General features: G+C 43.7%; 3 protein-coding genes, 1 non-coding gene and 1 pseudogene across 13 annotated transcripts; 1 reads left to right on the forward strand and 4 right to left on the reverse strand.

Moving 5' to 3' along the window:
- Nucleotides 1–8,055: 8,055 nt before the first annotated feature.
- Nucleotides 8,056–102,544, reverse strand: Bmpr1a (bone morphogenetic protein receptor type 1A). 3 transcript variants are annotated; one of them, XM_060390894.1, is made up of 13 exons: nucleotides 102,405–102,544; nucleotides 53,339–53,456; nucleotides 43,027–43,243; nucleotides 38,333–38,495; nucleotides 36,463–36,565; nucleotides 29,773–29,869; nucleotides 29,500–29,599; nucleotides 26,306–26,450; nucleotides 22,489–22,681; nucleotides 19,852–20,149; nucleotides 12,778–12,953; nucleotides 11,624–11,754; nucleotides 8,056–11,537 (listed from the first exon to the last, which is right to left on the reverse strand). In XM_060390894.1, exons 3-13 carry the CDS (start codon nucleotides 43,091–43,093, stop codon nucleotides 11,412–11,414), a joined length of 1,599 nt encoding a protein of 532 aa, XP_060246877.1. In that variant the 5' UTR covers nucleotides 43,094–43,243; nucleotides 53,339–53,456; nucleotides 102,405–102,544; the 3' UTR covers nucleotides 8,056–11,411. The 3 variants fall into 3 exon arrangements, with proteins under 3 accessions (XP_060246877.1, XP_021491652.1, XP_060246878.1); XM_021635977.2 differs by having other exon boundaries at nucleotides 53,339–53,453; nucleotides 102,405–102,539; XM_060390895.1 differs by lacking the exon at nucleotides 53,339–53,456 and having other exon boundaries at nucleotides 102,405–102,536.
- Nucleotides 18,147–18,253, forward strand: LOC132656768 (U6 spliceosomal RNA). Its single transcript, XR_009594457.1, has one exon. It is a non-coding gene; the product is annotated as a U6 spliceosomal RNA (small nuclear RNA).
- A 12,990-nt stretch (nucleotides 102,545–115,534) lies between the features above and the next one.
- On the reverse strand, nucleotides 115,535–116,015 carry LOC110548031 (large ribosomal subunit protein uL11-like; annotated as a pseudogene).
- Nucleotides 116,016–125,172: 9,157 nt separating this feature from the next.
- On the reverse strand, nucleotides 125,173–187,195 carry Ldb3 (LIM domain binding 3). Of its 8 annotated transcripts, XM_060390896.1 has the most exons (16): nucleotides 187,087–187,195; nucleotides 185,151–185,269; nucleotides 175,754–175,905; nucleotides 175,193–175,268; nucleotides 173,549–173,916; nucleotides 168,417–168,620; nucleotides 166,339–166,353; nucleotides 163,957–164,126; nucleotides 163,448–163,484; nucleotides 151,475–151,660; nucleotides 148,843–148,988; nucleotides 140,547–141,015; nucleotides 138,808–138,988; nucleotides 138,212–138,332; nucleotides 133,388–133,503; nucleotides 125,173–128,022 (listed from the first exon to the last, which is right to left on the reverse strand). In XM_060390896.1, the coding sequence occupies exons 2-16, from the start codon at nucleotides 185,241–185,243 to the stop codon at nucleotides 127,933–127,935; spliced, it is 2,424 nt and encodes an 807-aa protein (XP_060246879.1). In that variant the 5' UTR covers nucleotides 185,244–185,269; nucleotides 187,087–187,195; the 3' UTR covers nucleotides 125,173–127,932. The 8 variants fall into 8 exon arrangements, with proteins under 8 accessions (XP_060246879.1, XP_060246880.1, XP_060246882.1 ...); XM_060390897.1 differs by lacking the exon at nucleotides 166,339–166,353; XM_060390899.1 differs by lacking the exons at nucleotides 166,339–166,353; nucleotides 168,417–168,620.
- Nucleotides 187,196–187,417: 222 nt separating this feature from the next.
- Opn4 (opsin 4) lies at nucleotides 187,418–197,441 on the reverse strand. Its single transcript, XM_021635996.2, has 10 exons — nucleotides 197,142–197,441; nucleotides 196,177–196,322; nucleotides 194,535–194,668; nucleotides 194,018–194,221; nucleotides 193,313–193,484; nucleotides 192,721–192,876; nucleotides 191,758–191,865; nucleotides 190,797–190,977; nucleotides 189,946–190,062; nucleotides 187,418–188,125 (listed from the first exon to the last, which is right to left on the reverse strand). Exons 1-10 carry the CDS (start codon nucleotides 197,280–197,282, stop codon nucleotides 188,087–188,089), a joined length of 1,398 nt encoding a protein of 465 aa, XP_021491671.1. The 5' UTR covers nucleotides 197,283–197,441; the 3' UTR covers nucleotides 187,418–188,086.
- Between the last annotated feature and the right edge of the window lie 82,253 nt (nucleotides 197,442–279,694).

The raw sequence follows: 279,694 nt of genomic DNA on the forward strand, positions 1-279,694 counted from the left end.
AATCCTGCTAACCTTTAACATCTGTAGCAAGATGGTTAAGCTAACAGCTCTCATCCAGCACTCTGGAGCCCCCTGACCTTGACCACTTCTCTGAATATCACATCTCAGTTGCCAAGAGCATTTCTGAAATAGGGCATGTGTGGTCGGCCACTGCGGACAAGCCCGGTGACCTGTGTGTGGCAGGTCAGCCCTGTTGCCAGCAGAGCTTGTGCTCCATGTTGCTGTCACTGGCTAGTCCCTTCTGAGGACTATTCTGGGATGTTAGGGTAATGCAGTCTCAGCACTACAGACTTCAATTCAGAATCTCTGGCATACAACAGTGTGACTCAGTTTCCTCAAGAGAGGGTATGTGTTGCCAGCCCTCACAGGAAGGTAATCAATGAAAAGCACTAGTTGGTCAGGTCTTCCACCAACGCTGTATGCGGCACTCTGGAAGTTTCTGGAGTGAGGAGAAATAGCAGTTCTTTTTGCAAGAGTGCTTTCCATGCAATAAAGCACACCTCAGTATATTTTCCAAAGCCTTAACACCATGTTCAAGCCATGTTTCCTGTTTACACAGTTTCATGATTAAGACCTCAAATCAGGCTGGGCATGGTGGGGCACACCTCTAATCCCAGCACTCAGGGAGGCAGAAGCAGGCAAATCACTAAGTTCACTAAGTTCGAAGCTAGTCTGGTCTACAAAGCAAGTCCAGGACAGCCAAGGCTACACAGAGAAACCCTGTCTTGAAAAACCAAAATTCAAAACAACAACAAAATGAGTAAAAATTGTATGTATTCATCTGGGTATGTGCATGTGTGTGGAGGTTACAGGTTGTTGTTGACTGGGTATCTTACTCAGTCAATTTCCGCCGTAGTTTTTGAGGCAGGGCCTCTCACTGAACCTGGAGCTCATTAATTTGGCTGGGCTGGCAGGCCAACCAATTCCCGAGATCTACCTGCCTCTGTCCCCACTCTGAGTGCTAGGATTACAGCTGTACCTCCCACCCAGCTTTTCACATAGGCACCAGGGAGCCAAATTTAGGTCCTCGTGCTTGCATGGCAGGCACTTTACCAACCGAGCCGTCTCCCCAGGCCCAGATCAGTAACAATTCCCAACTTCTTTCGATGGGAGTCTCATCTGTATGAGGTATTTGATGCCACGTGACCTTCCCAATGCCCTCCAGATAGACAGGGCAGCTTGAAACACATGTGGCCCCTGAAGAAACAATGCAAGAGCACCAGAGAGAGCCACACTGATTAGTGATTCTTTGAAAAGGTAGAGAGAGGTTATAAGATGAAATAGCAATATGGAATTATGAGCCCTATTATTACGATTGCTGGAGGGCCTCAAGTTTAAACTGCCCTAGATAACTTGGGATTTTGAGACAGAACAAGAACTTAGCCAACCCTGAGCCCACTACAGGACAGCTGCTGACCCTCTGGAGGCACAGAGATGAGCCACAAGTGGCCTCACGTGAACCAGGATCACCATATCACGGCTAGGCAATCATTGTCTTAGTTGAGGATAGTCTAAGATGTGATTGCCAGGATGTGTGTGGCAGTGGGAGAGCCCTTGGTTGCATGCACAAAGACTTGGGTTCCAAAGGGCAGGGGTGGCAAGAGTGGCATTCTTAAAGACACCATCCCCTCTCCCTCCTTCCCCTCCCATATTTTAAGGCTCATCTTATGTTAAAAGCATGAAAGCTGTTTAGGTTTAGCCTGAAACTTTCCATCTTTTGTTGGGAAAACTCCAGACAGTGACAGAACTGGAAGGAGGCTAAGTGGGGGTGGGGGGGTGGGGAGGGAGATGGTGAAGGGAAAACCAGAATCCTTTGGAACAGGCAAGAGGATTGCTTTTGTCTTCTACCATCCCATCACCTGGCCCTAAGGGAAGCAGAGGACTCACAGGGAGACAGCGAGGGACAGGTTAATGCAAAGATGAGTAACTATATTCCTTGCCAAATGTTTGTAAAAAGTAATTATAAACAAGATCACAAACTCAACCAATTGAAGATCTGAGAACATAAACATCTCAAGAAATAATAGAGGAAGTCGGTCTTCTCTAAAAACTTTGTTGCCTCATACTCGGTAGGCAAGTGCTCTACTGCCACTGAGCTATATTATCAGACCCAGGGAAGTAGGAACTTAAACCAAGCTTACTGCCATGCAGGGCTTAACTCTGAATCCCTTCCAACCCTGGAGAAATGGCTGATCCCACTTCTGCAGGGGGCTCAGACCTCCAAATGTATCCAACAGGTGTTTAAAATATGATGGGCATGTGTCAAGAGGCTTCCTGAGTCAGTTCAAGGAGATCCTTGTAGATAAGTATGGGTCAATTTGAGCCACAAAGCACAATGACCTAAGGACTCTGACCCAATAAATAGGAACCCAGGCATTCATATTTGTGAGCTGTATAAAAAAAGTGCTTCCAAGTCGGGCATGGTAGTACATACCTTTAATCCCAGCAGGAAGCAGAGGAGGCGAATCTCTGTGAGTTTCAGGACAGCCTGGTGTACAAAGAGAGTTCCAGGGCTATTACTCAGAGAAACCCTGTCTCTAAGGAAAAAAAAAAAAAAAAAGAAAAAAAAAAAAAAAAGAAAGAAAAAGGAAGGAGGTATCCCAGAATCAGAAAGGCACACATGGTATATACTTACTTATAAGTGGGTATTAGGCATATAATATAGGATAAACATACTAAAATCTGTACACCTAAAGAAGCTAAGGAAGGAGGACCCTGGGTAAGAGGATCAAGAGGATTAATCCTCATTCAGAAAGGCAAACAGGGTGGACATCGGAAGAGGGAGAAAACAGGGAACACGACAGGAGCCTACCACAGAGGGCCTCTGAAAGACTCTACCCTGTAGAGTATCAAAGCAGAGGCTGAGACTCATTGCCAAAGTTTGGGCAGAGTGCAGGGAATCTTATGAAAGAAGTGGGGTGGGGGAGATAGAAAGACCTGGAGGGGACAGGAGCTCCACAAGGAGAGAAAATGAAAGAATGAATGAATAAATAAATAAATCTGGGCACAGGGGTCTTTTCTGAGACTGTTACTCCAACCAAGGACCATTCATGGAGATAACCTAGAACCCCTGCTCAGATGTAGCCCAGGGCAGCTCAGTCTCCAAGTGGGTTACATAGTAATGGGAACAGGGACTGTCTCTGACATAAACTCAGTGGCTGGCTCTTTGATCATCTCCCCCTAAAGGGGCAGCAGTCTCACCAGCCCACAGAAGACAATGCAGCCACTCCTGATAAAACCTGATAGACTAGGATCAGTGGACTGGGGGAGGGGCACGGGTGGAGAAGAGGGAGGGGGTGAGAGAGGGGGCTACATTTGGGATACAAAGTGAATAAACTGTAATTAATAAAAAATAAGTAAATAAAAAAAAGTGCTTCCTTACACAATGTCAATGGTAAGTGTAGATGGACTAATGATGGCGTTAGAAAATCACTTTGCAATCACTGATAACAAGTCCTATATAGTCCAAAGCACCTCCCAATACAAACAGAACAGCAACTTTACAGAAACAAGCTACCATGGTGTCCTGGTTACTTTTATGTTAAGGTGACACAAGCTAGTCATTTGAGGAGAGGTGACTCCCAACTGAGGAGATGCCTAAGAGGCAATCTGGTGCATCTTCTTGATTAAAAAGATGGATATATGTGGGCCCAGCTCTCCAGGAGCAATGCCACCCGAACAAGCCATGGGGAGCAGGGCAGTCAGTGCTCTTCCATAGCTTCTATTTCAACTCCTGTTTCCACGTGCTGCCCTGACTTCCTTCAGTGATGGAGTATGAAGCCCTTCCCAAGTGACTTTTGGTCTCTACTGCATTGCAGCTGTAGAGACCCTAAGACACACAGTAAACAAGTGGCTGGCACCGGCATTAATGATGCATCGAGGCGATAGCATCTCACTGGGATGCAGTGCTGGCACATATGGATGTGGTAGCATTCAGGAGGCAATTTAAATCTGGCAGTTGAAAGAAAAAGAAATCAGTACTCGGGCTAAAAATAGAGGGTAGAATGGAACATAAAATAAACAGGCTATTAATATGGAGGAGACATCCACAAAACATGTATCTCATGGAAGTTCTAGCTGGGCTTTGTGGTATGCACCGTTAGCTCTAGGTATCTGTGTAGCCTGAGGGTAGGCCAGGCAATATAAAGACCTCATCTCAAAAAACAAAATAAAAAGGTACTGAGGAGATGGCTTAACTGTTAAAAACAAACACTGCTTTTGCAGAAGACCTGGATTTGGTTCACAGCACCTATATCACAGCTCACATCTAGATCCAAAGTAAAGGATCCATCACCTTCTGGACTCTTTGGGTACTAGACACACATGGTACATCACATTCATATACACATTAAAAAAAGAGGCCAGAAGAAGGTGTTGGATCCCCATGAACTGGTCACAGATGGTTGTGTGCTGCTATGTGTCTGCCGAGAGCTCCTCTGGTCCTCACTGGCCTGGGGCTAGGTAGACTAGGGATGCTGGCCAATGAGCCCTGGCAATCTGACTTTTGCCACCTTAGACCATCACTTCTGGGTTTTTACGCAGGTTCTGGGGACTCTAGCTGGTTTTGAGTCTGTCGAACCTTGAGGACTGTGGGGGATTGTCAGCTTGTGGTTGGTCTCAGCTCTTTGCTTCTAGATCCACCACTAAGAAGCACACACAGGTTCCTATCTCCGTGGACCATGCCCTGCAGCCATGCCTTCGCTGACACTGAGCTAAACAAGCCTCTCTCAAGCTGATTATTCAGAATTTTGTCGTAACAGGAAGAGTAACTAACACACTGTTTTACACAAACAAGGAATGGGAGCTCCTGCAAGACAAGTGTCCTGGGCTGCCTCTCAGCACACTGCTGAGTAACATGAATAACATAAACCAGTGCTGAATCTGAGACGGAAACATGTCTGGCTCCTTAAAAGCAGAAGGTGCAAACAGCACCTGGCAGGCGGCAAGTCTCAACGTAGATGGGAAAATAAGGCCCTGCGTGATGAAGACAAGACAAAACCTTGAAGAACATACTGCTTTGTACAGTGCAAACAATGTTTGAAGACAGGGAAATATCAAGAGCCTTCTTTGCAAATAAAATTATAATATAGATATCTACACAGCTTGAGACTAGCCTGGGTTAAAAGCAAGACCCATTTCACCCTCTTCCTCTGAAAGCCAAAGCAAAACCATGAAAAAAAAAAAAAAGATAATGAAAATAACAAAAAGGTCATAGAAATGTTATTTCTGCTATGCGTCACATGCTTCTTTTTTGTAGGCATAACTTTTAAAATTATTTATTCACTTTACATCCTGATCTTGGCCTCCTCCCTCTAAATGCTTATTTTTTGGGGAAAAAAAAGTTTTTTGAGACAGGTCTTTTTGTTCTGAACTATTTAGACCGGACTGGCCTCAAACTCACGGAAAACTCACAAAAACTACCACACCTGGCTTGAAACTTATATATATAATATTTATTCTTTGTATCCTAGCTATAGTTCCCTCCTTCTTCTCTTTCCATGCCCCCTCCCCCAAGTCTACTGGTAGGGGAGGTCCCCCTCCCCTTCTCTCTGACCCTCGCCTATCAGATCTCATCAGGACTGAGCATTGTCTTCCTCTGTGGCCTGGTAAGGCTGCTCCCCCCTCAGGGGGAGGTGATCAAAGAGCCAGCCACTGAGTTCATGTCAGAGACAGTCCCTGTTCCCACTACTATGTAACCCACTTGGAGACTGAGCTGCCCTGGGCTACATCTGAGCAGGGGTTCTAGGTTATCTCCATGAATGGTCCTTGGTTGGATTATCAGTCTCAGACAAGACTATTGGGCCTACATATTTTGGTTCTGTTGCTCTCCTTGTGGAGCTCCTATCCCCCTTTCCCCAATCTATCTCCCCCTTCTTTCACAAGATTCCCTGCACTCTGCCCAAACTTTGGCTATGAGTCTCAGCCTCTGCTTTGATACCCTGCTGGGCAGTCTTTCAGAGGCCCTCTGTGGTAGGCTCCTGTTGTGTTCCGTTTTCTCCCTCTTCCAATGTCTATCCTGTTTGCCTTTCTGAGTGTGGACTGATCATCTTTCCCAGGGTCCTTCTTGCTTAGCTTCAGATGGACAGATTTTATTATCCTGTATTGTATGTCTAATATCCTCTTATAAGTGAGAATATGTCATGTGTGTCTTTCTGCTTCTGGGATACCTCACTCAGGATGATCTTTTCTAGTTCCCACCATTTGCCTGCAAATTTCATGATTTCCTTGTTTTTAATTGCTCAGTGGTATTCCACTGTGTAAATGCACCACAATTGCTGTATCCATTCCTCAGGTGAAGATATCGGGGTTGTTTGCAGATTCTGGCTATTACAAATAAAGCTGCTATGAACATGGTTGAGCAAATGTCCTGTATACTTGAGCATCTTTTGGATATATGCCTAGGAGTGCTATAGCTGAACCCTGAGGAAGATCTATTCCTAATTGTCTGAGAAAGCACCAGACTGATTTCCAAGTTTACATTCCCACCAGCAATGGAAGAGGGCTCCCCTTCCTCCACATCCTCTCCAGCACGTATTGTCACTTGAGTTTTTGATCTTAGCCATTCTGATGGGTCTAAGGTTATTTCCGCTATGTGGTCACTTGCTTCTTTTTTGTAGGCATAACTTCTTAAATTACTTATTCACTTTACATCCGGATCTTAGCCCCCTCCCTCCACATGCTTATTATTATTATTTTTATTTATTCACTTTACATCCCGATCTTAGCCCCCTCCCTCCATATGCTTATTTTTTGGAAAAAAATAAAAAAAGGAACATTTTGATTTGTATTTCCCTGATGACTAAGGAGAAATAAACCCACACACCTACAGATACTTGATTTTTGATAAAGAAGCCAAAACCATACAATAGAAAACAGACAGAATCTTCAGCAAATGGTACTGATTTAACTGGATGTCTACATGTAGAAAATGCAAATAGATACATATTTATCACCCTGCACAAAACTCAAGTCCAAGTGGATCAAAGACCTCAACATAAAACCAGACACACTAAATCTGTTAGATGAAAAAGTGGGGAAGAGCCTTGAACTCACTGGCACAGGAGACAACTTCTTGAACACCAATAGCATAGGCTCTAAGAGCAACAATCAATAAATGGGACCTCATGAAACTGAAAAGCTACTGTAAAGCAAAGGACACTGTTAACAGAACAAAACAACAGCCTACAGACTGGGAAAGAATCTTCACCAATGCTGTGTCTGACAGAGGACTAATATCCAGAATATATAAAGAACTCAAGAAGTTAAAAAGCAACAGATCAAGTAATCTGTTACAGAGATTACTTGAGCTAAACAAAGAATTCTCAATAGAGGAATATCGAATGGGAGAGAAACACTTAAAGAAAATCATATTTTTAGAGCTGAGCACCTATGCACCTAGGGTCCCCACCACCTGGAAGGAACAGGATTGTTTTAAGCTAAATTTAAGGCTTCTTTTGGAGAATGGAATGAAGGAATATATGTATGTGTGTGTGTGTCTATATGTATAGCCCCGCTGTCTTGGGACTTACTTTGTAGACCAGGCTGGCCTTGAACTCATTGAGATCCACCCGCTTCTCCCTCCTTAGTGCTGGGATTAAAGGGGAGTGCTGCTATGCCCGGCTCTAATATATGGTGCTTTCAACTGACACTTAACAGAGTATCATGATCTTAATGTTACCAAAAAAAAAAAAAAAAAGGCAGGAGAGAAACATTTAAATGTAAATAGTGGTGTCTGGAAATAAAATAGAACAGTTTATTTGCTTCTTTATTCTTTTCCTGTTTCCCAAAAGTTCTGTCATAAATACATTTTTATAACCAGGAAACAATTTTTTTTTTTTTTAATATAGAAGGAAAAAAATCCCCTCACTATAGCAGGTCCATCATCTCTACATAAAGGCAAAAATGTATGGCCACTTACCTAGCCATGCTCCATGCTGGGCTTCTGGAAGCTGAAATGCATGCTCAGGAAAATATGTACACTAACTTACTATAAAATCTCAACAGATGACTTCTGATACACAATAAACCCAAGAACAGCATCACAAAACACATCACTGAAGTATACTAAAATAAGGTTATTTACTGAAAAATTATACATTGGACATGATCCGTATATAGAACAAAGCAATTAATGGTAAACTTAATAAGGCACCTTTTAAACCAGATGCTGTACAAAATACATTTAGTGTGTTACATATCAAAGATGAATTTATATTTTTGGTGTTTTACAATTGCATAATAAAAATGCTTTTTTTAAACCTGTCAATGCCTTATGTACAGTTACCCTAGGCTATAATATTTTCATTTTATACAATATATGCTACATTTTAGTTTTTAATTGGGAAAAACAAAGGTCACTAAAGAGCTTAAATAATTCCACTGAAAGGAGCATACAGAGCACAACCTAAGATTACAGTATTATGTCTAATTCTTTGCAAAAGCCATATTCATAGGCTTTCTTTTCCGGATGATCCTTCCCTGTGGATGCACACACTGCACCAGGTCTCCCTTGCCTAATTTCCACCCCTCTCCCAGCCAGGCAGGAGGTGAGCGAACTGCCACTGCTTAACATCTGATTCAAGTCAAGTTGTGTCAACACCACAAGGCCCCACACAATCTTTCTTTTAACATGAAAGATTTTTCACTCCTGTTGAAATTATCTTAGACATTTGGAAACATTTCAATCCTTTTACTTAGGAAATGGGCCCTGGAATGAACTACTCAATATCCAATTTGACCTTAGGCCAAATCGGAGATGCACAGTTCTTGAAAAATTACTGCCTTTTTATTCTAAACAAACAAAAAAAAATCTAAGAAGAAAAACGTATTATTATTATTAGAATGAATAAATAAAAACTGGCACATTCCAGGACAACAGTTGATAACAGCAAAAGGTCACTTTACGGGTGAAACATGCTGACTAAAAATCTTTTGTTATATTTCCAGAGAAACCAGTTCAAATTCTGTACCTAGAACAGTACTCAGAGATATGGGCTAGGGCAAATCTTAACATACTCTACCCCAGAACTACCAACCACAAAAAACCACTCATACCATCTTCCTGGATTAGTTGGCATTTATTTAGGTAGTCTGGGGCTTTGGCTTTTATATTTTAATTATTTAAAGGGATGGCTAGCTTTAGCCATGTTATTTTTTAAACTCTAGATTCAAAGGGGAACCAAATCATAGTTTCCAGATTTTACAAGTTATTACATAACTACAAAATACTCAACACATAATATGGTCAGCTGTATTTTTTCTTTTTAATTACATTTGTGTTTGATACGTGGAGCACATGATGTGTGTTTGGGGTGGGGATGGGGTGCATGCTATGGAGTGTGTGGAAGTCAGAGGGCAATTATGGGGTAGCCGGTTCTCTCCTTTCACCACGTGTATCCCAGAGGCTGAACCTAGGCTGGTGGGCTTGGCAGCAAGTGCCTTTACCTACTGAGCTCTCACTGGCCCTAAGGTCTATGAGACCTTTATACCACTTACTGAATTTTAAATTTAACAGTAAGAGAGAGAACAGAATACAGTAAGTTTAATGCAACTTTAAATTTTAGGATTCCAAATAAGAAACACAGCAGCATTTGCCTTTCAAAGAATGTTACTGTTTGTAATGTGTTGTAATGTGTACAGTCATGGGGAGGTGGTGGATGATTAGGTGATTTTCAAGACTTAGTTATTCAGGCAAAATATATCCAAGGTTAACTGAGCTTATGTAAAATCAGACCTCAGTGTTCTCTCAGGCTTTAGATACATTAGATGAAACTCACTAAGTAGAATAGTCAAAACAAATCTCAAATTTGTGGAATATGATCTGTAGGAATTATATTTAGTCGTACGTGTATAGAAGGACAGATGGACAGACATATGCTCTGCCTGCCTCCCATTTAATTTAAATCGTTTTCGACTATGTTGTGACACAATCACCTTTAATTTATGTTTCATCCAAAGAAACAATGCCACTCGATCCTCACATGGTTGCTTGCTCAGAATAAACATTTAAAAAGTTATGATACTGCTATAATAAGTTTGAACCAGGACTGTTCTCTGAGATAACAAGGCCTCTATAAAATACACAACACTTTAATAACATTCAGTGTAGATATGAGCAGTGACCACATACTGAGCATTTCTGCCTCTGTCTTTACAAGTTAGGGACCAAAAATTATAAAACCAAATTTCAAAAGATTTAAATATCTAAAATACATTTACCAGTTATTGACAAATTTATATCAGATGATATCCTCATAAAAGAAATCTGAGGCAATATCCTAATGAAGTTTTTGACTGACGTTTTTAAATGCACAAATTCTGAAATTCATACACAGTTCTACTTTAAAACATTTCCCCCATTAAGGATCAGATATGAGATCCATGTGAGCTGTTTTATATAGAATTAAGTATGTATGTAAAATATGGCTAAATGATGGCTATGCAGGCTTTGACAATAAAAGCACATTACACATGACAAACTTCCCTTTTTAAGAGGTACTGTGAACAAAGACTTCAGAATGTGATCACAGGCACACACAGTGCTATTAATGCAGTAAGGCTGACTCTAGAAAGAGGCGGTTTCTTTCAAAGTATGGTTCAAGGCCGTGAGCTTCAGCTCTGGATAGGAGGCATTTCATAACAAAATTACCAAAAATGAAAACAAAATGATGACAGAAGGAAAACAGTCCAAATTTATGAACGCTTTACACTTATTTTGGCCTTTACAACTATTATGTTAAAAATAAAGTTGGTGGAGAAGTTACTAGTTACAAGGTAGATGGCTGTCGTGAGATTGGCGAATGTTGATCAGATATTGCATATTTAAACCACTGGCCACAGATACCCTCCCATGCAGCCATACATTCTTTCCTTCTAAGCCCCACGGCAGCAGAGGAATTCGGGTGTGCATATCAAAGGCATGGTGCACCATCATAAGCCAGGCAGTATCCCAGAGAGACCATAATCTATAGGCTCTTTTACAAAGACAGAACAAAGAAAGATGCTTTCTCCGATAGAAGGCAAATGTCTTTCTCCATCTCTGCTGAGCTCATTAATTTTCTTAAGGCTTTCACAGAAAGCATCACTTTATGGACAGGATATTGAATACCGAGAGAGTTTGACTAGAGACTTCTTATCAGGATTGGAGTCTTGACAGTTCATAAAAACCAAAAGAGCATCAAAAAAAAAAAAAATTAAAACAAAGCTGTCCATATATAAAGAATGACATGTTTCAAAGTTCCAATCTTGTATTCTGTAGAGTACTGAAAGGTTTACTATTAGCAGCCTGTGAAGATGTAGAAAAAAAAAAAAAGAGTCTGAAAACCAAGCCAACATCCTATTCCATGCTAATTCTACCCATTCCTTGGGTAAAGTTCTTGCAGTCTAAAGTCTTCCTCACAGTCATTTAACTGTCAAATCTTTACATCCTGGGATTCAACCATTTTTGCAAGTGTCTTCTTGATTCTTAAAGCTGTGAGTCTGGAGGCTGGATTATGGGCCCAGCATTCTGACATTAGCTTCAAAACTGCTCGAAGACACTAAAGAGAAATGCAAAGAGAGTGTGGTGAGCACAGAGTAACACGGCACACAGTCAGCACTCTCCAGGGGTTGGGCTCCAACTTACTTCATCACTGTTCCAGCGGTTAGACACTATTGGCCGCAAGCGTTTGACACACACAACCTCACGCATATCTTCATAGGATGGATCATTGGGCACCATGTTGTAATATGGTAATTGATATTCCTCCACTATTCCTGCAGGGAGTGAGCAAAAACATGTAATGCAGCAACTCTCAACCTACATACAGCACCCCTCATTGAATTGAGAATGGACTCCTATATAAAGAAGAAACACAATCTGAATGGTTCGCTTTAAACTGCAAAGGTTTTTCTATTAATTATGACACAATATTTCCCCTGCCTCTGACAGAGTGAAAGTCTATCAATAATGGTATGGTGTTTCTTTTGGAGGTAGAATACAGAGAATATGAGACAAGAGGACTGTGATTTGAAGCCAGCCTGGGCTACAAATAATGAAACTCTTAAAAAGCAAAACGAAATCAAAGGGAAAGAGAAGAAATAGGACTTTCTTAAAATGTTTAGTGTAAATGTCTATTTACTTATTTGTTCCTACTAGTAAGTGTCTTCTTTACTCTCTGCTACAAAAGAAAGACTGATCATGATCTGTGAGCAACTCACAAAGCACACCCACTACTGCTCTCAAAAAGGAGACTGCTAGGTCAGCCCTTGCCTATGTCTCTGACCTGAATGGTGGGTGAGTACTTCTCCATAGGCTCAGTCACCTTCCACGTGTTAGTGCACGGGTCTCTGGCCAATGGTCAGTGCAAACACTGCTGTTATGCTTAACACCCACTTTCTTTTGAGGTGGTTGGAGTTCTCGTACATGCCAGCAAAGGGAATGCACAAGGCAAGCAGATGGAGCTTCTCTGGATGACGACATCTATCGCACCTGGCTGAGGAAGGAGCTAAGCATGTCCTGTTGAACAGACTGGAGAGGGCTGTTGGAACCTCTCTTGGTTTTTCTGAATTATGCTCAGCACCTTTCCCCTTGGATAACTTTAAGGTATCTTACTTTAATACTGAAATGTATGTGAACAGTAAAGACAACTATGTGCAAGTCTTAGGGTAATTCTAGTGAAATCACAGAATCCCAGGGTGGTCTTGGAAAACCCTGACATAGGTGACAGAAAAATTAGGTAGTTATTTTTAAAATGACAAGTGAACAAATATAATCAGAAGCACCATTCAAATTCCTACCTCCTGTAATACAACGACGAGCCATTTCCCAAATGATCAAGCCAAAGCTATAGATGTCAGCCATGATGTAGGGCTGGAAATGGTTTTTATTCAAGCTTTCATCCAGCACTTCTGGAGCCATGTAGCGCTTGGTGCCCACCCTGGTATTCAATGGTATGTCAACTTCATTTGTATCACTAAGTCAGGAGGAAGACAATGGTCAGGTTGAAAGCCAACAATCGTTCATGTCTGTACATTTTTATAAATATTTTTTCTGTCTAAAATGTATAAATTCCTATATTCTTTACCACATATTCCTGAGGCCAGATGTGTTGTGAATGTAAAGATGATTTTGTTTTGATTCCAGGTGTAGGATATGGGACTGATTCAGAATGTTCACAGCAGTAAACTATTTGCCTGGTGTAGGCTCTGAGAAGGGCTCTTTGCCAGCTGCAGCTAGTTTAAATCTGAGGACTATGGAGAGAAAAATAAATGCCAGAGCCCAGAGAGAGGGAAGCTCCAAGAAAGAAGAGGTTGCTGGTGCTTTCCCCTGTTGCTCCTGATTGCTACTGATGCAGTTTGACAAGAAGTTGGGAGATATCCTGAAATGCAGATTGAACTTTCTACCAGAAACCCAATGACCCTAGCCAGGTGGAAGTACCTAAAAAAGAGAACTCTGGCCTCTCAGCCTGTTAACCTCTTTTCTCTCCTACCTGGTGTTGGGGTGTTGGAAGGGACTGGGATGGAGATGGGAAAGGGGGGCATTAAGAAACTAAAATAATATAGTATAAAAAGTAATGCTAACACAGACGCCTCAGAAAATTTAGCACCTTTATCTATTTTGTATGCTGCATATTACATAACACCACCAGCAGGGTCTGGGACAGTTATTTTGAGCCATGGTACCATTTCTGCCACAAATAACGAACGTTGACTTTTTCACACTAAACTGAATTAACACAAATACCTTTCGTAAATTCAGCTGAAGATCTGTAACCAAGGAAGTTCTGCAATGCTCAAAAGATAACAATACCGGACTAGGGTATGGCTCAGTTGCTACAGTACTTGTCTGTGTATATACAGGAGGCCCTTAGTTCCATCTCCAGCACCACATAAACCCAGAGTGGTGATCCGTGTCTATAGTCCTAACATTAAGCATTGATGAGGTAGGGGCAGGAATAGCAGAAATTCAAGGTCATCCTTGGCTAAACAGCTAGTTCCAGTCCTGCCTTTTATATAAGAAAAATACAGTATAAAAATAAAGGAAGAATCATTTCTTTTTACCATTCTTACACAATTAGCTTAGCATTTAGGATACAGAATTAAATTTTATTTTAGTGGATCCAATCTACTTAGTCATATTATAAGCAAAGTAATATCTACATAAATAGTCAATCAGTAATAAGTGAATTATTAGTTTTCTAGGGTTTGGATGGAATTTTAGACTTAAAGACATGAATGTTCTGTTACTTACGCCCCTAGGTTTGGGAGGTTCTGAAAACTATTTTCCAGTGGAGATTGATAAAAGGTATTGTGTTATAAATCACCTGATTTTTAATTTTCATTGGCATCCTGACTAGATTTGGAAGCAACTAAAAAAGTTCAGGGGAAGGGGTGTCTGAGAGTGTCTGGAAAAGTTAATGGAGGAAAGACAGATCACCCTGACTGAGGTGACACAATCCCATGGGCTGGGGTCCCAGAATGAATAAAAATGGAAAAAAGTATCCTGTTAGGCCACAGAGGAGGGCTTTGCAGCCAGTACTGAAGATACCTGATAAAACAGGATCAGATGAATGGGGAGGAGGTCCCCCCTATCAGTGGACTTGGAAAGGGGCATGGTGGAGATGAGGGAGGGAGGGAGGGACTGGGAGGGAATGAGGGATCGGGACACGGCTGGGATACAGAGTTAATAAAATGTAACTGATAAAAAAAATAAAAAAAAAATATTTAAACCCCCCCCCAAATATAAAAGACAAAAAAAAAAAAAAAAAAAAAAAAAAGGAAAAAAGAGAAAGCAAAGGGACCTCTGATTAGCGTTCCACTCTCTGCCTTTTGACTACAGGTCCAATGTGACCAGTTCCCTCACATTCCTATCAAATGTTGCCCTTTCGTGATGGATCCTGAAAGCACAAGCAAAACAAGTCTTCCCTTCCTTAACGGTTGCTTTCCATAGGCTCAGCCATTAAAGGCAAGGGACAAGAGTTGCTTTTGTTGTATTCTGTCACAGCGACACCAAACACAATTAAGGACAGCTCATTAGGTAAGAACACTTGTTACACAAACACAAGGACCTGAGTTCAAATTCCTTGCAATTAAGCTAGGTGTGTCCATGTGCCCACCAGTAACCCCAGTGCTATGAAGGGCAGAGACAAAGGGTTCGTTGGGGCTTCCAGCCACCAGCCTAGCTCCGGGGTTTAGTGAGAGACCCTTTCTCTAGGAAAGAACAGAATGATAAAAGCAGGGCATTGGAGGTCCTCCTCTAATTTCTACATGTGTATCAGTACATACCACACAGAGAGAAAGAAGTGGGTAGGGCTGTTGCTGTGATAAACAATGTGGTTAATATGCCTTTAGTACTGGCTTATGGGAGGAATGTGGAAGAGTTCAGAAGGCTGTGAATGCTGACAGCAGAGCTTACTGGACTTACTGGTAGGAGTATGGAAGATCAGAATGCTGAGAGAAATGTAGAAAGTGGAGGCCTGGATCATGAAGTTTCAGAGAACAAGGACTCTATTAAGAAATATGCTAGAGGCTATTCGTGTTCTATCTTGGCAAGAATTGGGCTGCAATTTTTCTAAGTCCTGAAAACTCGTATAAGGATGAATTAAAAACAATGGGGCTGGAGAGATGGCTTAGCAGTTAAAAGTACTTGATGTTTTTCTAGTGGATCAGGTTTTAGTTTCCAGCATCCAAACAGTGGCTCACTAACACCTGTAACCCCAGTTTCAGGGGATCTGATGACCTCTTCTGGCCTTCTACAGGAACTGTATGTATGTAGTACATAGACATCCATGCACACATAAAAATAAAAAGTAAAGCCGGGTGTGGTGGCACACACTTTTCATCTCAGCATTTGAGTGGCAGAGGTGGGCAGATATAAGTTTGAGGCCACCTGGTCCCGAGAGTCAATTCCAGGGCAGTCAGGGCTACATAGAGAAACCCTGACTTGAAAAACAAAACACCCCCCCCCTCTACACACTCACACACACACACACACACACACACACACACACACGTGTGTGTGTGTGTGTGTGTGCCAAAGACCAAGGGATTGTTTTTTTTGTTTGTTTGAAAGATCTATTTTTGTTTGTGTTCATGTATGTGTGTGCTATGTGAGTGAAATATCTTCAGAAGGCAGAAGAGGGCAGTGGAGCCCCTGGAGCTGGACTTAGATAGGTAATTGTGGGCCACACATGAGGGCTGGGAACAGCAGTAACTGCTCTAACGAGTCATCTTTCTAACCCTAAGTATCACTTAGTTGTGGCATGGTCCATCTGTCTGTGCTTCTGTCCTTCCTTCCCTTCTCCTCCTTCTATCCGCCTGTGCAAGAGGAGGGCATATGTGTGGTGGTCAGAGGACAACATGCAGGTTTCAATTCTCTCCTTCAACACTTGGGTTGCAGGATGGAATCATTGTCAAATTTCTTTACCCACTCAGCCATCTCACTGGACCTTACTTATTTTTTAAAGGAGTATAAAACTATTGACCACTGTTCACCATCATATACAATAAAGTTAATGATATAAGTTGGATGACACTGTGATACTAAAAAATTATTTTCCTGGCTTTTGTTGAACCATTACAAACACAAAAAAGGTACAGCCTACATGCAAAGGGTGAGTTGAGGTAATAGGTCAATAACTCACACTATAATATTTTGTTCATTCATTTATGGCAGCAAAGTCCTGAGCTGCCAAGGTGCCTAATCATGTGATTATATTTTTATGAACTGTCTTTACTATGTATGAATTTAAAATCTCCCAACCAAAACTTGCAATTAACTACAGAATCATCTATTTAACTAGAAAAGTATGGTTTTAGAATTTTTATTTTTTATTTAACCCTGCTCCAAAATGATCCTATAGGTAAGAGTTTTCCCAGTTTGAGCTGTCCAGGCACAGACAAGACAGCACAGCTGTGGCAGAAAGGAGTGGGATTGACTACAAGATGAAAAAGCAGAATTTGTGAGAATCACCCATGTGGTTCAGCAGGCATACCAAAAGCAAAATTACATGACCATAGAGGCTCTATCAAGATCCCTCAAGGGACTATGTAGCAGGGTTGAATTTCCTAAAATAAGAGCACTGAGAACCCAGATGATGCTATCATAAACACCAGAAACCATATATAGAGCTGCAAAGCCCAGTGGTTGTTTTGAGTTTCACTAATGTTTTAGTCCAGTTTCCTTGCTTTATTTGTATTCTTTCCTTGTAGAATGGAAATGTTTATTCTGTGACATAGTATATTGGAAATATCTACCTAATTTTTGATCTTAAAAAGGCCTAACAATTAAGGCATTGCTCCAAATGTGAGAATCTCTGACCTGGGGCTCTTGGTATTGATGCTGGTATATTTACAGGATTTTGTTTTATTTTTCTGAGGCAAGGTCACTCTATTACGTAGTGCTGGTTATCCTCAAACTCACAAGAGAAGTCACGTGCCTCTGTCTCTTAAGAGCTGGGATTAGAGCTGTGTGCCATCACACCTTGTAATGAATCTTGGTTTTGAGTAACATTACAACTGTTAAGACTTTAAATAGGGGCAGAAAATAGGAGGGAAGAAAGAGAGTGGGTGGGATCAGGAAGAGGTGGGAGGGGGGCTACAATAGGGATGTAAAATATATAAATTATAAAAAATAAATTTAAATTAAAAAAGAAAGACTTTAGGGACTCTACAGAGAGCTAAATCCATTTTTGCATGATTACCATGAGGTAAGTCATGAATATCAATAATCAAGGGTGGAATGTTATAGCTTAAATGTCAAGAGTTTGGGTGTTCAGTTGGCAAAAGATGGACTTATGATGTTTAATTTTAATGCCTATTGAATGAATTTGGGATCATCTGGGACACACAATTCTGGTGTGTCTGTGAGGGTACTTCCAGGGGTTTCAATAAGAAAGGGATGACCTAATGTGGATGTGGCCAACACACCCATCAACTGGAGCCCATACTTAAAAAGGGAGAAAGGTGGAAGCAATCCAAATACATTTTCTGACTGCATGCAATGTCTCAAGCAATGTCTATGTTCTCTGTCACTAAACTTAAACCATGAGCCACAATAAACCTTTCCTTCCTTTAGTTTCCTTTTGCCAGGTATTTTGTTCTGGGAAATCAGATGATTTTTAAGGCAACAAACACTACACTGACCAAGAACAAGAACACTGCAAATGGTTCTCTCTTGGGTAGCATATATACTGAAACTGGAACAATACAGAGAAGATTAGCATGGCCTCTGTGGAAGCATGAAAAGCGAATTTGTGAAGTGTTCAAAAAAGAAAAGGCAGGAGGTAGTGGCACATGCCTTTAGTCCTAACACTCAGGAGGCAGAGGTAAGTAGATCTCTGTGAGTTCAAGGCCAGCCTGGTCTGCAAAGCAGGTTCCAGGACAGCCAGAGCTGCACAGTGAAACTCTGTTTTGAAAAACCAAAGCTGGGTGTGGTGGTGCATGCTTGTAATCCCAGCACGAAGGGAGGCAGAGGCAGGCAGATCTCTGAGTTCGAGGCCAGCTTGGTCTACAAACTGAATCCAGGACAGACAAGGCTACACACAAAAACCTTGCCTCAAAAACAAAACAAACAAACAAAAAACAACAAAACTAAAAAGAACACTGTTATTGATCAGGGATATTTAAATGGCCCATACAGTATCAACTACCACTCCTCCCTCTCCCTCTCCCTCTCTCTCTCACACACACTCACACACACAGACACACACACACACAGGTACGTCAGGTGTGGTTAATCTATCTTAGCACTGGCTTGGCACTGTGAGTTCAAGGTCAGCCTGGTCCAGAGGTCAGACTTCCAAACGAGCCCAGGTGACAAAGTAAGTTCCAGCCTCAAAAGAAACAACAACAAAATATTTGTCAATTAATTAATTAAGTGCATGTATGTGTGCCTGTGGAGTTCATAGGTAGTTGTGAGAACCTAATGTGGCTGCTAAATAATGACCCTTGCAAGGGCAGTAAGTCCTCTTAACTGCTAAGCCATATTTCCATTCTCTCAACTAGTATTTATATTTTGTGGTCTGAAATGAATTCTGAAATGTGAAACACCTGCTCTACTCTTAAACTGCATTATAACTGCTTCAACAGTTCCTTAAAATTTTTATAGTTCTATTTGTTTCAGAAAACTGACAATACCAAAAGAAACTGCCTAATTATCTCCTCAGATTTACGTGAGTATAAATTTACACACTATACTGTTTTGAAGCAGCATATACAATATGCCACAGTATGTGGAATCTCTTCCCCAAGCCTCCCTTCTCTAGAAATCCATAATGAAAAAAAATACTTTTGCAAGTGCTCAAGAATAAAAACAGTATGCATAAATATATAAAACTCATTCAACAATGTTCATGATAACCTTTGGTTGTTTTTTGTTTGTTACTGTTCTGTTTTTGTTTTTGAGACAGGGTTTCTCTGTGTAGCTTTGGCTGTCCTGGAACTCATGATACAGACTAGATTGTCCTGGAATTCAAGAGATCCACCTGCCTCTGCCTACCCGTGCTGGGATTAAAGGTGCACACCACCACTGGCCAGCTTCATGCTAGCCTTTTTTAATACAGAGGAACTGGAAGCAAACTTCTGCCCATTATTTAGGTCACAAGTTACTTTATATGTAACATGGACAACTCTATGTGCAAAAAGTTCAAGTACAGGTACGCTGAAATAAAAGCATGAAAAACAGGAAATCAGCAATTATTGACAGAGGCTGGAGATGTGATTTAGTGGCTTAACATACATAAGATCCTGGGTTCAATCCCCAATAATCCCCCAAAAACCTACAAAAACAAACAAAAATCTCAGAAACAACCCTGAGTATAAATACCTGTTAGGTAGTAAAATAATTTCCAAACTGGACAAAGAATCATTTACCTGTTGAATTTAACAGCCAGACCCAGGTCAGCAATACAGCAACTTCCATTTTTCTTAATTAGAATGTTTTTGCTCTTCAGGTCTCGATGAGCAATTGCAGGTTTTCCTTGGGTACCATAAATTTCTGTGTGGAGGTGGCACAGACCACAGGCAGCAGAATAAGCTAACTTGAGTAGGGCTCTGGTATCTAGTGTGGCACATTTCAGGAAGTCATAGAGAGATCCATTTTCATGGTAATCAGTAATCAAATACAGCTGAGTCCAGGAACCAGTGCCTTTAATGTCTGCAGCTATAAAGCCTGTTTAGTTAAAGAGTTTAAAAGGTTAGTTGTCCTCAGAGACACTAGGCAATTATAGATGCACAACAGGGTACAGGAAATGAACTACTTACCATGTACAGACAGTACTATCCTAATTTGACTGGCAAATGTCTTGAATATGCAACCAAAATTCATTTCCTATGATTTATACATGTCATTATAGTTTTACAATAAATCCCTCCCTCTCTCTCCAGACACACACACGAACACAGCTGCAGTTTCGTTTTGTTTTTCGAGGCAGCATTTCTCTGTGTAGCATGTAGCCTTGGCTGTCCTAGATTCGCTTTGTAGACCAGGCTGGCCTTAAATTTAGTGATCCACCTGCCTCTGCCTAACTAAGCACTGGGATTAAAGGTGTGCGCCACCACACCCAGCTACAAGTATTTAAAAATTTATGTGTGTATGTTGTGTGTGTTCAAGAAGGTCAGAGGGGTGTCAGAGCCCCTACAACTGGAGTTACAGGCAGTTGTGAGCTGTCTAATGTGGGTGCTGGGAATCAAACTCAGGTCCTCTGCAAATAACAGTATGTGCTCTTAACCATTGAGCTATTTCTAGTCCAAATTTACTTTTAAATTTATTTTTAAAGACAGGGTTTTGCCATGTAATCAAAACTTGTATTCAAACTTGTGATTGTCCTGACTCAGCCTCTTGAGTGCTGGGATTACAGGCATGTGCCAACACATACAGTTAATTTATGATAATCCTAACATTAATAAGAGCATGATAATAATTATGACTAAGAAAAAAATCATATACACAATAACCTATAAGTGCTAGTTACCTTGATTCTCTCTTGAAAAGGCTCTTTACCTGGGAGTGTTGGCACACTAGTATAATCCTGGTACTCTAGAGACAGTCAGGAGGACTGCACAAGTTGAGGCTACTAGAGCTAGAGTACAAGACAAGAAAAACAAGAATAAAAACACCAAAATCCCTATTCATGAATGCCCTATAAAGAAGTTTTTAATTCAAGTAAAAAACCTGATACTTTAAGTTACACTGGAAACAAGATCTTTGTGGGTAAAATCATATTTACATGAAGTTGTGCATAATATAGACTAGGCCCAAATTTACTGATCAGTGTCCTAGATGACGGAAATGTGATCACAGACACAGAGAAGACCACGAGGGACAGAAAGGAGGACTGTCTGTAAGTCAACTAACACTAAAGGCTGCTATAGCCAGGAAGAAACCTTCAAAGAGGGCATGGCCCTGCCAAGAGCCTAATTTTAAAATTCTAGATCCTGCAGCTGAGGGGAGCATTTCATTATTTTCCTTCTGTATATGCAGAGGTTCATGTAGTACCTGTGGCATTCAGGGGACAACCTTAAGTGTTGCTCCTCTAGCACCTCACACCTCTCAAGGCTGGAGTGTCTCAGCAGCCTGGAACCACACCAGGTAGCTAGGTTACTGGTCCAAGAGCTCCAGGGATACCTGTCTCCACCTTTCATACCTCACATCACTGTGACCTTCTCGAACACACACAACATACACACATGAACTTAAAAATATTGTAGTTTCTAGTATAACACATGCCACTCTTTAAGTGGGTTCTAAATGCAGGTATCTGCTTATTAGACAATCCCTTCAACAAGTGGGCCATCTCCCCACCCCTTTCCAGACAGGGTTTCTCTATGTCACGTTGGCTATCCTGAAACTCATTCTGTAGATCAGGCTAGCCCTGGGCTCGGAGATCCACTTGAGTGCTAGGATTAAAGGTGTATATCACCACACCCAGTTGTACTTCTGATGTTTTAAGTTCATAGTAATTTTTTATAGTAGCACTAGGAAATGAACTTAAATGTCTATACTTAGCAATGGGCAATGTACTTTACAAATTAAAAGATAATGAAATAGCAGCTGAAAAGAAAACTCAGAAAAGCTAGATTTGTTTATACACTCTACTGATCAGATACCTAAATTATTATATGACTGTGTGTGTGTGTGTGTGTGTGTGTGTGTGTGTGTGTAATTGGGCATACAAACTACATTAAAGCTACACATTGCATTCTTCTAACGACAAAGGGTAAGAGGCTGCTGCAGTTAAGGCTACCCTACAAAAGCACTGAAATTTTCTACAAAAGACTTGGCTTCTGTTATTATGTGAGTTCAATAAACCAGCTTTTACTATGCTTTTGTAACTCAAAGCTGTTTAGAGTAGTAAAATGCTTTCTTGCATTCAGGATTGTGTGCTAGTCCACTGAGAATTCTACGGGTGTTCTTACAGCTACACAAACATTTAAATCAACATGCATATGGCAGGCGAACCCTAACAGCCTTGTTGGAATAAAGAACTTATTAAAGCAAAGGATACTCACCAAGAATATTTTCATGACGCATTAGCACCGTCTGATAGATTTCTGTCTCTCTAAACCAGCTAGCTTCTTCAGTAGTAAAAAACACTTTGACAGCCACTTTTTCACCACGCCATTTACCCATCCACACTTCTCCATACCGGCCTTTACCAACTTGCCGAACCATCTGAATCTGCTTGGCAATAGTTCGCTGAACCTATACAGAAAAAAAAAGTAGAGTTTGTGAACTCTTGAGGAAAAGACTTCATTAAGGCTGACTAAGGGCTGTGATACGTCATCCCATTAAAAAGCCTGGCATATCCAAGTACCTCTAATACAAACATACTAACATTTAAATTTACAGTATTTAAAAACAGCAATGAACAATGTATTCTGAAATCTCATACAGGTTAGTCACTGGGATAATTTTAACAGCCACCTGTGAGGATTCTCCTTCCCTACACACTTGGGCTTTGGTTACTTGACTTCTTTGGGGCATCAGAATAGCAAATGTATAAAAAGTAGACCTCATACATGCTGTGTATCACACTTGCCCCTTCTTTCTGCTCCCATGAAGCACAATCCTAAACACAAGATATATATGTGTGTGTACATATATAGTACAGTATATATGTATACTATATCATATATATTATATAGACTGTATGTAGTATATGTAATGTCACATACACATATTATACACTCAATACAGCATGATGTAGAACATGCTATACATTATATAATATGCTCTATATATTACATAATGTATTATGTAACAATATAGTATATATTGTTATAATGTATATTGCTTAGGAGCTAAGCAAGTTTAGGAAACAAACTTCTCGACAGGACTCATAATCATGAGAAATAATTTTTTAGCTTTAAGCCACTGAATTCAGGGTGACTTACTATGCAGCAAAATCTAAATGATAACTAAACCCCTCAACTCAGTCTTTAAGATCCTAGATGAGGGGCTCAAGAGATGGCTCAGCGATTGAGAACACTGTCTGCTCTTCTAAAAGTCCTGGGTTCAATTTCCAGCAATCAGATGGTGGTTCACAACCATCAATACTGGGATCTGCTGCCCTCTTCTGGCATGCAGGTAGACAGAGCCCTCATATAAAATAAATAAATAAATCTTAAAAAACAAACAAACAAACAAACAAACAAAAAACAGGCTAGAATATTTGATCCAGGCTCAGTTTTCACTACTTACCTACACTTCCCTTATTCCAACAGTTTTTTTTTTTTTTTAATTTCCATCCAGCATATTTTGCTCATTCTTTTCCCTTCCCAAATTTCTGCTAGATCTTTTTTCCTTAGAGGTGAAACTATGTGTCTACTTTCCCTTCTCAGTGCTGGGTTTGTCTTGTTTGAAGCTGTACATGTAGTCAGTTTTTCTGAGTTCATATGTGTATTGATCCTGTATGTCCAGAAGATGCTGTTTCCTTGGAGTCATCCACTACTTCTGGCTCTTAGAATCTTCAGAATGTGAGGTGATCTGGCCATAACATCTGTCACCCCATTGATCACCAGGGTTAATTCATCTGATCTGATGGCCAGGCAGGTATCCCCTCTTCCTCTCTCACCACTCCACTGGATTCTTCCCAACACTTCCCCAGATAGAGAAGCAGCTTTGCTCCCCTGCTGGAACCTCCAAACAAATTCTCAAGCTCTATTCCAACCTTTTATAATTCACCCATTTATTCCTCTCACAGGCTCCTGCTGCAGACCCAATTTTCTGAAGAGTGCTATTTGTCTGTCTAGCTTTAACATCTTTACTCTTCCTCCCCCATAGCTGACCCTGTCGGAATTATAATTTTTTATACACACACCTTTGCCTGAATTCTATCCCTGGCTCAGAGTACAGGCAGCTCTGAAGCACAGTATGCACTGCGCCGTTCACTTCCAGACCATGAGTAACTGTAAATGAAAAGGAGCTTTTCTGGCTGGAAGTGCATCTAAGGCTGGAGTGAAGCCAGGCTCAACTGGCTTATATCATGCACTGCTTAGCATACTCTCTCTGTAATGTTTTTAAGTCAGGATAAAGTTAATTTATATATAAAATAAAATCAATTGATTGGGTTAGAGAGATGTGTCGGTGGTTAAGAGCGCTGGCTGCTCTTCTAAAGGGCTCAGCTGCAATTCCCAGAACCTAAGTAGCTCACAATAACCTGTAACTCCAGTTCTAGGGTATTGGGCATCCTCTTCTGGCCTCTGAGTAGCAGGCACGCAAGTGGTACACAGATAATTACTCACACATATAACTCTGGTAATAAGCGCCCCTTCCGAGGCTCTGCTCTGTCCCGCTGAACACACTAGCGTGGCTTTATAGTAAGTCCAGAAGCCATGTAGTTGGTACAGTGCTCTTTTCACACAACTTGAGTTCACCTAGTCCTCTGTATTTTTTATAAGTCTGTTCATCCATTTCTGTGAAAATCTGCTCTGACTTCTATTTGTACTGAAATGAAACAACCCTTCAAAGTAGGCAACCTGATACTGTAATAGCATTGTCTTCAGTCCATAAACAGGCTACACATCTACCTACATTTATTTAGGTTTCCATTAATTTCAACAATTAGTAATTTTCATTGTATAAAATTTGCATTGTTTCTAAAATTATTTCATGCCTTTTGTTATTTTAAATGATACTACTTCTTAACTTTAAGTTTCCAGATATGTGTTGCCAGTGTATTTTATAAATTCAGTGAAACTGAAATAATGACTTTGTATTCTGCAAACTGATAAGCATTGGTTGCAGTATGTTTATTTATTTATAGGAATCTTACATTTTATGTATATATACAATCACACAATCTGCACAGGTAGCTCTACTCTCAGCTCTACAATTCTATCACAGATTACTTTAAATATTTTTAAACTGTCATTAAATATTTACTTTCAAGTAATGCCATTAAACAGTTAAAAGCCTACCTGGAAATGTAGTGTTGTGATTAGGAGGGCTGCCTCAGAGGGCTATTCTCCATCCCTGAAGCTGATAATCTCCATCCATCTACCTACTCACCCATCCATTAAAATTATTTTGTAACCCTTTTTAGACCTAAAAGTTATACTTCCCTCAGCCAATTAGTTTAATCTTAAAGATACAAGGAACCTTACAGTTGTGTTTTTATTTAGTTGGTTATTAAAATACTTAGAACACCTAGCTGGGCATGGTGGCTCATGACTGTAATTCCAGCATTTAGGAAACAGAAGCAGATGCAGAAGGATCTCAAGTTCAAGGACAATCTGAATTCTGTAAAACCTTGTCTCAAAACCCAAGTGCTGAGGATGTAGTTTATTGGCAGAATGCTTGCCTGGTATTCCTGTGGTTCTTGGCTCAAACTCCAGCATTGAAGTGGAAGGGAGAAAAAAAGCTCAGAGCAAAATATGTTGCTAGCCTGCATTTGCACAGGACCTTATATCCTAGCCTTTAATGTAAGTATTAGACTTAAAAAAAAAAGATTTTTTAAATTTATTTTATGTATGAGTGTGCATGTACACCTGCACGCCAGAAAAGGGAATCAGATTTCAGCATAGATGGTTGTGCGCCACCAAGTGGTTGCTGGGAATTGAACTCAGGACTTCCGGAGGAGCAGACAGTACTCGTATCTGTTGAGCCATCTCTCCAGCCCAGTATTATACTTCTGTACTTATGGCTTTATCTTGCCTATCCTATTTTCCTTGGTTCACATTTCTTGTTTTTAACTAATTTCATCTTGCACACACATAAAAAATTATCTATTACTTCTTAATCTGCAATAACTAAGATGCCCACATATCCATGATGTCACATCTGTATCAACGAAACATTTATATTTATAAGAAGCTTTTGGCTTACCAATAAAGGTAGTCCAGATCCACTGCCAGAGCTCTGTGACTGGTCAATCAGGTCTTTCAATGATTCTCCTGCTGGAATAAATGCTTCATCCTGTTCCAAATCACGGTTGTAACGACCTCTGCTTGAAATGCTCTTACAGTAATGTCTTTAAAAAGACAGAAAACAATCTACTTTTAAAACTTTTAAATTGGAACACTGTTGACACTCTGAGCCTCAATTCTTGCCACACTGTATCATTCCTTCAGGCAGAATTGTAGCCTAATCAATCTTCACCACAGGAAAAAAAAATCTGTTATAGTCCAGTAGAAATTGAGTTTATGAGATAGAATGCTGTGTGTCATGCTAACATGAAGAGATGGTTATAGTTTATTAGTAAGTGAATACATTCCCCACCCCAGAGGCCAGTGGTATTGCTACTAGGGAGAGTTAGGCAAGAAGATCCTGAATTCAGGGCCAGTGTGGGCTACATGGTTAAGACTCTATTCTCAAAACCAAAGCTAAATAACCCTCTAAATATCACCATTTCCACAGCACACAACATGGCATTAGAATAATAAGATCTCCTTAAAAAATCTGAAAGCATACTCAGCATAGAAAGTTATGTTATCTCTTATATTGATAAACATACAGTCTCTTAAAAACTGTCTCTGTTCTTGTTTTTTTTATCACTTGATTGTATTCTTCCAAGTATTATTGTGTTACTTTTCACAGAACAAAACTGTAAACAGCATGAACCTTCAGTTGTCTGTTTTGTTTCCTAAGACAGACTCTCACTATGTAGACCAGCGCTCCTCTAACTTGGGGATCCTGAAGATCCACCTACTTCTGCCTCCTGAGTGCTAGAATTAAAGGATGTGCACCACATGCCCAGCTGGGTCTTGTTTTTGAAAAGGGACCACAGCCACATTTAATCCAGGGCTAATTATTCTCTGCCACTGAGGCAAGACCCAAGTACTTAACCAAGGCCTATGTTTGAGGCCAACTCTCGAAGACGGTGGTTAACAGACACTATTCCCAGCTTTCTGTGAGCACTAACACTGTTTCCTCCAGTCATTTCAGATGTTCTTCCCAGCCTTGAGTGGTTTTTCACATGAACATGCTGAATACTGGATGGGGTCATCTGCAGAACTCATCTTTTCCCATGAGGCTCATCTATTCTCTAGTTCCATGAACACATCTGATGCCATCTTCCCCAGACTCTGACCTATATTTTCTCATCTGAGACTCAGATGGGCTATATCTATGCTCCCTCTCTGTGTCATGAAGCCAAACACTCTTCAGCCAGAAGCACAGGCATTCTTAATTCTTAACTCCTTGGTTTCCTTCTCCCAGGGATCAGTGTTTACTACAAGAGACTTTCAGGATTCACGGGTATAGGCTTAATCTGCCTAGGCCATTTCATTGAACTCTAATCAGTCTCTTTAGGTCCTTTCTCCCTTGTTACACAGGTTTCCTTATGAATACTATCTGGTTTATAAGATACAGGCTTGGCTGAGAAACCAAGACCATTAAATTGGTAAATGTTGCCCATATCTTTGTTTTCATTATCATGCCTCACCCAATAATTGAAAAATTGGTTTTTGTTTGTTTTCAAAATAAATTTTTTGTTTGTTTTGAAACAATACCTCATTCTGTAGCTCAGGCTGACTTCTCAATCTGCTATTTTTATCTAAAGAAAAAAAAAATCTTGAAGCCTGGCGCTGGTGGCATGTGCCTTTAATCCCAGCACTCAGGAGGCACAGGCAGAGGCAGGTGGATCTCTGTGTTCCAGGCCAGCCTGATCTATAGAGTGATTTTTCAGGACAGCCAGGGCTACATAGACAGACCCTGTCTTGAAAAACAAAACGGGCTAAGGTGATGACTGTCAGTAAATTACTTGTCAGAAGCATAAGGACCCAAGTCTGAACACCAGCACCCACGAAAAACTCGGGTATAACTGTAATTCCAGCACTGGGGAGGCAAAAATAGGAGGATGCCTAGGCTTACTGGCAAGCCCTCTAGCCCACAACAGTGACTTCCAGGTTCAGTAAGAACAGCTGTCTCAAAAACTACAGTGAAGAATGACTGAGAAAGAGGAAGTTAACTGATATGGCCTGTACTTGGGTGGGTACACACACGTATGTAACACACACGCACACACAAACACAGGTCCTTGTACATATAGTAGATGAAAAATGAGAATACTATTGTTATTTTCTTTTTAAAAAGAGTCATGCAGCTGGGAATGGAGGTGTACATCTTTAATTCTAACACTTGGGAGGCAGGGGCAAATTTCCATGGGCTCGAGGCCAACCTGATCTATAGTGTGAGCTCAAACTAGCCAGGGTCACATCGTGAGACCCTGTCTCAAAAAAACAAAAACGTTCAGAAAGCCACACATATTTATTTTTTAAAATGTATCCACTTGTCTATTTTTTCATTGAATTATACTTTTTGATTTATAGATCCTTCTTTATGTGTAAAACAACCACTTTCAGTGTTAGCTGCCAGTATTTTTCATTTGTTCCATCTTCCAAACTCTTGTGGGGTTTTGGCCACACACTTCCATTTTTATGTAGCTGATACTACTTTATGTTTTACTTACTTCCTTGATTGCTTCCAAGTTGAGGCAGACTCAAAGGCTTTCCAAACTATGCATATGAATATACAGTTCTAAACTAATCTGGTTCAAATATATTTCAAAGCAGGAAACTGTCCCAATTTCATTTTTTCTATCTAACAACCCAGTATCAAATTCACTCACTGAATTTATCTTTCCCTCCAGGTTCTTAAATTTGACAACTTCACCATACTATAAAACTCTTTATATACAGATTTCTTTATGGGATTAATAAGTAACCTGCTTCAAAGATAATCCCATTTCACTCAAAAATCCCAAATTATTAAACCAGAAAACAAGTTATGTTACTTTAGAATCCACTTTAAAAATTCAGACACAACAAAACTCACTATTCTACAAACAAGAAAGCCTTGAATATTCTTAAATATAAGAAAATGAACTAGTACCAAAAAATTTTAATTGGTAAACTATAACCAGAGAATATAAATTAGCAATACCTGAATTGCCCACAGCAGGCAGTGGTTTTTACCCGTTGGCTTAAAAAACAAACAAACAAACAAACAAACAAACAAACCAAGATTGCTGATATAGAATATTAGAAAGATGTTCTGTATATAAATAAGTATCTTCTTACTTGTAACAAAAGCAGCTGGAGAAGATGATCATAGCGACTATACAGACAGCCATGGAAATGAGCACAACCAGCCATCGAATGCTGCCATCAAAAAATGGACCTAAGAATGACAGTCAACAGTAAAGTATAGTATTTTTCTGCTGCATCTTACAAGAAGAATGAGAATAACTTACTGCACTGAATTCTAGACTTATAGCACTGAATTCTAGGTAGCTTGGTTATTGTTACTGACAAGTACAGAGAATCAGCCTGGACATTTCTGGGCTGACCTACCTATAACGACAGGGGGCAGTGTAGGCTGCAAATATTGGTTGCACAAATTGGTCCGACAACATTCTATTGTCCTTCGTAGCTGGGCTTTTGGTGAATCCTTTAAGAAAAGTAATGGTAAAATTAAAAGGCTTGACATATTAAATTGACTATGAACATCTTTAGTATTGACAGATATAATTTATAATTCAGTTAGAGAAAAGAACCTCTAAACTTTAGGTCAAAAAATATTAGCCAGGCACAGTGGCGCACACCTTTAACCCCAGTACTCAGGAGGCAGAGGTCCTGAGTTCAAGGCCAGCCTGATCTACAAAGTGAGGTCCAGGACAGCCAGGACTATTAACACAGAGAAACTCTGTCTCAAAAAACAAAAACAACAACAAAATTACTGAAAATTTAATTTTTTTGAAAACAGGACTGTAAGACAATTTCCTTAAAATCATATCGGTGGATAAAGACATGAGATTATAAATTATAGAGAAACACAGAATTTTACTAATTTTTATCTCAAACAATACTGTATTTAAGCCACCATTCAGCTAGCTGCTTTTAGTTTGAATAAAGTAATTATTTGCTAGAAAACATAGTATTTTATTAGACTCATAAAATGGTATGAAAAATATAATCATAGTAGTAATAAGATTTGGGTGAGACTTAAGATCGGACTACAAAGTAGAGGGTTTTCTAGTCAAGTGAGTTGGGGGTGCTGGTTAATGGAGGTGATTGCACACCATCAACCAGATAGAAAGTATGCCTGAAAAGACCAGCAAACAAGCACAAAGACTTTAGTCATGAAAGAAGATATGAGGGATTACATGTTGACATTTCAGCACTGCCTAAGTAAAATACCATTCTGGACCAAAATATAAATAGAAAGAGCCTGTTCATCATTATGAAGGTAGCAAGAATGTAAGCAGAAATTAGCCATGTTACTCCTAAATATCAGATGGTCAGAATGGAAATGCCTCAGTATAATCAGGTGTTATCTTAAAAGGCTGACCATAAGTCTAAGGCTTGAAATCCTACCTGGGAAGACAGTCAATAAAGACATTCCAAATATATAAATTTTATATTTTAACTGATTTTTTTTAATTTTTAAAATAATTTCCCTTTGAAGTTATCATAAATAAAGATATGATAAGGGTTTATGTTGCAAACTTTGAAACAATCCCATATCTAGAGAAAATTAGCATAAAGGAAAGAATGATTGCATAACTAAAGATGAATAAATGAAGTGTCAGGCAGTCAGTCCCAGGAAGATAGCCTTGCAGAAGATTAAAGTGAAAGAAAAACAAAGAGTGGACATCTTCGGCAATCTTGGGCCAAAGATCTCTAAGCCATGGGTCATTCATTGCCCACATAACAGCAGATAACGGATGATGAAGACCTGATTCTCAATTCCTTTCTCGTCTGTCTTCTCTATCAAGGATGACTGGAAGAATAAAAGCAGACAACAAAACAGACAGTGGCCATTAATGTTCCAGAGTCATGTAGACAGTCATGTGAGTTCACAACTCCTAACTAGGGTGAGATAGGATGATCAGATACTTGTAAGTATGATGGATGCCTCAAAGATACGTATAACTTGTAATATTCTGGAACAATAAGTGTGGGAAACTAGACAGCCATACATCATATGACTTCATTTAAGGGAAAGACGTTTTCCCAACAGAGAAGGTGTACGGTGTAATGTAAAAAAATCAGCATAAATCCTACCTAGTTCTGCCAGTTATTCCCTTTGCAACCCTAAACCTAATTTCTCTTTAGTTTCCTCTGGACGGCACTAGATAGAAAGTTTTGCCTTACAGGCATTAAGATAGAATGCACTAAATACTTAGCAAACTAAATTCAAATAGAAAACATTCAATAAATTGATTTCCTCTTCCTCTGGGGTGTATGATATGAATTCCAGAGTCTTGAGTAAGACAAAAAACTTTGGGCAGTCTTTCAGAGCGGATGTGCCTTTACCACAAATAAGCTATCAGCAGGCTTACCTTATTGCATGGGTTAAGTCTACATCAGGTTAAAAATATATATATATAAAGCAGTATCTAGATTATGGAATGGGGTGACATAGCTTTCTCTTTCCTATACTCTTCCATATCCTCATTCTCCACTCAAGTCATTTTACCTATCTGTGGACTAAGGTAGGAATAAAATCCTATGGGGGTGAGGAGGAGGGAAGCCTGAAGATAACCTCAGCAGTTAAGAGCACTGGATACTCTTCCAGGACTCAGGTTTGATCCCCAGCATCCAAACAGTGGTTTCCAACCATCTGTAACTCCAGTTCCAAGGGCTGTGACACCTTGGGCACGCGCGCGTACATGGTGCACAGACATACAAGCAGAAAAAACATCTACACACATAATAAATAAATTAAAACCCCAGAGAATAATTTATTTGGCAGTTAAGAAATGGTTGAGTCTGGCTTGAGTAAACCCTGTATGCTTGGGCCGAAGAGAGTACTGAGAATGCACTGAAGCCAAATGACAAGGAATGGCATGAGGAGTTTGAGAATTAACTCCTCTACAGGATGACAAGAACAAGACAGGACAGTGCTGGTAAACAGTGAGGTAGCAAGAGCATGAAGCATGTGGGAATCATTTATATGTGCTTTGATCTATACCTAGCCCTGAGAAGAGGTCAAGAGTGAGATCATGAGACTATGCCTGAGGATCAGAAGTAGTTTGTGATAGTGATAGTGCTGGACAGTTTTATGTCAAATTGACACAAGCTAAAGCCATCTGAGAGGAGGGATCCTCAATTAAGAAAATGCCTCCATAAGATCTGTGTTGTAGGCCAGCCTTCAGGGTATTTTCTTAATCAGTGATTGACAGTGGAGGGCCTAGCCCAATGGCACCCAATGGATGGTGCCATGCCTGGGCTGTTGGTCCTGAATTCTATGAGAAAGCAGGCACAATAAGCCATTAGGAGCAAGCCAGTAAGCAGCACCCCTCCATAGCCTTGGCATCAGCTCCTGCCTCCAGGTTCCTGCCCTGTTTGAGTTCCTGTCCTAACTTCCTTCAATGATGGACTAAAACATGGAAGTATAAGCCAAATAATCCCTTCCTCCCCAACTTGATTTTTGGTCCAGTGTTTCATCCCAGCAATAATAACCCCAACTAAGGTAAATGAAGTTTATCAAAATATAGAGAAGTCAGGAAAGCACTGGTCCAGCTCCTTTAAGTAAAATTTTATTTCTCAGATTTGGTTTTCCTTCCTTCCTTTCCTTGAGACAAGGTGAGACAACAAAGTCTCACCATGCAGCTCTGGCTGGCCTGGAATCAATGTAGAACAGGCTCACCTCAAACTCAGACATCTGCTTGTCTCTTGTCTCCTGAGTCTTGGGACTAAATGTATGTGCCACCAAACCCAGCTCAAGTAAAATTTAAAAATATACTACTCCCATATTTTAGGATGACAACTAAAAGTTTTCACCACAAATTTAAGCACAACTAAAAATATACTAATAAATCCTGGCTCACTGTACATAAATGACACTCTAAGTCAGACTTGTTACATCATTTTTTGGTCCACTAAATAGAAAATAAACAATATAAAAATGAGATACCAATTCTCTTTCTTGAGAGCAGGGTCTCACTATGTAACCCTGGGTGGACCTCAAACTCAAAGATCTGTAGCATCTGCCTCTAAATGCTGTGATTTAAAGGTGTCACCACACTCAGATAATTATTGTATCTTTTTAAAAAAGACTTATTATTTAATATACAGCATTCTGCCCGCATGCCAGAAGAGGGCACCAGATCTCACTACAGATGGTTGTGAGCCACCATGTGGCTGCTGGAAATTGAACTCAGGGCCTTTGGAAGAACAGGCAGTGTTCTTAACCTCTGAGCCATCTCTCCCGTCCTAATATCATATCTTGAATAAATTAATAAATGCTTCTTTAACAACTAGAAATTTTATACTGGAACTCGTATTTCAACATTTTCCACACTCATTATGCATCTCTGTATTTTTTAACAAATAATTCCCTATCTCAAAAGAATTGTATTTAAATTATTTGAATACTTTTTTTACATCAAAGCTTAATTTATAATTCCTATATTAAAATTATATTAAGATCCTTTAAAAAAACATTAACATAAATGCCTTTCTTGATATGGTAAACAGGATTTAAAAACTTGTCACTGAATTCATGGATAATATACTAATTCCTATAAGGACAAATTTCAGAATTAACTTCATTACTATTTTTCTTGCCCCTCCCTATACCCCATTTTGGATCAGGAGTAAAATACTAATTAAGAAAACAGTTTATTGTATCAGTGCTCCATTATTCTGTAAAGTCCTTCCAAAACATATACTTAAAATCTCAAAGCACTAAAAAATAACCTTCAATAATCTAACAATTTAAATTTTGTTTTGCTTTGTTTTTCCAGACAGGGTTTCTCTGTATAGCTCTGGCTGTCCTGGAACTCGCTCTGTAGACCAAGCTGGTCTCAAATTCAAGAATTCCACTTGCCTCTGCTTCCCAAGCAATACCTACTCCCCTCCCCACTGCGCAATAATATAACAATTTAATTTAAAGCATCAGATTTTTAAAAAGGGTAGAGGGAGATGGCACAGTGGATGAACGTGTTTACATGCAAGCCTGGCAACCTGAGTTAGATCCCTGGTACCCACATGGTGGAAGGAGACATGAGACTCAACTCATGTTCTCTGACTTCTACACATGACTTAGTGCACATACTCTAATAAATAAATGCAAAACCAAACAAAAAACCTGAACGCCACCTAACATGCCAATATAGTCAACATCCCCAAACCCCGTTTGCTGATATTTTGAGTGCTAATAAGCACAGTACTGTGTAGAATTTTCAGATTTTTGACACCCCAGGCCCATGATCTGTTAACTGGAAGGTTAAAAGAAGGGCGACTGTGGAAGGGAAAAGAAAAGGAACATGAGAACTCTGTTCAGAAGAGTACTTAACAAAAGAAACTAACCAAGTGTAGATCTTAAAACTATATGCCCAAGATACTACCATATAAGCCTGTGCACACCTAGGGATATGGGTAACACAGCCAGATACTGCTCAAGATTTACTAAGCCCTCACTATGTCATTTCATTTGTTATATAAAATACTAAAGAAAGTAAGTGCCTTGCTCAAAGTTTCACAGTTCTTATGAGAAAGCGTATGAGTTTGGACATAGTAAACTTGCAAACTAACTTATACTTAGTCTGGGACCAACTTAGTCTAGAAGTCTGTAGGGTACTTGTTAATACTTTTACAGCTCTGAGCCTGTAACCACTGCTCCTCCTTGAATTTTTAAAAGTGGTTTAAAAAGGCACACAGAGTTAATAACATGTTAATGGCATAAAACTGGAAGAAACAAATACTCTCAAATCTGAACAAATCTTAATGTGTTGTTACAATTTCACAAATACAGGACAAGTAACAAAACCATTCCATTCCCATCTACTTGTATCAAAGGACCAACATCAAGAGTAAAGAGTGGGGTAGGTGTGGCTGGGAAACAGAGAAAGTCAAAGACATGAGGGTTTAGGTGACTGAAGTCCAATTCTTCAAGAAAACAGCACAACTGCTAAAACACATGTGACTGCATTCAGAAGAAAAAGGCTTTTTTTCCTGCTTATACCACACTTGATTTTGTATTACACTGAACCACTAGAGAGTAAATAATTGAAGACACTATGAGATTTTTCCCCCCAAAGCTGAGAAGATGGATGGAAGTAGGATGGAAACAGTTTTGCTCGCATACTAAAAGGCTTTCATTCTGAGGAGAAACCAGGTCTGTTTGTACCAGAGAGACAGAAGGCAGAATCCCACTCAGTCATTTGCCTGATGACTTTGAGTATAAACCTTACACTGAAGCCTGCCAATTCAGAACAGGATTAATTTCCTGACACAGTTGACATTTAAAGTATAAACAGTTCTATCCAGAGCTGTTTTTCAAAAGGTGAGATCTCTTAAGAAATTCACGTGATTTAGAAAACCTGGAAAAATGCTCTCTGCTGCTGCTCTTTTCAAGTAGCTGCACAGAAACTGTGCTAGTTCTCCCCTACTACTATGATCAAACACCACGACCAAAAGTGAGAGTGAGTTCACTTGGGTTTGTGGATCAGAGTGTTAAGAGTCCATGACAGAAGCGCAAAGGCATGGCAGCAGGGACAGAAGCTAAGCACACACATCTCAAAGGCAAGCAGAAAGCAAACGAGCAGTAGGTAAGATTTTATCCACCATACAGCCTGCCTCCAGCGACAAACTTCCTCCAACAAGGTCACATGGCCTACACCACTGGGGATCAGAGCAGAGATGGCCTACAAACAACTGGGGATCAAGTATTCAAACGCCCGAGACTATGGGGGACATCTTACTCAAATCACCACTTACTGAAACAAGGATTTAATAGTGCTGGCATAGAAAACAAAAGTTATTATCCATGACTTAAAGTCTTTCCAATAAATCTTACACTCTACAAATAAATGTGACTGTCACTTTTTGCATTAACCACAATCTGTGATGATTCAAAACTTAAAAGTAAAGCAATCAGGAACTTCAATTAGTAAAATACAATTACTTGACAAGTCAGGTTTTCTTCAACAAATCTGTTTTTGTGACTAAGAGCAGTCCATGTCTGCTGGGGGACTCAACGCTGTTCATGAAGTTCTACTCCTCTTTATTTCATTGTTACAAACTAGATCTTACCTTGCATTGGAAATCAGAGCCTTCATACTTCATACACCCAGAAGTTAATGTGGTTTCTCCCTGATCATCTTCTTCTATAATGGCAAAACAATGCCCATTAGTTCTACAAGAGAGAAAGAAAAAAAATACAATTTCGTATTAGAAGGAAGACAGCATGGTGGTATACATCCAAAACACTAGCACCCAAAAGGCTAAAGCAGGAGGATCTTAACTTCCAAGTCAACCTGAACTACAGAAACTCTGTCTAATAAAAAGGCCAGAGAGATGACACAGTGGCTAAGGGCACTTGTCACTAAGCCCAGAGTTTGACTGCAAGCACCCAAACAGTGGAAGGAAAAAACTGATTCTGGAAAGCTGGTGTGTTCACATGTACAGAACATACACACCTAAATAACTGAATATAAACTTTTTAAAAAGACATACAAAAGAACTAAAGATACATGAATTCATGAATACAGCCTTCAATACCTTGTTTTTTAAAATTTAAATTGTTTTCTCATGTGATTTGTTAGCAAAACCAATTTAGATTTATGCTAAATCAAAGGTAGTGTGTTTAAACTAAGAAACTTAGAGGGCCTGTGAGAACTCTGTCAAGTGGAAAGGTTTTACTAAATAAATGCTCCATGTTTATGCTGTTATGTAACTGTTCTGCTAATTACTCATGATCCCATGCTACATGTATATGGTAGGAGATAAAAACATGACTTTCTGAGAAACATTCAGCAGATCCTAATGACACAAGAAAGTATATCTGGGGAGAACAGATGACTCAGATTCTGAAAGTTACTTTATAGTGACTATGACAGAAAGCAGAGAGACGGTCTGAATAATTTTTAAGAAATTTACATAAATATAGTTATGTTTCATGAAGTTTTGATATCAGTGTCCTTGAGTTTTTCCCTTAGCAAATGTAGGAAGGATAAATAATAATTTAATACATCACATTTTATAAATTATATCTAGTCTATTCAAAGAGCACAGAAAACTACATTATTATACAGAAAACCTTCATTATTATATTATTAATTCTATAACAAGGAGACAATTATTGACTGAACTGAATACATTTGGGGGGTGGGTCTAGACGAATCTATAGTTCTTCAATGTGCCCCAAGACATGGATTATGCGCCATGGGTTGGCTAAGCAGGTAAAAGTGCTTGCTGTCTAGACTGACAATCTGAGTTCCAGTCTTGGATCCTACATAGTAGAAGGAGAGAAGAGACTCCTGCAAGTTGTCCTCTGATCTCTTCATGTAAACCTACCCACATATCATACACAGACGCACAATACAAACATGTTTAACAAATATGAACTCAAGTTACATGACTATCTGTAAATGAATTGACTAGATAATACAAAGCTAAGAAGGAAAAAGAACAAAATTATCACAGTATCATCTTGTATACCTATACTCTACTGCTACTGGCTAAGGAGCCAGTGAGTAAATACTGTTTTCTTTTTTGTAATCTACAAAAGAGAAAACATTTTTCCACAGTGAGCACCATTAGGTTCATGATTTTAAAAGTCAATAAAAAAAGGAAAACTAAACCAGGTGTGGTAGTGCCCACCTTTAATCCTAGCACTCTGATCTCTGTGAGTTCAAAGCCAGCCCGGTCTACATAGTGAATTCCAAGTCTATGTAGAATGACCCTGTCTCAAAATTCCAAACAAATAAAAAAGCTGTACCATGATATAACTAATAATTAGCAATGGTTTAATGATAGATACCATTATTTCTACATTCAAGCCAAGAATCCTTTCTTTCTTTGGAAAGATACAATATACAAAGGGAAAAACAAAAAAACAAACAAACAAAACCTGTCCAAGCGTACTTTTATCTAGCCTTTAAGGACTACACCAAATACTTACATGCATGTGTTATTAATAGCATCATCTGGGCAGTGTCCTGAGCAATAGCACTTTAAGAAAGGCAAGGTATCCTCTGGTGCTAAAGTCACTCCATTTTCTGGCTTCTTCTGGTCCAAGTCTGATTTCATACCAGTGCCATGGAGCATACTGTCTAGATTCTGCCCTGCATTAAAGAATGAGATTTATAAACAATCATTCTTGAAAAGTTGTTTAATTATAATCTTTAATAAAGAAAGCTAAGTTTCCTTTACCATAATAACTGTTAAGATACCTTAAAGATAAATTTCATATAGTATCAATTTATAAACTATATACAGAACTACTGTTCCAAATATTGAGGGATATATGGAGATGGCCCAATTACAAATTTTGTACTAGTGAAAGATAAACAAAAATGACAAAAAAGATAGAAAGGAAGAACCTCTTTCCCTAAAGGTATTTGGCGAAGAGCTAAGCACTCGTATGTAACCAGCATTTGCTACTTTATGGGTTCCTTTTTCTTCCACCCTTTTCCACATGTTTTCTTCTTCCCTTTTACTAGACAGGAGAGAAAAAAGGAGAGGAAAGGAAGCAATGATATCGTTGGACCACTTCTGGCTGATGAGGAAGAGCAAGTTTGATCTTCGCTGTTGAGGATATCTAATTTCTTCCTGCATACAACTATTTAACAAGCTACAACCAAGAGCAACCAACAACTCAAACCACTTCACAAGGCCCTAGCATTTAAATACCCTCTGCAAAGTCCCCAGAATTCCAAATGTCACACAATTACAGAAACTACCTGAGGCTGGCAAAACCAGACCATGAGGCAAATCATGGTGAGCTGCTTCAAAGCAGCCTCATACATATCCCCAACACCTGGGATTAAAACGAAGACACATTCTTATTTGTTTTTCAAAGACCAAAAATGCAAAATTCTCACTAGACTGCTAAACACCTTTGAGTGTTAATTCCAGGACAAGTTCTCTACTGTAACTGCCCTTTAGTCTTTTGCTTTTTCTTTAAATAAGCTATTTGAAACTGCCAGCTAGCCATTTGACTGTCAGCTGACAGACCCCTCCCTGGTGCCTCGTTGCCTTGAGAGAAGAACTGTCAAATAAACAGTCCTTTCTTTAACAACTCCCAGTGCTGTCACTCTGTCAGACTGGCTGTTTTGAACACTCCAGAGATTCCTCTGAGGAAACTCCACACCAGCTACAGTGACCACTGGAACCACTGCTACTGCTGAAGCTACAACCCAGCTTCCGGAGGCCTCACTCCTCACAACTGCCCCAGGCTCCTTTATCATTGAGGCATTCATAATAAATTTTTTAAAATAAAAAGGCCAATCCTAAGTTTTGAACCAAAATCACAACTACAGCTAGGAGGTTGCTAAGAAGAGTTCTAGAGTGGCTAAAGGGAGAGACTACAGAAGACTATGAAGGATTGCAGACATACTGAGGTGATGGAAAAGTATGAAAAGCTAAGCTTGGGATCCCAGATAGCTGTAAGAACTCTTGTGACTTTGGCTCAAGAGTTAAGAGGCAAGCCTGTCCCAAAAAACAAACAAACAAACAAACAAACAAACCTAACAACAAAAGAACCAAGGGTTCTGACATCTTAAGTTTGAAGTCTGCAATACTAGCAGCCGAGGACTAGCTTTCAAGGCCCAGAGTGTGCTCTGATCTGTACCTAGAGCAGTAAGCTTCTAATTTTCAGTATAGAATAAGTAAGTCTTCCTTGAAAACCTAACCTATATGCCTACAGCACCAAGGAGTTCAAACAGATCTCCAGCCTGCTACATGTGACAGTTACAATTTACTATGTATAATATGGGAAGAAACTTCAGAAAAGGCTGACATAATTTCTAATGCTTTCAGAATGATGGGGGGGGGGCATGTCTTCTTCAATACTTTGCTTCAAAACTTGTAAAAAAAATTTTTTTAATGTCTCTGTGAAAAGGGAGCTGCTAATCACCTTCCAGAGAACTCTAATCACCTAAAGGAACTGTGAAAACATGAAACAAATCCTGTTATCTACCTTTCCTCGCACAATCATTGGTTTGAATCCAGACCACACTATCAGAAAGTTGCCAAAGGCTTATGTAATAAAACCAGTATCTTGCATTAGCGTTCATAGCCTCAAATGACAAGTAATGACATACATGACACTTAAATTTTCAGGTGAAATAACCTGGCCCTTCCAAAAGAGCTAGAGCCAAAAGGATTAGAGAAGTATGAATTTCACTATAAATATAACATGGTTTAGTAATGTGAACTCAACTGTAAATTTAGGAATACCGATGAAGGTAAAATAAGAAAAATAACACATATGCATATATGGACAGCAGGAAAACAGAATGTAAGAGCTAGAGATGCTATAACTTGATTCTTATTTTATGTATGTATGTATGTATGTATGTATGTGTGTATTTTGGTTTTTCACTGGTGTCCAACTCACAGATCTCCCTGCCTCTGCCTCCCCGGCGCTAGGATTAAAGATGTGCATCACACCACCCCATAACTTAAGTTTTAATGACCTTAAGTTTTTTATACTTTTTTCTTTAAAGAAAATAATTTATTATTTTTATTTTATGTGCACTAGTGTTTTGCCTGTATGTATGTCTGAGTGAGTGTGTCAGATTTCTTGGAACTAGAAGGAAGAGGAATTGTCTCGGGTCTAAGGCAAACCCTATGTGAGCTGTCCTATGGGTGCTGGAAATTGAACTAGGGTCCTCTGGAAGAGCAGCAAGTGCTCTTAATCACTGCGCCATTTTACCAGCCCCAAGTTTCTTATCCTTAATAGACAGAAAAAAAATTTACCCCTGAGTAAGTTATTTGTTAATAAAAACAAATGCTGAGAAGGAATAGCATTCCAAGGTATGTATGTACGTACGTACGTATGTATGTATGTGTGACTTAGCTCCTCACCACGACCTCCTTTCAGAAAGAAATACTATAACACAATGGTAAGGCTTCTGATGACCCTCCAAACGGCTACAAAATGGAAAAACCTTCATTTATTCTAAGAACATTAACTATAAAAGATGGGGTAAGAAATCTACCAGGCTGTAAATGAAGGAAAACATTCTTGTTTATTGTGAGTTTTCCTAATTTGGGTAGGTAAATAATCTTGGTAAGCCACATGACTTCTTCAGTATTCACTCATTTAGGAAGGCTGTAGAACTCAAGGTTTTAAAATCCTAATAGAGCAACAAAAGGAAGCCTCAATTTAACCACAGAGAATAAATGTGTATGGAGGAATCTAGACTTGGGTGGTACACACCTGTAATCCCAGTCCTTGAGAGGCTGAGACAGGAAGACTGTCATGAGTTTGAGGCCAACCTGAGCTATAGTATAGCTCCAAACAACACATAGCAAATAATATGCTGCCTGCAGTTTTATGGTGGCATATACTTATAATCACAGCATTCATGTAGCAAAGAAGACACTTTCTGCAAGAATTTTTTGAAATAAAATGTAACTTGCTCTTTAGCACAGAGTATATAACTCTCGCTTTGGCTTTGTGGTTATTGTTTTTGTAGCAGAGTCTCACTATGCAACCCTGGCTGTCCTAGAACTATCCACATCAGGATGGCATTGATCTCTCAGAGATCTACTTGCCTCTACCTCAAGTGCTGGGATTAAAGGTGTGGGCTACTATATCTAGCTAGGATATGCCATGCTAGGATATTCACTCAATATAAGTTTACTACAGAACAACCTGAGCTAGGAATAAGAAGTGAAAGAAGTAACAGTAAGGCAAAGACAAAAAAAGCTATGGACTCACTGTACTAATTCAAAAATATAAAAAGCTGAGTGCTGTTATCCAGATGTCTTCCTCTGAGTAAATAATCCTCACCATTCAGAACTAAATATGAAATTGCAAATTATAAAGGCAAAACCTTCAGAAAAATTAAGATGGCAAGTCAGGACTGGGATGGTGGGAAGCCAGTCTAGTCAATTAGCAAGCTCCAGGTTTAGTCAGAGACATTTTCTCAAATGGAAAATGGGTAGGGAGACACCCAATGCCAACCACTGTTCTTCACATGGAGGTGCACTCACGTGTATATATTAACACATATACATACACAAAAGAAAATGAAAGTGGTAAGTTCTATCTCAAAACCTTTTACAAAGCAATGCTAACTTTTCAGTTTAAAATACTGCCCTAATTAAACCAATCAAGGGGAAAAGTTTGTAGGAAAATACAGTTCATCTGCTCTTAGACTTCACTGAGCTCCAGTTTGAGCTATGAACACCCAGTAAGCAGCAGAAGTCACAAGTAGACTGTTAATACTATGGAAAATTTTAAACTCCGAAAAAGCAAACACGTTTACTTATTTTTCCAAAGTCTTCTCATGACAGGAAAACACTCGGAGTTATTATCTGTGCAAGCTCAGTCTCAACTACCCATTGTTTTGTGTCTTGGGCACTAAGATGCAGACTATACTTAATTTCATGTGATCCTCCCGAGACAAACCTCCTGCTATATATCTTGCCTGTGTTACAGGTAAGAAAAAAAGGGTTGAGAGAGGCTAAGATTTTTAAAGGTGTCTACACAAAGTTCTCTTTTGGCATGTTTGTTCTTTGCTTCTTCACTTAAAGAGTTGTGCAGGTATGACTGACCTGTTTAAAAGGAACATGAGTTGAGAGCAGATCAAGGAGTTAAATGCTTAACATAGAAATGACTTACTGAAACAAGAATCAATTTACCTTGAACATGAAAAACGATGAACAGACAGGCTCCCAATAATCTGATGTAAGTAGATAGCTGAGTCATTGTTCAATTTTCACGTATCCTGTGCACTGCCACTTTGAATTACTGGTCTTGCTACGTCACTAATTTAAATGACTTTACTGAATGAGGTTTCCTTATAGAAGAACAAAATCCCTTGACAATGACTTTTCACCTGCTGCTTTCTTCAAACTCCTGGGGGAAAAAAAATGAACAAGGCAATGAATATAATGAAAATTTGGAAAGTTTTCAAGAGTGGAGGAGAAAATAAGTATAACTAGGCTTTTAAATGCAGAAATATGTTTTAAAAATTTCTTGGTGTGTTGGGGATTAACTCTAAGACGTTGCACATGCTAAGTAAGAATTCTATCACAGAGCTATAGTCTCAGCTCTGATGAAATATATTTTTAAGGATTAAAGGTACTCTTGTTTTCTTTTTTAAGGCACTGTAATTTCAAAGCCTAATACTTTAGTAGAAAGTTGCAATCTCTCCTAAACTCAAATCAGCCAAGATCAAGCAATTAGTGAAGTGCTGTGCACATGCTAAGTCCCCACCACTTGGAAATCTGATAGAGCAGGGACTCCTTGCGTCTAGGGGTTCTAAGACAAGCTGGGCAACTGCAGTTCTAAAAAGGAAAGGGGAGAGGAGAGGGAAGGGGAAGAAAAAGCTACACAGAGAAATCCTGTCTCAAAAAACAAAACAAACAAACAAAAAAACCCCCAACCAAACAAAATAAAAGCTTCCATCAATATTCATGTAAATCTCAATAAAGAAAAACACTTTGAATGTACAATTATTTCATGGACAGAAAAGAAAGCCTACATAGAAAATTTACATATTTAAATAAGTGGCATGCTTCTTGGAAAAAGAGAAACTATCTTTGGGGAAGAGGGCTAAACTTAGAACCTAATGCTTGCTAAGCACAATGCTCTAGAAAATCAACTATTCTTCAAGACCCTAGAAATGTACCTTAAAAAAAGTTATTTTCCTAAAATACTCCAAATCTGAATTAATAAATAAAGTTGCGTTTTTACTATTGGAAACATGAAGTACAATTACTTCAATTAAGATCTAGCCCTTATTAATACACACAGTAAACTCTTAAAGATTTTAAAGTAGTTAGGTGCAGTAGTACATACAGAGGCAAGAGGAATTCTGTGAGTTTGAGGCCAGCCTGGTCTACAGACTGAGTCCAGGACAGCCAACGCTGCATAAAAAAGGCTAATGTGCACCAAGGTGAAGAGAACACACACACACACACACACACACACACACACACACACACACACGCCTATTTTATTTTACCTGGGTTCAGGCATATTGGTTTCACTGACCTAGGCCTAAACTATTTTTTAATAAAAAGGGTTTTGCTTATTTATGATTTAAATATCCTTGGTTTCTTTCTTTCTCTCTCTTTTCTGGACAGGGTTTCTGTGTAGGCTTTGCTGTCCTGAACTTGCTTTACTGTAGACCAGGCTGGCCTCGAAGTCACAGAAAATCCACCTGCCACTGCCTCCCTCCAGTGCTGGATTAAAGGAATACTTCACAGTGCCCAGCTCTTTGGTGCAATTTCTACCAAATAATATATAAGTAATAAATAATCTGAGCTTTCTATGTTAACTATTGAAATTTTCACTTCAGTTTACAGTATGTGGAAATATAGTATATAGACAGGTATGTATTTTATAACTGGTTTAAATCTAAAAATTCTTCTGCACTGTTTGGCCTTTTGTTTGTTTGTATGCTTTGTTTTTCTAAGACAGGGTTTTGCTATATAACTCAGGCTAGTCTACAATTCTTCAACATGGTTTTCTTGTCTTAGCCCTCCAAATACCAGGATAATAGGCATAGGATCATAACCACGTCTTCCTGGTTTAAAAATCTCCATACACACAATCCAGAATCTTATATACCCAAAGCTGGCAATGAACTCACCAGATCATCAAGAATTATCTTGAACATGTGACCGTCCTGCCTCCCCTACGTACTTGGGGCTACAAGGCCTTTGTCATCACTAGTACTTTAAATTTTAATATATTTTTTAAAAACTTCTCTACTATAAAGTAAACTGCTTCAAAACACATATCATTGAGATAATATTAAGTTTAAAATGATTAGATTAAATTATTTACAATGTGATGAAGAAGCAGCATGTGTATGAAAAAAAAGAGAAAAAGAAAAAGAAAGGAAGGAGGGAGGGAAGAAGGGAGAGAGGGATCATTGTACCTGAAGGAATGCTTGTTCCAGGCTCCAAATTCAAGGACAGTTTCTGAATACCACTAACCCTGATTATTCTCTTTATTAATATTTGCTAAGCACAAGTCCACCTGTGTAAGTCACTTACTGCTTTTTCTTTCCCGTTCTCCCATCTGCTATCACAGCAGAAAACAGCACCACCTTTCTCCCCAAATCAGGCCAAACCTTGGCCTCATTTTGCCTTGCTTGATCTGAGTTGATTCTTTCACTTATTCACTAGCATTTTTATATAGTATAGTATGTATCACAGACCAAAATAAAGTATTAGAGATACAAGTATTCCAGATTCATTCATTTATTTTTCAGATCTTTTTGTTTTGTTTTTAAGACAATGTTTTTTTTTATGTAGCTTTGGCTGCCCTGGAACTCACTTTGTAGACCAGGCTGGCCTAGAAGTCAGAGAGATCCTCCTGCTTCTGCCTCCCCAGTGCTGGGATAAATGGAGTACACCACCACTGTCTGTCATTCACTTATTTTTGAGACATGGTCTGCAGTCTCAGTCTCTGGGGTACATCATTATATCTCGCTCACTGTCCCAGCAATCTCTGCTTGAAGGAGCTCACCCACGACTTGTTCCATTTCCTGTATCAGTTTCCTCAGAAGTTAATGTACATGTAGCATTTGGGCTTACCAACTAAAGCCATTACCAGGGCATTCTACAGTACAGGGAGACCATTGATGTACTTTCCATATTACAGTCCTTTTCAGGCAAAAGGGTCTATAGCAATAGTGACACAAGTCCAAATTCTAGATATGCCTTATAGCAGTAACCTGAATGTTTTCCTTATGTTTACATAACCATAGCTCACAGCAATCCTAAGAACTAAATAAGATAACACATTCACTTCTTTGTGCCAACACCATCATAAAGGCTTTATTAAAATTAATTTATAAGGTCACCACAACTGCCTAATAAGAAAGATGTAACTAAGCTAGGCATGGTGGCCAGCCTGCCTTTAATCCCAGCACACAGGAGGCAGAGGCCAGCCTGGTCTACAGAGTGAGTTCCAAAACAACCATGGTTACACAGAGAAACCCTGTCTCAGAAAAACAAAACAGCTGCAACAACTATAAACTCAATACATTATCTGTACTCAGAACAACACTAAACCATGAATTGTAATCTCACCAGATATGAATAGAAACCCACTACTATAACCATAAAGGTTAACTTACAGGAATGTGAAGGACATACAATTTACTCCATTTACATACAAATGAAATAACCTACGGTCACAGACTCTAAGAGGAACAGACAGCAGAAAAGGAAACAATACTAATGGATTCATTAGTATTAGATCCCCTCCAATGCTCAAGTCCTGTGTAAACAGTGTTCCTGACATTGGATATTATTTCCTTATTATTCATTAAGGGCTTATTTTATGTATCAGCCTACACATCAAACACCAAAAATATAGTAATGATAGAAAAACAGGCCCATCTTTCATGAAGTTTATAGTCACTAAATGAGACAATTAAAATACTCTGACATGGTGTCGTAGCACAGCAGTAGAGCTGTTTGTGGGAGGCTCTGCATCTCAGGGGAAGGAAATAAAAGATGGACATACTTCTGACACATGACAAGACAGTCAAAAATAAAATGTAAGCATATTTGCACTAAGTGCAAGGTAGGAAAAATGTGAAACCCTGAAGGGTCCATATCTGTTCTAGATAGAAAAGCCCACGTAAGCAATGCTAAGGAGTAATACTTAAGCTGCTATGTGAAGACAATTAAGCAGTCAAGCTATTAGTCTGTGCAAAGATCTCTGAGGGAACAAAGCTTCTGAATTATAAATACAGTAGCATAATACAGAAGAGGATGAAAAACAAAAAGGACAAGGACCCTGTGAAAGATTTTGGTTTTAAATATAAGCGTGATGTTATCCAGTTATCAGTTATCCAGTTTTTACATAATCAACTAGAGAGGGCAAGAGTAGAAGCAAAACAGGGGTGACTAGACTGTTGTGAAAATTTAGGAAAGTGACGGCAGTGGCTAAGATCAGAGTGGCAGTAGTACAGTTTTTAATTGAATACAATTAAAAACAAGGCTCTTATTTTCCAGTACTTGGTAATGGTTGGGATCAAGGAGCGTGATGACTCAAAGATGACTCCCACACTTGTCTGAGCAATTGCTGAAATGTGAATAAGAAGATTTTTGGACGAAGTGAAAAAAAAAAGGGCTTAAGGGTTCAGATTTAGACAGCTGAGATTATCCAAAAGGAATGTCTGCTGGGCATCTGGTCCTCAAGCCTAAAGGAAACATCTTGAACTGAAGATACAAATCTTCCATTATGTCAACAGCAAAGAGATATTAAAAACTAAGGATCTTGGATGAAAGAGTCCCAGAGCACTGTTTAGTAGAAATCGCACTAATGGCCAGGCATAGTGGTGTGTGTCTATAATTTCAACACTAAAGGCCAACACAGAGTTAGAGATCAGCGTTGAATGCACAGTAAAACCTGTATCTCCCCTCCCCAACAAGGACAAAGATCACTGTTAACACCTGACATATGTCCACAACACTTTGATACATCCTTCAAAGAGTGAAGCCTAGTTCTACTCTCCCTTGAATATGGACTAGACTTAGTAACTCATTTTTAATAAGAGGTAAACAGAAGTGACTTTTGCAACTAGGTCAAAAAAAGTACTATAGCTTCTGCCTTGACATTCTCTTACTGAAGTCAGCAGCAGTCATGTCCTAAACACATTCAAGTGGTCCCTCTAGGCTTATGGGGTAAGAAACAGGTTTGCCAACAACCATTTAAACCTGGGGAGCTTTTAGAACTGTGTTATTTGAACATCTCAGTCACAATTTTATGAAAACCCAAAGTTAAAACTACCCTGCCACTGGTGGATTCTCTTCATTTGATCGATCAATTTTTGAGACGAAGTCTTGATCTGAAAGCTAGGCTAGTCTTAAATTTGTGATGATTCTCTTGCCTCAGCCTTCCAAGTGCTAGGATTACAGGTATGTGCCACCATGTCCTGCTGCCATTAGTGAATTCTTGCTAATGCTTGTGATACTAAATGTCGACTGTTATGAGTTACTAAGCTTTGGAATGGTATGTTGAGGATTAATAGATAAACCACTATTGTGAGAGACATACTGAAATATAAAAGCCTAATCAGCATAAGCACCATCAGGAAAGAAGTCTGGAAAAGTAGTCAGGTGAGAACAAGTAACACCTATACAAAATGCCCAATAGTAGCCAAAAGCATACTCTGTTTTAAAATGATTTCCACAAGACTAACTTTGGAGAGAGAGAACAGACTCTAATTCTGCATTATTATAGTTATACTTCCTCCCACCCCCTATGCAATGCTATGGATTCAATTCCATAAAAATGGCATTAGTTTCTGCCTCTGTTTCCTGCCTTTGGATCCCTTTGCCTTGCTGGGCTCCTCAGTGGGAGAGTATGAGCTTAGTCCTGTTGTGATAGGCCAAGGCTGGGTTGTACCAATGGGGGGCCTTCCCTGGGTAGGGGAGGAGAAAGAGGTTGTGAAGGTAGGACTGGGAGGAGAGAAGGGAGGGAGGGCTGTGATGAGCATATAATAATAATAAATTAGTAGGAAAATGACTTATTTATCTAGGTAAAGGTAGCTTTATATTATATTTTAAACAGTAATTTTAACAGAGTGAATATGATAGCAATCTGCTTGGTTCCAGTTTACTTGACTCATGACTTTGACAATGTCTATTAAGGCCTCACTTTCCTGAATTACAAAATGGGAATATTACTAACATAGATGAGTTAGTACCTTGTACCTCACTATTACATATTTAATAAATAGGTGTTACTGCTATAATCATTAGTAGCAATAAAAATGCTGTAGACTTCCCTTTGTCTAATATTAACAGTTCCTACAATCATAATACAGCAACAAAATTACTTGATTCTTTTTTTTTTCCAAGACAGGGTTTCTCTGTCTAACAGTCCTGGTTGTCCTGGAAATCACTTTGTAGACTAGGCTGGCACTGAACTCACACAGATCCTCTGTAGCCTCTGCCTTTTGAGGCTTGGGATTAAAGGATTGTACCACCACACCCAGTTTAACCTTTTATAACCATACCGATTTTCATCCCAATATCTGAAAATAAAATGCTTTTAAATTTCTAGAATTTTCATTAGAATCTTTAAAACATGTTTTTATTTATTATCATGTGGTACTTGAGTGAGTTCAGACAACTTTTTTTGGGGTCACTATTTGTTTTAGCACTGAGCCTGGGGATGGATCTTGGTTTGTCAGGTTTAAGAAGAGCTTTTATCCACTGAGTCATCTCACTGGTCTTCATTAGAATCCTTACCATGAACTGAAACTACCCACTTTTACAAATGTCACTCATATAAGGACAGAGCCTAAGGGGATAATGGTCCAGTCAGTAAAGTGTTTCCATGTAAGTATAAGGACCAGAATTTGATTCCCAGTAGGCATGTACCATGTACAGCTATATGCATCTATTATAACCCAGTGCTAGGGAGGTAGTCTCCTGGGAACATGATAGACACCCTAGCTTGGACTTCCTCCAAGTTCAGTAAAAGATCCTACTTCAAAAAAAGAAGTAACAGCTGGGCATAGTGGTACATGCCTTTAGTCCCAACACTCAGGGAGGCAGAGGCAGGTGGATAACTATGAGTTCGAGGGCAGCCTGGTCTACAAAATGAGTCCAGGATAGTCAAGGCTACAGACAGAAACCCTGTCTTGAAAAATAACAACAACAACAACAACAAAACGTGCCACAGGAATCAGTGGTACAAACATGCACTCAAGCACATAAACAGACATTTAAACTGCTGCATAACCAAAACTGTAAAATAATGCACAGTACATAAATTTAAAAGTACATAAAACTGGCATCTAACAATTGTATATACTCATACTAATACAGTTTCTTCAGAAAAGTAACATGAAAATATGTTTTGTTTTGAAAAGATTTATTCAGCTTTTTTTGAAACAGGGTTTCTTCTCTATGTCGCCCTGGCTATTCTAGACTCCCTTTATAGACCAGGCTGGCCTTGAATCCACAGAGATCCATCTGCCTCTGCCTCCTGAGTGCTGGGATTAAAGGTATGTGACACCACGGCCTGGCAAGAGGAAGATTTATTTATATATATGACTGTTTTGCCAGGATGGATGGATGGATGTCTGTGTATGTCTAGTGCCCTGGGACTGGAACTGCAGACTATCATGAACTACATGGGTGCTGGAAATTAAACCCAAGACCTCTGAAAGAGTACATGTACTCCTAACTGCTGAAGACAACTCTCCAGCCTCAATAATTTAAGTTAAAAAAATGTAAAACTTCACAAACAAGAAGGTTGAACTAACAGTTCAATCATAACTAAAGAACAGAAAGTCTGAAGTCATCTGGAAAAACAAGTCTGAAACCATTCTTTCCTTTTCCTGCAAAGCTTCCCCTATACCCTTTATTTTTACATAATACTAGAAAGGTGTGGGAATTTCCAGCAAGTTGGCCAGAGGCCAGCTCCATAAATCGGCAAGGAAAAACCCCCTTTCCAGGGGTCCCTCCCTTAGGCAGCTCCAGGCGCCGGGCCTGACAAGCTTTCTGAGAAGGGCTATTCTGGCTGCAGACTTTCTGGCTCCACAGCCATTGTTTGCAGGGCAGCTCTGCTCCTTATCCAGAGCCTAGATTAGCATAAGAATATCGTCTTTTCCCTTAACAAGCAATTCATCCATTTTCTTTTTCCCAATTTCTAACCTCTTTCCCAGCAATCCTAACCCCAATATACACATGCGCAACTGAAGCAATGTTGGTCAGGGTTACTTAGTCATGACTGTTTTTGTAATGGTGCAAAAACAATCTCATCCAAATCTGAAGAAAATAATTTGTTCTTAAAGAGATATGACAGTGTATCTGTGAAAACACAAGCCTGGTCTCCAGCATCTACGGAAAAGAAAATCTTTCCATTTGAATACGAATAGGAAATGACAGCCTGGGAAGCTTCAGCCAACAACTCTGGGACTAGAAGATGCTCGGAAATACTGAAGGCTCAAGCAGTCTGGTCTAAAGCTTCAATTATTTAGGAACTTTTCAGTTAAGACCAGTAAATTGCCTGCTGTGGTGAAGCATGCCAGTTAAGATTTGCTGAAGGAGGCAGAGGCAGAAGGATCACAAGTTCAAGGACAGCCTGTGCTACACATTTCACATCTGATAGTAGAGGTGAACATCTTTAATTTCAGCACACAGGAGGCAGAGGCAGACAGATCTCAGTGAGTCTGAGGCCTGTTGGGTCCATAGAATGAGTTGCAGGGCAGCCAGGACTACAGAGAACCCTGTGTCAAAAAAAAAATAAAATAAAATAGGGCAATTCCTGTAAAGTTCTGAGGTCACTGAAGGCTTTTCTGTAACTGTTATTATTTAGGCAGCCTGCTTCTGGGTTGCCTAGCAACCTATGATGTCAGCATGTGTCACCCACCAGGTAGCCACATGCCTTAGGCTTGTTAAGTTGCTCCATAAAAGGGCCAACCTGCCACTCTGTCACTCTCTTGACTTCTTGCTCTTGTGCTCTCTTCCTCTCTCCTGCTCTTCCCCTCTCTGTGTCGGGGCGCCCCCTCCCCTCCACCACCACGTGTGTGTGTGTGTGTGTGTGTGTGTGTGTGTGTGTGTTTGTGTCTGTGTGTGTGCCTCACCCTGTCCAGAGACAGTCTCTGTGACCCCCTCCCCTTCTCTTAATAAAACCTCCCATGTGGAACCAGTCACATGGTGTGATTTATGAACCTGCCATATAACTCCACTGCACAATTCTAACAGTAACAAACAAAAACACTCCAGTTGAGATGAGAATTTAAGACGGGCAAGCTGGACACGCCTTTAAGTCCAGCATTCAGGGAGGCAGAGATAGGTGGATTGCTGTGAGTTCAAGGCCAACCTGGTCTACAAAGCTAGTCCAGAACAGCCAAGGCTACACAGAGAAACCCTGTCTCAAAAAATTAATTGATTGATTGATTGATTGATTGATTAATTAAAATTAAAGAAATGTTTTCTGAGTTGCCTAGATTAGAAATTACCTATTAACAGTTGCAACTATAATGTAATGCACAAAGTCATTAAAATGAAGGATGGAGTTGAATGTCACTGAAGAACATCAAAAGAATAACTGCTGTGGTTTAGATTAGTATCCCTTGGAGGTACACAAGTAAGGCCTTGGCCACAGTGTGGCACAACTGTGAGATGGTGGAATGTTCTAGGACGCCATCAGGTCAATGAAGGCATGCTTCTGAAGAGGACAAGAACAGCGGTCTCTTCCTCTCTCATCCTGGGTACTTAGAAGGTTAGCAATCTGCTCTGCCATGGACTCTTACAACAATGTGTTGCATTGCCAGGGGTACAAAACAACAGATGTTACGACATACGACTATGCCACACAACATATCTAGCATACTTGGGGAGGGGAAGGAGAAAGGAGTTAGGGCAACCAGAAGGAAAGGCAGAGGCAGATGATTGGACATGTAGACAGACTGGGACAGAGCAATGAGGGCAGAGTACAGAGAGAGAGAGACTGAGAAGGAGAGTGAAAGAAGCATAGGCAGACAATTGGACATGTAGACAGACCAGGACAGAGCCATGGTGGGGGTGGGGGGCAGAAACAGACAACAACCAAGCTGGGGTGGCAGGTGGATCCTTTTATCCTTGAACACATCTGGTACACCTGGCTAAGACCTAAAAGGCAGGCCAGTAAGATTGCCTGTGAACTAACAACAGGGTCACTTGATCTTGGACTAGAATCTAGAACTCTAAGACAAAATAAATCTTTCTTCTTTGTAAGTTAATTTCCTCAGATACCCCCCGATATTAAGGAGAGCTGACTAACACAGACCTAACTGGATTTTGAAGTAGTTCTTGAAGAGATGACCATAAGGAAGGTGATTCAATAAACTGAGCTTATGTTAGTCAACCAAAGCTTTTATGTCACAAGAAAACTAAAGAAGCTAGAATGGACACACAGAGAGACTATTTTCAGTGATTAAGAAAGCATTTTCTATGACCTGATTTTCTTAAGTCTTTTCCTTACCTCAGAGATGTGGCTAGATAAAACTGTAGTTCCAATTTTCTCCAAACAGCTTTGACCTATGCTTCCATCTCATGAATTCCAAGACAGTATCAAAGTGATGCATATTTTCATAAATCTGCTTAAAAAAAAAAAATGACGTATTTAAGAAAAAGCTTTTCTTGTCAGAACAAAATGTGTAAAAGTAACACTGAAAGTGTTCAACAGGTAAAATTATTCATTTTCAAAGTAAAGTCAATGAACAGTTACTGGCCAAAGAAGAACATACAGTTCTATGGGAAATAAAGTAGTTAGTTACAAATACATACATTAAGCTGAAGGTTTTAATGAACAGTACCAATTAAAAACAAGAAATGCTGCAAACAACACTGAAATGTACAATTTTCTTGCAATCTCACTTTCACTCCCTTGTAAAAATGCCTTAAAATTTTCATTTGTTTAATATGAAGGGGATACACTCTCTCTCTCTCTCTCTCTCTCTCTCTCTCTCTCTCACACACACACACACACACACACACACACACCCCTGCAGGGCACGTGTTCGACTGTGAGCTGAGGGTGGAGTTGGAGGACAACCTGCAGAAAGTGATCTCTCATTCCACCGTACAGTTCCTGAGAACTGAACTCAGGTAACCAGTCTTGGCAGCAAACTCCTCTACCTGCTAATCTATCTTGCTGGTCCTCTTAGCATAAAATCTGTTTTTGTTTTTTTTGAGGCAGGATCTCAATATGTAGCTCTGGCTGGCTTGGAACTCAATGTATAGAACAAGCTGGCCTTGAGCTCACAGGCACAAAAATCTTATTAACAAGTTTCAATTTCATCCCAACTCCTATTTATAATTTGTAATAGGATTTGTAAGAGTATTGCATTTGATTACATTGTTGGTCCAATTCTGGGGAGGGGTAAAAGCAGATTTCATCCACAAATACTGTCCTTAAGGACCTTACTGCTCCAAGGAACATTCATAAAAATGAAAGGTGGCAAACATTAACAACTTTTTTATTTATTTAAAATATGCACGTTTACTTAAAGCAAAGCTTGTTTTCTTGTTTGTTGAGACAGGTCTCACTATGGACTCCAGGACTGGCCTTGAACTCATGATCCTCCTGCCTAGCCTTAAAAACAATTCCACTGATTTTTTTTTTTAAACTAAGGCTTCAAATAGGAAAGTACTATTTTATATTTCAGAAGGAAATTTTCAAAGCAATATAAACATAACCTATGTCAAATTATAAGATCAATCCCTTTACCTTCAGATCATTTAGTATGAGTGTGCTGAGTTTAACAGTGTTGGCAATAATAACTAAATTCATAGCAACTGGGGCAACTCAGAATGGTCCAGGATATAAAACAACAGTCGTCCTTAAAGACTCCACTCAGCAGACAGGCTGCCACAGCTAAACCTTTCATTGCCCAAGAAATGAGCATGACCCTGACAGCAATTAGTAACACTGTCTGCACTTCGGAGCCTTTCAGGGTCTTCTCAATGCCCTCATTATCCACAACATACCCATGTCCTAGCAGTTTTCAGACCTACTCTTCAGACTGTCACTAAGAGAAATGAGGGAGGGTAAAAAGAGATGTGAAGGATTGGTGGTTTTATATTTCTAATCCAAAATCCTTATAATCTTAGAAAAATTTCCCCTAAATTGATAATAAATAATGTTTCTACTTTTAAAATGACATAAAGATTTTACTCCAAAGTCATTTGGGGAGAACTATGAGTCTACTCTGAACAGAAGTAAGATAATCACTGGGTTAAATTAATTTGCATAAAAGTAAAAATAGCCCACTGATGTATCTTTATTTAAACACTGAGCCTTATTCTAACTCTACCAGATATTTGCAATGGATCAAATGATGAATAACATGCAAACCGCTGTTTATTACAACACTAACTACTATAACAGCCAAAAAAGATCTGTATGTTAGGCTAAATCTAAAGTTAATTTTTAAAAAAGAGAAACATGTTACCCACCTCCAATGTTCAAATACACCATAATCCCAAAGTCCAGATTATCTAGTCTTCTGTTGTACTCTCATATGTGAATAACAGTAAAATAAATTTCAGAAAAGTTCTTAAAAAGTTGATCTTGGGGGTTGGGGTGATGGTTCACATTGAAGAGCATTTACTGCTCTTCTAGAGGTTGAAGAGCATTTACTGCTCTTCTAGAGGATGTGGGTTCAGTTCCTAGCACCCACATAGTGGTCACCCCTGTAACTCCAGATCCAGGGGATCTGACCTCTTCTTCTGACCTCCTCACGTACCAAAAACTCATATGGTGCACAGGGATACATGCAGGCAAAACACTCACAGAAAATAAATAAATCTTAAAAGCAAACTAATCTTAAGGCCTACTGAGGAGAATCCACATCTCTTAACTGACTAGGCCACAGCCTGTTAGCACTGCAAATGTGTGTTCACCAAGTTTAACCTTGTGTTCACCAAGGTGGGGTAGATAAGATGGCTCAGCAAGTAAAGGAGACTGACTGTTGCCAAGCCTAGAAACCTGAGCTCAATTTCCAGGACATACAAAATAGAAGGAAAAAATAGACTCCTGCAAAATTTCTTCTGATTTCTACATGTGCACAGGTGCATGCACACAAAAACAAACATGAATTGAAATGTAACAAAAACACAAATACCAAATAAGTGTTTCACAAGAGTTTAATAACTTATCAATGATATTTATTATTAGCTAATAGGTAAAAGCAGCATCAAAGAAGATCTACAATACACTAAAATTTCTACCATCAAGAATCACTAGAAAGTAATTCTAAATTACTAAGCATTTACTAGTTCTAAAACATCCAGTTGCACCTTCTGATCATATAAACCTATAATTAATACTGTAATTAAATTTGTAAAAAATACCAATACTAAAAATACCACCAGAGTTTTGCTACAATAAAATGAAATTACCAGAGATGAATAAAACATACTGTTTGCTCTAGTTGTAAAGGCCCCAAGAATGTTGTCACTACTTCCTTGCTTTTGTATTTGTTTCAGCTTATACCTTTATTTTCTCTCCCCTTTCCTAACAACTTACCCCATTCTTGGTAGCTAGAAAACTACTTTAATATATTAGTTATTCAGGTTCTATAAACAATAAAAGGACTGCATATGGTGGCCTGAGATTTACGATATAAGAACAGATTTTCTCTTATTAGAAAGTAACTATAAAAACATTAAATTTAAAAAGTAACTATAAGCTATAATAGTATGATAGTGGTGGTAATAATAGTAATAATAATAACAACCACTTCAAAGAGGTAAAGAAGACATCAAAAGTAAGTCAGACCAAGAAAAAAAATAAAATAGAAAAGACAGATGAAGCTAAAACCTAAGAAGAGTCCAAATGCCTGCTCAGCACTACAAACTAGGTATGTTAAAACTCATAAGCACAGCTGGAGAGGAGGCTCAACAGTTAACAGCATTAGTCGCTCTTCCCAAAGGATCTGGGTTCAATTACCAGCACCTACATACATGCAGACAAAACACCCATAAACCTAAGTGTGTGTCTGTGTGTGTCTATATAAAAGCGGGGTGTGGTGGCACATGCCTGTAATCTCACCACTCTGGGAGGCAGAGGCAGGCGGATCTCTGTGAATTTGAGGTCAGCCTGGTCTACATAGTGAGTCCAAGACAGCCAAAGCTACAAAGAGAAACCCTATCTTGAAAAACCAAAAACCATAATAACAGAGACCAGCTTGTCCATCCTCACAGTCCTGTATCTCTTGAACTCTATTCCATTCACTTCAATTTCTACCACACCTCAGTAAAGTTAACGGTGTACACACTCAACAACACCAAACTCTAGCTCTCTAATCTGCAGGCACATAGAATTCTATTTCCAGCAGTATTTCTTAATAGCAAACCTAGAAAAACATCAAACGTGTAAGTACAGTAAAACAGGTGACAGTATATTCATAAAATGAAACCACATAGTAGGAACAAGGACTGTGGCACTATGTCAATGCGAACAAAACTCAAAACTGTGACCATAACTCTTCAGAAAATAAACCCTTTATTCTTTAAAAGCCAACAGAAGATCTGGGAAAATATGTACTTATTTGGTTTAAGATGATCATATACAGACGATCAGTAAACAATGTGGTTATGATGTAAGTTATTAAAATCAAACTGATAAATCTACACAGAGGTCCCATAGAACTTTCATTAACCAGCAAATTTCAAATTTTAGAAACTGGTAAATTTTTTTTTAGAGATTAAAGAAAATTAAGTGTATAAATTGTGCCTACATGTTCATGCTTCTGTACCTGCAAAGGCCAGAAGAGGGCACTGGATCCACTGCATCTGAAGTTATGGATGATTATGAACAGTTATTTGGGTGTTGGTAATCAAACCAGGGTCATCTGGAAGAGTAACCAGTACGCTTAACCACAGAGCCCTATCTTCAATCCCAAATTGTAACTTATAAATTAAGTGAAAAATTAAACTGCTCTCAGAAGAACAAAGATTATGCTTCTGTCATATAGCTATTTTTTCCTAATTAGAATATTCATCCTGCAGAGAGAAGGGAAACATACAAACCTTACAAGACTTATGAGGCCCCTGCCCAAGAGTTTCATACCAAGCAGTAAGAAACTGTTGGCAGAGAACTACAGCGATGGTAACTCTTCTGATGAGTCTTGGCCATGCTCCTGTGAGTAACATCAATAAGCTCAATGGTTCCCCAAGCTAGACTTAAGTGGAAGTGTTTCTTTGATTTGTTCCATGTTCCCTATCTGGAATGAAGAGACATTCTATTTACCTTTCAAGGAAAAAAAAAAAAAATCACAAAACTATGTGTAACTATGTGTAATAAAGAATCTAGAGGTAAGGACATGGGGGGCGGTGTTTATTCTACATATAACTTACAAAGATTTTATTTAATATTGAGGAATCAGATGTAACTATAACAACCCAATAAAAATCTATCCTCCTTTTGTTCTCTCATTGTTTTTGTTTTTGTTGTTGTTCCCCCCACACACACACAAGCAGAGCCTCACTTTGTCCCAGAACTTTTACGTTTATTTGCACAGGCTAGACCTAAACTCATTAGCCCCTGCTTCATAGTCATCTAATGTGTCAGGATACAAATGTGTGCCACCAAGCCAAGAGTGGTTATTTCTAAATGCCCTGTTTAGAGAACAGAAGAATACTTTAAAACTTCTCATTTCAGACATACTTTTTAATGATGCATAAGTGAGATTAATTTTTTTAAGATGGGTGGTGATGGTGCACACCTTACTCCCAGCATTCAAGAGGCAAATGCAGGTGGATCTCTGTGAGTTGGTGGACAACCAAGGTTACACAGAGAAACCCTGTCTCAAAAAAACAAAAGATTGCCAAAACAATGTAATAAAGGTATAATACATCACTCTACAAAGACACTTTCCTAAAAGAATTATACTTCATGAAAAACAAATAGTTATCAAGGATATAAGGATATAACAAACAACTAACTGGTAATATATTTAATTTATGTATTTACTAAAAATTTAAAATTACTTTATTTTCATTTAAAGCCCAAACCCTTTCAGATCTATACACATCAATAAAAATTAATTAATGACATTCTTAAAATTGTTAAAAAAAAGTTGTTTCCTGCTAACTGTACCCCTATAAAATCGATCCCTTATGTAGGAATATGCAAACTAATCCCGTCCAACAAGAGGAAAACACCAGTCTAGGGACTCTTCTTCAGAAGGTGAGGTAGAGTGTTGCTTCATGTCAACAGAGGAGTAAACACTTGGGAAAGAAAGTGTCAGATAGGAAGCCAACATTTAAATTCTCATCTCTATGTAATGACAGCCAGGAAGTTAATTACTGTACTGTCCTGGCTTCCAAACAGTGAGTCACATGCCTAAGGTAGGGGCCTATACACAAGATGAGCATAAACTAGGGCAATCAAGGAGATTTCATAAAGAAGCAACAACAGGTCTGGGAGTTTCAGACAGATAATTAGAAGCAACTATCCCAAAATAATACACATAATCCAACTGCCTGCCTGGAACTATTGACCTTCTCACAAAAAACATGCCATATTCTCTAGGGCTAAACTTGTAAGGATTGCTATGCTTGAATTTCATAAAATAACTATTATCAACCAGAAAATTTAAAATGTCAATTGTTAATTCTATGGTACTTCTACAGGTACTAAAGAACAATTTTGAACATTTTATACAGTTTCCTGCCAGCAAGCAACATTAAATGAACATGAGTCATCAACCCGTAAGGAGAAAGTGAGGTGGGTTTGAATGAATACCCTCTGATGGGCTCTAGCTCCATCCAGGGTTCAGATTCTAGGCTAGTGAAGAACAACCATCAATGTGTATCTGACACAGATAAAAAACACCAGCAGGGCTAGAAAGATGGCTCAGAGATTAAGAATCCTTGTTCTTCCAGAGGACCACAGTTCTATTCCTAGTACCCACATCAGCTACTTACTACTGCCTGGGAATGATAACCTCTTCTGGACTCTGTGGGCTCCTACATACCGTTTAAAAAACAAAACAAAACAAAACAAACACCTGCACTCAGAGGCCTATGTCCACAACAGACATCACTATCCACTGCAATTATCCTCCAAACTGAGCATTAAAGACTTCACAGTCACAGCCCACAACCACATGCAAGATAAGGTACCAGAACACGTGAGGTACATGTGCCATTCTTTTGGGAAGCAAAGAGTAGAGATAGACACAAGAATAAGAGCGTGCGGCCAGAAAGTGGTGGTGCACACCTTTAATCCCAGCACTCCGGAGGCAGAGGCAGTCGGATCTCTTGAGTTCTAGGTCAGCCTAAGTCTACAGAGTGAGTTCCAGGACAGCCAGGGTTAAAACAAAGAAACCCTGTATCAAAAAAAAGAAAGAAGGGAAGGAAGGAGGGAGGGAGGGAGGAAAGAAGAAAAGACAAGAAAAGGGAAGAAGAGAAGAGAAGAGAAGAGAAGAGAAGAGAAGAGAAGAGAAGAGAAGAGAAGAGAAGAGAAGAGAAGAGAAGAGAAGAGAAGAGAAGAGAAGAGAAAAAAGAAAGCATGGGCTCTACAGTCAGAATGAGAACCAATGTTAGAATCCTGCCTCTGTTGTTAATTTGCTGTAACCCTTTGATCAAGTTACTTGCTTAAACTACTTGATCTGTAAAACAAAAAACTATATTGGCATAATCTGAAAGGAGTTAGAAAAGGAATAGCTCTTAAAATAATAGAATGCAAACAGAAAATACTTTCTAAGTAGAGTCAACTAACTACTAGTATTCTTGGAATATATCAAGACAGAAAGAAAAACACCACTCAGGAATTAGTAGTGTCCACTAGAATCAAACTTTTTGGTTAGCTTAAGAACAAAAGCATGGGCCTGCAGAAATGACTCAGATTAAGAGCACTAGCACTGGCTGCTCTTCCAGAGGTCCTGAATTCAATTCCTAGCAACCACATGGTGGCTCACAACCATCTATACTGAGATCTGGTGCCCTCTTTTGTCATGCAGAAATTTTATACATAATAAATAAATAAATCTTAAAAAAAAAAAAAGCATGGCAGCTGAGAATGGTGATGCCACACAAACTTTTAATCCCAGCACTTGGGAAGCAGAGGCAGGCAAATCTGTGAGATCAAGGCCAGCCTGGTCTACAAAGTGAGTTCCAGGACAGATGCTACACAGAGAAAACCTGTCTTGAAAACAAACAAACAAGAACAGAAGTATGGCAACAATGACATTTACTGAGCCCAATTTTAGTATTAAATTCCTCACATTTATTGTCTTGTTTATTTTTTAGATAACCTATCAGAGAAGCATCCTTATTGATTACATACTAGAGACAAAACTGAGGCACAAAAAGAGAGTATTTAAGTAACCTGTCAAATTTCAAATCCTATATCTAATTATTCCCTACCTGTGTGAGCTGGGGCAAATTACCACTCTGATTTCATCTCTTTGCTGTTTTGTTACTGTTCAGAATATGATAAGAATATATAGCTAAATTGCACTGCACATTGTAGGATATTTTGGTTTTGTTTTTGCATTGAAATTTGCTGTCAAGTTTGAGACAGAGTCTCACTACATAGCCCTGACTACCTGGAACTCAGCTATGTTGCCCAGGATAGCTTCAGATGTACAATCATCTGCCTCTGCCTTCTAAGTATTGGGATTAAAAGTGTGCCCAACTATTTTTAGTGTGTGTGTGTGTGTGTGTGTGTGTGTGTGTAGGTCAGGAGCCCTTTCTTTCTCTTGTTCCAAACCATAGGTCCCAGAAATCCTGTCTCTTGTTCCAAACCACATAGGTCCCAGGGATTGAATTCAGGTCGCCAGGCTTGACAGCAGGTGATTATACTACTGAGCCATCTTGCTTGCACCATAATGGTTTTTGTTTTGGTTTGTTTTTTGGTTCTTCTGGTTTTTCAAGACAGTTTCTCTGTGTAGCCTTGGATGTGCACACTTGCTTTGTAGACCAGGCTGTCCTCAAACTCACAGCAATCCGCCTGCCTCTGCCTCCTGAGTGCTGGAATTAAAGGCATGCACCATCACACTAGGCACTATGATGGTTTAATTTCAGTGTAGGTTTTATTGGTAAAATTACTGAATCAGTGTGTGATACACATTGTAAACTTTCCTCTAAAGAGGTACAGATGTCACTAACCTCATTCTAATTTCCAAGAAATTTTTATACTTTGCCTACTTTTTGCAGTGGCTTGTTTAAAAGAAGGAAAATCCCAGCCATTCTATTTTACCAGTAAAGACTCAGGAGCCAGATGCTGGGGTGAAAACCTGGTAGCTCAGAGAGGCAGAGAAAGCACCCTGCTGACCTTCCTTCTCAGCTCAGATCTGGACAGGAAAAAACCCAAAAGGCTCACTAGCTCAACTGACAGCACAGGAGGAAAAGGCAAAAAAAAACCACCTGAAGCTGAAGGCTTACTAGCTCAAAGCCCAAAAAGCCAGGGGGCTGAGGAGCTGAAGCCTAAACTAAAGCCAGAGCTTGAGCTAAAACAAAAGCTCTTCTTCTTCTCCATACTGTCTTAATTAGCCCCCAACTCAAAGTCCCTTTTACTCTTTAATCCCTGTCAGCTGGTTCTTTTGCTCTGCCTCTGGACCTAGGGTTAACCTTATTAAATCCTGTGTACAGAGAGCTCTTGGATTAAAGGTGTGTGCTAGGGCTGGGTGAACCACACCGTGATCACCAAGTTACAATGAACAGAAAGTTCTTGGATTAAAGGTGTGTGACAGGGCTCAACCACACCAAAGAAACAGGGTTTTACAGTTCACAATTTTGGGGTTCACAATGGGATCAAATATGCTGCAACAGTGGCTTCCAAGTTAAAAGTGAGCAACAATATCATGATCATGACCCATTATTGTAAAAGCTAGTATTTATCAATTGACAATAATTCCTTTTTGTATATTACCCCATTTAATGGATAAAGCAACACTGCACGTTAAGTAAGGACATTACTGACATTTTCAAAATGGGGAAATGGAAACACAGATCACTTGCCCCAGATCCCACAGGTAGGGAGTAACTTGAGGCCATGCTTTCAAATTGGGCAGTTTCCACACTATCAATTTATATGGCATAGCTACTACTTTATACTACAGAAGAACAAGTACTGTGGAAAATATCAACTTTGTTAAAATGGGGGGGAAAAAAAGCATTAAGGACTTTTAAAGAATCAGAAAAAAAAAAAAAAAGAATATGGTCCCAAATTTAACAATGGCTATTACTGGTACCAAAGTTGACAATTTTCTTCATTACTTTTCTATATTTTCTATCGTAATTAAATTATTTAAAGTGAGGCTCTTTTCAAAAGCAAACAAGTAACACACTGGCAATGGTAAAGAAGTAAGTAACATGACAGCTGCTATTCCAATCCCTTTATGCTCAAGAAAGTTTTCTGTGACCCTGGATGTATGGTAACTAAAACAGGTAAGTATACAAATCATTTGCTGATAATAAAGATGATTCAGTAGTATAAGATGAAAGCAAATCTGTATACTAATAAGATGAATGTGCTTGTTTATTTTTCCATGAAGAATTTAAATGTGGCTGAATACTGATACCACAGAATGTAGAGCATTTTCAACATTTTTCAGACTCTATTAATATTGTGACTTATAATTGTTTATGTTGAGAAAACCACTAAATATAAATAGGTGGTACAAAACGGCAGGAATAAATATATCTAGGTCCACTACAGAACTGCTGGAAATTCTATCATAATCCCAAGTCAAAATTCACTGAATGATTTTTAATGAAATGCAAGCCATCAATGCTTTTGTTAATTTGTTATTTTTTAAAACATTTAATTTTTATTTATGTTTATGTCTGTATGTTCATACAGTGGATTCACAGGTCTGCAGTGGCCAGAAGAGGGAATCAGATCTTCTGGAGCTAGAGATACAGATTTGCTAACATCCAGGTATGTGTGCTGAGAAATGAACTGCAAGTTTGAGGCCAAAGGCTAGATGGATATGCGTGTACTTGCAGGGGCACACGCGGGCTCACGCACACACACACACACGTACACACATAGTAACTATCACACCATTCCTAGGTTGCTCTTTTTTAATTTTATGTACTCACTTACTGGGGAAGGAGCAGATGTGTCATGGCATGCATGTGGGTGTAAGAGTATAAGTCTCAGGAGTAGGTTCTCTCCTATTTCATGTATCCCAGAGATGGACTTCAGATTAGGCCTAGCAGCAAGGGCCTTAACCTGTTGAGCAATCTTGTTGTCTGTTCCTAGATTCTTTAACTACTGAAATGAAGTCTTACGTGAAAGGAAAAATCTACACGCGTATATACAGCAATCTACTCATACTCACCCACCAGAAACAATCCACGTCTCTGAGAAGCAAAGGGTTTTAAATAAACTGTAACACATTGACTTTAATGGAACAGTAATCCTCAACAGAAAGAAACAGAACTAATGACATATGCCAACACTGAATCTCACAATGAATCCCAGAGTCATAATGCCAAGACTCGAAAAAGTCTGAGACCAAGAGGGTCTACACAGTGAGACCCAGGAGGAAAACAAGGAGGGATGGAAAAGAAGAAGGGAAGGAGGCAGGCCAGCTGGCTGAGAAGAAAGAAAAGATAACCGAGGACAGGAATTCAGTGATTAGGAGTAGAAGAAACTACCATGAATTATCTGTGATAAAGAAGGGATGGGGAAGAGATAGGAGGTTTAGGAAACCAAAAAATTAGACTATAAATTAAGTCAAAACTCCAAAGGCATTGTAAAGGGATAACGTTTGCATGCACATTTAAGAGAGTGATAGTAACAACAAAGAAGGTGTTAACAGAACTGTAGCACTTCTCAGTTTAAAAATGGTTCACATATACTCTAACTGAAATTCACAACAATCACTCCCATTAAGAAATATTCTTCCAGATATATTTAGTCCTTGTGGCACTCCTGTCCTTTCCAGGTCTTACTAACTCCCCCTTCTTTCATATGATTCCCTGAACTCGGCCCAAAGTTTGGTTATGAGCCTCAGCATCTGCTTTGATGCACTGCTAGGTAGAGTCTTTCAGAGGCCCTCTGTGGTAGGCTCCTGTCCTGTTTCTTATTTTCTCCTACTTCCAATGTCCATCCCATTTGTCCTTCTAGTGGGACACAGGGGTCTTTTCTGAGACTGAGTCTCCAACCAAGGACCATACATAAATACAACCTAGAACCCCTGCTCGGACATAGCCCATGGCAGTTCAGTGTCCAAGTTGGTTCCGTAGTAAGAGGAACAAGGACTGACTCTGACATGATCTCAGTGGCTGGCTCTTTGACCACCCCACCCTCCGTGGGAGGAGCAGCCTAGCTAGGATACAGAGGAGGACATTGCAGCCAGTCCTGATGAGACCTGATAAGCTAGGGTCAGATGGAAGGGAAGGAGGACATCCCCTATCAGTGGACTTAAGAGAGGGGCAGGGAGGAGATGGGAGGGGGTGCAGGGATTGGGAGGGAATGTGGGAGGGGGCTACAGCTGGGATACAAGGTAAATAAACTGTAACTAATATAAAAAATAAAAAATTAAAAAACATTATCATTACAGTAAAATGTAAAAAAAATCATTTTAACAGCAAATAAAGTTTGATTTTTAAATAAAAAAATTAACAAAAATAAGCTGCCAGAAACAAATGTGTATTATACTTCACTTAACCACCTTCAAAAGCCTTCCCTAAAGATGTAAATAAACATTTACCTCAAAACTAATGATGTGTATGCTGAAGTATCTTATGTTAGCAACTTAATTTGCAATACCTAAAAAAGTGAGCTTAAGTCAGCCTGGGTAGCATGTACCTAGTGTCCCAGCTAGGCAGGAAGACCATCTGCACCAAGGATTTCAAGAGCAGTCTAGACATGTAGCATGACTCCTTCCCCCGAAGAAAGTAACCTAGGTGAAGTCATCAGAATAGCAGACAACCGGTATGTGAAAGATGTATAGGTGTTAATAATAAAGGTGAACTTATCTAGTGCCTGAAAGTTTCTATCAGAATATCATGGAAGAAGTACAATATAGTTTTGTATGGTAACATGCAACCACAGATACCACTGAAGGCACAATAAATCCTCATGCAGTCAATAAATACTTCTGAAAGTAATTCCTGCCTCCTAAACCAGGAGCCACCTTAATAAAAGACATATGTTGAAGAGAAAGCCTTAAAATTTCTGTTATAAAATCTGAGTACTACAAATTACAGAATAATTACCTAATTTAAAAACATCTATTGTACTTAAATTTACAGTCCTAAAAGAAAATACCAACTTTGAGTTTCTAGTCCAGCATGTAATTTACTTGGAAATCACTACTCAGACTTAACAATTAAAAAGCTGACCAAACTGGAAGTCAACAACTCTTTTAAGATCTATCAGAATAGTAATGTTGCAGAGTAAACCACTGTCCCCAAAATTAGAGACAGACAATTTACATGCAGAGGATCACAATTTACTGGAGCAGAAACCCATGAATGAAACTCCTCATCTACCACTGCCAGGACAGACACAAACCTGAACTGCAGTCAACAAAAAGCAACCTAAAAGGAAGGAGAGACAGCTCAGCCAGTCAAGGCTATGTTCACAACCAGGCCACCAGTACTCTCATGCTTTCAGAAATGGGCAGGTGGGAAAGGAAGCATTTTGAAATTATACTACACTTTTTTTTTGGGGTGTGAGGAAACAACAGGATCGAATTTAGCCCAGGTTTACACCTGAACTCATGGTAATCTGTCTCAGCACAGTTTTACACCACAACACCCAGCAGAAGCATTTTCTTCTTCCTCTTCTTACTAAGGCCTACTACCTTCAAGGTAAAGCATTTACTAGAGATGAGCCTGCTGAGATTTTATCAGAGCCCAAATGATCTGGAAAGGGGGATATACCTAATTCCAGATAGCTCTATCCTTGCAGAGGGAACTAGCTATATCCAAGCCCTTTAGGAAAAAAAAAAAAAAAAAAAAGTTGAGAAGAACCCAACTTCTCCTAGCCTACACCAAGACATGCATGATTTAAATTGCAGAAAACACTAAAAATCCTTTAGAAGATGTATGGGGAAATAGTCCTTGCTATAGAAAAACAAAGACTTATATTTAATACCTTCTGAAAACCTAGAGAACCAAGAACAATAAAGTATTGGGTGTGTGAAGAAACACAACTAGAATTCCGAATCCTGAGAAGTGGTCCTTCGAATCGATAGGAGACAGTGAGATGACTTGGTATGGGAAGGCAATCCTGAGGCAGTCAGCCTGAGTTTAATCCCCTGGCCCCACAAGGAAGAAGCAAAGAAATCACTCCCATGAAAACACATACATACTATATGTAATTTAATTTTTTTTTCCAGTGAGAAAGAATCTCTTTCTCAAACAAACATGAAGCACTACCTTCCTGCTTATCAACTCATTTTAGCATCTTCCAGCTGATCTGGAAGGCTATTAAAAGAATATAAAATTCAACCAAATAATGAATGATAGGCTAGCTTTTTATTTACTACAGCCCTCTGTAATTTTTAATCTTCCACCAACCTCTTATTTCACCTTTCATTTTTTTATCTAGGCCTTCAAAATCTTACCAACAGAATTATAGAATCAGACATAAAACTAAATTCAAAGAATCTGAAATATATACTTTGTTTTTTGAGACAGGGTCTGTCTGTGTAGCTCTGGCTGTTCTAGAACTTACTTTGCAGACCAGGCTAGCCTCAAACTCACAGAGATTTACCTGCCTCTGACTGAGTGTTGGTACTAAAGGAGTAGAAGGGAGAGGTAGAGAGATGGGGAGGAGGGGAAACTTATTGAAAGTTACAAACTTTGGTGGGTGGTGACAGCAATGGATAGTGCTGAAAAACAAACAAACAAAAACATTTTGTAAAACTCAAAAAAAAAAAAACTTACTGAAGGACAACATACATACTTAATTAAAGACTGTTTTTCCCTTTCAAGCATGGACTACTGGATGTAAGTTCTATTTATACCTCCATAAGGTCAATCACTTTATAAGTCAAAGTTTGTTCTGTAGGAAGGAGGAGGAAAATATTCACTTAAATATAATAGTCTAGCCAAGCATGGTGGCACCTTTCAGCAGAGGCAGGTGCATTTCTGTGAGTTAGAGACCAAACAACAGCCAGGGCTATAGAGAGAGACCCTGCCTCAAAAGAACAAAAACAAAAAACAAATTGTAACACACACACACACACATAATTCTGTGTCAGAACCTCTACAGTTTCTTCATCCTTTTCTTCTAGGCATGTCCGCCCAGAGGCCAGAAGGCCCCGTGTACCCCAGTATAGCTATGTGTGTGGCCCACACAATATCAGTTAAAAATCCCTTTAAGTATTATGTGATGTTCTGGCATTTTTTTTCTGTAACTCAATTGTGATATTTGAATGGAACTCTTAATGACAACGTTGTTTCACAATGTCAAAAGCTTAGTTGCCCTATAATTATTTAAGAATTTATATTTGTAAATGTAATAAGCAAAATATAGGCAAATGTAGTTCAAAGTCTTTAACATGGTAATCTTTTCAAATCTTTTCTGATTGTTTTTGCTTTTTGAGTGTAGTCCAGACTGGCCTTAAACTCAGAGATCTGCCCGATTCTGCCTCCCAAGCGCTCAGATTAAAGGTGTGTGCCACCGCACCCAGCTCCTTTTCAAATCTTTTTGTTCTTTCATAAATCAGCCTAAAATGCAGTATACATGGAACAAGCCCTAAATTACAACACTGATCTTTACATAGGGCATCCCTCATTTAATACGTCCCTCAGTCATCACCTGGAGCATCTAAACGATGAAGAAGGCTGTAATGTGTCACAGCAGCCGAGAGTTTGGAGCAGAGGAGTCAGCTATGCTGAATTAGAGGAGAGGCAATTTGAAGACCCAGAGGTCATCAATAGTGTAGAATGCTCCAAGGGGCACTAACTGTGCTGGACAGGTAGTACTGAATCAAAGCAGAAGAGCATTTAAGGCAAGGCAAAGGGAAAGGAAGTATCACTGATGAACACACCCCAGAGCACCTGGCTACTAAGATGCAAGAACTTTCTGTGACAGACAGTGTTTTTCCCCGACTTACAGGCATTGCTGCTCAAGAATGAAATGAACAGGGGCTATAGCAACAACTTAGTGCAGTAGTTCTAAACCTGTGGGTCTCAACCTCTTTGGGAGATGAACACCCTTTCAAGGGGTCACATGTTAGATATCCCGCAAGTCAGATATTTACATCATGATTCATAACAGTATAAAATAATTTTATGGCTGGGGCCACAACAACATGAAGAACTGTATTAAAGAGTTGCAACATTAGGAAGAATGAAAAAACAAAACAAAGCACTGGCTTAGTGGTTAAGAGTACTAGCTGTTCTTCCAGGGGACCAGGGTTCAATCCCCTGGTACCCATATGGCAGCTCACAAACTGTATTTCCAGTTCCAATGAGTATGATGACCTCTTCTGGTCTCCAAGAGCACTCCATGAATGTGGTACAGATTTATTCTGTCAGAAACACCAAACACAAAATAATAACTTAAAAAAGAATGAAATGAATAGATGAAGATTATTCTCATAAAGACTAACTTCTTACTAGCCTCAGTGGAAATTACTTAACTTTTTGTATACACTGACCTGTGTAGGCTAGTATTTGCAAATCATGACAGTTATTCAACACACAAAAATTTTTTTACTAATCTAAATACACTTACAAACACTTACAAAGTTTTTTCCCCTTCATGATAGCAACACTAACTATATTTATTCTTACTTTAAAATAATCGTTATTGGACAGGCAAGATGGCTCAGCAGATAAAACACTTGCCAGATAAGCCTAATGACCTAAATTCAATCTCCAGATCCCAATATGGTAGGAGAGAACCAATGCTAGAACATTGTCCTTTGATTTCTACATGTTAATCTGTAAAACACATACACACAAATAATAAGGTTTTTTGTTTTGTTTTTGTTTTTTTTTTCCAGAGCTGAGGACAGAGCCTAGGGCTTGCATTTGCTAGGCAAACACTACCACTGAGCTAAATCCCCAACCCCAATAATAAGAATTTTAAAATTAAAATGATAACTGTTGATGTCTGAAATCCTGTTCTAGTTAAAGTTTCCATTACATGTATTTTCTACATAGCACATTGATTTTCCTTTTTTTTTTTTTTAAATTTTTTGTTCATAGGTGTAGGGTTGCAGAAGATACCCAAGAACCACTATGATGAACAAATATGCGAAGAGGTGGAAAAGACAGACAAAATTGGAGCAATGCATGCACTATGGAGACTTGATGGTAGTGACAGTTCTCAGAGAGGACTGAGGTCAACATGCTGTCATTGCCCAACAGGGTCGACGGGTTGGGATGGTGTACAACAGCCTGGAGCTCATACAGAGGCTGACTCAGGTCTGGGCAAAGACAGAGGCCAGAGGTGAGGAAAGGTTCACTTTCTGAACTGGACATCCTTGATGGACCACGGTGGTCCAAGATAACACAGGAGGCCATGTTGATACTGGCCCAGGCCATGAGGAAACACGAGATCTATGTGGACTTATGCTGTTGTCTGTGTAGTTGCCTGATGTCTTGGTGATGTCCTCAGGCTTTGCTTGGGGTTTTGGGGAGGGGTGGCACATTCTGATGTGAGTGGCCTGTTTAGCCACCTGAGGCCATATTGAGGCCAGTGCAGCCACCGAAGACCATGAGTGGTTGGTGGTCCTGATACAGCCACGGTTGTGTTTATATCTACAGCCCATGTTACCACTGAAGCCTGTGCCTTGTTAATATCTACAGGAACAAGAGAGCTGGCCCTGTCCCTCTCCTCAGATGATAACTTCTGGAGCCATTGCTGGCAGAAAAAGACTCATCCTGGAAGGGCTGGTCACTAGGAATTTGACCATGCTTCAGTGGGTGTGTAAAACAAAAACAAAAACAACAGGCTTGTCCCCCTCCCCTGTTTGTTTGTTTTTCTTTTTGGTGGGTGGTGGGGAGAGGTGAGGGGAGCAGCACAGACACACGAAGATAATCAGGGTACCTGATAGGAGAGTCCCAAATAATCAATAAAAAATATTTTGAAAATGTATTTTTATTTTATTATTGTTTTATGTGTTATAGGTATTTTGTCTGCACATATATCTGGATCTCCTGAAACTGAATTAGAGACAACTGTAAGCAGCCATGTGGGTGCTAGGAATCAAACCCGAGTCCTCTAAAAGAGGAGCAAGTGCTTTTAGCTGCTGAGCCTTGACTTCCCTTCTTACTATGAGTTAATGTTTAAAAGATACAACTTCCAGGGCTAGCAAGAGATGGTTTAGCAGTTAAGAGCTGTGACTGCTCTTCCAGAGGACCAAAGTCTGATCCCAGCACCCACATGGTGGTTCACAACTTTCTCTAACTCTAGTTCCAGGGGACCTAACACCCTCCTCTGGCTTCCCCAGGCACCTGGGACACACACGGTACACAGAAGTACATGAAGACAAACATACTCATACAAATAAAATAAAAAGCAATGTTTTAAAAATAAGATAGGACTTCTCATACATCCATAGAAATGTTTGTTCTAGTTTGCTTTTTAATTTTCTTTTGGTAATGTTGAGAAAGGCTGGCAACTGCTCTACCACTGACCTATATCCCTAGCCCCAGCAATGTTATTTTGACCACCCCCCCCATAAAAGAAAAGTGTGTGTGTGTGTGTGTTTTCTTGTTTTCCTAAAACACAAAGGCTCTATTTTGATTGAGCCATAAGCACTTAACTTTCTCCCTTGGCTCCACTATATGAAAAATATTATGACTGAAGGCATGAAGTGCTCCCTGACTAAGGATGCTTTCTCTTTGCCTCCATAAATGACTATATTGGCAAAGACTGGCTACCTATATTACATTTTTTGAAGAGGAGACAGAAGGCTGTACTTTCTGTGAAGTCTCTCAAAATTTATTTATTTATTTATTTATTCATTCATTCATTCAATTATTTTTTTTGAGACAGGGTTTCTTTGTATAGCCGTGGCTGTCCCGGGCTTGCTTTGTAGACCAGGTTGGCCTTGAACTCACAGCAACCCACCTTGCTCTGCCTTCTTGAGTGCTGGCTGGGGTTTAAGATGTGCAGCACCACACCTGGCTAGTATTTCAAAATTTAATTGGTGGCAAATTTAAAAAACAATTAGACTGGTACGATGGCGCATGTCTTTAATTCCAGCATTTGGGTAGCAGATACAGGTAGATCTCCTCTCCAAGTTGGAGGCCAGCCTGCTCTACAAAGTGAGTTCTAAGCAAGCCAGGGCTAACACACACACACACACACACACAGAGAGAGAGAGAGAGAGAGAGAGAGAGAGAGAATTTAAAACAGCTAAGTATGATGGCATACACTTTTATCCCAGAACTCATAGGCAGAGGCAGTGGAAAATCTGTGAGTTCAGAGCCAGCCAGAGCTACCTTGTGAGACCCTATCTCACACAACAAAGGAAGCATGTGCACGAGAAAGGAAGAGAGAACAAGTGAGAGAAAAAGATATTATATGCTTGCCAGTCAAATCCAACTGATAGCCACTGGTCTGTAACCTCTAGGTTGAAGAATTACAGTGAGTCTGCTTTCGTTTTTGGTAGTGGTGGGGAATAACTTCCCTCCAGGCAGAGATACAATGAGTTTTTTCAAATTATATGCACTTCAGAAACTTGGAAGTGCTGCTTAAAGATCTACTTCCAACAGCTGCCATTAAAATGACTTTTAAATTTATAAACCTCATCTATATTTTCATACTAGTCTTAAATGAGTAAGAAGTTTTGTTTTTTTGTTTTTTGTTTTTTGTTTTTAATTTACAATTGCTCTTGAAAAAAGTATTTTCTTATACCTAGAAGTATGACAACATTCACAGGGCACCAATATCATGTACCATTAGCAAGTACTTTCACTTTATACTTCACTAGCGTATGTCCTATCTCATTTACAGACAACCTTCAATAATTCTCAAAGCTCAGTTTTTTACCCAGCAGAAACCGTGCTTAGGCTTGTCTCTGATAGGTTTCATCTTAAATCACACTATCAAAACAACAAAGTAATGGTTCTGAAGAACACTGTTCTTTGGATATGGGGGATAAAGACAACTAAAACCTTAACTTTTAATTCCTTCAATTCTCTGATTTGACTGCTCTTCTCTGATCATTAACTTAGTTATTGACTCAAGTGAAATTGAAGTCAGTTCTTATTTTTGGCTAAGAAGTCCCTTTCCCAGGCCTCTCAAAAAGAAAGCTTTAGGGGAAAACCAAAGCTTTTAAAATCAGCATTATTATTGTTGTTGCTGTTGTTATGTTGTTGTTTGGTTTTTTGTTTGTTTGTTTGTTTGTTTCTTTTTTTTTCAAAACAGGGTTTCTCTGTGTAGCCCTGTCTGTCCTGGAACTTTCTTTGTAGAACAAGTTAGCCTTGAATTCACAGATGCTCCTGCCTCTGTGCTGAGCTTAAAAGCACACACCACTACCACCTGGTCAAATTATTTTTAATATAATTAAAAAGGACAAAAAAAAAAAAGGAAGGAAAGAAGGGAAAAGGGAAGAGAAGGGAAAGGAAGGGAAGGAAAGGGGAAAGAAGGGAGAAGGGAAGGGAAGGAAAAAAGAAAGGGAAAAGGGAAGGGAAGAGAGAAGGGAGAAAAAGGAGGAGGGAGGAGGGAAAGGAAAAGAAGAGGAAAAAAGGAAAAGGAAATGAAAAAGGAAAAAGGAAAAAAAAGGAAGAAAGAAGCATTGACTGCTGTCACAAAGAAGTTACTGAGCACATGTGCCAGTCAAGGCACTGTGACAGGCTTTCAACAAATGCCCAAGTTAAGACTTCCCACTTATTTGAAGCATACAAAGCTGAAAAACTGGGGTTGGTCTCCAAGAAACAGGCATACAAGCTATAACTTAATTTAAATTGATAAGTACCACAAAGGAGATTTAAAACAAGGTGCTCAAAATTGCTATGCAACTTAAAGAATGAAAAAATCCTCAAATTCTAACAGATCATTTCTTTGGCCCTTCCAAAACCCTTCTTTAAAAGACAGCCTCTAAACAAAAATGATTCATGTATTCACCTCAAGTTTTAAACATACATTTAACGTGTCCAATATATACAAGTTAAGAAAAAGGAAAAAAGATGTCTGAACTTCCTCAATACTGTAGCTGCCTCTCTCTTTTCTGAGATGTATGCTAAAACCTGTGCTGCCAAATAATTTTAAAAACTCCAAACAATACAGTAGTCAGTATAGAGTAACTATATTAACTAGCTCATTATTTAAAATCTAAGTACAAAAGCAGAATAGTAAGAAAAAGAGGAGTACACACAGGCATTATAACCGCTACAGAAGCCAGGCATGGTGACACATGCCTTCAGTGCTAGCACTTGGGAGGCAGAGGCAGGTGATCTCGGTGAGTTTAAGGCTAGCCAGGTCTACATAGTGAATTCTAGGTCAGCTAGAGCTGCATAATTAGACCCTGTCAAGAAACAATAACAACAACAACAAAACAGAGGCACAGAATAGGAAGAAATTAAGTCTTCACACACACACACACACAAATTAGTACTAGAAACATGATGAGCCAGGGCCTTGCATGAGAAAAGCAAAACAGGGCATCAAGTTCCAATGCACAATGTTTTTTTTTTCTTAAACAGTGTTTTTCTGTGTAGCTTTGGTTGTCCTGGACTTGTTTTGTAGACCAGCCTGGCCTCGCCCTCACAGAGATCTACCTGCCTCTGCCTCCTGGAGTACTGGGATTAAAGGCATGTAATACCTCGATCGACCATAGCCAGCACTTTAAAATTTTTAATTATCTTTAGCATTCACCCATGTGCACATGTCGGGGGTTGTACATGTGGAGCACAGCTAGCATGAAAAGAAGTGGCAGCACGGAGAAGGACAGAACACCTACTACCAAAATTCTAAAAAGATATAAATGACATATCTAATATAATTTTTTTATTAATTTCAGTGACTTTCTTCAAAGAGCATTAAGCAAACTGACAGATTAACCTGACCTAGATATACGGAAAAGTTCTTTTATTTTCCAGTTTTTCAAGACAAGGTTTCTGTGTAACAGAAGAAAATTTTTCTTAATGGATGGCAGTCTTTAGTTAGAAATCTGATCACTTTATAAGTAATAAACCTCTTAAACCCTCAGAAATAAAACCAGGTGCATATAAACATATTAGAAATTACATTCAAATTTTAATAACCAAAAAATTACTTAAATGATTACAGATTTTGAAAAGCTGATACTCTTAACTAAAACTGATCTGGGAAAAACATCAAAAAGTCAAATTACAACTCAGAATAGTGCAAAAGGTTTTTAGTAATGGTTTAAGTGAAAGTACTTTAAAGTCTTCATTATCTGCAAACAGCAAGGAACTAAACAAAAGTAGTGGAACTTCTGTGGGTACCTTTTACTGGTTCTAAAACACAAGTGATTCAATTCATTCAAGTTTATTTTCTGCCAAGTAAGTCAAAATATGACTCTTAATTTATGTCATATCAATTTCAGATTTTACATTTAATTACATGGCTAAATCTTTCAGGCTTCTCAAGGACTGCATCATTTTTTTAAAAAAAACAACTCTGCCTGTACAAAGAATCTTTTTGCTTACCTGCTAAATTATAAAGAAAAGGCCTTTCAGCAGAAAAGATAAGTAGCAACTTTACAAATATTGAGGTTAAGATGGTCTGTTTTGGGGCTGGCAGGAATGAATTCTCTTGCTCCCCAAGTGGGGGCTGGGTGGAGACCGAAGCAAATGTTCCCTCCTTAGGCTAGCTCCACACTAGCAGTGAACAAAGAATGTGTAACTTGATCGCTTTTTCTTCCCTTCCTTCACAGCAACTCCCAGGAGTAATTTAACCTTTCAAAACGGCGTCTTTGTGCAGTTAATAGGGGGAAAGGATTTACTCACCACTACCACCTAACGAGGAAAAATCTAATCACTTTTTAAAAAGTGGTTTTTGTTTAATATGTAGTAATATTTGAGAGTAAAACTTTCGGTACCTAGAAAGTCAATTACAAATGAAGACTTTGCTAGCTGAATAAGATTCCATTATGCAAGATTTAAAATGCAACTAGAGTTTTAAAAACAATTAGTTTTACTTATCTAATATGGCTCTAGTATTGATTTTGTTTCAACCGGGAATTAGCTCCTAAGAAGTCTTCATAAGAGAAAATAATTAAAAACATTTAATTTGGATAATCTGAATTTTCAGTCTAGTTACTCAAGAACCATGCAAGTTTATGAACATTTAATTTTTACACATCTTTCATTTGCCCTAATAAAAGATAAATGAATCTGAAAATATATTAAAGGGCAAGGAAAGCCTTGCTAGCCAAAGATGTAATGAATTTTCTCACCATTGACTAAAACAAACAAACAAACAAACAAACAACATAAAGCTTTCCAACAAAATGTCAAAGTAATTCTTCATGCATGACTTAATTGATGGCTGAAAGTCTGTGAGCCAGGCAGTGATAAGTACTCTCTACCAACAAAATGAGCCAATTCAGGCCAAATTAAAGTGTATAAAGGCAGGTTTATTGGGGGCAGCTCTCAGGCAGGTTCACTGATCTCACAGGAGGAAGTGAGGGAAGTGTCACCATGGAGATGAGGAGACAGAAGGGGGGAGCAGAGAGAGAGAAAGCAGGAACAAAGGGGGTAGGGGAGAGAACCAAAATGTCTGGATTATAATATATAGTAAAGAGACTTTGGGGGAAAGGAAGCCCAGCCCAAGGCTTCAGATAGTTCAGGCAGAGACTGAGGGATGCTGGGAGAACCTGGAGACTAGGTGTGTTAAATAGGCACTCAGCTGCTTGTCCCTAGTCTGAAACCCAACAGGAAGGTCACACACACAATTTTACTTAAGACAAACACAGGAATTTGGTAAGGTGTCTCTGAACTTTAGTCTGAACTTACAGCCCAACCATTAAGTTTTATTCGGATACTGCTGAAAAGCAGTATCACCTTCTCTTAGCAAAGCAACAAGGTCAGTGACCTCGCTGCCTCAAGTCACAATGTTAGCTACCATACAGCAGACCAAGAGTCAATCCAGAGTTGACCATTCAGCTGTAACTGTAGTCCTCACCTTTATCAAAATAAGAGGCTAAAGTAATGCAGTGAACTAAAAATGAACTACGGTGAGCCAATGGCTCCTAAAAAGATGTTCCATCCTAATCCTTGGAATCTGTGAATGTGTTACTTAAAACGGCAAAACAGAGGCAAATACAATCACAAAAATTGAGGTGGGGAGATTACACATCTAATCGCTTGAGTTCCCAAAAGCAGGAACACCTTTTCCCACTCTGGAAACAGAACGAGAAGGCAAAGATGTGTGAGATGAGAGCTCGGTGACTGTGAAGGTAAGCAAGCCACAGGTCATGGCATAAGCAATGTGGCAGCTTCTAGTCTGGAAAAGGTATAGTACTAGACAGTCCCTTGGAGCTTTCAGAAAGAAATACAAACCCTGACAACACCTTCATCTAGACTGGTGAGATGGATGTTGGATTCATGCCCTACAAACTGTCAGAGGCAGTCTACACTCTAAACCAGTATGCACATAGAAAACTAACAAATCAATCATACTATATAACTGACTGTTTTGTATTTTAACTATTGTCTTACAATATTTTTGTAAAATCTGTCTATTGAGGTATTATTTTACTCAGAAAATCAGAAGTCTAGATAAAATAAAAATACTATTCATTAACTATGTACTATCTTAGAACTGATTCATTATACAACAGAATGTAATTTTGTTCCTTAGTGATATTTTGGGACAATGCTCTGCTCTTGAAACTTTGCTTCTCACTCCTACAAACCTGAAATAGCAAAATACAAAACTCATTCCTTTGCCTATCCACACTGTGAATATGCAAGTGATTGGTGAAAAGCAGAAATCTAGTCAATGTGTTAGGGAAGAGAAGCAATGATCCCAATTTCACCTTGAGGAACTGGCATGAGCTTTAGGTACTGCAGCAAGGATCAGAGTGGGTACAAATTAGCAGTCCTGTCCCAGTGATTACTGTTCCAGCTCTGCTACTTCAAAGTAGTCCATTATTATTGCTTGAGAGACAAGCTGCTTCTCAGGAGATGATCCAAGACACAGCCTCACTATAGTGGTTAAAAGTCCTGCAAGGTATGCAAAAACTGGAATCATAGGTGACGGAAGCCTTAGAACAATAGATTGACACCATATCCTTAGTGAGTATCTTGCCTGAGCAGTCAGGCTGTGAAGGCAGAGGGGGATAAAAAGCCTAGGAGCTTTTACCTATAGTCTATGGACCCAAACTGGGTGTCAAGATTCCTTTTGTAAAAGAACCTTTAAAGTGCCTAAGAGCACACAGCACAGCTGGAGAAAGTCTGGTGAAGTGGCATGAGCTCAGAAAACAGAAATGGAAAATATCTGCAAAACACTGAGGGAATGGACTAACGAACAGAATGTGCAACAGTGAATGTATGGCCAAGGAACAGTGATAGATACAGCAGAAATGAATAAATTAGTCCTTAGCTTCCATAGTTACTATTAGATTTACACATGAGGAAACTGAGCACAAAACAGCATTTACAAAATTTTGCAAGGTTACACAGCTAGGAAGTAACAAAAGTAGAATTCAAATCCAAATATTTTTAATTCAATCCCCAGCACTGGAAAGACAAGTGGGAGTCAGTCAGGCTTATGGTGCACACCTTTAATCCCAGCACTTGGGAGGCACAGGCAGGCAGATAGATCTCTGAGTTCAAGGCAAGTCTGGTCTACAAAGTGAGTTCTAGAACAGCCAAGGCTACACAGAGAAACCCTGTCTCAAACCAAAGCAAACCAACAAATAAATAAATAAATAAATAAATAAATAAATAAATAAAAATGAGGCAGGGAAGGAGGGAGGAGGAAGAAAAGGGAGTGGAGAGGAATGTGAAGAGGAGTAGGGAGAGGAGAAAAGAAAGAAGGGGAGAAGAAGCTATTTAGTCTTAGACATTGGTTCACTTTATTATGCTGCCATAGTTATGCTATTAACTCCTTCAGGCAGAACAGAAATTATTCCTACCTCAAGTATAAAGCAGCAGCTGTTACTCACTTGATAAACACTGAGCAGCACTAAATGACAGGTGCTGTGCTAGACATTTACTCTAATTCTCACAAGAGCTCAGTGAGCTCAATCACTGTTTTGACTGATGGGAAAACTGAGGTTTAAAGTCATACAACCACTAAGCAACAGAATTTAAACATTTGATCATCAGGGCCTTAATTTTTTTTCATTTGTGTATTCAACTGCAAAAACTTCTCTAAGCCCTCTCACACTGTGTGTGTTCTCTGTAGTGTTTGCTGGTGTAAGTGCTTGCTGGTGTGAGTGCATGCATGTGTAAATGCAGGTGCATTTGCACTTGTGTGCCTGTGAGTGTGAGGCCGGGGGCTGAGGAGAGACAGAAGTCTTTCTTGCATTGCTTTCCTTTTATTTTTATTTGGATTTTAAAAATATTTTATTACATTATTTATTTACTTACTTATTCATTATGACTGTGTACACAAGTACAGTGCTGTGTACAACTTGCTGAAAGCAGTTCTCTTCTTCCCCATGCGGGTGATTTCACCCTCTTTGCTATACTGTCGGCTCCATTTGTTTTCGTTTTGTTTGGTTTTGTTTTGAAAGTAGCAAGGAAACTTTAAAAGCTAAATGACAGTGAGATCAGGCTACCTGAGTGAGACAGTATTCAAAGACCTCTCTACCTTTATTTTTTTTCAAAGAGGGTCTCTCAGGACCTGAAACTTCACTTTCAGCTAGACTAGCTGAACAACAAGCTCCAGGGATCTACCTGCCCCTGTGCTGTGGTGCCCCACCCCCAAGTGCTGAGATTACAGGAGCCAATGTCCCAGGCTTTTTATGGGTGACTTTATTTAGGTCCTCATCAGACATTTTATTGACCACACCATCTCCCTAGTCCCCTTACACATTTTTATGTTGACCTTAAGTTCCCCTGTAAGTCAGATAAGTATAAAAAAGATTCATAACATCCTACGAATATGACAGTTTAATAAATCCACAGCACCACTCTTAAATGTGTTCACCAGAATCAAAGCACTGTGACCTGACACCCACTAAACCATTTTAAAATTAAAATTTTGCATCACTCTTCCTCCTTCAACTCATCTTTCCATGACATTGGCCTCACACGTAATTTCTGTTCTTTGAAACTCTTACTAATCACCCTGAGTATTTTTCAAGTTTAAGTGAAAATCTTCTGTTCTATTTATTTCTGGATGGAATTGTTAGGACTTTCTCATCATAAATAAGCCATTAAGTAAAAATAATTGAAAATTTACTGGGAACTCAATTATTATGATTATAAGCAGAACACAAATGATTTAAAGGATAAAAGTTACAGAACTTATTAAGTAACAATGTAAAGATTTCTCACTAAAAATTTATTTCTATGTGATGGGCACCTTTCTAAATTATTTTAAGCCATCTTTTAAAACAATCATTGCTAAGATGAGACAGTTTAGCAAATTTATAGAATTCCAGGACAGAGAAACCCTGTCTTGAAAAACCAAAAAGAAAAAGAAAAAAAAAAACCTTTCAAAATCTCTTGAGTTATACATTGAAACTTTTATCATGAATGACCATTAAATATTTGTTGTTGTTGTTGCCAACATTCAGCACTGAACCCAGACCCAAAAATATTTTTAATGTTTTAGCAGCTCACAATTTGCTGCTGAGTAATGAACTTGAATTTTTCTTCAGTTTTTTTTTTAGAAGTTAAAAAATAATAATAATAGTAATTAATTAAAAGCAAGCCAAAGACTGGGACAGCATAAGTTTCTTAACAGTAACACCAACATTTGGAAATGCCATTTTGAGGGGTTCTTTTGTTTTATTTTTTATTGTACATTGCTGTTTTGCCTGCATGGTCTGTGTGAGCCTGGAACTGGGACTACAGACAGCTATGAGCAGTCATGTGGGCTTCGGGAATTGAACCCAGGTCCTCTAGAACTCTTAACTGCTCAGCCATCTCTCCAAACATTTTGAAGACTCAAAATGTTTTGAGGGTTTTGTTTCATTTTGTTTCATTTTTGGAAATATAAAATTCACGTGTCTGTTTGATAACTCTAAGTGTATTAAAAAAAATCACTAATTCCAGAACATTTTCACCCCCATCAAAAAAAAATCTTTTCAGCCCCACTCAACTCCCCACTGCCAGCACCCCAGGAAGGTTATTTCTTTTCTGAGTTGCCTTTCTTTTCCTAACATTTCTTATAAATGAACTCAAAGAATATGTGGTCTTTTATGGATGACTTAATTCACTCTGCTTCCCCCCCCCTGGTGTTGGGGTGTGTGTAAGGTAGTCTAGGCTAGCCCTAAAATTACTTGGAAACTGATGAAAACTTGTAACTTCTAATCCTCCTGCCCCCAAGTACTGGGATGACTAGCATGCACTTCTAGAGCAGTTTTAGTGGGGCTGGGGTGGAATGCAGAGGCTCAAGCATGCTGGGCAAGCACTTTGCCAAATGAGCTACATTACTAGCCCCTGCATGTTTTCAAAGTTAGTCTATGTTGCAGCATAAGTCGGCATTTTATTTTTCATAGGTAATGTTTCATTGCTCAGAGAAAGATGGAATTATTTATTAAGTAATGAATATTCAGGCTGTTTCTACCACTTGGCAGTTACGAATGAAGTTATAAACTTTCGTGAACAATTTTTGTTTTGTTTCATGACAAGCCTTACAACGTAGCCCAGGCCTCAAAAATCAAACCTATGGCTCATGTATGGGTTTCTGTGTTTTGCATTCTCTTGGGTGCATTCCTAGAAATAAAACTGTTGGGTTACATGGCAATTCTATTTTTAACCTTTTTTCTTTATTTCTGTAAAGAAGTTGCCGGCTGTACCCTTTAGTCCCAGCACTCAGGAGACAGAGACAGGTGGATCTCTCCGAGTTCAAGGCTAACCTGTTCTACAGAGCAAGTTCCAGACAGCCAGGGCTACACAGAAAAGTCCTTTGAAGAAGAAAAAAAAAAAAAAAGAAGAAGAAGAAGGAGGAGGGGGGGAGGGAGGGAGGGAGGGAGGACCCAAGTTCGGTTCCAGCCATTCATATGGTGACTGGCAACTACAATACAATTCCAGTGCCAGAGGTTCTGACATTGTCTTCTGACCTCAGAGGGAGGAAGGATGATTCTGAGGGAAGGAGGGAGGGAAGAAAGGAAGGAAAGAATAGAAAGGAAAAAAGAAAATTGCTACTGTTTCTAAGACAGCTGGAACATCTTACATCCTTAAATCATTGTCCAAAGACTCCCATTTCTCCAACTCCTTACCAATACTTAACCCCTTTCAAATTACAGACATCTTAGAAGGAAAGAAGTGATTCTTGTTTTGATCTGCACTTCTCTAATGAGTATTTTTAAAACCTGACTGATCATTTGTACATCTTCTTGAAACTTATCAGTCTATTTTTAAAATGTAGGTTGTTTTGAAGGAAGTTATTGGCTAGTGCTCTTTATGTATTCTGGGTGTAAGCCCTTCACCATGTACACAATTTGCAAATATTTTTCCCATTCTGTGGTTTGTTTTTTCAGTCTCTCAACAGGATAACTGCAGTGTACCAAGTTCTAATTTTGATATAATCCAGTTTGTTTGCTTTTTAATGTTGCTGATGCTGTATCTAAGAATCACTTGCCTAATCCAAAACCACAAAAACTTCTACTTATGCTTTTCTTCTAGGATTTTTTTATGGCTTAGCTCTTAGGTCATTTTTATTTCATTTTTCTGTATGGTATACAGTAGAGGGCTATCTTTATTTTTGTGTGACTGGATTTCCTATTGTCCCAACTTTGTCTTTAGTGTCTTTAGAGAGAAAGCTTTTACCTCTTCAAGTTTTTCTACAGAGGGCAAAATGTATCCAGATAAGAGCAGAAACAAGAAAAAGGATATGTTCTATTCTTCCATATAATGAGAAAGGCCATGGTGGAAAGGAACATAGTAAAGGAGAAACGAAACTGTATGGAGACTGGTTCAAATGAAGAATAATTTTAGGAGACAGATGAAGTTTAGGGTACAGAAATTAATTCATTTGAAAGTATTTTGATGTGGGGAAGAGAATGTAGCTCAGGAAGTACATAGCCTGCCTGGCATGGGAAAGACCCCGAATTCAACCCCCAATATCACAAGAAGGGATGTGTGATTTAGTACCTGATAGTCACATACACTCATAAACCCAGTCCTTGAAAGCTTCAAGACATCTACAAATTTGAAGTCATGTTAGGCTCCATAAAACAGTGTCTCAAGAGGAACGAAAGTTTGTTGTTAGAGAAAGCAGTGCTTTACATTTTTTTTAATTTACTCATTTTTACCTTCTATGTTAATTCTTTTGTCTGCATGTATGTTATGTGTACCACATGTGTGCCTAGTACCCTAACAGGTCATAAGACAACGTCAGACCCTCTGGAACTGGAGTTGTACATAGTTTTCAGCCACCACATGGGTGTCTGAACCAAACCTGGGTCCTCTAGAAGAACAATCAGTACTCTTTAAGAATGAGTCAACTTTCCATCCCCAGAGAGATCTATTTTAATTGCTTATTAAAAACTCAAGTGAAGTAAGCCTGCATTTCCAAGGTGTTCAGGTTATAGATTAAAATATAAGCTATTACCAAATATGAAAGTATAGACAGTTTCAAAGTCATGATGTCAAATAAAATTACTAAGGAATGAGTGCAAAGGTTCAAGGAGGACCCTTGAGGGTATGACTTGAAAATAATGTTTCAAAAGGAAACCATTCTTAAGTCAACAGTTCCAGGAGAGAAAAGTTGCTTTCTCAACAGTTGTTTATCAACAGTCTGAGAGCCAAACCCTGATTCAGGTAGGCTTATGAGCAAAGAGGAAGAGAAAAGCTCTAAGCACAGGCTGCAGACAAAATTCTGGTTATTGCCCAGCCTACTCAATAAACCTGTTCTCTTCCATACATATATATCTATCAACAACAATAACAAAACTACAGATACTTCTTTAGAGATGGGGTCCCAGAATAAAAGAATAAGCAACAGTGAGAGGAAAAAGTAGAATCCCAAAAATTGTATTTTCATGTTTGTTTTGCTACTGTTATTTGGGTTTCTGTTTGTTTTTTAAGGAGCAATTGATCGTTTATTTTTGGCAGACCAGAAAGAGAGAATGGAAAGTACAATCTCTAGAGTAAAGAGCAGACAGAGTTAAAGTCAAGTAGCGATAGCCAAGAGAATTACTTTTAAGGAGAGAGAGAGGGATCATGGTATGTTGGTATTCAGATGAGAACTATCTTGTTGAATACAAGAATGAGGAGGGATATGAAGCTGAAGTGCCTAGAGTTGAGTGTGGAGTTGAGTGCCTGCTAAAAGCAAATGTGGTTCACTATAGTACATGTGGTAGGGAACAGAGAAAATAAAAGGGTCAATGAATTCTAGATTCCAGAGAGGCAGAGGACTGTTAGTACTACAAGGCAAGAGCCAAAGAGTGTGATGTCCAAAAAACTGAAATTATCAAAGAGATTACAACTATGTTATTGTTGTATAACAGACCAAAGGGATGAGTACAGTTGGCACAAGACACTAGAAGAACAACAAATTAAAAGGCAGCAGAAGTGATGGAAGAAGCACCTACCTAGATGTCAACACTTGAAAAAACTAGAAAAAAGTAGTATTAAAGACTACTTCTACATGACCATATAAGACACATTCCTCACAGAATGAGAGGGAAGACAAGGGTCAGTGGAAAACTACAAGGAGCAATAATGACTGGTGGTAATATCTAATAGTGTAAGATTTTGAACCCATGGTTTTTGTTTGGTATGTTAAAATGAGAGGGAGGTTGCAGGATGCAGCAAAGCAAATGAGGACAGCCTGCTTTAAGGCCTAAAGGAAACAAGTGCAGCTGGAAAGAACAGTAATCAAAGACAATGGGCTCATAATATTCAGAAGTTCTCTGAACTTGTACTGGGGAGCTCTCTCTCTCTCTCTCTCTCTCTCATCTCTACTTTCTTCATTAGTCTCTAACCTTTTAAGTTTTTTCTTTAATTACCTCAATTATAAGAGTTGGAAAGAAACACAAGAGTATTAACTATAGCTGTGACTTCATAAGCAGATAATCAGATAATCTCAATAAATGGCACTGCTGCTGCACAAAAGTCAGGTTTATTTATAATTATAACTATTAAAAATAAGGATAGCTGTAAATCCTGCCACTAGGTTAGTTAATAAGCTTGTGAAAGAACATCAGGGGGCTGGGTAAACTCATCAGTTGGTAATGTGTGTTTGCCACAAAAGCATGAGGACCTGAGGTCAGATTGCTAGCACCCACATAAAGGTGTAATCCTACCACTAGAAAAGATAGGAGGATCCCCAGAGCTTACTAATCAACTAGTCTTGCCTCTGCCTCCCAAGTGCTAGGATTAAAGGCAGGCTCCACCACCTTCTGCCTCTAACCAGCGAATCTTGCTAGTAGGCTCCAGATTCAGTGAAAGACCGTCCACAGTTAGGTGGACAATGAGAGAAATCAGCCAACACTGACTTCTGGCCTGCACACACAAGTGTATACAAACATATACTCACACATATAGCTTTATCTATTAAAAAAAAGAGCCATTACTTTAAGAGCTCTGTTTCAATACAGTTGATTCTCTTTATAATATTATATATTTTATCTTATCCATCTGAAAATATTACTCTGAGGAGTGGGGTAGAGGGAGCCCAAACAGTGCAAGGCTTACTAAAATACTGAGAAAGGGGACCGACCATAAAAGGTTTCAGGAGTTGTAAACTGGTGGAAGCAATGGAGCTGTTAAAAGGAACGTATGAGCTGTAGAGAAATGAAGCTCAGAGTGGGGTTAAATAAGCAAGGAAAGTGGGCATAGTGGCACAGGTGTAGAATGGTAATCCCAACACTACAGATGGAGGCAGGTTCAAGGCCAGAAGTAAAACGATCAAAAAAGAAAAAGCAAAGAGACAAATAGTTAAGAAGCAAAAAAAATAAAAAATAAAAAAAATAAAACAAATCAAAACAACCCAAGCTGCAACATAGAATGCATAAAATCATTTATATAAAACACCAAAAAAATGGATATGCATTTTCATGAGTGGGGGAAATTTTTAGGATTTTTTAGTTAGGTGTCTGTGGCTGAGATGGAACACCATGACCAAGAACAACTTCAGGAGAAAAGGGTTTATTTCATTTATTTTTTAATATCACAGTTCATCATCAAAGAAGTCAGAGCAGGAACTCAAACAGGGCAGGAACCTCAAGGCAGGAGCTGATGCAGAGGACATGGAGTCCTGCTTACTGCCTTGCTCCTGGTTCTTATAGAACCCAGGACCACCAGCCCAGTGATAGCCTCACCCACAATGGGCTGTGCCTTCCCCATCAATCACTAATTAAGAAAACAACAAACAGGCTTGCCTACAGCTTAATCTTAAGGAGGCATTTTCTCAAGTGGAGTTCCTGTTCTCAGATGACTGACTAATGCCAGGCTGACACAAGACTAGCCAGCACAGAGACAGCAACAGTAATTACAATAAGGAGTAAACTGAGAAAAAGAAAGTAACAGCCGCCTAGGGGACAGTTCTATGTACTGACTGAATTCTGTGTTAACTGTAAGTACTTGCTACATTTTTTAATTTTTTTTATTTTTATGATTTAATTGTTTTGGTTTTTTGTTTTTTCAATACAAGTTATCTCCCTGAAGCCCTGGCAATCCTAGACTCACTTTGAAGACCAGGATGGTCTTGAACTCCGAGATCCTCCTGCCTCTGCCTCCTAAATGCTGGGATTAAAGGAGTGCACCACCATGCTCAGGATGTATTTTTTTAATTTACGTGTAAGTGTATACATCATGGGTGCAGATAGCCTTGGAGGCAAGAAGGCAGCATCAGATCCCTGGGGCTGGAGTTACAAGTAGTTTTAAGCCACCGGATGTGGGTGCTGGCGGGGGGAAATACAGTTTTCTGGAAGAACAGTATTTACTTAACTCTTTAGCCCCATCTCACTTTTTTTTTTTTTTCAAAAGCTACTTTTAGAGGACTCCTCTTTCCATGTCTCTTAGTATACTTTTTGGAATTTTGGAAGGACAGTAGGGTCTACAGCCTTCAGATTTCAGGCAGCTCAGCAATGCACGTCCTCTGATTATAAACCTTTTAAGGTTTATTTTTATACAAAGTCAGATGGGCACCAGAGGGTACTTGTGGCTTTGTAGGTGCACTCAGAAAGCACCCAGACTTCTGTTTGCCACTAACCCTTCAAAACAATGGATTTTTTTTTTCTTCTGTACAGGTAAATAGGAAACTAGACCTTCTATCTTCCAGAGCTCTCTGACCATTTAAAGCATTCCTGGAATGGGAAAACTGCCAGTAGGCCAAAAAGATCAGTAGACACATAGCAAAAATTTGTGAAAATACTGTTGAAAGTCTCTGATTGGCTATTGTTGGTCTATAGGAAATCTCTTATTCACCATATTCACATTCTAGTCACCTAATAACCATCTTGACTTCTCTAATTAGGTAGACTGTATGGCTGGCAAAGCACACTGGTAATTACTATACACTCTTGACTTCCCTCCTCCAAAAAAAAAAAAAAAAAATCACACACACACACTTTTAAAGCAAAGTTTTGTTTTAAAATTATGTGTGTATGTCTTTTGAGTACCCATGGAGGCCAGAGGTGTCAGATCCCTCTGAAAATGGAGTTACAGGTGGTTGTGAGTCTCCTGGCATGTGGGGAATAAATCTTGGATCCTCTGCAAGAACAATAAATACTATTAGCCATTAAGTAATCTCTCAAGGTCTTTTTTTTTTTCTTTATCTTCTAATATTCCAATAACTAAAGCCTCTATTAGTAACAAAGGCATTAAAGATGCACTCACCGCCAGGCAGTGGTGGTGTATGCCTCCCAGCACCTGGGAGAAAGAGGCAGGCAGATCTCTATGAATTCGAGGCCAGCCTGGTCTACAGAGTTAAAGGACAACCCCCGTCTTGAAAAACACAAAGGGAGAGTGAGGGGGAGAAGGAGGGGAAGAAGGGAAGATGCATTCAGTGGGGGTTAATACTCATACTCAATTTTATCTGCTTTTTTGGCTTTCTTATTAAAATAGTGTAAATGATACTATAGCTTTCTGAATGTAAAATTATCCTTCAATCCTTGGAGTAGCTTTATGCTACAGATTTAACACCTGTTTTTGATTGATTGACCTCTCTCAGCCGCCTGTCTGATTTTGCTGGTCTAATTATAATGAGCTTCTCTTTTCTTTTTTTCCTTTTTCCTTAAATTTCTATAATGTAAAAATCATGATTTTTTGAAGTTTTATTAAAAAAAAAAGTCTGCACATTAAAAAGGTATACCTGGCAACCTTTTATACCTCTTCCCAGCGACTGGGTTACCTAAAGCTTTTCCATGCTTTCTCACAACCCAGTCTTGGCCCAAGGTCCAAGATCATCCTGCAATCCGGAAGGGTGAAGCAGTCAGTATACAACAGCACCACATTCCAGTACCACTGAAGAGCTCCTGATACATAATCTCATAAAATATTGATTCAGCACTCATGGTATACACAGGAAATCTAAATTTAATCCCCTAAAAGTGCTGTTATTTTTAGAAAATATCTGCATGGCTCTTAGGAAATGAAAGCATACTTAAAAACTAATTAAACATACATTTAAAGGTAAAAATGAACTTATAGTTTCTGATATGAATATATACTTAATGTATTTCAGGCATACTTTTCTTTTTTAAAAAAAAGTGTGCCTTACTATTTCTGCAATGGAATCAATAAAGAATGTCTAGCTGCCCAGCAGATGTTGGGAGTATGTTCTGTGTGATATAGGTTCTAGATTTTCCCAACCATCTGGTTTTTACCTCCCTCAGTTTAGGCTCTACCTTCCCACATTCATTCTACTTTCATCCATTTTTACCACACTCACACAAAGTCAGACTTGAAACAGTTTAACATATTTTAAAACTTAAAAAAAGCTAACAGAGCTCACAAAGAAAAAGAATGTATGAGAAGGCCAGTTGTGGTGGCAAAGGCAGGCAGGATTTGCTAAAGGAGAAGGAGGCAGGAGGATAATGAGTTCCAGGCCTGGCAGGGCTACTCATTTATGTAGTGGTGCATGCCTTTAATCCCAGCACTCTGGGAGGAAGAGGCAGGTGGACCTCTGTGAGTTCAAGGCCAGCCTGTTTTACAAAACGAACTCTAAGACAGCCAGGACTACACGGAGAAACCCTTTCTTGAAAAACAAAACGAAACAAAAGACTGCAGAGGAGAACAGGACTGCATATAACCCACAGCCACATCCTCAAACTTTGTATTTAGACACTACCCCTTACTTTTAAGTTTCTTAACGTTTTAGGTTCAAGCATCAAGAGCAGCTTATTTACTCAAAATCTTAAATTATGAGAACATTAGGTAATGATTAAACTTAACATAGCTGTATTAATATTTACAGATGCTATTTTTGAGTAGTAAGTATGAGAAATTTTAGCTTTTTCTCAAGGCTTTACATGTTTCCAATTGTTCTGTTAGCATCACTTGCTTTGCAGGCGGCAGGGATGGCTCACTATTTACAAGCACTGGCTGCTCCAGAGGACCCAGGTTCCCAGCTCCCACATGGCAGCTCACAACTTACCTGTTGACTCCTGTCCCACAAGATCCCACACTCTCTTCAGGCCTCCATGGGCACCAAGGCATGCATGTGGTACACAGACATACATGCAGGGAAAACACTCATACACATTTAAAAAATAAGTCAACTTTTTCAAAGACCCACTTGGAGCAAAAAAGAATTTAAGAGCATATACTGCTTTTAGACAACCAGGACTCAGTCCCCAGAACCCAGGTCTGGTGGCTCACAAACACCTATTTAACTCCAGCTCTGGGGGATCTGACACCTTTTTCAGGCACTTGCACAAATGTGCACATACTGTAACAGACACATATAGACAGACATAATTAAAAATAAAAAGGGGGCACTCAAGAGCGGGCTCAATAGTTAACAATACTCGCTTTGCAGAGGAACCCAGTTTGGTTTCACATAGTAGTTCACAACCATCCATAACTCCAGTTCCAAGGAATCTGATACCTCTGTTGAGCAAGTAGGCTCCAAGCATACATGCAGTACACATACATACATGCCACCAAAGCACTCATTCTTAAAATAAAAATCTTTTTTTAAATGATAAATCATGAAAAAACATGGATTTTTAGAGTGGTCATGGCAGCTATGTAAACACAGGACTTGGGAGTTCAAGAGAAGCTTCTGCTATCTGACATTTTTTTTTTTAAATGAAGGACCCTAAATCCCAGCCCTAACATGTTACAGATGTACAGCTTTTGAAGATTTAAATAACCTCTGGATCTTCAGGTTCCTCATAAGTGAAAGGGAACTAGTAGCATCATAGATACTTGTGAGCTTTAAAGAGATTCATATGATGGATTCAAAATGATCTGACTCAGAGTAAGAAAATTTTAATCATTACTTAATACATCTCAATTTATTTCACTATTCTACATTTTCTAAAATCAAGTCTACAAACATTTACATAACGGTTGAAAAGAAATTAAATGTTCATAAACCTCAAAATACCATGTACTAAGTAAAAATACAGGGCTGGGGTATTAGCAACACAGCATTTGCCTAACAATCACAAAAAGTGGGCTCAATCTCAAGCACTGCCGAAAGAATATTAAATTAGTACTTATTTAATGTTCCCAAGATTTAATATACAATTGCATGTTTGGTTTAATATCCTGTACATAAGAATTAATAGGTATACCTTATAAAACTGAAACAAAGTGAAAATATATCTCATGCTATGATTACATGGAGAATCAGAACACACAGAGAATCAGTGGTATTAGAAATACCACTGAAAAGACCAAAATATTGTGAATGAGAGCACATTAGCTTCACACAGAGAAAAGAGAGTGGAATTTGAAGTATGAGGGTCTTCAGTCGGACCCTAAGATGACAGCTATGTGATTTACCAAAGTCTGATATGAACTCAAAAACAAATGTTTCTTTTGCTCCAGTCCTCACCTAACTGTTCCTAGCCTAATCTCCCTTTCCATCTCCTCAGGATATTCTGGAAAAGTTCTAGTTTTCCAGTAGCTTTTCGTTATTAAAATCTAATCCAGGCCAATTTACTGTAGTTTTCTGAGTTTGTTTTTGCAGTGCTGGAGAACAAGTCCTGTGAATGTGAGGCAAATGCTCTATATGACAAGCTGTACCTCTGCTCCTTATCTACTCTTAAATCTGTAGTCTTTCACATTACAATTATCTCTATTATTTCCCATCCAGCACAGCTCACCAAACTGCATCAGAGCTGAGCATGTCCTCTTCCCCTGTGGCCTGGCAAGGCAGTCCCACCATGGGAACATGATCAAAAGTTGACAAGTGAATCTGAGTTCGATGCAGTTCCCTTATCTCTTACTAGAGGACCCACATGAAGCCTATGCTGCCTATCTGCTACATCTTTGAAGGGGGCCTAGGTCCAGTTCATGCACAGTCCTTGGTTGATGCTTCAGACTCAGCAAGCCCCTCTGGGCCCTGGTCAGACAGCACTATTGGTCTTCTTGTGGAGCTCCTGTCACCTCAGGTCCTTTCTTTTTCCTCTCACTTCTCTACAGGAAGTCCTAAGCATCACCCAATATTTGGCTGTGAGTCTCACCATCTGTTTTGATACAGTGCTGGGTAGTGCCTCCCAGAGGACAACTCTGTCAGGCTCCTGTCTGCAAATTCAGCATAGTGTCAAGGGTTGGCACTCTCTGATAGGGTGGGTCTTTGGTTGGGCCAGTCATTGGTTGGGCATTCCCTCAATCTCTGCTCTATCTTTATCCCTATACATTTTGTAGGCACAGTAAATTTTGGGTCAGTAAAAGTTTTTGTGGATGGGTTGGTGTTCCCCTCCCTCTGCTAGGAGACTAGTATAGTTAGTGGGTGTCCTCTTCAGTCTCTATAGCCTCTGCTACTATGAGTCTCTGCTTGAGTACTCATACTGCTCTTGCCAAGGACCGGAGTTCAATCCCCAGCACCCACATTAGGCAGCTCACAATTGCAGGTAAGTACAGCTACAGAGGGATTTGAGACCGCTGGCCTCCACAGGCACCTGTATTCATGTGGGCTTATTCATACAAGCATACACACAATTCAAAATAATAAAAATAAATTAATTTTAAAAATTAAAAAAACTTTATCCAAGTTATTTTCCTGACAAATATTCATCTTTACTAACATTTATCTAGCTGCTATATAAAGGTAACATAAGTGTTCCAATTTTGCCCTCACAGTAACCCTCTGAGGACTGTTACTGTTCTCACTTAAAGAGTTTTAATTCTTGAGCTGAAGGCAATAAACCTAATAAGCAAAGTATAAAGTACACAGTACGATAAAGATAAATGACTAAACATAGGGGCTCTGAGGTTAAGAGCACTGGCTGCTTTTCCACAGAACCTAGATTCAATTCCCAGCATCCACATGGCACACCACAATGGTCAGTAGCTCCAGTTCCAGGGGATGACATGTTCTTCTGAACTCCAGGGACACATATGGTATACACACATACATGCAGGCAAACACCTATACCCCATAAAATAAAAACACTCAACAAAGAAATATGGCAAGATTTGATTAAATTTTTTTTTATTTTAGTTTTTGGGAACTCAGATTGATGAAAAGTCACTGTAATCAATTATCATGCTTGATTGATTTCTTTTTTTTTTTTGTTTTGTTGTCTCGTTTTTTGGTTATTTTGAGATAAGGTTTTTCTGTGTAGCCCTCTCTGGCAGTCCTGAAACTCAATTTATAGATCATGCTGGCCTTGAACTCAGATATACACCTGCCTCTACCTCCCAAGTGCCAGGGTAGACTTGGTACTACAAACCTGTAATTCCAGCACTTAGGAGCAGAAGTGGGCAGATCTCCAAGTTCAAGACCAGCCTGGTCCACGTAGCAAATTCCAGGCTTAAAAAGGGTAGATGGTGGCTACTACAGAAATGCTCAGTGGCTACAGCATTCACTGTTTTTCAGGGGACTAGAGTTCAATTCCTATCACCCACATGGCAGGCCACCAGGGTCAGTAACTCCAGTCCCAGGGGCTGACATCCTCTTCTGGCTTCTGTCAGCAGTGCACACACATGGTACAGACATACATTCAGGCAAACATATACAAAATAAAAATAGAACCTAAAAGGAATTTAACTTAAATGACTGTCATTCTTCCTCAATGATGGGGCCATAAGAACCTGCACACACCATTTACTGTTTCAGTAAAATTGATATAAAAATAAATTTAAGAACAAAGACTTAACACAACTAGAGCTGAGTCATTATGCCACTCCATTAAAAAAATTAGCATTACAGCCACAGCATATATGCAAAAGTGGGAGAAGTATGTGGAAAAGTACATCTAATAGAACACTGAACCTCACTTAATAAATCTTTAGTTTTGGCAAACAGCTCTTGGAAAATTCAGTTTAGAGTAATTTTACTCATGCTTCAAGTATTTTATATATTTTAAAATAATACTATTTTTAAGTATTTTGAGAAACTTCACTTTGCTTATCTTTACTCAGATGCTGGGGCTAGGGGTGAGTTTAGCCATTACTGAAGAGAAAAAGGTTTTCCTCTACTTTCTTTAGGTTCAGCAATTAGAGTTTAAGCATTAAACTCACACCACTATCATTAGAATTCAGAGCATGCAGCTTATCAAGGAAGCTCATGTGATAGAAAGCAAAAAACAAGTAACTTTTAGGAACTGTGAGTAGTGATACAGATTTGTAGCAGTGTCTGTTTATGTGTGGTGGACAATTCTCTTTAGTAAGACTCACTCCTCTGGAGTTTCAAAGTTACAAAAGGAAGAGTTTTACTACAACTCAAGTCCAGGGAGGAGCTTGAAGAGCTCAGGACAAGGGAGTTCTTTTGAAACGCTCTGCTTTAGGCAGGTAAGGATTTCAGGTCAAAATAATTTTTATCACACAGAAGCATATTTTAGGGCCTATTGCCATTAACAGATACAAATACGTATGCACTTTTTTGTACAAGTTATTTCATTTACACTGTTAGCAATACAAAATATTTTAGGACAAAATTCATCCCTGCAGAAGCTTACGACAAATTCAGAGCATAAGCTAACTCTCAGAACAGCAAAGGAATTTTGTAGCAGGAGTAACTTCCAGCGGGCAGATTAGAAAGTAAAAATAGACTGATACTTGACTTGGTAAGAATACACACCAATGCTGTTAGCTGGGATGTAAATTCTGAAGATCTGACAGGGCAAGTAGATACTTTCTGTAAAGTTTGCACACCTCTTAGAGCAGATCCATTTGGAAGACTTTATCTACAAAACAGTCTCACAGAGTAAGACAGCACTGTTTATAATGCAAGAGGAAAAACTGGACAATTTTACCATTAAGCAATAGGGGTTGGTAATGGTGAAGGACTGCACGCAATCATGTCACTCAGGACACAGACTGGAGGATAGCCACTTGTTCAAGGACAAGCACAAGGCCAGCCACTGTTCTACTGCAAGGCCGTCTCAAAAGCAAATAAAATGCGAGTATATCCACAAAGTAGAATGCCAATTATATTAAAAGAATAGAAATCAAAATGTACTGATATAAAATAAGTACTGACACAGTCAATGAAAACAGAAAGTTAAAAAAATGCCCTATTGTTGGACAGGGAAGGAAAAGAACGGAAGAAATGAAAACAATGGAAAAAAAAAATCACACTAATCCCTATGCCTGTATCAGTGGTAATGAGAGGTGAGGAAGGATTACAGAATATTCTCATTATGTCACCCTACTTAATCTTAAGCAAAGATGTGTAACTCCTGCTAACACGATAAAAAAAAAAAGAAGAAGAGGGTGTAGTTTATGAAAAAAAAAAAAAAGTCAGGTGCAATAGCATGCACCTGTAATCCCAGCATTCAGGCTCTGGGCCAAGAGGACTGAGTTCAGAGTTCAAGGGTACCGTGAGCAACAGACTGTGCCTCAAAAAACAAAACAAACCCACTAAATAATAATTTCTTTAGCCCAATGTATCCAAAACAGTATTTCAATATGTAATCAACATTCTGAAAGCACAATTACAAAAGCTAGTATGTAATTTAATTTACATTTTATAATTCAGACTAGCCACATTTCAAATGTCTAAGAGCCACACGCAGTAGGGGGTACTGCAGTAATCAACACAGATCTGGAGATTTAGAACTCAAATCTAGAAAGGTATGTTTAAGTGACTACCGATAACAACAAAGCAGTAGGAAGTGAAAACCAAAGAAAATGCAGACTGGGCCAGAGAAAGGCAGTCTCAGATGAGTTAGACTACAAGCTAATAAGAAACCAAAGCAAAATATTTAAGAAGCACAAATGATGACCAAACTATTTCAGCAACATTTAAGTACTCTTTTTCTCTTTCTGACTTTCAAGGTTAAAAAAGTGGTTTTTCTGGCAAGTCAGAAATCTAGCAATGCCATCAGGACCCAAAGCATAATACGAACTATAATATCAGCATCTAACTGTTTGGCACTGACGTTATGGATTTCTTTTTCTTGCTCTTCTTTTTTAACTACCTTTATTCACTTGAGGTGCAGTGCAGACTTGTGGGAGAAGAGGACAACTTGTAGGAACAGGTTCTCTCCCTCCAGCCTGTGGGTCGCTGGCATAGAACTCAGGTTCGCATCAAGATGAGCCCTCTTCCTTTCTTTCTCTGCAATAGGAAAATGACCTGAAAGTTCCCATTCTCTTTCACTTTCAAGACAAGAAACCAAGAGATTCCAATAGCTTGTTTGCTATCCAAGATTGCAGAGCTATTTTGCAGGACATTTTCCATCAAACTGGAAACTCAAAGTCATCACTCTTACTGCTTTTTGGGTAGTTTTTTATAGTTCCTAGATTATATCCATACTAGATATATTGCTCTCAAAATTTAAAAGAGCAAACAAAAATGTTTGCTTTTTAAAACTGCTGAACACTTAACAAATATCCTCCCTATCTCTCTACATGCCAGTCTAAAACACTTGTGTTCCAGACAAGATAGGTTTCCTCGTCACACTCCATAAGATCCCTGAACTTTCCCCTGTGTAGACCTTAACCTAACTAGTTAGACAACTGCTTAATCAGACAATCTTCTTTACTCAGGCCTTAAGTTGCTATTGCTTGGGATCTTTGCTAACTATACCAGGAGACCCTAGGAAGAAGTCCATAACATAACCATGAAATTGCTCCAAAATTATTTTGTGTGTTTTAATTCAGATTCTAAAAGAATTACCTTTAGAAGGCTAACGTGGATTTAGCCTTATCTATCCAGAGACATCTTTGGAGAAAAACTACCATCTGCCCATCCCACATTGTTCTAAAAAGACCACTACTGGTGGTGTTTAAAAAAGCTCTTGAGTGTTCAACTGGGTATGTAAGGAAGCCCCAGACACCAATGGCGCTCCATCCTTCGTGTACATGCACAAGCATCTCTGCAGGAGACAGTTACACAATTAGAAAAGTTCTCCTTTCTCCTCTTGAATCCACAGCAGTAAGGTCCAGGTAAGCCCAGAGTTAGTTACCAGTGGCCCTCCTCTACTGGATAAATGCATGGGCCATAAAATGAACCCCAAAAGTGAGGAACAGAGAAGACAGAACCCCAATTACAACACTAGATCCAGTTACATTTACTTCTAGTTGTGTGTGTTGTTTTTTTTTAATATGGTGGGGCTGAGGCTTTTCTTCCCTAAAGTTAACGTACACTGGGCTTGTCAAACTGCAAGCAACTCACTTTTGAGAACCACCCAATCAATCCTGCTGTCAAAATATACAATTTATATGATAATCACTCCAGATTGTCTTCCTCCAGCCAAACCTCTGTGAAATCCCAGATCCATATAGAAAGTTGTCAAAAATGCCTTTAAAAAATAAAAAAGAAAGGGAAAGAAAAGAGAAAAGACAAGACACTTTGTTGCTACAGACTGACCCAGGGCTTCACACCTAACAATTATGCAATCTACCACTGACTGCAGCCTCAGCCCAGAAACCTCTATGCGGTTGTTTAAGGGCTGTTTTAACCTCCTTGAGATACAAAAAACACTACTTGGGGCTAGTGGGGTGGTCCAGGGGATAAAGGTGCTTGCCACCAAGCCTGCCCAATGGAGTTCAATACCCAGACCCACATGAGAACTAACTCCTACAAGGTGTCCTGTAACCTCCACACGTGTTCGCACAGGCACACAATCAACCAATGGAAAAAAAGACAGTATGTTTTTTCCACAGACTAGATTTTCATCGACATTTTTTTCATCTCAGTCATCAACCACAATCACTCTGCTTCCCAGCTAGAAACCTGGGCATCAGTCTTAACCAAATCCCATCCTTTCTCATCTGTACTTAGTTACCCAAGTCTTGCCATAATTCTCTTCCATGTCTACCTTTCTGAGCCAGGTCATTGAAACCTCCTTGCAAGTTTCAGGGTCTTCCTTTCCTCAAACTGATTCTTCAGTAAGTAATTAAGTCTCCCAGAAGGCAAAGCTGATCATCATCTCCCTGCACCTGGCATTCCAGAGCCTCCTCAGATCATCACATTACAGCCAGAGGAGGAGCTAAGTACCACTGGTTACACATTAGCACTGTAGTCTATGTCTTAAGAAAACAAGGTTCATGAGAGCATACAAGGAAGAGTAATAAGGTCCACAATATCAGAGAAAGTAAGATACTCAAAAGTAATTTCAATGTGTATTCAATTTCTGTTCAATAGTTCTATATTTAACTGCCCAGATGAACATGATTTAGAGATCCACTAAATCCACGTTGAGATGAATTCCAATGGCTATCATTTCCTTAAGCCCCTAGCTAGTGCGCTATAAAAAAAATAAAATCCCTAAGATCTTTACATTTTGGCTAAAAGAGAGTCTTTCAATGAAACTCATGCTGACCTCAAATTCACAATTCTCCTACATGAGCCTCCAGAGAGCTGTGACCTCAAGCATAGGCCCAATTTTATATTCTAAGACCTGGGAATCTTTAAAATACTGGTTGAAAAGATTGACAAACATTAAAATGAGCATTTAATTAAAATTCTTTTCAAAGACTTTTTATGTTTACTTATTTTGGATTGTTTTGGTTTTTTTAACATAGCATTGTGTAGTCCAGGCTGGTCTTGAGTTCCTGATTCCCCTCTGCCTCCATCTCACAAATGCTGGGCTTCTAAATATGCACCAACACACCTGGCTTAGGGCTTTGAAAAACTAAGTACGAGCTGAGTATGATGGCAGGCAGCTAGATTCCCAGCTACTGACAAGAGTCTTTTATCTCAGGAGTTTGGGTCCAGCCTGGGCAATACAACAACACCCTGTCCCTTAATAACAGCATAACATACAGTAAAATCTCCTTTACCATGGGATTCCACCAACTGCAGACTAAACAGGAAAGGAGAGAAACAGAATAGAAAGTAAAATGGTGAGGGGAACGACATGAAAACCAAATAAACTCAAAATAAAATATTTTATTTGATCATGACATGGAATCCATATCTAGCAATGTTATCAGAGTCAAGAAATTGTGGGCTCTAAGGGAGAACTTACTACCAATATTTTCGCTAAACAGACTTAATACTAAACTGTCTCCTAATGATTTATTGCTAGACCCAGAGATCAGTGCATCTCTCAATCATCCAAGAAGCTTCTGGCAATAGATGGCAATTAACACAGAGCTCCTCGACTGCCAAATGTGCAGAGAATAAGAGACTGGAGTACTCAACATTAAACAGAGCCAACATATCACACCCCTCTGGGAAAGGTTCAGGGAATCTTCCTGTAACGGGATGAACAGAAAGACGCTAAGAGCCAGAGGTTGTGGACACCTTCAAGGAAACAGTGTTTTCTGGACATAACAGGGCACTGCACACAGAAACTCACAGCGGCTATGACAGCATACACAATATCTGAACAAACTCAAGCCAGACAAAATCACATCATGGGAGGGAAGAGGTGGGCACGAAAGCCCACCACTAGCTGAGGGGCTCTTGACACTTGATAGCTGCTGGGAGAGGGAATCAGTTTTCTTTAATGGTGTGATCCCTGGTAGGCTGACCATACTTCAGGGCAAGGCCTGACTCCCAAGGGGAGATGAGCAACACAAACTGAACGATGAGTTTATTTCTTAAAAAACATCTAGGCAACTGGGCGGTGGTGGCACACTCCTTCAATCCCAGCACTTGAGAGGCAGAGGCAGGGAAATCTCTGAGTTTGGGGGGATGGATATAATCAAAATACACTGTATGAAATTCTTGAATTAAGAAAGATATTTTAATTCAAAAAATCATAAACACTCAAGAAATGGATTCCTGGAAAAAATATGAAACCTAGGGCTAACGTGACGGCTCAGCAGATAAGAGCTCTTGCTGCTCTTACAGAGGACCAGAATTTGCTTTCCAGGACCAATTTTGGGTAAGTCACAATTACCTGTAACTCCAGCTCCAAGGAACCCAACACCGTCTTCTGACCTCTCTGGACACCCACATTCATCAGCACGTACAACCCACATGGAGACATGCACACACACAACTAATTAAAAATAAATATCTACAAACATAAAGGTCCAAGATTCACAGAAGAAATAGAAATTTTACACAAACCAAGTTATTAAATAACCTGAAGTCTTTAACAGAAAAAGTTCTAATCCAAACGGTCTTATACATATGCCCCGTTCAAAGACAGTAACCCAGTCCAAACTGCTCCTGAAAATAGCTTCCCTATTACTCAACTATTATAATCCCAATACCACCAACAACTAAGACTTGTATCAGAGATACAAGAATCACAGCAGCAGGAGAGAAAGTAGTATCTATAGATGTTGGCTACAAACTAGATTTGAAGGACTGGGGAAAGATTTTCCACTCACTCCATTAGCAGAGACAGGTAGCACCATAAACCAACCCCTAGGGAAGAGCTCATCTGAACTAGATAACCAGGTACAGTTTTTTACATAAAGCAACCAGAAAGCCTCGGGTTCAAAAGGGAAACCAGGATTTGAGATATAATCAGACAAACCAATAGTTTCTCCGACAGAAAAATCTGAACAATGATTGACAAGAGGGCCAGCCAGATGGCTCAGCCAGTAAAGGTGACTGCCACCAACCAAGTCTGAGGGCCTGAACTAGATTAGAGGACCCACACAGTAAGAAAAAAATTTGGCAAGCTGTCCTCTGACCTCCACAAGTGTGCCATGGCAGCATACACACAGAAATGAATGTAATCATTCAAGGGACTTACAAACATTTCTTAAAAGTGCTGTGAAAAGTGAAACCTGGAGAACATTTAGAATTAAGAGAAAGGAGGAAGAACAGAGGTAGAAAGAGGGAAAAAAAAAAAGCATAAAGTCACCATGTCACAGAAGGCCCCCTTTTCACCTAATTCTTTCTTCTCCCCTCACAATTTTATCAGAATGCAAAGTAACATTTTTAGGGAACTCTTCCTAGATTTTCTAAGCAACACAGCACCAGCTCAGGTCTCCGCATTAAGCTTTTATAATAGCCTACACTTTAATTTTCATCACAATTACACTTAATTACACAGAACTCATCCTTCCACATGTCTCCCCCACTAGACTTTAAGCTCCGAGAGTACAGGGACAATACAATCTGTGTGGTTGTCCCCTACCCTTAGCGTGTCCAGTGAAACGTAAGATGAGTGGGCAGCAAGGAAACAGTTTAAAGATGTGAAGGCCAGCTGGGGATGGAGCCGAGTTGTAGAGGGTGTCCCTAGCAAAAACTTCAGGCCTCAGAACAGTTTAGATCTGATTAGGCTAAAGTTCCTTTATGGATGTGAACTCCTGTCAAGGGAGGTCAGCCAGTGGATTGTCACTGGAGTCCAGGGAGGAAAAGTAGGTCTACTCCTGCCAGTCTCTACAGGCCAGTCTCTACAGTATTTTAATTTTACTGCAATTTTGCCCCATTTTGCAATTTTTCTTTAATGACTATGTATTACTTTTATAAGAAATTCAAAATGTTAATATGATTTGAAAAGAAAATATAATGAAGCTTGAGAGAATAGTAAAACTACTAAAAAGTTTTTGTAAACTGAAGAACCCTAAGTACATGTGTACTTTTCAAAACCCCAAAATACCAGCCTGGACCACATGGCCTGATCGAGGGCAGCCTGAGCTATATATTGAAACTCTGTATCAAAGCAACACCACAAAAAAAAAAAAAGAATGAAAGACAGAAAGACACAAGACAACAGAGGGGATAACTCATGCTCCACTAGGTAGGAAAGGGGGATGAACCTCAGTGTTAACTAATAAACGGGATGGAGTCCTCTAAAACAAAGTAGATCGGAGAAGGAATCCAAAGCAAAGAGCACCCACTGGATGCCTCGCTCTGAAAGGGTGGAGAGAACTGAAGATAGTTAAAAAGGGGTGAAAAGGGCTCCACCGAACGGACAGGACGGGGGTATAAAACAGCAGAATATAGGTTCAATTAAAAACGCATTCCATATTTAAATCTGATTTCCATAAACTCTGGGTTCCTGCAGAAGTGTTTATATTTTAGTTCTGGCCTTAAAAAGCTAAGAGGAATTTAAATTCAACATCTTTTTTTGAAGTAAAAGAGAACAATGATAAGCACTAAATTACCTTTCATTTTATCTCGAAGTTTAAGACCCCTCATGAGCAAACACAAGTAGTTTACAAGTCAAGCAACAACTCATGCATAGCTAGAAAACGCTCCTAAGTCTTTGCACAATTTGCTTTGCAAGAAGGCCGTACTCTTGAATACGGCGTCTCTAGGTCCAATCCCAGCTCAGTTATCTAAGTTATTTAAACTCTGAGTCTCGGTTTCCTCCTCTAAAAACAACAAAAAAAAATACAATAAGCAGGGTTATCTTAAGAAGTGACGTGACACGAGTGCTAAGTTCATACCACGCACTCAGAACAGTTTGCAAACCGTTTCAAAGAGAAAGCCTGCAGCCCTTTAACCAAACGAAAGAGATCGACACACGACGGAGCCAAAACGCCAGGCACTAACATACAGCCTCTTAGTCTTCTTTCCTGACGCTTTTTTCTTTTCTTTTCTTTCTTTTTTTTTTTTCTTTCTTTCGCCAAATCTTTCCGCTAGGAGTCTGGAAGGGGAGGAGGGTGGGTGTACACGCAATCCAGCTCAAAGTTCTCCGAAATCGAAGTGCAGAATCACAACAGACATGGCAGCGGAGGCCGAGCAGAACAACAGGTGAACCAACTCGCGGGGACCGAGGGACCAACCCGGCGCCTTCCCGCAGCCAACTCGGAGGACGGGCCGAGCCCTCCGTCCGGCCTCCGTCCCCCGCACGGAACGTGCTTCGTCCCCGCTCTGGGGCCGCGTCCCGAGCCCCGGCCCCGCTTCCAGCCGCGCGGCTCCGGAGCGGGGGCCCGAGCGCCCTTCCCATTTAAGGACTCCAAAAGCGACCTCGGGGTGCTGGGGAGCGCGAACAAAAGGGCGAGCGCGGGCGCGCCGCGCCGCGGGGCCGGGGTCTCCCGCAGGCCCCGCCGACGCGCTTCGAGGCCTCTCCCTGCGCGGCCACCGTCGCCCCGAAACTTCGCCGGCCTCCCGCGGCGCACCGGCACTCCGCGACCCGCCAACTCACCGGGATCCCGGGAAACTCATCCTCCGGCGCTCGGCGCAGGCGGGCACGGACAGCCGCGGGGCGGCGAGGCCCGGCTCGGCCTCCGCCCTCGGCGTGCAGCGGCCCGGGCCCGGTCGCCCCTCTGGAGGCCCGCACAGTCCTCGTCTCGCGCGGGCCGACGCGCGGGAGCTCGAGCCTCCCTCCCTCCCCGCCCTTCCCTCCGCCCTCCTCCTCCTCCTCCTCCTCCTCCTCCTCCGCGCGGCCGGCGAGCAGATTCCAATCTCTGCCGCCTCAGCCGCCGAGGACGCTAGCTCGCGGGGAGGTGGGGGGGGAGGGGCGGCGCGGGGGGGGAGGGGCGGGCGGCCTGGGCGAGAGGCGCCGGCGCGCGCGCGCTGGGAAGGGCCCGCCAGCTCTGCGCGCGCCCGCCCCGGGGCGCCGGCCCCGCCCCGGACACGAACCGAGCCGAGAGCTCGGCGGAAGTGCCCGAAGGGCCAGTGGAGCCCGGCGCCCCTCTGCCGGGAAGGAGGGCCGGCCGCCGGCACGGGGGCGCCAGGTCGTCGAGGGAAGGGGGGCCCACCCCTCGGCCCATGCCCGTCGCCGCCACACGCGTGACAGAGGGGCCGCTCGGACAAGGCTGCGTGGAGCCGACGGCGCGGGCACACACCTTCACGAGCCGGGGCTCGCGCTGCGCGGCACGTGAGAAGCGGCCCGGCGGCTGCGAGGGCACCGGGCCACCACGGTGCGGGACCAGCCGCCCGTTCGTAGTTGCTGTTGCAGGGGGGAACTGTGTAGCCGCACCGCCTCCATTACTCACCCGCCCCCGGGCCACCTCCCCGCCCCCTCCCCGGTTCTGGTCCTGGCCCGCGCGGGGGGAACGTGGAGGCGCACGCCTTCTCGGGTTCTCACGTAGCGAGAGCCGCGTTTGGGCCCCGGGGCCGGGCCGCCGGGCTTGTTGTGATCTGCGGGCCCGCGAATTCCTCGGGCCTGAGATAAGGAGCGGCGGGAGCCGGCCGAACTGAAGTCACGGGCTATAAATACGACTCTCAATCCACCTTTGGCTCGGCGAGTGACCTCGTGTACCCTCCCGCGTCTCCTTCCCTCCTTTTAGAAAATGCAAATAGCTGTCACTACCCCTCCTTTTCTCATCTTCGTGCAAAATGCCGTGAAAAGTATTCAGTGACCTGGGTATGAAGAATGAAAAGATAATCCCCTTTTAAGCCAGCCGTTAAATACCTAACTTTTTGGGTATTTCAACAAATATATCGCATTCGGGTAATTCACCTTTCTGAAAGTGGTTTTAATCTCTTGGAAAATCGTTTAAAATAGAAGAAACAGAGAAGGAATAGAATGTACCGGGCACTTGTGTTTTTACACACATCTGGCCTGGAGGAAAAAAAAAAAAAAAGACAAAACTTAGATTCCAAGGTATTCCCTCATAGTCAGCTGAAAATATTTAAATTCCCTTTAAAGTAACCGTTGTTCTTCGAACTCTTTTTCTCTTGTATCCACTTTTGCCTTTAGAACAGTCAGTCTTCCCAGTATCTTCAATACTCAGTTGAGTTGTATTCTCTTCTTATCTTTTTCCTGAGCTCTTGGGCTGGCTCGGTCATTGCAGCATTCTCACTTCACGGAAGGTGTATTGTGATACCATAAGTTTTGTATCCACTAAAGATTGTCACTTTTCTTCCTTGCTATATACTATATACTGCCCCTCTTAAATTTGATGAGAAAGAGTGGGCCTATTGTTCCAAGAGATTTGGACTCATTGACCAAAAGTCTTATGCCTATCCGTGTGTTGTGCAGGAAAAAAATCATGGTAAGTGGACCTGCTGTGACCTCTGCATCCTAATTTGATTTGGGGACTAGAAATCAGCCTGTGACATAGGCAAGAATCTCGGGTTGGAGCTGTAGTGTACCAAGTCTGAAATGCACAAATTGGTGTTGCCTGATTTGAGTTACGAGCTACTAAAATGAGAGCAAAATGGATGCTTCTCTACAAAAAGATCCTTTTCAGATATTTGGGAATGTAGCGTACTATTCTCATGTTCTCCTTAAATCAACTCAACTGGTTGCCAGCCTTAACTGCTTGGCATATCACAGCCCACAGCCTACCTACAGACAAGTGAGCAGAGCCAGGACAGGGTTTGTGTTGGCTCCTGGCATGTATGAGCATGCCAGCCTGTTTCTCCGGTTAGCCAGCCCACTAAATGAACAGAGCCAGAAGCCCAAGGAGACATCTGGACACGTATGGTCTGGCCCCCAGAGTCAAAGGCAACACTTCAAGGTCCAATTTAACGTTCTGTAATGCAGCAGAATTCCTTTAAGTAGGTTAATAGAAGGGACTAGAAATGGGCCTTTTCCTCTGGCCAGTTAGTTTTATCACAGGTCCTAGCAATTGTTGCCTGAGCAAACCAGGAAGCATTCCCTCCCAATTGGTCCCAGCTTCTTCACAACACTGTTTGTTTGTTTGTTTGTTTGTTTGTTTGTTTCATTGGTTGGTTGGTTTTTTGAGACAGGGTTTCTTTGTATGACAGCCCTGGCTGTCCAGGAACTTGCTGGCCTCTCACTCACAGAGATCTGTCTGCCTCTGCTTCCCAGGTGCTGGAACTAAAAGCATTGGTGAACACACCAGGCTTCAGACTACTTTTCTAATCCCCTATCCTATATTAATACTCCAGATTTCGTTTTCTTTATGTTTCTTTTTATTATCTGGAATTATTTAGTTTATGAGTTGAGCCCCTCTGCCCTGGAGGGTATAAGCTCCAGAAAAAGAAAGACTTGTCAGTCTGTTCTCCACTCTCAGATCTTAGTGCCTGGCAGGCAGTACTTCCTATATGTTAAATACTCAGCGCCTACTATTTGTTAAATGAGTGAGATAGATAAGCATGGATTTCTTCTGAGCACTTCTGAACCTTGTCGCTAAGACCCTTTCAGTGTTAGAAGGTGGCGTGACTGTGAAAAGGGTGAGGGTTGTCCAGGAAAACTGTGGATTACATCATCTTTAGTGAAATAGAGACTTCTGCCTTCAGGGATCCAAGTTCAATAGATTAATCCAAACTAATCCATCCGAAGTCATTTTCCTGTTGTAAAGATTTTACGAGGCAGGAGACAGCAGTAAGTCATTGTGGGTGTAGAGATAAGAGCTCAGTAAAGACTACTGGAGGGATGCCCTTGGTAGGTGACACCTAGGTTTGTTACAAACCCACTATTAAATTGATAAACATGGGAAGTAGAGAGGACAGGGACATAGGCAATTTTCAGCCTGGACACCACCATGTCATTTTATTAATGAAACGCCATCATGGTTTATATACAGTATTTTATTTATCTTATGTATTTCTCTCATTTCTATTTTACCTCTAAAATAGTTTCTGCTTCCCTTTCTCCATGTTAATTTTGCTTTGCTTCAAAGACATTTTCTAGGGCTATCATTGCAAAGTAGCACCACTTGGTCCTACTTAGTCCATGGTCTCTGCTCTTCTCACCTTAGAATCTAGTCCTTTTCTAGGCTATGAAGCAGAAAGGAGTCACAGAACTTTTGTTTTAAGCCCCAGGCCTGACTTTTGTTGAGTACCTCTTCTCTGTTTACCTAGGGAGCCCTGTCTTTGGCCCTTTCCTGAGAATTGACGCATAGCCCTTTTATGTACATTTGTTTGTTTGTTGTTTGTTTGAGGTGGTACGTGTCTGGCACATCCAGCAAGAAGAAACTTCCAAAACTGGTTCTTTCTTCTACCGTGTAGGTTCCAGGCGTTGAATTCAGGCTGTCGCATTTGGCAGCAGGTGCTTTTACCCACTGAGCCATTTATTTATTTTTGAGACAAGGTGTCAGGTATTCCAAGGTGGCCTGGAACTCATTGTCAGAAGATAACCTTGAACTTTTGGCCTCATGCTTCCATCTCCTGAGTGCAGGATTACAGACTTGTGCCATATCACAAATTTATAATACAGTGTTGGGTCTCTAACCCAGGGCTTTCTGCATGGCAGTGACTCTACCTGTTAAACTACATCCCTAACCCCAGCCCTTTTATATTTAATTCCTGTGCTGTCAGCCTGCCTAGACTTCCAAGTTTCTGCCTATTGTGAGGACTCACCCCAGTCCTAAGATACAGGTTGGCCACACTGTGTGCCTCTAACTCTTTACTTCTACATTCTGTGTTCCTAACTCTCCTACCCATCTAATCAGGAGTGCTTTTCCCCATTTCCTGGGGCTGGGTGTCCTGATGCCAGCTGCTCTCCCAGACTACCACCTGTTGTTTGCTCACTTCTCTGGTTATCAGGTGCTGCCTATGGCACTGCAGTTCCTCTCATGCCAGCTCCCACTCAGCCCTGTACAAATCGTGTCCTTTCCCATCCTGCCATATACTCACTGCCCCACCTTCCCTGCGCTGAGGGCGGTAATTAGTGACCTATTACACTAGATTTTCAACCAGAAAAAAAAAGATATATATATATATATATGTATAAAATATTTTATGTCTATATTATGTGTATAAAATATATAGAAAAAATGTGCATGTATATATACTAGATATACTATAAGTAATTTTTTTGCCTGGTAAAAATATTCTAGCTTGCAGCTAGGTGGTGGTGGCACATGCCTTTAATACTAGCACACAGGAGGCAGAGTCAGGCAGATCTCTGAGTTCGAGGCCAGTCTGGTCTAAAAAAATAAGGTTCAGGACAGCCAGGGCAAAAGAGAAACCCTGCTTAAAAAACAAAACAACAACAATAATAATAAATACTGACTGGAGTATAGTTCAGGTAGTACTTTGCATGTATAAGGACCTGGGTTCCATGGATAAGAGAGAAGAAAGAGGAAAAGAATCCAAGAGGAGCATTTGAAAAAGCCCAAAGATCTACTTTCTCAAAGATACTTATGTGAGGGACTAGAGAGATAACTCAGCAATAATATTGTGTGCTGTTCTTGGGGAGATTCAGTTCCCAGCACTCACACTGGGTGACTTGCAACAGCCTGTAACTCCAGCCTCAGGGGAATCTGACACCTCTGGCTTCTGCAGGCACTTGCACACATGTGCACGTACTCTCAGACATATATATACACACATGATTAAAATCTTCTATAAAGCTGGGCATGGTGGTACATGCCTGTAATCCCAGCACTCAAGAGGAAGAGGCAGACACATCTCTGTGAGTTTGAGTCCAGCTTGGTGTACAAAGCGAGTCCAGGACAGTCAAAGCTGAAACCCTGTCTCGAAAAACAAAACAATAACAACAAAAAAACTTTTATAAAAATTGTGTGTGCATTGTAATGGTTACGCTTATTTGTCAACTTGATGGTGTTTAGAATGACCATGGAAGCTGGGCATGGCCACCTTTAGTCCCCAGCATTGGTAAGGCAGAGGCAGGCAGATCTCTTGACTTCAAGGCCAGTTCCAAGCTAGCCAGTGCTACATAGTGAGACCCAATGTTTTGAAAAGAAGAAAGAAGTTCTGTGGAAAGAGACATATGTGCTAATTGAGGTAGAAATACTTACTCTAAATGTGGTCCACCTCATTTCATGGACTAGAGCCCTGGACTGAATAAAAGGGAGAAAGTGAACTGTGCACCAGCATTCATCACTCTCTGCTTTTGGCCTGTAAACACAAGGTGACCAGCTAGCTGCCTCAAGCTCCTGCCGCCACCATCATGGTCTGGACCCAGGACCTGTGAGTCTAAATAAACCCTTCTTTAAATTGTCTCTGTAAGGTGTTTGTCACAGCAACAAGAAAAGTAATGAGTGAGTGTGTGTGTGTGTACACATAAACATAAATCAAAGACCTGCATCCCATTTACTTTCTACTAAACACTGCTTTTTCCCAAGAACTCCCTTGGGGTTGCCAGTTCAGAAATCCCAACATCTGGAACTGGGTATGATTACCTGCTGAGTGGCAAGTAGGAGGAGGGTGAGGTGCCACAATAATGATTCAGGCCGAGTGTTAGGGAGATAGAATCTGTGACTAGGAGTGTAGAGCCATGAACAGCCACACTGACTACTGAATGCAGGCTATGTTGTTAACAGGCTCTGTTGCTAGGTACGGTTTCACCGGTGTAACCAGACATGCTAGATTATCCACCAGATGTGTTGACCATCTCTATCCCCGTGCTGGACTCCAGGTCACAAAGGAAAAGCGCTCTCAGTCACAGGACCTGCGATGCTGTTGTGCTCACTCCTCTCTGTCTGTTCCTACTAAAGTTTGGTGCTGTTTTTGTTTTGTTTTCAGTGCTTGAGGTGGAATTCAGAGACCTTGCTTACGCTAGGCCTGTGTTCTACCACCGAGCGATAGCACCAGGCCCCTTTCCTTTGTTTCTAGCACACTGCTTGGCATGCCAAGTAGGTAATAAATATTTATTAAACCTTAGCTATGTGATAGGATGGTTCAGGCACCATCTATGCTCCTGTCCTCTAAAGACATGACTTTCATTGACTGAAGTCTTAATAGCTCACTCTAACAGTTAACTGGGGCTTCATTTGCTTTTGAAAACAACTTTCTCACTGCTTTCAGAGCAACATAATTCTGTATTTACCCAGTAACCAATACGTGTGTTTCTCTAAAATGTAGATTCTTTTTATTTAATTTGCTATGCTCCTTGAAGCCTGTCTTCCTCCCTGTATGTCTGAACTTACTAGCTCTCCTCCTGACTGGTTATCCTCTCAGCTATTCATGCTGCTCTTCCTAGGCTTCTTCTAGTGAAATACCACATTCCCATTAAGTCTGAAACCACTGCATTGTGACAACAAGCTGTTAGACTTTTCTCCAAAAGTGATCATGGACCCCTATCCAGTTATGTGTGAGTAGGTGCTTCCCAGCCAACCAGTGTGGACAGCTAAGGGCATCAAAATACACAAGGTTGTCAAAGTCTCTGCTTCTGCTGATTTGTTGTTTTCAAAGTCCAGCCGGAGAAGCAAATAGCACAGACTTCTTAAATCAACTGTGTTGGTTCTACTTTTCTTCTTGTCACCCCTCAACACACACACACACACTTACTATTGTTGCTGTAGTTGATTTGCTGAACACCAGAGTTGCTAGGTTACCAAGTAAAGCACTATTCAAACACTGCACTTCATGACTGGCATTGTCCAGAGTTCTTTCTTTTTTATGGAGAGGAGTGGGGGCACAGTTTTGAGACATGGTTTCTCTATGTAGCTGGCTATGCTAGAACTCTCTTTGTAGACCAAGCTGGCCTTAAACTCAGAGGTCTGCACGGCTCTGCCTCCCAAGTGCTGTGATTAAAGGCATGCACAGGGTGGTTTGTTTGTTTGTTTTTCCAGTACCTACACAAGTACAAAACATCATGAAAATACTATTCCAGTTATCATCAGATAGCTCTGTGTGTGTGTGTGTACACAGGTGTTTACATGTGTGCTCTGCTGGAAATCAAAGTCAAGGCTTTCCATACCTATTACATATTTCAGGCAAGAATAATGTGAAGAGAAAATGTTGAAAGCTCTAAACTAAATGATACAGAGATCAGAATGAAGATTGTCCACATTTGATAAGTACATGTTGTAGATTTGTTTTGAAGTATTATGCAACATGAACATGTACAACTATTACATGTTAATCAAAGAAGGTTTTTAAGAAATGAATTTTTAATTGTTTAATATTATGTACCATTTATGGCAGTTGGGAAGATCTACTTAAGCATTTAATTCTCTGTTACAAAGTAAGTATATATAAGTAATATAAAGTAAAAGGACATAGGGACAGAATATTGAGAGTGTTCTGAGTAGAGCGCTAATGAATAGCTACTATTTCTTGAGTAAGCTTTACCTCCATATAAAGAGCCATAATAGGAGCTAGAGAGATGGCTTAGTGGCTAAGAGTGCTGTCTGCTCTTCCAGAGGTCCTGAGTTCAATTCCCAGCAACGACATGGTGGCTCACAACCATCTGTACTGGGATCTGATGGCTTCTTCTGGTGTGCAGGTATACATGCAGATAGAATATTCATGTATATAAAATAAGTAAGTAAATACATTTTAAAAAAAGAGCCATAATAACACTTTTATAGCCAAAACTTTGGAACTAGAATAATGGGTAGCCTATTGGTAGAGGGCTTGCCTAGCAAATGCAAAGCCCTAAGTTTATACTCCACCACCAGAAAAATTGAAGCAACTGGGTGTGACCTAGCTAAGGTGATATATACCTGTAATCTCAGAAGATGGGAGGTGAAGGTGACCAGAAGTTCAAGGTCATGCTTGGATATATCTGGAATTCTAGTCTATCCTGGGCTACACGATACTGTGTTCAAAAGAACAAAATAAGTGCTAGAGAGGTGGCTCAGCAGTTAAGAACTCTTGTTGTTCTTCCAGAGTACCTGGGTTCAGTTCCCAGCACCCACATGCTGGTTCACAGCCATTCATAATCTAGTTCAAGTATGTCTGACACTATCCTCTGACCTCCAAGAGCACTAGGCATGCCTGTGGTGCATACACATAAACAGGTGAAATATTCATATACATAAAATTTTAAATGTTTTCTAAAAATGTTTAAAGATCAAAATAATAATAGTAATAATAATATTAATAACAACAGATAATCAGTTGATTAAAAATTGAGTATGAAATAATGATAAGCTTATATTTGTCATAACAAAACTAGAATTCTATATAAGATATGTATCTGACTGATATGTTTTTCTTCATAACAAAAGCTACTCTGTTGTGCTTTCAGTAGTAACAAAAATGTTACTGGTTATAAAATACGCTATTATTTTAGATTTTAAAAAACCCTGAGAAATAAAACATCTCCAATTAAACAACATCAACAAATGGAAGGCATTAGGATTGTAAAAGGTTTTCTAAAACCTGCATCTACAGATTGATGAAGTGTGTTTTAATGCCTCTAGAAGACAACAGCATACAGGCAAACAGTTTAAAATGTTGAATTTTCTAGCTTTTTAATACATAATCATATTTGTTCAGCACAATCCCTGAATAGCCATGGTATGAATGTTGAATCACAAAAAAATAAAAGACAGCACAGTGGACTGCATATAAACATATAAAACAAACAAAGTGAATAACTTATGATTCAGTCATACAAACTTTAGAAGAGATACCACGATGGAGTCACATGTTTAGATTATATTGGAAATAAAAAATTAACTTTTGACAGTTGCTTATATCGTCAAATATGTAATGAGAAGAAAAAGTTGAATTTTGGATGTTGATACATGTTTTTATCTTCGGAGATGTTGCACGAGGCAATCAGAAAATCTGAGTCTTGCAGCAGAAGAATGACTACTTCTATGCCGGAAGCTGAACAATAGTGTTTGCTGCTTATGGGGCCATCAGGAAAAGGCAGCTGTGGATTTCGTTCTAGTACAATTAATTGCTTCCGCTGTATATAAAATTGAAAGAATTGGGTGCTTTAGTGCGGAAAAAGGATATCCTGCTACACAGCTCCTATTTCCTCACAAAGGCTATCACTGAGCTCTTTGCCCTTAATTCGAATGCATTGGATTATCCTGTGATGAAAGACCAAACGGCTTTTCATTTTTACAGTCTCTTATCTCCTACTTATTTGGCACCTCCCCGAAGATGCCTGCTCTTCTTCCAAGTCTGGCTAATTGCTAGGATGTCAGAAGGTAGCTAATGACTGACTTCCTTCTCACAGACTATTCTAAGCCCCTCTCCATTTTTATCATGGAGTGTCACTTCTCATTGCTGGGTAAAAAAATAAAAAGAAAAAATGATGAATCAATGAGTTCTGTCATTGTTTGAATTGGCATGTGCCACACATTTTTAATTTTCATTCCCTGCCCACTGTATACTTTCAATTCCACTATGTAGAATTGTCCAGCCAACATAATATCCACTTGACCTGTATGTGTGTGACTACATGAATTATAAACTAGTTATAAGTAGTCAAGTCTGGTGGCACAAGCCTATGAACCCTCCTAGCATTCAGAATGTTCTGTGGGCAGAGTTCAGCGGGGAGAGCCTTAACCTAGCATACCAAGTACCTGAAAGCCAAGGCAAAGTTCAAAGCCTGCTTGGGCAGCTTAAGAAGTCCACCCTCAAAGTTAGGGAGGTGGGGTTCATCACTCAGTGTATGAGTCCCTTCTCAATCCCCAGTGCCACCAAAAATAAGCATTTCTTACAGTAAATAAAATATAAAATTAACCGTATCAATTTAACCCTACCTGCCCACGTTTTCGCTTTCTTTGTAGCTGCACTCAATGCTGCCCTATGGAAGATCAGTGACTGCCAAGATGAGACAATATACAGAGAATATTTCACGTTTTCACTGAAATTTCTGCTGGATAGTGCTCACTGGGAAGTGTGTATGTGTCAGGTAAGTGAGAGCTCTAGCAGCTATGACTGCAGGCCCCGGGGTGCTCTCTATGGTTTTTACTAGGAAAGTGTCTGAATGAGTACAGAAATGGAGGTTGCTAGTTAGCAGTCATAAAGCTTCCATTTACATGCTGTGTGGAGGCTGGAGAGATAGCTCAGTGGTTAAGAGCACATACTCCTTTTGCATAGGATCTGAGTTCAGTTCCTAACACTCAGGCAGCTCCCAACTTCCCGTAACCCCAGCTTCATGGTAGCCAGAGGCTTCTCTGGCCTCTGGGCTCCCGCATGTATGTATCCAGAAACACAAATAAAAATTAAATCTAGGGGTGGAGAGATGACTCAATAGGTAAGAGCACAAACTCTTCTTCCAGAGGATCCTGGTTCTATTCCCAGCACCAACATGACAGCTTACTGCTGTCTGTAACTCTGATACCCTCTGGCACCCTCACAGAGACACACATGCAGGCAAACACCAATGCACATAAAAATAAAGAAAGGTTTTTTAGTAAATCTTTTTTTTAAATCTGGATTTCAATTTTCATGAAATGTTTTTACTACAATAAACTGTGAGACATGTTAACCATATTCCATTGATAATAGAAAATTGGCCAAAATGCTACATAGTAGTTGTTTCTGGACAGGAGACCATGATTACTTTTTCTTCTTTCTACTTTCACACATTTTTAAGGTTTTATTGAATAAACACATACTCTTAATTAGCAAAAATTAAAGATACAGAACCCCATTCATTTTCTTTTATTGCCAATTTCAGCTAAAGGTGCTTTTGTTGAGCACTTGTCTCTAAGAGGAATAAGTCATTCTGAACCTCTGCTTCCTCAGAAACCACTGTCAGGTACCACTTTCCAGCTGATAGTGTTACATCTTCACCCAGCCTAGCACAAATGACATCAGCATCCTAGAGGCCTGCTCAGCAAGATCTGGAAGAAAAGGAACATAATCGCCAGTAGTCCCCAGTAGATACTGAGGTTATAAAAGGTTAACAAGCTTTTGTGTTAGTTGGGTCTAAAAGTAGGACAGATAGCCAAGAGTTTGACCCTATAAACTTAATATTCTTCTTACCATACCATGCTAATGCCTATTCCTGGGCTCACTGGTAATAGAAGCATTTGCTGGCTGTTTTCCAGGACCTGTATATTTGTAGGCTTCAGTCCAGTATTCCATAATCAGGGCCCAACTAGTGAAGGAGACCTATGGATTCAAGAGGACTCTGGTTTTACCACAGAGGAACAAACCATAAAAGAAACCTTGTTTCCTAAAAGTTGAGGCATGATCATACAGGTTTAATTGGGAACAGAAGCTGTTTACAGCAAATTGTAAACTGTATAAAACAGACTTCAGTGGACACTCCCTGGAGATGTCCCAAGCACCCTCCCTTTCCTTATTCAGATGCAGAGACACAGCGTGGTAAGGTGCAGAAGTGGCAGCCAGAGGGGCATCCTAGGAACCCCTTGGAACTTTCCATGACCAAGTCACTCATGGAAAACCTGGCTTTTCTTCCTTGAAACCAGAAGCCCAGCCCACTGTTTCCTTCACTGCTTCTATTACCAGTGAGCCCAGGAACAGGCATTAGCATGGTATGGTAGGAAGAATATTAAGTTTATAGGGTCAAACTCTTGGTTATCTATCCTACATTTAGACCCAACTAACACAAAAGCTTGTTAACCTCTTAGAACCCCAGTTTCTATTATCTATTAAAAAAAAAAAGATGATGTGCTTTTTTTTTAAAAAAAAAAAAAAAAAGAAGAAGAAGAATGAACGTAAATGTATTAGAGAAAAATGGGAATGAAATCCTAGGAGCAGAATAGGCTCCAAAAGAGGAATGCAAAGATACTAGTAGCCTAATGGAACAGATGAGGGGATTAGTACATGCCAGTGGCTGGCATGCAGTCACTGCTCAATTTTAGTTACCTTTCCTTTGCCTTCTAGAAAGTGACTTGTACTTTAGTGCATATGTTGAAGAGAAAAAAAAACCAACTGTAAAATGCTTAATAAGCTGTGCTTCAAATACAGCCCAGTGCAGTGCAGTGATAGCATATGACTCCTGATACAGCCTGGGCTGGGATCCAGTTCCTTGACTCTGCCTTGCTCGGGAATTTCCCCCTACAAAACTTTGGTAGCTCACTCCTAGACCTTAATGACCTTCCTGAGAAATCCTTGAGTTGAGGCGTGGATTGGTGGTATTACTGTCTTCTTCTCAAGCCAGAATACCTAACACCAAGTATTAAATAAACAGTGTTGCAGAAAGTCTTCATAGGACTGGGAATGTCACTCCGTTGGAAGAGTGCTTGCCTGTGTGCCTGAAGGCCACCCTGGGCTACATGATACCCTGTCTCAAAGAGAAAAAATAAATGACTGAAAAAAATGTGTGTGTGTATGTGTAGATATACGCATATACATACACACACATATATGGAACGGTGGCACATGTCTTCAATTCCAGCAAGCAGGAGGCAGAGGCAAGTGGATCTCTTGAGTTTGAAGGATGGCCTATTCTACAGAGCAAGTTCCAGGCCAGCTAGTGCTGTCTGATGCCTCAGCAGGTAAAAGCACTTAACATTCAAGGCTGATGGCCTGAGTTCAGTCCTGGGTCCCACATGGTAGCAGAAGAAAGTAGACTCCCAAAAGACTTCATACATACAGCATGGTACACTTAAACCCATACTGACACATACCATACACACATAAAAATCGGAGCTAGGGACATAGTTCAGTGGTTACACGCACTTCCTGCTGTTGTAGAGGACCTGAGTTTGGCTCAGAGCCTTTTTTTGTTTGTTTGTTTGTTTTTTGTTTTAATCAGATGGTGTTTTACCGAAATACTCTTGTTGGTTCTTAACTAGCTGGGCATTCCACTGCACTATCGATGACGTCTATGATGTCGTGAGGGTGGCGGCCAACCACATTGCAACCCACAAACCGCGCAGTACCCAGGATCTTCTTAATAGTTCCAGAAATATTTCCACTGTGTTTAATGTTCTTCTGCTTCTTTCTGTCTCTTGGTGGCTCCTTGAGGGCTTTGATGTTCAGGGCGGACGCAGAGGGCACCACCTCAATCTGTGCCTGTCTGTTCTCTGTGAGTTTCTCTGTAATCCTTAGACCTTTCCAGTCACCGGCAGCCTTAGCAATGTCATCACCGACATTTTTTGGAGACAGACCCAGAGGACCGATCTTGGAGGCCAATGAGGAAGTGGTGATGACACAGTGTGGTGCACCTCAAGTGCACGACTTTGATCTCATTGGAGTCGAACTTGGGCAGCATGGTGGAGGCGGCTGGTGTCGGATGAGCCCGGATTCGGGACAACCCAAGAAAGTTGCACCGATGCTACTCCGAGGTGAAAGCGGAAAGCAGAAAAGCTTTTATTTTATTTTATTTTATTACCTTATTTTATTTTTATTTTATTTTATTTTATTTTATTTTACTTTTTGAGACAGAAGTCTCTATATAGCCTGGCTGTCCTGGATTCACTTTGTAAACCAGGCTGGCCTCAAACTCACAGCAATCCACCTGTCCTTGCCTCCCTGAGTGCTGAGATGATGGGCACACACCACCATTCTCAGCCTGAGAGCCCATGTTAAGTGACTCAAAACAGTCTGTAACTCCAGCTCCAGGAGAATCCAACTCCTCTGGCCCCAGCAGGCATCTGCACACAGTCACATACTCTTACATATAATAAAAAATAAATTTAAAAACAAAAATTTTTAAATAAAAGCAAAAGTATTTTAAATATATAAATAAGTATAATAAAAGTAATTTAAAAAGCAAGTTGAAGGAAGTGAGTTTTTCCAATAAAATAATAAATTGAAAAGAAATTTCACAATTGCAGAAAGTCCGTGAGAGCATATTCCTTTGCTTTTATGGCTTCCTTATAGGAAAGCTGCAGAAATGTTTACTACTATATGATAGCAAAATACTATATGACAGCATACTATATGATAGTAAAGTATAGTTTACTACTATATGATAGCATGTCATAGACATGCCGTGACATGTCTATTTCCTCCACCAGACTTAAGATCCCTGTGAGGCTGCACTGAAGTCTTAGTCACCTCAAACTAACAATTCTCATTTCCTTCTTTCTTTTTTCTCTCCTTTCTTCTTTCTTTCTTTCTTTCTTTCTTTCTTTCTTTCTTTCTTTCTTTCTCTCCTTCCTTTTTTTCTTTCTTTCTCTCCTTCCTTTTTCTCTTTCTTTCCTTCTCTCTTTCTTTTGTTGCTGGAAATGAAACCCAGGGTCCAACTCAAGTTATGTTAGTGCTCTGAGCTGTACCTCAGCTCACTACCTGCTAATCCTTATGTCTTGTTCATGATAAGAGCTCAGTGAATGGGACCTGAACTCAGCTGGCTTCCTCTCTGTGTTTCTGATGAACATAACACTTCCACTAAAGAGAGGTGTATGTTTTGAGACTGAGTTCTTAATGGAGAGACTGTTTTAGGGAGAGGCATTGAACCTATCTGAACCTTGTCTTTTCTGCCTTGAATGGTTGTAAAGATTCAGTGGGGAAAACATAAAATGCCAAGCCCTAAACATAAACATGGAAAATGCACTATAAAATAAAAATAAAACATGTCTTGTTTTTCCAGCTACTTGGGAGGATAAGACAAGAGGATCATATGAGCCTAGGAGTTCAAGGCCCACCTGGGCAATACCAACAACAAAATTGTTTTCTTTCTTTTAAAGTCACATCACGGTTATGAATCTATAAGCTATGGATACATCTAGTTATTTTAAACATTTAAGCAACTCAAAAGGACAAAATATCTATGGTTCAGAGCTGAGCCTGAGGCCTCAGTAATTCCTTTTCTTCCTTCTGAACTCCAACCTAATACTACATCCCATTCAACTGCTTGCTTTTGTCAACATTGCCCTCAATTCAACCTGGGCTTCCAGGATTGGAACAAATCAAGCAGAAGGTGGAGAAAGACAACTTGTTTGGTGTAAGTTGTGGGGCTGCTTCAGCCTCGTCTCATTGGGTAATCTGACTTAGTCTCCCTACTCAGGGCATGTCTTCATCCTTGCTCTGAGAACAGCCCTGACAAATATTGGCAGTTTCTAATACGTAACTTGAACCGAGGAATTGGGACCCCCAAATGTGGTATTCTTCATTCTAGTGGCATGGATCCAGAGTAGATTTATGAGGGTCCCTTGTTTTGAAAGGTCCCTGTAAGGCTGAGAGTTGCTGGAAGGTTTAGGTTGAGCTAGATTGTAATCAGGGGAGTATTCCTATATAAGCTTTTCTAGTCATTTGCCTAAAGGGATTTCAGATGAGAAGGATATAGAAACCTGTAAAACTCCAGTCTTTTGTTGCCTTGACCCCTTCTCATTCTAACTGAATACTCCAGTTTGCTATTTGATTTTGTTTTCTTCTTCCTTCTGGGAGCAGAGTTTAATGAGGTCACCCTAGCCCAGGCTGACCTGCTACTTACTCTGTAGCCCAGATTGAGCGTCAACCCAAAGGGATCTTCCTATCTCAGCCTCCCAAGTGCTGGGATTATTGGCATGAACCATCATACCTGGTATTCCATTCTTAAAGACAACCCACTAGACCTGTATCCCAGGCTGGCTAGACTGTTCTCCAATCTGAGCCTACTACTTTTCACCAATTCATCTCTCTTGATGCCCAACAGAAAGACACAGTACCACAGGAGGGGTAAAGGTGGCCACATGCAAATTACAATGATTGCCACGCTCTCCTTCCTTCTGACCCAGGCTCACATTGGTTACTCTGTACCCACTTTCTCCAAAGGCAGCTTCTGTAATTGCTTCACTGGGAGGGGAAACCCAGCAAGCAGTTGCATGGCTCCTTCTCAGAATCTAAAAACTGCACAGAAATGGTCTACATATCCTTTTATGCATCACATCTCTTTGAAGTAGAGTTAGATAAAAGGATAATCAATTTGCACATGGCAGAGTATTTTAAGAATTTATGTAATAAAATGCTTTAGTTTTTTAATAGAATTTGTGAAAAAAGGAACTAGGTTCTCAGCTAAGTGACAACAATGATGACATTCTTTCTTTTGTGTTTTGTTTCCAAGTATTCCCAGTCTAATGCCTACAAATATATCTGGAAAAACCAAAAGACATAATCCAGTGAAAAAAAATGAAAATTTAAAATTTAAATCTAAAAAGCACAATCCAATCTGCCTACTAAATGTGCTTCAAATAGTCATTCCTAACAAACTGCTTCCTGTGGAAGTAGGTGAGAGAATATATGAACAGATGATCATTAGCTAGTGCAGCAGTGAGGCGGTATTGGGGAAAAAGAAATGCAAAGAAGTGACCAACACAATACTGATACGAAGGTAGGTACACAAGAGATGGGGAAGCCAGACCACAGAGGTTGGTGTGGGACTTGAAGGCTCTTCCAAACATAGTGGGAAACCTTATCTGATTGCCATGCAGGTCCACTGAATGGGTGGTCAGACATGTTTTCATAGAGGTCCCAAATGGGAGATGGTTGGAGGGAGCAATATGGACACAGATCAGTTAGATCAACGAAGGAGAACTGTCAGAAGGCAGGATCCTGAGGCTGAAGAGAAGACAGGCAGCGTCAGGAAGGGTATTTGTCAGAGCCTCTGTAGAGAAGATGGGTGCTAGGATGACTCCATAACCCTAATTTCAATGACAAAGTAGTACCTGCAGTCCACAGAAAGGAGTATTCAAGAGAAGCAGGTTGGGTAGTAGGATAGAGGCTCAGCCAGTAGCAGATACAGAACCCCATTTGGAAGGGGGGTGGGACATGAGGGCTGCGGGATTTGCCAGAAGAAATGCAGGCACACTTCCTTGCTACATTATGTGTTTAGAAAAAAGGCATGGGTAAGCTGACTGAAGGAGGGCTTCGAGTGCCCCTGCCATGCTATCCTTATTTGGAGAGCCTCTCCCCACCCCACCCCCTCTGTGTATGTGTGTGTGTGCATGCGCATTCTTGCAGTGGTAGAGATCAAACCTAGAGTTGTACCACTGAACCACATCCCCAGCCAAGCCAACCCCAATTTAAAGAAGCTCAAAGAGACCCCCAGCAGGATAGCACAACAGGTAAAGTGTTTGCCATTAAATCTGGCAGCCTGAGTGGCAGCCTGGAACCCACACACTGGAAGGAGACAGCTGCTCCTCCAGGTTGTCCTCTGACTCCACCTGTGCTGCCCTCTCACAATGAATTCATAATTAAACCAGTGTTATTAAAAATAGCTGACTATATTTTGAGACAGGGACTCATTGTATAGCTCTGGTTGGCTAGAACTTCTATATAAACCAGGCTGGCCTTGAGTTCACAGAAATCTGCCTGCGTCTAGCTCTGAGTGCTGGGATTAAAGGCATGCATCATCTCACCTGGTTAAATAAAGGTAATGAAAATATTTTTAAAGGAGTTCACAGATAAAGGGAAATTTATTAAACCACAGAAAAGATAGGCATAGAGCCTTGGGAATGAGTTGATCCAGAGGCTGGAAAAGTCCACCTGTTTGGAAACTGTCATTTCCAGTTTTTACTTCTTAATGCTTTGTTCAATAGCTTTGTTCTCACCTATTGAAGACTCTTGCACTTCTAGTACAACCACTTAATGAGAAAAGAGGCTATCTCTGTGTGAGCTCCAGTGCTAATGTACTCTTGGAGAAAAGATTCTCACTTTCCTGCCTCAGTCCACAAACCCATTTGTTGTTTTTTGCTACAGGGTTTCTTGTGTAGCTCTGGCTATCCTGGAACTAGCTTTTTAGACCAGGTTGGCCTCAAACTCATAACAAACCCATTTCTTTTTATTTTTAAAATTTATTTACAAACTCATTTCTTAAACTGGCCAATGTACTAGAAAAAAGGTTACACAGCCATTTTTGCCCCTTTGGGACAAGTGCACATGGATCGACAGCAGGGGGACATTCAGATATGGCAGGATAACAAAGTTCGGATGTGAACCTGAGACCCCAGAGAGGCACAGCTGAAGATGTAGACATTAAATGGCTCAGAAAAGCAGTTGACTACCTTGACAAAATTAATGGCAGGAATTATCCTGCAACCTGAATCAAGAGATGAACACAAGATTCTTATTCTTAGATAGCCCATTGGTTGCATTTTATAGAGGTTATAACTAGGGTCATACTGTGGAGTTCACAGTTACAGAATCAATGGTTCTTAAAAGAAAGCAAATCTCAGAACAGTGCATGTAGTGTGATTGCAATGAAGCAAAACCAAAGGTGTTCAATGTGGGTGTGTGGACAAGCATAGATCTGTGCTTCCAGACGCTCTACCCACACCACACTGCTGGCTCCGCGGGCTTTAGTAGACTACATTCCGACTCTAAGAGTTTCTTCACATTCATCTAGAACTGCTTGAACTTTGAACACTTTTACCAAGTGAAATGTTTTATAAGAAAGATAAAATTTTTGGTTTTTTTTTCTTTTTTTTTTAACTTTTACTAGTTACACTTTATACACTTTATTTATGTATTTATGTATTTATTTATTTATTATTTGTATGCCTCCATAAGCCCCTCTCTCCTCCCTTCCTAATCCTACCTTCCCTTCCCCTTCTTCACACATGCCCCTCCCCAAGTCCACTGATAGGGGAGGTCTCCCTCTCCTTCCTTCTGATCTTAGTCTATCAAATCTCATCAGAGTGGCTGCATTGTCATCTTCTGTGGCCTGGTAAGGCTGCTCCCCCCTCAGGGGGAAATTTTTGTTTTTATCAGAATTCAGGTTCTTTCTCTTTACTTGTCATCATTCATTTCCTCCCTTTGCAAGTAGCAGTTTTCTTCAGTGTAGCCAAGGCCCACTGTGCCTCATTCCCTCCCTTTACCCAAGTTCTCAAGCCATGTGTCCTCAGGATTCCAGTTGTTCCCCTTAAATCCTTTACCTTATTTTTCCCTCTGGCTGGACCCTAGCCCCAAACTTTGGTATTGTTTATTTCTTCTCATCATTCACCTTTCACCTCAGAATGGTTTTTCTTCTTGACCACTCAAAGCAGCTTATTGGCTGGCAAGATAGCTTAGCAGATGAAGATGTTAACTAACTGTGTAAGCCTAATAATGGTCTGAGTTCATTCCCTGGAACCTAAGTAGAAAGCTGGATGGGATGGGATGCATCTGTAATTCCAGCACTCCTACTTTGTGATAAAAGTCAGACAGAATAGTTCATCAGAAGCTTCCGAGCTGGGTAGGTTGGAGTAGCCAAGGATGACAGGATAACCTTGAACTTCTTCCTGCCTCCACTCCTGAGTGTTGAGATTACAGGCATGTGTCTCCATACTCCTTTTCTATATTGCTGCAGATAGAAACGAGGGCTTCATGTGTGATAGACAAGCTCTCTACAACAGAAGTGCGTCCTTAGTCCCTTCAATACAGTTTTTACTCATGATACTTTCACTTTCTGACAAGTTTACTGGAACATAAACAAGCATACATCAAGGAGTGATTTGTTGCCTAGGTCATATGAACGGTTTAAATCTGAGTGGAACACTGAGAAGGAACATGGAATTTTGGACCTGTCCTAGGAGGGCCAATGGTCAGAAAGACTCAAAGCAGTATTTTACATAAATTTTCCAAATTAGAGCTGCATTTACCTTGAAAAGCATTGAGCCTGCTGCTAAGCTTACTTCATCTAGAACTCCTTCTCTCTGCCTTGTCCTTATCATGAATGGATGTAAGTACAGCTTCTTGCCCTTACTAGTCTGTAGAACAGCTTTAAATATTAATTTAAATATTAATATTTATATTACATAAAAGAAAACAATTTAATTTAAATATAAATCTTTAAATACAACCTTAAATCTTGCTCAGATGTTTTTTCCCCTTAGAGTTAACCTGACATTTCTCTGGTTTGGCTAATTCCAACTATTAGAGTTTAAGTTTCTTGAAGGCAGATTGTCTGCTGAATTCACAGTCATGTTCTCACTGTCCCAAGCAGTCCCCTTGACACCTGGTAAGGGCTCAGTTTTTTCCGAATGTGTTTGTTAGGACGGTTTCCATTCGGAGTGTGTTTAGTGTGCTCCTGCCTTTCCTTCCCTCCTGTAGGCTGGCAGGGGACAGTGGAGCAGACAACACAGAGAACGACTGTTGGCGGGGAGGACATGAACACACATGTGACACAACAGTGCAATGGAGAAAACTGTGGGTGGAGGGTTTAAGTGGAGATGGGGAGCACAGCCTTTGAGAGAGGAGACAAAGGGAAGGTCACCTCAAATTAAACATGTATGAAAATGCTATAAGGAAACCTACTTTGTAAGCTAACTAAAACAACAACAAAACCCACAAACACGTCAAAAACCTACCATACGTGCATTGCTCAAGAGCACTGAGAGTTGGTTGGGTGGTTGGTTTGTTTGGTTTGGTTTTGAGACAGGGTCTCACTAGCTTTGGCTGACCTGGAACTCATACTATAGACTATGCTGGCCTCTAACTCACAGAAATTTGCCTGCCTCTGCCTCACAAATGTTGGGATTAAAGGCGTACATCATCACACTAGGCCATGGTGGTTTTATAGAATCATTAGAATTGGCGCTGTGTACCAGGTCCTTCCTGTGTTTCCTCATCTGGAGAGGGGTGAGGATCTTTTGGGAGAGGTTTCTTTTTTTTTTTTTTCATAGGGAGTATGTCACCACCAAAGAAGAGTAAATATTAAATGAATGAGCAAAAGAACAAGGTTGTTAGCCGGCCGGTGGTGCATGCCTGGAACCCCAGTACTCTGGGAGGCAGAAGCAGGTAGAACTCTGGGAGTTCCAGGCCAGCCTGGTCTACAAAGTGAGTCCAGGACATCCAAGGCTACACAGCGAAACCCTGTCTTGAAAACAAACAAACCAAAAGAACAAGAAGAACAGGTTATTTATTTGTTTTTGAGTAGGGTCTTGCTATAGAGCCCTGGATTCTTTGAAATTTACTGTGTAGACCAGGCTGTCCTTGACCTTCCAGCCTTACTTCAGCATCTACCTTCCAAGTACTGGAATTGCAGGTAAGAACTGCCATTCCTAGCCCAGGACACATACTTGTTTGTTGGTTTGTTTGTTTGTTTGTTTGCTTTTCAAGACAGGGTATCCCTGTGTAGCCTGGGCTGTTCTGGAACTCCCTCTGTAGACCAGGCTGTTCTCAAACTCACAGTGATCAGCCTGCCTCTGCCTCCCAAGTGCTAGGATTACAAGTGACTGCCACCACCATCTAGCTGACACCAAATTTAAATTCTATGATTTTATGAGATTTTTTTCAGTCTTTTTAAAATTTTTCTATCACTTCAAATTGTTATCACTACTAAAGTTAAGAGATTGTTTGGACACAGTCTCACTATGTATTCCTGGATGACCTTGAACGCCTGCCTCTACCTCCTAAGTCCTGGGATGGTTTGTGTGACGCTAGGTATTATTTGTTCTTAATGCCACTATGAGATTTTCCTCTGAACCTATATAAAGAAAAAGAAATGAAAGGATTACAAGCAACTTTTCTACATTTGAAGCTATGTGGAGCAAAATAAAAATTAACCTGTGGGGTTAGAGAGATGACTTGTTGGTTAAGAGTATGTACTGAAGTTGCAGAGGACCTGAGTTTGGTGCCCAGCACCCAGGTCAGGCAGTTCACAACTCCTTCTGACTCCAGCTCCAGGAAAACCAAATACCTTCTTCCAGGATCTGCTGGCACCTGTGCTCACATGCCCATACATACACAGACACATACATATGCACATAGTTAAAAAGCAATAAAAATGAATCTTAAAATTGGGACTGGAGAGATAGCTCAGTAGTTAACACTTGTTGCTCTTGCAGAGGGTGGTTCCATTCCCACACCCACAAGGTGGCTTACAACCGTCAGTAACTCCAGTTCCAGGGGATCCAACACTCTCTTCTGGCCTTCAAAGATATGAGGCAGACAAATGGTGAACAACATGCATGCAAGCAAAAGATTCATACACATAAAATAAAATTTTCAAAAATAAATTTAAAAATAAAGAAATAGAGAAATAACTCTGGGTTATCAAGGTAGCTCAATGGACACTTTCTTCTAAACACGATGACATAAGTTTGTACTCAGAACCCACATGGTAGAAGGAGACTCCTGAAAGTTGTCCTCTGCACACCATGGCACATGTGTTTTTACACACACACACACACACACACACACACACACTAATAATAAAATGAAATAAAAAACAACCTGATCATAGTGTCTGTAGTGCCAGGATCAGAGAAGCAGAGGCTGTATTGTGAGACCTAAATATGAAATATTGGACCACCAAGTAACTAAAAATGCTTTTCCAAAAGTACAAGGTGAGGCCTGTTCTTTCTGTATATAAAACATTTGTGTTATTCTTACAACTTTGTTTAAATAAGATGATTAAGTTGCTGATGCGCAGCAGACCAAGTAAACAGTGCTTCCTATTCACAGGGCAGTTTTGTGTCAGACTTTTATTTGTGGCCATCTAGATGTCAGCTGTTTTTGTTTTTGTTTTTTAATGACACATTAAAGAACTTTACACACAATGAAAAAAAATCAGTCTTTGTACATCTTTTTCTGAATTTTATTTGCTAAAAAGAATCCACACGAACCAAAGAGAAAAAAGAAAAGAAAAACAAAAGAAAAAGAAAAACATGCAAAAATAGTTTTGTGCACACCTCCAACACATTATATTCCACTTCAGAAAACTTAACAAAAAGAAAGGAAAAAGACCCCAAAGCAAGAAGACTTGGGTTGAAAAGTTCACATTACAAAGGCTAGATTGCTAACACAAACACTGCCAATACAAGCCATTCTACTGCAAAAGGAGAGTGTTTATCAGAATATTAAATTAATGCCAACAATAAAAAGACAAGACAAACTCTATTCCTCCTGTGCACTGGTAAAAACTGTTTGCTGTCACAGGAAAGCCATGATGTTAACCAAATGCCACACAGTCTTAATGAATCCTAACACTCTGCGGGCTCACTCTGAACATTCTTGAACTAGCTCCATTTCTGCTACCTTTATATTGGTTTTGGCAGTGTTGGGGACCGAAGCTAGAGCACCCTGAATTCTAAGGAAATTCTGTACTACTGGATTACAGCCAGCCCTTAAAATGTTTTGTTTTTGAAAAATAAAAATTCTTCTAGACTATACATGAACTACTAAATGTTTAAAAAAAGAAAAAAAAAACCCTAGTTAATATAGAATGATGGTGATGCTTTCCTTTGGGACATTTTGATTTTCTTGTTAAACGTCCTACAGAAAATGATAATGATTACATAGGAGCAGTGTCTGTTCACACGTATAAAATCTTTAAAGTAAATTTTAGAAATATAACTATAGGGATTTTTATTTCCCTTCCTCAAGACCAGTTCCTAACCATTTAAAAAATAGATAGGTTTTTGAAAAATCAACTGCTTAGAACTCTTCTCTTTACTCAACATGCTCCTTGTCCCTGAATATTCAAACTTTCCAAAAATAACAGACCGTACAAGGTATTGCTCTGCATGTCTGGACAAATCTCCAGGCTGTCCCAGCAGAATTTACTCAGCCTGCAGCTTTGCAGAAAAAGTAAAGAAGGGTTATTTGGTAGGAGCGCAGTTCTGACCTTCCCTGGTGCTGACTGGAGGGGATTGGTGATTCCAAACAGAAAAACTGAGTTTCTGCCCAGGCTATGTCTAACTATTTTGGAGTCTTCCAGGCTGGAATGACCCTTAAGTAGAATGGCAGTCTCTTGGAAGGAAGCCTTAGTTCTCAAAAGAAAAAGAGTTTGACTGCATAAAGCATTTCAAACGTGCAAACAGAAAAATCCAAAACAGGATCAAGGAGAGAGGGGCAGTGAGTTGGTGGAGTGCCTAAATACTGTGCTCCAGTGACAAACAGACACACAGACACGCACACCCTGCTTCGATGCCAGTCTCAATGAACATCCATCCTAACAGCACTTCCTAGAAAAAAAAGCGGCCACACCATCTCCAAACCCAGAAAGGAAGCTGCTTTCTTTACCTCTAAATAGCTTCACCAAGCTCCCCTAACTCTATCTGTAAAGGAGTCACCTGTATTGTAAAGGAGTCTGAAGGCCATGTCTATTTCAATAAATATTCTAAATTCATTCAGCTATGTTCAGATTATTGGCCCAAATGGCAAACGAATCTCCCCACCCCAACCCTCTTGAAGCAGTCAGCCTGATTATATAATTGGTGTGCTGCTTTTAAAGAAGCAGGTAAACAGTGCAGCCCTGAAATCCTGCAGCCCATGCATTCCTCCAGAGGCTGACAGAAAGCCCTCTCTCCATGCACAGTTGGGAGAGCCTGTTCTACCATCCTGTGCTTGACAGTTGTCTCTCTTCTTTCCTCTGAGCCTCTGTGAGGGTGGTGATGAGGAAGACGTATGTGAGCAGTTGTGGGTAGAGGGTGAAATACATGCACAGAACACTCACTCATGCCCTCTTAAAGCAAAACAAAGGCTAAACCCCACCCCCAGTTTTGTTTTGTTTTGTTTTTCAAACCTCTTCTGATACATTGTAAAGGAAAACTGGAAAAACCCAATTTCACTTTCCCATGACAATTCAAAAAGGAGCAAAGCCTTCCACGACTTTAGATGTTTCAGACTGAAAGAGGGGGAGAAGCAGAGAGAGAGAACTCTTTTCTCAGCTGTCAGTGGCCTGGGCCAAAGACCTCCCTGGAGCGTTTCAATTTGCCCAGTGGGGGCCGGACACTGCCTCACATGTCTGGGCTCCCCTTACTGCTTCAAGTTTGTTCAACATCTGAAGTCTAATTCGCAAAGGTGGCTCTGGGTGCTAATGGAAAAACTCTTCCTTTTTTGGTGAGGAAAATCCAATGGGTCTTAGCTAAGGAGCTCTCAGTGCTGGTCTAAAAATAACCGCAGCAAATACTGTTTGGCACATCGTTGTGTTTGCCAAGGAGCTTTCCAGAAGTCTGCTGCATGCTTTGGCTTCTCCATAACTGCCCTGAGCTCTGTCCCTACGCTGGTGACAGTGATGGTCAGGGAGCCTATGGTTTTTGAACATTGCTTTTTGTTTTTCACTTTTGATTTCTTGGAATCCTTTCCCAAAAGTCTGAAGTGCAACTCCAGCCATGGATTAATTACTGGCTGGATTCAGCATCTTCTTTTGGCCTCCAGTCTGAACTACGAAAATACACAATCTGTGTGTATAAGAAAAGACTAAAATTAGACTTCAAAAGGGCTCAATCATTTCCTCTCGCTCCCTTTCCCCCCTAAGAAGAAACATCAGCTTCTTTGACTCCTTCATTGTTGGTAGCAGGAGCAGCCTGGGCTTGGCCCTCATCAGCCACCTTGGGCCCCTACACATTGATGGCATGCGCATGCTTCTTGCACAGTGGTTTGTCTTTCTTGGAGTAAAATGGCTGCCCCTCCAGATTCACATGGCAGACCTGGGAGGGAAAACAGAATCACCCTTTAGAAAAATGCACTGTTGCACCTAGCCAGAAGAAGCAGCCTCAATGACTAAACAGAATATGTAACTGAACCATAGAACATGAAGACTTCCAGGGGATTGAGGATGTAGCCAGTTTCATGGTTATCATGCAGAAAGCCCTTTGATTCCCAGAGCCACATAAATCAGGTTTCATGGGCATGCCTGTATTCTTAACACTAGGGAGGTGGTAGGAGGGTCTACAAAAGTTCAAGGCCATTTTAGCTACTTGAGACTGTCTATAGTAAGCATATAAATACCAAAATAAGATAAGACTTCCAAAAAGCATGGACTAAGAGTCAAGTTAGTTAAATCTAGTGGAGTAGAGTATATACTTGATAAGAATGTCTAATTCATGCCATTCTGTGGGGAGCAGATGAAGTCCTGAGTAAATGTGTGTTGTTGACATGGGCACAAGCAAGTAAAGGACCCCAATGGCTCAGACCCATAGGAACAGCAAGGACTTCCCCTGATCAGTCTCAGGGAAATGACAAAGCACCCCCTGGTCTGTGGGCAGATGCTGACTGTGGTGGTTTGAGTGAAAATGGCCCTGATAGGCCCATAGGGAGTGGAACTATAATGAGATGTAGCCTTGCTGGAGTAGGTGTGGCCTTGTTGGAGGAAGTATGCCACTGGGGGTGGGCTTTGAGGTTTCAGGTGCTCAAGCCAGGCCCAGTGACACTCTCTCTTCCTGCTGCCTGCTGATCTGGATGCAGAACTCTCAGCTACCTCTCCAGCACCATGTCTGCCCATGTGCCACCATGCTTCCCAACATGATGATAACAGACTAAACCTCTGAACCCTTATTAAGCTAGCCCTTATTAAATGTTTTCCTTTATAAGAGTTGCCATGGTCATGGTATATCTTACAGCAATAGAATCCTAACTAAGACATTGATCGGGTACAGGAAAAGTGGACCAGCTTTCCTCTTCCGGATGATTACAGCCTGAGACTGCTCCACTATAGATATTAGCTAAACCTGCCTCCTTGTTTAGCTGTATATAATAACCTGATATCCTCAATTCAGATGTTTAAAATAAACTCAGTTTCCAAGCTGCTGCTGGCACCCCTCCCTCAGAGATCATGATTCACCCAATCCCAGCTTTTCTGTGCATGTATGTGTCTGTCATACTTGTATGTTTCTTCATTTTGTGTTGCCCTTGTTACATCAATGCCGAGGCCATGCAAGGTTGCATTACTATCCAAAGTATATATGAAATCAGTACAAGTTAACAAGTTTACACAGAAGGAATTAACATTCAAGTAAGCACTATTAGCAAACTAATAAAACATCAAAGATTGTCCTCACTAAATAATTAAGGGGAGGGGAGAACTCTCAGAGATTCTATACTTATTAACATAGCAAAATAGATAAGACAAAAGATATTTCAGGATGGTAGCCAAAAAATTAAAGAAAGAAAAAGAAGAGCCTAATTAAAAAAAAAAAAAAGAAGAAAGAAAAGTAAGCAGTGTGCAAAGGGAATGAGGTCTGTTTACATATGACCAGGAACATAATTAATGAAATTTCCTTCGGAAGGAAGATAATTATATACATTTTCGTGATACATAAAAATACAAGAACAAAATTCCATGAAGTTTTCCTCTGACTTCCACACTCATGCTATGCACTAGAGGCCCTACACTCACTTACATACATCATTCATCCACAGATTCTTAACATAGTGCTAATGAAGTTTGAAGTTTTTTTAAATAAACCTTCAGAATAATAACATTTAAGAGAGAAATGTGGGAGAAAGCTGGATCACCAGCCGACAGCACTTCTTGGTTTTACAGAGAACAAGAGTTTGGTTCCTAGCACCCAGTTCAGGCGACTGATAGCCAGCTATAACTGCAGCTCCAGAAGCTCTGATGTCTTCTTTTGCCTCTGCTGACACCTGCATTCACATGCACACACATGCAGGTACACATGGGTACACACACATACATACACACCACCCCCACAATAATGTAAAATGGTAAGACTTATACACACTCATATATACATATACATGTATACATACACACACATGTATATATATATATACACACATGTACGTGTCAGTAATCAAGAGCCTGGGTAGTGCACACCTATAGTTCCAGCCCTTTCTTGGGAGGTATAGGTCTGTAGTTTTCAGTTTTTTGGTTTCAATGGGCCATTAAAGCCCATGTAATCCTTGGTTAAATACCGAGTTCAAGAGCTGGTCTAAATCTTTCTTATTGTTTGTTTGGCTGTTCGTGTCTTTGGTTGGTTTTGTTTTTGTGTTTTTAATTACAACAGTGTGAGGTTTAAAAACAGAATATGAAAATGTATCTCATTAAAAACAATTTGGGCGTTGTGGTACAGACTTGGAACCCCATCACTTGGGAGGCTGAGGCAGGGGGATTACCTTAAGTTCAGCCAAAGCTATGTAGTGAGATCCTATTGCAAGCAAAACGAAGTGTTTAGAGCCAGGCTTGGTGGTGTGTGCTTGCATTCCCAGAACTCAGGAGGCTCTTAGAACTTAAGCCTATCCTGGGCTTCATTAGTAGACAAACAGATAAAGAAATAATTGGGAAATGTAAAAACAATTAAAAGAAGACCCTTGAGGAGGAGAAGAAGAGAAAGGACAAAAAGAAGAAGAAGGAAAATCTGATGTAGGGATTTAGTAAATGGTAAGAATCACTTGTAAACGTCAGATCACTTGTCTAACACACACAAAGCTCCAGGTCAGTTCTTTAGCACTGAGAAAGGAGAGGGGGGCACAGAGAGAAGGGGAGAGAGAGGGAAGGTGAAGACTGGGCGCATAGTTTTCCAACCTGAAGATTTCCTCCCAAACACTAGAACCTCGTTCTACCTCAGTGTCTGCAGAGAGCAGGGAGAACAACATGGGGCTGGCTCAAGAGAAAGACCTAACAATCTTGTGTCATTTTCAAGGGACAAGATCTTCCCAGTTTCTCCCAGCAAATCAGCTAGGTATTGCTGTGGGTCTCCCACCCTTGACTGGTCTTAAGTCTCTGGAACTTTTGTTCTACCCCAAACTTACTTCTTGCTGCTTCTAGTCTAGAATCATGAATCCAGCACAGCAGACTCAAGGGATCAGTCCCTTGATGACCTCTGCCACCATTCCCTCTCGCTCTTTTCAGCCTCCATGCCTCTTCCTGGACCTTCTCCAGGTCTCTTGGATCCTTCTAAACATTGGGTACCCAGATTTGTAATCAGTGTCAAGCAAGCTGAAGCTTGAAAGTAAGAGTCAAAGCTCTATGCTCTGCCTGGCTGAGCCCCAGCTGTGCAGGAAGCCACCCTAAAGGCACACAGTCACACACTCTCCCTATTCTGGAGAAGACCTGATGTATTTAAAAGGACTTTTTAAAAGCAACTAAAGAATTTGTTCAAAGAATGTTAAGAGTGGTAAGGATTTAAATCATGTGCCCCGAAGAGGCAGAAGCACGCACATCTTGGAGCTGGAGGCCAGCCTGGTCTGCAGAGCTAGTCCCAGGACAGCCAGGGCTACACAGAGAAACCCTGTCTTGAAAAACAAAACAAAACAAAAAATTCATATACTGAGACTAGGCATAGTGATGCATGCCTAATTCTCGCTGCCTGAGAGGCTGTAGTAGAAGGATCCTAGGAACCCAGGAATTCAAGGCCAGCCTAGATAATGGAGCAAAACCATGCTAAACAGATTTATATCTTGAAGTCCTAACCTTCAGTATCCCCAGCCTACCCAGTGCATTGGGCATAGCAAGGAACCCATCTAAAAATGAAGCCTTTGCAGATGTAATTAAGATGTCAGTTAACTGAGGTCATACTCAGCTGGGCATAGTGACACATGCTTTTAATCCCAGCACTCAGGAGGCACAGGCAGGCAGATCTCTATGAGTGTGAGACCATCCTGGTCTACATAGTGAGTTCCAGGACAGCCAGAACTACATAGTGAGACCCTGTGAAAACAAAACAAAACAAAAAGAAGTTCATCCAGCCTTAGCTAGGGACCCCCCCAACACACATGCACACATATGCACATACACAAGGCATCCACTGTAACAATGGAAGCAAAGACTAGAACACTGACACTAGTCAAGGAATGGGAAGAGTGTGGCTACCTATAGGCACTTAGGTTTTTTATTTTTGTCCTGCCGAGCTATGAGAGGATATATTTCTGCTGCCCTTATTATTATAATAACCTAGGAAACTAATACAGTAAACATAATGCACCCCACAAATAGTGGGGGCAAAGAATTAAGTATAAAACTCAAAACATAATGGCGGTGAGCTTGATGACTTGGATTATCCTCCATCCTTAATCCCTAAAAGATTGCTCACACTTAAACAGCAGAGATGTTTCTTTTCTACCTTTCTGTCTGTCTATAGACAGGGCTTCTTATTTCCAAAGCTGGCCTTGAGTTCACTGTGTAACTGAGAATAACCTTGAACTTTCAATCCTCCTGTCTCCATCTCTCAAGTGCTCAAATTATATGTGTATGCTACCACAGTCAATTTATATGATGCTTGAGATTGAACGAGGGCTTCATGTCAGGTAAACAGTCTATGAACAGAGCTACATGCCCTAAACAGCACAGATACGTCATACATACCCCAAATTCACCTTCAGTAACTCTAGTTCTTAAAATACTAATAGGGCATTCATTTTCCTAAATGAAGTTAAGCCACTAGATTTGACATTACGGAGATTTATTAGGGATGAGCATTTCCTGATTCCAGCTTAAGTCCAAACAGTGGTGAGCACAGTTTCCCAGTCTCACCTTAGCTGACCGCCCTCTGATGGGAAGGTCAGTGTCCTAGTAAGATGCCCTTCTGCTTCAGCTAACTGAACCCAGTTAATAGTTAACCTCAGGTCTACCAGCTGGCTGCCGTGCATGACAAACAGGACCACTTAGGAAAGGAAAGTGATACTTTGTCCTGCTTTCTAAAGGCTCTACCAAGAGAAACCTTATCTCAGCCTTTCACGGGTCAAGTCAATAAGTAAAGGCCTTGGGATTCTTGAGACAGCCCTCATGCCATTTCATAACCAAGGCAGTATATAAGCTTAGGAAGCCACCTGCTTCTCTAAGCCATTGTTTGCTGGCCTCACCTATTGCAGGTAAGACAATGTGCTGCTTCTCCAAATCCCAGGGTGCTTTGTTGCTAACTGGTCTCTAGATAATCATCAGTAATACAGCTTTCTTCACCTGTGACGATGTAGCGCTTGCAAACTTTAGGAAACCACCATGGTGCCAGAGTGACACAGTTACATCATTCTATGTCGAGGGGTTGGCCAGCTAGGCTGCACTTTGTCCCTTCTATCCCCTGCTCAGATAGTTGGAAGCCCAGGTTAGAAACATACCGCACAAATGAAGCATGTGTCATGCCAGGTGTGCCCCAGGGCCTCAATAAACTTGTCACCAGCTTCCACAGGGAAATCACATCCATGACACTTGGTGCTGAACAGATTGACGTAGTCTGAAATGAAATTCATCATGAGGCAGGCAGAGAACAATCAGCCACAGAGACCCAGGACCAGGACACCCCACATGAGTGGGCTGGGAGAACCCCACCTCTGTGGGCTGGGAACAGTGGGCTTGGTCATCTCACAAACAAAACAGTCACTCACATGACTGATTTTATTTCTCACTTTTTTGATAATATGTACCAATGTTGTGTTGACTCAGACTTGGACTCAGTTAACTTCTTGTGCTGGTTTGATCTGAAAATTCTTTCTGGAATCATCGTGAACTTCCTTGAGGGTAATTGTTTTCTTTTTTGTGTGTCTCCTCAGAAAGTCCAAAGAGGTCAATCCCCAAACAGAAATTTTTAAGATATCCCTCATTGCCCAATCAGTAGGCTCATTTTGAAAAAAATGAGGATCTTCAAGGGTTTGTTGTTTTTTTTTCCTCCTTGGATTTTATTTTACTTTTAGGTGTGTGTGTGTGTGTGTGTGTGTGTGTGTGTGAATGTCATTAGATACCCTGGAGCTGGAATTGTAGACTGTTAAAGCTGTTAAAGCACACTACATGGGTATTAGAAACCTAACTTGGGCACTCTGTAGCAGTATGTATTCTTTTGTTGTTGTTGTTTGTTTGTTTGTTTGTTTTCAAGACTGGGTTTTCCCTGTGTAGTCCTGGCTTTCCTAGAACTTGCTCTGTAGAACAGGCTGGCCTGGAACTCAGAGAGCCATCTGATTCTGCCTCCCAAATGCTAAGACTGAAAGGGTGAGGCACATGAACTCTAGCTGCCACCACCTCTTCACTGCCTGGCCAGTATGTGCTCTCTATGTGTAGAGCTTTCTCTGCGTGTGGGAGTGTGTGTGTCACATGCGCATTAGTGCAGGTACCCACGGACACCATAAGGTGTTGTGTCCCCTAGAACCGGAGTTACAGACATGAATGCTGGGGAGTGAACTCGGATTCTCTGCAAGAACTGTATCTGCTCTTATCCACAAAGCCAGCTCTAAGGCCAGCTCTATAGACTTTTTAGTAATTTTAGAATGGTGTCTGTTCAACCATTCTGCCATTGGGCATTCATGTTGACAACAATTTTCACCACTATATTCAATATCTGAGCTTTTCTACAGGGGCACGTCCTTCTCCTCCCTCTAAGGCGAGAGATAATGCTACAAACGACTATTCACAATGCTTAGTGACTACGTTCACAAAGATGGTGCTGTGGTTTGGACATGTCCCCACGGTTCACGTTAGAAGTACACTCCTAGAAAGAAGAAGAAGAAGCATACTCCTTGTGTAATAACATTGGGAGGCAGAGCCTAATGGGAAGCATTTAGATTGTATGAATGAATTAATGTTTTTATTGAGGGAATAGGTTCAGGAGGAGTGGGATTCTCAAAAAAATAAACCTGGCCTCCTGGGGCCCACTTTTTTTCTCTCCTTTACCCCTCCACCTTCTATATGGGATGATATAAGAACGCCTTGAACAGATTTCCAGCCTTCAGAAGTACGAACCAAATACATTTTAGTTTACTATAAATTGCCCTGCCCCAGATACTTGGCTACACTAGAACCAGATGGATTAAGAGAAGCGACGTTCCTTATGAGAACCTCAACATTAAGAACCATGCCTTACTTTTCTTTGTCCAACATGACGTTTAGTTGGTGGTCAATACTCAATACAAGTGTAAATCAGAAAATCAGTGAATTTACCACATTTGTGGCAAACTAGTGAATCAGTAAATGAATGAATGACTCTTATCTTCACAATGTCTTCTCAGAGATGGACTTACAATTTTTTAATTTTTTTCTCTTGTTTTGTGGATGATGAAATTGAGCCCCAAAGAAATAAGGGCCAGAAGCCCACACTTGAGGCCTCTTCCTGTCCAGTGCTCCTTTCTCAGAGTGGCAGCAATTCTACAATACTACTGTAGACATTTTACAGAAAAGTTCAGCTCCATTTGAAAACGTCATTCCTCCTTGCCTTCCCCAGTTCCCCAAAAGTACTTGTCTCTCCACAGCTGTACCACAGCTCCCACTGAACAGAACTCCCCCTGAGGTGTGTTCATCTCATGTGGACAGTATGTCCACTCACTGTCTTAGACCACATACTGAGAGACAGTGTGCCACCAAGTTTATAAACATGGAGTCTGAGGAAAGAAAGAGCTAGTTCAAAGTCCAGCTCCATTTAGGAACTCTTTACACCTGGGGCAGCCTCTCAGTGATGCCAACTTCCCATCTGTATAATGCAGATGATTATGGCACCAAACTTAAGGGATTACCGCTATGGGCCAGATTAAGACATGTATGAAGCATTTGGCATAAATATTAGCTGTTGGCTCTTATTTTAGAAGACTCCATAAATGGTAAGAGGAGGGAGAAGCCCCATCCATCATTCTTGAATGCCCATGCCAGTATGCCCCACATTAATGGCTTTCCTTAAGAGTTAAAAAAAAAAAGAAAAGAAAAAGAAAGCTTACTTACGGGAACTGGAGAGATGGGTCAGTGATTAAGAGCCCTGCTTGCTCTTCCAGAAGACCCAAGTTCAATTTCCAGCACCCATAAGGTAGCTCACACATGTCTGCTAAGTCCAGTTCCAGGGCTTCCGACACCCTTACACAAACATACATGCAGGCAAAACACCAATGAAAAAATTTAAATACTTATTTCTTTTATGTATATTGATGTTTTGTTTGCATGTATATCTGCATGCCAAAAGAGGGCATTGGATCCCAGAGATAGTTGTGATCTGCCATGTGGGTGCTGGGAGTTGAAGCCAGGATCTCTGGAAGAACAGTTGGTGCTTTTAACCACTGAGCCCTCTCTCCAGCCCAAGATTTTTAAAAGCTTATTACTACTATTATTAGTGCATATGATTTTTGCCATGGAGTACACATACAGGTTAGAGGACAATTGTGGGGCTGGCTCTTCCTGCTTTATTTCAACTGTGGCTTCCAGGAGTCAGAGTTAGGCAGCCAAGCTTTCAGGACAAGACCTTCACACTCAGCCATTTGCTGGCTTCTGCTTAAGGATTTTGAGGGCAAAAGACCTCATAGAAACTGATATAGACTACAAATTCAATATATGTTTTATGGATAAAAGATGAACAGGAAATAAAGAAATGGTTCAATCAGCCTTATTAAATAGTAATTCCTTCCCTTGTTGTTTTTTCACAGATTTGTTCCTAAAACAGCTAGAATCCACTTCTGGAAGTCTTGATTTCTCTATTTTAAACCTGATTTTGTGTGATCTGGAGCCTTTGCTTTAAAAATCTATAAGACAGCAGTGGTGGCTCACCCCTTTCATCCCAGCAGAGCTCTAGGCCAGCCTGGTCTATAGAGCTAGTTCCAGGTCAGACAGGACTACACAAATAAGCCTTGTCTCAAGAAAAATTTGATAGCACAGATATAACTAATATTATTTTCTAAAGAATGGCATTTTTTCTCATTTATTCTACAGAATGAGACTTCTGCTAATAATTGCACTTACACATTCTGAACTATATACTTAAAATGGGTAAGGTGGTAAATTTTATGTTATATGTCTTTTCTACAGTGTAAGGAGTGTTAAGTGGGTCAGAACCAAGTACAGTATCAATGGTGTGATACTGACTATTATAAAAGGTTAGAGGAGAGCTGTTGTCATTTCCTTCTTACAGCATTGAGACTGAAGCGCAGGGGGGATCAACTGTTGAAAGCAATTCAGTTTACTTTGGAGCTGGAAAATGAGCTCACCAATATAAAAAGGCCAAAGAAGTTTCTTTAAAATTCACAGTTAGAAAAGGTTTTGGCTTGCTTTTTCCATGGAGGAACTGGAGTGGTTTTTCCTCTCTGGTTTCGATATCAACCATGTCTTTCTTTTTGTTTCAAATCCACTGCAGCTTCCTTGTTTGTCATGTGATTTTCTGGTGTTGCTGTGTCAGCCGTTATGTCTGTGTTCCCCTTACTGGGCCCTGGCTCAAAATCCTTCCCGAAAGAGGCAGGCTGTGAAGGAAGGAGTGCGGGACTAAAAGGCCAGCTAGTCTGGACATCTGTGTCTCCTGAACTTACCACAATTCCCCACAGTTTACAATAATATATTACACTTTGAAGTGCATGAAGTTTGGAGGGACATGAAAGACACTTCAGCAGCAGGGAGGAAAGGGCGCTCAGCATTCCATGCCTCAGCCCCCCCTTGCTTCCATCTTCATAGCACCCCAATAAGGCTGGTATTTACAGCGTTGAGAACTTTAGCAGCTTTACTCGGGGTTACAAAGCCATCTCAGGGTGGAACCCAGAATAGAATCTAGGATGAAGTCTGGAGCCAAACCTCTTCAGACTAAACTCAGATGTCAAGTCAACATAATTGAAAGCTTTCTCAAGTAGTTAGGGAACCGATGTGTGATTCAAATATTGGAGACAAGGAAGGGAACAGGTATACAAAATACATTGTAATTCCGACTCCTTTTCCCCAGAAGCTGAAACTAAATGAGCAAGTTGTAATAGCATGATTCAGCCATTAAAAACAAGACCTGAAACTTGTGTGAGGCCCTGGGTTTTGATTCCCAGTACCACACATGAAACAAAACACACCCCTCTCCTTCCCCCTCCCCCATAGTAAGATGTGAGTGGACATAGGCAGGAGTTCGTTTTCTATGCCTGCCTGTCAACCCAGATGGTACATGGGTGCAGGGTCTTCCAGCATGGTGTCACATTGCATCCTATGTGTACCATAGCCCACATGCCTACCTTTCTCACAGTATGGCTCTCCATCCTCCATGTGGAAGAGGCTGTTCCCAAAAGGCTTCTTGCAGGCTGCGCAGACGAAGCAGGTGGTGTGCCATGTCTGTCGCAGAGCATGCATCACTTCCTGGAGGAGAGAGTCCCAGTTTAGGACAGAAAACTTCCCAGGGGAAGGGAGCTAGGCTTGGCTTTCACGCCAGGCTTGGCTGCTGCCCAAGTAGCCTAGGGAGCAGGGCAGGAGAGCTCTCAAAGCAGGAAGACAGGGAAGGTGGAGGAGGGAGGGCCTGCTTATTATAGCCACTTTGCAGATGGGAGGTGAGGTTAGGCTCTGAAGCAGGAACTTGCTTTGCTGAGCCCCAGCAGCATTTGAAGCTGGCGGCATGTGGGCATGTATGAATATCATTCCTCGCTCAAGTTAATTAGTTCCCTGGTTCAGCAGTTAGTGGCAACCTCATTCTCTCCTGAGAGCTGGAGTTGCTTTCTCTTTTATCGGCAACTTGTTGGCTTTCTAGTGGGATCCCAAAATCTTAGAGGAGGAGAGGAAGTGAGTCCAGCTGAAGAGGAGAGAAAGAGGCCAAAGGAGAGGGATGCTGCCCACTTACCCCCATGATTTTGGTGTTGCACTTGGCACAGACCGGAGCAAAGAACTGCTCGTAGCACCGTTCACAGTAAACGTTGTTCTGCTCCTCCACAAAGCACACATCCGCCAGGGAAGCCTTGCAGTAGGCACAATTGAACTCTTCTGGGTGCCAAGAGCGGCCCATGGCTACCAAAAAAGGACCCCTGAGATGGCAGAGAACAACAGTAAAATGAACCCAAGAAATTAGAATCAGATCTCTTAAGAACCTCAACATCATTTATACGTTTACCTAGTAATGTCCACTTTGAGAACCGACTGTTCTAACGAAATAGCATGTAATTCTGAGAAAACCCCAGGCAGAAAAAGTTTATTGTCATGTCAGTTCCAGTAAACAGGACTGGAACATGGGGAGTGGTATATACATGTTCACCACGGTACATGCTATACGGTGAATACACCAGCACTTGGCAGGCAGAGCTCTACAAGTTCAAGAGCCTGGTCTACATAGTAAGTTCCAGGCCATCTAGGACTACACAGTGAGACTCTGTCATAAAGGAACAATGTGATACTCAACGCCCAGAGCCTGGAAGCAATTCCAGTCTGTACCACAGAGGACACACCAGTTTATCATCGGTTACTCTGACAGCAGTGATTACGGTGGCTAATCTTTGGTAAACTGCTCTTTGTTAGACACTCTTCAAGAATAACTTTGCATTTGTTAATATAGTTAATCCTCATAACAATTATATGAAGGAGGAACTATTATGGTGAAGACACAGGAAGGCTGAGGAACTCACTCAAGGTCATAGGCTAGGAAATGGTAGATACAGCACAAACATGACTGGTCTGGTTTCAGGTTAGTGCTCAGAACACCAGAACTATCAGAACCCTCCCCCCACCTCCCGTTCTGCATCTTCTAGCTCTCTGCTGGTTTTGTTTTTGTTTTTGAGACGGGATCTCACTTTTTAGCCCTGGCTGGCCTGGAACAAGTTTCTAGGATAGCGTAACTTTGAATTGACAGAGCTCTGCCTGCTTGTGCCCCCCTAGTGCTGGGGTCAAAGGCATGCACCACCACGCCCAGCCTCTGCTTGCTTTTAAAGAGTGTGTTTTTCACATATCGAAGCACATGCCACATGTATACACAGCTTTTCTGAATTCAACCAGCACTGTCTGAGACCTCTGACTTCTAGGTGAAATGACTTGCCTCAATTCCAGTGAGCCGGGCGGTGGTAGTGCATACCTGTAATCCCAGCAACCTGGGAGGCAGAGGTAGGCGGGTAGCTTTCAGTTCAAGGCCAGCCTGGTCTACAAAGTGAGTCCAGGCCAGCCAAGGCTACACAGAGAAACTCTGTCTCGAAAAAACAAAACAAACAAAAAATTTCAGTGAAGTGTCTATCAGAGCTTTAAGAGGCATGGGACTGTCTGTACAATGATCCAGAAGCAACTCTACAGGAAAGCTGGGTCAAACTGGGACTGTCATCCAGCTTGCAATGTGCTCAATAAACCTACTGACAAGGCTGAAGATTCCCAGAACCCAGCCTTAGCCTAAGGGGCAGCTCCTGGCACCAGGCACCACAATGGGAGCTTCACCCACTTACCTCATGGAATCCTCCCAACTCCCCAGGGATGTGGGTGTCACACAGGTATGGCAGCTAACGCTCATGGAGGTAAGCCAGAGACACCCAAGGCTGCCCTGCGTGGCTGGCCTCTTGCCTGTATCTGCCCTCCCCTCTGCCACCTCTCCTGTACCAAAGCCTGTACCTGATGACATTGTTGCAGTGCCCGCAGAGGGGAGTCCGGCTGCTGGCTGGGAAGCGCTCAGCTCTCTGAAAGGTGCCCCTGGCAAGAGGAGTCACCTGTGGGCCTGTGGGATTGTAGGCTGGAGCCCCCCGAGGCAGGGTCTGCTTGCTGACAGAGGTGGTGCTCTTTCCGGGAGCAAACTTCTGAGAGAAGCTGTCATCGGTCACCCAGGGGGGACGGCTGGCAGACTCAGCAGAGCCCCCGCTATAGGCAGCTGACGGGGTAGGGTTATAGTTTGGGGCAGGTGAGGGAGTATAAGCTGGTGCAGGTGAGGGGGTGTAGGTGGGTGCAGGTGAGGGGGTATAGGTGGGTGCAGGCGAGGGGGTGTAGGTGGGTGCAGGCGAGGGGGTATAAGCAGGAGCAGGCGAGGGGGTATAAGGAGTTGGACTATAATTGGCTCCTGGGGACAGGCTGTAGGTAGATGCAGGCACTGCAAGCCAAAAACACCCGAAAAATATGTGTTAGAAATTCATTTTCCCTCATCCCGCACCCCAGCAACAGAACCACAAAAGATGAACTTAATATTGGAAGAGTTTAACTCCCACTGCTAAAGGAGAGGTGTTTGTGCATGTACGTGTGTGTGTGGTATGTGGGTATGCGCGTACACACGTGTGCATGTGTGTGTGTTGTGGATGGAGACCAGGGACTCAAGAACGCTAAGCAAATGCACTCTCACTGAGCTACAAACCCACATGCTTGGCCTTCCTGGTGAGCCAGGTTTTAATTCCCAACAAGTGTGGCAGCAGAGCCCTGGGGAGCTTAGAAGGGATGTAGCTCTAAATATTGAAGCTGTTCAGGGTGGGATTCTGCGGTGCCTTGGCTGTCCTGGTTCCATAGAAGATGGGAGTGAAAACAGGGAGTGTCTGGGACAGGAAGTGGGTAAGAGCGCATCAACTCAGCATGGACAGAAGGATGCTCTCAGTGGCACACCAAGATCCAACTCCCAGACATGTGATCAGAAAGTGTAACTATAGTCTTCAAGACAGAGCAGATGGCCAGGAAGCTGGGTTCTCCAGTTCATGTTTCAAGTTTAACTACAGTTGCTGCCTTGAAAAACAGTGTGACTTGGTTTGTGCTGAGATAAGTTGTTCTGATTTGATAGGTTCCCCACCTATCTGAGTCGCTCAGTAAGCCTCACTATTGGTGCTAGCACCAGGTAGCCCAGGGCTAGCTGCTCTTTTGGTCCCTGACTGCCAGATCCTGCTGCTCTCCTACATTACCTTGATGCAGACTGACAGTGTGCATGACACCACAGAGGTGTTACCATTAAGGAAAAGAATGAACTGCACTTCCACTGAAACCTCTTTCCAGCCTTCACTGAGAGTAGAGGAACTGTGAGTCCATCACACAGAAGGGGCATTGTATAGTACTAACACAAAGCATTTTCTGCCTGCACTCTCAGAACCCAAGATTTTGCTGCAGTGGTCCTAACACCCCTCCCTCACAAGAGCCCTGGTTTCACACTCTAGTCCTACAACTTCCTAGCTGTGTGTTCTTGGGTAAGTAAATTCAGTCACCTCTCTGGGCCGGTTTCCTTCTCTGAAAGTAGTATTGGGATTATAAAAATTAGGGAATTGTTAGGATTAAGAAATATAAGTGCTTAATTTAGTATCCCAACCAGTTCTCTTACTATAGCAAAGATGGTTCTAGAAGTGTCACCTCTGTTCCCAGTCTATTCTTCTGGGAAGGGCACTGTACCCACTAGGGAGCACGTCGTGATAGTCTCCCTGCCCACATCCAAGCCGGGCCTGGGCAGGGTGGATTGTACTGAAGCAGCCCTCTGGATCACAGCTACACTCAGAACCATGGCCCTGTCTGGTCTCTTTTCCCCATCTGGTACCCCAGGCTATCTTGGGTGGTTCCAACTCTGTGCCCTTTATTCCCAGATGATTGGCACTTTAGAACTGGAAAGTACAGAGCACCCATGCAACTCCTTGATGGAGGGTGGCTAGGGCTAGGCCTATGATAACAGAATGCAAAGGGTTAAAGCCTTCCACAGCCCTGCCCCAGAGCCTTCTTGGGAGTGAGACTGGCTCCAAAGGTAGATTCTCCAGCTGGAATCTTCCTCCCACTTACAGTATGGGTGAGGCACGTAGCAGGTCATCTGAGTCAGTCTCTGCATTAATTCCCTTTTACACTGGAGGGCACGAGAGCTCAGAGGAGGCAGCAGAACAAGAGTCTGCACATGCCTAGACTCCAAGCTGATGCTCTAAGAAACAAACTCAATTCCCATCAGTGTATAACGTCATCAAGAAGTCACTTTTAATACTTAGAGGAGACCCATGCCCTAGAGAGAAACATGGCCATCAAAAGCTCTAGTTTGAGGCTTGGGACTCAAGAGGTTAGAGTAATTGCCTAGCATTTTTGAGACTGGGCTCCATCCCTAGAACCCTCCCTCAGAAGAGCCCCAGTTTCACATTCTAATCCTACAGCTTCCTAGCTGTGTTTCCTTGGGTAAGTAAATTCATTCACCTATCTGGGACAGGTTCTTCCTCTAAAAATGGTATTAGAATTATAAGAATTAGGGAATTCTTCCAATTCAGAAATGTAAGTGCTTAATTTAGTACCTGATACAGTGTGTGCATGTATGTGTGTGTCTGTGAGAAAGAGAGAAGGGGTAGAGAGAAAAAGAGAGACTGAGAATGGCAAGCACAGTAGCATCTGGATTACAAAGTTGGAATGTACTATCAAGCTCATCTCATGGCCTTCTAGTCATGTGGAAAGCCCTGAGCAGGTGTTCTGTAGGATGGTCGTGAGGTGGGAGGTGGGATTTTCTGAAGTCACATTGCCAGGAATTGAGCCTATTTTTTGGTGATGGAATGAACGATGCCCTGCCTACCTCACGGGGTGTGGTGGGAACCTACAGGAGTGACATGGCACATGCAGTTTATAAAGCTAGTCCCAAACTTAACGTATTGTCACCCACCTCAACAGTTTTACCTTGCGTCCTACTGTGCATAGAGTCTCAAAATGCTAGGGACAAGGGTGACTTTCAGGGTACTGTTAGAGGAGGAGAGTAGGAAGAGGTAATCCCACAGAACTTCAAAGCAGTTCATCCCCCTGTTGTAAGCTTTGGGGTTCTATGTAAGCTTTGTCTTCCTTTCTCCTTGCTCTTCATTTCTTCTGTCCTTCCTTCTTCCTTGTTTTATAAACCATAGTTCTCTGCTAAAAGTGATGATGAGCTGGGTTTTTGTTTTTTGGAGACAGGATATCTCTGTGTAGCCCTTGAACTCACTCTGTAGATCAGGCTGGAACTCAGAGATCCACCTGCCTCTGCCTCCCGAGTACTGGGATTAAAGGCAAGCAAGCATAATCTCATCCAGCCAAGCTGTTTGTTTGTTTGTTTGACATGTAGCCCAGGCTGGCCTGGAAGCCACTACGTATTCCAGGCTAGCCTCAGAAATTCAGTGATCCTTGTGTTTCAGCCTTTTGAGTGCTGGATTACAAATGTGTGCCTGCACACCTAGCTCTAAAAGGGATTATGAACAAAAACCTGGTGACGTCCAAAGCATGGCCTTATGTGATAAGCCCCTGAAATGTAGTTAGTCCAAATTGAGATGTGCCATTAAGTGTAAAAATTTGAAGACTTAATAAAAACCATAATTTCTCAGTAATATAATCAATATAAGATTAAAACTGTTTATTTTTAAATTTAATAAGATGTTTGCCTGCATGTATGTGCCACTTGCATGCCTGGTACCTGGGGAAGCCAAAAGAGGGTGCTGGGTCATCTGGGACTGGAATACAATACAGTTGGTTGTGGGTTCTATGGAAGAGCAGCTAGTGTGCTTAACCACTGGCCTACCTCTTCAGCCTCTTGTTGGTTGGTTTTTGAGCCAGGTCTCTATATGTTTCCAAGCTGGCCTCAAGTGACCTTCCTGCCTCAGCTTCTCAGGTAGCCAGCACATACCTGAAAAGTGTCCAGCTCTGGGCCTTTTTTTTTTTTTTTTTTAAATACTGAGCTGTGTCTAGAAAGATGTCCTAGTGCTTAAGAGCATGTATTGCTTTTGTAGAAGAGTGGAGTTGGGTTCCCAAAACTCATGACTCATAGCTCCTAACTGCCTTAAACTCAAGCTTCAGGGGATTTCATACCTTCTTCAGGCCTGTGTAGGCACCTGTGCTCAAGTGCACATACCCACACTCGGACACACACACACACACACACACACACACATACATACAATTAAAGGGGGGGGAATGGAGGCTGCAAAGATGGGTCTGGAGAGATGACCCAGTGGGTTAAGAGCACTAACTGCTCTTCTGGAGGATCCAGGTTCAATTCCTGATACCTACATGGCAGCTCACAACTGTCTGTACCTCCAGTTCCAGGAGATCTGACATCCTCACGTGCAGGCAAAACACCAATGCACATAAAATAAAATATTAAAAAACAAATTTGTAAAAAGCCGGTGCGGTGAGGCACACCTTTAATCTCTAACACTAGAGAGGCAGAAGCTTGTGGATCTGTGAGTTCGAGGCCAGCCTAGTCAACAGAGTAAGTTGGGAAACCCTGTCTCGAACAAAACACAAAATTCTCTGAAAATTTCATATGCTGAACTAAATAAAAATGTATTTAAATCAATTTAGCCCACTTTTACTTTTTCAAAATGTAAAAACGTGCCTCTTGCATGTCTGCTTTCTTTGAAACAGTGGCTACCAGGTGCTGCTGGCTTCCACACGGTTGCACGGAGTTTGTGTAGCAAGTCTTCAAGAAGGCCGAGTAGTTGAGCGTCAACTTTGCAGACAACTTGGAGACCTCAAGCGGCCACTCAAGGTCAGCCGGCAGCTTGGAAGCTTCCTGCCTGAAACGCACCCCACTCGCTCCAGAACCTTCTAAACCGCTCCGAAAGCAGAAACAGGCTCCAGCACGCCCCTTCCCAGCAACCCCGGCCTTCGCTCACCTCACTGCCTCCCTCTCCAGCCCTTCTCTCTACAGGGCGGACCTTCTCTTCCTCCCATCCGAGGCCTTCCTGAACTGACATCGGTTTCCAAACCCCAGCGCAAGGCCTCGGAGAGGAAGGCTGGAATCCCGGATCCGGCGCCTGCCTTTTCCCTTGGAGCGATTCGCCCGGGTAAATCGCCGGGAAAAGGGATGGGAGGGTGATATGCAGGGAGCATGGCCCCCCTCTCCCCTCAGTTCCGGCCAGCCTCGCCCCTCCACCCATCCGAATGCCAAGGGAGACCTGAGATCCCATCTCGGAGCCCCGAGCTGTTGCTATTTCTATGTGACGGAATTAAACCGGTTCAAATTAGAAGGTGATATTTCATCCCTAATTGGCACGTTCAAAAGGCTCCTATCGCACTCGGCGGCCCGGGGACTGTGTAATTAACCGAGGCGATCTGAGTCACTCCGGCCGGGGCTGAGCCCTCAGCGGGCGCCCCGGTCGCCGCCCGGCCCGCAGGCCGACGTGGCCATCCCCGGGCCCACGGTGTCCTCCGCCCACTGGCTAGGCCGGCCCGGGCCCCAGGTGTTCTGGGGAGCGGACGCCCAGTCCGGGCGCCAAAGATAAGATCCCGAACGCCGCCCGGCCTCGGGCCGCCGGAAGCTGCGGCCGGGGACTGGCCGCGAACGGGCCGCGCGTGCTCGGCGGCACCCGGGTCCCCTCAGCCCAGCAGTGCGGAGGGGCGCGGGACCGCGCTCCCGGCCGTCCTGGCAGCCTGCCAGCCGCCCCCGGAGGCCGTCGGCACCTCCCCGGAGAAGAAAGGGTGGAGGCGGGCCTCTCCTCTGCTCCGGGCAGGAATGAGTTAACGTCTGCACAGCTTGGGAACCGCGCGGAGGCCTGGGCTCCTGCACGTCCCGGCCGCCTGGACCCGAGCAAGCCGCCGGAGGGCACGGCCGCCCCCTGGCGGGCCTGCGGAGGACAGGCCGCGGAGGGTGCCGGAAGGGCCTGGCAGAGCTGCTCGGAGAAAGGTCTTCTTTGTGTCCGCACAAGGCCCCACCTGCACCTGACACTACTCCAACCCCCTTCTGCAGACTTCTTCCTGTGTCTCCTGTCTGCACGGGGCGGCCATTCTGTCTCCTACATAGGAGATTTGTACCCAACCCCTTCCAAAATGCCACTTCAAGCCTATGGAGTTTTGACCTCAGAACTGCCTTTCCTTGGCCCAGGAGTGATAGAGATAGCATGAAGCTAGAGATGTCATTTTGTCTGCAGAACAGTAAGCATGCATAGACCCCTACCTGATTCAAAGGAGAAAGTTCAGGTCTGAGAGATGTGGTAGTTTGCCACCCAAGTTAAAAAGTTCCCTGTCCACACTCAATACGACCATCGGTGAGCTTTATAAGGCAGGGGACTGATTCTGCCCACTCAAAAAGTGTGTGCTTCCCCAAGCAAGGCCTCCAGAGAAAAGCTTCCTAGGGTCTCACTCATGCTCTAACAGGATATGCTTTGGATCCAGCTGGTTCTTGGGGTAAAGAATAGCACATACAACTGTGACCAGTTCACACTTGGAGGACACAAGTCCCTCCCCATTAAAATAACACATTTTCTTTTCTTAAACAAACCTGTAACTTACACCCTTCATCACTTTACCATGAATTGTTTGTGCACTGGAAAAGTGGAGGAATGTGTGCACAGGGTGAGGTTGGGATATTTGGGAAATAACACGTTTCATTCAATTTTGCTGTGAACTGAAAACTACTCTTTAAAAGGTCTATTAAAAACTGGGTGTGGTAGCATGTGTGTAATCCCAGTACTTGGGAGGTCCAGGCAGGAAGATCAACAACCTGGGCTACCCCAGCCACTCTGCCAACAAACAATCTATTAATATTTGCATTGTAAGGGGAAGCATAGTGGCACATGCCTTTAATCCCAGCAACGGGGAGGCAGAGGTAGGAGAATCTCTGTGAGTTCGAGGAGGCCAACCTGATCTACATACCTAGTTCCAGGACAGCCAGGACTATGCAGAGAGACTGTCTCAAAAGCAAAACAAATTGTATGTGTGTATGGTATTATACAGTGTGTAGTAATTTAGAGAGTAGAAAAACATTTGTATTATAACAGTAAATGCAAAATCATTATTGCTTTCTATAAATTCAAGATGACAATAACTGTGTTTTAGTGGAAAGTATATGCCCACCTAAAGTTCTATTTTATCAACCCACGTAATGAACACCCAGGGGTCATTATAAGAATACTTTAGGCTCATTTCCTGTGTATGCACAGTTGCTAGAGTACAGAACACAAACTCACTGCCTTTCCCTGTTACTCTATGATGCGTTCCCGGCCTGCCTGCCTGGTGTGCTTGTGTTCATGTGCGTGCGTGTGTGTGTGTGTGTGTGTGTGTGTGTGAACCCTGGGACCTCACACATGCTAGGCACACACTCTACCACCAGGTTACACCTCTAGCCTGTTTTTTTGTTTGTTTGTTTGTTTGTTTGTTTTCTTCACCCACTGTTGAAAATTAAACCTCAAGGCAAGCTCAAGTCAGGCACATACAAAGGAGAAAATCTGCCACAACTCTGCCCTCCTAAAGTTCAGAGTCAGAACCCAAGAGGAAGAAAAGATAATAACGATCGGGGCTTGGATGTCAAGGGCCTTCCTATAGGCATAGCCAGAATACATGGGATCTTCCTCTAACCTGGAAAAACACCTGCCTGAGAGCCCTCTGTTCTTGGAGCAATGGTTGATGGGAAAGTGGGACGATGTGCACTGGCCTGAGAACTACCTTGGGCTCTGAGGAAGATATCCAACTTTGCCTAGATTAGGAACATAAGGCTGCCTCTCATCCCTACAGGAAAACCCTAGGCACTGATTGGCAGGACAGAGACAAACTGCAACCAGTGAGTTCTGCCTTGGGTCCACTCGGCCGACTCTCTACTGCTATGTCACCTGTGCCCTAGCTATTCTGTCACCTGAGGAAGCCACATACTAGACTGGTTGAGCAGCTTGCTCAAAAGGACAAAGTGACACACAGTAAGCAGCATAAAGCCTGGGGCGTTTTTGTTATGGTTTCTTGTCCTCCAGTTTGAGGTCAACCCAGATTCTTAAAGAAACAGCTTTTTACTGCTGTCCACCTTCCTCCACCCCCAGCCCTCTTTTCTCTCAACTTGTTCTGAACATGCAGGTGTGACTATCCCTTTCCTAGAGGATATATGGCTCCATCCCTGCCTGGTCAAACACAGGCTTGGGGGCTCCATAGGACTCTACCCTACAACCAGGGGAGGGAGAATTAAGCCTCCTTCACTTCAGGGTCTTGTCCTGAAACAGATGACTCTTTGAGCCCCTGCCCCCACCCTCCCACCCCCAGCTCTCACCTGGCTGGTAGACAGAAGGCCGGATGCTGGCCGTGGTTACAACCCGAGGCTTGGGTGCAGGGGCAGCTGGACCCTCACTGTAGCTTGTATGGGCAGAGGGTGCTGGAGAAGTAGCTGCTGCAGGACTGTAGGCAGAGGCCTGTGGCCTGGAACCAAAGCAGAAGAGTTATAACCAAAACGGTCCACTGGGCTCTGGTATCTAAAGCCATTGCAGGCTTGCTGTCTGATCTCTAGGCAGGACTATGACAGAAACACCCACTGGATTGGTTCCAGAATCTACAAAGAAGCCAAAGGGTCTTAGAGGCAAGGAAGCTACTCCCTGTGCCTAGTGCTGCCACCTTGAGAAAGAGGAAGGGAAGGTACCAGCCAGATAAAAGAACGCATGGAAAGCCTTCATTCGCAAAAGGAATTATAGCAGAAGGACTATGGACCGAGGCAGAGGGGAGAGAAAAAGGAGACAGAAATGGTCACAGCTACTCCAAACCTTTCCGGGATCCCTCTGGCCATCTGGTCTCCTTATCTTATTCCTTTGTGATGCTGCTGGAGGAAGCAACTAGTCTCGTGCTTTTTGAGCAAATAATAAATAAATAAGTAAAACGTTCTGACAACATTTATGGGAAGAAGCCAGGAGGCCCCAGCAGCTCCCGGCAAACCCACTCTGCTTCTTTGACAATTTCCATTGCTTCCTTCTAGTGGCTCAGCCGTCAGGATCCTAGAGCAAGCAGTGTCTTCCCACATGTGGCTCAGGGACAATGGTAGCAAAGACATGTACAAAAGTGTCCCAGTTCTTTGCCTTCAGGAAATGCTGGATGTGGCCTCTTTCTTAGGGGAGATGAAGGCTCCAGGAACTTCCAGAGTCTAGCAGCTCGTTTAATCTTACCTGGTGCAGTGTTTCCCAACCTCGTATGTTTGTTAAAACCATTTCTTCATGTCAAACTAATGACTGTCTTTATCTTTCTACACATTGTTCGTCCCAAGGGAGACCTTTGACCACACCCAGCAAATGGGTCATTAGTGGGCTACTACAGAAATGAACCTCTAGAAATATACTCCCAGCCTTTGGCATCCTGTGTTTTGTTGTTGTTTTGTTTTGTTTTCTACCTCTTCCCATGGGCCCACTGGACCTGCTGGGCCAAGCAGTAGGGTGAAGAATTGCCTTCTTGTCTGGGTCTCTGGAAGGGATAGCCCTGGGATGACAACCTCTCATCAGTAACCTGAGTGGACCCAGGGAGCCTGGAGACTGTCCCAATCAAGGTTAAGTAATCTTCAGAGCCAGCAACTGACCTGGGGGCTGTGTATCCTTACCTCAGCATCATACTGCGTTTATAGTTAAGGCTTCCCCTGCCCTTCTGTGGCTAGATCCCTGTGCTAAGGCCAGAGGAGTAAGCACACTGGTGGAGAGGAGGACATGGAGTGCAAAGGGTGCCCGGCTTTTGCTGTGGCTGGATGAGGCTATGGGCCAGTGTGTCAGGGCCAGACTTTCCCACCACTGGGGGGTACCAGCATCCTGGATTGGCATGGGGACAGGAAACAGAGCTGAAGACATCTGGTGAAGGACCAAGGTGGATGGTCAATGAGCAACTCTAGCTCAGCTCCTTTTGAGGCCGTGTGCAAGGAAGGGGGTTATCTGTGTTGAGAGTGTACCCTCTGACCCCTTCTACTGTAGCCCCGTGCCCTGCAGAATCATCTTCTGCTCTTGGCAAGGTAATGAAAATTACCATGACCCTATGCACCCTGACCCTACAAGGCTTGTTTTCCCTGGGGAAATCTGGGTCCTGGCTGGAAACAACAACTGGACCATTCTTGGAAGCCTGGAAAGACAACAGGGCCAACCTTGCTGTTGTGGCAGCTGGAGTGAGCCACCCAGCCTCCCTCTTCATCCTCCCTGCATGGCCCCATCCTTTGGCCTCTGTTGTGGTGGGTATCCAGGAAGGCAGGCTGAGACATAGGAAATCAGAGTACTTATTTTAACTGTTTTGTGCAGCCTCAGGTAGCTTCCCAGAATCCCATGCGGTCCCAAGCCCAGCCCAACTTGATCCCTGGGGGTGAGCCTGGTCCTGGCTTCCAGGGTGGTTCTGTCCCATTTTCGTAGGGCAGGCTTAAGCAAACAGCCTCCCCTCTTCCTGTGCCAGACCCTCTTCTCATTAGGGTCTTTCTTCCTTCATAGATCAGGCACTCTGGTGGAAAGTGAGAAATGTTCCTGTTGTGGACAAGGTGGAAACCTTCCTATTTGTAAAGGGAAAGGGAAGGTGTCGTGTGTGGAAGCCTATGAGTGTCCAGCCCCAACTCTGCTTCTCACTGACAGGCAAACCCCAGCTACAAGCTCCAGGCCTCCATGTCCAGCCTGCCCATCAACAGTGGTTGATCGCCTCAGGACACCCCCATGAGGGTGAATGCTTCCTTTTCGTTACCTTGCTGAGAGAAGAAGACTCTCAGGTCAGTCATGGTTGGTGTACCCCACAAAATGCATCCCAGCTTCTCCTTCACATTCTGCACCAAGCAGTACCAACCTTGTTTTCCTTGGAAAACATCAAGGAACTATTTGGATCTAGCTGCCCACAAATAGGCTCAGGCTGGGTCCTTTCTTGCCCCCTTTTCCCAGCATCAGGTCTGACATCTGTGGGCCAGTTACCTCGGATTCTCCACAGGGCTTGAGGCAGGGCCTGCAGCAGAGGCAGTGGCAGCATGGGCAGCAGCAGTTGTGGCCAAGGTTGGCGAGGCTGCAATGGGAGAGGCAGCAGCAGGCGGCTGGGCAGAAGCAGGCAGCAGCGGGGAAGTGGCTTGGCTGGTGCACACTGGAGCATGCTCAATAGGGGTGCTGATGAGGCGGGATCAAAAAGACAACAGGTCACAGGGGCCCAGGTCTGGGGAGGCCCTCTACATAGTGTGGGGTGAGAGGGAGTGGGTGGAGAGCATTATCGCTTCTTCATACAGAGCAGAATGCAGGTGTGCGTGGGAGGCACATCTCCAGGTGCCGGGAAAGAGCTCCTCTGGAATCCCAGGAGAGCATGATTAGACCTAAGAGAGGAGCTGGGCAACGTAAATCTTGGAGGATGTTTACCCTCAGTTTTTCTGTACTTCCTGGTTTTTCTTTCTCAGCAAACTACAATGCGGTGGAAAAGCACATTTAGTTATCAACCAGGTCCCTCTCCTATCTTGTTTGCCTTTTCCCTTTCCATTACTGCTTGTACATTCAGTCAAGGGCATATATTACCTCTGGGAAGGGGTGCTCTAGCCAAAAAAAAAAAAAAAAAAAAAAAAAAAAGCCATGAGAACGGGTTTTAGCACAGGGCACTGACAGTACAGCTGACTGAAGATGGACAGAAGCTACCACGGAAAGCAGACCAAGGCTACCTGGGCCAAAAGGGGGCAATGTGGTTGAGGATGGTTCAGAGAATCAGAAATCTGTGCCTCTTTTGATGGCATACAACGGGGAGTGGCAGGACCTATGGGGAGGGGACAGGCAGAACCTACTGAACTCGAAGGTCCTCATGTCACCGGGCAGCCCAGAGTGACATGAACATGGTTCTAAGCACCGTAGACCTAAAGGGTCTTTCCACCAGAAGCAGAGAAGCAGCTGCTCTGCTAGTGTGGAGTAGTGTGATCAAGAAGGATGGACATACTCAGCGCCAGCATATGCTAGTTCCGGTAGCCCAGTGTCCACACGCCTGCCCTTAGAATGCCTGGTTATCCTGTAATCCCAGACTGTCCCCAGAACTTCTCTAAGACAGAACAGCAGAGTTTGGATTAATGGGATTCGTTCTGTTCCCTATGACTGGGACAGAGAAAGAAAATTCAGTCATAGGGCTGGGAAGATGTCTCAGCAAGAAAAGTGCTTGCTGCTCGAGAATGAGTATGGTCTTGAATTCAGATCCCTAGCATCCACATAAGAAGCATAAAAGGTCAGGCACAGCAGCTTGTAATTCTAGCTCTGGGGAAATAAAGACAAGAGAATCTCTAGGGTTTGCCAGCCAGCCAGTCTTCAGGTTCAGTGGGAGACCCTTTCTCAAACACTAAAACAGACAGCGATTGAGGAAGGCACCTGACATTGACCGTCCAGACACATACACAGAAATGCTCCTGTGCACCGCTTCTCTAACAAGTACTCACTGCACCCCCACCCTCTGCCGTAAACCACGAGAAAGCAGAGAAATACACACCCTTTCCTTCCCCTCCCTCACTTCCTCTTTTCCTTCCTTTCCTAAAAGGTTGGTTTGTAACACTTGTATTCAAGTAATTCTCCTGCTTCAGCTTCCCAGTTAACTGGGACCGTAGGAAGGTACCACCACCATACCAGGATCATTCCCAGATCTTTGATTGGCATTTCTATTTGTAACAATAATGACAGAACAAATGAAATTTCTACATGTTGTAATGGCTCCCTTAGCCCCAAGTCATATGTTTACTGACTTCTTATTTTGTTTCTGCCATTATGCTTTTAATGTCTCACGGCAGTCCTCTGACGGGGCACAATCAACCCTCCTTAATAAGTGAGGAAATGGAAACAAAGTTCATCTAGTCAGGGTCCTAGAAGTTAGCCATAAGAACAAAATGACTGAGGGTCATTCTGGTTTGAACCTACCCAGTGTCCTACCCAGAGGAAGAAAGAAAGCTCTTCCTGTGGTCAGCCAAGTAGACGCTCTTGTCAAGGGCAGATTCTTGCTGGACATAAGAAACTTCTCAGCACTTTCCTATCCCAAAGTTCCACAGCGCCAGGGTTAGCTCATTTTTTTCCTTTCATCCTTTCAACTGCCCTGGATGATTAGCCTTACGAGTCTCATCTGAGAGGAGGAACCTGAGGTTGGGGGACACTGCCTCTCCGGTGAAACATCATATAGCTAGGTAGACTGCTGGTACACACCAGTTTTCCCAGCATTTGGGAGGCTTTGTGAGTTTTGAGGCTGGCCTGGGTTACATATACAGCAAATTCCAGGACAATCTGGGCTATATTACGAGACTCTGTCTTAAAACAAAACAAACAGAAAATATCACTCAGAGCCTTATAGTTGTTAAGTTTGAAATGAGGTTGAGCATAATTTCTGGCAAGTTCCCTGGTAATGCTGATGCGGCTGGTCTGCAGACCACACATGGAGTAATAAGTTGTTAGATGCCTCTGTCTGTCCCAGATAGGAATGCAGGGAAGCCACAGATGCTTACCAAAGCATCTCCTAATTGATCTGCATCCATTAAGAAAGGAAAAGGTTCAAAGCTGAAAGAAAGGATTAGAGCTGGAGAAGTAGTGAGAGTTGTGTGTTGGCTGTTTCACAGGGAAGAGCACATTCGGATGGGCAAGGGTGTTAGCCATGCCCTGCCCAGGCCTTTCATGGCTTAGTTGTTAGAGAGGAGGCCTTGGATAGCCTGGTTTGTGGGCCTACAGCTGTGCTATCCTTGACTCGTCTATGAAGCCACCTTACCCAACCTCTTTGACACACCTTGCTTTCTGAAAGCCATGTTGATTATGTGGCTATCCCAGAGAACCGCTAGACCTTGAACCCTGCTAATCGGGCTATTAGAGGCCTCCCTACAGGTCGGCCAAGTATGTGAAAGCTCAGGATGACATAGAACATTGTGCCCCTCCCTGGTGTCATTCCACATTTCCAGTGAACTATTAGAAACTGAAGACCCTGAACAGGATAAGAGTGATGGAAATGTCTAGGCTGGGCAAAGACGACATTGGCTTTGTCTGTCCCCTTTGTTGCAGTATGCTACCAGACCAGCCAACTGCATCCTTCCCTATCAATAGTTCCAAATGAACCCTGGATGTCCGGCAATGAGTTTGGAGCTGGATGTAGGCCTTGGAAAAATTCACTGCTGAGCCAGGCAATGGTGGCAACACCTTTAATCCCAGCACTTGGGAAGCAGAGGCAGGTGGATCTCTTTAAGTCTGAGGCCAGCCTGGTCTACAAAGGGAGATTCAGGAGAGCCAAGGCTGCACAGAGAAACCATGTCTTGAAAAACCCAAAAAGAAAAGAAAAGTTTACCATTGACCACAGGGGTGAGACAAAGATCACTATCAGGGCCATACGGGCCCGCACATGTGTCCGCTACTCCGAGTTCTTACTGAGCGCATCCTGTCTAGGATCGCTCTCTACAAGCAGCTGCCGGGGTCTGGAGAGAGAAGGGACATCAAAGTTGTCCTGAAGGATCTTGGGTTCTTGTTCCAGGTCAGTTTCTGCACGAAGATCCGTGAGTCTCCAGAAATTCCAAAAAGCGGGCACCAGCAAGCAAGCATCACAGAGAACTTACACAGCCTTGACTTTAGTCCTAAAGAGAGTGCCCATGAGGTCACCCCAGCCTGCTTCCTGCCTTTGTCATAGATTCAGATTCCCTTTTTCTATTCTTCTTTCTTTTTCCTTCTTCCTTCCTTCCTTCCTTCCTTCCTTCCTTCCTTCCTTCCTTCCTTCCTTAATTTTGGTGTTGGGGATAGAACCCGGGGCTTTACATACATGCTATGCACATGTTCTACTCCCAAACAGTTTAAACACCTAGGTAAAACTAAAACCCAAGCAAACCAGACTCAGATGCTCATGGCTGCGGAGGGAGAGTGTGGCCAGGCAGCACCGTCTAGCTGTAGTCTCTCTTACAACTAATGTTTTCCTCTGTCTGGGAGGTGTCAAGGTGGACCTGCGCCATCACTCTGAATGGTGGAAATGGAGTTTTGTTGATGTGGTGGTTGATGACTGTGGTATGTCTGGAACAGAGAGGGTAGGTACCAGTGGAAGAGTCAAATCTTGGGATTGGCGGTTACAGGACTCAAGTTGTGTAACTGTTGGTGATGCTAATACTATGACTGGTCCTGGTACTGTGAAAGGGGATTTGTCAATGGTGCCTATGTTACCTAAGACAGTGAAGTATAATGGTTTCTGTTGGTTCAATGATGGGAAACACCTTTCAGGTGTTGGTCGTAGCACTGTTTCTCTGCCATCCACCTGGTCGACATTCTGTCTTTTATCCTGGTGACTATGGCTCAGGGAGTTCAGCTCTGTCACTTTGTAACATGGCCCGCATTACTCCGCGGTCTTTGTGAGTATTGCCTGTCAGCGGCAGGGGGAATAGTGGCCTGCAACCTATGCCCATTCCATTTTGTCATCCAAATATATTCAACATCCCATAGCCTGGAACTCTATACCTGCGTCACTGCTGTTCATGACCGCCTCGGCATTCCATCCATCCTGGTCAAAATGATTAGAGTGGCATTTGTGATCCCTTTCTTCTCCTCATCATCTCTGTGCCCTCAGATTAGATGGCCCCTCAGCCTCCCCTATCTGTATGATCAAGAACACTGGAGCTGAAGAGATGGCTCCATGGTTAAGAACACAGTCTGCTCTTCCAAAGGATCTGGGTTCATTTCCAGCACCCACATGGCAGCTCACAACTGTCTGTAATTCCAATTCTAAGGGCTCTGACACCCTTTCACAAATGCACATTAAAAAAAAAAAAAAAAGGATCAAGAACACTAACCTCTTCTTCCAGTTAGAGGGACTCCTGCCTTTGGAGTCTACACCATCAATCTTGCATTATGGTTACAGTCACATTGTCCCTTTCTGAGTCTGTTAGTATTCACTGTGGCCAGGATCCTTGCTCACAGACATAGGATGCTAAATGAGGAGAACTCTCCTATTTACTAAAGGCTTTATGTGAGGTCTTGGCCTGGAGCCATACAAAATACTGCTCACGGGGGCCTGGGGTTACTAAGAGGCACCAGGAGGCTAGAAAGCAAGTAAGAACATCTTAGAGCTTTAACTAATGGACCCCAAGAGAACACTGACACACTTGGAGCTGATGACCAGAGGCTGAGAATCTATCAGCTTGGAGTGATCACCTCGGGTCCTTTCCCACTGCCTGAGACCACTCCTGCCTCTTTGTGTCCGACCACCTCCTACTGTACAATCTACCCTTGGGCTTTGCAAGTCACCAGTCCAAATATGGGTGTGTTCAAGCTTGCCTAGATGAAGGTAGACATCTCTCTGTTTTTCCAGGTGTATCCCCCAGCCAGGATGATGGTTGTTTGGCCCTGCCATGAGGCTGTTAGAAGAAGGAAGGGGTGGAAGGTGAAGAGGAACAGGCTGGTAGAGAAGATTGGAGAGAGCATCTCAGGGGTGGGTAGAAGTGAGCAGCGTCCCTGGCTGGCCATTCCGGGTGAGCTGGCCAGAAAGAAAGAGTGTTTTCAGACAGCAGGAATGGGGTCAAAGTTCCAGCCATCCAGCCTCAGAGGATGGAGGGCATCCTGAGGGTTGGTCCTTTGTACCGTCTTTATTTTCCAAATGCCATTGTCCCCAGCCTATGATTCTATGAAGTGAGAGACCAGGCTGCTTGCTGGACAGGTGGGAGGAGTGCTGGCTTTGAAACCACAAGCCTGCTGGTGGGGACTAGAGCTTTTCAGCCAAGGCTGAGGAGCTTGGCTAAATGCTCCAGAGTAGCACAAGGCCACAAGTGGGGCCAAGAACAAGAGTCAGCTGGAAACCTTTCCCTACACTCATGTCACCATGACTCTCCTTCCATCTCCTTCCATCTCTGCCTTCCATCTCCCTCTCATGAGCCCCCAACCTCCACCTCCTGGTGTCCCTGTGAACTGTCCCATTGTCTAGGTGTACCCACTGAAGAACTTCTCAGACCACACAGACAATGCAGAACAGGAGTAAGAGTAGCCTGGGTGAGAGGCTTTTGCATATTGCCAGTTGGTGAGGGAAGATGACTCCACTTGTCTGTCATAGGTGAGTGTAGAAGGAAAAGCCACAGTCCTGGGGTAGCCCCCAGACACATTGCCCTGTGAGAGGCAAAGACTGCCCGCAGAGCCCCAGTGTGGATCCTTAGCCTGGCATGTAGGATGGCAGCAGTGAGCAGAGCTACCCTGAGGCTTACATGCTGGGCATTATCCTTGCCTATCTGTTGGCCATACTTGTCCTCTCTGTCCTAGACACTGTCCCTGAAGGCCCTCCTAAGGTGAGGTGCAGGGCACGCATACAGGCACAGCATGATTGGGGCTTGGTTTGTTCATTTCAAATCCTCTTTATTTCAAAACAAGCATGCTTGTATGTACACGAGAAAGGACTACGAAGCCAGCACACAACTACAGAGAAAAGGGTGCCCCCGCCCAGGACCCTGATCTACGGGCAATGTGTTTCTGGTGAGTGTAGGTCCGGGTGCTGGGCAGGGTGGGCGAATGAGCATCAGCCACTGTATTTTTATTGTGTGGGAGTGTTAGGCCAGCAAACCCTGTCATATCCTCTCTGGACTACAGCTAAGGGTTTGCATAAGGGCTGTACAGAGGCTCTGCTTGTGGGGGTTGGGATGGTCATACTGGCTCGGGGGTTGGAGAGGTAGGAGGTACTGAGTGCATGGCACTGGGCCCCAGCTGTCAACTCTGGGACGGGCAGACAGCAGAGGTGCTACAGTTGGCTACCAGAGGTGCCCCCAGCACAGCTGTTCATTATCAAGCATCACCATGGGGCTCACATGCCAGATCTGTGTGGGAGGAGGGCGGGGGTCCAGCCTGCCAGGGTTCGGGGGAATCCAAGCAGCCTTTTAGCTTTTAACATTAAGGATTTGGGCTGAAAGGCCATGGTGCCAGTTGCGCAACTTGGCAAAACGTGGGCTGTTACGTTCCGTTTCAAACCTTTCCCTGTGGCACAGAGACAGAGACAGGGAGAAAGAGAGACAGAAACAGAGACAGAGAGACAGGTAGAGAGAGAAGGAGAAAGAGAGGGGTTAGGGAACATGTCCACTATTTCCCTGCCTGAAGCTGGGACAGAAGGACGGGTGGGGAACTGGTTTGGTTGGGGAAGCGTTGCCATCCTTTGGGGAATTACTTTCTAGAGGGCCGGCTTAAGTCAGATAGGGCAAAGACTTAGTTCAAAGACTTGGTTCAAAGACTTACTTCTGGGACAAAATGGAGGGACTGAAGTCCCTGCCTTGCTCGGAGGAGAGGCATAAAGTAGGGGCCTGGTTAGGGGGCCAATGGGCAGAGTGGGCAAAGGGAGGAAGGCTCCCTGGCCTGTGGGGCTAGGACTGGGCAGAGCTGCTTTGGCTGTGGGCTCTTGGAAGTGAACCAAACAGGCAGGCAAGCCCAGAATGGTCTCTGTCCTCTAGCTGGGCACTAAGAAGGAGGAACACTTAACTTATGATGAGGGCTGCTGGGTAGACCTGTTACCTCCCTGTACTGCCTGGTATTCCTCACCTTCACCATCTCCAGAGAGAAGCCTTCACATGCTACTCAGGGCTCCTACAGGCCCAGACCTAAGCACAGCCTGGGCCTACCCCGGTTCACAAGCACACACACACATACTCTCTGCCACAGAAACAAAGGAGCAGGACCTGCTCCTTCCTGCCAGTGGGCCTCTGGGAGGCTCAACTCACAGCTGCCCAGGTTAAGACACAGTGCAGGCACCCTCTGGCCAGCATGTAGAAAGGGAAGGGAAGGGGGCCAAGGAAAGGCCAGCCAATGGTGCTGGGAACCTAACCCTCCTCCATGGCAGAGATACAAACTGGTGGCAGGAATCACACCTAACCTTAAACACGGTGCATGCAACCCGAACAAAGACACAGTCAAAAAACAGTAGTACTGGCATTGTTGTCAAGAGGTGGCCCTGCCAACAGTTTCTAACTAAATCAAAACAAATATAAAAATAGAATTGCTATATCCTCATCATGGGATACTGCGCAAATGAATTACAGGCTGAATAAACTTGATCCAAAATTCACGGGACAGAACTGTTTTGGATTTCAGATGGTTTTGGAATTCTTGCACATATATAATGAAATAGCATGGGTAGACAGTATAAAATTCATTTACATAGCATATACGCTTTTTGCACATAACTCAAGGTCATTTTTTAACAGGACCTGTGTTTTGTTCTCACCATCACTTCAGTCCTGGCAACTCTACCCAGGGTCTCATACATGGAGGAAAGCCCTCTGCCACTGCTACACCCCAACCTAGCATCCATTGTCTTTCATTTCTGTTTTTCTTTTGAGAGTCCTTGCTATGTAGCTGTCTTGAAACTCGCTCTGTATCTAGGCTGGCCTCAAATTCAGAGATCTGCCTGCCTCTGCCTCCTGAGTGCTAGAATAAAAGGCATCACCATATCACACCCAATATCTGTGTGACATGACATCATGACATCAAAAGTAATTTTTTTTTATCTTTGGTGTTATCATGGTGCTCAGAAACATTTGGGGCACTTTGGATTTTGGAATCAGGGTGTGTATGTGTGAATTTGTACTGGTTCACACAACACCTTGATAAAGTCCAAGGGAATTTTGCAAATGAAAAAGCCAACCCTGAAATAGTCACATACTATATGATTCCATTGCTGGTCAACAGAAAGAGGTGTGTGTATGTGGCTGGATCTGGAGGCCTATGGAATGGTCATAGGTGTGGAACCGTCTGTGTTTGGGTTGAAGTGATGTCATCATTATCAGTGTGACATTGTGCTATGATGTCGTAAGACTTTGGAATGGAAGTGGGGAAAGGACACAGAGGATCTCTCCATCAGTTCTTTGTTGCGTTTGCTTGTTTGTTTGTTTTTCAAGACAGGGTTTCTCTGTGTAGCCCTGGCTGTCCTGGAACTTGCTCTGTAGACCAGGCTGGCCTGGAACTCACAGAGATTTGCCTGCCTCTGCCTCCTGAGTGCTGGGATTAAAGACATGTGCCACCACATCCCAGTATTTCTCTGTCATTTCTTACAACTGCAAGTAAATTGGCAGTTACCTCAAAATGAAAAGTCCAATTTAAAAATGAGTTGCCAGCATGCCCGAACCAGGAAGCCTGACTTTAGGCAAAGCTGGTCTTACAGTATGTATGGTCATAATCACCAGACCTGGTCCTTGCATCCCTACATGCCCGTGTTTACAGAGGTCTACCTTCTCATTTGCATGACTTGGCATGCTCTCCCTCTGCTCCTCAGTTCAGCACATTGAAATTCTATAAGAGCCTTGCAAAGGCGGGGGGGGCTGCTAATTGCTAGCACGGTTGTAAAACATTAGTCTGATCCAACCTCCTCATTATACCAAGAGGCTCAGGGATGTCCACACGAGCAGTCCAAAGCCACACAGAAATTCAGAAATGTGTCCACCATCTGAATGCTGGGCCTTTCCCCTCCACATACCTGCCTTTCTGAGGTCAGTCAGGGTGAATGGGTGAAAGCAGTATACATAGAGGCCCTGTGGCAAGGCCCACACGGCCCTGCAAACACTCAGAACCTTCTCATAGAGACAGTAGAAGTACCAAATTAAACATGGCCAGTTGCCAGTGAGTCTCCAGTTCTAGCAAAGCCCACCAAGGCTCAGTGACGGTTTGTCATTGGTGCTCAGTGACAAAGAGTCAGTCTATAACCTCTGTGAATCTTGTGAACCTACTCTATTTGCTGCTGTTGGGAAATTCCTGGCTAGCCAAAGAAAAGGCAAGATGAGAAAGCCCATGGGGATGAGGAAGAGGAGAAAGCAGATGAGAGGAAGGAGGGCTGCTGGGTCTGCTTAGGCTGTGGTGCTTGGAAGGCCTGCCACCTCCAGCTGTGGCTTTCAGACTTGCCGGGGTGCCAGCATACTAGGGGCTGATGTGGGAGGAGGGACAAGCCAGGTGTTAACTGTCATCAGGATGGATCAGCAGGCCCTGGGGGTCAGCTCCCAACTCTGGAGTCAAGGTGTGACTCTAACCACTGAGGAGCAAGTCCCCTGAGCAGTCTGAAGGCAGTACACGAGGAAGAAACATGCTCTTGGCCTGAGTGACTGAGCCCAGGGACCGAGCAGCTGCAGACTTTTCTTGGCAATTTACTTCCAAGTGTAATGGAACTAGGGCACACACAGCCTCTATCCCAGAGTCCCGGGCTGCTGGGATTTGGGGAAATGGAAGACTGTCTATGAGGACAACCTTCAACAAATTAAAGTCAGAAATAGAGACAGAATCAAGAGGCTTGCACCCTTTGGTCCTGGGGGGAAGTTCTGCTGGAGCCTAAGAGTCTCCACTGAAGGACCTGAAATCCTGGGAGGGATGGCCTGGGGCTGAGGCAGGAAGCAGGCTGAAGCCTCTTCTTGGGACCTCTGCCAGGTTTTCTTCTGAGGAAACTCTATGGCAGTGCCTGGTAATGTTCCAGGGGAAACAGGGAACAGATTAGCTCTCCTACTGGGACCTCTTTCCTTCTAAACATAAACAGCTGATGACGAGACAGAAGCTTAGCCTGAGTGGCATGTGCGTGCTGGATAGAAGAAGAGCATAAAGAGATCAGAAGAGGTGGCAGAGACGAAGGAAGAATGTTGTGTCTTAAAAAAGGGGAGAAAAAGGCCTCTAGTTGACTTCCTGATGGAAAGAACTTGGGGTGTAAGCTGTTTATTGTACTGGGGAGGCTACATAAGGATCCTGACATTGAGTCTTTGGGAGAGTCTGCATTGCTTCCTGGGGCATCTATGTGGGTGGTTTCGATGAAGAGGGTGGGGACAACACAGAAATAGCATGTAGGGACAGCAGAGCACAGGAGGACTAGAGAGCTGAGAGCTCAGCCACACCTAGAACAGCTGGCCCTCCACATCTGCTCCCGATGCAGCAGCGCTGTACTTGGTACTCTGTTTCAGATGCACTTCGGAAGCTAAGAGGTTAAGCACATTTCCGAGACTACATGCCACCCTTAGCCGGCCTGGGAGGAGCACGCTCCCAGCCAGAAAGTAGGAGCAGCTCGGATTGGCAAAGATACAAGTTCAACAATCAAACGCACATGGAGTCCCAGCTGGTCCGAGAACCCTCCTCTTCCAGAGTTCTGTGGCCACCATGTGTGGTTAGCAAGTACAGAAAGCTTGGCTCAGGGGAGAGCATGCCTTTGAATCCCAGACCCTCCCAGAGAGGCCACCACAGGACTCACTAGCCCCAGACAGACTGTCCAAGAAGAACATGCAGATGACATACTCACTGCCAGAAGTGGACAGATAATCACACGGCCCCCATGCCTCACCATGGAAGGCCCTCACAGGTTCCAGTGGGTTTCAGAACAGCCATGCCCCACTCATGCTCACGGCTATAGCTTCTAGTAGGGCACAGGCAGTAGGCAAGTGGTGGTGCCCCAGACTTGCCACTGACCAGGAGACCATGCCCTGTGATGCCTAGCCCCATACAAGCCCCTCCTTGTGCCAAGGGCTCATACTTTCTTGCAGCCGCTGTTATACTTTGAGCAATTTATAGAACTACTGCCTCAATGTATGAACAGGCAGGGGAGTCTAGAGGTCAAGTATTTATGCCTAGCATGGCCCTCTGTTGCCTGCTCACAGTGCCAAGCCTTCAGACTCACAAGGGGACAAGCCCAAAAATGAGTGTGCAGGCAAGGCATTGGCCCACTGCCCTCACAGGGAGATGCCCTCATTCTCCAAAGCCCAGCGAAGGCCAAAGCAGCCCTGCCCCTGCCCAGTAAGGGAGCCAGGAGAGCCCAGATTCCTCACTCCTGTATGTCTCACTGACCTGGGAAGGCCACCCAAGCTTGCACTTGCGGGAGCCCTTTAAGGGCTGAGCTTTTCAAATACATGAACATGAAAGGTTCTTTCCATGAGTCATGTGGCCTAGGGGCTACCCAGGGAGGGATAGGGTTAGAAGGCAAGGCTGTGGAACCCGAGACTAGGCACCTACCTTGACCTTCGCAGAGCTTCTTCATCAGGGTCTTGCACTGTGGGAGAAAGAAAGTTGGTCAGAAGGACTCACAGTGACCATAGGAAGAAAAGCCCTTGCACGGTAAATCCCTAGATGTCAGCCAGGCCCTGAACACTTCCTGTGCCATCTTGTCAGTGGCGGCAATGAGAGTGTGCATGCCAGGCCTCTGCCAGGGAGAGTTGAGATACAACGCAACTGGGAGGCAGTGGTCTGAGACGACCTCAGGTCCTCCTCTCCCAGTCCTGAGCCACCACCTTGCTGGAAGCTGTATGACAAAGTCTCTTATTGTTTGGGGTTAGTGGTTAGAATGGAAGACCCACCTAGGGACTCGGAGGCTCTCTGCCAGCTGCCAACTCTATCAGTGTCAGTTAATCTTCAAGGGCAGGTGGCTTGACTCCTTAGCTTTAAGACTATGCGGGAGCCAGGACCTCTCTGCATCACCCTGCCTCGACCTCCACCCCCAGCCACACCTCAACACTTTCACTCACTGTATTCTGTCCCAGTCATCTGGGCCAGGATGCGGAAGGAGCGAGACTGCAGGTTGGAGGACCGGCGGGCCCACTCATCAGCCTCATCTTCCGGCTTGCTTTGGTTTTTGATCACAGCCTGGTACACGGGAGAGGCGCTGTCTACAGCCAAGTCTTTCACGGGCAGGCTCCTGTAGTGCAGGAAAGGGTGTGGGCAGAGGCCAGGCTGGAACTCAGACCCCCCCCTCCACCGATTTGTTCTCCCACTTCGTCCTTCCCCCCACACTTGCACCCACTGTTTCTTTCCACCACGATTAGAAATGCTGAGAAGCCTGGGGTTTCGGTGCTCAGGGTTTCAGAGGTCAGGGAAGGCCCAGTGGGACTGTGGCTCTTTTTGCCCATGAGGTTTCTATCTTTCATTTTGGCCTCACTCCAGTGCTAATCCTGGGTCTGAACACGTTCCCACCCCACAGGCTGGAGTCCCTTTAGGGAGGGAAGAGGTAAATCTCCTAGAAGTGATTTGGGGTTCCCTGAGCCAGCTCTGCTGGGGTCTGGTGAGAACAGCCTGCCTGAGGGCCCTGGAGGCATCCAATAGCCCATCCAGGGGCCTCCTTACACCCACAGATCCAGAGAGGGAGCTGCCACTGCCTTGCTGCTGGAAGACGCCCGGGGCTTCTGGCTCAGCGGCGGGAGACAGCCTGGCTAGGGTGTGTTATGAGAACCAAAGTGGGAAACATTTGCTCAGGCCTGGCATGATATACAGGGACAGTGGGGCTAGGAGCTGGGGATGGAGGAGGGGCTTGGGAAGGAGGCTTGCAGGCATGGTCTCTGCCCCCAAACAGCATAGTCTTTTGAGAGGAACCTGATGATATCTCCTTAAGCTCCTAGGATCTGAGACATAGCAGATACTCAAAATTCTTAGCTGAATAATCTTTTCAGCTCCAGATCAAAGCCATCAAGGATCCCAGCGTGTCTCAGGTGTTGGAATTTCTACCTAAATCAAGTTTTACAGGTATTGTGGATCTGTGTTGCTCAGAAAGCCCTCTCAGATGTCAGGGCGCACTCAGGCCAGGCCTATGGCAGTAACAACCTGCCAGCTAGTCCTTTCCTCTTACAGATTTTGAAACTGAGGTCCAGAGAGGTCGGCTGATTAGCCCCAGGCTGCAGTAGACAGGGACACCACTGAATGATAACTTCGGTGGCCCAGCTCCCAGCCCAGTGTCCTTTTTTTCTCCCTTTCTTATGGTTAGTTTTTACTTCACTATTTCATCATCATCATCATTATCATCATCATCATCATCATCATCATTATCATCATCATCATCATCTTGAAGCAGAGTCTTGGTATGAAGCCTTCCTCACCCCAGTCTCCTGAGGTTGTGTACCCCCACATCTGGTTTGCACAGTGTCCTTTCTGTCAGGTGCTTTATGGTCAGGAAGCTCAAAGGGCACGTCTGCCTACCAGGGACTACACAGTTCAGATGACCTGACCACATGGAGACACAGCCCAGCTGAGGCATGCCCCATCTCGCACCCTCCTGCCTGGCTCCATCTGCCCCAGTTGGGACTGGCTAGCCAGAACAGGATCCCCTTGGTACACAAGTCTTTGAGCTTCTCTTCAAGAAGCTGGGATAAAATTGGTCTAGTTTCTCAGGCTTGGCTCCTTAGGCTTGGCTCAGGGTGAGCTATGAGAGCAGAGATTTAAAAAAAAAAGAAAGAAAGAAAGAATAAAAGGGATAAAAGGTGGGTGGTTCTGCCCCAAGTTCCCTGAAGGCTTTACTTTATCTAGCTTAGAGAGCTAGGTTTTTTAAGATTGTGACTGAGATCAGTTATGGGTCCTGCAGATTCCTCTGGGGTCCAGGGAGAAGCTCACAGCTGCTCCAGGAGCAAAGGAAACCCTGGGTTCTGTTCTTCCTCCAGAAAGCTGTTTCCCATAGAGGAAGGATTCTAAGGACTCCTAAGGTCTCTGGGGTGCAACCAGATCCCCTTGGTTTGTGAGGGTTCTGGGGACTGGCTTCCTAGAGGTTATGTTGTCACCTTCCAGCACTGGAATAATCGCCCAGTGTGCATTGTGACCCTCAAATGTGCCATGTCCCAGTGAAGCTAGGAAAGCCTGGGAAAACCTCACCAAAGCACGGCAAGGAAAAGGCAGGTATAAAGCCTCAGGCCAGGGTGGTCGCACTGTGAGTGCCATGATTAGATTTCTGTAGCCACATTAGCATCTGTAGATAAGCATCTGTCTATGCAGGCTGCAGAGGATGTCGTGTGGCTGAGAGGTGGTCGTGAGGAAAAAGGTGGACAGAGCACATGGACTGACCACTTGTCCTCAGACACATCCCACCAAACCCACACACCATCCCGCAACTAGACAAGTGACAAGAAGGACACTGCGGGTCTACTTACGCCAGCGGAGATGCCCTGCCAAGCAGAAGGAAACCCAGCCGTGAGTGCGCGTCCATCATGGGATAGCAGAGGGGCAGCGCACACAAGAGAGCGGGGGTTAGGACCAGAAATGAGTTAGGGGAGGTGGGATGGGTGAAGGAGGAAGAGAGAGAGAAAAAGAAAACTGTCAGTGAGGAAAGAACCGTGGGGAATAACAGCAGAAACGGAACACGGTATGGCCAGGAGGGTTCCTCACTGTGCCATAGCAGCATCTCAGCGCGCTCGAGTTAAAAGGAAGGGGAAAGGTTGATCCTTCCCAGGCACGCTAGCAATGAGAGGCAGGGAGGGGAAGGGACGTGTGGGAGACAGCTAGATTCATCAACAGAGCATCGTATTTTCCAAATCACAGGTGCCTGATAATAGAATCAAACAATAGAAGTTTTCCCAGTGTGCAGAAAACGAAGTGTGATGAGCAGTTTATCCATTGCTTTTCATTTACCTTTCCTTTGGTGACTACTACTTCTAGGGGGCACATCAAAGACCATGTGACAAACAAATGTTAACAGGAAATTCTTGTTGGCTTTTGGGCTTAGTCAGCCAGACTTGTTTTTCTGGGTATACATGAGCTAATGTTTTTTGCTTTTTTTTTTTTTTTTTTTTAATTGCATGGTCATTTTTTTTTTTCTTTGAATAAGCGATTTAAGTAAGTCAACACAGCCCAGATGTCTGCAAAGGGCTGCCAGTCATGAGCTCAACAGGTTTCAGACTAATGAGTGCAAAATGGACAACCTCTGCCCCCTCGTGGTTTGTGGAAAGTAGTACCTCTCTTAACTGGGGCCAGGCTCTCCAGAAGTGAGCCCAGGACAAGAAGTCCCCTATCCTCTGGCCTCGGCATGTACACCAAGGCCACAAAGGCTTGTCCTTATTCTGTAGAAGCAGCCTGGGACCTTTCTGTGTCCCTCCTAAAATATCTTCTTTAAAAATTTTTTTATTTAACTTTTATTTTATGTGCATTAGTGTGAAGATGTCAGATCCCTTGGAATGCACATTACAGACAGTTGTGAGCTGTCCTGTGGGTGCTGGAAATTGAACCTAGGTCCCTTGGAAGAGCAGACAATGCTCTTAACCACTGAGCCATCTCTCCAGCCCTATAGTATCTGCTTTTATAGTTTCGGAAAAACGTGTAATGTCCCGTAAGTGTTTTTCTCCTGAGTTGCTGGGAATCTCTGATCCAGGGATAACATGTTGTCTAGAGATGTTGACTCTACAGTATGACATTCCCAAGACCGCTGCATGCTCATGTTCTCTGTGTGTGTGTTTAAGAAGACAGGTGAGAGAGACAGATAAAAATAAGAAACAGTGATAGAGAGGAAGACAGAGACAGAGACAGAGATGTAGAGATGAGGTGAGAGATACAGACACAGAGAAGCAAAGAGACAAAGACAGAAATGGGGAGTGAGGAGAAGGTAGGAGAGAGTATGACCCTGCCAGTGCTTTAAACAGTACCAGTTTCATCAGAGTTTTCACCACTCTGTCCCTCATCCACCCTCAAGTTCCCCAACCAAGCTAATAGACTAATCCCAGGAACCAAGGGTATTTTATATCCTCCTGCCCTGAAGCCAGACCTCCTAGGGCAAAGAGGAGAGAAATGCCCACCGTGAGGCTGACTGCCAATACCACTTTGGATGGTTGGCCCAAGGCCTCTTTCAGTAAAAACCCATCAAGTACCTGGATTGGTGCTCATCCCTGGAAGAATAAAGCAATTCCCTCCACTCCCCAAGTGTGGCCTCAGTTGTGAGAGGCCCAGGAGTCTCCCATGGTCCTTTGAAAGCACCACAGAAGTCTCTAACCAGCCCCTTTCATGAAGCCTGGAAAATGCAGTCTCGCACTTTCTCTGAGGAGACTCAACAGTCTGTGTTTTGCCATTTCTCTTAAAGCTGAACTCTGAAGAGAGAGAGGGCAACACTTTCTGGTGAAGGCTGGACCACCCCCTTCCAGCGGCTTGAACCCTTGAACCGGGGAGGCTCAAGGCAGAAGAAGAGAGCTGGTCCTGTGAGCGTGGCAGCCTCCGCAGGCCTGTGGAGTTGGGAGACGCTTACCCACTGAAGTCACTGCCCTGGGCCTGGGCCTGCCCAGCGATGGCATCCATGATGGCGTCCTGAGAGTACATGCTGATTGGGGTGTTGTACTGAGCGTGGATGATGGTAGCCTTGCCTCCCAAGCCCTTCACCTCAATGGGCTTGTGGGTGGATAGGGCTGAATCCTTCAGGACGCTGGGGTTGAAGCGTTCCTGGTAGTCAGCGCTGAGGAGGGTGGGCAGGAAAAGTGGGCAGTTGGGAGAGGCAGGGATAGGGAGGAGAGGGGGCAACAGGTGACGGTTACATGGGAAGTCAAGGCCAGGGTGCTGATGGGAATAGGGAGAGACATCTCCCAACACTGAGGTCTTGGCCCAAGTAAGTTACCCAATTTCCCCCACTGTGGGCTGCCTGGGTGTGGCCAGGGAAATTCTTGGCACCTCCCAAGACCCTGTGCAGAAGATCTTTCGTGTCCACCTGAATCATCTCCCCAGCTCCCCTTTCAGGCTCCACTTAGGGTCAGCGGGGGCACCGGGCATGGTGTACACTCCCACCACACACAGCACGATGGAGAAGCAGACACAAGAGGGTTTGGGGGAGGGGGACTTGGGAAGGGCACGGAAGCTGAGCCATGTGACAGAAGAGGCAGCAGCACAAGCGTTCCAGAGCGTTCCCAAGGCGGAAAGCAGTCACACTGGGCACCCGTGGAGACTCTGAGCAAAGTCCCTCCGTGGAGGGGCTTGTCTTGCCAGTAACTCCTCTGTGGCCCGTGATGCCGTTCTTCCAGATCCTTCTACATATGTGCTTCTTCCTTGGAGGATGGCTCAGGCTGCCCAGGCCCCTCTAGTCCAGCATGCTGTAGCCTGCTAGCCTCTACCCATCCAGGGCTCTTCCCTTCAACAGATATATGCCCAAGCAGAGATAAAAATCAAGTGCAGTCCTTCTCAGGGGGTCCCACTGGGACAGAGAGGTCTTCAGGCCCACACAGGCCAGTGACAGCGCAGCACCCCACACACCTGAATTAACCTGCAAGCCTTAAGCTGTTGGAGCAGGAAACTGGGAGCAAAATTGAGACCATCACATAAACAGCCATGCCTTGCAATGGCTTCCCTCCATACTCCAGCAAATACCCGTGCAGGCTCATCGAGGGCACAACGCATCCTGACTCACACATGCACATATGTACACATGCCAACAGGCACACACCGTCCACACCCAACAGATGGCAGGTGCATGCTGGAATGGCACACAGGGACACACACATGCTGTCCTGGGATACTAACTTGGCTGGAGAATTGGCTACCACCTGGAAGGAGAGACAAAGCAAAGAAGACAGAGTAGTCAGAGTGAGGCTTCCACTGGGGAAGCTCTAGTGTTAGGTCCATCTTCAGGCTGGTTGTGGAGGACGCAGGACTGGCAGAACCTCAGTCTGCGAGGAGTAAAAGGTGAGGGAGGTGAGAGCACAGAACCTGAAATCAGGGCTGCTGGAACCATTGGCTTGGGTGGGATGTGCCAGGACTCCCTCTATGGTGGGTCCCAACATTCCCGGCTTTGACAGCAGGGAGGGATTTCTTGTTAGGCTCAAGAGCTCCTGCACAAGTACATGGATCGCATATGTCTAACCTGGCGTATGTAGGATCTACATATGTAGACCCTGGAGAGAAAGCTAGCTTACAGACATAACTACGGTGCCTGCTTCAAGAAGGGCTGAGGCTCCAAGATGTCCCAAAGGTGAAAAGCCCTGTTCATGGCGCTTGGGTGGGGCAGGGTGGGGTGGAGGGAGGGCACAGCTCATAAGCTGAGGAGGCATTGCAGTGCCATTGTGTGTACAGCAGGGTTACCCACGGCCCCTGGGCCCCCTTCTCTCTCCCAGAGGACGACAGACAGCTCTGATCACTCCTCATGGGGCAGGGAGTAGTGGGTCAGGGCAGTCCCTGGTGACTGCTCCGAAGGCCTTGGGAGACAGCAGTGAGGCCAGAGGAGTCCCAGGAGGAGGGCAGGTTCAGGGCCTTCACAGGAGAGCCCCCAGCAGGGGCCACCTGGAAGGGCAGTACAGAGGGACACTGTCCTCATAACAAGCCTCTTGTAATATGAATTTCTGGGGGGGGGGGAGGATCATTGTCTTCTTTACGGGCATCCAATGCGGTGGAAGGCCCTGTGGCCCTGTCTGACACTCAGGATGAGAGAGTATGGAAGTTTGTCCCTATATACTCCATATACCATATGATTTCCTAGATCTGCCCACTATGAACTCTGGAAAGAGGGACCCTTAGCCCCAGTTAGCCTGGCCCTTGTCACCCCACAATCAGGATTTTGGGAAGCCAAAGACTTTCCACCCCCCGAGAGCGGGTGTCGTATCTGCCCCGGCCCAGGTCCCCTACTGTTTCAGAGCTGATAAAATTCCTTCTGTCCTCCCATGCTCAAAATAGCCACAAGTGGATCTATATTAGGAAAAGGCCAGCTTGGCTTTGCCATTTCTTCTCCATGTTTGGCCAGTGCTGACAGCTGCAGGGTCAGCTCTTGCGCTGACCAGCCCAGCGTCCCCTGCAGAGGGCAGTGTTGGCTGGATTAGGTGGAGGTTGCCTCTGCCCTCAGCAGCAGCCAGCTCCTTCTTTGGCATTAATCCGCCCGCACTGCCCGCCCCCCCCCCCCCAGGTTCTTGCTCCACCCCAAGGCTTGGATTTCTGCAGGCAGCACACCCAGCTCAGATCTCAGGACGAGGTGCCAGGGATGCAGTGCCCGTCCAGGGGCCCTTGCTCTGTGTGGCCTCTCAAGGCTGCCTTTCAGGTGAGGGGTGAAGCTTGCTCAGGCCTTCCTGTCCTTTCTCAGGCCTTCCTGTCCTTGCTCCTCCCCTCCACTTGTTCCCAGAGATCCAGCTGCCAAGAACCAGAAAAAAGGAATAGACTTCCCTTCTGGAGTGTGACAGAACAGAGGTCAATTTTTAACCCTGCCTCTTCTCAACGCTCTGACTCTGAGGCAACCTATTCATAAAGAAGGAAATGGGGCCACTGGAGAAGATGGCTCCATGGGAAAGAGTGCCAGCTGCTCCTCCAGAGGACCCAAGTCTGAATCCTAGCACCCACGTGGCAGCTCACAACTATCTGTAACTCCAGTTCTAGAGTATATGACACCCTCTTTTGGTGGTACACAGACATACATGCAGACAAAACACCTACACACATAAAAATTAAATTAAATTTTAAAAAATTTAAAAAGAGAAGGAAGTGAGGTTGCCCACCATGCCGAAGTCTTATGCCTTCAGGCAGTGTGAGTGCAATAGATGGACATGGAGAATTGCCATGTCTGTTGCTTTCAAGCAGTTAGACACTTAGCAAAGCGGGGGCTGCAGCCCAGCAGAGGTCGTAAATCTTTCTGCCCACACAGTCAACACTGACAACAATCAGTTCTTTCTTTGAATGAAGCCCCAACCTTGCTTCCTTCCCTGGCTCATCTTCCCACTGAGGACACTGCTGGATCCTGCTTCTCTCTGATTATCAAGTGATAATTTCTACATTTACCAGGTACATTCTGGACAGAATGTGCACCAAAGGACTGGCACTGGGGAGTCCAGGGGGTGGGGCTCCTGACCTCCTAGCTTTCCTGTTCCATCTCAAATCAAGATAGAATCAGGCAGATCAGAGGACCACTTCTGTCTACCTCTTAGTAGCTATGTGGTCATGGGTCAATTGCATGCTGAGTTGCCAAGGTGAAGGAAATCAATGCCCACCTCTGAAGCTAATGACAAAGCCAGTTCCTATGGGGATGGAGAGATGGCTGACCACTGACTCCTCCTCCAGAGGAGCCTGCTTGGTTCTCTGCATCCACACAGCAGCTCACTACTGTCTTTAACTCAGTTCTTGAGGATAAGACAGTCTCTTACATACCCACATGGGCAAAACACCCATACACATAAACTAAATTAAATAATATCAACCAAAAAGAGCCAGTTCCTAACTCAGAGTCAGATTTCAGCCAGGGTGACATGCGATCACTGCAGGTATGCTTTTCCCAGTCAACCAGAAGGCAACTTTCTTGCTCAGGGTGGGTCCAATGGGAACTAGGAAGAGCTTCCCATTGGAGGCAGGAAAAGGAGGCCAGGGACTGTTTTTACTCAGATTCCAGAAGGAGCTGGGGAAGCTGAGAAACCAGGGAGCCCTGGTCTAGTGGACATGGAAGAGCAAAGGAGGATGTGGCTGGACTGGGCTCCTACCCTGACTCTTGGATATCAGCTGGACAGTGCGTACATGAAGCCAGTGTGTGATGAGTGCTGTTCTCTTTATCCTCCAGTAATTCAGAGAAGAGAACCGTGTGATTCCTCTCTCTGAGACTCAGCCTGCTGCTCCTTTAGCACCTAGAGACAATACACCCATTGCACAGGCAAGTAGCTGAGTTACTGTGAGGCAAGTGGGGAGAGAGGTCTGGCAACTATTACATGCTGGTTAACCGGGATCCTCTCCCCTTTACCCTTCCACAGTGGCTCCATGCTCTTTCAATCCTACCAGCTACACTATGGGAACCAGAGATGGGTTATTGTTCTTCATAACTCCCTTCTCCTCTGCTTTTTTTTTTCCAGTCCATCCTAGCCTGGCTCAGCCCTGTAAACTAACTTCCCTCATACCATTCTCCAGTCTCTGCTTGGGTGTTTCTGGCCCTCCCTCCTACTCCCTAGACTACTCGCATCCTTAGAGAACTTACGTTCTTATCTCAAACTCTTTCCTGTTCTTGCCTTTGGAGTCCCAGGACTTTGGAGTCCATCTCTTAACACCTTAATTTCCAAAGGCAGCAGGCAGTGTGGGTCAGGGTGTGGCCTGGGATGAAAATTTGGGAAGTTGGAGTCTCCTGCATATAAGCTTAGCTTAGCTACTTAGTAGCTGGACACCTGGACCTCAGCTTAACCATTTCTGAGCCTCAGTTTCTATTTCTGCAAAGAGCTGACATGTCTCTCCAGAGCGCTTGTACAAGGCAGTGGTGTGCCTGGCTGACGGCAGGTTCAATAGGATCCCTGCTAGTGTCGCTCTCAGCTGGTGCTGCCTCATGGGTGCAGGGCTGGTGATGTTGAGGCCTGTTCCTCCCCCTGACCATCTGACCAGGCTGTTGTGGTGAGCACCGATGACCCAGGTGGCTCTATACCAGATAGCAGGCTGCCCTTTACCTACCCTCCTAGGAGTCCAGCACCTGAGGCCTTTCCTCGGAGGCTCATCTGATACATCTGAGCCATTTCCCTCAGGGTCTCTGCTGAGTACAGGCCAATGGGGTTGTTATACTGCCTCAGTTGGCTGGGGCCTGGCAGAACTTTGGGGCTGACTGAGCCCTGTGAACCCTCTGGTCTGGCCTTGACCCCTGGGCTGCCCTGAGGAAGCACAGGCTCCAGGGCTTCCATGTGTGGGGCGCAGACAGAAGTCTGGGAGAAGGAAGAGCTAAAGGTGTCCCCGAACTCCAGGGTGCCTGGGGTGCCTGGGCTGGCCCTCGCCTCAGGGCTGGGGCTGGGAGTCGCCAGGCTGCCGTTCGTGTCCAGAGCAGGGTCCTGGCATAGGGCAGCACCATGCAGGGGAGAGAGAAGACAGTGGTTAGAGGCCACACAGGGCTGTGCTTCTGTGCGGACTTGAAAGAGACATGTTAGTGTGAGCACCTGTAGCCCACCACCCACAGCCTGCAGCCTGCTGGATGAAGCACCTAAATGGACACTGGAAAGAAGGTCTTTTCTTCAAGCAGAGTGGAGGAGTGAAACCTGTGGCTCCTGGTCTAGATGCTGGCATCCATCTAGACAGAATGCAAAGCCCCTCACAGAAAGCCAAGTCTTCCCTGAGGAAGGAGGATGCAGGGCTCAGGGGATGGTAAGGGCATCACTCTCCTGTCTGTCCCACCCCCAATCCCTTTTTCTTTGAATGGATACCCTATGAGTGCAGCCAAGCCTCCTGATTTACTGACCCCACCCAGAGAAGACCCTTCATAGCCAGGGATGACTGACATTTGGGGTGTGGAGGTACCAAGGAGAACTTAAGGAAGCACCTGGGCTACTCGGCCATCTCTGTCTACCTTGGGCAATTCCTCCCAGAAGCCCTCTGTCCATCTCCCCAAACCATGACCCCCCTGTGAGCCTCTTCTTCCCAGGTCTCCTGCTGTCTAATCTCCTCATTGGATAGACCAGAGTCAGTCTACAGTTGTAGTAAGGGAGTGGGTGGAGGAGCTATGGGTTGGCCTTCCCAGGTTTAGGCTAGGCCCTTGGGCCCACAGGGATCAGCTGCTGAGAGTCTGGGAAGGACCCTGGATCTAGTGGTGAGATCTGGGGCCAGGGTTTTGCTGCCTCTCCACTCCTGTGCCAGCCTCCAAGATTATAATTAGTCCTTCTAATGGACATAGGGAGTCTGTAGCTGGAAAGGATGGATAGACACTTAAAAACTGAAAGAGTCTGCATGGAGAAAAAACTCTGGGGGCCAATAAGGCTCCTTCACACCTGGGAGTGCCTCCTGGGATGGCTGACTCCAGCTGGGACCTCTTACAGCAATGCTAGTCTCAGTGTCCCCCAGACAATGAGGGCCAAAGTCCCCTCAACAGACAACTGTTTCCTGCTTGACTAGAATGTTGGCCCTCTTCCCAGCACATTCTTCTCTGAGTGGGTTTCTTCTCAGACCAGCTGCTGGACCTGGGATGGTATCTCGGGAGCTGGTAGGCATCCCTACAACTCAGTGTGTCATAGGCTCACACTGAGGGTCAGCAGTGGCAAGGGCAGGCAGGCAGGCAAGGTTACACTCCTGGAACCGCGGCTGAGTGGACCCCCACTTCCAGTGGCCAGCACCTACCTTCTGGTGGGGGATCACTGGCAGTGGGGACTGGATAGGGGGTGCAGCTGTGGAGATGGGTATAGGACGCTTGGACCTAGATAAACCAGAAACAGGACCCAGTGAGGACATTTGCACCTGCCTAAAAGTTCCTGGGGGACACTGGGGGGATCTGGACAGTAAAGTCACAGGGCCCAAGGTGCACCATTCACCCCACACACTTGGTCTCCTGAGGGAGGCTCTGGGTTTGACCAGGATAAGCGGTCATAACCCTGGAGGGTTTTCCCCCACTAGGTCTCATGGGCTTCTTCTGCATGGGGTGAGGATAGGGCTGCCTGAGGAAAGAGGAAGTAGGGTTTCCAGGTCAGCCCGCCCTATGCTGCTGGCACGGTGGCCATGCTCTCTGCCTGCGCCACTTCTGTAAAGTGAGCCAATGGCAGCTTAACAATGACTGTAGCCCAACCTTCCTATACAATCCCGTGGCCCAGGGCTAGGCCTACGCAAATGCTGAGGATGACCTCATTTGCCCCCGTCACATGCCTACACCGAACCTGCATGCCCTTCTCTGGAGTTTCCACCTACTTCTGCAGAGTGAGGCTCAGGTTGTAGCTGGCAGACTTGATCTTATTCTGGGCCTCCAGGTGGGTCATGGTGTCCGTGTTGACTCCATCAATGGCCACCACTAGGTCTCCTTGGCTGAGCTGGGACTGCGCTGCCTTGCTGCCTGGAGTGATCTGGTTAGGCAAGCAGAAGAAGGGGTGAATCATGGAAGGAGCACCTGGAGCATCCGGTAGACATCCAGCATGACTTTTGTTCGTGATGGCCAGCTGCTCACCAAACCTGTTTCCTCTTCCTCGCTTGGCTACTATTTTCTAGGACGTTTTGGCAGCAGTCAAGGGACCACCTTTGGCCAGTGGAATGCTGGTGGAAGTAACACTCACCGCTGCCACGTCTTTCCTCAGCAATCCTGCACGGTGCTTATTGCCTACTAAATGCACAGGTTCAAGGGGAGAACAGCCAAGCTGCTAATTGGAAAGGGCCCTGGTTCCTGGAGCAGAGACTCTATGCCAGGCCTCCTAAATGAGGGATAGAGCCCCACTGTGCCAGGCCATTGATATTTGGGGGTTACATTTGCCGATTAACCTATGACCCCTGTACCCTGCAACCCTAGAGAGAACTTTCCAGTCCTAATGAGGGTAAGACTTAGCACCAACCTGTCCCACATCACTGCCAGACCAAAGGGCAGAATAAATGTACCCCCACGTCCAAGTCTTTCCTTTGTGGAGTCTCAATGGCATTCTGTGCAATCAAAAATGCTCTCCGGGCAGGAACACAGGCAACTAAAGGAGCCATCGGCCCTGCGTGGGTGAGAGGGTAGGCTGCTGAGTAAGGCAGGCATGGGGTGCTCAGGCTACCTGCACTCCTCTGGAAGGGAACGTATAATTATGAAGCTAGCTCCTAATTCCTGTACCTTACTGACATCCAAAAATATTTGTCTGGAGGCTCCATCTTTGGCTGCATAAAACACCGTTAAGTCTCCACAATGAAAATACTTCACGGGATGTTGGGAAAGCTATTTTCACCAATACTTGGGAAGCCACGGCTCACACTGAACTTTCAATGACATCATACCCAGTATCAAGTTGTGCATGGCAGCCCCTTGTATCAGGGCTCTGGGTGCTCATGTGGCCCTACCCACAGTGACACTACCTGAGATGGGAACTTCCATAAGACCTAGTGACATAATTTTAGAGTGGTTCAGTGGACTGGTCATAATGACATTAGCAGCCCTGCTTTGAAAGATAGCTCATGAGTTGTTACTTGAGGAGCCTAGCTTTAACTTCTATGACTTCCAAAGGAATGTATCAACCCCTTATAATAGCACACAGAAATGTTCATTATTTTTTCCAGTGTAAATGCTTTATTGATTAAGGAGACAAGCACAGTGCAACAATCTGTTAGTATGTAACACTTACACATAAAAGTATCTTAGGAGCTGACTCTATGACATCATGTTGGATGTTTCTCTATGATACCACATAGAACGTCACACAGGCCTTGTCACCAATAACATCACAGGAAAGAGGAGGCTCTGGGCCGCATTTCCCATATGATTAGAAAATATCCCTTATCTTTGCCTGCTTTTGTGCCTACACTCTAGTTCTCTAGTTCTCTTGGCATCTTTGGCCACATCCTACTCACCATTCTGGCTGTAACACAGTGATAAGAATAGTCATTAACACCAGCAGAAGCCAGATTTTGGCGAAGGTCTGGGAACCCTCTAGGAGACCTGGGTTAAGCTTGTGGGGGCCTCTAATCAAGCTCTGGGCTTGTAGACATGAATGGAATGTTCCTGCCAGGTTTCCTAAAGGGAATTATACATGCATGAAGGTGCCTAGTAGTCACTGTGCCAAAAAATGAACGACTTTTTGTAATCATATTGTTGGTTCAAGAAGCATTGTCATGTACCATGTGAAATGATCACAAGAACAAAAGGGTCTCCCTTACCAACTCCTGTTAACCAGCCTTTGCAGTCCCAGGTGTCTTCCTAAACACTGCCCCCTTGTGCCCAGAAAATTCCTCTTCTAGACCCCAAATTGCCAGGCAATTTGAGAATAATAGATAATAATAACCGAGAAATGAAAGCCTCAGTGGCCAAGAAGACACATCTGACTTGCAAAGCCCACTCTCCAGATGCCATAAGGGTATCACGGACCTATCATTATTCCTCAGTCCATCAGCACAGGGAGCCCATGGTAACAGAAATGTGTTTCTGTCTTAAATGCAGACGTGAAAAATAGTGACAGGCTGGGGAGATGGCTCGGTTGGCTAGGTGTTTAGAGGACCTGAGGTTGAGCCCTCACACACCACTAAAAATCAGGAGTAGGCATACACCTGTAACTCCAGTTCTGGGAAGGCAGAGACTGACACGAATCTTCCTCAGGCTTGCTGGCCAGCCAGCCTGGCTGACTAGAAGAGGTCAGCGAGAGACTCCAGGTCAATGAGAGACCCTGACTCAAAAAACGCAAGGTGAACAACTCCTGAGATACAACACACACACACACACACACACACACACACACACACACACTCACACATGCACACACAATCACACATATACATACATCTGAACACGTGCACACACAATGGTGACAGTGAAAGAAAAGCCAGACACTTTCCTAGAACAATAGAAACCTGCTGCTATGCAGAAAATCTACCTGTTCTGCTTTTCTATGTAGGGCTGCGTTATCTCTAACAACTCACTATCCCCAATTCTCATCATCGCTGTCCAACCATAACATTTCACTCTTTCACCTTATCAAATATCACTGTCACTGCTCTCCACCCATCAAGCCATCTTACTCTAGAAGGACTTCAAAGAAAGATGAGGACACTAGCATCACCCAGGGTAGAATTTTCAGTGCCACGTGTCCTAGTGGACTGTTCCTGCACTCCCACAGTGCCACATGTCCTAGTGGTCCTCTTGAGCACTCCCATAGCTACTCCCCCCCATGGCAGTACATCCCCAGGGAAAGACAGCTCATAGTAAACTGCCCTGTGGTATGTACCCTATAAAATACTCTCCACAGCAGAATGTACCTACAGAAGGACACCCCTAGTGCTTCTATTTTGACTATCTACAAATAGCTTGGGGTAGGGCAGAGGGAAGCAGCTATTAATCTCTTGCAGAAGGGTGGGGCTACAAACCCAGAAGGGACACTGCTAGGCAGGATGGGAGTGTTCAGATCATGGTGACAGTATAAGCAAGGACACCAGAATGACATCCAAGGGAGGCTGGGCCCAATCAGCTAGTGCCAACTGCAGGCCACCAGGAATGCCATGTCTTTTAGAGCTGCCTGGTGACATATTTCTCCCTTGGACACAGCCAACTTGTACTTATCTTTCCCTGTGCCTGGAGCTGTCTGATATCCTCAGGCGTGGGCTGGGGTAATCCTTGCTCCAGGGCCCTGGTCAGTAGCCAGACATTCCAGAGGAGAGCCACCAAGCTGGATCCCCCTGTCCCTGGCACCTCTCTCCGTGCATCTGTGTCTGCCCATTAGAGTTCAGCTGGCCTGGCCTTTTGATGCCCTAAGCAGGGTCCAATGTCCCTCAAGTGGGGGTGGAGTATTTGCAATAGAGAGTTCTTCTTTTCTGCTCAAGTGTCTTTAGAGAAGGAGGCCAGAGAGAGGCAGGGAGAGTCAAGGACCATAAGACTCCTCTCCACCACAGGAGCAACTTCAGCTTCTGTGGGAGCTGGGGAAGGGGACTGGCCCTGTTGGACCATTGCCTGGAGTCCAGGGCTCATGAAAAGTGTAGTTCACGCATCTCTTTCTCTAACTTTCCATCCTCCTTTAGCTGTTGACTTAGTCTCAGAAAAGACTGAACATACTCACATTCTAGGAGACATTTTCTTTTAAACAAAAATCTTTCATCTCTCTTTGAGCATTTAAAATTCTCTTTGGATGAGTGTTTAATTTCTACCTAATTTTTCAGTTGTCTGCAGCCAACAGTCACTGTCCAGTGTGGACCTGAACACAAAGCAGAACATTGAGGGGCCTCAGTGTGGGCCATCAAGAACAAACAGGGCCATGATTGGCCACTCAGTCCATGCTGTGCTGGGCCATAATCCTAAAGAGCATCATATCACTGGTCCAAGAAGCACTGTCCTGTTCCATGTGAGTGATAATAAGACCAGCAGGGCCCTCCCTTACCAACTGCTCTTAATCAGCCTTTGCAGTCCCAGATGTCTTCTTAAAAACACTGCCTACCTTGTGCCCAGAACATTCCTCTTCTAGACCCCAAATATGTAAGCCAGGCAAGGACAACAGAGAAATGAAAGGCATGATGTTCAAGAGGATACATCTGAGCCAGGCATGGTGGCACCTGCCTGTAGTCCCAGCACTCTAGGAGGCAGAGGCAGGCAGATCACTGTGAGTTAGAGGCCAGCTAGTGAGTTCAGGACAGCCAAGGCTACATAGAGAAACCCTTTCTCAAAAAACAAAACAAAACAAAAAAAGAAGACACATCTGATTTGCAAGGCCCAATCCACTCTTTAGAGGTAACACAAGGGTAGGGTAGTTGGTGTCATGGCCACTGTCATGCCTAGGAGGTAAGCAACAGAGGAAAGCATATAGACAGCAGAATGGGCCAACTTAAGCCTGCTTTGGTTGAAACTTCACACATTCCAGTGAGTGTCCTGAGGCCTTTTTCTCCAGCATGTTGTGAGGATTACATTATGAAATGGGGTGTTACACAAGGATGCTGCACAGCCTGAAAGGTTTCCGGGGAGATCTCCAATCTAAGAGAACACAAGTGCTGACCCCAAGCTCCTTCTCCCAATCTCCCTCTTGACTATCCAGGAAAGTCAAGGATAGTACTGGGTGACAGCAGGTCAGCATGGCTGGACCCCAGGGTTCCTTAAGAAACAAGATCCAGAGCTGATAGAAGGTGCAAGGCAAGGGGTCAGCCCCCACTGACTAGTCCTGAGCCAGCCTACTGTTCCTAGAAGGATGTGACAGAATAGCAGGGGTTCTTCCAGGGAAACAAGAGGCCAGGCGGTCTGGGGGCGCCTGGGCTCCACAGAGGATTTGAGCATCCCTCCTCATATTCAGAAACACACAGGCCCTGCTTGGCTTCTCAGCGTGACTTGCCAGGTGTGGTGGGGCTGGCTAAAGGCAGGTAACAGGCCTGGAAGGCGTCGAACCTTCCCAGCTCCTTCTTCGAAGCCTGGCAGGGATTCCCCCCTGGAGTCCTAAGTGCATTTTAACTCTCTGGGATTAAATCACCACGTGCCAAGCTGGCCCTTTTCCCATCTGGCCAGTCCTCACCCTTTTTCTGGAAACTTCTTTTTCCCAGCGGCCTCAACCTCTATTCCAGCCCTGGTGTATAAATAAGCCAGGCTCAGCAGGGTACAGTGGCACAGGCCTGTAATCCCAGGGCTCAGGGAGGCAGAGGCAGGCACATCTCTGTAAATTTGAGGCTAGTCTGGTCTACTGTCCCTGAGTCCAGGACAGCCAAGACACCAAGAGAAACCCTGTCTCAAAAACAAAACAAAACAAAACAAAAAACAACAACAAAAAACAAAAAGAGAAAAAGAAAGAAAATATAAAAGCCAGACTCTCCTATACCCTGCCTTGCTTGTCCAAATAGCTACTATTTTCACTTCTCTCCCTTCTATGCTACTAGAGTTTCTCCAAGAGGTGACCACAGACCCTGGCTCATCTATAACCCATCCTTCATACTCTCGGACACCTGGCCTTGGCATTTAATTGTTTGCACACACCAATACTTGGTGTGGGTGTGTTGGGTGAGTGTGTGAAAGAGGGTCCTCCTCTGTTTTTTCAGGTCCCAACATTGTTCCTCTCTGCTTCTCCCAACAAATTGTCAGTGTTCTTGTATGTACTTGGCACTTGCTTCATGCCTCCAAGGAGGCTCCTATGAGGGCAGAAACCTGGCTCCAGCAGAAGAGAAGCCCTGTTTGGGCATGGGAAGACTGGAGATAAGGACTGCAGGGTCTTCACAATTAGGCAATTTTCTCATGTCCCTAGTGCCTATGTCCTTCTCATATCTGCTGTCCCCATATTCCCCTGTCTCCCCAAAGCATCAGGCCCCATTCTTGTCTGCCCATAGAGTTGCCTTTGGCTTGTGCTCTGGTTCTGGGACCTACAGGGACCCCCTCCTAGGACCTAGTGGGCCTCTGATCTGCTGCCTTCAGGGCCTTCAAAGGGTCAGAAGCAAGTGTGAATCCAGGAGGGCCTGGCTGAGGTGCACCTTTAAGAATGCAGTCTTCAGCTGTGACCATTCCTTATCTTACCCTGCTGGATAGCTAGATAGATGGTTGCCTGACCTTCAGCAGGGCTATAAAGCACTGATAGGCGCTGCCCAGAACAGCTCAAGATGCTACGCTCCAGGGGCCTGGAAATTCCAGGAATTGCCAGCACAGCCACCCCAGAATAGTCTCAGACTGTCCTCCGTTCTCTTCCCAGAGGTCCTCTGTTCTCAGTGTCACCACCTTAGCTGGGACAGTTCAATAATACTGAAACTGAAATCGGATGAGAGGCAGAAGGCTCTGGACTCTGGCCCAGGCAAGCCTGCCAGGTGGGATGGAGGTCAAGGCCTTCCAATAAGGAGGCAGGTCTATCCCAGCCCACGGCCCCTTTGCACACTAGCCTCATAGTCAGCCTCATTTCCACAATTTCAATCTCACAAGTGTGGACAGCACTGTCCCATTTCATAGGTGAGACAAGCCAGGCTGTGTTACAGGTGACACAGCAGAGAGATGTAAAAGTGAACGAAGACACTTGCCTCTTTCCTGCAGTAGAGAGTGCCACAGCCATGAAGGGGCAAGGCCCCACTCCTAGCCCCAGTGTCTAAGCAGAGACAGGGGCCTTGTTGAGGGCTGGGCCTGTAATCTGCTCCCTCAAGTCTGCTTCCTGGAGAATTGGCTGAGGTGGGGGAGGGGAGGGTGAGAGGGCAGCTCAGGTTGCAGGCCTCTGCACCTGTCCAGGATAACTGAAGGCCTTTGCCCTCCGCCCTAGAGTGTTCCTCCTGTAACCCATCTCTGCAGAGTCTTATCCTTAGATTGCTGGGTGAGGGTCTTAGGGGTCTTCTGCTCAGGTTGCTGCCATAGTACGGGTGTGGAGGCCGTGGGTAGGGTGCATACCTCAGCTATCACCCCACAGGCAGGTGGCAGCTATTTCTCTTGAGAGGAACACATACCTGCTTTTGAGAGACACCAGCTTCCACCAGTGCCGAGTCTGACAGGCAAAGGACCATCTGAGGGAGTTAGGCCATGCTGGGACACATGAGTGCTACCTGGGGGCATCCGGGAAAGCCTTTGTTTGCTGGGCTCCGAGTTGGTAACACCAGACTTCACAATTGTAGTGGCTGTGCCAAGAGTGGGGGGGGGGGGTGTGAAGACGAGCAGGGCACATCCTTGCTCTTGTGTCTCTGTGACTAGGCTGTTTCTGGTACAGAAGGGACTGTGAACCTCAGCAGCAGATGCCTTCCACAGGCCTAGTGTTCATCCTGTCTGCTTTGCCCTCAGCACCGGGCCTGGAATGCCCAGGACTGGGTTGCCAAAGCCCACTGTATGTGTGGCCCACAAGTTGTGTTTTTCGGGAGACCGAAAGGCCTGAACACCACGGTTCTGTTTCACCATTCTCCTGGTGATTTGAGGTGTGTAGCAGAAATGAGCCAATCCCCCAGGGCCCTGGCTTCTATTTTTAAAAGCCTCCCTAGCATTAGCTTCCAGCACACCCCAACACACCCCCTCTTTGAGTGAGGACATTCTTCCTGCTGTCTAGCTTTAAGCCTCCTGTGCTGCCATTTAAGCCGTGGCCATCCGGGGCCAGGTGGTGCATAGGTCCTGAGTGAGGTCATTGGCTTTCCTGGGTGCCACTGATCCTGGAGATGTATTTGTTCCCGCAACACAGAGCAGGGAGCACCCGCAGCAAGCCGCGGGGATGGTGGTCTCAGTTCTAGGTATAGAGGGCCAGTGGGCACATGAGGATGATGGGAAAGGCCCTGTCTTACAGAGGGAGGGAACCTGCAGCGTCAGAAGTGGGGACTGTGCAGAGCCTGGCGTGGGGGTAGCCACCGGTCTCACATGCCCACATGTCACCACATCGTCAAGCAAGATGCATATGGTTTAGGGTGTCCCCTTAGCAGGGGGCCCCTTGGTTTTCAGGGCAGTAGGTCTGGAGGGCAGAGACTCCAGGTCTGCAGCTGAGAGGTGAAGACAGTATCCCTCCCCAAAGGCCGAGCTTAAAAGTGATCTGAGGACCAGGGCTGCTTCGGGGGAATATTGGGCCCTGCCCCTCTGCCAAGCACTTCCCAGGATTCCCCACTACCCCTGAGAGCTAGCCCCCCAGGTCCAAGGCAAGTCTCTACTGCTTTGTGAAAGAAACAGTGCTCCAGTTATACCTGATTCCATCCTCCAACTCCATAGTGACACCCTGGAGTCTAACTGTGCCCCTTAAGCCCAGATCAGTCCTACCAGGGGCTCAGCTACTAAGCAGGTTATACTTATTCCCTGTATGCCTCCCAGTCCCCCTAAGCCATGGGGCCTTCAGTCCCGGATCTACCAGGACAAATGCTGAGCAGATAGTGCCAGGTTATAGCCTAGGTACCGGGACTATAGCAGTGCTTAAAGTTCCTCCTCGATTCCTTGCAAGCATGTCTACTTTCTGGCCTTTCAGGCCTCAGTTTCTCCAACTCAACAGGAGCTGTCCCCAGAACCCCTGGTGTTTGATGCCATTTTCATTGGACAGTGCTGTTTCTCACCATTATCTGCAGGACCCAGGGGCCATTTCCCCAGCCTAGCAAGAGCAAAGCTGTGGGACAGGCAGCCCTTCCTTAGGTGAGAAAGACTGGCCCAGCCAAAGAGCCGGATGGTGAGAGGTTCCGGCCAGGCCCACCGTGACTGGGAGAGGAGAGGCTGGTGTCTTGGGTTTAGGATAGAGTGGACCCTGGAGGCCAGCAACCAGTCTAGCCTAGACTTATATCATGACAGCAGGGCAACATGGTCATCACTGTCTAACCACCTGCCTGTCACCTGCCTTCCTTATGCTAGGAATGCTCTTTCTTAAGCAGTTGCCTCCTTTTAGGGAAGGATTCCAATTTTGGAACTACCCCAAGCCTACCCTTCTGGGGAAGATGTTTAGGAAGGCCCCACACTCTCTGCCCACAAGCCTATCCAAGCTGCAAACTCAGCATTTCCTGCTCAGCTATTTGCCCATGACATCTTGCTTAGATGGGCAAAGTCCAGGGAATAAGCTGGGGTGAGCAGATTCAACTGTGGTCAAGATCAGGAGACCAGTCCAGTCCTAGACTTCAGACCAGGAAAAAGGCAGGCTCTGCTTTCCAAGAGCCCTGGGAAGACAGACAGACTGACTGACAGACAGATGGGCATGAGGATGCCCTCTTCCAAGAATGCCCTGCTCCTTTGGGAATGAGGCTGTGAGCAATGTGCACTTACCCGAGAGATAGTGAGGGGCATATTGAAGTCCTTGCCTCCCTGCAGACGGAAGCCCCAGGGCCCAGGCCCTGTCAGAGTCACACTGTAAGACATGCCGAGGCTGACAGTGGCAGCTTCCTCTGAAGACAAATAGTACAAAGAGTCAGGTGAGAGGACGTTCATGCAGCCTGTCTTTCCAGCCCATATTTCTGTTCTTTGCCCCAGACCCCAACCCCTGGCCTTGCCTGCTGTGTCCCTTGCTCCCTGGCCAGGCTGTACAGAGCTCCTCCTGGGAGGCTCCTAAGAATAGCTGGGAGTGAATGCCATCGACACTGATATCTGTCCTTGCTGCGCCCATAAATGGACTGTAACCCTACACTGGGCCCGCCTGCCCGCGGCCTCCCAGCCAGTCCACCATGACTCACGCGGCTAATATAGTCCCTGGGGAGGGGTGTCAGGCACCCATAACACCCATCTCCAAGGAGCAGGCATGGAGGACCGCCTCCTTTGTACCCTCTGCACAGCCTTTGCACCCTCGTTCCAGTCAGTGGTCCCACTCTGGATCCTCCTCTGGATAGGGGTTTTGCTATTCTGTCCCTGGTAAAGATCACGAGTTGGCACCTATCTGTTGTGGGGCCCTGTTGGGGTCTTGGGCTTAGCTTAGCCTGCAACAGGTCTGAAAAAAAAAGAAAAAAAAAACCCTCTTCAGTTCAGAGGAGTGTCAATTGGCTCCTGGGTCTCTTTTACGGGTCTAGACATAAAAATGTCCGTGCAATGGCAGGGCTTTGAACATGGCCAAGTTCAGAAGAAGGCCCTTCACACCAGTTTTCATGGGGTGCTAAGAGGCTGCTACCTTGGATTATAAGAGCCAAGTCTCAGAGAAGTTAAATATATTCTCCAAGGTCACACAGGGAATAGACTTGGGTCCCGTGGGAGCCTGGGCCCATGCCGATGGGACTCATGTCAGATAATGGGCTCCTAGTGGCTATAGATACCTTCCAAAGCTCTGGCCTGGGGTAAAGTGTACTGCCTGACCCTCAGGAAAAAGGTCTGGGGCCAGGTCTGATGTTGTCCCACCCCTCTAGACCCTCTGGGGCCCAGGCAGTTATTCCTGGCTCTCCTGTCTCATTTGTGCCCTGGAAAACTTGACAGTAGCATGGAAAGCTACAGCTGCCAGCATTGCACGCCAGGCTCCATGCCCTTTGCACAGGAATGATGGGGGGTAGGGGAGAAGTGCCATTTGTTCAGCTGCTAGGACGCAGAGCCAGAAGGGCAGGGAAGGGAAGCATGTGTGGCATGTTCAGCCCACAACACAGAGACAGTGGGCTCTGGGTGGGGGACCTTGGCCCCTTGGGGCTTCAACCAGCATGACGTTTGGGTTAAGGTGTCCCTAGATGCCAGCCCTCCCCCAAGACAGACTTCAGATTTTATGTGGTATGGAGATAGATGGAGGTTCACTCTGGCTCCCCAGCCCAGGAAATTGAGGTCCAGGGAAGGTGGTGGGTTGGCTTCTGGCTGGCCCTCCCAAACCCACTAGCCTGGAAGAGTTAATGCAGGTCTGGATGTGAGTAATTTCCTAGCTGCCAGAACTCCGGCCTCACACCCCAGGCTGGGCATACATAGACTGCACGATAAGAGTGCTGATTTGCAGGGTTGCTTTGTAATTTGCCCAAAGTCACAAAGATAGAAAGTGTAAGAAGCCAGGGAGGGGCTTTTACTCTTTCTCTCTGTTTCACCAGTTCCTCTTTGTTCCAGTACCATTCCACCTTCATGGGCTAGGAGGCTGGCACCTCTCCATCCCTCTCCCATCCCATCCTCTATACCATCCCATCTATCCCTAACTCAGTCCTTGTTCCCCCAGGCTCTCTGTCCTTTCCAGCTGGAAAAGGTCCATCCACACAGCATAACCAAAAAGAAAAGGGCCGACCCTGGACCTGGAGTCCCAGCAATGCTATACCTGGAGCTGAAGGCTCTCTCTCTGGACTTTGGCACTTGCTTCTGGTTAAGGGAGGGGTGGTAGGGAGATGCTCTTAAAGGGGAAGGCCAGCCTCCCGCTGCCTCCCCTAGGAGATCCAAAGCCAGTTGGAGAACAGCTGGTACCCACGGGCTGGGAAGAGCTCCACACGTCATCGGGGAGGAGGGAATAGGCCATACTGCCTTTGTTCCTCCTCTATTTTGCTCCCATATGGTTTGAGATGGTTTAAAAGAGTGAGAGTCCCAAACTGGAAATCTAGGGAAGGGAAGAAGAAACTGCTGGAGATATGAAGACCAGTAGGCGTGTTTGCCACAAGAGACCCTGTTTTTTATTTTCCTGTGTCCTGTCAGGTTCACATCTGGATGGAATTTAGACCACTGACATGAAACAAACAGTAAGGGCAGGGTGTGCATGCGTGTGCTCAGTGTGCATGCAAGTAGGTACCTATGTGCCTGCCAGCGCCCCTGTACATGTGAGCGTGGGTCACAGTGTGAATGCTACGGGAGAGCTTGAGTTAAGGAAGCATTTCTTTCTAGTAAAGTCTGTGCTCGGCTTTTGACCACTGGTGGCAGGGCATGCAGGGATTGTCTTTCTGAACCGATAAGCTGTGACATAGGCTGGCCAAGATGCTTGGCTCATAAACAAATGCTGTGTTCCCCAGTGCCGTCGCTATTGTCACTGCCCGGACAATTGCAGCATACAGAATCTGAGGAGCAGCAGTAGCCGCTGGAAGTGAGGCAAGAGGTCCACGCTTCGGGCAGAGTCCAGGTGTGCCTGCTGAGCTGAGCAGACTGGGCTTCAAGGCAGGAGTGTTATGGTGTGGAAAGGAGTCGGAGATGAGTGTCCAGTGTAGCACAAGTGACAGGAACACCTTCAGAATTCCGGGCTTGTGAGATAATCCTGGGTCTGTGAGTGTGACAGGGAGGTGATGGGGCTGGGCAAGTACCAGAAGAAAGTGGAGGGCCGGGGGGCAGTGGGCATACTACATCCTGAGGTCCAGGCTGGGGAGGTGTCTCTTGGTCTGAAAATAAACAATACAAGTCTGTTCATCTCTCAGAGCGTCTCACAGGGACAGCCTTCTAACACTCTTCACATTTGAGACCACTGACATGTGAAGGTGATTGTGTAGAAGGCCCAGCCTGTGGTCAAGCTTGGGGTGGGCCTTTTCAAGGCCCATATCTCAAAGAAGGAGACAGCAAAATCTTAGGCTCTTTTCAGGATGGTCTCTGGGATTAACCTCTTGGACTCCTGAGCTCCAGACTCCTTATGCCCCTGCCCCAGCTCACCTTTCTTCTGCAATCCCATGTGTGTGTGAGGCCTGGCATCCTCTTTATCCCTGCTGCTCTAACCTGCTCACCCTTTCCCTGCTCTGCAGCACCAGATTCCTCTGGGAGCAAACTTCACAGGCTTGCCTTACTCACTGCAGCATTCCTGGGGCAAGTCAGAAGGGCCTGGCTATACCACAAAAGTGATCAAGCCCTTTTCTAGCTCCTTGTTCCCCAGGGTTTGGAGACCCCTCCCCAGATCACCCACCACTCCTACCACCTCCTGCCCTCTTTCCTTCCTACATCCCCAATGTTATCTACCCCCACGGTCTCTTTGGATGCTCCCAAGGTCAGTCTCTCTCCCCTTCTCCCTTCTCCTCTCCCCCCCTCTCTTACACACACACACACACACACACACACACACACACACACACACACCTGTTCCAGGACACCAAGTTCCTTCCCTTGAACCCCACTGTGTTCACTCAGGATGTTCGTAGGGACAGCTCCCCGCCCCCTCCCACTCCCCAGGGAACCCCAGGAGCTGCCTCTGTGTTCTCGTAACTTGATGGCAGTGCTTACCACTTATGTTTGGCAACTGCTGACGGTTGGCCCTCCGTGCCAAAAGCCCCTAGTGGAGGGCCTACCTCCATCCAGGATAGACATTACGTCTTCAACCACTTCCTGGCCAGCGCAGACCCCTTCGAGGCTTCTGCCCTGGCCTCTGAAGTTGTGCATAGTGCTTGGGACACAATGTAGGGAAGCAGGGGCTCCCCAGCTGCAGAAGCATGGGCAGGCTACTCACAGAGAAGCAGCACAAAGGAAGACAGGACATGCCTGTGATCCTAGCGTGGCCGAGGAAGCCTTAGGCTACCCGGTGGCTAATAGGGGTTGCTGTGTGAGAGGGAGGAAGGTGGGGGAGCTGTCAGCTGGGGAGGGGTGCTGCCTGGGAGCCTGTGCTCATGGCATTTCCAGCATTCCAAAATATGGCCTTCTCTAATCACCGTTGACATTCCATTCCATAGGCACTGGGGCTGACAGCTGGCCTTCTTTTAATAGCTACAAGTGTTCTGGGTGACATCGTGAGCTCAGGCCATTGGCAGTGAGCACTTCCACAGCTTGCAGCCCCTTCCCCCAGGTATTTCCAGCACCAAAATCACACCGAGAGTGCACACCATCCACACCCCGGCACCCGCACCACACAGTGACAGAGAGCACATGCCGGGAACACGGTCCACACACGAGCGAGTTGTTCTCTGCTGCGGACCACATATCTTCACGAGCACATACAATCACACACACGCTCTGCATCTGTCACGGCACAGCACGGCTAACAGCACACAGTCACATGCAGATGGTCCCCGAGGCATAGACCCCCCCGGGCCCTGCTAGGGATGCCCTCTGGGTGGGCAAAGGAGAGCTGGGATGTATGGGGTGGGGGTGATTCTGAGAGGCCTGTTCACACAGCAAGCCTGCCTTTCTGGCCACTCCTTAGGCTACTTGGCCTGTCTCCCTGCCCTTTCACAGACTGGCAGATACTGGGTCCAGGCACTTTGGGAGTCTTGAATTTTTATACCTGGGGACTGGAAGGGGCCTTGACTTCCCCATATTCCAGGTCCTGACTGCAGAAGGATAGTCCACTTGTTCGCGGGGCAGCTCCCCACGCAGCTGTTGCTTCTGTGTCTGTCCAGCCCTGGGGAGGTGGGAGAGCAACTTTGAGGTGAGAGAGACAGCTTACTTATGGCACACTCATACCTCCTTCCTTCCAGCCTCTACACAGGTACTTATTGAGGGGGTCCCAAGACATCACTTGCAAAGTTGTGGTCCGCAAAGCTCAGAAAAGAGTTATATACACCTATGAGAAGTGTTTGTCTTTTTAAGTGTGTGGGTATGTAGATAGGTGGCCTTCATGAGAGTCAGGCCTCTGTTAACCAACAAGACAGACTCCTCATTTTCTACTAGTGGCTCAGAGAAGGGAGCCCTGATATCTCTATAGCCTAGCAAAAGATGAGCAGCAGATGATAGCTGGCTCTCAGATACACAGTGAGGGCATGGTGGGCCAAGGCTTTAAGCTAGTTCTGATCTCAGGCTAGTGCATTCCCTTTTCTATAGCCCATAGCTCTTCATACTTCATCTAAGGTGGTGGTTTAGTGGTAAGGAGCAGAGGCAGCTCTTGCCATAGAGAAAGAGCTGACTTGGAAAGCCCATGTTTAGACTGCATTGCTGCTGGCTGACTTCAGACTACCTGTCTCTTCTCTGTTCTGGCTATTCCTGCTTGTCACAGAGGGTGATGTGCTTGAGGTTAGAAGAGGTAAATGACGTGTTCCCCAGTCTAATATGTGGCTCTGCCAACTAGGCCTGGGTCCCGAGGGTGGGTTGGGAAAGGAAAGGTGAGGTACCAACTGATGGGGGATACAGCATACATACCACCTCACTCTCAGAACCCAGGGACTCTTGACGCTTCCGTCCGGAGATCCAGCTGAAGTCAGAGGACTGGCTGCTCAGTGTGGAACGGTGGGTAGATCGGTAGCTGAGGGAGGGATGGCTGCGCTGGCCTGACACTCCAAGGAGCACGCCAAGGCAGGGCAGGTGCTGGGCAATGGCCACCCTGTAGGAGTCACTGGTTAGGGTAAAAGGACATGAAATGGAGAAGGAAAGGACAGACTGATACAGGGTTAGAGTGTGTGAACAGACAGATGTTAATGATGGTTACAGACAGACAACTAGATGAAAGAGACTGATAGGCTCCCAGGGCTGATGAGATTAACAACAGACCCAGGGGATGGTGGACACTGGGAGAGCCTTGGGGTAGCAGGTTCAACCAACTAGGCATCGCACCAAGTCCTAACATGGTTGCCCTAGGTAACAGCTCTGGGAGTGGGTGGCATGGACACATCTAGGTGCTATAGGCTGGACTGACTGCATCAGGAGATTAGCAAAGGTAGGACATCACCAGGCTGAAAATGGCTCTGAGGGCCTTGCTCTCATTCGGCTTAGTAGAGCATGTACTTGACCACATTATCTCAGGATGCTGCTAGGGCCCTCGGTGGAAGGAAGCACACTCTGCTGGGATCTTTGCAAGATGTCATGTTCTAGGGGCTTGGGTTTGCACAGGAGGCACTGCTAATAACCACCCTGGCTGCCTTAGACATAGCTCTGTAATTAGGACTGGCTGTCGCCCAGGTAGCCATTGCTATTTCATGGGATGCTGGGAAAAATGAGAGGGCATGCCAACTGCAGACCCTTCCCAGTGTTTGCACCAAGGTATTCATGACCCCGAGCTAATACACACATGAGAGATTAGAGAGACAGAGCAGCTCTGCCTTCATCTGGAGGCCCAGACCCTCCATGCCCCCAGGTGGGCGTGGAGGCCTGGAGGAGGCCGCACCTGTACTTGGGGTGAGTGATGGCATAAATGATGGGGTTGTGGATGGCAGAAGCCTTGGCGATGACAGCTGGCACTGAGTTCATGTAGGGCGTCAGGATGTGCGAGTACCTAGGACAGAGAAGGTGTGGGGTCCCCCATTCATACCCCTAGTTGTCTCTGTGGCTGACCCTGCCAAAGCCTAAACTAAACCAATGCCAGCCTAGTCTTAGTCAACACATAGAAGCCAGCCCCACAGTGAGAGACTGGCAGTGCCAGTGAGAATTTTGGCTGAAGATGGATAGGAAGGACACTGAAGATTGTTGAGGGTAGAGCTCAGGGGGGCAGATGTGCCATGTCTACAGGGATTGTACAGCAAGTCTCACTGTCCCTTAGAACCTGTGCAGCTGGCAATGCCTCTCTATGCCATTCAGTTGGCAATGCTGGCAAACCTTTACCCCATCCAGTTGTACACTGGCCCTTTGGATGTCCTAGAGAAACTTCTGACAGGCCCCTGGAGGAGACTGCATTATTACTACTCAAAAAGATTGGTACCCGAAAAGCTCAAAGTACCAAAATTTCGTTCTCACAAGAAACGCTTTGGAAATGTGGCCTGTGCCCATGCTTCTGAAGGTGCCATGGTTATCAGACTCAAGCCACAGAGGTTACTAGAGGGCACCAGTTAGGGGTCCATCCCTAAGCAGTAGCCGCCTTGGCTGTGTGCATATAGCTCAGGTTAAGGGGGAACCCGAACCTCAGGTTCTTAAGGAGATGGAAGATTCCAAGACTACCTGTATGTAGCCAGGGCTTTCCCAGTATATCCAGGGACTGGGCCAGCCTAGTGGGGTGAGGCATGTCACAGGGAGAGGGTAAGGCTGTAGAGCTGAACCTAGGATGTCAGGATGGCTGGCGTGGGTCAGGCTGGAGGGAGAGGCTACTTAGACCTGCGCCTTCAGCCCCTATACCAGCTCCAGGACTCCCACTCACCCAGCAAAGGCCACCAGGGCCACCGTGGAGTAGGGAGCCCAGGATAACACGAAGAAGAGGATGACGATCAGTGCGACCTTGGCCATTTTCCACTCACTCTGCAGCCGCTGCCACTGCCGCCGCCGCAGAGAAGACTCACCGCAGCCCTCGAAGGCCCTAGGAAGGTTGCATCTGGGTTGTATGTAGCAAGTACTAGGGTCACAACTGCGGGCCAGCTTGTGCTTAGGACCCCCAAGTTCAACATTTGAAGGCCCTAGTGAGCGAGCTAACCTAAGCAACGCCACAGCTAAGGCTGAGCACCTGTTGCCCGAACCTCTCTGGACCATCCCTAGGAACACATAGCCAGGGTCATCCTTTCCCACACAGACAGCTCTGACTTCCTCATTTCACTGAGCCTCAGCTGCCCTCCTGTGGTTCTGCCAGAATTGCAGTCTCTAAGTCCTCCTCAGAGGAGGACCTTATCTCTGGGAACTTTCCTAGGTGCCCTCACCTCAGAAACACATGAACTCACTTGTCTTAACCTGCCTTCATCCGGGTGTGTCTGGTGGGCAGACCCTCCGTTCTTTGGTTCGGCATTACACAGTGCACTCACCGGCCTGTCTCTCGGATGGCCTTGAAGATGAAGATGTAGCAGCCGATGATGACGAGCAGGGGGAGGAAGAAGACGAAGCAGAAGAGCAGCATGGTGTAGGCACGCACCCGGGGTGTGAAGGTCATGTAGTCCCAGGAGCAGGATGTCAGCAGCCCCTCAGGAACGTAGGCACCTGGGAGCCGGAGACAAGTGCTCAGGCTTCACTGTGGTGTTGCTTAGGGTGGCTTCAAGCATGGAGGTTGGGGTTCCTAAGCACAACCTGGCCCCAGCCATGTGCCCACCCTGCCCAGAACTGAGAAAGCTGGAGACAGTTGAGAGATGTAAAGGGATACTCCTAAGTTGGTTCTAACGGAGACATCTGGCATTGACTGGAGCTAGCCCCTCTGTAGCCTCAGGGCCATGATCCTCAGGGCTGAAGTCTTGCTACTTGTCCCGCCTGCTGAGACCTCACAGCCTCAGCCCCTGGCTAGTCTGGCTCACTACAAACTCAGCATCTTGTTCCCACTCACTTACCCCCATATTGGGTGACAGGCTCCCTGACTGATCTTTTAGCGCCCTCCCCAATACTGGTGATGTCCCGGAATGTCCATCTGACTTGAGACTTAGGTGGTGCATGAGGCTGTCTGCCAGCTGTCCAACCCAACCTACCCTTAAACTTCCTCTCTCAGCTCCTCTGCCCTCCCCTAGTTCCCCCAGCCCGCTTACTCCAGCCGAAGAAGGGCGGCAGACTCCAGGCCAAGGCGTACAGCCAGACACCGAGCAGGATAAGCGCCGTTCGTCTTTTGGAGCCTATCCCGAGGGTGGCCAGTGGACGTGTGATCACCAGGTAGCGGTCCAGGGCGATGGCTGTCAGGGTGATCATGGAAGTGATGCCAAAGACAGCCCCACAGAAGGCGTAGAACTCGCAACCTGTGGGTAAACCCACTTCCCTAAGTCCCTTGGGAAGAAAGTCCCTGAGGATGGGACGAACTGAACTCCTTCCCGACCTCCCAGAAAACAGGACCAAGCCATCTCCACCCTGCTTGCTCTCCACATCTGGCCAGGCTGGCAGAGGACTCACAGCCAGAACCTCATCTTTCCTCTTCAGTTAGTCACGGATTCAGGGTGCTGCCCACTTGCCCAGCGAGAGTAAATCACCTCATCCAGGCCACCTTCCACCACTGTGGCATCCCTCTGTTAAGACCCATTCTTCCCGATGGCAAAAAGATCCCCAAGTGTCTACCTGCCTCCCCAAAGAGCCATTTCTTGTAGAGGCTGCTGGCAAAGAAGACCGGGGCCTGGGTGAATGACATGAGGAAGTCGCTGACTGCGAGGTTGATAATGAACATGTTCGCTGGTGTCCGCAGGCTTCTGTTCCTGTGAGGTCAGAGGAAGTCAGGGTGTGCTTCCCAATACCCCCGGGGCTATGGGAGGCTTCCCTCACTCTCAGCTATTCATGCATGCACATATACACACAGGTTACTATGCCAAACGTACATGGGCACACAAACATGCCTCGTATGGACACACGACCCGACACATATGCATGCACACAGGCTAGGGCTGTTTGGCCACAGACCTGTCTCTCTGTCCAGCAGGTACCTCAGTAATATGGCCTAAGGGATCTCCGATGGTGGGTCCCTCAGAGCGAAGAATGAAGGAGTGTCTCCAGAAACAGCTGTGCTGCCCAGGAGGCTGGCTCTCTGCCACACCTTTTTTCTTTCTTTCTTTCTTTCTTCTTACCCTCTGGATTATTCCCTCTGCCTGACTCTGAGTCCTTGGAGAAACTTCTCTAGCCACCCAAAAGTACCCTCTGGGCTCCCCTTTCCATTAACTCTGACATTTTTTGCTTGTTGTTTTTGTTTGTTTGTTTGTTTGTTTTGGTTTTTTGTTTTTTCAAGAAAAGATTTCTGTGTGCAGCCTTGGCTGTCCTGGAAATCGGTAGACCAGGCTGGCCTCAAACTCAAGAGAGATCCGCCTACCCCTGCCTTTAATCCTCTGCTGGGACCACAGGTGTGTGCCACCACTTCCCAGCCTAGCCCTGCCCAGATCAGTCCAACTGTCTCTTCAGTGTTCACTCTTGAGGTGGCAATGGGACCGAGATCTTATAACTATGACCACAGGACAGGTACCTTCAGAAACCTCCTCTCACACCACCCATCTTAATAGATGATCCTAAAAGAGGCATCATGATTACCACTTTCCAGATGAGAGTACTAAGGCCTTCACTAACCAAAGGACTTGGTCCCTGTCACAACTTAGTAAGTTGCAAAGCCAGGATTAATTTCCAATCAATGTACATGTAGGAGAAGGTATGGTAAGGTGAAAGCCACAGTTCCATGTCACAGAGATGAGCTGTGGGCTCAAGGAGGGCAAGTGACTGGCTCAGTTCTTCCCCTAGTCTGTGGTGGATCCTGCAGTCTGTGCTCACTTTCCAGCCTGCCTGTTTCAGTCAGAAGCCAGCAGGACAAGGTGGGAATTCAGGGAGAAGCCAAGGTGGTTGTTCGGAGTAGCTGTTGAGGGTTTGAGGATCCTAGCTTCCAGGGATGCTCTTCAAGAAGGAGGAGGGAGGATGCCTCTGGGAGCAGCGGGTGACGGAAGTGAACTGAGAGCAGGGTAGAATGAACAGAGGCCAGAAGTTCCTAGAAGTACCTGCCCGACACAGAGGCCCTGTGGGCATTCAGGGTTCCCTGGGCCATTTCCCTCTTTCCATCAGCTTAAAAGTTGATGCCTAGACCTAATACCATAAAAGGCATGGCCCTCGCTTCTCTGCCCAGTCTCAGGTACCCTGGATAGAGCCAAGTGATGTTTTTGTCCTTGTAACCTGCCCTGTCTACACGGCTGGATACGCACAGTACCCAGACCCATCCCCACCAACCGGGCACCTGCAGAAGGTGTAGATGACTGTCAGATTGCCCAGCATCCCTGTGAGCCCCACCAGCAGGATGACTGTGCCCAGGGTGTAGTGAGCATGGTCTGGGACATCAACTGTGGGGAAGGGGGCCCAGGCAGCAGCCCGAGGTCCAGATGCCTGTGGAGAGAGAGAAAGAACATCACCCTCAGATGTCCTTGGAAAGGAAGTCTAAGTTCCCAATAAGGCAAGCGGCGACACTGGGGTACAGGTGAAAAGCTATGGCCAAGACATAGGTGAAAATGTGGGCCTTCCAAAATTTAACCCCAAGTCTATACATGCGCAGGTGCTGGGCTCCTAAGAGGAAGGTGGAAGACTCAGGTCACCTGCTGGGAGCTGGAAGGACAAGTGTATACAGCTAGTCAGTAAAGCCAGCTCCTGGGTACTGCCTTCCCATAGCAAGCCTTACAGGAGAACTTGCAACTCCTGTAGCACAACTGAGGGCTGACACTGAAGACTGGCAGAAGAGAAAGGAAAACTTCCCACTAGAAAGAAAGATTAGGTTCTGCAGAGTCACTGCATAGAAATCATTGTCCAGTGAGGCTAGTATACAGGAAGTAAGGACAACTCCCCAGGAGGGGGCTGCTCATTGTCCTGCCCAACACCTCCCTCTGTCCTGAACACATCCAGAACCCTGGGACATGCCTTCTTCCCTACAATATTCCCACAGGGTGTCTAGCCACTTTCTGGAAAGAATAGATGTCACCAAGGGCAGGTCAGCACCTGCCTTTCTGGTCCTCCAATGATGAAGATGTTGTTCTCTTTCCTCAGCCACTTTGTATAGGGAAAGCTTAGGGAAGTTCAGTGATGCCCAAGTCCTTCATCTAAGCTCAGACCTATTCTGTCTCCCTGTCAAAGCAGGGGTGGGGACAGGAGTCTTCTGTGTACACACACACACACACACACACACACACGCACACACATGCTCTCCGAACTTACCGTGGGGCTAGCAGATAGAAGCCGGGCTCCTGCAGAGACATTCTGAGTGCTGTTCCAAATGCCATGTAGGGCAGGGCTGGCTGTAAAGCTGGGATCACGAGTTAGGCTTGAAGGGACTCGTGGCCCTGAAGGAGAGTTCATGGTAAGGTACCTGATCAGGCTCTCGGAGAAGCAAAGGGCATGGAAAGCTCAGGGATTCGGCCCCAGACTTCTGGCTTTACTCCATCCTTAACGCTGTGGTCTGGTCCTTCCGCTGCTCAGCGTAGATCCAGCCTGGAGCTGCTCTGTGGGCTGCTGACTGCTCGGTGTCTGATGAAGCGCAAAGGAATGAGTGTCATGGCAGGATCCCTGCACATTTTTAAGTAGCAGTACTGGGTGGGGAGGGGACTACACATGCTCAGTGGCTCCCCGCTTCTGGCTCTCTCTGAAGTGGGTCCCTGGTGTCAGCCCACAAGGGTCTGATGGTGGTGACATGGATATGTGTGTATATGTGCATGTGAATGCCTATAGGGACACTGGCAGGCTCTGCTTTTGGACACTGAACACGAGTCTTTGTCCTCCACACTCCCTTTCTTCCTAGAACTCATCAAGAATGGCCCCTGTTATTCTGAGAGTCATGGTGGTCATTGGGGAAGCAAACCTACGTAAGGTCCTATCTCTGAGTCTGGCCATTATTCCATGGCATCTTCATACATCCCTGCAGGAAGGGAGATTCTACAATGTCACCTGGTATGCAGGGACAAGAAGTGTCTTTTTAGGTAGGTGTGGGACTGTGTACCTGTAGTCTAAGTGACATGAAAGACTGAATTCATTAGTTTGAAACCAGCCTGGGCAACATAGTGATACATTATCTTTAAGAACCAAAAAAAATAAAAAGTGGTTTTGGGTCTGGAGAGTTATAGAGCACATGCTGCTCTTTCAGAGGACCCAAGTTTTGAACCTAACATCCGTGCCTCCAGCCTTGGATATCTTCTTCTGGCCTCTTCCAGTGTCCACATTCACATGTACATACTCACATGCAGACATACACACCTACTCATAAAGAAAAGAAAAAAAAAACTTTTTTAAAAAAAGTGGGGAAACTAAAACAAGGCTCATCGGGATGTGGGTTGTCCCCTTCTCATGTCTGTATGCATGGGTGTTGCTATAGTGTTCTTTTAAAATGTGTACGCCTTACCCTTGTTAATTCAAATGCTGATTTCCCCACCCCCAACTCTCTGGTTTCAATCCGGATACTGCATTGTGATACTCACTATAAGCATCCTGTCTCAACTCTTGTGTAAACAGGACAAAATAAAGCAACTAGATACAATGTTGTGCAATGGGAGGAGCCAGAGGACAGGAAAGAGGGGAGGAGCCAGAGGCAGGAGATGAGTGGAAGGAGAAGGGGCGAGAAGAGAGCTAGGAGCAGAGCTGGAGGAGAGATCTTGGAGGATATGGATCATGAACCAGACCTAAGATTTCACAAAAAGCAAGTATAATGTGGGAAATCTAAATGTTAGGTAACTGAGGGCATGGAGGTTTAGGAGGGAGTAAATATTGCCCAGCATTGTGTTCTAGGTTAACTAAAAACCCAGTCTTTGTGTGGTGATTTGGTTATACAGCTGTTTAAGGTTAACAGCAAGCTTTACAAGAAGATAAACCAATAGTATATATTAATAACCACCTACAACACATGGGTCAGGCTTCTGTCATACTATAGAGTTAAGTACAGGGTCAGGGACCTACTCCTTGCTACGGTGCCTTTCTGGTGAGTCTTATCTTGGAGTACTGAGCAGCCAAGCTCAGGTACTAGTCCAGTTGTCCCCAGCCTTTCACAGGGGTCACCTAAGACCATCGGAAAACAGAGATACTTTTGATTCACAACAGTAGCAAAATTACAGTAATAAAATAGCAATGAAAATAATTTTATGGTTGGGGAACACCACAACACAAATAACTGTATTAAAGGATCAAGAACCACTGTACTAGACAGTCAGGTCATGGCTACCAGAGGAGTAAGGGAGCATCTGCAAGCACCAGCTCCCAGTACCTTGGGATCTTTCTGAAAGTCAGATTCAGGATCTGGTAAACGGTTGGGGAGGCTTGTTCACAGTGGAAGTGGAAGTCACAGGCAGTGTCTTTTGCTGGGGGGAAGCGCAGCCTTTGAACCTGCCTCCTTGAGGATTGTGAACAGTTCTGGCTACTAGCCTCTGCTCATATGCACCACCCCAAACCTTGCCTGTCCCCTGCTTTGGATTCTAATTCACACAGACCTTGTTAACATCACCATGGAAGCCCTCCTGAGAACTTGGGGTGTGCATAGGCACCTGTGCATGGGCAGCACTTATCAGTGATATTAGTGAGGCCTCAGATAGGCCTGTCTTGTTTACATCTGTTACCCTCTGAGCAGAGAAGCACCTGCACACACTGGACCAGGAAAAAACAAAGTCCTCTCGGTCCTTGCTTCTCAAGGTATGGACTGAGGGCCAGCCCTTTGATGCCTGTGGGGGTGAGGTGATTCAGCACACATTACATTCAGGAGGAGGTGCTGGTCTGGATCCTAGAAGACGTCATGGGAAGGGGTGGTGGAACAGTTGATTTGAAAGGACACTAAAGTCACCCAGAGATTAGTGACAGTAGGGTGTACTGCCTTGCCTGGGGCTGGAAGGACTACAAGAGGGAAGGATCTCGGGAGTTCCAGGAGCTGGGGCTGTCCAACAGAGTGTCATAGAAGGAAGGTGCTCACAGCAGAGATGCGGCTGGACCAGTGTTGTAGAGCAGAGCTTGAGGTAGAGGACTCAGTGATGTCTTCTTCACCCTCCTGTCTTCAGCAGGGGCTAACAGCCCCCTGGAAGCCTGCTAAAGGGCTGGAAAGATATGGTGCCTTGGGACACGGAGCTGGGGCAGGGCGATGGTGCGAAGTGGCACCGGCTAGCTTCCGTGTGTCCTCTCCCCACCTCTGTCACCCTCTGTAGCTGCAGCCCATGGGGTCACCAGGTTGAAGTTCACCTGTAGGACTCTCGTTCTTTGATTCCCTCACCCCAGCCTAGGGGCTCCCTTGGGAGTGGTGGTTTGAGTCATGGGCAGGGCAGTGGTACCAACTTTTGGTGTCGACCGGATTCTGCGGCGTCTCCGTTCTTCTTGAGCCACCCCTCTGCTCATCCTGGTTTCAGCATCCTCGAGTGGTCCTGCTCATCTCTCCACCCCCACCCCACCCCAGACACTGTACGAAGGGAGACCAGGGGCTCACAGCCCTAGGCTGCTTGGAGCCTGCCCTTCACGCTTCCATAGCATGCCTGGCTGGAGGTGAGAAAAGCTTTTAGGCCTCTCATCCCCAGAGGTGCAGCTCGGGGCACGGGAAGTGGGAAGCCAAAGAGGGCTGAGAGGCTGGTGAGAGGCTGCCACAGTGACAGGAGGCCCCTTGAAGTGTGGGGAAGCTGCACTCCAGGGGAACATGATCCACACAGATGCCGTCCACAGGGTCCCATGCTGGCTTTATGTAAGGGTCGTCCAAGCCCCGAGAATTCCTGTCCTCTGTGGAAAAATCCTCAGAGTCCTTACTGGAAAATTTGATTGTGAAGCCAAGAGAGTAGGAGGCTCCTGGCCTCTCCCCATCATCATTATATGGCCACGGTGTCTACAGCACAGGACATCTTCAGTCCATCCCAGGCAGTGGTATTTCAGTGGTAATTCCAGTCTCAAGTCTTCTAGGCCTCCTCTGGGGATTGACTTCCTCATCTGTGGGCTATATGGTTACCCAGAGGCTCCTAGGAAATTCCAAGGAGCTGTTTCCAGGGGAATATTAAGTGTCATAACGAGCACAGTCCTGAAGGCACCTGGCCAAGAGCTCTCATGGGGCTTCTGTTACCTGGAATCTGGCAAACCCCGTAAGAATGGGAACCTCCTCATGACCCAGGGGAGGGGCTAGCAAATGAAAACTCTATGCTTCCCGTGGAACCTGTGCCTCTCTTCCTCCCTCTGTGCCCTGTGCCCTGTGTGTAAGCATGCTCTTCCAAGCCCAATCTACACGAGGATCCAGGCAAATGACCTGGGACCCTGTTGCCGACCCTGAGACACCCAAAGTCCATTTATTTCCCCTAGCTTTCTCCTCTATTGATGTTCCCCTCATATGACTTGCTTCAGCAATCCCTCTGAGTCTATCCTAGGAACCCTGCATTAGCCAGAGGAAGCAGGCAGGGGAAAGTGGGAACTCCCAGGAGGAATGGAGAGTGTGGCAGAGTCTACACACCCTGGGGGACTGCCCCCACAGGAACACCTGCAGCACTCTCTAAGACCCTCCTGGCCGATGTGCTGGCCCTGGCTACTCAGGCTGGCCACCAACGATAGATGTATTTAGTCTATCTGTGCTGTACTAGTGAGTCCAGTTTGGGCACTCCAACCTCATCCTAAGAGTGACATTTATTCAGCTTTATAGCCCGAGTGGCTATCAGACACAGCAGCTGCCCCAGGTGAGGTCAACGTCTAATTTGGGAGGGGCAATGTGGTGAGTCTCAAAAAGCAGCCTGTTCTTCCCCAAGGCAAACATTCTATGGAAAAGAACAGGTAAGAAAGAGTGGGACATAGGAATGAGAAACACAGTCAAGGACACACAAGCAATGGCTCCCTCCAACAAACTTTTTTTTAAGATTGTTTATTGATTATTCATACAGTACTCTGCCTGCATGTGTGCCTGCACACTGGAAGAGGGCACCAGATCTCACTATAGATGGTTATGAGCCACCATGTGATTGCTGGGAATTGAACTCAGGACTTTTGCAAGAACAGCCAGTGCTCTTAACCTCTGAGCCATCTCTCCAGCCCTCGAACAAACTTTTAACTTGAAAATTGGTCACACACCCAAGATGGACATGTGGGTATACTGTATGGCAGAAAATCCTGCCATGTGGGTGACCCTGTGTTTCACATCCCACTGTCCATTGGAAGTGATCACATGTTACCAGATAGCTAAAGGGCGAAAGCATTCGTTAGGGCTTTGCCAATTCCTTGTTTGTGCACAGAGCACCATGACCTCTGCAGAGTCTTCTATTCCCAGAGATCAGCTCCCTTTGGTTCTATACTGGAATGAAGGGGAAACGCTATGCTTTCTCAATTTGTTTCTGATGATCATAGCTTTGTATCCGAATCATTCTGTACAAAGCAGGGCATCTGTGTAATGAAAGGAGGAAGATACCTATTTTGATTTATGACATTCCAGAGCAATTTTTGATGGCTGAGAGAACAGAAGCATCAGAGACAAAAGAAGCAGGATAGAAACCTATAGGGAACCTCAGAGACATTCTCCTCCAGAGTATCCTGCCCCAGAACTATGTAGCTGGGCCTGCTCTCGGTGCCCCCTACCAGCCTGAGTTTTTTCAGTGTGGCCTCAGGACAGTTCTGCATGGAAACTGCATTTATCTTTTGCTGTTCCCGCTTTACAGCAATGCCCCTGAAAGAATCAGACTAACTTTGTAACCTATATTTCTTTTAATTGCCTTATAAGTTATATTTGCAAGTTTTAGGCCCGTGTTAATTAAAGCCTCTTAGTGCTTCTCCAGAGAACCGAGGAATGTAAAAGTTCCTGACATTAGCCATCTGTAAGGGCAGAGATAAGAAAGAGAACAAGCAGAGATCCCTACTAAATGAAGAGTAAATCACCGATTGGCGCCTGGGAAATGGGCTTTGTTTGAAAACCCGGCCAAATGACCCCAATCCTTCTCCTGCATAGTTCCTGACCTTTGATCCAAAGCCTGTAACCCCCATTCCTCAGAAAAGACATGGGATAAATTAGTTACTCTCCCATCTTTAACTGTGGCTATATCTCATGTGGCAAGAAATTCCAAACTGACTTGGAGATTTACGGCAGGACTGACTGGACCTAAGGGTGACCAGAACTAACCAATTATTTTAAAAGTTAGACACTTCATCCAATCCTAAATGGCCAAGAAGGCAACCCCAGGAGATTCCCGCCGTGTGTCTTTTAAAAACCTAAGGTCTTTGTCTCCCGGGGCCACTCCTAGTTGACCAGCAGGGGTGACCCCATTGCAATGGTCAAGAAGAGTGAGTCTCTTGCGTTTTTGCATCGATGGATGATTAGTTTCCTGAGTTCTCTTCATACCTTCTTATATTTAGGCTCTTGCTGGGCCTAACACCCCAAAACTGTAAACAGCGCAGATTTTCTTTTCCCACCTGGCGTGCTCTGTCCTTGAGAGATTAGGAAACAAAAAGTCAAGAAAACGTGTGCGCAAAGCTCCCCCCAAATCAAACCTTTAACTTGAAAATTCACCACACACGTAAGATAGGCATGTGGGCACAGAAACACCTGCCACGTAGCTTACCTGTGTGTCACACACCTTGGGCCCAGCCCTTTGACCTTCACAAACTGCTGAAGACTGACCTTGGGTCGCATTTCAGCTCTGCTCCTGCAAAGATGGAGGGAAAGACAAGGCACCACACTGCTGGGAGCTCCTAGCCCACAGGATGAGGATAGAACCGTGAACCACATGCTGTAATGCTTATGGAACCATCACGAATGGTGGCCCATGAGGTTGTCTCCCCTGCTAACATTCTGTGAATGTGCTTTGCGATGCTGGCAACACCGTGAAATCATCTATTTACAGACTTCTCATGTCCCTGTCGCCAGAGAAAGAGCACCAAGCTGAAACCTGCATCAGAGGCCTCCCAGCTGCTTTAAGAAACACGTGGTAGTGTGTAGTTGGCTTTTTTGGTTACTTTACTGGGTTCCTATATCTACCGAGCTTCTCCACCCCAATCCCTTCTAACCCCCCAACACTAGGTAGGTGAGAAAGGTTAGATGGGAAAGGGAGCATAGACCTCTTTAGACTACTTCCTGCTGATTAGGGACATTGAGTTTCTTGAGGCACGTCCAATCTTCTTTGTCAGAATACCAGCAACCAGCAACCAGCAACCTAGCAATCCAGCAAGAGCAAAAGCAGCAGCAGGAACCAGCAGCAACAGGGGGAGCAGCAGTTGCCACAGGCCCTCTTGGGGTTTTTGCATTTATTTATATTCTCTCGAGTCCCCAGAATTCCAAATGTAAACTCTCTGCAGCTAGAAAAAATTATGCCCCACCCGCAGCATGAGGCAAATCATAGTTAGCTGTTACGGTCAATCAGAAGCAGCCCCACACCCCATGCCTGCGGTTAAAACAAAGGCATATTCACAGAGTACGACGGAGCACACACTGGAGTACTGTGATGACAGAGAGCACACTGGAGTACTGCCGGTGACTGGGATGGATACAGTGAGTTGGAATCTTGGCAAGAGAGGGCTGCAGGCGTTTCTGCCTTAAATTACTGTTCTGCTCAGACCTGAGGTCAGAGCGTCCAGTTGAAGCACATTGGCCATCCAATCGCAAACACACCATTTGCCATCTTGGTAATGATGCTTCAGTGTTTCTTGTTTCTTTTGTAATCCTATGTATTTGGTTTTATGCACCAGACATTCCTGAGGCTTGACAAGATGGCTCAGACTTGCAGTACAAGTCTGATGGCCAGAGTTTGAGCCCCGGAGCCCAGGTGGAAGGGGAAAGCCGAGTCCTCAGAGTCTTTGTCTATGCAGCATGACACATGTGTACCCGCCCTTACACGGACACAGCATATATGAGCAGGAGCACACACCTGCACAAACAATAATTGAAGTAAAATTAAAGAGTGCATAAGAACATTCCTGGAAGTGTGGTGTGGTGGCACCAGCTTGTGATCCCTGCACAAGATCAGAGTTGTGTAAGGCCTGTGCTGTAGTGAGTTTGAGGCATGGGCTACATGAAAACCTGTCTCTAGAAACAAGACCAACGACAAGAAAACACTCTTGCTGCTGTGTGTGGTGGCGTATACCGAGAATCCCAACACCCAGGGTGCTGAAGCAGGAAAGTGTGGACTGTGAAGCCAGCTGGGCTGCACAGACAGATCTTGTTTCAAAGAGACAAAGTGAAAACAAAAGAAAGCATCCCTGGAAAAGTCCCCATAAATTCCTCAGGACTTCAAGCGGGGCACAGACAGGGTTCAAAGCCAGAGAGCAAAAGGTAAGGAAGAGGGTGTCAGAGGCGTGATTGCAGGGCTTGGAGGTGGCTTCCCCTGAGATTTCCACACATTGCTCAGGGGGTCCTCAGATCTGCTTCTCTTGCTGGGGAGATGCCTGGACTTGCCTGGTCCTCAGAGCCTTCCATCTGCTCCCCGAGCCCTGGCATCTGGCATTCAGCCTGCCTTCCCATGTCCTGGCATCAGCTCTGATTCCCTGCGGCTTGTAGAGACAAAATGCAACATGTGTGGGCCGGGAATCTTTCAGAGGCTCTGGCCACCACGAGAACAAGGAGATACAGTGCCTGGGAGTCCCCAAGGCAGCGATTGATGGCGATCTGAAGTTGTTACAGTGCCTCGCCTCAGGGACAGGGGTTGACAGGCAGAGTGTGGCACTGGAGAAAAACACGAAGGAGACTACTGCTAAAGTATAGTGTGACTGCTAATGCTTGTTGCCGCCCCTTGCTATAGAGATAAGAACGGAAGCCCAGGACTCAGCCCTGGAATCAGGCCTCGGAACGCAAAACCCACAGCCCAGCCCAAAGAGTCCTCTGCTCTTCTCACTTTGAGAGTCTGTGGTCCCCACTAGGAACCTTTGCTTTTCTCTGATCGTCAGAAAGACTTCAGGGATCACAGTTCTGGAGCACAGACTGCTCCAAGGACCCAGGAGTCAAGATTTCACTTCAGCTTGAAAAGAGCAGTCACTCAGCCGACCCTTATCCACATGTACTGCCGGGGACTTTGTGTCCCCAGCACAGGGCAGGGGTGAGTCACTTGGGTGGGATTAAAGTCTGGGAGGGGTGGGATGTGTGTGGGGGGAGGGGGTGAACTCCTGGATGGATCTTTCAGTATTTGTTTTCGTGATCCAGGAGGTAAACACATCCTTGAGAAATGAAAGGTTTCTGTGAAAGCCTGTTCCCTGCCTACCCATCCCTCCTGCCCTACAGTCCCACCTCCTGAAACAGCTTTTCAGCCCTTTAGTATCTCTTCTGCTAGTGACCACTGTTTATAGATAAAGGCTTATTATGCCACGGTATGGAATTAGTGGAAAGAGACTTTTCCTATTGTCAGCTAAACCCGAAAATCGGTAACCCAGAGGCTTCGGGGTACCGGCATTCTGCGAGAAATGCCACCCGACTGCTGCATAGTATTCCAAAGCTTCAAAGGAGCTCGAGCTTGGCCGTGGTCCAAACCATCATCCAGTCAGCCCCAACAGTCCAGAGGCCCAAACGGTGCTTTTCTTCCCACGGCTCTGGCAGCAGGGTCCCTCTGAAATAAAACCAATTCCTGTGACTAAGGACGCAGCTGTATCTGTAGAGTGCATGCCTCACAGGGTTCAATCTCCACCACCACCCCAGCACAAAGGGTATGATGGCATATGCCTGCAAAACATGATGAAAAACATGATTAAGTCAAAGCCAGACCACAACACAACATAACACTACTGATAACCAGAGCTTGAAGCGAGGTTGACTGGAGGCCCCCAGGCAGCACTCACCCAGGCATTTCCCTCGTTTATGAGTATCTAGATGGAATAGATGCTCTCATTGTCATGGAGCACTACTTGACTACAATGACTACTACAATGACTAATAAGTTCATTGGCTGGGCAAGTGGTGGCCAACACCTTTAAGGCAGAGGCAGGTGGGTCTCTGATTTCCAAGCCAGCCAGTACTCAGTAAGTGCAGAGTGACCAAAAGTTCAAGGTTACCCTAGGCTCAGTACGGAATTTAAGGCTAGTCTGGGCAATGGAGACCCAAACAATTCTTTGGCTGAAGAGATGGCTCAGTGGTTAGGAGACCTGGCTGTTCTTCCAGAGGACCCACATACAATTCCCAGCACCCACATGGCATCTCACAACTATCTGTAACTCCAGTTCTAAGGGATCTGACACCATCATACTGACATACATAAAGACAAAACACCAATGTTCAATAAATAAATAGATCTTAAAAATTGTAATTCAAGCTCGGTGTGGCGGTACGTGCCTTTAATTCCCACAGAGGCAGTCAGATCTCTGTGAGTTCAAGGCCAGCCTGCTCTACACAGCAAGTCCAGGACAGCCAAGGCTACACAGAAAAAGGCTGTCTCAAAAAATTATAATTCTTTGACATCTAGACCTCTAACTTGCTCCACCAACTAGACTGTACTAGCCAGCTCTGGCATCACTACAACGCAACACCCAAGGATACTCATTTTATAAAAAGAAAAGGTTTGACAGAAGGTCAAGGGCCTGTATTAGTTTTATCTAAGGGCCTCCTGGCTACAGCCTTATCATGCTGGGGCCTCGTGTGTGGGAGAGCTTATGTTACCAAACAAACAGTCAGAGACACTGGAGCACCACAATCCCGTCTCCTCAGTGACCGAAGGACTTCCCATTAGCTCCACTTTCTAAAGTGCCTCCCGAGGGAGCTGCCCTGAGGACTTTAAATTACAATGGAACCTTGAAAAACATGATTAAGTCAAAGCCAGACCACAACACAACATATCACTACTGATAACCAGAGCTTGAAGCGAGGTTGACTGGAGGCCCCCAGGCAGCACTCACCCAGGCATTTCCCTCATTTCTGAGTATCTAGATGGAATAGACGCTCTCATTGTCATGGAGCACTACTTGACTACAAAGAAGTTCATTGGCTGGGCAAGTGGTGGCCCACACCTTTAAGGCAGAGGCAGGTGGGTCTCTGATTTCCAAGCCAGCCAGAGCTACACAGAAAAACCCAGTCTTGAAAAACAAAACAAAAATTTAAAAAATAATTTTTTTAAAGGTAAGCAAAAGCCAGAGGAATGGAGCTCCTGACCAAAGGAGGATGTAAAAGGAAATTATTTCCTTGGCTATTGAGGTTTAAGGTGACTGGAGCTGTATTTATCCGATTCCTCTGTTTGAATATTCAAGCTAGCGATTGTTCACATGTGGCATGAAGGGCACTAAAAGCCCTGAAGTCTCTTGTAGAATCATTCAATGGGCATTTTAGACACTTCATTTCTTCAGTCCGGGAGTGTAACTCAAGGATAGAATACTTGATCCCTAAGATCTTAAACAAACAAAAAACCTAAAACAAATCACCTCATATCTTGAGGTCACAAGACCAAACAGTCTTGAGAAATCCATTTCCCTGCTCAGTGTCCTGAAGCTCTCGAGGAAGTAAGTTTTCAGAGGATGTACTTATTGTAGGTGGAAATGGGGATCTGGCCGAGCCCTCAGTGGAGGTGCAAGGCTGGTGTGGCTCTGAGGGCTGCCCACAGCACTGCTCACTAAAGGGTGGGAAAAGCAAACAGCTCTCACTTTTGCCACATGGTCACAGAGGACTAGGTTACAGACAAAGGATCCGAAAGGATTATTTAAAAAAAATAAAAGTGGGGCAGTTCTAATAGATTCAACGAAACTTAAACGTTATATAATGAAATGTGTGACTCAAATAACCTTCTTAGAGCAACCAAGGCAATTTGATCTATGCCTCAACATTAGACATTTTAAGGAAGCATTGCTTTTTTTTTTTTAAGTGGGATAATGGTATGATTGTATCAAATGTTCTTCTCTAACTGAAATATAATGTCTAGAATTTCCTTTACTATTTTAAAGAAATACAGTACAGGAGATGGAGATGAGGCAGAAAGTGTGTGTGTGTGAGAGAGAGAGAGAGAAAAGAGAGAGGGATGGGGGAACTAGAGGAAACACAATTGGCTGAAGTTGATAACCAGCAGGTGGCGTGCACGTGAGGATGTCTACGCTATTTGTTTTGTTTTGTTTTTCTTTTCTTTCGAGACAAGGTATCACTGTGTAGCCCTGGCTGCCCTGAATTCACTATGTAGGCCAGGCTGTCCTCAAATTCATAGAGATCTGCCTGCTTCTTCCTCCCAAGTGCTGATACTAAAGGCATGTGATACCATGCCTGGCTAAATTATTCTTTCTAACCATTACATCCTCCATAAAAATAAAAGATATTTCTCTGCATGGTGCCACATGCCTTTAATCCCAGCACTCAGGAAGCAGAGGCAGGTGGATCTCTGTGAGTTCAAGGCCAGCCTGGTCTACAGCGCTAGTTCCAGGACAGCCAGGGCTATGGAGAGAGACCCTGTCTCGATAGACAAAACAAAAAAAGAGAGAGAAGCGGTATGTTATTCAGCTTTGCTGTGGGAGCAAACAGTTGTTTATGACAATGGACATGCATGTTGGTGTCCACCCGGAGGTGGCAAAGGCTGCCTGTCTCTGTCTCTGTCTTCTCATTTCAGAACTAGTTTGAACACGCAAGGGAGAGTGATGCCATTTAATATCTCCCAGCTTTTCTGCCCAGCTGTGGTATAAAATGCCCCTGCAGCATTCCACTCGCCAGAGGAGGTCAGGGAAGTAGACTGTACCTTTAGGAGGAAGGTTCAGATCACAGCAGTAGCCCTTCCACAGGGACCAGAGCAGATGGTCGGGATCAGTACTCTAATCACTAACATATCTCAAGATAGCAACTCTTGGTGCAGTAGTGGACGGGGCTATCACTGTTGGTTTCCCATTCTCACTTGTGCATATTTGTATATAACTTTATAACTCGGTTACAGCTTGGTGAGAGGGAGTCATAGCACCTGGAGGAACTTGCCTTCTCCACTACCTGGCCTGCAGCGTCTTGGGGAGCTCTCCTGACATGGAAATGCCACCATTCACCTTGAATCAGCTATCTGTTCACTTGACTTTTTTGCTTGCTTAGTTTAGTTTTTGTTTTTGTTTGTTTGTTTTTATTCTGGTTTGTTTTGTTGTTGTTGTTGTTTTTGAGACAGGATCTCTCTATGTAGCCCTCATTGTCCTGAAACTCATCATGTAGACCATTCTGACCTAGAGCTCTCAAAGATCCACTTGCCTCTGCCTCCCCAGTGCTGGGATTAAACAAGTGCTATGCCTTGCCCAGGTGATTTTTTAAAAAAGTTTTTTTTTTCATTTCTCGTGTGTGTGTGTGTGTGTGTGTGTGTGTGTGTGTGTGTGTGTGTACCAGGTGTTCAGATACCTGAAGAGGCCAGATCCTTTGGAGCTGGATTTACAAGCAGTTGTGAGCCCACTGAATGGTAGTACTGGCAATCAAACTTGGATCTTCTGCAAGAGCAGCAAGTGCTCTTAGCTGAGTCATCTCTCCAGTTGCCATTTAATTTCTTCTAAGTGGGCCCACACTGCTTTCTTTACTCTTACTACATTTCTGGCGGGTCAGGAAGCATCCGTAAGCATTAATGAAAATATCTATAGAAAGAGGCCAGTGTGTTCTAGATACTCTAAAGACTTCTTCAATCCAAATGGTGCATTATTTATATGGATAGAATTCCCAGCGCAACCTAAGCAGCACATTTGCTTTCATTTACAGTATTTTACTTTGTAATTCACTTTTTGTTACTGAAGTAACAAACATTTATTTTAGAAAATTACAGAAATGTAGAAAACTGTTAGTCAGTGAGTAAAATCACTCGTTATGTTATCATCCTGGGAGGCTGGTTAATATATTTCCCATAAAGCAAGATACAGCAATTGGCCAGTTTCACTTCTCAGTGTGATATGATTATTTCTCTGTGTCTGTTCTCGTGGGTCTTATTCTTTATTGTTGGTGGCTGTAAACTATCTCGCCCTATGAGATCAGCATATTTCATTTAGCTAATCCCTTAGTATTTTAATTCCCATATAAGTTGACTCAAAATTAATAATTTCATACAGCTACTATTACCTCAATAAAAAGCAGATTAAATAAGGCATTAGACCTAACAACTGAAATTTTTATAGTTCTTTTCAAAGGCATAAAGGATAAAAGTTGGTCATTCTCTGAGCTACGGAATAGATCTCAACGGACTCAATGAAAACAGTGTTTTGTGATTACAAAGTAATTAAATACTCCATAACAAAATCACACGTAGAAAGTCTGCGTGTCTAGAATTCATTCAGGGGTCGAACCCCAGAAACACATGGCAGGCAGGCAGTCTGCCACTGAGCTGCGTCCTCAAGCTCAGGCCTGCAGCACAAGCACTTGGGAGGTGGAGGCAAATGTGTCAGTAATTTAAGGTCATTCACGGATACATAGACAGTTCAAGGCTAGCCCAAAGCTCAAGGCTATGTCAAAATTCCAACAAACCAACCGAAGGGAGCAGCATGCTTCTTTGGTTTGAGCTCCCATAACCCAAGCCCTGAGCAGAGCCCTGGTTGTGTGAGGTTTCCTTAGTCGATGCACTAGGATGCAGAAGTGAGGGAGAGGGAAGGATGGACAGGGAAAGCAGGAAAACCAACAGAGAAATGGTGAGCAGCTCCCACGGTGGCTTCTGGGGACCCTCTGAAGGACTTTCAGGATGAATCCTCCGAAGGATAGCAAAGTTAGAGGCGTATCCACAGGCATAGGCCCTGAGATAGAAAAGCAGAGGTCCCTGTGTCTAAAATGGGACTCTGGTAACTTGCACGAAACTGTCTTAAAGTTTCCAGTAACATGTATGGCTTGTGCAGGAAGCAAGATACAGCCACTTGACACAGTACCTCAGCCACTATGAGCAAAGTCACTCTCGAGTCAAAGGAACATGGGCTTCACAGCTACAAAAAGAGGACCTCCCTAGAGGGGAAAGTAACAATTGTGACAACCTAGCAAGCAGGGGTGGAGGAAGAGAGAGGGGAAAAAGTGTACTCTGCCTCACTCCTTGTGCTCTCTGTTTCTTTGCTTATGCCACCACGTCCTGGAAAGTGAATGACCTACAACACACTTTTAAAGAAAGGTGTGTGTGTGCATGTATGTACAATGCACGTGCCCTTGGAGGCCAGAAGAAGGTGTTGAGTACCCTGGGACTGGAGTTACAGTCAGCAGTGGTTGCTGAGAACCAAATGCAGGACCTCTGCAGGACCAATAATACATGCATTTAACTGCTGAGTCATTTCCCTAGGCCAGAGGCCACAGTTTCACTGTTATCATCTCACTGATAAATATGGGGTGGAATATGTCCTTAGAGCCTAAAAGCACCAACAGATGATGCGGTGTGATATGGCTGCAATCTAATCAAACATTTTATGGACTCTGAAATACAAACTTTCATACTATTAAATGGCACAAAATATCATCATTTACATGAAATTGATATTGTTGTTGTTTGACACAGGGGCTCCCGGTGTAGTCCAGGCTGGCCTTGAACTCTGATCCCCTTTCCTTCCCTCCCTCTCTACTTGCCAGGGTGCAGAGGCTGCTGCATTCCCTGCAGGAGAGACTTCCTCACAGTGATTCTTTCAGGTTTCGCTGACTCCTGCCCCTTCAGGCCCAGGGGTGAGAGCAGTTCTCGGTTATTTCAGTCCAGGGACTGCTCCTGCACCATCCTTACAAGTTTCTTTTTATCACCCCATACATCAGCAGTTCTCAACCTGTGGGTTGCAACCTGTAAAAGGGGTTGAATGACTCTTTTACGGGGTCGTATATCAGATATTTACTTTACAACTCACAACAAGAGCAAAATTATAGTTTTGAAGCAGCAACAAAAATAACTTTGTCAGGGGTGACCATAATATAAGGAACTGTAGTAAAGGGTCGCAGCATTAGGAAGGCGGAGAACCACTGCCTTACATCATTATGAATGGTCTGGTTTGATAAAGCCTTTGTTGTTTTGCAGACAGGCTCTCATGAAGTCCAGGCTGGCCTTGAACTTGCTATAGAGCCAAGTATGACTTTGAACTTGTAAGCCTCCTGCCTCCACCTCCTGGTGTTAGAATTACAGGTGTTTGTTAACATGTCTGGTTTATGGGATGATAGACAAGGACTCCATGCACTGAGCCACATACCCGCAGTCTCTCGTGTGGTAAACTCTCAACTATGTCATTTCAGGAGGGGTGTGGGGCTGCACACCTGTCATCCCAGCTCTTAAGAAGTGGACTCAGGAGGACAGTTCAAGGCCAGCCACAGTGAGGCAGAGCTACAGAGAAGCCCTGCCAAAAAATGAAACAAACACATACCAAAGACAAACACAAAACAGAGTTGCAGTTCATTGTCTCAGCTGTACCCTGACTGATCCATTCTCTGTCCCCTGGGGTTTTTCTCACCCTGGCTTCTGCATGTAGCTCAGAAGAGCCTCTTGCATGCTTACATTTTAGGTTTAACTGTAGTTGTGAGTTATTTAATATGCTTTGATTTGTGTGTCTGTGCGTGCGTGCATGTGTGTGTGTGTGTGTGTGTGGTCCTACACCTTCCAAGACTGAGGCACTTTCCTTCAGAGCTGATTTTCCCAGCTGTCTGGCAGCATCAGCCACAACTGGTTTCATATCTATCCTAACACATCAGGGGCTTCAGATGTCAGGGAGTCCACCCCACTCATGCTCTCCTCGTCAGATCCGCACTTGTCACTTCTTTGGCCCTCCATCTTGCAGCCAGGTAGGAGATGCCTGTGCAGTGTGACTGACCCTGAGATCTTTCTTGGGATGCAGGAGAGAGCCCATCCCTCTTCCCAGCTGACCTCTCTGCACTGTGTCATAAGGAACTGTGACTAATCTAGCATGTGAGCTGTCTGAAAGTCTAATTTCAGAGTGTGATGATCCCCTTATCTGAGGGGACCGTGTTTTAAGACATTCCCTGGATGACTGAATCCACTGATTGCACTAGGAATTCTGGCTTTTTTCCTACACATACCTATGATAAAATTTAATTTACACTAAACTCAGTGAGAGATTAACAATAGCCAATAACAAGTCTGAAAAATTATAACCGCACATAATGAAAGTATTTAAAAATTTATCATTTGGCTGTGTATGTAGCTCAGTGATAAAATGTAGTGTCACCTTGGGGGGGGCATCTTATGAACTTATACAGCCACACTACAAAACATTAAAATTTTAATATGAATTTTTCTAATTTGGGGCATTTTTTCATCCAAATATTTTTGGATGTCCTTGTTGACAGTGAAACTTCAAATAAGAAGGGATCTTACTTTTATGATAAATTACTGACTGTCAGCCAATCATAGCTCCAGCCAATCACAGACAAACGAAACAGGGTCTTTTTGGAGACTTCATTGGTTTCCTATATCTACCACCTTTCTCCAACCCACAACACTAGGTAGGTGAAAAAGAAGGTTAGAGGGGAAATGGGTCCTAGACCTCTTTAGACTGCTTCCTACTGATTTGTAGTATTGAGTTCCTTGGGGCAGGTCCAGCGATCCAGCGATCCAGCGATAGTAACAGCAGCAGCAGGAGGCAGTTGTGACTTCCACAGAACCTCTTGAGGCTCTTGCATTTGTACCCTGTCAAGAGTCCCCAGAATTTTAAGCACAAACTATCTGCAGCTGGCAAAAATCATGCCCCCTAGAGCATGAGTCAAATTATAGTCAGCGACTGTGGACAATCTGAAGCAGCCCCATGCCGCACACCTGGGATTAAAACAAAACATTCACATAACACACCTGGGCTTTTGAAGAACCCAAAATTCTCACTGTAGCTGATTTGATCATGTGTGAATAACTCACCTAGCCTGATCCTGCTCTCTGAGATTCTGCTCTCTGAGTCTACTGTTCTGAGGGTTGCCTGGCTCGCTACTACCCGTTCTTGCTCAAAGGAGATGTGAGAAATTTAATCTGTCTCAAGTGTTTCTTCCCCCTCTCAACGCCAGTCCTACTCCCTCTCCTCTTATCTCAAGAGCTCATACAGGAACCCCAGTCTCCCTGGTCTGAAGGAGAGGTCTGAATGACGGGGTGCTAGATACATATGTCCTGGGGTCTCAGCCCATGGACTTGTGGTAGCAGATACACACATGGTGACTCCGAGCAATGGATTCCCAGCTTTAGATCAGGTATGAGACTGGCTTACCCTGTGAGGAAAGAAAGATACACAGGGGCTGAACCTTGAGCTACGATGACTCCAAAGGTCACTTAAAACCGTATGGCCAGGGCTGTCCTGTTGAGTGTGTGCACCTGTTAAATGGGCTCTTAGTGGGGTACCTACCTATAAACTCATCCCAAAGTTCCAGATTCTTGGAATATGATTTCAGTGACACAGGAGTAAAGGAAAAGCTGTATATCCCACATATGTGACTAGAATTCTTTAGGAGTAAAGAAATAATATGTTGAATAGTAGATAAGTAACCTACTTATTTCAGCCATACGTCTGTATAAATCACTTTCATTTGCCTCTGGGAACCCTCTGTAGACTGTATCAATGGGGTACCTATGGTCAGGATGTGGGAAGGAGCACTAGAGGTGGGTGGAGGTGGGGAGCAAGGACAGGAGAGCATCTCCTGTTTGCTCTTCCTGTCTAGGTGGGTTCTTGATCACACACGGATGCCTCTTCCTCCTATAATTCTGACGCCCACTGTGGAGAGTTCTTCCGTCCCTGCCCCTATTAGTGAAGCAGTGTTCTGCACTAGGCCCCCTGGCTGCCTTAACCTCAGCCCTCGTTTTTGCAAACGATCTTTTTCTCAGAATCTCTTCAGATTACACACATGAGCTCACCACCTTTCCTAGTCAGGAAACTAATACAATGACTAACATTTAACTGTGGGAAAGTCAAACCTACATTTTTGACTTGACCATCAGCCATCATGAAGCAGAGATGGCTTTGGCCTGGTAGTCACAGCAATGAAATGAAAGGAAGAGTAAATTGACAGCTGGGTCTTTGGCAGTGGAACCATTAACATTCACCAGCAGGGGAGCTGGAGGAAGGTGGAAGGACATTCAGGAGTCCAACCATTGCTCTCCCCTGCCTCGAAGAGACCCATGATCTACTAGAGTACACAGGAAGTGGAAAGTTAACTGAATCTGGGTGCCATGTTGCAGTTCCTGTAAGATTCCACCCAAGATGGGGTGAAATTTTTCAAAGATGCAGCTGTTTGGGGGTCACCCCACACATCTGCAAATACCCACTCCCCGCCAGGTAAGTAACCTGTCACAGCTCTCACCTCAGAGGAAATAGTTCTGGAGGCCATGGTGAGTGACAGTGGCCCCAGCAGCACAGAGTTAGGTTACCCCAAGAGCTATGCTCGTGTGTGAAGAGTAAGACCCCCACTTTCTAAGAAGGAGTGATGAAAAGAGGCAGTTCATTTTACAACCTTGCAAAGTCCAGTACGATCCCAGACAAATGTTAGCGGTGCTGAATGAGCACGGAAAACAGTACTTATAACGCCACGTGCAGGTCCCTTCCTCCTTTTCCACACGGGCTGAGCATGTAGGGGTACACAGTTATATATGTCACCTGACCCTTACGGCTGTCTATTTCTCAGCCAATCATCTTCTATGTCTTGCTTACCTTCAAGCTTTTCAGTTCATGAGCTTAGTCAAGTCCTCGGTCCCAAGGCTGTCCCAATCGTGGTATTTGGCACCTTTCTATTCTAACTTTCTAATCTGGGTGGGGGTCGCTAGACCAGCAGGCGCTAGCAGGGATGTTTCTCATTCATCTGCAACTGGGCCTAAGTTAACTTAAGTCATGTTTGTCTTGAAGATGGAGCATTTTATTTTGTTTCTTACACAATATCTAACAGTTTTGTGAAATTTTTATGGTTATGGACTAAAGGAAATCATAAATCAAGGCGCTGTTAAAATGCCTTGGTGGGAAAAGTAGAGAAGCAGGAGCAAGGTAGGGAAATGGCCGCCATAGGTATCATCTGATGACATTGCCAGCTTGGCATACATAGAAACTGGTGCTCCAGTTAAGTTAACACTTCTTGAAAGGCTTACCATGACAGCCTCAAAGATGCAAAAGTATCCGACAAAACTGGGTGACGAACGTCCACGGAGGGCACTGAAGTCAAGAAATTTGCCTCTGTATCTGTGACACCCCAATTTCCCAAATGACAGCGTTCTAATCAGTCGATCAGTCTCGCAAAATCTTTAACATGGATGTGCTTTTTCCTGCCCGCTCTGGGAATGTCAGTTCACAGACTGTAATTATTTGCTCAACAAGTTGTATTTGAGGGCAATGTCCTTTGGTTTGTTGTTGGTCCCTATCTGGAGTAAACTGACAAGTGTTCATCTCTCCTAAGAGGAGTCATACAACACCAAAAAAGAAAAAAAAAATCCCACAGTTTTGGGTGTCTTTAATATGATGGTATTTCTAAGTTTTGTGAAACAAGGTCTCTCTACTATGTAGCACAGGACCTCAAAACTTGAAGAGTCTTGCCTTGGGGTTGTAGGCATGCCCCAACACGCCTGGCACTTTTCTAAAATTCTGTGAGATTGCAACAGTGAAGACCGATGCAGGTGGTGATGTCACACTAACTTCCAGAAAGGCTCTTCGTTCCCCGGGCCATCTTTCCAGCCAAGAAGCAAAGCGTTCAGCTCCCACTCCCTCAGGCACAGTGGCTAGCAGTGCACAGGGCCTAGGAGGACAAGTCAGGAAGCAGCAGGAGTTCACTGGGCGCGGGAATGGGAGGGCACTTCGGGGAGTGAAGACATCGGGGATCTTGGGTGACATCTTGCATATAGCACCATCTGGAGGGGTCCATGAGACAGAAGAGGCAAATCCCCACTCAAGTTCCTTTTGACCGCAGCAGCTCTAAGCGGAACCCCAGAAGCCTGTCCACTGGGATCAGATCACCCCGACTCCTACAGCCACTGTCTGAGGAAGCCTGGGGCACACTGTCGTTACCCAGCAGAAGAGAGAAGGGTTTGTGGGCGTTGGTGGGAGAGGTGACTATCTCACCGGCCCTTTTCCATTCTACACAATGTGAAGGGGACGGAATCTGGAATAAGGAGCATGAAAAGCAATCCTCTGAGACAGATGGATGGAAGTAGCTGTCACAGGCTGGTCACCAATAGGGACCAAAGCAGAGACGGGTGCTGAGAAGACAGACGGGAGGGGAGATTTGCCCTGCGCCACTCTGTGGGTGGTTAATTGTACTGAGCTACTTGGGAGGCCCCTTAATATTTTTTTATGTATATGAATGTCTTGATTGATGACTGGTGGGGGAAGGTCCAGCCTATTGTCCTGGGTGATAAAAGAAAGTTGTGCAAGCCACAGAAAACAAGCCAGTAAGCAGCATTTCTCTGCACTCCTCAGCTAAGTCAAGAGAGGAGTGCAGAAACAAAGATTTTGCTTGAGGATTTGGGGCACAGGGAGTTGGCTCTATGTACCTGCCTAGTGTACACAAGGCTTCTTTCCCTGGCCACACAGGTCCCACCCTTGGGCTGCCCTTGGGGACATGCCAGGAAGCCAACCGATTAGGGTTTGACTGATGGATCCTGCATCCTACCTAGATGCTCCTCAGTCCATCCAGGAAGGGCTACCCAAGAGCTCTGAAAAGCAAAGACTGGCCAGGCAGGCTGCAGAGGGGGAAGGATGGGCTCCTCTCTTCTCCCTTCCCACCTCCAGGCCTTTTCCAGACCACCTATGTGTGACCTTGGTAAATCTCTTCTCAGGATGGGACTCAGAGGGTGGCAAGAACAGACTTCCCAACTCTGTACTTTGACCTCCACACCATGACAAACATGCATGGCACACATGCACGCGCGTACAAGAACACACACACACACACCACACACACAAATACCAAGATATAATACAAGGGGTAAATAAAAAGGATGAACTCTGGGGGAGAATCAAGTCACAGGTAAGAACGGGACACAGCAGCACAAAGAGAGGAGGGGGTCCACCAACTCCCAGTAAGAAGGCTTCAAGGAACCTGTTGACCGGTGTTAGTGTGCTTTTCTGCCCCGCTGGCTCCTGTGGGCCCTGTGGGAGAGCTGGTCCAGCTTGGCGTTGGCCTGCACATTCGCTTGGATGGATTTGCCCTCGTCTACCACAGGAGTAAAGACTCCTAACCATCTTCAAAAGTACATTCCATGACTCATGTCTGGGGAGGTCTTCCCAACACCTCCATTTCCAGCATTTCCAGGAGACCTCTCTTCTCTGTGTATCTACCCGCTAAGGACTGAGATTACAGGCATGCACCACCATGCCTGGTTTTGCGCAGTGCTGGGGAAACAACTCTACTGACTGAATTACATCCCCAGTCCCAGAAATCTGACTAGAAACACGGAAATGAAGGCCTCAAAGGGGAACTAGGCTAGGGAGGCTTTCAAGGGCAGCTCAGTACACCTCCAAGGCGCCAAGGACACCTGAGGACGCCCATCTCTCTGCCATTTCTGTTCACGTTGGCTGAGGAGTGTGGGAGGTGCCTTTTCTCCCTACTTTTAGTGCGGGCACTGCAAAGGCAGCCCCACTACAGCCAGCCTGCCACTAGGTGGCACTGCAGCACCTCAGGAAGGGAAACTCCAAAGGGGGGCGCTGGGTGGAGGGCTCCGCTCCTCCCTCTGCCATTGTGCCAGCTGCTTCCCGAGTTACAGACAGGTACAAGTTCCTGTTTGTAACAACGACAACCAAAGAAGAGGCTATCAAAGTGGGGGGTGGGGCATTGGCGCATTCGAGGGAGGGTTTCTGGAAGGGGCTGGGGGGGAGAAAAGGGAGGAAAGGCGTGATGTAGTTCTATTTCATAACATTTTGAAAGTTAAAAAAAATCAAAAATAAAATAAATATTTTGAAGCAAAAATTTAAAAATAATACACATACACACATAAAGGAAGAGTTCCTGCCCTGCAGGAGCCCACAGTGGAACAAATGCTTAGATAACAAATTACTTGCTCCAATAATAGACATAATTACGTGCTTCAGCAGAGGTACAAGGAACGGCAGGCTCCAACTGAAGGGCCCAGGAGAGGGGCCAGCATTTGATTCAGCTGTGGCCGGTTCTGGGCCAGGACGCCTCGACGGTGCCTCCCGCCCGGAGCACTTGGGACAGGTGCCTTGGGAGTAGGGCTTGGCAGTGTGCCCCAGGGAAGTTCTGCAGCGTTGCTAGGAGGGGAGGGATAGGTAGGTGAGGGCTGGTGGCCTCTGTCAGCTGCCTGACCCAGGTGGCAGAAGGTGGGCCGGAAGGGCTTCATCACTCCGCCCCGGGTGCTGTTTGTTCCCTTCACAGCGCTAACGGAAGCTGCTGGCGCTCCGACCACTAGAACATTCTGAATGACATTAATAGTTCCATTTGGCCCCGGAAAGGAAGACAAGCGATCTCTCTTGCTGTGCCTTTCTGGGGTTGGACCTCGGTGTCCCAAGTATCTAGCTTGCACTTGACCCGGGAGCTCTCAGGGCTCAATGACTGCACAAAGGGTCCTTCTTCGTGGATTGTAGGCGGTGGGGAGAGCGAGAGGTGAGCCTCTTTTCTGCTGACTTCAGCAAGGAAGGCACCGTAGCCGGCAGCTTGTGTCTCAGGCCTTGGAAGTCAGTCATCCTGCAGTGTCTATGAAAGGTGAGGGCCCAGCTTTGCAGCAGAGACAGTTTAATACCCAGTAGATGCGTTTTCACTACTTAAAGATAGGATAAACTCTGTATTTTCATCAGGGTATAATGGCGTATGCTTCTACCACTAACATCCTGGAGGCTGAGGCAGCAGAACCGTTGCAAGTCTGAGCTCACCTTGTTCTGCACAGCCGTACTAGGCCAGTGTGGACTCTAACAGGATTCTGTCTCAAAATAGACAGACAGACAGACAGATAAAAATTTGTAAAGTCCATGATTTCACATACTTACGTTATAACTTAACTGTCACGAGGTTGAAATCCATATTCAAATGTTTTAGGTAATTTTTTGGGGGGAAAATCAAACTTGAGTGGAGATGGACTGGCTAAGCTTTTGGGTTTTGTTATTTTTGCTGAAGACAGGGCTGTGTTGTCCATCATGTACCTATAGTAACTTTTCTCAAGTGGCTGAGGTTTGAGACTGGCTCCTCCAAGCTGATCCAAATGGTCGGTGAGGGATGGGGCAGGGGAAAGGGAGACATTTGGATGGGGGGCAGGAAAGGGGGCAGGGGGGCAGGGCACATGGGCACACACACACACACACACACACACACACGAAAGGACAGGGAATGACTCTCAGCCACAAGCATCCATCACTGGAAGGGAATGCCTATTATACTGTTTCAGGGCGTGGCACTTCAAGTTGATCCTCAGCCTGTCTGGCTGTCAGGTACCTATGAGTCCGGTGATTCTCAGGCTGGGGACTCCCAAGGCCTCATGATTCCCTGGAAAGGGAGTTCCTAAGTTATCCCTCTCTGGTGTCCAACCTCAGAGTTAGCTTCGCTCACCGGAGCTGGGGAGCCCACGTTAATCTTTTCATTCAGTGTATTACACACTGACACAATCTCAATGGTCCGGAGGTGCTTTTAGAGGAATTTTAATTCAAAACATGGCTTCTCTGGCAAGAGATCACATCCAAAGACCTTCTAGGTCTGTGTGATCAGGGTGGAATACAAACACTTTTATTACAGGAGACTGAAGCGAGCAGATCTGAATTCAAGGCCAGCCTGGTATAGAGCAAGTTTCAAGTAAAGAAAAGCTTAGGTCCAGGCATGGTGGTTACATGCCTAATCCCAAACAATGAAAGTAAAGTTGGTTTATAGAAGGAAGCACCCATATTTGAAAGTGATGTCTAATTGAGTGGCAGAAAAGGTGACAAATCAAAGAAGATTTGACAGAATAGGATATGCCCAGCTCTCATGAGAAGAGAGAGAAAAGGGAAGCTTCTTAAGGGAGCAACACAGAGAATGAGGGAGAGAGGAAGCAGTTTTACAGAGAGAGGTTGAATGAGAGACCAAGCTAGACACAGGTGAAGACAGAATGAGCCAGAAGATTAGAAAAGGTTGCTGGAGTTTGAGTCCAAGCAGAGCAATTCAGCGGCCGAGAGAAAAGCCCGGTTGAGTGTTAGCTGGGAGAGGAGTTTGAGCCAGAACAGCTGAGTTGAACCAGCCAGCAATGAGCTCAGAAAGAATAAGAAAGGGTGAGCTTATTAAGCAGTAAGTCTCAAAGGCTGAAAACACTATAGGCCTACCTAGGTTACATTGTCCAGAGCCCAGAAGCTTCCAGGACTAGGCCTAGGTTAGCAGAGGCAGTAATCCTCTGAGACAACTGAAGCAGGTGGATAAAACTTCCTTTTACATGCTTGTATTTATTTAATCATTTCACTGTGAAACAGCAGGAAACACAAAGGAAGGAGGGGAAGATGGAGACAAGCGCTTTCACTCCTCTCCAGCCCTGCTTTGACCCCTGTTAGCTCCTAAACAATTAATTAAAAAAAAAATGAAAAAAAATGTCTATTTAGCTAAGCGTCGTAGTGCAGCCTTGCAAACTCCAAATTTGGGAGGCAGAGGCAGGATGGTTTCCACATGGCCTGGGCTGCACAGGGGGACCTTGAAACTATAAAAGGGAGGAATTAAAGAGGATATAGCACTCAGATCAAGGCATGTACCTCACCCGTGCTCTTGGGTACAACCCTTTGCAGGCAGATTGTATATAATTAGCCTCTATGTTAATAAGGAGCTATTGGCTCAAACCAGATGGTGTGCCTCAGCCTTGTGCTCCTCCCTCTGAACTTGAGGGGGAAGGAGGCTCTGACCATGCAGTCAAGTTGGGAAGTTCTCCTACAGCTCTGTCTATAGTGGAGCAGCTAATCCAAGTCTCTGCTTGCCAGCTTCAGACAAGCTTTCCATTAACTTTTACGCTAATAGGCCACTTTCTTTCCCAGTGGGATCAGCACTTCCATAAGACTCCCCAGGAGAAAAAGCAATTGGTATTTTTAATGACAAAAAAAGTGAAGAAATTAACTGATATTTCAAATAAGATATAAAGAGGGATGTAAAACTTGATTGCAAAGCTGGTGAGATGGATCTATGGGTTAAAGCACTTGTCAAACAAGCTAATGATCTGGGTTTGATTCCCAGAACTCACATCAATAATTATCAACAATGATAATAAAAAATAAATAAATAATGTGGCTGCCAGCTGGAACCCCAGCACTCCTACAGTTAGATGATGGGAGGGGCAGGAGTTTCATATAGACAGAGCAGCAGCAGAAAAAGAGAAACTGCTTCAAAAATAAGGTGGGAGGCTAGCCTGGTCTATAAAGTGAGTCCAGGACAGCCAAGGCTACACAGAGAAACCCTGTCTCAAAAAAAAAAAAAAAAAAAAAAGGTTGGGAGAACTGATTACCTAAAAGTTGTCTGACCTCCATACATGTGTGGTGGCGCGCGCGCGCACACACACACACACACACACACAGTTAATTGCAAATAACTTACTGAGTATTAGATGAAGTTTTCTTCAGGAAAACTGATAGAACCCGGTGGGAAAAGCCTGTAGCTCACACCTACAATCCCACCACTTGAGAAGCAGACGTAGAAGGACTGTGAATTTGAGACTAACCTTGGCCACTGCTAGACCCTTAAATAAACAAAGATCATGAGAAAGTTTTTCCTTATGGTACTGAATTCATCAAGAAGGAACAGATCCAAAGATGGGCGAAGATATCTGAGAGATGACCTCATTCACTGACCCATGTCTAAGCCAGAAAACGATGTTCTTGTAACTTGTGCATAAGCCAACTCCAGCCAATGATCGCTTTAAATTTCCACTGTGAGCGGTGCCATTCCCTGGCAGGTGGTTCTGGGCTGTGTGAGGAAGCTACATGCACAGACGCTTCAGAGACTGAGAATGAGCCAGCAAGCAGCACTCTTCCATGGTTTCTGCCTTGAGTTCCTTTAGTTTCCCAGCATACTTCCCTCGGTGACAGACTGTGATGTGGAAGTGTAAACCAAAGAAACCCCTTCCTCCCCTAAGTTGCTTTCGGTCAGATTTCATGGGTTTGGTGTTTTGTGTTTTTAATCACAGCAATGGAAGTCGAACTGGAGCAGCTTGCAAAAAGAACTCCTAAAATTGCCATCTGTATTTCTCTGCGTCTTGGCTGACGATTAAGATATAAGACTCCACAAGGATCAGTAAAAAGCAATCATGAAGTGATGGGTTGGATGCACTTGGGAGGGAGCTCTAATCAATCCCACGGGGCTTTCACTAGAAGCCCTGCATGGCTTTAACTTAGCAAAATGGGTGTAGTTCCCTCTGGCATTTCTAAGAAACAGAATCCCATAGCAGACATTTAGTTTTGTACCACCACCACCACCACCCATGTGTTGTAGACAGAGCAGTTGCTATCTTTAATTTGCTTGGCTGTGGTCTTCTGTAGCGATCTCCATCTGTTGCAGAGAAAACTTTCTTCAGTGAGGGGTAAGGGTTAGACATGTCCCCAAGGCCTGGAGTTAGTAGCCACAGATGACACAGGACGTTTGACCTTTGCCTTTCTGGGAGGAGGCTGCCTCACTCAATATAATCTTCCCTAATTATATCCCCTTACCTGAAATTCTCTCTCTCTCTTTTTTAACAGCTGAATAGTATTCTATAGTGTATACATACCAAATGTTCCTTATCAATTATCAGTTGAACAACATTTAGTTTTTTTGTTTTTAATTACTAGCTAGTATGACTAGAGAAGCAATGAACATGGCTGAGCAAGTGTGTACAAAATGCAATATATTCGTTTGGGTTTACGCCAGGGAATTGCACAGCTAGGTCATATGGTAGTTTACTTTTAGCTTTTAGCTTTTTGCAGGTTATCCACACTGGCTTCTGGGATGGCTGGACCAGGCTGGAAGCCCACCATTGACGGAGGTGCTCTCTCTAGCACCTGTAGTCAGTAGATTCACTGAACCCTGCTGTTCTGACTGAGGTAAGACGAAATCTCAAAGGTGTTTTGATTTGTATTTTCCTAGTAACTAGAAATGATGGATATTCTTTGAGATTTTTTTTTTAAGCCATTTTTACTTCTTCTTTTGAGAATTCTCTGTTCAGGTCCCAGGCCCATGTTTTGAATGGATCATTTTTTGACTTTTTGTCTTTTGAGTTCCTTATATACTCTGGTTATTAACCCTCTGTCAGATGTACAGATAGCAATGATTCTCCCCACTTCTGTGGGCTTTCTCTTCACTTGGTTAAATAGTTCTTTAGCTGTGCAGAAGCCTTTTAGTTTTGTGAAATCCAATATAGGCCTTTCTTAGACTACTTTGTTACTACTTTAAAAGTACCTAAGTGAAGACAATGCAGCCACTCCTGATGAGACCTAACAGACTAGGATCAGAAGGAGGGAAAAGAAGACCTCCCCTACCAGCGGACTTGGGGAGGGGCATGTGTGGAGAAGGGGGAGGAAGGGAAATACTGGGAGGGGAGGAGAGAGGGAACTACAGGGGGGATACAAAGTGAATAAAGTGTAATTAATAAAAAAAATTTTTTTAAAGTACCTAAGTGAACTACAGGTAATTTACTCTAAAAAGAAAGATTTAATAATATATATAATCAACAACTAAAAAGCAGATAATGTCCAGCATTTACTCAGCATTACTAGACTTGGAAGCACACACACACACACACACACACACACACACTCTATAAAAATATTTGCAGACAATACAAATGAGACAGATAAAGGAGACCCAACTTTTTCTGGGGTACAAGGCAGGGCAAGAGCTGAACATTGTTAGAAGAACTATTTTATCAAACAGCTATTAAGAGACTGACAAGATGGCTCCCCAGGTAAAGGTGCTTGCTGCCAAGCCTGAGGACGAAAGGCCCCAGGACTGACACGGTAGAATGAGAGAACTCACTCCTGTAAGTTGCCTTCTGACATCTACACATATACTGTGGTGCACACCTTCCCATATGCATCAAAACAAAAGTGTAAACAGCTATTAAAATCAGCATTACTGCTAATGGTAAGTTATTTATTTTTTACATTTATAATTATTAACTTTATTATAATTGAATGTAATGGTTCTCAGATTTGGCCACCTTATAGCTCCACTTAAAAAGAGGATTTTTAAAATTTATTTTTCTTTTCTTTTTTAATTTACTTTACATCCCAAGGGTGCCCCCTCCCTCCTCTCCTCCTGGTGCCCCTCTTTCCCCCTTTCCTCCTTCCATTCTTCCTTTCTTCCAAGAAAAGGGGAGCCCCCTCCCCCCACATCAACCTTCCCCAGCACATCAAGTCACATCAGGACTGAGCATATCCTCACCCCCTGAGGCCAGGCCAGGCAGCCCTGCCAGGGGAAAGTGATCCAAAAGCAGACAATAGAGTCCATGTGAGAAATAGCCCCCTCCACTTGCCAGGCACCCCATATGAAGACCAAGTCACATCGGCCACATACGTGCAAGGGGCCTTGGTCCAGATCATGCGTGCTCCTTAGTTGATATTTCGGTCTCTGAAACCCCCATGGGACTGTGTTAGTTGTCTCTATTGGTCATCTTGTGAGGTTCCTGTTCTCCCCAGGTCCTTCCATCTTTCCCCCAATACTTCCCCAGGACCCCCAGAGCTCTGGCCCATGCTTGGCTGCAAGTCCCAGCATCTGTCTCCATCCAGTGCTGGCTGGATCCTCACAGACAACAGTCAAGTTAGGCTCCTGTCTGCAAGCATAGCAGGGCATCATTAATAGTGTCAGGGGCTTTCTATTGTGGGGTGAGTCTCAGGTTGGCGTTGTGGGTTATTAATATTTATTATTGATTTCTCTTTTAATTAAACAGCGGTTATTCCTAAACTAGCTGTACACCCAAATCACCACACAGAGACTAGGATGAATTAGTTAACCTAGAGCACAATGCTGGGCAATGATTGCTCCAGGCCCACATTAGTTTCCTCCCATTCAGAATTTCCAACATTATACTTGCTTTTAGTCATACCTTAGGTATGGTTCATCTCTCCTCATGGTTCCAAATCCTCTCCTGCTGATCTCTACTCTCTGACTCCCCACTTGCTTCCTTCTCCTCCCCTCCAGACCAGGATGTTCCACCCTATTCTCTCCATTGCACAGCATTGGCTGGTTGTTTTATTGAAATTACAGAGAACAAATGGTGGCATGTTTACACAAACTTGAGACAGGTGATGAATAAGCATCCCAATGCAATGTCCAGATTGAAATCAGATAGTGGGGTAGGAGAAATCAGCATTTGAATGAACAAGGCTAAACTGTATACACTGTACAAGAACATTAGACCAACAGGTTTGGCCAATTATTGGTTGGACTTTCCCTCAATCTTTGTTCCTTCTTTATCCCCGAACTTCTTGTAGGCAGGGCAATTTTTTTTTTAACAGAAAAATGCATTGTAACTTGGTCAAATTACTTGCACATTAAGAAACAACATCTAAGGAGGAAAATAAGAAAAGCAATCCTTCAGTTTCATATAATTAAAGAGCAGGAGAAGGCACATAAGCAACATCATAGCTAAACTTACCAAACCATAGCCAGGGGGATTTTCTCTTCTTATTATGTCTCATAAAAGGTTAATGGTAAGTTCTTCTAAGAACTTCTGGTATTTATCTTCTTGTAAATAAGCAAAGATGTTGGGGGCTGTTGGCTTCTCCCATTGTCCTGACAACCTTGAGTAAAGGACTGTTAGTCAAACAGCCAGGTAAAGACGGTTATGCCAGCATTGGATGCTTTGAACACTCGTGGACATCTTGGCGATGCTGCGTGATAATCACAGCGGATTGCTTCCACTCCCAAGGCTGCAGCCCCCAGCCACACCTATTTCAAGCAGCTAATGCTGGTCTTTCCCCGTAACCGTTTTCATCAAGGAAGGGGGAGCATTCCGTTCAACTAGAGGAATCATTGTGACCCGTGTGCAAGGGGTAATGCTATGATTTGTCTGAACACAACCAACCCTTCATTTACACAAAAGCCCCCTGTGATTGGTACAAGCACATCTGTCTCTATAAGCAAGCTGTTCAGCTCAGCTTGTGAGCTAACCAGGAGACACACTCCTGTGCTGCAGCCCCTGGCGTTGCAACATTAGGCCCAGTAAGAAGCTTCTCTCATTTGGTCTTTTGTTGCCTGCTTTAAGTACAGTGAGCAGAGCCAGTGAAGGAAAAGCACTGCCAGTGGTGATGGACAGTAGAGCAGCTGGCAGGCTGAGCCACAGCACCAGCAGAGCTGGAGAACGACCAGCCACCTTGACACTGAAGCATTAGCAACAACAGTAGTAGAAGCAGCAGCCGTGGCCTTAAGGCTTTAGGCACCCAGGCTCCAGAGTTTCAACAATGGCCACTGTCAAGGGCTGGAAAATACTGGTACCTGGTCCCCAAAGCTGCAATGCTTTTCCTACAACCTGCAACCATTTCTATGGAGACAAAGGGGAAAGTACTGTATCGAGGGGCTGAGGAATCCCAATAGTGAAGTCCTACACAGGAGCTGTAACACTTGTCAAAGCAGGGCCAAGGGCTCCAGAAACACTAGAGGGCACCACCAGCCCCTGCTCCCAGCTGTTGGCTGCCTCTAAAATTTGTCAGACAGCTCTGAAGAGCTTATCTCCACATGCCACATGCTTTCCCTCCCTTCCTTCTTTCCTTTTTTTTTTTTTTTTTTTTTTTGGTTCTGGGGCTCAAGCTGAGGTCTCACACGTGCTAGGTAAGCACTGTATTCCTGAGCTACCTCCACAGTTTTGTGTTTTATTTAGGGACAAGGTCTTGGTAAGTCACCCAGGCTGACTTTGAACTCATTCTATAGTTCAAACAGGACTTGAACCCACAAATCCTCTTGTCTTGGCCTCCAAAATAGCTGGGCTTATCGACATTCTCCACCAGGCCTTGACATGATTTTTCTCTGGGAAAAGCAATAGGACCATCTAGACAATGAGTAACACAGACAGTCTCACTGACAAATGTGACAGAATTACAGGCAAGAACATTAAAACAGTTTTATAGCCATGTTAAAGTATTTTAAATGAAATATGAACAAAATAAATAAGATTTTAAAAGTGAACAGTTTCCATGACCAGAGTGGGTCATTATCTGGGACACCATCCAATAATTTAGTCTGTGCATCATTGGAAACCCAAACCTGTAAAAAACATATAACGGGGAAAAAAAGGTTGGCTGGGCAGTAGTGGCACACACCTTTAATCCCAGCACTCCAGAGGCAGGGGCAAGCAGGTATCTGAGCTTGAAGCCTATTTGGTCTGCAGAGGGAGTTCCAGGACAGACCCATAAAAAAACAAAAAACAAACAAACAAAAAAAACCTGTCTTGAAAAAACAAACAAATAAACAAACAGTTAAATAATGGCTCAAAAGTATTTTTAAGCCAGATGTGGAGCACGTGGCTGTAATCCTAGCCGTCAAGAGGCTGAGGCTAGAATCTAGATTTGGAAGTGAGACTTAGCTTCCACTTACACAGGCAAGACATGAGCGATGAAAACTACAAGGCTATAGACCTAAGAGCCTTAAGAAAGATGAAGTAGGTGACTATGCGCCACAGCCACCAGCAAGACACATTATTAACAAAATTTCTGAAAGCCAACATGAGAGTAAAAGAAACCACTAAAAATTATCTGGAGATGAAAAGAAGGAACAAGATAAAAAGATTTCTTCCTGTCAGAAACTATGCAAGACTACAACAGCTCTCTCTCCCTTACTCCCTTCTTTTTCATATTATTTTTTTGAGCTGGAATCCCATTCTGTAGTCCTGGCTGGCCTCAAACTCAAAATTACAACTCCCCTGCTTCAGCCTCCAAAGTTCTAGGATAGCAGACATTCACCACCATTCTTGGCTGCTTTAAAAAGATAAAAATATCTTTTTAAAAAGATCTTAAAAAGATAAAAATTTTGTCCACCTGGTATCTCATTTCTATAATATATCATTTATAAGTAAAAAAAAAAAAAAACAGTTTTTTAAACATATAGAAGAACACGGAATAAATTTGACTTGAGTTGGCTCATACAGCAAGAAATAACAAAAAGAAATTATTCAAAGAGAAAAATTAAGCTAGATAGAAACTTTGATCTACAGAAAGAAAAGAATGGCACACAAATAGATGGAGATAATGAAATAAGTAAAATGTGTGAAAATGCTAGCAAAGTGTGTAGAAGAAAAAATGGATATATGCCACTTAAAGTTTTTTTTATAGCTTATATTAGGTCATATAATACTATTTAAAGGTAGACTGAAAAGCTGAAGGTATATACTGAGTACCCTGGAGCAGACATTAATACTGATGAGATGGAGTGCTGGCACTAACAAGCCAACAGAAGAAACAGAATCAAAATAAAAAAAGTAATTCATCTGGGCGGTGGTGGTGCACCCCGTTAATCCTAGCACGCAGGAGGCTGAGACAGGTGGATCTCTGAGTTTGAGGCCAGCCTGCTCTACAGAGCTCTGTTGGAGCTTGGTCTAATGCTAATTACTGACATTTAAGATCTGGTTACACCCATCCTTGTCTGTATAAACCTAAAACAGTAAACCTGATTGGTTCATTAATAAGCTTTATTTACCTTGGGCCAGGCAGATATCTCTATCTATGCTGTCTGAATCACCTCACCATTCATCTCCCAGACCCCATCCAATGCCATCCTCATTAACCATCCTATCTTTCATCCATAATCTTATAAGTACTTGCTTTTATTCTTCATCTGGACCTTTTCACACCATTATTGGAGTCCTTCCTCCTGGCCCCACGTGGTTTCTTCTCCAGCTAACCCATCATGGCATCCTCCTTCCTCTCTTCTATACTGTGAGTCTCATGATTTTTCTGTCCTTGAAAGCCCAGGAACCTTAGCCATGCCTACCCCATTCTGCCCTGCCCAGGTATAGGCCATTTAATGAACCAATCAGGTATAATGTTTTAGGCAGGTTTACACAAACAAGGATGGGTGTATCTGGTGAGCACTAGCCAGATCTTGAATGCTAGTAATCAGCATTAGATCAATCTCCAACAATTCCCCTTTCCTGTCTAAATAAAAAGGCCATCTTTTATACAATACAAATAATTATGAAACAATTATAAAAACCAATAGCTAAGACTTACATGTATAATGTCTAGTGTAAATGAATTTGGCAATCTTGAAGAAATATTATCTATGAGGGTCTAAGGTTATGTACCTAAGTTATTTTATAGTGTATACTAGCAACCTAAAAACATCCATCTAGACCTAAAACATCTTTTTAATTCCTAAGCGACTAAGCTAATTGTAATACTATAACTATCTGTCTTCAACCCCATCAGAGACTTGAGAAGAATTAAAATTAATTGAGTAAATAGGAATTGCATACTAGCAGCTTCCAAAAAATAGAAAATTGACAGAGAGAATTTGCTGCCTAAACAGCTACCCAAAACTCTTTATAATATTGGAGCATCACCTTCAGCCTTCTGGCCCAGTATATTTGACAGACATATATGTGAAGCAGGAACTATTTAGTATTTAGGACTTGCTTACCCTGTCTTGGCAGAGTTTGTCAGTCGACTTGGTCTGTATTTGAGCTTGCCCATTTTAGGCAGAATTCTGTCTGTCTGTCATGAAGCGAGGACATTTTTCTCTGTCCAAATGGCTGGTCTGCCATATTTAAAGCCATCTCCAGAGTTCCAAGACAGCCAAGGGTATACAGAGAAAGCCTGTTTCGAAAAGCAAACAAACAAACAAACAAACAAAAATTAATTCAGCCGGGTGGTGTTGGTGTACACCTTTAATTCCAGCACTCAGGGGGCAGAAGCTGGCAATAGATCTCTCAGTTTGAAGCTAGCCTGGTCTAGAGAGTGAGTTCCAGGACAGCCAGGGCTACATAGAGAAACCCTGACTCCAAAAACAAACAAAAGCTAGTAGATTTAAACCCAATCATAGCAATTATTACAATGAATGTAATGAAGTGTAATGGTTTAAACATTACAATTGGAGGTAGAGAATATCAGATTGATTAGAAAAGCAGTACCAAGCCATGTGCTATATAAAAGAAATGATTGTTTATGATTGCTGAGGTAAAACCAAGGTCTGCTACATGTCAGTCAAATACTGTACCACTCAAATCAGAAAATTTTATTTAAACATAAAAATATAGATGGATTGCAAGAAAAAAAACCAACATAAAATATATATCATACAAATAATAATTAGGAAGCTAGAACAGCTATAATAATATTAGGCAACATACAACAAGGACTATTACCAGGACTAGATGAAGAATATTACATCATGATAAAAGTGTCAACTAGCCGAAGAAATGTGAAAATTCTAAACCTCCATGTGCTAAATAACAGAGTATCAAAAGTATTATAATGAAAAGCTAAGAAAAACTAACAAATACACATTAAAGCTAGAAATAAACATATTTTGTTCAGCAATCAATACAAGTAGAAATAAAATTAGTAAGAATAAAGAGACCTTGAAAACTCTGCCAACTTAATTTAAATGAAATTCATAGGCCACTGTAAAACAGAGATAATCATGGTAAGTGAATCAAACCAACCTCAAAAAAAATAAATAAATACAGTATGTTTTTTTTCCCATTTGTGGTTCGCAGATTTTATATAGATGCACAAAATCATGTATGTATACATATGACAAGAAAATAGAAATGAAACTGTCTAGTGGAACCAAGGGGACTAATGGGGAGGGGGGAGGGAAGAGGAAAGGGAATACACTCAAAGCATTTTAAATAGTTGTGTGAAAATGGCCTCATGTAGCCCAGGACCATATACAATGTATATGTTATTGAAAAGAAACAAGAGAAAAAAAATGAAGAATACAAAATATAGAAACAAGTAGGGCCTCATATATTATTTAAGACTATAACTAGGCCAGGCAGTGGTGGTGCATGCTTTTGGTCCCAGCACGTGAGAGGCAGAGGCAGGCAGATCTCTGTGAATTTGCGGCCAGCCTGGTCTACACAGAGAGAGAATCCAGGACAGCCAGGGCTCTATTACACAGAGAAACCCTTACTCAAAAAACAAACAAACAAACAAAATGTACTACAATCATGTAAATACAAAGTGAAGCCAAGAGAAAAAAAAAAAAAAAAACAACTGTAAAAAGTGACTAGAACTCCATGAGCCAACACTGAGTGTAGCATGTCTGTTACTGGAATTCAACTAAGAATCAGTAGTTAAACAGACTGAAATAATAAATCAATATAAGAAATATATTAGAGACTGTCAAGATGTCTCAGCAGGTAAAGGCACCTGCTATCAAGCTTGGTAACCTGTGGTCTGTCTCCAGAACCCACATGGTGAAGGGACAGGCCCGTGTCCTGTAAGTTATCCTCAGACCTACACACACACCATGGCATAGGTGCACATACACATGAAATCAATGAATGCAAATGGGAGAAAGAAATACACATGGAAAATACCCAAATATTCGGGACTTGTCAAACATATCTAAACAATACACAACATGAAAAATAAACAACACAGGAAAAAGCAATAAAACATATTTATCAGATTGAAAATAAATTATAGTATATCAAAATGTGTGGGATGAGGCTAAAGCATTGCCAACAAAGAAAATCAGAGCTCTGAGTTTTTATACTGAAAAATAAAAAGGTATAACATTCATATTTTAATCTGATACTTTGAGAAGATAGAAAGACAATATAATAAAGGAAATGCACTAAATAGAAAAAGAACAAATATCAAGAAAAATAAATTTGAAAGCTTGGTTCTTGAAAAAATACTAATAAAATTGACAACATTTTAATTAGACAAATCAAGATTTAAAAGAGAAATTTTAAGTTACCAATATTAGAAATGAGCTGGGCAGTGGTGGCACACACCTTTGATTCCAGCATTCAGGAGGCAGAGGCAGGTGGATCTCTGAATTCAAGGCCAGCCTGCTCCACAGAATGAGTTCCAGGATAGCCAGGTCTACACAGAGAAATCCTGTCTCAAAAAACAAAAAGCAACCCCTCCAAAACAAACAAACAAAAACAAGCAAACAAACAAAAAATAAAAAATATAAAGAACAAAACAAAAAAAAAAGGGACATATCTTCAGAGTCAATAGATATTATAAGCAGCGAGGCTGGAGAGACAGACATCTCAGAAGTTAAGAGTACTTTTTGTACTTGCAGAGGACCTGGGTTCAAGTCCCAGTAACCTCATGGTGGCTCACAATCTTCTATAATTCCAGTTAGTTCCAAGGCATCCTAAACCCTCTTCTGGCCTCTCAAGCATTAGATATACACAAATGGTTCAGACAAAACATTCATACATATAACAGGAAAAAAAAAAAAGCACATCCTAAAACAACAACAAGAACATTCAAAAACCTAAGTGAATCGAAAGAAGATGTGAATGAGAAAGAAGCTGTGTCTGCGAAGACCAATGGACTGATTAGAACTGCAGTGCCACGGAGAAGGTTCGGATGTCACAGGGCCAGAGGCTAATTACTCCTGTGGTGGATAGCAACACGTTTTTTTGTTTTAATCCCACGTGTGGAATGTGGGACTGATTCAGATTGTTCACAGCAGCAAACCATTTGCCTTGATTGGGCTCTGAGAGGAGCTCTTTGCCAGCTGCAGATAGCTTAAATCTGAGTACTCTGGAGAGAGAATAAATGCCAGAGCCTAGTGCAGAAAGCTCTGAGAAAGAACAAGGCTGCTGCTGCTGCTTTCCCACTGCGGTTCCTGCTGCTGTTGCTGCTGTGAGACAAGGAGTTGGAGATCTCCTGAAATGAGGGTTGAACTGGCTCCAAGGAACCTGACTACTCTAACCATCAGGAAGCTAAGAGAACTGTGCCACTAACCCCTTCTCTTTCCTATCTGGTGTTAGAAGGGATTGGGTTGGAGTAGGGAGAAAGAGATATAAGAAATGTAAACAAAAGAGTTTTGTAAGTACGCCAACACCACCTTATCTTGGATTAGCTTAACCTGGGTTTCTTTTCTTTATTCGAAACCTAAACTACCCCAAATATGATGAACATAATACTATTAAGGTCAGAGAGTGAATTGCTAAATAATGATTTTGATCACATAGATAGACCACCTTTAAATTTATTACTAAAGGAAATTCTGGGACTGGAAAGATGGCTCAAGGGTTCAGAATGCTCACTGCTCTTGCATAGGACCCCAGTTCAGTTCCCAGCACCCACATAAGGCAGCTCACAGTGACCTGTATAACTCAGTGTCCTATATAACTCTAGGGGATCCAACACCCTTTTAGTTCAGATCTCAAGACATTCAAACTCATGTGCTCTTACTCACACAGAGACAAACCTATACACACACAATTTTTTTTTGAAGAGTATTTTTGAGTGTGGAAGGCAGAGGCCATGCCTTAGTGGTAGGGATCTAGACCCTAGTGCCCACTGATACACTAATCCCAGAGAAGATATTGTTGAATAAAGGGGAAAAAAAGAACATTAGAGGTCTGTTTTCTCCTACAGTTTCAAAAACATCATTATTCAAGATCACGGTCATGGTCAAGAGAAAGAAAACCAAAGTCAGATAATCAAGGACAAAGACCAAGGAGCTGGAGCTTCAGTAGAGCCAGTGCTGACCCAGGAAGAGAGCACGCTGGAGACACTGCACACTCAGACAGCAAAATGAAAGCTGTCTTCCCGATAAGCACCAGCTCCAAACAGGCAAGAAGACATAAGCCCACAGATAAATCCTTCTGGAGTCACAGTCTGAGGAACACAATGGCAAAGAACATTCTGATAAAGGGAGAGAACAGCGAAATTCTTCGGAAAACCATTAGAATGGACACAAATGCAGAGCAAGTTATCACCAGGCAGAAGTCACCGAAGACCCAGGTCTCGGGGAAAGGCCACTACAGTAGAAGCAGGAGCTATGGCAGCCAGAGAGCGACAACACACAGGGAGGAATGGGTGTGGGTTTCATGTTTCTGTATAGATTTATTTGATCTTGGGAATTTCCAGACTTCCTGATCTGATGTCAGCTCCCTGTCAGTGTGCATGGGTGTTGCTTTGACATTAATTTTTTTTCATTAAACTTGACAGGACTATACAAGGAAAATAAGTAAATAAACAAATGGACAAACAAACCAGTAGACAATAAAAGTAAAATCGCAGATGATCTCTTAAAACAAAAAGTAAGAACTAAAGATTTGAAAAGAGAATTGGGGAGAAGGAGCTGGCTAGGTGGTTCCGTGAAGGTGCTTGCCTTCAAGACTGATGGCCTGAGTTCCATCCCTTGTATCCACATGATGGAAGGAGAAGATTGACTCTCACAGGTTGTCTTGACATATGTACAAACATACACACAAAACACAAGAATAAATAAATAAATAATAGATAAATAGATAAATAAATAAATAAATGTGTTTCTCTAAAACAGTTAATTGTGGAAGAGAATATACATTGATCAAGAGTGAACCTGAGACCCAAGAATAAGCTCTCACATACACGGTCAGTTGATGTTGCCACCATGTAAGACAGTGGCTGGAGATATGGCTTAGTGGTTAAGAGCTCTTGCTGCTGTTTATGGAGGACCTGAGTTTGGTTCCCAGCACCCACAGGGTGGCTGGCAACCATGGACAGCAGGGGTATTTGTGGTGCACACACATAAATGTAGGCAAAACATGCATCCACATAAAATAAGGACAATTATTCAACGGAATAGGGTGGTGTTTTAAACAACAGGGATTGGGAGAACTGGATACCCACATGCAGGAGAATGAAGCTGGATATTTATCTTATGCTCCAATGAGCTCCAAGTGGGTTGTTTTACTAAGTGTAAGAGTTGCGAGTATGAAATTCCTAGAAGAAATCATGGCGTGAAACCTTCCTAACTTTAGGGTAGACCAGGGTGACTTAATGACAACCAAACAAAAAACAAGAATTGAAAGAATAAGTCAGACTCTGTTAATGTTCCCCAAAGAACTCAAAGGCAACGTCAAGACAGTGAAAAGACAGCCCACAAGAATGGGAGAAGATGCCTACAAGCCATGTTTGAGAAGCACCGCTTAGTTCTAGAATTTACAAAGCATTATTGGAGCCTAGCAGTAAAAAGACAAAGAAATTAACAGTGGGCAGAAGGCTCAAATAGACATTTCTCCAAAGACATACAAATTGCCAATAAGCAAGTGAAAAAATATGCAGCCTTATTAAGAAACTAAAAATCAGAACCATCAGGAGCTGGAAAAGATAGTGCAGCACTTGAGGAGGAGAACAGGAGTTTAAGGCTAGCCTGTGCTACAGAGGAAGGCCCTGCCTCAAAAGGCCAGGGGCAAGGAACAAGCAAAATAAATAAACCAAAATAACCCACAGCCAGACATTCTTCAAACTCACTGCAGTGGCCTTACATTTTTGGTTTTTTGGTTTTTGAGGCCTGGTTTTGCTCAGCAACCTAGTCTGCTCTAGAACTTAAGACTCTCAGAATCCAGTCTCCAACTCCATAGAGTTGGGACTAGATGTATGCACTGCTACACCCAGCTTTACGAAATTTTTTAAAAATATTTATTATGTATACAATGTTCTATCTGCATGTACACCTGCACACCAGAAGAGGACACCAGATCTCATTATAGATGGTTGTGAGCCACCATATGATTGCTGGGACTTGAACTCAGGACCTCTGGAAGAGTAGCCAGTGCTCTTAACCTCTGAGTCATCTCTTCAGCCCTTTGTAATTTTTTTTAATGCATAAATATCCAAAGCACCAACAGCAAATGTTGACAGGAATAAAAAAATAAAAGTTGGGCCTTCTTATTACATGTGGAAATATAAAATTGTATAACTTCTATGCAAAGGCAGTTCTGAAGTTTCTCAAGTTGTTATAAATATATTAAATATAACATTCATAAAATAATACATATTTGTATAAATATTAGTATAAAAGTATCACTTTACCCAGAAATTTCACTGAATACCTATCCAAGAGCATTGATGTTCCTATGTGCTGGGGACATAGGGTAGAGTTCTTGCTTAGTATACATAAGGCTCTGGGTTGTACCCCAGGACCACAAAAAGAAAGGAGAAAGAAAGAAAGGAAGGAAGGAAGGAAGAAAAGAAGGAAGGAAGGAAGGAGCACATATTCATATAAAAATTTGTACATAAATAATCATAGCACCATTTATAATAAAGGGAAAAGTTACCCTGAATGTGTACAAATAAGCTTAATGAGGATACAGCAAATAATTATTCAATAATAAAAGAGATGAAGCAAAGCATGGTGGCACACGCCTTTAATCCCAGCACTCAGGGAGGCAGAGGCAGGAAGATCTCTGTGAGTTTGAGGCCAGCCTGGTCTACAAAGTGAGTCTAGAACAGACAAGGCTACACAGTGAAACCCTGTCTTGAAAAACCAAATGATAATAATAATAATAATAATAATAATAATAATAATAATAATGAAATACTGATTCTGTTACATCATGGGTAATACTAAAGCATTTTGCTGAGTGGGGATATAGCTCAAAGGTTCAACACTTGCTTAGTACTTGTGAAGTCCTGGGTTCTATCCCTACCCAGTACTAGAGAGAAAAGCACTTTAGACTTAAGGGAAAAATTTTGGCTACAAATTGTGATTCCATTTGTAGACATTATCTGGAACAGACAAATCACTAGAGAGGGAAAATAGATTAATTTATTACAGGAGCTTGGGGAGGAGGAACTTCAGGTTAGCCTGGAGCTCTCTATATAGCCCAGGGTGCTCTCAAACTCACAATCTTCCCGCCTCAGCTTCCTGAGTTAAGAGATTACAGGAAAGTACCTACAGTTACCTTTCTCCCTCCCTTCTTTTCTCCCTCCCTCTCTCCTTTCCTCCTCTACTTCGTTCCTTTGAAGGTCTAACCTTGTAACCCAAAAGGGTTTTTTCCCCCCACCTTGGGGAGAAGTATGGGATAAGGTCTCCTGTGTCTGAGGCTGGTCCGAAACTCCCTCTGCACCAGGATGACCTTTACCTTCTAAGGCTCATTTCTGCACCCCCTCCCCAGTGCTGGGGTTACAGGGGTGCCCTGCCACACCCAGCTGATGTGCAAGGGACTGAACAAGCACTCTAACAACTGAGCCACATCCTCAGCCCTCAGCTGTATGTTTAAAGAAAGTTCTTTATGATACATAAAATAGTCTTAACGATTATTTCTATTGCATTTAATTATTCATTCACTTACATACTTAGTATGTACGTGTGGGTGTTGGTGTGCATACGCCTTGGCATATGTGGAGGTCAGTGGATAACTTAATAGGAGCTGACTCTCTCCTTCTACCATGTAGGTCTTAGGTATTGAACTCAGGGCATCTGGCTTAGCAGTAAGTACTTTCACCCTGCGAGCCATCTTGTCAGTCCTGACTGATCGCTTTAAAATGGATCACAGTGATTGTGATGAAACAGGCCTCTCTATTGCTTGAGGGGCCAAAATAGGGGGATTTTGAGTTTGAGGCCAGCCTCAAACTCCTGTCTTGAAAAAAAAAAACAAAAGCAATCAAAAAAGACTAGTAATTGTTTGTGAGTGTCGACTCATATCTGAAATCTCACGTACCTAAAATGTTCAAATCAACTAGAAAACCCTATGCCTGATTGATTATACATACATATAAAGCAGCATATTCTTTACTTTCATCATGGCGTGGAGCCTCATGGCAGGCAGGCAGTCAAGGCACTGGAGCAACAGTTGAGAACTCACATCTTGAGACAACGACCCTGAGGCAGAGAGAGGCAGAGGGAACTAACAGGGAACTACACGGCTTTTGAAACCTTAAAGCCCACTTCCAGTGACGAGCCTCTTTCAACAGTGTGCGCTTCCTAGCTCTACTAAAAGAGTTCCACCAACTAGGAACTAAGCATTCGAATATGTGAGCCCATAGGGGCCATTTTAAACCACCACAGTGACAAACACATCTCCACTGTAAGGGCGGGCACCACTGCTTTTACATGTGTGTTTAAGTTTCTCTAAGCCAGTGGTCCTCAGCCTACCCCAATGTCGTGACAGAAGCCGGTGTTTTGGCACCTGCAACCATATTTCTATTACTGCTTTAGAACTGTAATTTTGCTACTGTTATGAATCCTATGTAGGATTTGAATCATAATATAGAATCAGCTATATGGGATATCTGATATTCAGCCCCTGTGAAATGGTTGTTGATCCATACCCACGGGTTTAAACCACTCAGAGTTTAAATGCATGAAACTGTATCCACAATAAATGTGTTTTATTGTGTGTAAATCATAGTCAAGTTAAGCTGAACTTTAAACTTTTAAATTTATGTTTAAATATTGGTAATTTAAACCAGGTATGGTGGTGCATACCTTTAATGCCAATGTTTGGGAGGCAGAGGCAAGTGGATCTCTGTGAGTTCGAGGTCAGTGTGGTATGCAGAGTGAGTTACAGGGAAGCCATATAATGAGACTCTGTCTCAAAAACAAATTTTTTTTTTTTGTAATTTATATCACATAGACCAGCCTCTCTAACAACAGAGAAACCTCTAGAAGTCATTTCATCCAAGACCACATAGTTCCCAGAAGAAGGATCACAAAATGCTCTTTTTAAAAAGATGATTTATTGCCGGGCAGTGGTGACACATGACTTTAATCCCAGCATTCAAGGGGCAGAAGCAGACAGAACTCTGTGGATTTGAGGCCAGCCTGGTCTGCAGAGCAAGTTCCAGGACAGCCAAGGCTACACAGAGAAACCCTGTCTCGAAAAATAACACATAAAAAAGACAATTTATTTTAATGTGTATGAGTGTTTGTCTGCATGTATGTCTGTCCACCACATGTGTGCCTGGTACTCAGGAAGGCCAGAAAAAGGCATAAGATACCCTGGAACTGGGATTACAGATGGCTGTGAGTCATCGTGTCGGTTCTGGGAACCGAGCCTCGGTCCTCTGGAAGAGCAGCCAGGGCTCTTAACTACTAAAGCCATCTCTTCAGCCCCCACAAACTGCTCTTGAACTTAGGGAAACACTCAGTTTCACTCCCGATAGGAGAAATGAAGAGCTAAGCCGCAAGGGATCACTGGCCTCACCTATCAGATTGGCAAAAATTCAAAAACCTGACAACACACCCTGTAAGCCGTGGGAAAGCAGCTCATACATAGCTTGTCCAGGTGCAAAATGGCACCACCCTGCAGGGAAGAATTTGGCAACATCCAACAAAATCACAAAGCATACACTTGGACCCAGTAATTCCACTTCTAAGGATGTATATAGCAGCAGATATGCCCACATATGGGCAAAATGAAGTACTTTCCATATGAAATTGAATTTGAGCCTTTTTACTCAAGGTAAGATTATTTACTATAGTACTATTACTATTACAGCTTATTTATTATCAGGTAAAACTTATTTACTGTAAGATTGCATTTAATAGCAAAATCCTGAAATTTCTTTTAAAATGTCTATCTACTAGTGTTTGGTTAAATAAGCCAGTACTTAAAATACGAGCAGGAGGGACTGGAGAGATGGCTCAGCAGTTAACAGCTACATTTGCCTTGGGGATTCAGTTGCCAGCACCCACATGCTAGCTAGTTCTAAGGGATCTGACATCTTCCAAGAGGACCATGAAGACAAAACACTCACACACATAAAACAAAATAAATAAATCTTTTTTTTTTAATTTTAAAATATGAGTAAGAGGTAGCGCCTGGTGATACAGCCCTGGATCCCAGCTACTAGGGAGACCAAGGCAGAAAGCCTGCAAGTTTTAGCATGGCCCGGACAAGTTAGTGAGACATGGTCTCAGAGAAATGTAAAAGGACTGGAGATGCAACTCTCTGATACATGGATTATCTGGAGTGTACAAAGCTCCAATTCAATCTCTAGTAGGAAAGGAACAACAAAGGAAGAAGAGAGAAGAAGGGAGCTCTTTTACATACTGTGTTAGTCACTTTTATACTGCCTGATAAAACATCATGACTAAGGCAAAGGGTTTGTTTGGGGCTTACAGTTCCAGAGGGATGAGTGGCCATCACCATCGTGGTAGGGAGCATGGCATCAAGCAGGCGGGCACAACACTGGAGCAGCAGCTGAGAGCTCACATCCTGTCCCACAAACAGGAAGCAGAGAGCACTCTGGGGATGGTGAGAAGCTTTTGACTCCTCAAAGCCTATGACACACTTCCTCCAACCAGGCCACACTCCCTAATTCTTCTCAAACAGTTCCACCAACTGGAGACCGAGTATTCAAGCATATGAATCTGTGGGGGCCATTATCATTCAAAGCACCAACTCTATTCCTTGTCTCCCGTAGGCTTGTGGTCATATCCTAATTCATAACGCATTTAATCCAGTATTAAAAGTCTCCATAGTCTATCAGTCTCAAAACTGTTTAAAAGTCTAGGTCTCTTCTGAGACTCAAGGCAATCTCTTAATTGCAACCTTCTGTAAAATAAAAAATAAAATTACGCATTTCCAACATACAGTGGCACAGAATACGCATCACCATTCCAAAGAGAAAAATGGAGGCATAGTGAGTAGACCAAAAAAGACTGAAATCCAACAGGGCAAACTCCAATTTCTGTAGCTCCATGCCTGATATCTAAGGGCTCTTCCTTTGATGCCTCTTCCTTTCCAGCTTTGCTGCCTGAAAAATACATACATTTCTCTTTCAGGATGTTTTCATTCCCTGTGGAGCTGCCTTGTCAGATATCCCTCTGGAACCTCTAACATCTTGGGATCTCCAATACCATCTAGATTTCACTTTCACAACTTTTAAACTGTTTGGGAACACCATGCAAGGACTGAGTCTCCTGCTACCTGCCTGCCTTATTGGTCCACTGTGACAATGAAGGAAGACACTGCAGTCCCTTTACTCTTGTGTCCTTCATGACTCTAAAGCTAGAGCCATGTGGATGATGTCACTAAGTCTAGCTGCTTTTGGGGTGGAGCCTGGTCCCCTTGAATCACATTTGCAGCAGCTTTCTTTTTTTTTTTTTTTTTTTTTTTTTTGTTGTTGTTGTTTTGTAGGAGCAGAAAATTTCTTAGTCCTTTTCTTTTCATAGGCTGGACAAATGTTTTAGGTGGATGGACTTGCTCTAAGGGTACCCATCCCTCTGTTCCACAGGGATCTGTGCTGGAATATGTAAAGATGATGCGCCAGTGGGGTGGCACCATGGTGTGAGCCCCTGAGGAATTCTGCCAAGTATCAGATCTGGTACACAGGGAGGAGTGAGGACCTGGGGAAGGGGTAGGGACAGTGAGTGAGCCATGAGTACAGAGAGAAGGGGACAAAGAGGGAAAGAAAAACAGGGGCAAGACAGAGAAGCTGGAACAGAGAGAGGGAGAAAGAGACCATGGGGACACAGAGAAGCTGGAATACAGAGAGAGGGAGGGATGGGGCGGTCCTTTTGTGTGTCCCTCCCCACCTACACACACACACACACATCTGGTGCATCTGAGGGTGAGAGCAGGTGATGACAGAAGCAATTGCTAAGACCCTGAAAGCAGGCCTCTGAATCGCCTGTAGGCTAACAATCAGGCTTCTCTTTAATCTCCTTATCTCTTTCAGAACAATGGTTGGCTCCAGCATTAAATATCTTGCTCCTTAACTGGGCATGCATGGTGGCCTATGCCTTTAATTCCAGCCCTCAGAAGGCAGAAGCAGACAGATCCCTGAGTTTGAGGCCAGCTTCATCTACAAAGTGAGTTCCATCCTGTCACGCAAAACAAACAAAATATCCTGTTCTTTCCAAACTGTACGTTTTGAGTTTCTTTTTGCCCTGCTTGCTCTTTTTCATTGTACACATGCATAAGAGTGATAACTATGAAACCGAGTGATAACTATGAAACCACGTGATAGAGTCAATATTAGGCTGTCCTGAGATCATCTCTACCAAAGAAGTTAGTCCATTATTTTGAAATTTAGCCTCAGGCAGATTTTTAAGACAAGGGCAAGAAGGCACATTCTTTACCCAAATATCACAAGAATGGTTTCTAGCCCAGTTGCTAATGTTGTTTACCTCTGAAGCCTCTTGGGCTAGGCCTCCACAGTTGCCATAGTTCTCAGCACTACTGACTTCCAAGCTCCTACTAGGACCCCTCGTTATGATCTGCTTACAGGGTTCGACTGCATTTCTAGTCTGAGGGTCCACGATCTTCTACATTCCTTAATAAAAAACAACAAAAATAAAAACTATGGTCAAGTTCTTCACAGCAATAGAGGCGATGGAGATGGTGACAGTAGAGGAGAAAATACTAGTTGCTGTAGTCTGAAAAAATGGTTCAACAGACAGGAAAAATGTTTTCAAGGGTTGAAGTGTGAATCATAGCTTTCCTGTATATTGAGAACATATTGGTTCATTCACATAACACATAGTTGTTGGACAGGTAAGGGTGAATTAAACACATACATATAATTTCTCTCTAGAAACACTAATAGAGCTACAAAAATAAGGCTTAAAATTCCTCTTTAAATATTTGGATTTATATATGTTTTTTAAATTTATTTAATTTTATTTTATATGCATCAATGTGAAGGTGTCAGATCCCTTGCTACTGGAGTTACAGACAGTTGTGAGTTGCCATGTGGGTGCTGGGAATTGAACCCCGGGTCCTTTGGAAGAGCAGACAGTGCTCTTAACCATTGAGCCATCTCTTCAGTCCTTATATATAATTTTTATTGTGTTGAAATATATGTACTGTGAATGCTATTCTTTTGACCTCTTTTCTCTAGAGTAAAGATCTGGCTATGTAGTCCAGTATGGCCTCAGACTTGAGAGCTTCCTGCTTCTGCTTCTGCCTCTGCCTCCTGTATCCTGGTGTGACATATATACACCATGGCATCTGGCTCAGACTCTCATTCGTTTTAAAGTGCATTAGGTGCACATGTTCTATTTTGTTTAACCATTTATTCATCAATAACACCTGGATGGTTCCCACTGTTTGGTTATTATGAATAATGTTGTTATGAACTTGGCTGTATGAACACTTGCCTGCATCTCTGCTTTCATTTGTTCTATGTGTGTATCCAGAAGGGAGACTTCTGATCATATGATAAACTTCTGTTTAGCTTCTTGGGAAACTGTCCCATTGCTTCCCACAGTAGCCTCAGAGTTCAGGGCTCCAATTTCTGCGCATCTTCACCAGCACCTGCAGTTTTCCACAGTAGCTCTCTGAATGGGCAGGAAGTGTTATCTCACTGTGGTATAATTACAGTGATTCATACCTTCACAAGGTAAGGGCTGTCTATACAAACCCATCTCACTCTAAGATTTCCATACCTTGCCCATCTACCCTCTGCATCCCCACCCTGCCACCCACACCAGGCCCAAGCAAATTTGTTTTAACGAAGCAGAATTTTTCTCCAACACTGTAGAGTGAGGTATGCAGTCTTTGATGTTGAGTGGAATGATTTAATTTTCCTGAGGGCTGCCTGATTTCATCCTCTCCCTCCAGAAATGCACATCTCTGAACCACCCCAAAACTGATAAATAGGATTTCACAAGATTTAAAAGTTCTTGTGTAGCAAAGGCAACAGCCTACAGAGTAAAAAGACAGACTTTGGAATCAGAGAATATCTTTATCAACTGTACATTTGGTGGAGCATTAATATCTAGACTCTATGTAGACCTAATTATGCAGACATCAAGAAACTCACATCATTCAATGGGTAGGCAGATCAATAGGTCAAACAATTCTCAAAAAAAAAAAAAGAAAAGAAAAAAGAAATGAACTCAATAAATACATGAAAAAATGTTCAACAGCCCTAGCCATAGGGGAAACAAAATTTAAATCTTCACTGAAGCCAGGTGTGGTGATGCATACCTGTAATCTCAGTAGTTGAATGGGAGAGGGAGGAGGATCAAGACTGGATTCAAGGCTGTCTTGGACTATATGAGACCTTGTTTCAGAAAGCTAAAAATCTATCAATCAATGAATCAATCTATTTATATTAAGGATAATAGCTCTGCTGGGTGGTGGCAGTTTCCTTTAATCCCAGCACTTATGAGGCAGGAGGATCTCTGTGAGTTTGAGGCCAGCCTGGTCTATCAAACAAGTTCCAGAACAGCCAGGGTTACACAGAGAAACCCTGTCTTGAAAAATCAAACCAAACCAAACCAAATACAAACAGAAAACCATATCTGAGCCACAGTAGTTATTAAGAAAACAATTGATAATAAATTCAGGTGCAGTCATAAAGCAAAGGAACCCTATATACTGCTGGTAAGACTATAAACCAGTGCAGTCACTGTGGAAATCATCATGGAAGTTAAAAATACAAAACAGAACTCAAAAACAAGCAAGCAAACAAAACAAACAAACAAAACCCCAAGATATGGAGCCTAAAGAGGCATTTCCGATAGCCAGGCAGGACTTCCTGTGGAGGAAGGGGAACACCCACACACACACAAAACCTTTGGCCCAGCCAACCAATGACTGGCCTAATTAGAGTCACAGGCCATGAGAGCTCACCATTAACAATATTAATAATATTCTGCTATTGCAGACAGGAGGCTAACAGGCATCTGAGTAGCTTCACCCAGCAGCTGATGAAAACAGAGGCAGAGGCCCTTGGGGAATCTTATGAAAGATGGGGAGGAAGGATTCAAAGAGCCAGAGAAGTCAAGGACACTACAAGAAAACCTACAAAATCAACTACCCTGGACCTCTAGGGGCTTGCAGAGACTGAACAACCAGCCAGAAAGCATCCAAGGGACAGATCTTACCTCCCCCCACCCCCCCACACACACAGACTGGTCCCCAAGTGGGACCTCTAACATCAGGAGCAATGGTTGTCTCTGACTCTGTTGTGTTTTTGGATCCCTTTCCCCTAACTGGACCACCTTGTCTACACTCAATAGAAGATGCACCCAGTCCTACTTGATAGGCCAAGGCAGTTGATACCATGGGAGGTCTCTGAGAAGAAAGAGAGGAGTCACAGGGAGAAGAAAAGAGAAAGGGAAGGGAGAGGGAGGAGCTGGAGGGAAAGGATGGAGGGGAAGTTCTGTGGCCAGCCACAGAAACTAAAAGTAAATTAATTAATTAATTAATGAAAACAAAACAAAAAACAAACCCCCAAAATCTAAGACAAAAACTATCATGTGAGCTAGCTGTACCATTTTCAGGTATATGCCCAAAAAATGTGTTAAGTCAGCATAGTCAGAGATACTTGCATGCCCAAGTTTATTTCTGCACTACTCAAGAACCAAGATACTGTGATGCCTATCAACAAATGAATGGATAAAAATCATGTGTCATATATACTCAATGGAGTTTTACACAGCTGTGAAGAACAAGAAATTATGTTGTTTGCAGGGAAATAGGTATTGGTCATCGTGTTAAAGAAAAGAATCCAAAAATCAGAAAGACAAATATTGCCTGTTTTCTCTCATATATGGAATCTAGATCTTTAAAATGTACATAAGATATGAATGGAGAGCCAGGTGATGGTGGCACACGCCTTTAATCCCAGCATGTGGGCAGGCAAATCTCTGCGTTCGAGGCCAGCCTGGTCTACATAGTGAATTCCAGGACACTCAAGGCTACTCAGAGAATCCTTGTCTCAAACACCTCCCCAAAAAAAGATATGAATGTAGAAAGAGATCTATGTGGGGATAGGAAAGGGGTGTAAAGGGAGATGGGAGGGTGAACAAGAGAAGAAGAAGATAAGGGGAGGGAAAAACGGAAGCAAATATCAAATGCTCTCTCACACACACAGACGATAGATTTCTGGTGTGTGTGTGTGTGTGTGTGTGTGTGTGTGTGTGTGTGAAATGCACAACACAAACAGAAATCCACACAGCTTAGAATAAATATAAAGTAGCGGCTTTCCTAATAAATAATAGCCTATTTCCTCAATGCATATTAGGCAGAGAATAAAGCCTGATGATTACAGAGTCTTTCTTGAACTGTTGTGGCTTAGAAAATGTTTCTCCAAAGTGCTGTCCTTGAGAGCACTCTCAAGAACAAAGTCTCTCTCTCTGACCTTCTGCTGTCCCTCTCTCTTTCATCCCTTTTTCTCGTTCTCCCTGCGGCCAGCCACAGAAACTAAAATACCTTTTCCTGATGGCGGGTCATAGAAATCAGAAGTCCTTTCCCCAAAACCAACCATGAAACCTAAAAATATGATTTTTAACTCCCCCCCCCACCTGTCTGTGTTAAAGCTTTGTCATAAAGAAGTCGTCTGACCTACTTTGTTTGATAGTAGATCATAAGACACCACCGCCACACACTCACACATGCACACTCCCATTCCGGGAAGGATCTTGCCCCATATGCAGAAGACAGCTGCCCAAAGAGACCAGGAAGAATCTGAACAGACAAGCCTTGCTGGCTTCCCGCCCCCCCCCCCCCAGTCTATTACAATCAGGGTACGTCCTTTTTGGTTGCTGTTGCTCAGTCATATTTCCACCATCAACCCTATGCATGGAAGTGGATAGTTCACCTGGGTATTTACAGTGAACCCAGAAGTAGGTATGTTTGTGTCTTTCCACTTGTTGGCATGTACTTAATTCACAAACCATGACAATGCCATTGGTTCTAAGTCACTAAGCGCGACTGAGTTCACTTGTTGGCAAGGCCATTGGTAATCACAGTTTCTTTTATCCCATTCTTCATTACCAACATTTACTCCAGTTTGCACGTTGCATGTCACACGATAGATAATAGGCACATGTATTGGTGATGAAGGGGTTAAAACGGCTGCAAGGTTTAAGGTGCCTTATTGAAGGCAAGAGCAGAAGGAGGCAATGCATGCAAAGGGGGTCACCGCAGGTAGATGAGGTGCTGGTGTTTCTCAGAACTGTTTGGAGACATAGTGTTGGTTCTAAGTCAAGATGGCAGGGCTGAGTCTGGGCAAATTGCAATTCCAGTGAGCAGCCAAGCAGGAGGATCTCACTGAGCTGATCCTGTTGGGGGGAGGGGGGGCAGAGTCAGGCGTTCATCACCTCATGGGTCTCATGATGCGTGCATGAATGGTCTGATGACGGGTTTGTGGGTACGGCTGTGCCCAGAATGCGTCTTCTCCTATGGTCCAGGGGAGAAGGCTGCATTGGCAGTTGGTCTGGCATGTTTGGGAAGTTTCACAGACGGTTTTCACACCACTGTGTGTCCCTGGGTTCCTGAGTTAATTGATAAGGTTTTTTGGTTTTGTTTTTGTTTTTGTATGGGTAAGTTACCCGTCCATCAGTTTGCGCCACAGTCTGTGCTGGACAGATGTGTCTGACCACTTACATACTAAGATGTGAAGTCATTCTGCCACATCATTTGTACTTAAGAGGAAAATTGCTCTTTTACAAAGCAAAGTCACTGAGGGCAAGGCACGGCCACTGTTGTATACAAAATGGAGGAACTAAGAACCGAGACAGCTTAATTTCCGCAGTATTTGAGTCCTCAGTCTGAAGGCTCCTTTGTCACATAAGACCATAATTCATAAAAGAAACAAAGAAAGTATGTTTTTCTCTTGTTAACTCATTTGTTGCTATAGGGGTCTAAACTGCCACCCCTCAAAAGGAGCAAACCAATCCAGGCATGGTGCTTCATACCTGTAATCCTAGCACTAGGGAGACTGGGGCAGAAGGATTGCCGTAAGTTTGAGGCCATATAGTAAGTTCCAGGCTAGCCTGGGCTACACAGCAAGACCCTGTGTCAACTACCTACCTACCTAACTACCTAACTACCTACCTAACTAACTAACTAAGTAGCTAATAACCAATAAGATGGGCAGAGAGACTGCATCTCAAAGACAAGACAAAACAAACAAAAACACATATTTGGATACAGTTTTTATGTTTATTTTTTCTCCTCTGCGAAAAATCGAACCCAAAATTTCATAGCATGCTTGTTATGCTTGTTAGGTGCACTGTTTTGGAAGTATTTTCTTCCTTCCCTTTTCATTGCCCTCTCTAAAAAAGCAAAGATGTGAACAGTGAGGGTTAGAGCTAAAGTTTACTGGGTATCTTCTCTGAGCCAAGCAGTTTTTATGAATTTTATGGTGTGTGTGTGTTGTAGCTTGTAGTGTGTGTGTGTGTGTGTGTGTGTGTGTGCGCGCACGCGGTATGGTGCGTTTATGTGTGAGGTATGTGTGGTGTGTGTGTGGTGCATGTATGTGTGTCGTGTGTGTGTGTGTGTGGTGTATACGTGATGTGTGTGTAGTATGTGTGGTGTGTGTGATGTGTGTGTACTGTGTGTGTGCATGTGTGTATGATTTGGTGTGTGTGATGTGATGTGTGTGGTGTGTGTGCATGGTGTGTGTGTGTTTGGTGTGTGTGGTGTATTGTGGTATGTGTGTGTGATGTGTGTTTGGTGTGTGGTGTGTGTGTGTGTGTGTGTGTGTGTGTGTGCGTGCTCGCGCGTGCGCAGGTGTGTGGTGTATAATCTGTTCAGAGTGTCTTCTGTGCTCCTAGATAGACTGGCCTTCCGCCCCTCCCTGGAGGCTGTTATTAAAACAGCCCCAGAACGTGCCCTCCCTCCAGTTTTGCCGATGAGGGAGCCTAGAATGAGGTGCCAGGTGGGAAACAGTGCACCCTCCCTGGCCCTTCCCACAGCTCTCCTCACCCCGCTGCTGCGGGCAGCACCAGATGTCGTTTCCACACGGTGGGTCCTCACACAGCCTGTCTCCGGGTTCTGAAAACCGCCCTTCTTCTCCGCGCTCCCGGGCCCAGGGGAGCCGGCGGCCCTTTTGTCCTCAGTTTGGCGCCCCACAGGGCTGCACTCTCCCTGGTGGTTATTCTACACCTTCTTCCCTTCACCTTTGTGAATAGTACCTTTATTACACATTACACTCTCCTCAAATTACCCAATCGAGTGTGTCATCTGTTCTCTGCCAGGCCTCTGACAGATAGGATCCCTCAAGAGATAGGGGGTAACTCACCCAGGCTCAAGTGTTGGTGGCTGGTAGGAGCAGGCTTGGAAACAGGTCTGTCTGCATTTAGATCCCTCGCCGCTTGTATCAGGTCAGGCCGCAGCATCTGCAAGGAGTCTCCCAGGGCAGCCGGCAAGTTGAGCGCTTGGGAGACATCCAGCCCTGGGTTTAGGAAATAAGCTCTTCTGTTTCATGCCCCGGACCACGCCGTGCCCGGAGGCTGTTCTCACGCCCCGCTACCCTGGAGTTGGTGTGTGTCCTCCTCGTTAGGCACGCTTCAGAGATATGGGGGGTTGGACCCCACAACACTGGATTACAGTGAATAAATCAAGTAGACTTTCTACTTTCCCAGTGCACCACAAAGTGTATCACTTGTGGAAAAAAAAAAAATTGCCTTAATCACTTGACCTGTTGGGAAAATGGCACCATAGGGTTTCTCTTCCTGAGAAACTGACTTATGGAATCTGTCAGGTGATGGACACATGGGTTCAGCTGAGTCTTTGCCCGTGGTTCCTTTAGTGGGGGTTGACAACTGCCTGGGAGATTCCGGCAAGAACTGCCAAGCAGAGCTCAGCCATCTTCAGGAACAAAGAGTAACATGATTGCTATTCTCATAAGTCACCAAGCCTTGCAGTGATGTTTGCACAGTATTAAAATTGATGAGTTCTCAACTTAATAGGCCTAGTACAGCCAGCTTAGTTCTCTTTGATGTGTCCAGTGTCTTCTGGGAAACTTCTCTCTCTTAAAAAAAAAAAATCTCATCACTAAATCTTCAATTGATTAGTAGTCCTGTTGCTCTGTGTTCAGATAAGTAGGGTGTGTGTGCATGCATGCACATGTTTGTATAAGCCTGTGGAGGGCAAAGGACAGCCTCAAATGCTGTTCCTCAGGGGTCACTTGCCTAGTTTCTATTTGTTTGTTTTTTGAGACAAGGTCTCTCCAGCTTTGAACTTGCCAAGTAGGCTGGCCGGCCAGGAAGAACCAGGTGTCTGCCTTTCTCTGACTCCCTAGCCTGGAATCAAAAGTACACTAGCATGCCCAACTTTAAGAAAAAAAAAAAAGGAGGGTGTGGGGATCAAACTTGGGATCTCATGCTTTCAAGGTAAGCACTTTACTGTCTTTGCTGTCTCTATACCCCCCAATGTGCTATTTAAAACAAACAAACAAAAAACTTCATAGCAATGACCTCCAGCATCTAAGGGTTTCCAAAGCTGAGTATGCCACCAGATAAATCAATGACTAGAGACCTAATTCATTAGTTTATGCATTTATTCTCTGATTCATTCATCCAAAGCATTTTGAGAATATCAAGAACTTCTAAAGAGCTATTTAGAACTTTTAAGAGGCTTGCAAAATGATTCAGTGGTTCAAACATTTGCTGCTCTTCCAGAGGACCTGAGTTTGGTTTCCAGCACCCACGTCAGGCAGTTCATAGCCTCCTATAACTCTAGTTCCAGGGGACATTCTCTTCTGGCTTCAGGGGTACCCACATATATGTGGCATACATAAACACACACACACACACACACACACACACACACAAATAAAAATAACAGAAAAAATATCCTGTTTTGGGGAGCGGGGGTTCATGACAAGGTTTCTGGCTGTTCTGGACTTGCTTTGTACACTAAGCTGGTCTTGAATTCACAGAGAGCCACCTGCCTCTGCTTCCCTGAGTACTGGGATTACAGGCGTGTGCCACCAAGCTCTGCTCAAAAACAAATCTTAGACCTGATAGACTATGGTCAGATGGAAGGGGAGGAAGACCTCTCCTATCATTGAGCTGGGGAATGGGCATAGGAGAAGAAGAAGAAAGGAGGGTAGGATTGGGAGGGGATGGGGGATAGGGCTACAGCTGGGATACAAAATGAATAAACTGTAATTAATTTAAAAAAAGTTTAAAAAATCTTTAAAAAGAACTTTTTAGAACTCCAAGCCTTGCCAGGCTGTAGTGGCACATTCCTTTAATTCCAGCACTTAGGAGGCAGAGGCAGGTGGATCTCTGAGTTCAAGGCCAACCTGACCTACAGAGTGAGTTCTAGGACAGCCAGGGCTACACAGTAAAACCTTGTCTTGAAAAACCAAACAACCAACCAACCAAACAAACAAACAAAAAAGGAACTCCAAATCTTACTTTGTGGACTATGTTTACTTACATTAATTAGAGCTAGTTTCAAATTTTGTGACCAAGAACTTTGACTAGAACAGCAGTTTATATGACACTGGGGGAAATCATCTTCTCTGGGGAGGGTGGACAGTAATGTGGTCAGTGGCTTTCATCTCTACCTCTTGGTCTTCATGCCCCTCCAACCTGTGACTGGCTTCTAACATGCTATTGACTAGGACAGAAGTGGCAAAGTATCACTTCCAGATCAGGCTGCAAAATACTGTGGATTCTGCTTTCTATGTTTGCATAAATCTGTTCTTCTGTACCCGGAGCCCTTTTTGAGATGGGGTCTCATGTAGCTCAGGCTGGCCTTGAACCCCTGACTCTGCTGCCTTCACTTCCTAAGTTCTGGGATCATAAGCCTGAGTCAACACTCCTGGCTGTTTGCACACTTGGATGAAGCAAGGTGGCATATCGAAAAGTTCTAGGTGCCAAGAAGCTGAGAGTGTTAATTTTTTTATTGAAGATAGGGTCTTTTCTCATACAGTATATCCTGATTATAGTTTTTCCTCCCTCTACTCCTCCCAGTTCCTTCTGACTTTCCCTCCTCTCCTGACCCATCCCCTTTCTGTCTCTCATTAGAAAAAAAAAATAGGCTTAAGCCAGGTGGTGGCAGTGCATACCTTTGACCCCCAGCACTTGGGAGGCAGAGGCAGGCAGATCTCTGAGTTTGAAACCAGACTGGTCTGCAGAGTTCCAGGACAGCCAGAGCTAAAACAGAAAAACCCTGTCTTGAAAAGCAAAACAAAAAAACAAAAACAAATAAAAAAGAAAAAAAAAGAAAGGCTTCTAAGATGTCAAGGATGACAAAATAAAATATAATAAGCTGAAGCAAAAACTATCATATTGAAGTTGGACATGGCAACCCAAAAGAAGGAAAAGAGCCTCAAGAGCAGGCATAAGAGTCAGAGACCCACTAGTTCTTACTACCAGGAGTCCCATAAAAGCACTAAGCTAATAGCTGCAATACGTATGCAGAGGGCCTGGCCCAGACCTGTGTAGGCCCTGCGCTTTCTGCTTCAGTCTTTCTGAGCTCATGTGTGCCTTGATTCAGAAGGCTTTGTTCTCTTGGTGTCCTCCATTCTCCCCCACTCTTCTATGGGACTCCCTGAGCTCTGGGGGAAGGGGTCTGATGGAGAGCTCCAATTTAGAATCTCTTTCTGCATATCTGTTTATGGGGTCTCTGTATCTGTTCTCATCTGTTGCCAGAAGAAGCTTTTTTGATAATGACTAGATGAGGCACTGATCTGAGTATAGCAGATTATCATTAGGAACTTGTTGTAGGGTATTTGAATCATCTTACAGTTTTTGTTTGTTTGTTTTGTGTGTGTGTGTTTTTAGACAAGTTGTGTTTGGTTTTACCCTGGGTCTGAGTGCTATCTAGTCTCTGGTTCTTAGTGACCAACCAGTGTTGGGTTTGTGTTCCTCCTTATGAAATGGGCCTTACATCAAATCAGACACTGCCACCATCGCCCTAGGACAATATTTTACAGGCAGGACAGTTTGTAGGTCAAAGGTTTTGTGGCTGGGTTGGCGTCCACAGTTGTCTTTGGGTAGCCTGTGGAGCACCAGAAACTAGAATGTAGGAGTGAAGGCTCCATGTGCCATGTAGGCAACAGTTTGACTTCTCCATGTTCAGTGAGTTGTGTGAACGTTGTTTTTGGTAATGGGGCCCTTCTGTCACTTTGCAGAGAACAACCTTTTGTCTTAACGTTAGCTTGAGTTGTTTGGGGATTTCCATGGGACCCCCTTGGCCAACAACTTGATTGAATGTAACCCAGATCCACCACTGGAAACCTTGCCTGGCTACAAGAGAAGGCTGGTTGAGTCTCTGCATCCCCCGTTACCAGGAATCCTCATTAGGATCATTTTCACAGATTCTAGGAGATTTCCACTGCACTAGCTTTCCACACCATCCCCCAAATGCTCTCCGATTCCATCAGTCTCTCCCAGTATTCTCTCCTTCTAGCCCATCTTTGCCCTACACCTAATCCCTCCTGCCCCAGCGCACCTATAAAACTTATCCTATTTTCCCCTCCCAGGGAGATCCATGCATTTCTCCTAGACCCCTCCTCTTTATCTAACCTCTCTGAGTCTACTGATCACAGCTTGGCTATAATTTACTTAATGGTTAATATTCACTTATAAGTGAGTATATTTCATATTTTTTTCTTTCTGGGTCTGAGTTATCTTACTCAGGATGATTTTTTTTTCTAGTTCTATACAATTGCCTTCACATTTCATGGTGCCACTTTTTTCTTTTTTAATAACTGAGTAATATTCCATTGTGTAAATGTATCAAATTTTATTTTATCCATTCTTCAGTTGAATGACATCTGAGTTGTTTACAGTTCCTGGCTATTTTGAGTAAAGCTGTAATGAACATAGTCAAGCAAGTGTTCTTGTGGTAGGATGGAGCATCCTTTGGTTACATGCCCAGGTGTGGTATAGCTGGGTGTTTTTGTTTGTTTGTTTCAGTTTTTTGAGACAGAGTTTTTTTCTGCGTAGCCCAAGCTGGTCTCAAACTCACAGAGATCCATCTGCCTCTGCCTCCTGAGTGCTGGGATTAAAGGCATTACCTACCCATTCCTCCTGCAATTGGGTCTTGAGATAGAGCTATTCCCAATTTTCTGAGAAACTGTCAATTGATTTCCATAGTGGCTGTACAAGTTTGCACTCCCACCAGCAACGGAGGAGTGTTCCCCTTGCTCCACATCCCTGATAGTGATCATTGACCAACACTTCATAAGCAGGTGAATTCTGTCAAGAACCCTGCTTGGACATGGCTCCTTCCCCAGCCAAGTGCTCAAATGAGATCACTGTCACAACTGCTACCCTGAGTGCCACTCTATGAAAGACCCTGGTATAGATGACCCAGACGCACTGTGGGTTTGCAACCCATCTATATTGTGACAGCAAGTATGTGTTCCTCCAAGTCCCCAAGGGATGGGAAATTTGCTGCACACCCCCTATATAACTAATGTGATCATAATTTTGGGATGGAAGCTTGCAAATTACAGCACATGGCTATGAAGTAAGCAACTTATCATTGCTTCCAGCTGCCATTAATGAGGTATCTACTAAAGGAAAGTTCTGGGAGACACAGCAGCTATCACAAGAAACAGCTTTTAGGGAATAAGCAATTCAAGTACTGTGCATGATGACTTGGCTCTGCATTCCACTGGACAATTTAAGGAAAGATTTGGATGAACATGTGGTCATACATTCTTTTCCCATTTTCCTTTACTGCTGCTGTTTTTTCCTTTTTGTCTCTTCTTCCTTCCCTGCCAAAGTCAATCTTGAAGGTGTTAAGTAGAGCAGAGAAAAGAAGGCGTGTGTGTCTGGAGGGAGGGGACAATGAGGCACAGGCTGGAATGCTGAAGACCGGATGGGCTAAGAAGGGCATCTAGGTTAGTGGAGCAGCCTGCCTAATAGCTGAATGAGGACATCTATATAAGACTGTGACCTAGCACAGGAGGAACACAGCTGGGAAGGGCTAGAAGGGTATTGTCCAAAGAAGTAGGAAAGCTAAGCCTAACAGTCTGTTCTGTGCTGCTGAAGCAGATCAAGGATTAGGACTTTATTTCTCATATTTCTAAACTCCAGAAATTACAAGATGAAGAAGGTGGCAGCGCCTGATGAGGTCCTGCTCTTGCATCCTCATATGACATGGAGACAAGGAACCTACTCCCCAAGTGCTTTGTTTTTATTGTTTTTGATTCTTTCCCTCTCCCTCTCCCCCACGTGTGTGTGTGTGTGTGTGTGTGTGTGTGTGTGTGTGTGTGTGTGTCAGTCTGTGCATGTCAGTGAATGTACTTGCTGAGGCCTGAAGAGGTTAGGTCCTCCTGGAGCTGGAATTACAGGTCATTGTGAGCCACCTGATCTAAACTCAGATCTTCTGGAAGAGTGGTATGTGCTCTTAATTGCTGAGCCATCTCTCCAGGCCCCTCCCTAAGCCGCAAGAGGGTGGAGATCCACAACCTGGGTGCTTCCCTGTACTACTCCATTTCCCAACACCGTGACACTGACAATTAAGTCTACAATATACCAGTTTTGGGGAAACACTGAGAAAATAGTAATCTGAATGAGAAAGTGATAGTATTTCTTATTTCACGTTTTATTATTTCATGTTTCATAGGGGATTGCCTGAAAATATAATAGGTTTAAACAACAACCTTTTAGCATGTCACATGTTTGTGAATCAAAATTCAGAAAAGGGGACTATAGGAACAGATCATCAAGCAGGAGCATTCTCGCACGTAGATAGACACACATGCACATAATTAAAAATGAAGCGATTTTTAATTATTAAAAAAAGGAGATTGAGACTGAGATCAACATGAATGCCTTGTTCTGTTTACCATGCCTGGGTCCTGAGGGCTGTAGTTATCTGAAGTTATGATGGAGATCGTAGGTCAGGTTCTAAGATGACTTTTTTTGTCTTTTTAGCTCATACCTGGGAATCTGGGGACAGCACTTTGGCTTATTTTCACATGGGCCTTTCCACCCATGGTCTTTGAAAGATAGCTGAGTGTTCTCACTGCATGGTAAGTGGTGCCCCTTGGAGTGAGTGATCCCAGAGGGTGAGCCAGTGAGAGGTTACCTCCTTTGCAATCTAGCTAGCAGTGCAGATAGCATCATTTCCATCATCTTTTATTCATTGGAAGTGGGTCATTAAATACAGCCCACAGTGAATAGGGGGAGTGGGATTACATTGCACCCTTTGAAGGGAGAGCTAGCATTGAATTTGTGGACTAGTTCAAGACCACTGCAGAGATCTCATGGAGAGGTGGCCTGGTGTGGGCTTTCAGAGCCCAGGAATAGTGAGGAAGGCATCCGTGCGGGACAAACAGAATGACATGGGATCTGGATTCCAACTGCATTTGATGAGGGTATCTAAGCTCCCACCAGGTGACAGGCCTGCTGGAGGATGGATTAGACCCAGGGAATGGAACACATGAGTAAACACATGAAGAACCATTCTGGTGGGGTGGCTGGTGACAGCTCAATTAGTAAAATTCTTGCCTTGAACAAATGAACACATGCTTAAAAAGAAAAAAAAAAAAGCTAGGCATGGTTTGTAGTACCAACACTGGAGAAACAGAAACAGGGAGGTCTCTAGGAGTGCTGGCCAGCCAGCCTTGTCTACGTGGCAAACGAGCTTCAGGCCAATAAGAGACCCTGTCTCAAGAAGAAGAGGGTAGTTTCCTGTGGGATGACACCTAAGGCTCTCCCCTGTCATCTACATGCACAGGCACATGCACACACATGCTCCGCCCTCACCGTAGGCACATACAAACAAAACCAAACCATAAAACGAACAGCCGGAGACAGAGCATGTAGCTGAGTGGTAGAACATATGCTTTGCATGGTCCAGGCCCTGGGTTCAATGTCCAGAACGTACAAAAAGATATCCAAAGAGGAGGAGAAGGAGGAGGAGAATTGAAGCCATGTTTCTATCAGAAGAGTGAGATGAACACACAAAAGGAGAAAATTAACAATTCCTGTAAGAGGTGTAAACTTATGGTTTATAAAATATAAAAATTAAAAATATAGATTGTGTGTGTGTGTGTGTGTGTGTGTGTGTGTGTGTGTCTGTGTGTGTCTGTGTGTGTGTGTGTGTGTGTCTGTGTGTGTGTGTCTGTGTGTCTGTGTGTGTGTGTGTGTCTGTGTGTGTGTCTGTGTGTCTGTGTGTGTGTGTGTCTGTGTGTCTGTGTGTGTGTGTGTGTGTGTGTGTGTGTGTGTGTGTGTCTGTGTGTGTGTGTGTGTGTGTGTGTCTGTGTGTGTGTGTGTGTGTCTGTGTGTGTGTGTGTGTGTGTGTGTGTGTGTCTGTGTGTGTGTGTCTCAGCATACTCTGGGTACTGTGAGCTATTCAATATTGCAGTCCACTAGGAGGACCTGAAAAGAACAGGCTCCTAATAGCAATTAGTGCTTATATCTTGGCTTGAGTATACTTAGCATCCACAAATACATCTCCCCCTAAAGAGACAAAAACTACTTAAAGAAATAATGAGTGCCAGGCCTGAAGCTGGGAATATAGAATATGAGCCCCAAATATCTTCTGGCATCAGAAAGGCAAGCACTTCCTCTGAAAATGTAAAGGATACATACTAAGGACATATGAGACAGGCACAAAGTTATGTCTCTAGTCCCTGCGATTTGGAACACTGAGCTAGAGGATTGCTTGAGGGTAAGTGTTTGGAGTCAGCGTGGTGAGACTCCCACTCACTAGATCAAAGGAAAGGAGAGGAGAATATATAATAATAATAACAACAATAATAACATAGCATATTATTATATATTCATATATAATATATTTTATAGATAATATATAATTTATATATTATTATATAACAATATTATATTATATTATAATAATAATAACAACAACAATAATAAAAAACACCTATGAGCCAGTATGAAGGTACTTCCATTTGCAAGATCTGAGGCAATTTGAGTCAGCCAAAATACATTGTAAGGTTCTGGGTGTGTGGCTCAGCGAGTAGAGTGCTTTTAAATCAGGCATAGTGGTGCATACCTGCAATCCTAGTATTTAAGAGGTAGAAACAGGAGTATCAGAGGTTCAAGGGCATTCTCCACTACATAGTGAGTTTGAGGTAAGCCTGGGCTGTGTAAAACTCTAGTTCCAGGGGACACAATGCCCTCTTATTGCCTCCATGAGTGAAAACCTGCACACACTTGGTGCATATAACCTCACACAAGGCACTTATACATACAATTAAATAAGTAAATAGAGATCAAGAGAGTGAGAGTGAGAGCAAGAGGGGGTGGGAGAGGAGGCCTTATTTAAAACAAAGTGAAAGATAAAGACTGACTCTCAATGTTTTCTTCTAATCTCCATACATACATGATAGTTCAGACACACACACACCGAAAACTAAATACAGTGTGCTGTTCTGAACTGGATATTATTACAATGAGGGACCTGTTGGACATTTGCCAAACATTGAATGGGTTTGAGGATTAGACATTGATGTCCATTTCCTGACTCTAGTGAGGGTTGATTCTTCATAGGAAACACAAATGAGCTGATGTTTCATGATAGCAGCATTAAGCCCTAATAGCCTAAGACACTCATAGTAATAAAAATGAACTTCTTTCTGTGTGTAATGAAGTTATTCTCTTCTCTCTCTCTCTCTTTGTGATAGGGTCTTGATATGTAATGTTGTTTGAACTCACAGTCCTCCTGTCTCTCAGTTTCTGGGTGCTGGGATTTCATGTCCAGCTTTATTTTTCCTTCTTCCGTTGCATAAATGAAGAACACAAGAACTTTTTTTAAATCTACCCGTAGTAACTGGGCATGGGATTCAGGTGAGAAATGATAGTTTAGCTCGATTCTGATGTACTGGGTCAGGCCTGCTCTAGTGACATTCATCCAGGAAGTAGGACAACAATCAGAAACCAGAAGGCCGACTGGGCTGTACTGTGTTACCACCCTGTGAAAGAAGTCCATGGCCCTGCCCTGTAGGGAGATACTTGTTTTGGCCAGTGTTATGTCTGAGTGATGCGCGTCATCTGGGGACAGGAGTTTTGAGAGCCAAGGTACTTTGCCTTGCCTATTTTCCTAGCAACCTCTAGTTGGATCTGCTGAGTCAGCCTGGGTACCCCCAAAAGAAGACCTGGAACCACCCACGATACAAAGAATACACAAGAGAAAGAAACCCTGACTGTTACAAGCCACTAAAATCTGGGGTCATTTTTATAACTAGGCCTAGTCTGAGCAGTATATAACCCAAAGCTGTCCTGTAGTTATTCCCCCTGCCATTGAAGAGCTATTCTTAGCCACTGGACAAATTCCCACAATAGTTCCTTGATCCGTGGAATGAAGACATCCAACCAGAGCTAATTCCTCACCCCAAAGCTCTAAACAGAAGTCAAAAGCTCTGTGTTTCATCACAGATTTTCTCTTCAGCAATTTGGCCATCAACTGTTAAGATGTGTGTCTGTCATTTTTCTAATTGTATCATCTTTTTCATTTATTCTGTATATACTTTGGAGCACCAACTATATAACATATATAAATACATTGTATAAAACATATAAAAGTAAACCCAGCTTATCCTGACCTTGAATAAGGCAGATTTAGAATAGCTCAGACTAGATAAGGTCCAAACATGGTTTATATAGTAAGCTGCATGAACAGTGTTTTGGACAGACAGACAGATCAGCATTTCAAACAAGTCAGAATCAGCTGGCCACACTTTAAAATCAACTGTCTAAAAGTCTGATGAATTGACAATCTAGATGAATTGTTTCTTTGAAATATGGAAAGATATGGAAGTCCTAGGTCCTCTCTGCCTGTGGCTATAGTCAGCAGAGCAAGATTACCTGCTGTCCTCTTTCAGTAGAACCAGCGCTTTCCCAGTTCCCCACAGGTCTCCTCCATCCCTCCCATTGAGGGATGAGCCCAGCATAGCTCATAACCAGCTCCTATCGCTGAAAACCACATGGGCAACTTTGTCCTTCTATGAATGCTGAAAACAAAGAAATATTAACTGCAAGTCATCAAGAGGCTGTATTGCCAGGCAGTGGTGGCTCTTGCCTTAATCCCAACACTCCCAGCTCTCAGGTAGAGGCAGATGGATCTCTCTAAGTTTGAGGCTAGCCTGGTTTGCAAAGTGAGTTTCAGAATAGCCAAGGCTACACAGAGAAATCCTACCCTGAAAAAACTAAAAATCATAAATAAATAAATAATAAGAGAGGTTGTATGAACTTTTTGTTTTGTTTTGTTTTGTTTTTTGAGACAGGGTTTCTCTGTGTATCCTTGGCTGTCCTGGATTCACTTTGTAGACCAGGCTGGCCTCGAACTCACAGAGATCCACCTGACCCTGCCTCCTGGAGTACTGGGGTTACAGGCATGCGCCACCAAGCCCAGCTCAGAACCTTTCTTGAACAGCAATAATAAATAAAGCCATGAAGATGAATGATTGCTGAGGTTTCAGGCTGTCACACCCTACTTCGTTCATCTTTTTGCCTTTTGTTGTTTCAAAATTATAACATTATTTTAACAGAACACCTTTAGGTCCACAGAAAAATGGACAGGATAGTCCAGATAATTCTCATAAGCAGGGCCACCGAAATGACACAGTGGATGGATAAAGGTACTTACTGCCAAGGCTGAGAACATGAGTTTGATCCCCAGAGCCTAGAGACTGGAAGGAGAGACTCAATTTGACCTGTGACTTCCACATGAACTGTGGCATGTGCTCTCCCCAGTAAGTAGATAAATAAGTAAACATACACACTCACATACTTACGTACATACGTGTATGAGTGACGGCAAGACTTCTCTCTGGGTTCTCCTTCTTATGGTTTCAACTGCTTCTTCATAGTGACAATACAAGGGCTTTGGGGGGACATTCCATATACAAACTACAGCTTACAGTACAGTTTAAATAATCAATGAGCCAATATTGATACAGTGTCAGTATCTAAAGTCCACATTTTATTCAGATTTCCTTAATTTTTACCTACTCACTTTTTCTTGTATCAAGATCCAGGTTAGCATCTCCCCACCTCCTCTTTTTTTTTTTCTTCCTTTTTTTTTTTTTTTTTTTTTGGTCTTTTTATTTCAGCCATGGTTTCACTAGGTAACCAAAGCCAGCCTTAACGCACTAGATGGCCCAGGATGACTTCAAATTTAAACCTCTAAGTACTGAGATTACAGGTGTGTTCCCTGCTGCCCACCTCCAGGATAGCATTTGACTACTCCTGTGATCATTAATCTCCACCTTATATCGACTGTGTTAAATTGCCCTGGAGACAAACCTCTGGGCATCGTCAGTAAGGGTGTTTCAGAGGAATGTATCTGAGTTAGGAAGATGGCTTTGAATGTGAGTGATGCCATTTTGTGGGCTGAGGTTCTGGAGTCAATAGACAGGAAAAAGGGAGAAAGTTAGTGGAGTACCAGTACTCAGTTTTGTTTGCTCTTTGACTACAAACAGATTGAGACCAGCTGCCTCCCATTCCTACCACAATTCTGTCTATGCCACAAGGGGATATACCCTCAAACTGTAACCCCAAACCCCTTTCTTGAACTGTTTTTGTCAGATATTTGGTCACAATGGTAAGAGAAGAACTCATGTATCTCTTTAGACTCCTCTTAGTTTCTCTTTACTTTCCTTGTTTTGATGAATGCAGCAATTTTAAGTGCTCCTTAAAACTGCTGTAGTCATGACAATGAATAATTATTCTGTTGACTGTTCCTCTATTGAAATTCATGTTTTTCAGGCAGGTGTGAAGGTGCAGGCCTGTAATCCAGCACTCAGAGAGGCAGAGGCAGGTAGATCTCTGTGAGTTTGAGACCAGCCTGGTCTACAAAGCCAGTCCAAGACAGCCAAGGCTATATAGAGAAACCCTGTCTCAAAAAAACAAAACAAGATAAAACAAAACAACAACAAGAAAGAAAGAAAGAAGGAAAGAAAGAAAGAAAGAAAGAAAGAAAGAAAGAAAGAAAGAAAGAAGAAAGAAAGATGAAATAGAAGAGAATTTCATGTTTTTCTTATGTGTAAGCTAGGCCTGTGAATTCTTGGGAGTAGGATCACTGAGGGAAAGCCTCTTTTCTCATCACATTATATTAAAAATATACAGTTCTCAGGTTGTTGTACCCAGATTGCCAGACCCCAAAAGACCAGCAGTAGTTGAGTCCGGTGAAAAACACAAGCTTTTTATTACAAGCTTGAGCCCAGGTCACAGCAACCTCCCTGCTGAAGAGGAGGAGTGTGGCCTGAAGGTCTAGGGGAACAAGGTTTTTAAAGGGAAAAACCGCAGGCAGGGAGTTACATGCCTTGGTGTTACATGATTGGGTAAGGGAAATTGACTTTTGAAATGATTGGTTTACTTTAGGTTCCAAGACCATGAATGGTTCTGGCCTGGCCATTTGGATTGTTTTCCTAGCAACTGTACCTCTAGTGGGCAGGAAAAGAATGCAGTAAAGCTAGTTCCTCTCCCCAGGTGGTTGGACATGTCTCAACCTGGCTGGCCTTTGTTCAGGCTTGTGCTTTAAACTTTAAAACAATACCCCAAAAATCTAATTTTTAATTCTCTGGTCTCTCAAGGTGTCCATTCCATCACCACCTGGCCCTCATGTGAGCTTAGAGTTTCTCTGTTGTGGTTCCTTCCTTACTACATGCAGTCCCAGAAGGTCACTAAGTCTTATGTGGAGGACATTACCTATGTCAATTATTTGTAATTCTTCTGCATGGGAAATTTGTCTTTCATTCCCCATTTGCTTATCCAGTCATTTCTTTACATCAATATGGATCCATGGACATCTACTTCTACTTTATTGTGCTGCTCATATTATCCAAGCTCTGGCCACTGGGAGTTCTTCTACAGTGTACCTTGGTGTTTCCATTGTTGTTGTTTCTTTTGTGTGTGTGTGTGTGTGTGTGTGTGTGTGTGTGTGTTTTAATTTGTTTTGTTTTGTTTTATCTAAGCAATGACTTGTTTCCTGGATGATTCAGGCTCATCTTGACTATCTGCTGGCCAGGCTGAGAATAAACCATTGTGAAATCCGAAATCACCCTACAGAGACATATGCAATTGGAAAGAGTGTTTTTATTTTGAGAGAGCAAGAATCCTGTATGCAGGGGTCAGCTGAAATGGCCACAAGAGGAGCCCGCAGCTTCCTTTTAAAGCCAGCGAGGGGATTTCTGGTCCAGGTTAGGTAATCCTTACCAGGATCCGATGGGTTCATGGTAAGGGATACTTGTGTGTTTCTGATTGGTTCCAACCTTAGGGAAAGAACAGTCACCTTAGATAACCCCAGACTAGATGTCGGGGCACTTGCTGATTGGCTGCCCATCTCCTGTTTTGTTTTGTTTTTTTGTTTGTTTGTTTTTTTCAGGAACTCATCAAGCAGGAAAGGGGGAAGGGTGTCAAAAATTTTGGCCCAGCTTTGGACCCAGTCTCAAAATGAAGTTAGTTGGCCAGGCATGGTGGTGCACGCCTATAATCCCAGCATTCTGGAAGGTAGAGGCAGGCAAATATCTGTGAGTTTAAGACCAGTCTGACCTACAAAGCAAGTCCAGGACAGCCAAGGCTATACAGAGAAACCCTGTGTCAAAAAACCAAAACCAAAAACCAGAACAAACAAACAAACAAACACGTAAATAAACAAATGGAGTTAGTTGGATCCTCCCACCATTTCTCCTAAGGATGGTAGCTTCTTTCACTGCATACTGAGGTTTGAAACTGAAACATCCCAAGAGCTTATGTATTTTTAACAGCTGGTCCCAGGTTGGTAGCAGTATGTTTCAGGGAGGTCGTGGGCCCCTTAGGAGGTGGATATGGATTACTGGAGGTGGATCTTAAAGAGCTGTAACCCTCTCTGATTCTGGTGTAGTTCTCTGTTTCTTGGTCCTGACGCTATCCCAACCCGTGGAAGAACTGTGCCTGGCCTTGCCTGCTCTGGTGGGCTGTACCCTCTGAAACTGTGACTCAAACTACAGCCTTCTTTCTTTCAATGGCTTTTGTCAGGTGTCTTGTCACTGCCAGGAGAAGAGATACCAAATCATTTAGTGTGAAACGAGATCCCAGAGCTGGATAGAAGCTGCACATTTCTCTACAGTAAAATAAATGTGGACTGGGCATGTAGTTCAGTGGCAGAAAGCTGCCATATGTGGGCAAGGCCCTCAATTTCATTCCCAGTACCAAAAACAAGCAATTAAACAAACCCACAATTGGGCTGTAGAGGTTCATACCTGTAATGTCTGCATTTGCCTCAGGAGGCTAAGCAGGAAGATTTCTGACTTTAAGGCATACCTGAGCTACACTGCCAGACTTTGTCACCAAAACACACACCAAACCCTCTAGTCCTTTTCTTCCTGCTCTTTGGAGGTGGTCACACTGACCTTCCTAGGGTAGGTACTAGGCTGGGTCAGGTAGGCACTGATGAAACAATTACGTTAAATGCTCAAAGACAATAAATAAATAAATAAATAAATAAATAAATAAATAAAAGTACAGCTGTCCAAAGAGTGTGTCAACTATGAGGACGGAGACCAACCAGTAAAAAAATGAGACAGGATGTCTTAAGCCTCAGGAGTTGCTGAGGAAGCTGTGGCTGCAGTCCAGGGAGGCTGACGGGGAAGCAGTCGGTGGGAGAGGACAAAAAAGGAGCACTCCCATGCCCAAGGTCACTGCACTGGGACAGCCTAGGTACTGCTGTGGAATGGCAACAAGGCCAGCTTGACAGGAGCAAGGAGTATAAGCCAGGAAGTTGGTTTGACGAGCCAGCCTCTTTAAAGCTGGGCTGAGTAGAGTTCAAGGTGGAGTCTGAAACAGCGCAAGACTGGAAGGCTCTGAACAGTTTTCTAGACGCAGGGAGTTAACAGAGCATTATGTGTTTTCTGAGTGTAGAGACTGTCGGGAGAAGTGCGGTTTCTGGCAGCCCCTGATAGTAGGAAGGCTGCCTGGGATCAGACCTTGTAGCTTATCAGCTCTCTGCCCTAAGTTTGCAGGCCCTTAACCCATTTGTACCCTTAAAGGCCCTGTGGAGAGAGATCTGTTATAATTGCTCTTATCATCTAGTGTGACACCACCCCTCCCCCCACCATAGCCAGGACTTTCTGGAACAAACAAAAAGTGGTACACTTTTTGTACCACTTTTTTTTTAGTTTGGGGGGGGAGGGGAGGAGCCCTGAATGAAAATGAGTATTTATTCAGCTAAAATATCTTGTGTTCTGGGGCCAACCTGGCCAACTGGACATTGCCCCCAAGAAAAGCCAAATACGGAGAAGTACTACATAACGGCCATTACCATAACTTTGGCCTTCAGTGTCCCCCTCCCCCCTCGCCCAGTATAAAGGAAGTAGTATTGTAGACGTCACTGCCCAAGGGCTTGGGGCCTGTTGGTCGGCTTCACTGCCCAGGAACAGCTCAGAGGCCAGCATCTAACGCCTTTTCCTCTGAGGTAGGGAAGCTCCCGATTCTGCGAAGCCCTAAGTGGGCCGGAGGCTAATCTTGCTACAGCTTGCTGGATCCGGGCGCCTCCGGACCCCAGTTGGTTGGTGGACCAAAGTGGAGATCTTTGCTCATCGTCCCACTTTCTCAGCTCTGGGCAAGGCCGGGACAGCTCAGTTAAGCAGCGAGGCGTTTGATGTGGCCGGGAAGTGTCCTCGAGGTCGCTGGCACTGCAAAGGAGGCCTTAGCTGGCACCTTTTTCTTGTAAATTCTAGGTCAGGCCCCTTGTGCAAAGCAGATTCCCCGGGGAGAAGCGACCAAGCAGCGAGCTCCCACCCCGCCCACTCCAGCATCCTGGGGTACATTCATTTGAAATGCTAATATTTTGAACCATCTCTCTTCTCCCAGATGCCGAGCTTCTTCTAGAAAGCAGACTAACGCCTTGATGAGATTAAAGAACACACCGCCTTTGGCTGGGGCAGGAAGCGGCAAACATCTGTTGACCTAAAGGAGCGAGGCAGGTGTTTGTAGACAAATGAGGGTAAATTATTGCAGAGTCCATAGCCCAGACAGCTCGCTTTAATGTCTCCTTTGTGCACTGATTTTTCAGAGTTGAGGTTTTCCGAGTCCACTGACCCTTATTTGCACCGGTCCCTGTCACCCTCCCGTCCAGGACAGCCAGCAGTTTGGTCTCCAGCCTCTGGGCAGCAGGGCAGAAAGCAGGTCGCAGGTGGAGGGTGGATGGGGTGATCCAAATTCAAGTCCCGCCCAGGTCGCCGGTCCCGCCTCCCAGAGCGGAGTTGGGTGGTAGCCAAGGCGCCCTGGGGATCCAAAATGTGACACCGCGTCTTTCTCTCTCTCTTTCTCTCTCTCTCTCTCTCTCTCTCTCTCTCTCTCCCTCCCTCCCTCCCTCCCTCCCTCCCTCCCTCCCTCCCTCTCCTTCTTCCTCTGCCCCTCTCTTCGTTCACTTCTCCCTCTCTCTCTTTCCCCTCTCCAGTTTTGGCTTGAGTTTCTTTGTCCACTTTCGATAGTTTGTCGACTTATTGCCAAAATTATCAAGTCAGGTTACTTGCCAAGTCCAGCTGCTAGCTCTGGTAACATACCCGCGAACACCTTGGGAGCTGCTGACACTCTGCCAGGCCCTGTCCCAAACCTTTCAAAGAGATTAACTCCGGAGGAGGAGACGAAGGTCACGCCTTGCTGCTTTCTAGAAGCCGTCCAACACTTGTTCCTCATTTGCCTCATGGAATGAGAGTAGTAAATTGGGGCACACTTCCTGGTTGGATATGGTTCGGAATTTCGCAGACGGACAGCGAAGGGCCCTGAATTTCTGAGCGCTGGAGCGGGCTGCACAGCAGAGCGGGCTTCATCATGGTTCTGGAACGTTTCCAGGTTTCCCCAAATTCTCCATCTTCTGTGTTCTCTAATCCACTCAGTTCTCCAAAGAAGCACTTCCTTATCTTCCAAAAGTTTTTGCCTCGCACTGGGAAAACCCAATAAAGGAATGATTAGTTTTTAGCTTGTGCAGGCAACCCCCCCTCCCCGTACACAATGAAGTAAGTAATAGGACAGAATTCTTTTCCACTGTCCTGGGAGAGACCCCGAGGGACCTTTATAGGGCAGTTTGAGCTAGGAGGGTAGTGCATACCGAGGAATGGGGACCTATTGGGGAGGTTTTTTGTTTTTGTTTTATTTTGTTTTCCTTCCACCCAAAGGCTAGAGTTGCTAGCTGGAAAAACACCGCAACCTGGAATATTCATAAACATTTCAGAGTCTCAGTTCTTCTCTTTCCCCTGTCTCTCTGGGCATGGTGACAAGCCAGTGGCACTAATTTTTCTGGGTGCCATTGGAGGACTCAGTAAGCACGGTGGGAAAGCAGGATTCACTTCCTTGCTAAGACAAAGGACTGTAGCCTCAAACTCAAAAGCCTGGCTTTGTGGGCCAGTGGTTCTCAATCTTCCTAATGCGGCAACCCTTTAATGCCTTGCTCACGTTGTGGTGGCCCTCAACCACGAATCGTTTTAGTTGCCATTTCATAACTGTATTTTGCTATGCTTATGAATTGTGATGTAAATATCTGTGTTTTCCCATGGTCTTAGGCAACCCCTGTGAAAGGGTAGTTTGCTAATCCAAAGGAGTCGTGACCCAAAGCTGGAGAATTGCTGGTGTAGACTCTGTTCTCTTATCCTCGCCGCTTACAGACAAGCTGACCTCCAAGCCAGGCTGAACTTCACCTCCTCAATCTTTATTGCGTGTACAGAGGTCAGAGGACAATTTGTGTGAGTTGGTTATCTCCTTTCACCATGTGGATTCCAGGAAATGACCAGGCTCTGACCTTTTTCTTTAAACAAGCAGGAAAGTGTCAACCCTAATCCTCCTTCCTCTGTTAAGTGTCTTGTGCGGAGCGTGGTCTTTGCCAGGTGGAATTAGTTGAATTCTGAGGACTTTGAGGGTTATAAATGTGACAGGCCTGCAGAAGAAGGCACAGCTTCTGGGAGGTGGATTGCTTGCTGCTGGTTCATCCTGCTGCTGCATTCGCTGTTTGCTGATTTACTGATTACTTGGCCTTCTGGATTTCTGGATGACTGATACTGGTATTGCCCCCCCCCCAAAGAATCCTACAACCCTACCCAGCAGGAAGTAGCAGAGAGAACTCTGCACACTGTCCCCAATAACCTTCTTTCCCTCCTATCTGATATTGGGGGTTTGGAAGGGAGGTAGACGTATTTAATAACCTTAAATAAAGGAGGTTTGTTAAAGAATCAAGGTCAACAATTGTTCCTGCCTGGGTCGTTTCTGTTCCATCAGGCCAGCTCTCATGGCTATGTACTTATGGTCCATGCTACCCTGTGGCGACTTCCTTCTCCCCAGCTTCCTCTCCCACCTCTCTACGTGGTCCTCATCTGAGCCCAAGCTGGGAATCTAAGCTGTGCCTACTTCTCTTCTGTCCAGTTACAGGCTTTTAGCTATCTTTATTAACCAATCAACTTTAAATTGGGGAACAAGGTTTATACAACATCACTTAATGTACATGAGAATGTGCTCATCTGGACTGAAGCTGGATCTTGGGAGCCAATATTTAGCATTTGTATACATAGTACCAGACCAACCCCCAACACTGTCTCAAAAAACAAACAAACAAACAAACAAAAAAATGGAAACAAAACAAACTTCAGGGCCTAGGACAACACAGGCTTTTCACCTCTAGAGACAGATAGACCTGGTTAAAACTCTGGCTCTTTCACCTCACTTTCATCACTAACTTGATGGGTGGTCTTGGGAAAGTCAGTTACCTGGTATTGAGTTGTTTAGGTCTCTCCTTACTGAAATGGTACGATAAAACACTAAACCCTAAGAAGATGATGAGATGCTGGTGACAGTGTCAGTGACAATTCAGAGAAATCTGCATTGTGATTGGCAAAGAGACCTCAAAACAGGCAGGCCTTTTCTCTCTTGATGAGAACAATACAAGTGCACCTGGGAGGTGGCTGGCCCTCTCACAAGCTCTCTGAAGATCTACGGTGGCATGGGAGAAACAGTAATGTCCCTGCTACTGCCAAACTGCTCAGTCCTCACATCCTAGCTTGGGTGGGCAGCAGGCAGAGACAGATTGGCTTCTGGAGTGAGTGGCACCCCACCTGATACATCCTTATTGCTGGAATCTTTATTCTGCCACTGCTTTCCAGCCTTGGAAAGCCCAAGCAGACCTTGGAAGTCATTTGCCTTGTGTTGCCTCTGATATCATCACCTCAAGGTTATCAATCCCTTCTACAACATTTTCAAGATTAATATATACATGTATACTGTATATCTATCTTATCCATTTTGCCAGTCTTTCTAGAAAGAGCCATATGTGACTGTAATGCCTTGTGTGTGGGTTTTAAAGATAGACCATATGGGGAAAAGATTACAGGATGATTGATTCACATATAGAAGGCTGTGTGATCTAGGAAAAGGCATGGTAAGTGCAGACGGGGAATGATGTTCTGGGCAGAGGGGACCGTAAGGATCCAAGCATGTCATCCTGATTCCTGAGTACTATTTTACTGTCTGGAGTTGGATGCAGGGAAAAGATGGTATCTAAGTTAACAAGCAACCATATGGAGTTATTTCTAGGCACAACCAAAAGTCATTAAAGTTCTGAGAGCAGAAGTGATTTGTCAATCATTTGACTTTAAAGATCATTCTGGGGGTTAAGGAAGGGTGAATTCGTTTTTTAAAAAAATGACTTTTTTAGTCAGGCTGATGGCACACACCTGTAATCCCAGGCAGAGTGCTAACAATTGTAGCAGGCAGAGTCATAAGGACTAGCACAAATTGTCTGAGTTCAGCCAGGGCTATACAGCAGGATCCTGTTGGTGGTTTTTTTGTTTGTTTGTTAGTTTGTTTGTTTTTAAGGCTTTTCTTAGAATGGTTTAATTTTTTCTATTAAAATTTCATTCACTATTCTTTTCAGGTCAGTGAGTCATCAGCAGTCATATGAAAAGATAGGAAAATTATATATTTATTCACAGATTTTATTTTGTTTTATTGTTTTTTGAGACAGGATTTCTCTTCATAGCCCTGGCTATCCTGGAACTCACTCTGTAGACAAGCTGGCCTTAAACTCAAAGATTGTCCTGCCTCAACCTCCCATGTGCTGGGATTAAAGGCATGAGCCACCACCACCTGACCAGATTTTTTTTTATTTATTTACTATTTATACAGTTTTCTGCCTGCATGTACATCTGCAGGCCAGAAGAGGGCACCTGATCTCACTATAGATGGTTATGAGCCACCATGTGGTTGCTGGGAATTGAACTCAAGACCTCTGGAAGAGCAGCCAGTGTTCTTAACCCCTGAGCCATCTCTCCAGGTCAGATTTTATTTTTTGATACACAATAATCTGACAGAGTTATAGATCACAATGTGATAATTTGATATCCGTATGAAATGTGTAATGTTCAAATCAACATAATTCATATTTCCAACTCTTCTCAAATACTTAACATTTACTTGTCCTGAGAAATTTCAATTTTTTTTTCTCTTCTCACTTTTTATATAAAAAGTCACTGTAAATAATGGCCACACATGGTTCTCCAGAGCACAGGTTCATTTTATCTAAGTATCAGCTTGCCATCGATTCTTCTCTTATCCCCATCTCTGATGGCCACTGTTCTAGGAAATCAATGTGTTTTTTTTAAAGGTTTATCTTTATTATTAAATGTGTGTGTGTGTGTGTGTGTGTGTGTGTGTGTGTGCGCGTGCGTGCACGCGCTGTGTTTGTTTATGAGAGTAGGTGCCCGAAGAGGTCAGAGGCCTTGGATTCCCTGGAGCTGGAGTTATAGGTGGTTTAAGTCACCCGACATGGGTGCTGGGAACTGAACTTCCCAAGAGCAATCCGTACTCTCACTACTGAGCCATGTTAGTGGTCCTATGCAATCCACTTTTTAAGCTTCCTCATGAATGAGAACCTGAGGTATTCATCTTTCTGTGCCTCACACATTTCACTTATAATGTCCCCAGTTAGAAGGTTTAGATTCACAGAAAAATTAAGCACATAGTATACAGAGTTGCCACAAACCTCCCTCTCCTAGCCCCACTCCAAAATTCTCTCACTAACACACCAGCGTGGTCTGCTCTTTTTAACGAAGCAATACTCTGGCTATAGTGAACACTAGAGTCAATCTGTGTGGTCCACAGTCCTACAGTTTTGACACAGGTACCTGTTATAGTACTATAGAGAAAGCCACTGCCCTCAGTCGCCTGTGTGGCATGTACTCATCCTGCCTCTGCTCTCTCATTCCGAGAACGTGCTCTCACTCCCGGCATGATATCTTTTAGCTCTGCCTCTGTTGTTTTGTCTTTTCTATATGTCATACAGCTAAAATCAAAACATTCAGCCTTTCAAATCGAGTTCTTGCACTTAGCCGGTTGCATTTAAGGTTTTGCTATGTCCTTCTATAGCTTTCCTATATAAAGCCAGAGCTTTTCTGTGTAGCCCAGGCTAGCCTCAAATTTATGACAACATGCCTCAAAAACCTAAATAAATTAATGTGAAAATAACTTTAATAGAATACTCTATTTCTCCCAATGCATCAAAATATTATCTTTACATTTAATCAGTGAGCAAATTTAAACAATTATCTTTTTGCATCAAGCCCTTGAAATTTAGCATCATTTTACATTTTCAGCACACCTCAGGGCAGATTACACACATGAGCATCCAGCTCTCAGTAGACATAGCTTGTGGCTGCCACCCTGGACAATGGGGATGCAGTTTTGTGCTGGGTGCTGAGGACATGGCATAGATCAAACAGAAAGGACTCCATCCTCATACAGTGACGTTCTAGTGTGGGAGATGGAGAAGGAGCCAGCAAATGCTTTTAAAGAGCTTTATTAAGAAAAGAGTGAGAGCCAGGTGCGGTGGAGCACTCCTGTAATCCCAGTACTCAGGGAGGCAGAGGCAGGTGTTTGGCTGTGAGTTCGAGGTCAGCCTGGTCCAGGACAGCCAAGGCTACACAGAGAAACCCTGTCTCAAGGAAAAAAAAAGTATGTGAATACTGCCAAGAAACCTAAAGGCTGTTTTACACTGCCTGAGTAATGCAGAAAGCCCTGTGGATGCAGAGACTTCAAATTAAATATGGGGAAATCACTGCTGGTTCACATTAGTGGTAGGTAACAAGGCATTCCAAAATTCCGTTTAGCACAAATAGTCACTACTGACTACAGGTCAGTGGTGCAGCTCTCAGACCCAGGTGGGCTCATGCATGTACCAGGTAGCTGCAGGTCAGACAGGGTGGCTCTGTAGGTCAGCCTTGGGGCCTGCTCTCTGTTGACTGGAATAGAATGACTTCAGCTCTTTTCCATGTGGCTTCTCATTATCTAACAAGCAAGCCCCAACCTGTTCTGTGGGCAGAGGCAGCAGATTCGAAAGACAACGTGAAAGCCTTAGGCTCCTTAAGCCTCAAGTGGGAACTGCATCACTTCTGCCCCTTTCTTTTGACTAAGGAAACTTACAGGGCCTGCATAGATCCCCAGAGGAACTGTAAAAAGAGTGACTACAGAAATGGTCAACAAATTCAGGCAATGTTTGTTATCGACTGCTTCATTTACATCAATAGCTTTTGACTCCCCCAGCTGTAAAAATCCTAAACCAGGGCTGGGCATGACAGCTCAGTGGTGGAGAGCTTGCCTGACATACATAAGGACCAGAGCTGGATCTCTAGTACTGCACATGTGAGAAAATTCTAAACTTCTATGTGCCCAACAAGATAACCTCAGAAAATAAAAGCAAAAACAGGACTAACCAGATGTTTAAAACAAAAACAAGCCTTAAAAGTCAAAGATTTTAAGGAATCTGTTGGGATTCAGACCCTGGACAAGAGGCTGAGGTTCTTATTTAACATACCAAAGCTGACCTGGTTCTCTCAGCATTGTTCAGTCCCTACCTGTTCCAGGGCATGGCTGGCACACCCTGCCCTCTACCCTGAACTTCCAAGCCCAGGGGCAGGGCTTCATCTCTCCCAGAGGCTCTTTACTATATAACCCAGACATTTTGGTTCCCTCTGTCCCTCTCTGCATTTCTCTCCCTTTGTGTGTGTGCTTTCTTTCTCCCCTCACCCTTTTCTGTCTCCCTGTCTGCATGAAGACTTCCCTGGCCCCATTTCTTGGGACCAGTGAACCCGCTGGAGAGCTGCTACCAATAAACCTACCTTTATACTTTAATTTGGCTTGAATTGGCTCATTTAATTGGCAGAGAATACCTATCAGTATCTTTTGCAACTATTTTCCAAACAGACAAAAAAAAATTAGTCAAGCTATAGAAACTGATCAGAATTTAAAGGAAGTTAGTGCTAGTGTTTGGCTAGCAAATATTTACAGCCCATTTTGTGTGTGGCACTGTGCCTGTGTGCCCCTTCCTTCATACAGTGTGTGTTGCAGTTGCAGAAAACACACTAAATTAATGTCTAAGAAAAACAATGACAATTATGGAGAAAAGCAACAGGAAGGAAATATAGAATGCTGAGTGGAAGGTGAAGAAGAGCTACTGGATTTGAAGGAGTGAGCCATACACATGTTGGGAGGAGTTGCTGGGCTACCGTAAGCGCAAAGGCCTAAAGCAAGAGCTGGTTTAATAGTAGACAGAAGGTAGGCTTGACAAAGTAGGAGGGATTGGAAGTACTCAGGGTCCGTCATGCAGGACCTTTCTGCCATGATAAGGATTTGGGAGATTTAGTCTTAGTGACGGGGAAGCATCTGGATTTTTTTTTTTTTTTTGATCAGGTATCATGTAGCTTTAGGGTGAGGAACCCAGGAAAAAGGACAAAAATCAGGAATCAAGACCTCTTAGAGGTTGGCAGGTAGCAAGTTTTGTCAGACAATAGTCCAGGCAATCTCCCTTGCTTTGTCATTTAACTACCCAGACAGCAGTCTAGTCCTCAAGGGATGTCACCATCTCCAGAGAACATATTCCAATTATCTTGGAAAACAAGGTAATTGGAATTATGATAGTATTCATCTTCTCAGTTCTTACAATGAAAAATCACAAGGGCAAAAGATAAGTCCAGATAGCTCAGTCTCCTTTGGCACAGGGGAAGCTTTGCAATTTATGGAGCCACTAAGTTTTCTGCAGCTACTGTTAGCATGTAGTCACCTTCCTTTCAGGGTATAACAGTGAGTGGCTTTAGTCACAGCAATTTAATGAGAATCTGCTATGTGTAGGCACTCTTCAATAGGGATAGAGCAGAAAACAAGATTTGCTATGAGGGGAGATTCCTGTCCTCTCTTCGCAGAGAAGACAGACACACAGGATAAATATGCAAAACAGCATATGTTAGATGGGGACATATAGGCCCTAGGAAAAAAGAATGGGGCAGCAGATATTTGGGAGTGGAGGTACTACAGCTGTTTAAAATAGGCTAGCTAGGCTTGGGAACACACTTGCTTATCATGTGTGGTGCTTGAATCAATCCCAAGCATCTGTCTGTGTGTCTCTGTTATCTGACAGGAGCCACATGTGGTGGGAGGGAGTAGGCAGCTGCTGTGGAAGAGCAGAGGTGGGTGCAGAGTGGAAAGAGGAGGAGCTGCTGTGTCAACAGGTAAGGGAAGGGGCTAGCACACATCCTGTAGTGCTTTGTAGCCGACTGCTACAATATGCAAATTGTATAGAATTTTCTTCCTCACATCCTAGAGTGAAGGAGAAAATGCTGCTTATCTGGTCACTTCTGGTTTCAATGTATTAAACTAGACTGGTTAAGTTCTATTTTATGACACGTTTTTCAGAAAAGGACTGAGGGTCTATTTTATAAGGCTAGCTCTGTTTTGACTGTACCTCAGGCTAGAACAAAGGCACAGAAACAGCAGGAGAAATGCCTCCTGCTGGTTTTCTTTACAGGAGCGAGTATAAGACCTCACAGGTGAAGTTCCAGGAGTTCCAGGTAGTGGGAAGTCTTTTCTTCCCTAGGCAGCACACAGAAGGGCAGCCTGGAGCATCAAAGAGTACAAAGTGGGCCGCTTAGTTTGTTGCATAATTATGACAGTGGGGGGAAAACCCCTAGACATCCAAGAGGCAGACAAGCATTAGTCGAAAAAAAAAAATGTGTTCCTTGGGAGACGTCTTACGGTCTTTGCTGTATGACCCAGGGCAAAGTCACCTGGGTGGCTTTGAGTTGCCCCACTGTAAAGGTGAAATGGTTTGGCCCCTTAGGCTTCCCCCCTACCAGGACAGTGACATGGTTCAGCCTGCCAGAGGTGTAGAGGAGGAGCTAGAGGCTTCTCTGATAGTAATTGGACCTTTCAGAACATTCTCTCTTTTTGGCTTGGAAGAGCCCTCATAGAAGGAGCTCCTGGTAAGAGATAGGGATTTTCTCTCTAGGCCTACAGGAACAACACAGAACCAGCTGGCAGGACACAGGTAAAACAGAGTTCCAGGAAAGAGAGCTAAGGAGCCCTCATGGATTTCGAGGAGCTCAAGAGAAAGGTAGACTAGCTAGGTAAAGACAGAGAAAGACTTCTAAAGTGCTAGCAGTTTAGTTGTAGAATCAGGCTTGTTGAATATATATATATATTTGCATATAGTTCAGAAAATAGTTACCTCACTGAGCTAGCAGGTTTTTACCCCAGTTTATGCCTCCCGAGTCTTTATTGGTATAAATGTTAGACAACTGAAATGGCTATTCCTTGTTTTTTGATCAGGTAAGTTTCCCGTGCAATCGAGAGTGAGGACTGTGGGGGAGAAAAGAGCTGTTTCTGAGACAAACAGTAGCAGCAAACAGCAGTACATATCTGTAATTCCAGAATTTGGGAGTGGAGGCAGAAGGGGCAAGAGGCCAAGGCTGTACTGAGCACTGTGTGGCCCTGTCTCATAACCAACCACCCAAATAAAGCAAGGAATATGTTGTCTTGCTCAAACAATACAGCAAAAAGCTTCTGGCCTGTATGCCACCCATCATTCCATTCTGGCGTGGCGTTCAGGATCCTGGCAAGGGAGCATCTGCCTTCCACAGAACTGAAGAGGGAAGGGTTTGGGTTGTACTACAGTCTTCTGACCAGAAGAGCGAGCTCCCCTCCAGATAAGCTCTGGAGGTGACATAGTTTCTGTCAGTCATGATCAGGCCCTTGGAAGGAAGCCGTAGTGCAGTGCTGGCTATTCATGTGTCTCATCCCACAGATCCCGGCTTAGTATTCATTTCACAAATCAAGTACAGCTTCTTCCCCATCACTAGGCGCCAGGATCAGCCTCCCGATTGTAAGTGTGTGCATCCATACCTGTCTATTTTTGCTACATTTAAGAGTATCCATATATATCCAATTAAGATTCCTTTTTTAGCTGCAGTACCTGAAGCAAGTGCCAGCCTTCCTACTTCCTTTCCTGTACAACCAGGAGAAGAGGCTAGGGCTCAAATGAGTCCTCTAAAACCCCTCGCCTCATACTTTATGCATATTAGGCTCTTTACTCTTTGTGCTGGGATAGAACTCGGGTCTTGCATATGACAGGTGAGTGCTCTATCACCAAGCTATATAGCGAGCACTGTTTTCCCTTCAATATCTCAGTCCATACTGGCCTGAAATGCTAAAAGCTCCTGCCTCAGTGTCAGAAAGATTAGGATTATAAGTGTGCACTGCTTCCTCTCCCCTTCCTTACCCAACTCAGTAGATTATACTGTCAAACGCTGTAGCTACACCATAAACCAGTGCTTGTCAAACTTTGGTGTATGAACCAATTCCTGGAGGAATCCCACTAACCTGCAGATTCTCATGACTGGGGTTGGGGTGAGGATAGGGATTGTCCCTTCCCAACAAGGCCAAGGGCTATTCCTACTGACTATGGTCATTCTCTCAGTAGCAGGAATTTAACACAACTAAGTTCTATCACTTAATACGAGGACACATAAAACCCCATAAAAGGGTGCCAAAAATTATTTCTTTAATTAAACCTTTCCACTTTAGCTTCATTTAGCCTCAAAGCCTGCCAAATGCCAAAGAGCAGCAGAGCTAGGCCACAGAATATTTCCCTTGGTCTCCCAACCTCCTCCAGGAAGATCTTGCAACTGCCTCTCTCCACTCTTTTGGCTTTTTGATCTCACCTATTGCTTCTGATGATAATTGCCCTCTAATTAGCACCCACCACCATGTCATCTAAATAATTAAACTAAGTACAGACTGCACCTCTGCCCGCCATCTTCTCACAAATGATAAAACAACATCCAGAGCTGCTGATTAAAAAAAGATGAAATTGACCCAAATAAGTCATACATGCATGCATACCATATATAGTGCAAGGCCTGTTAATGGATTCCTTAGCGTAAGTTAAGGAGTAGATGGTTTACTTAGAAGCCAGTATGAGAAAATACACAGTATCAGGAAAATTGCAAATGCAAGAATGTGAGTTATGAAACTTAGCATCAAAAGGAAAACAATCAAGTGTGTTGAAAATCCACCTTAAATTGCTATTGGAAAGGGCTCAGTTTGTTTTTGTTGAGAGGGTGGCAGAAAGGAGTGCCAAGGGCATCTAACCAAGGGCATGGGCATGCTGGAAAAGCACTTTAGCACTTATTTATCCTCCCAGCCTGAAGCCATTTTCCCTCTTTAAGATTTTCCTGACTTCATTGAAGGGTGCTTGAGACTTGAGGGTACTTTAAAAGCAAATCTGGCAGAAGAGGTGGTCTTTTCACTAAAAGCAATTATAAGTTTTCTAATTTCTCAGGTGAGTCTCCATTAACTGCCTACCAAACAGCAAGGCTGATGACTGACACAAGCGTCTCTCCTAGGGAAAACTGACCGTGCTAGTCTTTAGAAAGCTATTTTTTCATTGAGGGCGTAAAATAAGACCTCTAGATTTCTCAATTAGATAATACACTGACACGGTAAAAAAAAAAAAAAAAGTCTCTGCAGAGAGGGAAATTTAAATATTACTTCTGTCCATCATTCACTAACTTCCTGTCCCGACTAGTTGGTTAAAAACCTAAAGAAAAACAAACAACCCCCACCCCCAGAAAACCAAAACTTTATTATGAACAATTTTAGATGTAAACACCGGTACGACAGCGTGTGTCCATATTCCAACAGCAGCTCCAACAACGAAGAACGCCCTCAGTTAATTTACTCCCTCTTTTCCAGTTTTCAGAGGCGTAGTCTACAGCTGAACAAACACATCGGATCATTCTACCTATTAACACTTTAGTACTCTTTTTAAAAAAATTCAAAGCCACATTGCCGTAAGCACATTTAATAAAGATGATAATTCCTTAGTGACATACAGTACTTGGGTGCTGGAGGTTGGGGGGTGGGGATCATTGCTAGTAAGTAGGGGACAGAAGACAGAACTCCGTAGTGGGGACTGAAGAGTAAGGAGCGAGAGGATGAAGCGCCCGGATGAAGATGGATCGCGGCCGTGAGGAGACCAACACCGGACACCTCCTGGTTTCGGTCCTCGTTACCTGCGTCGGTTTGCTCGCACCGTCAGACCAAGTCAAAGGCGGCCCCCAAGCTCCCCGCCTCCAAGGTCCGGAGAGGAGGTGGCCCAGCTGGCTCGGCGCAGCTGCACAAGTCACTGTCCCCAGACACCGGAGGGTCCCTGGAGGGGAAACGATTGACACAGCTGCCTGCACTGCGCCCGAGCCTTCCCTCGCTGCACCTGCGTCTCCTCGCGTGGCCGGGAACTGGGATG

Source organism: Meriones unguiculatus, chromosome 9 (assembly GCF_030254825.1).
Source record: "Meriones unguiculatus strain TT.TT164.6M chromosome 9, Bangor_MerUng_6.1, whole genome shotgun sequence".
In the NCBI taxonomy this organism is placed as follows: domain Eukaryota; kingdom Metazoa; phylum Chordata; class Mammalia; order Rodentia; family Muridae; genus Meriones; species Meriones unguiculatus.

What these genes read in the sequence shown, in the direction of transcription:
- Opn4 (XM_021635996.2), bottom strand. Translation starts at nt 197,282, where the DNA reads ATGAACTCTCCTTCAGGGCCACGAGTCCCTTCAAGCCTAACTCGTGAT. An exon ending in GTCATCTACACCTTCTGCAG is followed by an intron (nt 194,669 to 196,176) that starts GTGCCCGGTTGG and finishes CTGACCTCACAG; the next exon opens with GAACAGAAGCCTGCGGACAC. An exon ending in GCCGCCCTTCTTCGGCTGGA is followed by an intron (nt 193,485 to 194,017) that starts GTAAGCGGGCTG and finishes TCCGGCTCCCAG; the next exon opens with GTGCCTACGTTCCTGAGGGG.
- Bmpr1a (XM_060390894.1), bottom strand. Translation starts at nt 43,093, where the DNA reads ATGACTCAGCTATCTACTTACATCAGATTATTGGGAGCCTGTCTGTTC. An exon ending in GCTCTGATTTCCAATGCAAG is followed by an intron (nt 29,870 to 36,462) that starts GTAAGATCTAGT and finishes CTTTTCTTAAAG; the next exon opens with GATTCACCAAAAGCCCAGCT. An exon ending in TCGTCGTTGTATTACAGGAG is followed by an intron (nt 11,755 to 12,777) that starts GTAGGAATTTGA and finishes CACTCCCTGCAG; the next exon opens with GAATAGTGGAGGAATATCAA.
- Ldb3 (XM_060390896.1), bottom strand. Translation starts at nt 185,243, where the DNA reads ATGTCTTACAGTGTGACTCTGACAGGGCCTGGGCCCTGGGGCTTCCGT. An exon ending in CTGAGCCTCACTCTGCAGAA is followed by an intron (nt 175,269 to 175,753) that starts GTAGGTGGAAAC and finishes TGGTTTATCTAG; the next exon opens with GTCCAAGCGTCCTATACCCA. An exon ending in CAGTGATCCCCCACCAGAAG is followed by an intron (nt 173,917 to 175,192) that starts GTAGGTGCTGGC and finishes GCCCTATGCCAG; the next exon opens with GACCCTGCTCTGGACACGAA.